Here is a 229,947-nt window from a genome sequence, read left to right on the forward strand (position 1 = left end):
AATCACGGTCTATATCCCGGTCAATATAAGTCTAGTATTATTTTTTGTTTAAAAGAGTTAAAACTACTGTCATTTGGTGAGAATCTAATGATGGGACCTTGAAGAAATCAAGAGGAAAAAATGTTTTGTTGTTTTTTTTAAGTCCTGTCTTGTGTAATTCTTGATTAATACTAATTTATTGTTTGGTAAATAATGTCGTAAAGTGCTAGTACCTACATCCTTACAGTAGTACTAAAATTTGTTACGCCTTTTGTTTTTTCTGACATAAAGATAGATAAGTACTTCCTCTTTAGTTGCTTTGCTTGAGATTAGAGCGAAATGAAATTACACTGTTATTTAAAATATTTTTTACTGACTGATAAATTTATTGATGTCCATGTTACAAGTTTATTAATGATTATTGGACAATATCTTAATTATTCTTCATTACATAGTAATGTAATTCGGCAGGCACATAGGATAAATATAATTTTCAGTTCAAATTTGAGAACGTTCGCCTGGAGGTTAATAAGAGTGATCAAAATTTATTTATATATCGTAAAATATCTGTTTCGAACGAACTACTACCTAAATCAGCATAATAAACTTTTATATCGACAATTTTATCGACTCCTATCCCATCACTAAAACCAAAACGGTTTCGCTCTTGATTTACAGGATCACTACCCCTTTACGTCGCATGTTATATAACATGTGTGATATATGTCTGTATGTATGTATGTATGTTAAGCAAATCGAGCGTGTGAATGCGGGTCTCGCTTTGAACACAGGCACATAATAGTGGTATTATGTAGTGGACAGAATATTTTTATAGGAATGATGGTGAATTTTAAGTATAACCATAGAGAAATAAGTAAGTATAGAGTGCTAACTCCATCAGTTTTCTCACTAACCCAGGTAGCAAAATGACGTCAAATGACGTCAGCGACGTCGTAATGACGTAATAATGCCGTCATTATGACGTCGCTGACGTCATTTTGCGTCATTTTGCTACCTGGGTTAATTAACAGATTGTTACACGAAACATTTTTTTTAAGTACTAGTTTAAGTAATATAAACATGTATACAATTAAAATTTTATATATAACATTTGTTTATAGAACTAAGTGAATAACTGGGTTGTTAGACATGCAGTAATAAAAAAGGAATTAGAGGAATTAAAAAAGGAGTAAAGGAGCCAGTAATTTGTGTGTGTGTGTGTGTGTGTGTGTGTGTGTGTGTGTGTGTGTGTGTGTGTGTGTGTGTGTGTGTGTGTGTGTGTGTGTGTAAGCGTTTGTGTGCGTATGTATGTATGTATTTAGTAAGTTGATGTGTGAATCTCTAGTAACATATCAATATTCGGGCGGCGGGTTAATGTACAAAAATCTATATGGAAAGCGCCTCTGGTTCAGTTATATAATTTATTATTCGGACCCATGACTTACTCTTTCAAAGTAGCACGCCTAAACCTTTGGCCGAAACAAACTACTCGAAGTTCCGACGGAAAATCCCACAAAAAAGAAAGCTATCATTACACAGCAGATGTCAGTATAGTCAGAGACAGGTAAAAAAAATAGATAGGTAAAGGCTTTATTGTAAAACAAGGGACGTTTTCAACAAAAAACCGGCCAAGTGCGAGTCGGACTCGCGCACGAAGGGTTCCGTACCATTACCCAAAAAACGGCAAGAAGATCACGTTTGTTGTATGGGACTGGGTGCTCCCCTTAAATATTTATTTTATTGTTTTTAGTATTTGTTATTATAGCGGCAACAGAAATACATCATGTGTGAAAATTTCAACTGTCTAGATATCACGGTTCATGAGATGCCTAGTGATAGACAGACGGACAGACAGACGGACAGCGGAGTCTTAGTAATAGGGTCCCGTTTTTACCCTTTGGGTACGGAACCCTAAAAGTACTACATAATGTTTTCGATTAGGTTGATTTCAATTTGAAGCTTTATGGAAATAGCGTCTTGTTGACAACCGACAATAAGTACGTTTTTGGTTGAAAACGACACATATCATGACAATAATGAAGAACTTATAATATAACTAAATAGATATACTAAAAATTATAAACTAACTTTTACAACTGGGAAAAGAACCTGGCAATTTCTGTTACCCGATACACTAAACTCATGACCTAATGATGTTAACCAAAATATACTTAATAACACACATAAGACTAAAATAATTTAAAAAAATATGTTGTTATCAAGTACAGTTGCAACAGTTGTTTATCAACATCTCGGGCAAACTAAATGCTGATTACCTAACTTACCAATATTTCCTTAATATTAAATTTAGATTTTAGATAGATACCTAACCGGATAACCGAAACGTAAACGAGCGACAATGGCGGCAGATAAACCGTACGCGGTTTTCGCTCGCTGTTTCCAAATCTACATAGCATTTTAAGATTGTTTTGGATAAAAAAAAAAACTAATTATTCACTAACTACAGCATCAAATTAAACTATGTACACGGATTATACCGCGTATGGTGAATTTAAAATACATCCCGACCTTTCGGCGTAATCGACGTATATATTGTATAACTAATTGCATGTCTAAACGGCCTTAAAATTTGTAGTTTTTGTTCAATATTTGTGGTATTTTCTATATAAAAAGGGACCTTATTGTCGATGGCGCTTACGCCATTATAAACGATGCTCCGATATAATTACAATGCCGCGCGACGGTGTGCGGCGTAAGCGCCTTCGACAATAAGGTCCCTTTTCATAGAAAATGCCCCATTTTTGTATAGGTATGGGTAGTTTACCTCATTGTAATTTTGACAGAGGTGGATACATTTTTCCTGTCTCCCGTTGACCACGAACGCTGTAAAGGGTTCGAAACGTCGGGATGTATTTTAAACCGTTATACGCGATATAATTAGTTTTAGTATTAATATTGTACGCCGCATCGCGGTTGATTGTGATAATTCTACCCTGACATGATTTTAAGATCATTGTAACTCACAAATCTCACAATATGACAATAAAGATTTCAATTTCAATTTCAATCCGTTCACATCGTTTTACTTCATGAGTATTAAGTAACTATTGCGGTACCCGAAGTTAGATAATTAGTCTTTCTTATTAACTGATCTCTGGGACAGTCGAATACAAAGAGCTGAAAATTGGCGCGCGTCCAACAGATACCATCCAAATGATCAAATGATTGATATTTCAGCATACTTAGTGTATCTGGTTGTAGGCGAAATGTAGCGCAGTTTTTAGGGTTCCGTACCCAAACGGTAAAAACGGGACCCTATTACCACTCCACTGTCAGTCTGTCACCAGGCTGTATCTCATGAACCGTGATAGGTAGACAGTTGAAATTTTCAGATGTATTTTTCTTGCCGCTATAACAGCAAATACTAAAAACAGAATAATAAAATAAATATTTGTGGGAGCCCCAACAAACATGATTTTCCGACTCGCACTTGGCCGGTTTTTTTTTTGAGGAAGCGTAGCAATGTGCCAAAGATTTTCAGAAATTGCAGTTTCTATGAAATGTTCTCGATATTTTTTTCTGCGATCTTATTACCAACTCAGGTAGCGTTTATACGTCATTATGACGTCAGCGGCGTCATAGTGATGTCATAATGACGTTAGCGACGTCATAATGATGTCATCGTGACGTCATAATTACGTCATTGTGACGTCGTTGACGTCACTTTGCAACCTGGGAAGCCTTAAGTTTCGATTTCTATGACACTTGAAAAATACGCCAATGAGTGACGTAAATGTTAAATGAAACAGTAGTCAGTCAGTTAAAAACAATGAGTCTGTCCGTCACCAGGCTGTATCTCATGAACTGCGATAGCTAGACAGTAGAAATTTTCAAAGATGATGTAACACTCGCGACTTTCGCGCCCACGGCGTTTGCGTTCGCAACGAAACCGCCCACGTAGGACACTTCTATGCGTATCAAAGGGATGATTTACCCCGCGCCGCATCGCGTCGTTTCGCGTTCGCGCGTTGTTCGCCTACGTTATATGGGAAAAGTGGGGAAAAAGTAAAGTCGTTTTTTTTAGCAAACACGAAGAGCTAAGCGTCTGTTTCGTAAAAATACACGATTATTTTAATGGGAAATTTCGACAATGTTACGCATGCATCTGTTTGAAAAAGTTCAAATGTCGTTCTCTTGATGTTTTACGATGGGTATTTATGTATGTACAATATTATATAGTTTTGTGATTTTGTGTTATTTTTTTTTCATTTTATTCTAACAAATTATTCTGACCCTGCACCAACTAGATCTTTCGGTTTAGCCCATGGTTGACTGGTAGAGAATGCCTTCTGGCATTAAGTCCGCCATTTGTACTCTTCATGTATTGTGCAAAGAAGTTTAAATAAATAATTCTTTATGTTGGAAATAAGCTCACATATTTATGGAGGACCGATTTCAACCTCCTGAGTCCCAGAGGTCTTTATAAAGGACATATTCCATATTTTCAACTTTTTTTAAACAAAACAAGGTACTCACTTCTAAATTCAAATACGTAGAGCGTGTGTTGAATGAACGGCCTACGCGTCCAATTAACTGGCTAATTCGACAAAATGACTGCGACATATAAGTTATCACGAATGCGTGTTTCATATTGGTCAGGATAAACCTACCATGTATAACGTAAACCTTAATAATCCCCTCAAGATCTAAGTCCAAGGTACTCCTAGTAAAACATTAATAAAAACTTTTTGTGGCCACAAGAATTATGTCCATACTTTAATGCCTCTTTCTTATAAATCCAGACGAACTACTTTCCACTGTATATCGCTATTAATAAGGTTGCATTTTGCACGAGCTGTATACGTAAAGTAGGGCATTGTAGTTGTGCACTAGGGATGGTATTATGTACATTATGTGCGCAGTTGGCTCTTTATTAAATATACTAGTTTCTTAGGGCCTTCGAGAAGTACTTGTGGAGTTAATATATTCTTAATGTCTTAATCAACTAAGCTCTTCCCGCGATTTTGTGAGCGTTACAGTACAGTACAGCTACCCCTTAACCCTGTAATACCTATACATAATAAGTAATAGTATTATCATACAGAACGGCCACGCACCGCCCCGCCCCGACTCGAACGACCTCGCCCCGCGACAGCAGATTGACGGCCGTTTGCCGACCGCTTAGTACTATTTTTAAGCAACTTACTCACACTATGACGCATGACGCGACAGACGTGCCGTTCACACATAGAAACGCAAGTGACTTTTGATGTATAGCGTGTCCGCCCTGAGACCTAGGTACTCTCTCATTTTCAACTCCGATTTTAATATCATAGGGGTTTTCCGGGATAAAAAGTATTCCATTAAACTGTTGTACCAAAGAGAATTAATTAGACAAAGAGTGCTCACACTATATATTAGTTTTGTTACCAAAACGACTATTATTTTCGTAGACATCTAGCGTCAAGTAGCGGAACTATTAGTAGTGCTACTCGACACTAGATATCACGTGTGTCGCGACTGATGAAGTGTATTGCTCAATAGTTTACAACTAATATTATAAGCAGGTGTTGAAAATAGAGTTCCAGTTAATCCGGTTATAATTTCTAATGTTTTGTTTGTGTATTATTAAAAACGAACAGTTAAAAAATTTACAATTGTTCAGCAAATTTCTTAAATAGGTAATAGCATAGAGTAACTTATACTAGAGCGGTACTGTCATAGTAAATTTTGTAACCCCAGTAAATTCACTGCCATCTATCGACACACTTTAAAACTAAAAATGAAGATTTATAAAAATACGATAAAATGTATTTAAATATGGATAAATGATTTTTTTTATTTGCATTAATAATTTTTATGATTTTGACCCATGTTCTTTCACTGATATGCGTTAAAAATGTTAAATAACAAACGAAACCGTCAACGCCATCTATACGACAGTAGGCCAAAGCTAGTAGCGCCCTCTGAACGAGAATCAAATTAACTTGATTTTCGAGGCACGTTTTTTCCTTAGACTGTATCCATCTATTACGGAGTTATATCTATCTTTGCTAACAATAAAATACATTGAAATTGTGGACATTTGCCTAATTTATTTATTTATTTAATCTTTATTGCACAAAAGAAATACTTATCGTACAAAAGGTGGACTTAATGCCAAAAGCATTAGGGGCTAATCATTAGGCCCTAATGAATGAAGTTTTACAAAAGCGAGAAGTCATGGAGAAGTCAGAGGAAACGGCACGCTCAAGCGAACTGGAAATCATACAAATCAGTTTGAAATGTTGACACGAAACATAATTAAATATGAAGTAACAATTTGAAACATTCAATCTAGAGATGTGCCGAATAAAATGGTACTAATGAATAATATGTATTTATGGACCAATAAATAATGGCGTACCTTATTATGTTTTACCAAAGATAGATATAACTCCGTAATAGATGGATACGGTCTAAGGAAAAAACGTGCCTCGAAAATCACGAAAATTTGATTCTCGATCAGATGGCGCGTCTAGCTTTGGCCTACTCTCGAATGGAGGGCGTTGACGGTTTCGTTTGTTATTTATAATTTTAACGCATATCAGTGAAAGAACATTGGTCAAAATCATATAAAAATAATTAATGCAAATAAAAAAATAATTTATCCATATTTAAATACATTTAACGCACCGGCTATCCTTGAACCAAACGGCGTTTTGAGGGACGACGGCAAGAGACCGGACGGTATGACCCTGGTCCCGTGGAAGATGGGACGGGTGCTGGTCTGGGACGCCACATGCGTCGATACACTAGCTCCGTCCCATCTACCAAGAACTTCGTTCAGGGCTGGGGCGGCTGCCGAGGCGGCTGAAGGCAAAAAGTTCGCAAAGTACCGAGGTCTCGGCCCACAATACCACTTTGTGGCATTTGGTGTCGAGACACTGGGGCCGTGGGGTCCAAGCGCAAAAGTTATTTTTAAAGAACTTAGCAAAAAGCTCGTCGACGCAACCGGTGACCAGAGAGCTGGCGGCTTTCTCTCGCAGCGCATAAGTATTGCCATTCAGCGAGGGAATGCTGCCAGCATCTTTGGCACAATGCCGCGGGGGCCTTATTTAGATGTTTTTTAATTAAGAGTAGTTTTGTTTTTTAATTTTTTTTATTTATAAGTTGTTATTCTTAGTTACTTTTAGTTTTACTTTTAATTGAATAATAATAATTGTTAATCCTATAATACATTTTAACGTATTTTTATAAATCTTCATTTTTAGTTTTAAAGTATGTCGATAGATGGCAGTGAATTACAGCGGTTACAAAATTTACTATGACAGTACCGCTCTATCTTATTATATCCTCTTTGGTTTTACAGATGAATAACATACATTTTCTCTTTGTTTCAGATTAAGCAATACGAGTGAACCTGCAAAATGCCGCCAAAAAGCCATTGCCTTAAATCGCGCGCGCAATCATGAAAACGTTCCGCCACCCGTCAATAGATGGCGTTCATAACATTAAAACGTGCTAATAAATGTAGATGGAGTGTTTATCAAAGAATTTAACAGTGTTTTATACGGATGACAGTAGATGGCGCTGTTGTTGGTGAAGAGTGTAGTGTTTTGTACTGTAGTGTAGTGGGTTATAGTTTTATTAGTGATTTAGTGCTTGTGAGATGCGAGACGGGTCTAGGCCAGGGCCGAGTGGTGCCTCTGCGGGGCATGGTTTTGAGAAAGATGATGAAGGTAAATATTTACTTATTTATTTAAACTTTCTTCTTCTTCTTCTACCTAGCGTTGTCCCGGCCTTTGCCAGGGTCCGCTTTCCTACTAGCCTTTCTCCACTTTGCGCGATCCTGGGCGTCCTCTCCTGTGAGCCCGTTTACGCTCATATCGGCTTTCACGACATCGCCATTTTTCGGTCTGCCCTGGGGTCGGGAGCCGTCAAGGGCTAGGTTAAGGCATAAATGTTTCCTACGTAGTCATCTGGCCTGCGACAAACGTGGCCGAACCACCGGAGGCGACATTCTTGGAGCTTCTCCGCTACGTCACGGACTGCGAGACTGCCACGGTTATTTATTTAAACTTTATTGCACAAAACACAAAATAATGTAGATATTGCATACTTAAGGCCGTTCCATCGTTTTGCCGCTGTCTTTGTCACATTTCGCAAGAAAGAACGGGAAATAACATACGCGCCAATTGTCAATTTTGATCGAATTTTGTCGGTTTTTATTTATTTTAAAAACGTTACCTTAAAATATCGAAATTCTAAAGCTATGAAATTACTATTTATGTTAAGATAGTTTTTTCTTCTTTTTTTGTTTATAGTATCACATAATAAATAACCGAGTAAAGTAGGATTAAAAGTCCGAGTTAGAGGTGACTTTGGGAATTAATTGTATCGAGCGAAGTGTCATAATTCGTGTATCGGAAGCTATGTTGTTAAAGATAATATAGTCAAGAACTACATATATTTTTTCCACGTCTATGAATATCAACGCCTCTTAGAAAAACATGATCATATAAGATGTTTCGCCTGCTGGCTCAGGGAACCGCCTTAATGGCTAATGGCGTTCTCTACCAGACAACCAAATGTAATAATGGTGCAATGAGTAGGTAAAGTAAGAAGATATAATTTATTGGATTAGTAATAATCAAAAGCTTAAAAAATAAGTATAGTATAGTTTTTTGTCACGAGTGTCGCGACAAACATAGCGTCTCCTGTGTCTCAACAATTTACAACTAATATTTCACGCGGAGAAAGTTGAAAATAGTTCCGGTTATTACTAGACTTATATTGACCGGGATATAGACCGTGATTACCTTTTGTATTGTTTATGAGCTCCCGATATTTCCCATATCCAGCAGGCTTTAAGGAACTCCGTCGGGTGTGGTCCGCTCTTAACCGCCTAAGAACAGGAGTTAGCAACTGCGGCCACCACTGGTACAAATGGGGCTGGAGCTCCTCTTCTGCCTGTAGCTGCGGGCACCCGGATCAGACCATCAACCACATCATTCTGGAATGCCCTCTTACTAAATACACAGGCTATGTAGACGATATTAAGATCCTGTCAGATGAAGCAGTCGCGTACCTTGGAAGGGCGAAATTCTAACTAACCATAAGTTTTGTTTTTAAATTATAATCCAGTGACATGTACATATGCCATACGGGATATCGGGAGTTCATAAACAATACAAAAGGTAATCACGGTCTATATCCCGGTCAATATAAGTCTAGTGAAACTAACCGTGAATCATTCAAAACTCTTCCGGTTATTAGTCTATGGCGCACACAGAATCACCGTCATCATCCGTCCTCCTTAAACTAAAAGTTCTTTCCAAGCATTTACAAAATTTTATAACGGTATATTCATATTCACCTATGCCAGTAAAGTTTACGGGAATGCGGATCATTATTCCCGCGAACGTGCACACTTAAAACTAAGTTTACACCACGACATCACAACTTTTCAATCTCACTTCTGTACCCCGTTATAATGCGAGCGTAAACTCTAGAAGTGGGGCGGAAGTTCTAGAAATATGTTACTTTGGAATTTTGACTTGCATAATACAGACTGCTTATATGGGGCATTCCAAGAGAATGTCGCTTACGTAACGTTTTTGCCATGTGCAGCTACCCCTATCAAATCCGTAAAGCTCGAGAATATACTGCTAAATTGTTAGCCAAGTTATTAAATATTACCAGACACAATAACGCTTTCTCAGCATTTTCAGCTTATTATTTTTTATTTATACTACTTCGGTGGCAAACAAGCATATGGCCCGCCTTACGTTAAGCAGTCTCCGTAGCCTATGTACGCCTGCAACTCCAGAGGAGTTACATGCGCGTTGCCGACCCTAAATACTCCTCTCCCTCGTTGAGCTCTGACAACCTTACTCACCGGCAGGAACACAACACTATGAGTAGGGTCTAGTGTTATTTGGCTGCGGTTTTCTGTAAGGTGGAGGTACTTCCTCAGTTGGGCTCTGCTCTAGATCTGAAACGACATCCGCTGTCCTGTGCCCTACCACACAAAGCGAGATGTCATTCACAGTGCCCATACCTCTCTTTGGGACGTAGTTTAAGGACATACCCGGGTCCGGACGTAGTTTAAGGACATACCCGGGTCCGGTTATTAGAAGAATGGTGTTACGTAAGCGACATTCTCGTGGAGTGCCCCTATAAGTATATACGAAGTGGGAATTTCATCAATAATCACATTCGAATGTCGAGGTGAAAACAATATTTGTCGATAAAATGGAAACGGAACTTATTCAAAACGCGATAATTAACAGTTTGGTTTTCATACACTCAAGTCATAAAACGTAGTAGACACTGGTAACATCGTTTTGCTTATTGCAGACGATCAATGTATACCTCATAAATCTCATAATTCCTGTTTCAAATTGCTACACGGATTTCTATTTTAAAAATAATTTTATGAACGTCAAGATCCATTCCGCCTACGTCCTTCTTTGCACAAAAATCCGTACGTAATCGCGGAGTGAGTCACGCCTGGTTTGGTATATGTCGGCTACTGATCATAAAATCCGCCAGACCATGTAATTCCGGCATTAGACTTATTTTGACCGGGATATAGACCGTGATTACCTTTTGTATTATTTACCCGTGAACATGATGCATGTAACTGCGTCGAAATACCTCGGGAGCTCATAAATAATACAAAAGGTAATCACGGTCTATATCCCGGTCAATATAAGTCTAGTGAAACTAACCGTGAATCATTTATAACTCTAATTCCTAGGCATATCGTGAAACGCAAAAATCATTGTATCGTTCACTGGGACGACGGAGCCCCACTATGCGACTCTGGTAGCCTTTTAAAAACGTATAAGGCACACCCTATAACATCATATGTGTCGGTGTCATCAAAGGTACCACATTGTCGCTTGCCATAAGAACGCTCTGATATCATATGACAGGTTTTTCGTATAAAGATACAAGCAATTTTCGTCCTTATGGTAAGCGACAATGTGGTACCTTTTGATTGAGAACGTCACATATTTTTGTAATTTTTCTTAGGCGGTATTAGGACTTTAAAGAGGCGATGAGGCTTTAATTGTGTATTTTTTTAATCTGGTTCGTTAAAGTGTGCTCAAGCATCTGATGGCTTCCAGGTTCCTCAGCCTCCGAAGACTGCAGTTACGAGGAGTTGATGTCCTTGAAGGAACTGCTGCATTTTCCAGAGGAAGTGGCTCTAAGGCTCACCGACACAGAATATCAGCTGTTTTACCAAGTAAGTGTGTTAAGTGACAATTAACAGCGCCATCTATATTATTTCACTCGAAACCTATGGCTTAACACAATCTCTATACAAACGTATAGTCCCCATTTTCTTTCCTGAAGATTGTCTTTATGGTAAATATTTATACGCAATTTATTTTACATATTATATATTGACCAAAGCTATATTGATTATGTCAATTTCCTTGATAAAAATGGGTGACGTTTGCCGCCGCATTATTGCCGTGATTATGAAGTTCATTCTGCCACTCTACTACTAATTTATTCTAGAATATATACACAAATAGTTCAAAAATATTTAGATCAGTACGGTTTCACTCACTATTATTTTTAGTCGCCTTTGGCGACATGTTTCGGATTCTTTGGGAATCCTTCCTCGGGCACGAGTGTCCGCGGCGGTTGTACGTCGTGCATTGCCCGCGCCGCCCGCCTCGTCTAAAAACAATAACACACTCGACTAAAAATAATAGTGAGTGAAACCCTACTGATCTAAATATTTTGAAATATGTCTCACGATAGTTTAAGTTCGATTAGTTCAAAAATATAATCTAAAAAAATACAAAACTCTTCGGTCGTGTCAACCCTAGGGTAACTTAAAAGGATTTGCAACGGTACATGTAGAAAAAAGCTTGTTAATAAACTCTAGGGTTGTCCCCGCGACCTTCATTTTATGACAGAGGCTAGACAAGCCGGCCATTTTGAATGAATCTTGTCAAATGAGGATGTTTTGAATTGCCTCTGTAGAGAGGAAAAACCTCAACGGAATTAGGATAACATTTTTCTTTAACCCCTCTTTGCAAATCTTCGCAGTCTTAGCATTGTATTTATATTAAAGCAAAGAGAATGGGGTTGGCAACTGTCAAAGGTTTGCAGATGGCGCCATCATAGCTTGCCCCTTTTTCTATAAGATTTGGCATAAAAGGCTGGCATCCAGTGCATTTAAAAAACAAAAATTTGACACAATTCTAGGGATTGACAGGGCAAGCTACGCTGGCGCCATCTCCTAATTATTTCGACCTGCCAACCCCATTAAGTAGACATATGCTCACTCCATACATCAGTTTTGTTACCAAAAAGACTATTATTTTCGTAGTCGACAGTCTAGCCTCAAGTAGTGGAGATATCAGTACTGCTACTCGACACTAGATGTCACTTGTGTCTTAACTGACGAAAAGTGTATTGCTCAACAATTTACAACTAATATTATAAGCAGAAGGAGTTGAAAATAGAGTTCCGGTTATTAGTCTATAATATTAGCTAAAAATCGTTAAGCATTAGACTTTCCGTTCGTCGTGACATCTATTGTCGAGTAACAGTACTGATAATTCCGCTATTTGACGCTAGATGTCGACTACGAAAATAATAATCATTTTAGTAACAAAACCCATGTATTTATTGAGCACTATGTCTACTTAATTCTCTCTGATTTAAGTAAATTTGCACGAATTTTTACCACCGACTGAACAGGGACGGGGTCCATATTGGCTCACATAAAATTACTTGTCATATTATTTTTCATAATAACGCTTTTTGATCATAATAATCATGTCATAATTTTTTTGCGTACAAATTTGTTGTATATAAATTTGTATTACCAAAATCATTGCTCATAATTATCTGTAGGCAGATTTTGTTAACAACATAATGTCATTTCCAACTATTCGTCACGACTCATAATGGTTTTTATAATAAACTTATTAATTATAAACTTAAATTGTATAAGTATTTGAAATCATAACATATAAAGTATGGGTGTATTGGAACGTACACAGCGATTTTTAGAAAATTAAAAGTAATAAATAAAAATTAAAAATTAAATAAATTTAATTTAATTATTATTATAAAAAATAAATATGATTTAAAATTTTATTATTTAAAATCGTTATATTAAAAGAATATATGAAAATTAACATTAGTATTACAGATATTTATTATGATTGACATGAATGATTTGGTGTTACGATAGTTATGCGCAAAGACAAGTTATAAGTAATGATCATTATGATATAAAATTATATAACAAACATTTTCGGACTTCCAATAATCGAAGTCGCAATTTTATGTGAACTTTGGCGCACCCACAGGGACGGTATTATATTAAGTAGCCATGCAGCTGCGATACAGTATCGATCTTTTTCAAGTGTAATAGAAATCAAAACTGTAAGAATTGGTAATAAACGTACAGAAAAAAAACCGGGAATATTTCATGGGAATTTTACAGTTTTTAAAAATTCTTTTCTGCACATAGCTACTCTGTAGGAGTATTTAATTCCGGTATAGCTAACTCAAGTGTAATGCGAAATAGTCCTGGATTATCCCAGGGCTTACCTTTCCTCCACACGGTCTTATCGATCTACTGCCCTAGAGATAGGTATAGGGGCCAAGTCTCAAAAAGAAGCGTTACATGTTTAAAGAAGTGTACTTCGTTTTTTTAGCATTAGAAAAAGGGTCAAGGGTCCTGAAGATCGCTTACTAATTCTCTCTAATGCTAACAAAACTCGAAGTAGGTATAGAAGGTCGTTAAAGAAATACTGGCAAATTATATCACAGTTTTTATATCTTCAAGATTAAAGGGTTTCAAAGTCAAGATTAAATTTGTATACTGTGACACCAAATAAAATCTTATTTAAAGCGAGAAAATATCTTAAAAAGCAAATTCTGCTCAGTGAACTGTCTGATTACATGATGAAGAAAATATTACTCTTGTAAAATAAATATGAATTTTGCTCGCAGAATTTGAAATTGGTTAAGGTCGGGCATTCAACTATTATTACTGTCGTCGGCTGAGAATACGTTTGTGCCAATACCATTTTTGAGCAAAATCGTTTTTTAATGATTACTAAAATATTTATCAGTACGGTTTTTACTTACTATTATTTTTAGTCGCTTTTGGCGACATGTTTCGGATTCTTTGGGAATCCTTTCTCAGGCACGAGTGTCCGCGGCGGTTGTACGTCGTGCACTGCGAGGCGGGCGGCGCGGGCAGTGCACGACGTACAACCGCCGCGAATCCGAGAATCCGAAACATGTCGCCAAAAGCGACTAAAAATAATAGTGAATAAAAACCGTACTGATCTAAATATTTTGAAATATGTCTCACGATAGTTTAAGTGCGATTACTAAAGTACCAAAAAATATGCTAAAATGAACACTAGTCGGTTTCCAAGTCGGTACCCAAAGGGTAAAAACGGGACCCTATTACTAAGACTCAGCTGTCCGTCTGTCCGTCTGTCTCTCTGTCACCAGGCTCTATCTCATGAACCGTTATAGCTAGACAGTTAAAATTTTCACAGATGATATACTTCTGTTGCTGCTATAACAACAATTACTAAAAAGTACGGAACCCTCGGTGCGCGAGTCCGGCTCGCACTTGGCCGGTTTTTTACTGTATTTTTTATCTGTTTACTAACCAAAGTTTTTGACATATGTATATGTAGGTACTAACAAGAATATCCATAGATTTTTTATTATTTCAATAAATATTATTCATTCATTCATTAATTCATGTTTTTCAGACAACTTTCACAGCAAAATAAGGATATTTTCACCTTCCCTGTGTTTTTCAACACAAAATAAAGGGTCCAAAGTAAAGGTCGCCCGACCTCTTTGTTTTTAACTTTGCCGGGTACACGGATCAATTATAATAGATGGAGCAACGTGTTTTATTGAACTCCGGTAATTTCAAGGATATCTACGTTCTTGAGAGTAAATTAAGTAAAAAAAACTGGCCAAATCCGAGTCGGAATCGAGTTTCAGGGGTTCCGTACATTATACAATTTAAACAATGTATTTTTTATGCGAAATGTCTTTAAAAAACCCGTAGGGGTCGGATCAAAAACTAAGTAATTAAGTCCCACTCACGCTTGACTGCACATTTCTAATAGGTTTTCCGGTGATCTATAGGTAAAGGTCTATTTTGTGTATTTTATTCAAAATTTTTGGCCCAGTAGTTTCGGTGATATCGGGGAATGGTCATTTTTTGCCTATTTTCTTGAATAACTTCTAAACTGTTTGTCCTAAAATTATATAAAAAAATATATTTGAGATTGTCATAATGAGCTCTTTCATTTGATATGTAACACCATATAGTTCAACAAACTTTTTTTTTTCTCATTTACCCCGCAAAAGTGGCCCCCGTGTTTAAAATTAATTTGTTTTTGTTACATGTCCATCTTTGGGTCACAAACTTACATATGTGTACCAAATTTCAACTTAATTGGTACAGTAGTTTTGGAGAAAATAGGCTGTGACAGACGGACAGACAGACAGACGCACGAGTGATCCTATAAGGGTTCCGTTTTTTCCTTTTGAGGTACGGAACCCTAAAAATAATAATAATGAGTAGCTATCGCGGAAACCGAAGACAATATTATTATTATTTTTAATTACAAATAATATATATTTGAGATGCTCACAATGAGCTCTTTTCGACTTCGTCACTGGACCCCAAGTTGACGATAATTTGTACCCGTCTTCCCTGCTGCATTTGCTGATATTTTATAAAACATAACATTCTTACTTTTCCCAGTCTCTATATTTATGAAGTTTCGGATTTTGTCCACAAATATAAATACCTATTCACGGATAATAACACATTGGGTTCCCGCGTAACTAGACCTAAATACAAACATAGATTGCCCAAGCCATATGTAAACTTGTCACTCACTGCAAAAAACGCCTATATTATGTGTATCACAATTTATAACAAGTTACCGATCGTTTTAAAGACATGGATCTTAAACTATTCAAGTCAAACACAAAAATGTGGCTTACAGAAAAATGTTTTTACTGTGTTAATGATTATTTAAGTTAGTCATAAGTATGTGTAGTATTTAGATAAATATGTAAATATATGAAATAAAACTATGAAAACGGATTATATCGCGATATAATCCGTCTTCATAGTTTTATTTCATGAGTAACTATCGCGGTAACCGAAGACAATATTATGTAAATATATGTTTTGCAAATGTATGTACACCTGAAAAGGTAAAGTCTCAGTGTAACTGAACGTGTAATTGTATATTCGACCTGCAATGTAACCTGATTCTTATATACAATAAAAACAACTAACTAACTAACTAACTGACACGTCAGTCTTCCGTGACCACAGCTAGTGCAACCTAGTTGAAACGTCGGGAAAAAGGTAAAATAATGAAATTTAATCGCGTTTGAAGCGGTAATGACGTTAATTATATAAATTTGTAAAACAAACGGAAGTTAAATTTGTACGGAACCCTCGGTGGGCGAGTCCGACTCGCACTTGCGGTTTTCGAAAAAACCGTAACTCGCGAAACTTCTTTATACGCAGTCTACGGGGGGTCGTCTATTTCCCGCGATCGATCGGCCTTGGGCCGTGTGGGGATGCGACAGAAGACCAGCCTTTTCACTCATACAGAATACAATTTGACTTCAAACTATGTTAATTCTTCTTTAAACAAAGCTTCCTTTCTTTTTAGGGTTCTGTACCCAAAGGGTAAAAACGGGACCCTATTACTAAGACTCCGCTGTCCGTCTGTCCGTCTGTCCGTCTGTCTGTCTGTCCGTCTGTCTGTCTGTCACCAGGCTGTATCTCGTGAACCGTGATAGCTAGCCAGTTGAAATTTTCACAGATGATGTATTTCTGTTGCCGCTATAACAAATACTAAAAAGTAAAGAACCCTCGGTGCGCGAACAAAGTTCACCAAGCCTCCAGATTGGCTGCCGAGGTATTCTCTCATTCCTCGCATAGTTACAGATAGAGTTGGGAAATAGAGTCTTATCAGTCTAAATTGAAAAAACTTAATTTTCTCTTTTTTAGGGCTCCGTAGTCAACTAGGAACCCTTATAGTTTCGTCAGGTCCGTCTGTCCGTCCGTGTGCTTGTATGTCACAGCCGGTTCACTCGAACATCAAACATCAAACATTTATTCAGCAAATAGACCACAGGCCCTGTGGCCTGTTTGATGTTCGAGTGAACCGGCTGTGACATACAAGCAGACGGACGGACAGACGGACCTGACGAAACTATAACGGTTCCTAGGGGCACTTTTACATGTCAATTTTTACAAACAATAAAATTAATCCAAAATTACAAAAAACAATTACATAAATATGAATGTTAAATTACACAAGAAAAAAAACTGATAAAAACTATACAAATAACAGAAGTACTAAAATTGTTTAGAGATGTAAAAGTCTCTAGGTGTCAGATATATAATGTATATAATAATAAAAATAACTTGATAACTTGGACTCCTTTTTGAGCGACTGGCCAGATGTAGCTGAAAACCGGGAGGAGTGGAAGAAGAGGGGGGAGGCCTTTGCCCAGCAGTGGGACACAATAGGCTCGTAATAATAAATAATAAAAAAGATCTTCAAATTATCCAGAGATGTAAAGGGTCTCCAAGACTTGAATTGTTATATAATTAATAAAAAGACAAGATATTAAATCAGACAAACAGACAAGAACCGAATGAAGTGCCTCACGTTAATGCCACTCAAAAGTATAGTTACATAGGTAAAATGAACTCGATAACTATAAGATACATTTTAACGAAATTTGAATCGTAGGTGTACTAAGTAAGCCGCTATTTAGTTTAGAAGTAAAAATTTATAAAAATGTATTTTTAAAGGGGGCATTCCATACATGTAACTAAAAATAAAAATAAAATGTTTCAGGTAAAATTTACATGTGCCACACCAATTGATAGGTCTTCAAAAATAACATTAAGGTTGTTAAAAACGTTTTTTGATCCAGTGAATATTTTTGGAAATAATCGCTCCTAAAGTCAAAAATGTTGTGGGTCCCTATAACTTATGAACGGGACATGTAAAAAAACCCAAAAGAAAAATCAGAACATACAGCTATCAATCAAATATTTATTTGCTATAAGAATAGAATAGAATAGAAATAATTTATTCATTAGCACACACAAACAGAAAGTTATACAGAACAGAGAAACATAAATTAAAAAAAAAGTGCCACGAAATGGTCTCACCTCAGCATGTTGCTGGCGACTTCCAGCGCTGATCTTATGGTGAGACCATCCGGTAAACACAGTTGCATGCATGCAAATACAGTTCAATTCACTTAAATTACAAAATGACACAGATAAAACAAACAGAACACAAATTACAGTAGATATAAAATTTTAATATGGATGGAGACATGTCAAATTAATTTAATACATTAGCAAAGTATTCGTCGATTGAATAATATGGCCTATTTACAAAATATTCTTTCACTTTCATGTCAAATAGTTTCATATCGTCACAGTCCCTTATATCTTTGGTCAACTTATTATATATTTTAATTGCAATACTACTTAAACTACTACTATATAGATATTTTCAAGCAAGCTTAATACCGTCGCAAGTAAGCAATAATGCTGTAACCCACAAAATCAAAACTTTACACCAGAGGGAAAAAACTTCGAGCAAAAACAAAAAAATATCATAACTTCACAACGGTGGAACGAATATTTACTGCCTTTGGAAAATATATGTAAATAAATAATATCTATCAAACAAAAAAACAGTAATTTGATAGAAAAGTTATTTTAAGCACAATTTTGCGGGTTACAGCGTTTTAGTTTTTTTGTTTTTACCCGCAAGAGGTATAGGGCTAAGACAATAGTATTAAGTAATATAGTTGGTCAAACCAAATTGGCAGTAAATAAGAACAAAAAAACTGTACTCAGGGTTTCTTTTGGGTGCTAGTACTAGTGTAAGACAAAGATAGTATGAGTCTCTCTGTCTATGTTTGAAATAAAACAGTCGTTTGACAAACTATAGATATCATTTGAGACACGAGAGTTTAAACTCTAGTTACGTTATAATCTCCACTACTACTGTATGAACTATCTAATTAGTTTTATAGTAATATTGTCTTCGGTTACCGCGATAGTTACTCATGAAATAAAACTATGAATATGATTGAACTATGAAACTATGTATGATTGTTCATTATTTTAGTATGTGGGTATTTTTGCACTTTGTAATTTTTCCTCAGTCACCCGTTGACCACGAACGCTGTAAAGAGTTCGAAACGTCGGGATGTATTATAAATTCAATATACGCGATATAATCCGTTTTCATAGTTTTAGTTTTATAGTTTTAATTTTAGTTTAGTTAAGAATGGTTAAATTTAGAAATGGCATGTACTAATTATAATAATTATTATTTTAATATAATGGTTATACCTGAATAAATTACATTTTTATTTATTTATTTATAATGTTGACTAGTCTAAAAAACTAAGTAAATCCCAGGTAGCAAAATGACGTCAAATGACGTCAGCGACGTCATAATGACGACATTATTACTTCATTATGACGAAGCTGACGTCATTTGACGTCATTTTGCTACCTGGGATATTCTAAAATGAGGACTGGACTCAACTTTCCCAACACTACGTACCTCGCATGCTTTCTCGGTCCAGCAAATAGCGCATTTCCCACATATTGCGTGTATAGCGGACTAAATTGGCCCTGGACGAGATTTATCGACGATTTATTTGACGACCGGGTTGGCCTAGTGGGTAGTGACCCTGCCTGTGAAGCCGATGGTCCTGGGTTCGAATCCCGGTAAGGGCATTTATTTGTGTGATGAGCACAGATATTTGTTCCTGAGTCATGGGTGTTTTCTATGTATTTAAGTATTTATATATTATATATATCGTTGCCTGAGTACCCATAACACAAGCCTCCTTAGGCTTACCGTGGGACTTAGTCAATCTGTGTAAGAATGTGCTATAATATTTATTTATTTATTATTTATTATTTATCGGGTCGTTTAAGGTCTGCAACTTTATTTAGCTACACTTACCCAATATTAAGCGTTAAGGTAACGTTCGGCTGCCAACTGCATTGCATTTCCTTGAAGAAATTGATGAATTACGCCGCACTACTGCCGCGATTGTGAGTATTATGATCCATAACTCAGGAACAAATGAGGCATTTTCTATGAAAAGGGACCTTATTGTCAATGGCGCCTACGCCGCACATCGTCGCGCGGCATTGTATTTATATCGGAGCATCGTTAATAATGGCGTAAGCACCATCGAAAATAAGGTCCCTTTTTATAGAAAAATACCACAAATATTCGCACACACACAAATTCCCTTACCAGGATCCGAACCCTGGACCTTAGGCAGGATCAATACCTATATTAGACTAGGAGGTATATTTCTTCGACTGTACACGACTGTAATGAAATTATATCGTAATTTTTTTTTATATTATTAGCCATTTTTTTTATTTGCCGCTTTTTTCTACGGAAACGGCTTGACAGACTTGACAGACAGAAGTTTCCAAAAAAGGTAAAAACGGGACCCTATTACTAAGACTCCGCTGTCCGTCTGTCTGTCCCAGGCTGTATCTCATGAACATTGATAGCGTCGCGTGTAGGGGGTTTTTTAGGGTTCCGTACCGAAAGGGTAAAAACGGGACCCTATTACTAAGACTCCGCTGTCCGTCTGTCCGTCTGTCTGTCCGTCACCAGGCGGATACTAGACTAGACAGTTGAAATTTTCACAGATGATGTATTTCTGTTGCTGCTATAACAACAAATACTAAAAAGTACGGAACCCTAGGTGCGCGAGTCCGACTCGCACTTTGCCGATTTATTTTATTTTATATGCCGCATTTTGCTACTGACGGAATCGGCTTGACAGACTTGACAGACAGATGTTTCCAAAAAAGGTAAAAACGGGACCCTATTACTAAGACTCCGCTGTCCGTCTGTCTGTCACCAGGCTGTAGTCATTTAGTCAATTATCTCATGAACATTGATAGACAGTTGAAATTTTCATAGATGATATATTTCTGTTGCCGCTATAACAACAAATACTAAAAACAGAATAAAAAAATATTTAAGTGGGGCTCCCATACAACAAACGTGATTTTTTGCCGTTTTTTGCGTAATGGTACCCTTCGTGCGTGAGTCCGACTTGCACTTGGCCGGTTTTTTCCTTGCATTTATTTAATTTGTCTTTCTTTCTTCTTTCCTTTACCTAGTTGACTTAAGATTGTATGCATGCGCTAATCATTCCCAGAAAGCCTTTGGAACAGCCATAAAAATACAGATTAGATTCTTGTAATTTTCCGCTAGAGCTTGAACGAGGAAAAGATGAATTCCCCGTGCTTGGTCGTAGACTACCTAGCGTAGAATGTGTATTAAAAAAATAAAATAAAAAATCATTTATTTCGGACGATATTACAATCCATATTTTGTTAGTTACAAATATACTTAAATTACTATGTTAGTACCTAAACTAAGATCAACATCTTAGTTCCTCCCAACGGAGGTCCGGTACCTAATTAGTGCACTGTCCCATCTCCCTTGCACTGTCCCTGCCACAGTGTCTAGCTGTGCCCTGCCACGACACAAACATACAACTAACTAAATAAACTAACTTATCTCTAAAACCAAACTAGACTTATAAAACTTAAAATGCTCCCCAGGTCGCTATCATGTGTTATGGTGCCCAGAAGACTGGCAGCGTTACCTCTTTGGATGGCCAGACTTAGTCTCTGGCCGAAGTAGCTGCCAGCCCTCTGGTCACCAGAGGCGTCTACAAGGCGCTCGGAAATATCCTTAAATAATGATTTGACACTGGGCCCCCACGGTCCAACTTCCTTATATGTTTTGTTACCAACTTATAATATATTTAACACAACTTTTTTTTACTTTTAAAATACCTAGTCACGGAATTAGCATACATTTTGACATTGTTCCAAACTAAAAACGCGATTACTCAAAATGTTACTAAAGTGACTAGACAGGTTTTTTCCGTGTACCCTTCATATACAAAAGCTTGCGGGCGTTGTTTTGTGATACGAACTACAACCTGTCACCATATAATGGGCCATTCATTGATTACGTAAGACGATTTTTTTATTATTATTATGAAACAAGAAACAAACGGTCATTTACAAAGTGCGTGGTAATTATACATTGCATTTTAAAGTTAGACCTACAGTTTCCTTAATTAAATATAAAGGTGCTACACTTTATAATTTTTTTTTATTTACTTTTGCTACAGAATACCTGAGCTTAGTATTTATATAATTATTAAACTATTATCAACAAATTCTAAACTTAAATTTGCTAAAAAAAATTGCCATTTCGACCGCAAGCACAAGAGTCTGGGGGGTGACAACGTTTTTTTTTTGTACACTAGCTACCCACGGTCGTACTCGAACAATGCTTATAAGATGTCACAGCGATACGATACCGAGCTGTCATCGTCAAAATTGACATTTCTTCAACCAAAAATATCACTATTGACACTGGCAGATCAGTATCGTATCGCTATGACATCTTATAGGCATTAGAGTTTTGAATGATTCACGGTTAGTTTCACTAGACTTATATTGACCGTCACCCGTGAACATGATGCATGTAACTGCGTCGAAATATCGGGAGCTCACAAATAATTCAAATGGTAATCACGGTCTATATCCCGGGCAATTTAAGTCTAGTTTATAGGCATTGTTCGAATACGGCCGCCATTAGACAACATCCATAACAGGAACAAATATTTGTGATGAACACACAAATAAACTCCCTTACCAGAATTTATATGTTACATCTAGTAAGAGTGATCTGTGAGCCGGCTCTAGGGAAACTACTAATTCAATCTTATGAAGGCCACGCTGCGTTGTCTATTTGTATTACTCTTGGAAATGTACCCTGAGGAGAACATACTTAATTTGTTACAAGTTTAGGAGTCCGGTAACGACAAAAATATGAAATTAATAGATTTACGGCGCGATTCGGGAAATGAATTAGAGATTTCTCTAGATATGAAATATAGTAAAGATATGTGGCATTACACGGCAAAAGTTACCTTATGGCGGCTGGCGCTTATGTCGCATAGCGTCACAAATTATTGCGATGCGACGTAAGTGCCATCCAATATTAATTGTAATAGGCTGGAGTAGGGGTATGGGGAAGTTATTCCGGACAAAAAAAAATGCCCAATTAGTCCCTAAATTTAACAAGTGGTCCAGAGGTCCCCATATCACACTAATCATATATGGGATTTCTCCCTAAATGAAATAAAGTGCACCGAGCTAATATGAGACGCGTATAGGGTCGTAGGTATGCCACCCTAGGAGCAAGGAACCCAGATCTAGTATTTAAAAGGGACGCCCTAGACAGGCGCGGCTTCCTCTAAGGAGCGCTTGTGCAGTGCACTCCCATAAATAATCATAATGAAATTATAGTGCCTAATTAATATATTACTCTTTAAGATCTATCGTACAAAAGTAAAATACCAATTAAATAATTACCTTTATTCATTATAAGTTTATAGACGGCCTATACTACTCGGCCTACTCCTATAATTTCATAGGAATCATAGGTAACGCGCGAAGCGGAGCGCTTTGGATTGCGCTCCTATGAAAAAGATTTAGTACATAAAATCAATAGGAAATTCAATGAGAGCGAAAGAGAAGTTTCGCTACAGTTCCGCACGTGAAACAGAAGATTTTCTATGAAGAAAGAGGTAAAATTGGAGCGGCGCTCCGTAGCCCGTTTGACCTTGCGCCCTCTCGTCGTAATGTGTTAACAATTTAGCACATATTTCCATAAAATTTTAAAACAACATTCACAACCTAGAATCCATTTGTAAAATGAACTGCAGTTAGCGTCTATCGGTCGTCAAGATATTCGTAATAGCGAAATTCTATAAGAGAGTTCAATGACCGTATTTTGTGTCGGTTAATTGAATGTGTAGTTTTTTACTGTGATAGTGAACACCCATAATATAGAATCACCAGCCGCCGCTGGCCCTAGATCTAAATCCTAATCAATCGTATGACATGTTTAAATAAACCACCATTTACAAATTAAATCCTAAAAAATTAGATACCTTTAGTAGTAGTAGTAGTAAACTCTTTATTGTACAAATATACATATTAAAAATTACATGGTACAAATAATAAGATGTACAAAGGCGAACTTATCCCTTTGAGGGATCTCTTCCAGTTAACCTTTGAGTAGATGAGAGGAGAAAGTGAAAAGAGGGTGACAAATGTAGCAAAATGTACAACAAGGTACCAGAAAGATAAAGGATATAAATACATACAAAATTAATAGGATAAACATATAATATATTACACAAAAAGGAATGGGGAAAATACACTAAAAATTGGAAAGAAGTAGAAAAATATAAAGCAACATACAATACAAATATAGGCACATTAATCAATCAGACCACAGCTTCTTTAACCTCTCCTTGAACGACCTTTATCCGTGGGACGTCACATAATATATCTTTACTATTTCATATCTAGTGAATATCGGATTCATTTTCCGAATCGCGCCGTTAGTAGTTGAAATTATACACCTTTTGTTACGTAATATCTAAATAACAAGTATTGGTTTCTAATAAGTCTTCTCAGTTTCAACGGGCCGATTCGAACAATACTTTTAAAAGTCACACGATACGATACCGATCTGTCATTATCAAATGTTATTCCAGATCTAGAGCAGAGCCCAACTGGGGAAGTACCTCCACCTTACAGAAAACCGCAGCCAAATAACACTAGACCCTACTCATAGTGTTGTGTTCCTGCCGGTGAGTAAGGTTGCCAGAGCTCGAGGGAGAGGAGTGTTAGGGTCGGCAACGCGCGTGTAATATCTCCGGTGTTGCAGGCGTCCATAGGTTACGGTAACTGCTTAACATCAGGCGGGCCGTATGCTTGATTGCCACCGTGGTATTAAAAAAAAGTTACGTTTTTTGGATGAAGAAAACCGTCATGTGTTAAAATAGTGACTTTCAGACATAAATTTTACACATTTTATACTCGTACTAAAAAGGCGTCCGCTTGCTCATTCTATTTCATCGGTTTGCCGCTAGAGTATCACTATCACCATGGAGACTGTATAAAGGAGCCAAATCTCTATGTATGAAAAGTGTCCATCAAAAAACAGTAATTAGGCGGCGCCACCATACACCGAAATACTACCAAAAACAACCTACGCAATTTGGTCGGGTTATTTGTTGCCTTATATGGTTCATGTTATACTCATGTCCCAGAGCCTAACTAGCGCCACCGGAGAGATTAGGAACTATTATTTAAAGCTTAACGCGGTCACTTTTACAACAATTCTGCCATAAGAGATTGCGATCCTTTCTATACCATCCATAACTATCACATTTCGCCAAGTGTCAATTATGATCGAATTTTGTCGATTTTTGTTTATTTTAAAAACGTTGCTTTACAATATCGAAATTCGAAAGCGGTAAAATTACTATTTAAGTAAAGATTGTTTTTAGTTATTTTTGTTTATAGTGTCACATAATAAATAACCGAGTAAAGTTGGATTAAAAGTCCTAGCTAGAGGTTATTTTGGGAATTAATTGTATGTATTGTATGTCATAATTCGTGTATCGGAAGCTTCTAAATTAAAGTTAATATAATCAAGAACTACATATATTTTTTCCACGTCTACGAATATCAACGTCTCTTAGAAAAATATGATCATATAAGGAGATTTTTCGCCTTCTGGCTCAGCGAACCGCCTTAAGCCGCTCACCCGCTCTGTGTACAGTCGCCATCAGATATATCTGAGCGCCCGAGGTGATCACAAATATCTGAACACGCCTCTATTGTCAAGGCGTTAGAGTGCGTGTTCGGATATTTTGAGCACCTCGACCGCTCCGATATATCTGATGGCGACTGTACACGCGCCAGCTAGTGGATGCCCTAAATGAATCTTTGTTAATACTTTTAATGACATTATCATTGACTCAGCCTTATATATTAAATTGAAGAGGGTTCTGCAAACTTTGAAAGTCAATGACTTTACTTAAATACTTCATTCGCTATTTAATTGGCTTAATTTTTAGGGTTCCGTACCCAAAGGGTAAAAACAGGACCCTATTACTAAGACTCCGCTGTCCGTATGTCCGTCTGTCCGACCGTCTGTCCGTCTATCATGGTTCATGAGATACAGCCTGGTGACAGACAGACGGACAGCGGAGTCTTAGTAATAGGGTCCCGTTTTTACCTTTTGGGTACGGAACCCTAAAAATAATTACAGCCTCCTATCCAGAAGCAGGAGGTCGCGGGTTCGAATCCTATTAAGATCATTTATTTGTAAATCACGGATGCTTGCTTCTGAGTTATGGATATTTCCTATATGTGTTGTGTACCTTTATATATAGGAAACATAAACATATAATAGGTAGGTGATGATAAAATGTTCCGTCTTAAAAAAAAAAAAAAAAAAAAAATTAGTTGATCATCATCATATACTTAAGAGTAAGTCTCTTGTCGGTGGAGCAATTTCCATGTTTCGCGGTCCTCTGCCTTCTCTTTGACAGCCTGATACGACACGACGTTGAGTTTTTCCTTTATTTGATGCATGTACGCTCTCCTTGGTCTTCCCTCCTTCCTCTTTGCTTCAACCTTCCCTTCTATGATGTTTTTGATAAGTTGATACTCATCAAAAAATGTACCTAGTTATACTTCTTGTCTTACACAGTTTACACAATAATTATTTCTGATTCTGAATCTGTAAATCGGTCAAAATCCATCTCGTTTAAATTGCAACAAAGATAGATATAACTCCGTAATAGATGGATACAGTCTAAGGAAAAAACGTGCCTCGAAAATCACGAAAATTGGATTCTCGATCAGATGTCGCTACTACCTTTGGCCTACTCTCGTATAGAGGACGTTGAAAGTTCCGTTTGTTGTTTAACAATTTCAACGCATATAAGTGAAAGAACATGGGTCAAAATAATAAAAATAATTAATGCAAATAAAAAAAATCATTTATCCATATTTAAATACATTTTATCGTATTTTTATAAATCTTCATTTTTAGTTTTAAAGTGTGTCGATTGATGGCAGTGAATTTACTGGGGTTACAAAATTTAGTATGACAGTACCGCTCTATAATATTATATCCTCTTTGATTGCAATCAAAAACCGTATTGCTGGTTCTTTATGTTGTGATTTTGGTTGAATTTTAATGGATATATATGTTTTTTTTTTAATGAAAATTTATTCTTCGTTCCACAATAGATTACCACTCCTAGACTGCGTTTTATAAAACTTTTATGACGACACAATCAAATTACCTACGCTTTATAGTTTTATACGGGTTTTAAAATAAAAGTTTTGTTTAAAAATAACTGCTGTCTACGTTTCTCTATTAATTTTCTGGTGCTTTATTTCATGCATGGTGTAATAGTTATTTACGATACAAGTGCGGAAAAGAGGAAATTCGAAACGAGTGGCGATAAATTAAAACACGACCGCAGGGAGTGTTTTAAATCGACACGAGTTGCGAATTTCCTATTCGCACGTGTATCGTACAACGTTTTACAGTACATATGGCCCTTTAAACTTTCGACATATGCACGAAAAGTGTTCTTTTACGCACTAGTGCGAGAAAGTAGCACCATGTGTACTGTAAAATAATTTATTTTACACACAGTCAAATACCCTATAATAGCCCGACTCGTACCAATGATTGTCGGAACTTATGTACATAATATCATTAGATATTTCCCAGTCGCTTTTCAGTGAAGGAAAACATCGTGAGGAAACCGGGCTAATCGCAATAAGGCCTAGATTAACCTGTAGTAAGTAGAAAGAGGGCAATAGAGAGTACTCTCTCCAGGCGGGTGTTATGTCTGGGGACCGAAGTCCACTGAGAGGTAGTCAGAAGGAGTATATATAGTAAGTGACATTTGAAACTCCGTAACCGCGATGTATGTTTCTAGCTAATTGCGTTCTAGCTCCCTAACGCCATCTGTTAGACGACAGTGGCAGCTAGAAGAGACGCCACAAATTTTTCTGTTAGAAAGTCAGATGGCAGTCTCTTTCGTAAAAATTAGCGCCTACGCCAATTCTTGGGTTTAGTTGTGAATCAGACCACAGGCTCTCATGAGTCGTGGCAAAAATCCAGAAGATGATGGATGTGTCAAAAAATAACTGTTATATACGTTTTTGTAATAAATTTTCTGGTGCTTTATTTCGTGCATAGTTTGAAATGATTTATTTTAAACAGCCTACTAAGGCCCACCCATACAAATGAAAAATCCGAAATTTTCCACTGAAAATTGAACCTATCATGCAGGGAATAGGATTAATTTTGTTTTAAAATATTTCGATCAGTACGGTTTCAGTCACTATTATTTTTAGTCGCTTTTGGCGACATGTGCACGACATACAACCGCCGCGGACACTCGTGCCTGAGGAAGGATTCCCGAAGAATCCGAAACATGTCGCCAAAACCGACTAAACATAATGGTGAAATAGGTATGTCTCACGATAGTTTAATTTCGATCATTTTGTTTTGTTTGAAAATTAAACGAAACGAAACAAATGCAACTATTCCAATTAAATATACTTTAAATTTCATCAAACTGAATAAGTACTATATGTAGGACGTTGGGCCTTAGGAGGATAGACGAAACATACCTATTGCTTATGCTTCATCTAATAAGTAATCTGTGCCTCACGCCAACGGTGATTTACATTACACGGATATGCGCTTATGTCACTTATTCATACAAATAGCTTGGGGGGTTAGCGGAAAGGGGGAGGGGAAGGGATGGGAATATTACTTGGGCAGAAATATTGGGGAATAAATGTCTGAATTAATATTTCTACCAAAGATAGATATAACTCCGTAATAGATGGATACAGTCTAAGGAAAAAACGTGCCTCGAAAATCAAGAAAATTTGATTCTCGTTCAGAGGGCGCTACTAGTTTTGGCCTACAGTCGTATAGATGGCGTTGACGGTTTCGTTTGTTATTTAACAATTTTAACGCATATCAGTGAAAGAACATGGGTCAAAATCATAAAAACAATTAATGCAAATAAAAAAAATCATTTATCTACATTTAAATACATTCTATCGTATTTTTATAAATCTTCATTTTTAGTTTTAAAGTGTGTCGACAGATGGCAGTGAATTTACTGGGGTTACAAAATTTACTATGACAGTACCGCTCTAGTATAAGTTACTCTATGTTTCTACTGACATCAATATTAATATTTCTGGTTTCGTGGCGGGGTGGCCTAGGGGTTCAAGGCGTTAGCCCGGATTGCTAAAGACGCCGGTTCGCATCCAGCCTTAACCACTGGAGGGCTTCGTCACTTTTTCTTTATTATATGACATCTATTACAGTTTATAATTTATGTATAGTAGATTGTGTGATTACTTAAAAACCCGGCCAAGTGCGAGTCGGACTCGCGCACCGGGGGTTCCGTACTTTTTTGTATTTGTTGTTATAGCGGCAACAGAAAATACATCATCTGTGAAAATTTCAACTGTCTAGCTATCACGGTTCATGAGATACAGCCTGGTGACAGACAGACGGACAGACGGTCAGACGGAGTCTTAGTAATAGGGTCCCGTTTTTACCCTTTGGGTACGGAACCCTAAAAAACACATCAAAATATTTAATAAAAACATAGAGTAACTTATACTAGAGCGGTACTGTCATAGTAAAATTTGCATTAATTATTTATATGATTTTGACCCATGTTCTTTCACTGATATGCGTTAAAATTGTTAAATAACAAACGAAACCGTCAACGCCATCTATACGACAGTTGGCCAAAGCTAGTAGCGCCCTCTGAACAAGAATCAAATTTTCTTGATTTTCGAGGCACGTTTTTTCCTTAGACTGTATCCATCTATTACGGAGTTATATCTATCTTTTATAAAAATAATTTGATTTGTTACCAAAGTTGTGTAATATTTCTGCCTTAAAAATATATTTTCAACACACTTACTCGTAATATGGAACTTATTGCACCACTTTTAGGCTCATAATCCTAGATTATAAACCCGCGTGCTTTTTTCATCGTAGATAATTATCGAACTTAAAACATTTGATTCTGATTCTGATTCTGAACTTGTGCGGAAACATTATAATTATCGAGCTAGTGCGGTAATGTATGTTGATACTTTTTTTAATTGTACTTTTACTGATTTCGCTCTCAAGTAACACTTTCGCAAGTGTGTTGAAAAAGTCGTATAAAACACGTGTGCTTTGGTCATTACATACATCGGCGTTCTTATTGCATGCTCGCTTCCAGCTCGCGCGCACAAGATCGCCTCGAATGTGTACTAACCAACGTAGCACACTTGTATCAAAATTTAGGTATGTAGGGTAGGGTAGGAAACAGTGGCTCGGACAAAAACAGCCGGGTACAGTGGCTCACTCAACCTAATTCCAACATGTTATAGGCGATATTGGGGCGACTGAGCCACTGTTCGAGCTGAGCCACTGTTTCCTACCCTACCCTACATTATAAAATAATCGACGTGAAATGTTGGCAAAATGTACTTAGGTATATTGGTTTTTAAGTCGAATAACGGTCGACATGTTTCACTCCGTACCGAGGAGTGTCATCAGGTGCTTGCGTTGACGGTGACCGACCGGCGCAGACTGCGAGCCGCAGCCCTCCCGCAACGCAACGTCAACGCAAGCTCCTGATGACACTCCTCGGTACCTAGTGAAACATGTCGAGCGTTTTTCGACTTAAAATACGTGTGACCCTCTTCTCTTCTTCTTCCTAACCTTATATCTCATTTACTTGGGGTCGGCTCTCCTTATACGGCGTCGCCAGGAGCGTCAATCCTGGGTCGTCTCTGGTGGTAATCTTTTTTTCTTTAAGGTTCTTTTTTACAAGACCTATCCATGTTATCTTTGGCCTTCCGCGAAAATACGTGAGTGACCCGTTATTAATATATTTAATATGTCTGTGTCTCATGGAAGTTTTGTTATTGAAATGTACTTAGGTAATATACGTAATAAAATTTGTTTGTACGAGCTTACGGAATGCACCTTTTGGAAGCTTCATTATTTATATTTATGCAATTGTCCCCAGGTACCCCCAATCGATTACCTACGTCAAGTAACGCTGGACCTCGGCGGTTCGTGCGCACTCGGTTCAGCCGCGGAGCGCCCTGTTATACGGCGCGCGCCGCCGACGCGCGCGCAACAAGCCACGCGCACCGTGCGCGCGCTTATACACCGCTTCAACGAGGTGAGATAAGAATAAGAATAAGAATAATTTTTATTGACAATAGAAACAATTTTCAGACACATGGATACAGTGGATCCCAAACTAGGCTATGCCTGTGACTTGGGGTCCTAGAATTCAGTTGACATTAAAGAATATTACACCTATTTTATTTAAATTTGAATAATAAAACTTCAAAACTATACTACTATAAAAGGAAAAGGAAAAGTTAATTTAAGAAGAGATTAATTAAAATAAGAGGAAACTTACAGGAAACTAGATAGCATGATTGTTAGTATATCTGTCTCGTCACTATATACGACACATGTATATGGGCCACGGAACGTCCTGTAAGCCGCGCGCCGCCGATGAGGTCAGTGACCTGGGGTCCCTTTGTTTGACGTAATTTTTATTTTATTTTATTTATTTTATTGGTTAAAAAAATTACACAGCATTACAGTAGGTACTAATGCACTGTAAAATTTAGGACAGAAAGTAATACATACAAACAAGGTACAGTATACAATCTGGGACTAGGTATGACAATTTTTTTTTTATTTACACAAATTCAAAGAAACGAGGTATATACACAAAATAAAACAATATACAAAGAAATATTAATAATATTAATAATTATTGAAAGTCATAATGTAATGATTGTCATATTATCATTAGTCATAATTTGAAACCGTAAACTTTCCAGGATTTTTCTCAGGTTATCCTATAAATAGGTTAGGTTAGGTTTGTTTTATGGCAAAACTGAAAAGTTACGCGTTTCTGAGAAAAACCACATTATGACTAATACTAATATGACAATCATCACATTATGACTTTCAATAATTATGTCAAACAATAGAGACCTACTAGCTATTAGAGATTAGAAATACCATGACGCGTATTTTAATTTTAATAATATGATTAGGATTTGTTATGGATATGTGATTGTAATAATATCAATGTGATTAGGATTTGTTATGGATATGATCCGTGTCAAAAGTGATATTACATTTCTTCAACCAGAAACGTCAATTTTGACATTGATAGTTCAGCTAATGAAAAAAAAATCGCACAAGTGCGAGTCGGACTCGCCCACTGAGGGATCCGTACTTTTTAAAGTTCCGTACCCAAAGGTTAAAAACGGGACCCTATTACTAAGACTCCGCTGTCCGTCTGGGAGCCTGGGGTCCGCTTGGCAACTAATCCCAAGAATTGGCGTAGGCACTAGTTTTTACGAAAGCGACTGCCATCTGACCGTCCAACCCAGAGGGGAAACTAGGCCTTGTCGGGATTAGTCCGGTTTCCTCACGATCTTTTCCTTCGTCGAAAAGCGACTGGTAAATATCAAATGATATTTCGTACATAAGTTCCGAAAAACTCATTGGTACGAGCCGGGGTTTGAACCCGCGACCTCCGGATTGCAAGTCGCACGCTCTTACCGCTAGGCCACCAGCGCTCTCTAAAGTACTTAGCATATCTGTTATATTATTCACTCTATGATTAAGGTACTTTATAGGCAAATCGCAGAAGTCACGCCCTCGCCAGAAAAAGAATGAAGGACTTTGGAACAGGCAAGCTGGAACCAAAGGAATTCAAAACGCTACCCATAAGGTCCATCATCCGGCATATGGAGATGGTGGGGAAAGCTCTTGAGTAGCGGACGGATCTTTCCTAGGGGGTAACTGCACAAAAGATCCCTATGGGTCGAAGTGTATCCGTAAGGGTCCCCGAAATTTTAAGATAAGATAAGATAAGATACCCTCTGGGTACGGAACCCTAAAAAGGCATAAAAATTTACAGCATTATTACGCTTTACTACCTGTGCGAAGCCGGGGCGTAAAGCTATCTTAGTTCAATCATTCATTCAATTCAAACCAATTAATTTTGGCGAACGGTTGAATGGGTACGGAAATCAATTGATTCATTTATAAAGTGGAATATGGAGAAATTTCAATTAATTATTATGTTATAAAGTATCGGTAAGAGAAATATGTGTCAACAAATATCAAGCATATTTGTGTTTGTTTGATAAGTTACTTTATAATATAATAATTAATTGAAATTTCTGAGACCAAAATCGTAACAAGTTGTTAAATCTGAATTGGTCTCCTGACATCTCGTTATTCTCGTTCGTAATTTAATGACGCGTTCATATAATAAAAAGGATCCGAATCTGTATATCAGTAGGGTAGGGTAGGAAACAGTGGCTCGGAAAAAAAAGCCGGGTACAGTGGCTCACTCAACCGAATTCCAACATGATAGACGCGATATTGGGGCGACTGAGCCACTGTTAGTGAGCCACTGTTTCCTATCCTACCCTACAACTACCACCAGTTTGGCACTGACATAAACGCTAGCGTTAACATAACTGACTTTCTATGCATCTCGCTCGTACTGGCATAGTAGTGCGAGCGAGATGTATAGATAGTAAATTACGTAGACTGACTTATACGCAGTCAGTGTTGTGTTGACATTGTCAGTGACTCGTGGTACGGGTACAGAGGACTTTCCTTCCACAAACGCTTCGTGATTTTAACCCCCGAAGCAAAAAGAGGGGTATTATAAGTTTCACGTCAATGTATGTGTGTGTGTCTGTCTGTGGCATCGTAGCTCTCAAACGGATGGACCGATTTCGATTCCGTTACCCTTGAATTAAAATAACAATTTTTTTTTTCATGCACCATCTAGTAAGTGATCTATAATCCTATACCAAAAGTATTTGTATCCTCGCGATAACAATGTGTTGCGAGCTGAATATTTTACGCCGAAGCATAGAGTAACTTATACTAGAGCGGTACTGTCATAGTAAATTTTGTAACCACAGTAAATTCACTGCCATATATCGACACGCTTTAAAACTAAAAATGAAGATTTATAAAAATACGATAAAATGTATTTAAACATGGATAAACGACTTTTTTTTTTCATTCATTATTTTTATGATTTTGACCCATGTTCTTTCACTGATATGCGTAAAAATTGTTAAATAACAAACGAAACCGTCAACGCCATCTACACGACAGTAGGCCAAAGCTAGTAGCGCCATCTGATCGAGTCAAATTTTCTTGATTTTCGAGGCACGTTTTTTCCTTAAACTGTATCCATCTATTACGGAGTTATATCTATCTTTGGCCGAAGCCACATGTGTGTACACTGCAAATATATTTTATGTGGATACCACCCCGGATACCACAGACATACACCCCAGCCGGGCTAGCACATAGACCACGATGGGTCCCTTTGTTTGACATAATTATTGAATGTCATAATCGAATTTAAACTGTTGTGAGACATACTAACATTAAATCATTTTACGGTTTACACACAACAACAACAACAACAACAACAACAACAACAACAACAACAACAACAACAACAACAACAACAACAACAACAACAACAAACAACAACAACAACATTTATTTATTTGAAATAAGTGAGTCTAAACCGTAAAATGATTTGAATGTCATAATGTAATGATTGTCATATTATCATTAGTCATAATTCTGAAACCGTTAACTTTTCAGGATTTTCCTCGGGTTATCCTATATCTAGGTTAGGTTAGGTTTGTTTTATGGCAATCCTGAAAAGTTACGCGTTTCTGAGAAAAACCAAATTATGACTAATGATAATATGACAATCTTTACATTATGACTTTCAATAATTATGTCAAACAATAGAGACCCGACTATCCGTCCCCCTTTAATTCATACAGTTAGTAAAAGACGGGTAGTCTATCTCGCGGCGAGATACTGTCGCGTCAATCATGTGCTCGGCCTACAGGCCAAAAGTATGGATACAACGTTGTTTTCTTTAATATCTCATGTTTTGATTATTATTATTGTATATTAGTGACAAAAACCGGCCAAGTGCGAGTCGGACTCACGTACGAAGGGTTCCGTACCATTATGTAAAAAAACCGGCCAAGTACGAGTCGGGCTCGCCCACCGAGGATTCCGTACTTTTTAGTATTTGTTGTTATAGCGGCAACAGAAATATATCATTTGAGAAAATTTCAACTGCCTATCTATCACGGTTGATGAGATACAGCCTGGTGACAGACCTGCCAGCCTGACAGATAGACTGATCCCGTCGTTGTGAGTAATAAGGAAATTACGATTTTGTCAGTGAAATATAACATTTATGTATATTGTTGCCATACAATATATTTTTTAATAAATCTAATTATTTTATTCCTATTTGGAAGTTAAAGCGCGGAAATTGAGGTCTTGTATTGTTTTAATATTCCCATTTTTTTTAAATTTCCAATTTAATGTGATAAATTGCTCATTTTCTATCTATTTAACTATATTTATAAAATTCAACATAAGGAAACATTATAAATACGTTCAACCCCTCAGTCTACGGGGCTATCCTTGACTACGCTACGACTATGCTACGCTACGAATGCTACGAGGCTACGAGTATTCGTAGCACACAGCGGCGCGTAGCTTCTACGAGCATACTAGTTATTCTGTGCTACGAGTACGAGCACAGAATAACTAGTAGCTACGAGTTAGGGCCGATACAGACGAACTGCAACCCGACTTTTTTTAATACTACGTCGGTGGTAAACAAGCATACGGCCCGCCTGATGTTAAGCAGTCTCCGTAGCCTATGTACGTCTGCAACTCCAGAGGAGTTACATGCGCGTTGCCGACCCTAACACCGCACCCTCGTTGAGCTCTGGCAACCTTACTCACCGGCTAGAACACAACACTATGAGTAGGGTCTAGTGTTATTTGATTTACTGTAAGGTGGAGGTACTTTCAGATCTAGAGCAGAGTCTAACTGGGGAAGTACCTCCTTACAGAAACATACATACATACATACATATACATATAATGACGCCTATTTCCCGGAGGGGTAGGCAGAGACCACGGATTTCCACTTGCTACGATCCTGACATAACTCTTTCGCTTCCTTCACTTTCATAACATTCCTCATATACGCTCGCCGGTTTAGGATGCTCTTGACCTGGCCTTTCTTCAGGATTTCCCCGATCTGATCAGAGAAAGTCCGCCGAGGTCTGCCCCTTCCAACTCCCGTTCCTTAGAGAAAACCGCAGCCAAATAACACTAGACCCTACTCATAGGCGAGGGTGCGGTGTTAGGGTCGGCAACGCGCATGTAACCCCCTTTGGAGTTGCAGGCGTCCATAGGCTACGGAGACTGCTTAACATCAGGCGGGCCGTATGCTTGTTTGCCACCGACGTAGTATAAAAAAGTTGGGTTGCAGTCTGTCTGTACCGGCCCTAACTTGTAGCTACTCATACTCGTAGAAGCTACGCGACGCTGTGTGCTACGAATACTCGTAGCCTCGTAGCATTCGTAGCGTAGCATAGTCGTAGCGTAGTCAAGGATAGCCTCGTAGACTGAGGGATTTAACGTACTTATAATGTTTCCTTATTTTGAATTTCATAAATATAGTTAAATAGATAGAAAATGAGTGAGAGATAGTGTAAATATATATATAAAAAAGGTGCACGTCCGAATGGGCCTGTAAATCTCATAAATTCTCTCCTCGATTCGAATTCTCGCTTGAAGGCACAATAGGCACGGGGCGGCACACGTGACGATTGGCACAGAGAGCACAAACCAGTCACTTCTGTCATATGCGACAGTGACATTACAATACAATGGAAATCCTGTTCAGTTCAGTTCAGTTTGTTTATTAGTAAAACATGTTTTACAGGTCACACAGGTACATTTGAAATACGACAGTTATATAAAATTAAATATGATGAATAAAATACATACAAATACAAATACAAATTTTGTTTTATACAAATTCTCTTTTTTCACATGTTAAATCACATTTACAATCGGGTATATCGCGAATTTATTTTGTTACCTTTATTTACCGACGTTTCGACACACCTTTCACTGGTCGTGGTCGTGGTGGTGGCTCTCTTTTTTTCTCTTGTACATTTATTACACACATTACATTACATTTACATTTGTACAGAATAAATGTACATGGAAACACAAATAATACAAGAAAACAGAGGTAAACGGTAAACAACAGGCGGCCTTATCGCTAAAGAGCGATCTCTTCCAGACAACCTTTAGGTAGTGGAGAAATGAAACACATAAATTAACCAATTAGGAGGGAAATAATACCTTGACAATTTAAGTATAAAGTTTTTTTTTCTACAAAAGTATTACTTTTTAGATATTCTGTTTTAACAATAGTAGTTTTTGGAAAAATATTTTTTTTTAATATTAGGTTTGTTTTAGCTCCGCTACCCTGCAGCTACACCTGCAGTTCTGAGTAGGGTATGATAACTTATCCAAGTATGAGATTTTAGCTTGTTTCAAATACCTACTCTAAAATGTCTACTAGCTCTCGGAACATAGTGACTGCGGATCCCCAAAGCAGACTATCCACCACATAATACAAGACTGCTCTTAGAGAAAGTTTAATGGCAACCAGAGCTGCGCGCGCCTATACCCCGTTTTTTTGAAGATTAGAATTTTTCTAACCTCAAAAGTTGTGGTAATTAACTTTTTCTATAAAAATATTTTAATTTATGGTTTTTCAAGTAGACACACTACTATTTAAACTATAAACTGAAATAAATGTCATATACGAAGGAAAAATGACCAAAGCCTCCAGTGTCCAGAGCTGGAATCGAACCAGCGTACCCCGTTTACCGGACAGGTGCCTGAACCGCTCGGCTATCCGGTCACGGTGGCATGGGTCGAAATTTCCAAGTATATGACAATTCCCGAAGGCTTGTGGCGCCCCCTGGCCATCTCTAAGGTAGAACAGTATGGTTCGACCTTCTAACTGAATCAACTCATATCATTTATTTTCAGTTTATTTTTCTTCCGTAATGCTAGGGTTCCTATGATATCTAATATTGTGGTATAATTATATGTACACGAAACAATAATTTAACTACATATACATACTAACACAGATTTTTGAGGGAAAAAGTTACCACCGCTTTTGAGGATGCAACTAATCTTAAAAAAGGGACACTGAATTACCTTCAATGAAATTTAATTTTTGTTTGTTTCGTTCAATTTTTTTTTTAATTCATAATGGGAAACAAACAGCGAAAGATGACACATATAGATAATTACACCTAAATACATACATGAGCCAAAACAGTTTCCACTACTGAAATTAGATAATTATGGTTGCTCAGACAAGACTTGTTTGTACAATTCAATTAAACTATCTCTAGATCTAGTGCTAAAGAACTAAACAATGCGAATTTGAAACCACAAACGTGACATGCATTAATTTAACTTAATTTTACAATAGTAAACTATCAAAATCAATTATATTATTTGCCCTTATAGTAGCAGAGTTATATTATATTATTTGTTCATTTGCTCTTAATTGCAGAAACAAATTTTTGTACTGACGGAATGAAAAACAAGTCAACATGAGAATATTTGTCATTGCAATTTAGAACAAAACTAAATCAATTATATTGTGTATATGTACTATTAATTCAAATATATACCTAGAATGATTTTTTTTTCTTGTACGATGGGCCGCTAGAGGTAAACAAATTGTGAAATAAAAAAATACCGCTCTAATGAATAGGCTGTGCTATTTGTATAAAGTCGTCGACAGGAGATATCGAATAAGGATGCGAAAAGTCGATAAATTGCCGTAATTTTACGATGTTTTTAGTGCGGCGTAAAAATAAAGGCCCTGTTTTACGACTAAAGTGTTTGATGACGATATTTTTATGCCGTCATCAATGGGAAGACGTTTTCATGATTTGGACAAAATATGTTTACTGTTTTTATGAATGAATGAATGAATAATATTTATTTCAGACTAATAAAAATCCATATTCTTGTTAGTACACATATGTCAAAACGTTGGTTAGTAAACAGTTAAAAAAACATTAAAAGTGGAATTAAAATTATAATAAATTAAATTAAATCAAAAGCATAACACATCATTAAATTAAATTAAAAACTATAACACTATACATTATTAGCACATTTCCCGGATATTAATTTATGTAACAACGACGAGCGTCATGGGCACCTTTATTTTGTGAATAGTCTTTTGTGTGTGTCAGTTAGGTTAGATGTTACTTTAATTGGCCGAGCGTTAGCGATGGTCTCTGTTTCATCTTGACCAAAAATGCTTTCATATCTCCGAATATTCTCGTCTACTGGTCGCAATTCGCAATCTTAAAAAAGGGACACTGAATTACCTTCAATGAATTTTTTTTTTAACTGGAACCGTTGCATTTTTTTTTGTTTTAGTTGGTATTTGGTATACCGCCTGCGGTATTTCCGGACCGATATGACCTTCAAACCTTCAAGAAAAGAGCGTACTCCCATCTTAAAGGCCGGCAACGCACTTACAACCCCTCTGGTGTTGCGGGTGTCCATGGACGGCGGTAATCGCTTACCATCGGGTGATCCGTCTGCTCGTTTGCCTCCTATTTCATTAAAAAAAAACTCGACCGTCTCGTGAAATTTTGTGAGCAGGTTTAATGTCATTTATTTTTTTGTTGATTCAGTTTTTGAATATTTTTCAAAATGCGCGGAGGAATACATTTATTAAGTTTTAAGTAATACTCGTGAGGTCTACAGCTCACAGAGTCACTAGTTATTTAGGTTGAGTCCCCGGCAAGCTCGGCCGAATTGCACCTTCCCATACAAACGTATAGGTAGTTCCGCTCTCATTTTAAAATTACGCGTTGGATTGTAATGAAACTTTGCACATACAATGACATAAGGTATATCTAGGTCTGAAATTAGTTTATATAGCTCCAGTTTATAAAACAAAAAAAAAAGCATAAACAAGTTTTTAACAACTTAAATTCGCTGTATTTTTTAAACTATGGTATCTGAAGCTACATAAACCAATTACAGACATAGATATACCTTATCCTATAGTAAGTATAAAGTTTCAGAGCAATCTAGCTAGTTGTTTTAAAATGAGAGCATAACTACGATTGTATAGAGAACCGAGCTTGCCGGGAACCCTTAATATTTTTGTGCTTACGTCCTGTGTAATTGTTTTTTGTGTGCAATATAATTAATGATATCATGTTGGTATTTTATAAAATAGTACGAAGCCAATATCAAGTTTGAAGTAGATCAGTATACTTAATATTAAACTTGTTTGATACCTACATAGAGTAACTTATACTAGAGCGGTACTGTCATAGTAAATTTTGTAACCCCAGTAAATTCACTGCCATCTGTCGACACACTTTAAAACTAAAAATGAAGATTTATAAAAATACGATAGAATGTATTTAAATATAGATAAATGATTTTTTTTATTTGCATTAATTATTTTTATGATTTTGACCCATGTTCTTTCACTGATATGCGTTAAAATTGTTAAATAACAAAGGAAACCGTCAACGCCATCTATTCGACTGTAGGCCACTAGTAGCGCCCTCTGAGCGAAAATCAAATTTTCTTGATTTTCGAGGCACGTTTTTTCCTTAGACTGTATCCATCTATTACGGAGTTATATCTATCTTTGATACCTACTACTGGTGGCTAGCAAGCATATAAAACGCACTGAAATAAATCAGTTATTAGTTAGGTATTAGTTAGTGAATTATTTCAGTTTATAGTTTAAATAGTAGTGTGTCTACTTGAAAAAAAACACAAATTAAAATATTTTCATAGAAAATAATTTAATTTGTTCTTAGAGCATATAACCCGCCTTTGTAAAAAGATACCTCAAACTATGACCGCTTTAAACTTAATAAACAAAAATAAAATAAAATATCTTTATTTCAGAACGTTCAAAATTCCATACGATATTATAGTACCATCGTTATAGTTACTAATAATTTGTTTATTTGTTTATTAGGATCACCAACAGAAGATACAATTTACATACTAGTATTAACTTACAAAAAGGGCACATTTTTTATTGATCCCCTACTTACAGGCAATCACAGCATGCATTATTATTTTAATTTAAACATTAAGTCAACAGTAACACCTAGAAAAAGACTTAGTATACATTACAATAATTTAGAATAAGTATATAATACTAATTAACAAGACACCTAATAGTTAATATTAGTTAATAGTTAATAATGTTAATATGTAATTTAAAATTACACTGACTATATTTTCTTCAAATTGTTTATTTGATATAAAGGAATATAAATTAATAACAAAATATTACTTATATAATATTCACAACGACGTGACTTGATCGCATAATTTAAATTTACCTCCGACGTTAATATTACTTTGCTTATCCGCAAAAAGATAACGTGCTAGTCCGCGAAAACGCGAAACTAGCGCCTGATTCTGTTTCATTATGTAAATGAAAATGTTGTACTCTATCGCCGCTAATGCTGTTGTATCGATAGTATATGATATGATATGATATGATTTGATATGATATGATATGATATGATATGATATGATATGATATGATATGATATGATATGATATGATATGATATGATATGATTTATTTATCTCACAATATACAATTGCACTTAAAATTACACATGGTAGATTCTTAGGAATTTATATTGTGATTGTCGGTTTTTTACATTATGAATAATTGAATATGAAAAATAACAGAGACAATCAAAATTACATTCAAAATTATTAAATTACAATAGTATGTCAGCAGTTTCGTTAAATTCTACATAATAGATTAAAAAACATTCAATAAATTAAACAATTATCTAGAAAATAAATTCTCCAGGAATGGGTCGTTATTAACTATAAAATAAATAAACAAAATTGAGCACTTATGTGACAGAAATGAAGGTCACCATAAAACTAACAAATAAGTAAATTACAATATATATTCTATCGATAGATTTATCCCAGCCCTATCGTCACCCGATCTCCATTTAATTAAGGCCACGGTAGGTAATTTAGTTAATTCTTACACTTCACAAAGACTTTACTTCTGAAGTCACAAGTTGTCAATTTCATTTAATTTTGACATCATTTGTACCATCAAATGTGTCTACTTCAAATTTCAAACTTCAACATTTACGCTGAGTCTTACGTAAGCGAACAACTCGCGAACGCGAGCGGCGCGGCGGACCCACGGCGTTCGCGTTCGCAACGAGATCGCCCACGTCCTACGTTCTTGTTTTATATATGTATCAAAGGGTTGATTCACCCCGCGCCGCATCGCTTCGCTTTGCGTTCGCGAGTTGTTCGCATTCGCCTACGTAGTACGCTGCGTTATTCAGCAAATGCCACAAGGGCACTTTTACACGTCAACATGGAATTTACAAGCCAAAAAAAAACACATCAACAATTATAAAATACATCTAACTACACAAGTCATCAAGTCATCTAGTCTCGGCGCACACTACGAGTTTGTGGCTTTTGGCGTCGAGACACTAGGCCCTTGGGTTAAAGGGAAAATCTATAAAAGTGCAATTAAGACCCGCTCTTTTGTACGGCTCGGAATGTTGGGCAACATGCAAACAACACATAAACAAAATGCATGTCACAGAAATGCGCATGTTGCGTTGGTCGGGAGGAGTCACACTGTTGGATAAAATCCGCAACGACTATATACGAGGAAGTTTTAAAGTCGCACCTATATTCGAGAAACTTAAAGAAAATCGTCTCCGGTGGTACGGGCATATCCTACGTCGCCCGGAAGATCATATGGTCAAGTTAGCCTTAAATCTGCCGACACAAAGGAGAGGAAGTGGAAGACCACCTGCCACTTGGCTGACGACAGTCGAAAAAGACATGAAAGATGTTAATACAGACGCTGAAATAGCCAAAAACTGTGTATTATGGAAGAAAAGGACAAGAAAGGCCGACCCCAAGTAAATGGGAAAAAGGTCAAGGAGGAAGAAGAAGAAGACACTAGGCCCTTGGGGTAAGGGGGCACGGGGGCTCCACAAAGCGCTTAGCAAACGCCTGAGGGAGGCCACAGGTGACCCTCGCGCAGGCGGCTTTCTCGCGCAAAGATTGGCTATAGCAATCCAGCGCGGGAACGCTGCCTGCGTGATGGGCACCTTGCCTAGGGGGCAAAATTTAGAACGGCCTTTTATGTAAGTATTTTTAAGTGTATTTTTACTTTAGTATTATTTAGTATTATTATTTAATTTGTGATTTGTTTATTGTTTAAGTATCTTTTAGTTTTTTCTTCAATTACTATTATCGATTCTAACTACAAATATCAATTCAAACAAAAGTATTACAATTCCTTAGAGATGTATAAAGCCTCCTAAAGTCGAATTACTAAAAGAACCTATAATAATAATTCTTGTTTTGTAAGTGTTTTTATATTTTACTTTTATATTCATACAAAGAGGATATATAGGATAGAGGAGTACTGTCATAGTAAATTTTGTAGCCACAGTAAATTCACTGCCATCTATCGACACACGATTAGAACTAAAAACCGGCCAAGTGCGAGTCGGACTCGCGCACGAAGGGTTCCGTAACATTACGGAAAAAACAGCAAAGAAATCACGTTTGTTGTATGGGAGCCCCATTTAAATATTTATATTATTCTGTTTTTAGTATTTGTTGTTATAGCGGCAACATAAATACATCATCTGTGAAAATTTCAACTGTCTAGCTATCACGGTTCATGAGATACAGCCTGGTGACAGACAGACAGACGGACAGACGGACGGACAGACGGACAGCGGAGTCTTAGTAATAGGGTCCCGTTTTTACCCTTTGGGTACGGAACCCTAAAAATGAAGATGGTTAAAAGTACCATAAAATTTATTTATATATATATAAATGATTGAATTTATTATTTTTATATGATTTTGAGCCATGTTCTTTTACTGATATGCGTTAAAATTGGTAAATAACAAACGAAACCGTCAACGCCATCTAGTCGAATATAGGCCAAAGGTGGTAAAACGTGGTGGCGCCAACTGTTCGAGAATCAAATATTATTGATTTCCGAGACACGTTTTTTCGTTAGACTATATCCATCTTATTTTTTTTTTTTACGGAGTTATATAAATCTTTGTTGGAATTGTGAACAACGTCAATAGAGACATCTGCATTTTTTTAGTTTTAGCAAACATGACATTTAAAAAAAATGCTTTGTAATGTTCAATTTAAGCTCTTTCAAATGATATCCCACTTGACCTGGTAACTAGTTTGAAATTTTGCCCCCTCTTTAAATTCCGTATTTTCCATAGTTAATAAAAAAAATTAAAAAAAAAAACACATCCAAGATGTCTGGGTTAACGTTGTTTATAACTATTCCAAATTTCAAATCGATTGCTTCAGGTGTCGAGATATTTAGTAATATGACAGACAGACGGACGGACGCACAGAGTCGCACAACGGGTTCCCTTTGTACCTTTTTGATACGGAACCCTAAAGGAAATATATATATACATTTAAATTATTATAAGCCCGCTTTATAACTACGATAATGTTTCTATAATTTTCCGTTGCTACCCGTATATTTACCAACCAAACCCCCGCCCACTCCGGTCTAGAGGACGAAATGTCGAACTTACAGGGTGACTCCAAATTGGTAATACAAAATCAACATGGCATTTTATACATGCGATCAATCCAACTTATATATATATTACTATTGTATTTTAGGAATAAGTATATTGTATACCCTAAACCGGTTGATTGTGACACTTGTAGCCGCCGTGCAGGTCTCGATGACAAATAAAAAGACTTCGATTTGAAGTAAACTTATAATCAATAGGTGCTGGTTACTTTACAAGTTACAGTTGACGTAAACGGTTAAAAGTGTAGAAGTGGTGGTAATATTATGGAGGCTGATGCGAAAGTCCTCCTATTGGTGCATTTAAATAAGCCTCCGCATAGTAAGCGAGCCCGACGGCTGCGTTTAGCTACTGCATTACAAATAAAGAGGTTGCGTTCGCAACAACACTCACTATTATAAGATACTATTGTAACATCTGTATACAGACATGCACAATCTGACAATAAATGATTACTTACTTACTCCAAATGGGTATCAAGGGTCTGACACTGTTTGATAGAGAAAGATAGTCTTATTGCGATTCCTATAAGATGAAAGAGAAAATAGTGCTATGCTTTGTCCTTATCACCGACCGGGTGACATCGGTATGAGGCGATGGCGAAACACGGAAATTTATAAGAGTGAAAGAGAAAAACTTCTATGCTGCCCAAATTTTATATGAATATTCTTTCTCTTCCGGTCGCTCGGTTCCGCGTCTATAACTACTTGTATATACTATGCCTATAGTCAGTATGAAGAAGTCAGAAACTATGAGAGATAGCGAAATCTGTTCTTAGGAACCATTGCCACTAACAGTTAATAGAATAAGTTACTAAATTATGGTAATTGAATTTCTGAAATAAATAATTATTTATTTAATTTATTGCGTCGATTTTAGTTTAATAATAATTGTATTGTATTGTATTCATTTAATTCAAGCAACATGGCTCTTAAAAGCTTTGAAACATAAAAATCTATTAAAATTAAAATACAAACTTAAAAATTAAAATATGTATTACTAAAATATTAACTAAGTTACTGGAAACATGTCAAAAATAAAAGAATAAAAATTAACTAATAAATAAAACATGATTTACGTAGAATTTCAAATAAACTAACTTTAAATCGAATGTCGTACAAAAATCATAGTCGCGTAAAAATAAGTAACATGTCCCTCATAAATTAATTAATACCCATACAAGACTTATTATTTAACCCATCTTTGAGACACTGACAAAATGACATTCAAACTTTTTTTTAAACTCATACCATAACCGGGAATCGAACCTGTTCCTTTATGTAATCGCGTGAAGTATTTGTTTGTATAATTAATGCTGAAAGTATAAGGACCAAATTTTGCTATGATATCTTGTGTAAAAAAAAATGCCATTATTATTTAATCTAAAATCGAAGCCATGGTTCCTAAGAACAGATGTCCCTATCACCAAAGATAGATATAACTTCGTAATAGATGGATACAGTCTAAGGAAAAAACGTGCCTCGAAAATCAAGAAAATTTGACTCTCGTTCAGAGGGCGCTACTAGCTTTGGCCTACTGTCGTTGGCGTTGACGGTTTCGTTTGTTATTTAACAATTTTAACGCATATCAGTGAAACAACATGGGTCAAAATCATAAAAATAATGAATGCAAATAAAAAAAATCATTTATCCATATTTAAATACATTTTATCGTATTTTTATAAATCTTCATTTTTAGTTTTAAAGTGTGTCGACAGATGGCAGTGAATTTACTGTGGTTACAAAATTTACTATGACAGTACCGCTCTAGTATAAGTTACTCTATGCTATCACTCATAGTTTCTGACTTCTCCCTACTGACCCATTTGAATTGATCAACATATATATACATATAATTTAATATATTTTTTTACTTTATTTTAAATTGTAATGCATTTCCTTTTGAGTTGTGTAATTAATTTTGACATTACCGGTGGTGTATTGTTTCATATAAATGTATTTGCATGCATTGTATTATATTTTTATCTGCAAATAAACGATTGATCGATTGATTGATTGAATGTTAAACACACATCTTCCCTAAACCATAGAGTAACTTATACTAGAGCGGTACTGTCATAGTAAATTTTGTAACCCCAGTAAATTCACTGCCATCGGTCGACACACTTTAAAACAAAAAATAAAGATTTATAAAAATACGATAAAATGTATTTAAATATGGATAAATTATTTTTTTATTTGCATTAATTATTTTTATATGATTTTGACCCATGTTCTTTCACTGATATTCGTTAAAATTGTATTTAACAAACGAAACCGTCAACGCCATCTATACGACAGTAGGCCAAAGCTAGTAGCGCCCTCTGAACAAGAATCAAATTTTCTTGATTTTCGAGGCACGTTTTTTCCTTAGACTGTATCGATCTATTACGGAGTTATATCTTTGGTAATACTGATAATTCCGCTACTTGACGAAAATATAAAGGTACGAAAATGGCGTGCCGCGCTAAACTTAAACTTTCGATCCAGACAAATAGCTCAAAAATATGTGAACACGACTTTATTGTATAAGGTGTAAGAGCGTATATAGACTACGAAAATAATTGTCTTTTTGGTAACAAAACTGATGTATGGAGTCAGTACTCTATATCTACTTAATTCTCTTTGGTACAACGCGGCTAACTTGTCTCAGATAACCTTTTCCAATTTTCACACGATACTAATTGGCAGTAGTTCTATTTTTAGGCGTTTGGGGTCGAAACGCTAGGGCCGTGGGGACCAAGCGCACGCCGGGTATACAAGGTTTTAGCGGCGCGCCTTATAGGGAGCGTGCATAAACTGTAGGGGGCAGCACAGGAGACGTCAGATTTTTGGCGCGAGGCGTAAATGTGTAGTTTATGCTTCCAAAGTAGCCCACAAGATGGCAGCACTTGCTTTGGCGTGAAATGGGCGTGAAGTGTCAATGTACATGTACATGTATGTATGGTTCCGATTCAGGCCACAAGATGGCAGACCCTCCAACGCGCACGGTACCTATAGATGCCACAAGGGACCAGAAGGCTGGCCAGTATTTTACTCAACGCATTAGTATTGCCATTCAACGTGACAAGGCGGCCAGCCTTCTGGGCGCACTGTCCATCGGCGGTGACTTAGAGAACGTGTTTTATTATAGCGCCTTTATTTTAAGTTTATTTATACCTAGTTTGTATTAGAGTTTTGAATGATTGGTAACGTTGAAAGTGAACGCAGCCGACGCGCAAGAATGAGGGTAGACAGAGCGCTGTCTACACAACTTTGACACCCACCCGCTATCTTCAGTCACCCGTGAACATGATGCATGTAACTGCGTCGAAATATCGGGAGCTCACAAATAATACAAAAGGTAATCACGGTCTATATCCCGGTCAATATAAGTCTAGTTTGTATTATTATATTTAAGCTTATTTATTGTTCATTGTTACCTAAACAACTAAACTTTTCGATATATGTACCTCGAGATCTGACCAGCAAATTTTTAAACAAAAGCATATTTTCAGACTAATTGAGAAAAAAGTGGCTGTGACATACGGACGGACAGACAGACAGACATGACGAATCCATAAGGGTTCCGTTTTTTGCCATTTGGCTACGGAACCCTAAAAACGTAAAAACCCGTGCGACGGCCCCTTCTGTCGCAAGTTTCGCGACCTTTTTTTCTCTCACCCGGTATTGTATTGCCCCAGTCCTAGCTCTAAGTATATTGATTTGCATGGTAGGTTTTAATTAATTGTACTTTTTAACATTAGTATTTAAGTTTTTTGTTACTAACACCTCTATGGGCCATGCCTGAAAATAAATGATTATTTAATTTAATTTAATTTAATCGCACTTAAACTATCGTGAGACATATTTCAAAATATTTATCAGTACGGTTTTTACTCACTATTATTTTTAGTCGCTTTTGGCGACATGTTTCGGATTCTTTGGGAATCCATCCTCAGGCACGAGTGTCCGCGGCGGTTGTACAGCAGCCTGCGGTTGTTGTTGGGCAGTGCACGACGTACAACCGCCGCGGACACTCGTGCCTGAGGATGGATTCCCAAAGAATCCGAAACATGTCGCCAAAAGCGACTAAAAATAATAGTGAGTAAAAACCGTACTGATAAATATTTGAATTTAATTTAATTTAATTTTTGTACCTTTTTAATTTCCTGGATTTACGCCTTTTCAGTTTCCATACTACCAATATCAATTCTATTATTTTATCAATCACTGTCCGAATTTTTCCTCTCCACTGCATACTCACCCTAACCCTATCAGAAATGTCCTAGCGTATAAACCGAAGATGGTCATAGTCATAATAAAATGCAAATTGCATGGAATTTACCTAAAATGAAAACGTCTTTCGTAATAAAATCATAGTAGAATATTTCTAACCTTATTTCCTTAGTTTAAGGTCGAATATTGTTAGACAACAGTAGTGTGACTTAGAATGTTTTTGTTTTGAGTTAAAATAGGGTTCCTGTCATTTTGATAAGCCGCTTTATATGGAACCTTACAGATAGTTTCATGAATTTATTCTGAATATTGATATTGGTCGGAATTGGAAGTAATTCTTATACAAGGTGTGTTTTGAATTTCGATAACTGCTTAATATATAGTATGAATTTTATTAGATGATTTTTTTCGGCTCCGGCCCTAATATGTTAAGCAATAGTAGATTGTGTCACAAGGGAGCAAAATGATATATTTACGGCGAGGGCGTACAATTGAATCCTAAACGAAGCGAAGGATTCTATAATAGAATCCCGAGGGTAGCGAGGGATTCTAAAATAGAATCCTGAGCGTAGTGAGGGGTTCAAGTGTGTCACGCCCAAGATGGAAATAATTTTGCTACCATGTGACGCATATTACTTTTCACATTACCTAAGAGGTAATTATAATATTTAAAAATATTATTTAAGCTAAAAAAATAATGCGCAAAAAAATGTAAAAATTGTGTCCTAAAACAGAAGTGTTACTTTGATCCCTCCTAGCAGGGAAGAAAAGTGCCACTTTGATCCCTCTTAGCAGGGAAGAAAAAGCCCTTTTTCGAATTGGTGATGTGAAAAACGTATTGTTGTTGGTTGTTGTTAGTAGGTGTTGTTTGTGAGTACCTCTGCTAATGCTGAAAACTTTTTGATTTGGTGCCATCGTCTCGTTTTTATCACCGCACCTCCTGCCACAGCAAAGCTTATTCTCACTTCTTAGATACATGGCACACCATGAATAAGCGGGCATCTCGCTCGTTTCTTCTCATAACGTGCAGAATGTGGAATGAGTTGCCTCCTGAGGTTTCCTTTGCGCTACGACATGGGATTCTTCAAGAAGCGGGTATTTAGGGTTCTCAAGGGTCGGCAACGCTTAAGTGGCTCCTGTGATGTTGCTTTTGTCCATGGGCGACGATTACCGCTTCCCATCAGGCGGCTCGTCTGCTCGTTTGCTGACTATCACATAAAAAACGCCATTATAAGTAAACGGGAACAAGCCGTTTAAAAACCAATTTTCCCATCCTTTTATATGGTTCAAATTCATGAAACAGCCCAGTCGGCCAGCCAGTTCTAACATTACCGCACAAGTTCGATGAAGCTTGGGTAACGAACTCTGATTATTTTTCATTAGAATTGTCACTCACCATAATAATTTTATTTAAACTCTAGAATTACAAGGAATTACGTGACCAGGATTCAGATCTTGACGATCGTCTTGGTACAGTCGCCATCAGATATATCGGAGCGGCCGAGATGCTCAAAAATATCTGAACACGCCCTCTAACGCCTTGACAATAGAGGCGTGTTCAGATATTTGTGAGCGCCTCGGCCGCTCCGATGTATCTGATGGCGACTGTACTAGGCGCGCATCTAACGCACGACTTTGATTTCGCATGCACCAATTAGCGTGAGCTATCTTTTTTTATGGGGCAAATCTCCCCTTGATTTCCACGACCCCCGATTTGGTGTTTCCTCTGGCCAGTTGTTCAGGAAGCTATCCAGGTCATATCCCTCCATGTTGTTTGGGCCTGCCCCGTCCACGTTCCTCTACCGGCATCCACTTGGTGGCTAAGCCATGGTGGTATGCAAGTAGTTGGTGGTGGCCTGCATGCAGACTGAATGCACGGATTTATTTTATCTTGTAACACCTTATAACTGTGTTCTATGCAAATAATTCTTTGAATCTTTAAGCTTGCCCACCTCTCCGGATGAATGCGGTAGACGTGACCAGCCTAGTCCCATTTGAGCCTAGCGGTGTTCTCGCCTACGTAAGCAACGCGGGTTTTAGAGCGCAGCGTGGTATTTCTTATGCGATCACACCTAGAATACTACGCTCTATAGCGCGTTGGCAAACCTTCAGTCTGGACTTCTGAATCTATGTGAGTGACCAAGTTTGGGCACCGTAGGTTAGGGCATAATACACATGTCAACGAGTTTGCGCTTCAGTGACAAGGGAAGCGCTTCATTAGCTCTTTCACGGGCCAGTAGCTCTTCCAGGCATTTTAAACACGGCGCTCAACTTCCTTGTCTTGCCTGTTACTGAAAGACTAGCTGGCCCAAGTAGATGTCCTCGTCATCATAATGTATAATCTGCCCGTCTACCTCGACACTAAGTTTCTTGCTGTTGGTCATCACTTGAGTCTTTGCGCGATTCATTTGAAGTCCAACCTGAAGGCTTGCGTTGCGATCTTGGAGCATTTGCTGTAGTTCTGCTGCAGAAGGGGCAAAGAGAACAATGTCGTCGGCGAAACGAAGATTCGATAGCCCCCTATCACCGACGAGTATTCCCCTAGTCTCCCAAGAAACCGCTAGGCTCTTGAAAACTTCTTCGAGGATGTTTGTGAATAGTTTAGGAGGCAGCGTCATGTCAAAATAAAATCAAGTTTTTATATCTGAATCGAGTTCCAACTTGTGTAAGGCCTGAGAATACAGAATGACCTAATATAGATGTCATATACAGTTTGATTTTGTGACCAAAATGTCCAAAGTGACATCTGGTTGAAGAAATCCATAACCATAAATAATACTATTTCGTTGTAAAATTTAACTTCTGTTTTGTCTGCAGGTGTCGGCGTGGGTTACAGAACTGGTGCTGTCCCAAGCAGCTGAGGATCGGAAGGCGGCGCTGGCGTGCGTCTTACGAGTGGCTCTTACGTGTTGGAACATTGGCAACTTCAACGGCGCTATGGAGATCGTTGCTGGGCTCAAGTGAGTTTTATCTTATCTTATGTTTTTGATCTTAATTCGTAAATTATTTGCAAAGATTACCACGAATTCTCAGTATTATTAATAATTAGACATACGGAATAAATGGGTGTTTATACGGTTATTAGGTATCATTCTGTATATTGCCCGGGGTGCCACAGAAAGCCAGCGCTGTGGTATTTATTTATACCAGGGCATATGCTGAGTGGCGTCCTTTTGTAGCCACTATAGCGGCGCCAAAATGTATGTTGTAATTAGTTTCCTTATTCCGTTTTCTTCTCTTTTTCACTCTGCTGGTGGACCTGTCTATTTTTGTGTAATATTTACTTTAATAACTACCATGTACCTAGCTTTAAGTGTTTAGTGAGTAATTTCTGTTTTTGTTACTGAAGTGGCGCTGTTTGTAGAAGGTTTTTACAATAAATGTCTTTCTTTCTTTCTTATATAAATTGACATTGCTGCCTGTTGCTCACCCGCTACCTCGAAGTTTAAAACTAAAATTTTGAAACTTCGAGGTCTTGTTTTCTTTATCATTTTGCATATATTTTATTAGTGTCCAATTTATTGAGATAAATTACTCATTTTCCTATTTAACTAAGGGTTTGTTATACAATTCAACATCTGTCATCATCCCTATTCAGCTGTCAAACCTCGTACCTATATAATATTTTTCACAATTATATGCGTCTCCATATCTATACTTTAATTGAGAAGATGAGAAGAAAAGAAGAACGTCATCAAATAGGTACGGTCGGCAGGGGTTTCTTTCGGCCTTCAGCTGTTTCTTTAGTCTGTAGGCCGGCGGAAACTACTTGCTGACGCTACCCACTACTGCAGAAGAAGATCATTGTTTTTGACAAGAAGATAAGCAGCAGCAAAGAAAAAATGGAAAAACAGTTGGTGAAATTGGCGCGCAGCAGTACGTAACGGCCGCTTGTCGTGACCGCTACTCACTCATGCATTGTTAGTGCTTGAAAATTGAGACCTAGGCTCTCCAGAACATGTCGCGCGAGTGACTAAAAACACTTGAGTGAAACCGCAAAATTAGCTTAATGTTAGTGTGTCTCACGATAGTTTAAATTCGAAAAAATAGGTGATTCAAAGCAGAATTGAGCCTATCTGACAAGTTCGTTAATATTTGTATAGTTGCTGCATTGAGTTATTATTAGGTAATTAATTACACAATTACACCTGTAAAGGCAGAGTCTGGATGAGGCCATGTAAAATTATTACAATAGTATTACTGGCAATGTAACCCATTTCTCACATACAATAAAGATTATGATTATACTGAGCTCAAGTTCGTAATTATTCAAGGTTTAATAATTTACCCTTAATACAAGCGTGGAAGGAAATCTTCCTTCACCCGACCTTTTCGAGATACCGATAATATATGCATTAACTGAACAAACAGCGGGCACGGAAGTGTAACAAGCCAAGTCAATGCCTAGGTTCGATTAATAACGCCGAACTAGCAAAATTTCTGAAAACTAATAAGAAAATTCTCATGCCAGTTTCCACTTAGAAAGATTCCATTCAGATACTCAATTTTCTTCACTGTTGACGACTGTTTCATTCAATATTTACGACACTCATTGTCGTCTATTTCAAGTGTCATAGAAATCGAAACTAACTGTAAGAAGGTTTGGTAAAAAAAGGTAAACATGCAGAAAAAAATTCCAAAAACATTTCATGGGACATTTTCAATTCTTAAAAAATATTTTTGGCACTGCTACGCCGAACGCAGTTTAAGACGAAATAAGGATGATGACTATATTTAATAGTTATTTAATTTTAAAACACGATCGCGTGTTTTAAAGGAGTGTTTTAAATCGACACGAGTTGCGAATTACCTATTCGCGCGTATATCGTAAGACTTTTTACAGTACATAATATGGCCCTATAAATTTTAGACATAGTTGCGTAATGAGCAGAATGTGTTGCGTAATGAGAGAATAACTACATTCGACAATAAAATTTATTGTATAATTTATTAATATAATATTTTCATTCTTTAGTTAAGTATTTGCATGCAACAATTTATACCTAATTTTGGTGTGTGTATACCTAATTTCAAATTTGTATGCCTGTCGGCAAAGCATAGCGTTCTATAATACTTTTTGTACTGACCACTGTTACCTATGTTTACAAATAAATCATTTGAGTTTGAGTTTGAGCTTATTATCGCACTAGTGCGGTAAAGTAGCACCATCATCATCATTGAGGGTTTTGAAGTTTTATGAATAATGGGGATATTACAGTCAAGTTTCATACCGATATAACATATCATATGAGTTTACAAACTTTGCTTTGTTTTTACGCGCCCGCCGCAAGGTTTATTATGATGTAAGACTATGTATACAGTATATTGAGCCCGACCCCGCGTTAATACTCGCTCTGTGTAGAACATGGCATATGTGGAGTCGCTTGTAAACCAACAACTTTTTATTTTATTTTACTACCGATCCGACCAAACTTTCAAGAAAGCGTACTCCCATCTTAAATACAACACCATTAAATACAATACAATTTAAATAGGTATACCTTGATTGTTAATAAATAAACAACATCTGCACATATTCTCTGTCCGTCTAACCTTTCAACGTTGGCAAAGGGATGGGCCCTTTAGCAATCATTCACAATAGATAGAATAACTTCCGTCCGTTCACTGTTACCTATTATCGGAATTCGAGGGCCAAACAGACTAACTATGGAATAAATCAAATTATTTTATGTTTTTTTTAATGTGTGTTTTATACATGCAGTCTATGGGTGAAGCATACGAAGCGTGTTTATAACGCGCTTCGTGTTCAGTTTAATAATATCTTCAGGATGTTGCTAAAGCTGCCTCGCCGCTGTAGTGCGTCAGGCATGTTTGCAGAGGCGCACACGGATGGCTTCCATGCCATCAGACGCAAGAGGGTAGCCTCTTTGCTGAGACGAGTGAGAGGCAGCTGTAACAGCATCCTGAGGATGGTAGCTGGACGCCTCGACTGCCCTATATTAAGGCACTGGGCTAATATTGTAATAGGCAGTACAATTTAATAAAGTAAGTAAGTAAGTAAGTAGGTATTTGTTTGTATTTGTTTTTGTTTTTATGGCTAGCTCTTAATTATGTAAATGTTGTAAATGTTATAATTAGACTAACACTTAGTTTATAGGTTCCCTAGTTTAAGTATCACTAACAAAATATGGATTTTTTGAAAGTCTGAATTAAATAATTTTTATTTTTTTATTTATTTTATTTTATTTTATTTATTTTAAGTAGTTACACTACTATATTTATATGATAAACTGAAATAGACGTCATACCACAGAATATAAAATAGTACTAGGTACAGTCGCCATCAGATATATCGGAGCGGCCAAGGTGCTCAAAAGTATCTAAACACGCACTCTAACGCCTTGACAATAGAGGCGTGTTCAGATATTTGTGAGAGCCTCTGCCGCTCCGATATATCTGATGGCGACTGTACAGAAGATTCACTCCCTAACAAAACGCGTGTACGATGCGCAAGGCGGCGCAAGCGCGTGCGCCCGTACGTTCCGTGGCGGTACGCGGCAATTACTATGGAAAAACCTCAAAATTGAGGCGGCCGCAGGTACTTGTAGCGAAGAAGTGACCAAGTCCACCTTAGCACGAGGGGTTTGCCCCCTTGGTCAAGCAAATAACTACAACTCGTACTAAAAAAAGTTTTTTCCCCTCACTAGCTCGGAAAGTAGTCTTTTATCCTTTAAAACAAGCGGGGAAAAACGCATTTTATCCACTAGGGGGGAAAGTAATTTGACCTTGGATGGAGCGGGTTTAAGTAGCTTGACAGATGACAAAACGTAAAACGCTCATAATAATGATTCGTTTGGTATTAATTATCATTAAACAAATGGTTTGAGAATCTAATAAAAAATACCAAATTTAGCTTTATTTAATGATTTTAAGTCATAAACCTTAAAGTTCCATAAGAAACGTTTGTTTTTTAATAATGATGTTAAATATAATTCTGAACGCACAAGTTGAGTCGATGCAATTTCAAAACGCATCATTGACATTTCATACGTCAGAAATGTCAACATTGTCAACAAATTTTTTACTTAAAAACTTCTCACGTAAAAATACAGAATTTCCAGAGTTTTTTGTTATAATATCGTAAAAAAATGAGTGATTTCAGTGATGAAGATGATCTAACGCCTGTGGATGTTGCACTTTCCTCGCTATAGTGAGGTGAAAAGTTTTGTGTTACACACGGGTACAAATGTATTTTACTTCTCGTGTGTTTGAAACACGTGCTACGCTTAGGATCCTATTTTAGAACCACTCGCTTCGCTCGTGGTTCAACTATAGAATCCTTTCGCTTGCTCGTGTTTCAATTCCATACTCGCGGGTAAAATACAACTTTGCACCCTTGTATAACAAATAACTATTGACACTCCACGCATTCTCTGTCCGCCAACCTTTCACTCCAAACTCTTTGCCAATCATTCACAATACGTAAACGAATAACTTCCGTTCGTTCGTTACTAACGAAGTTTGAGAGAAATTGACCCAATTTTTTATGTTAGCCCGGTACCGTGGACCCTGTAGCACGACCGGGTAGTACTTGTAGTCCTTTGTACGAGCGATGAGAAAAATTGGTCTAATGTAATGGTTTTTTCATAGAGGTTTAAAAAAAGTCTGCTTAATTTTTTTATACAGCTTTTTAGTAATACGCTGTCTCCTATTGTAATTACCAACCAGCCCGCGCAGCATGGTTTCCCCTATCACTAAGTCCGTCACTTTCGCACTCACATACTTGTTAGAACGTGACAGGCATGGTGATAAGCGTACCATGCTAAGACTCCAGGTAGACAATACATGTCGGCGGCCGATCGTAAGATTAGGACAGCGGATGTCATTCCAAATCTAGAGCAGAGCCCAACTGGGGAGGTACCTCCACCTTACAGAAAACCGCAGCCAAATAACACTAGACCCTACTGATAGTGTCGTGTTCCTGCCGGTGAGTAAGGGTTGCCAGAGCTCGAGGGAGAGGAGTGTTAGGGTCAGGTTGCAGGCGTACATAGGCTATGGAGACTGCTTAACATCAGGCGGGCCGTATGCTTGTTTAAAAAAAAAAAAGGCAGATCGTAATGTTCCTGTGTGGTAGGAGGATAGGTTCGTTAGGTTGCTTTATACTGAAGGGCAAAGGGCAAACTATCCAGGCGGGGCGCCGTCGACTTTCATACAAAGATTTTTACGTTTCACGACATGCCTAGGAATTACACGATCTGCCTGATCTTACGAACGGCTGTCGACAAACATAGTATTGTTAGTAATATCAAAGATAGATATAACACCGTAATAGATGGATACAGTCTAAGGAAAAAACGTGCCTCGAAAATCACGAAAATTTGATTCTCGATCAGATGGCGCCACTACCGTTGGCCTACTCTCGTATAGAGGGCGTTGACGGTTTCGTTTGTTATTTAACAATTTTAACGCATATCAGTGAAAGAACATGGGTCAAAATAATATAAAAATAATTATAGCAATAAAAAAGAATCATTTATCCATATATAAAATAAATACATTTTTTGATATTTTTATTTTTAGGTTTCGTGTGTCGATAGATGGCAGTGAATTTACTATGGCTACAAATTTTACTATGACAGTACCGCTCTATCCTATTATATCCTTTTTGATAATATTAATAGGTATGTACAAATTTTCACACTTAAGAGGCCGTAGTCGATTTTGGAGCAAAAATGTAAAATTGATAGATTTAGTCGTTGAAATTATACGCGTTTTGTTACGTTATCTAAATAACAAGTATTGATTTCTATTAGCACATCTTCTCATCTTGCCTTTTAACAATGAGGTCGCGAGCGTGCGTCACCGGTAATGCATGAAGAGAAGGGGCAGTTTTGAAAAATTCATCAAAAAATCATGGTGGTAAATTATACAAATTGATGTATAAGAATAGTTTTAGCAAATGTTGTAGATTGTTTAAGTATCAAAATTACGTTGAAATTAAGTCGATTTTTAGAGAAATTGTCACTTGTTTTGAAGCAATTTCTGGAGAAAATTGATTTCGTCTAACTTTCATTTACACTACTTCAAAGTCATAATAATAAAAATGTAGTCTGATAAACGTCAAGTACAGGATATGTGTAATATAAAATTACCATGTTTAGCAGTCCAAACTTTACGAAATTTACAAATAAGAGCGACAAAATCAGTGCTTTACGCGCGTTTACCTAAACGTCCATCAGAAAAGCAAACATTACTAATTTAGTGAGTCTGTTTACAAAAAAATTATCTAATAAAAGGTAAGATAAGAAGACGTGCTAATAGAAACCAGTACTTGTTATTTCAATTAGGTAACAAAAGGTGTAAAATTTCACGGACTAAATCTATCAATTTTACAATTTTGCGACTAAAATCGACACCGGCCTCTTAAAATATTAGTCATATTGACACTCTCTTATTCAAAGGAGCTAAGCCACAACCAATACCTACTTAATATTACTTCAGGCTATCAGGAATACTGGAACCGAAGCAATTTCCGAAATTCCAACTTAATAATGTTGTTTTAATGAAAAACAAAGTTCTTATCCGCGATTGGCACACCTATTCGCCAAATGGCCCAAATTTATTCCGCTATGCAAACTTTTGGCACGCAATTGAGTAAAAAACGCAGCTTTTTTTTAAGGTTTTAGGACAATAATTAATACTCTTCTTTTTATGCCATTTAGTACAGTTTAGATGTCTACCGAACGTTTCCAATTCTCCCTCAAAGGCTCAAGGTTAACTGAAAGAGATCCCTTAAACAAAGAGAATATAATATTATAGAGCGGTACTGTCATAGTAAATTTTGTAACCACAGTAAATTCACTGCCATTTATCGACACACTTTAAAACTAAAAATGAAGATTTATAAAAATACGATAAAATGAATTTAAATATGGATAAATGATTTTTTTTATTTGCATTGATTATTTTTATTATTTTGACCCATGTTCTTTCACTGATATGCGTTAAAATTGTTAAATAACAAACGAAACCGTCAACGCCCTCTATACGAGAGTAGGCCAAAGGTAGTAGCGACATCTAATCGAGAATCAAATTTTCGTCATTTTCGAGGCAGGTTTTTTCCTTAGACTGTATCTATCTATTACGGAGTTATATCTATCTTTGCCTTAAAGGAATAAGTTCGCTTTTGGACTAATTATGTGTGTTTTTAGGGTTCCGTACCCATTACTAAGACTCCGCTGTCCGTCTGTCCGTCTGTCTGTCTGTCGCCAGGCTATATCTCATGAACTGTGATAGCTAGACAGTTAAAATTTTCACAGATGATGTATTTCTGTTGCCGCTACAACAACAAATACTAAAAAGTACGGAATCCTCGGTGGGCGAGTCCGACTTGCATATGTCTGGTTTTTTTTCCTGTTTTACGTTTCTTTTTTGTACAATAGTGTTTTACTGCTATTATTAGGTACAATCTATCTTTGGAAATATGATGTTCATACAGACATAAAATTTTAGGGAGCAAAACTTTTATAACAGGTAGGGAATTTGTTAGAGCAAAGAGGTTTGTTGACAGGCTGGCTGGTTTGAATCTTGAAGGATGTTTGAATGGAATAATGGAGAGAGTAATGGTAGAGTAATGTGTCTTATAAGTGTATTTGCATGCATTATATACTATGTTTTATGTGCAAATAAATGATTGATTGAATGTTATGACGGTTCTCTGTCGAGAGAATAATATTGTCAGCGGAGGCTGTTTTTCATTATTATTGTGTTGTATTTTTATATTAAAGTATTTCTTTATACACAGTGTTTTCAGTGATTAGTTTAAAAGTGAGAGGAGAAACCCTCACAGGTTATGGGAAGCACGATTTCCAAAAATCTGATCGACCTAATCATGAACAAGGTACAACACTAGTGTAAAACAGAGATAAATATTTTTTTTTGGATCTAGAGGAGTATGGCGGTAAGAACTACCAACCAATAACATTAACGTCCTACTAGTTCGAGAAACAACACAATGAGTACCACCATGTCGAATGCGGGACCGGGGCTCCTGAGTATAGAGAAATTTCAAGGTAATCGTAACTGGAATACCTGGAAGTTTGATATGGAGTGCGTATTGGTGCACGATGATTTGTGGCAGTACATAGAGAAAGTTGCTGACACAGCAGATGCTACCGCAAAGAAAAACGATCAGAGAGCGCGAACCAAAATCTGTTTACTGATCGAGAGTCAGTGCAAGGTGCACGTACGTAAAGCTACTACGGCGTATGAGACGTGGAATAATCTTAAAGTAGCTTACGAAGACAAAGGTATCAACAACAGATGTAGATTGTTGTCAAGGCTAGTGAGCCTAAAACTGAATATGTTTAATTCAATAACTGAATATATAACTGAACTGATGCAAGTTAGCAACCAACTAGCAGACTTAGATAAAGAAATCGATGATGAATTACTAGCAGCACTCATGCTACAAGGCCTACCAGAGGAATATGCGCCTATGAGGTTGGCGCTGGAGAGCGCGAACATATCCTTAACTTCGGACTATGTTAAAACAAAACTGCTGCAAATGGATGATAACAGAATGAGTGCAGGCCCAAGTAGTAGACATACTTCGAGCTCAGCGCTCACTACATCAAAGCATCATAACACTCATAAGAAATTTGTTCAGAGGAACAAAGAGTTCAAAGAGAAGAGGACTGTAAAATGCTTCATTTGCGAGGGACCGCATAAAGCTTGTGACTGTCCACACAATCCACGTCAATCGAAGAGGAATCATATGGCGACGGCACTAACCTGTGTGGATCGAGAGAAGACTTATCAAAACGAGTGGATAATAGATTCAGGAGCGTCAGGACATATGACTTTCAGGAAGGACTGGATGGATAAGTTTGTGAACTTTGAGAAAAAGGTAGAAGTGAGTTGCGCGAATGCAGGTAAGGTTTTTGGAGAAGGTTTTGGTATTGTAGAGGATGATTCACTTGATATTAGTATAAGCAATGTGATCTATGTACCAGACTTGTCTTCAAATTTACTTAGTGTGAGCAATATGGTAAATACTAAAAATAAGGTTGTGGTTTTTAATAAAAAAGGTTGCGAAATTTATAATGCTGATGAATGTTCTATAAAAGGGAACCCATGTGTAACCGGAAAGCATGATAGGGGTATTTATAAACTAACATGTTCCTCACAGGCAGTTGCACTGGCGTCTACAATTGGAAACGAGATGGAGCTTTGGCATAAACGGATGGCACACTTGTGTGTACGTAACCTGACCTTATTGAAAGACAAAATGTCAACAGGGGTGAGTTTTTCAAACATTACTAACTCAAAAATGGACTGCGTAGCCTGCTTGATGGGCAAGCAAACTAGGCAACCATTTAAACGTAACCAGGCTACGAGAGCTGGAGAGCTCCTCGAGCTAATTCATTCGGATATTAGCGGGCCAATGAGTGGTAAGTCTATTGGAGGTCATAGGTACTATATAACTTTTATCGATGACTACTCGCGAAAAACCTTCGTATATTTTCTTGAAGCCAAAAGTGAAGCATTTGAAAAAATAAAAGAGTTTATAAATTTAGCTGAGAGGCAAACAGGAAAAAAGGTGAAAGTAATAAGAACTGACAATGGAACTGAATACGTAAACAGAAGAGTGGATGCCTACCTAAAAGAACATGGCATAAGGCATCAGCTGACCATTACATACACGCCTGAACAAAATGGTGTAGCCGAACGTGCAAATCGCACGATTGCTGATAAGAGCCGAGCAATGTTACAAGAGGCAGGACTTCCCGTCAGTTTTTGGGCCGAAGCAGTCAACACCGCTGTATACTTAAAAAATAGAAGTACCACCATAGCGGTAAAGGAGATGACACCAGAAGAGATGTGGACTGGACGAAAGACAGATTTAAGTCATCTCAAAGTCTTCGGATGCAAGGCATACATGCACATACCAGATCAAAAGAGAACCAAGTGGGATCCGAAGAGTAAAGAGCTGGTATTTGTAGGATATTGCGAAGAGTCAAAAGGGTACAGGCTGATAGATCCTTCAAACGGAGAGCTGCATAGAGCCCGAGATGTAGTATTTTTCGAAAACCAAAAATATGAAGAAGGCACAAGGGCTCATGATAATGAGAAGAAGCAGCACGTTATAATTAACCTTGAAGATCATGTACAGCAATCGGTAACTCCACAGCAAAGAGATAATGTTCAACAACGGGGAACTCTACAGCAAAATGTTCAGCAAGAGCAAAGAGTTCAGGTAGAGAACCTGGAGTCAAATGATGGAGATCATGATGCTCATACTGAAATATCTGATGGTGAAGAAAACTGGGTTTCGTCTGAAGAGAGACCAGATGAAGAAAATAGAGATATACCAGTAGAATTTTTACCAGCTGAAGAGAATAGAGATACACCAATTGAACCTTTAGTGGAAAAAAGGAGATATCCACTCAGAGACAGAAAACCTGTTCAGTTACCTGATTATGTAACCTACCAAGCGACATCAGAGGTGGATGATCCGCTTACAGTGCAAGAGGCATTATCCAGAAAGGATGCTCAACAATGGAAAGATGCGATTAAGGAGGAGCTAGATGCACTGAAGACAAACGAAACGTGGATTCTAGTAAAGCCTGAACAAGCAAGCAACGTTATTGATTCCAAATGGATATTTAGAATCAAAAAGGAAGCGGGGAATAAAACTCGTTACAAAGCACGATTGGTTGCACGCGGCTTTAGCCAGAGAAAAGGCATAGATTACGACGAGACTTTCTCACCGGTAGTGCGACACAGTTCAATGAGACTACTCCTAGCTTTAGCAGCTAATCTCGGTCTACAGATTGATTACATGGACGTAAAAACCGCGTTTCTTAATGGAAGTCTTATTGAGAGAGTCTTCATGCGTCAACCTCCACATTTTGAAGAGGAAGGGAAGGAAGACTACGTGTGTCTTATCCAGAAATCCCTATATGGACTTAAGCAAGCACCACGATCTTGGAATTTGAAGTTACACGCTGAGCTGGAGAGCCTTAACTTCAAACGATGTAAGAATGAATCGTGTGTTTATATAAGAAAAACACAAAAGGACACGATATTCCTAGCTGTATATGTAGATGATATTTTGATACTATATAACAATGAAATTGAGATGAAAAAGGTTAAAAATGGTCTGAAGGCAAAATTTGAGATGAAGGATTTAGGAAAGGCCGAACTGTTTCTTGGAATGCGCATTAAACAAGAAAACGGAAGTATTCAAATAGATCAAGAGGAATACATTGACCAAGTTCTTCGCAGATTTAAAATGGAGAACTGCAAGCCAGTTAGTACACCAGGAGTTCCAGGCCAACGTTTTCAGAAACCACAAGAGCCATATACACCTGATGAAAGTATACCCTACAGAGAGCTGATAGGATCACTGATGTATATAGCTGTGTGTTCTAGACCTGACATAGCGCACTCAGTAAACTTTATGAGTCAGTTTTGTAACTGCTATGAGGAAGTTCACTGGACTGCTACAAAGAGAATACTGAGGTATCTTAAAGGTACGAAAAGCATGGGACTAAAGTATTCCAAGGAGACATACGAATATATACAAGGATTTGCCGATGCTGATCATGGTGGAAACCTTGTTGACAGAAAATCATATTCCGGAAATGTCTTCATGATGGCAAAGGGAGCCATTTCATGGCAGAGTACCAAACAAAGGAGTATAGCTTTGTCAACAGCTGAGGCTGAATATATGAGCCTATCCGAAGCTGCCAAAGAAGCCATATTCCTTAAGAGGTTCCTTACAGAAATTATAGGAAAGGAGGAATCGCCCATAACAATACATACGGACAGCCAATCCGCTATGGCAATTGCACAAAACCCAGTGCAACATCAGCAGACTAAGCATGTTGATGTTCGCTACCATTTTATCAGAGAAGCAATTGAAAATGGTGCAATTTCGCTAGCGTATTTAGAAACGAAGCGAATGGTTGCTGATGTCTTGACAAAAGCCGTTGTTAGAGAGAAGCATGTTTTTTGTCGTAGAGAGATGGGTGTGTGTTGAAGGATGTGCATTAGTGAGAGTGAAAGGAACCAGGAGAGTTTGGATGAGGATAGGATGTCTGAGGGAAAACAATTGAGGAGGAGTGTTAGAGCAAAGAGGTAGACAATTGTTGACAGGCTGGCTGGTTTGAATCTTGAAGGATGTTTGAATGGAATGTTATGACGGTTCTCTGTCGAGAGAATAATATTGTCAGCGGAGGCTGTTTTTCATTATTATTGTGTTGTATTTTTATATTAAAGTATTTCTTTATACACAGTGTTTTCAGTGATTAGTTTAAAAGTGAGAGGAGAAACCCTCACAGAATTCCTATACCTATGCATAAACTCAATTATCGATGTTTTTCCCATATACTAGCGACCGCTCCAGTTGTTTGTAAGTGCGTATATTTTTGTAAATAGTAAGTAGTAGTACCTAGTAGTAAAACACACACAAGTACATAACAAAGTGAGAATACCACAGATATAAATATACCATAGATGACGCAAATGCATCTACTTCGCGTGTCCGAACCCCGAAAAATCCTCGCACACCCACACTACCCACACAAACACGCTCACACTCAAACTTGAACAACATATTTAGTTCTTTTAGTTTAGTTAAGCCAAATTTTCTTGGAGAAATACCTATATTATGATGTTAATGATAATATTTCTCCAAGAAACATTAGGTCTCACACTCGTCTGTCGTACAAAATATCCAAAAAAATCTAACATTTAGTACTCATAAATATTTTTAAGACAAGCGAAATTGAAGAAAAAAGAAAAATTATTGAATGCAATTTTGTTTCTTTAAAGAAAAAATGTTTCCTTTTTTTTTCTTCGCTCTTCCTTCAATATCAAAATTCGACCGGCAATTATTTTCAGACGCACATAGTATTCTAAACGATCGTTTATAAACTCAGTGCGTGAAAGCCGCGCTATATACGCCAGGCACGGCGTGGCCATTTGTAAGGTACCCAACGCCGAATTTAGGTACGCACAGATTCCTGAAGCGATATTTTCAGCCGATTTTTCCCTTACCACGATTTAAGGGGTCAAATTACGTCAGACGAATTTCTTGATTTTTTGACCCCTCTCCCCTCTTTCTCATGATCAGGTGTGGATTTGACAACCCCCCTCCCCTGGTGTGACGTCACAGATTTAGCAATTTTGTTTTCGACGAAATCTGGTATTATTGTTTTTTTTTTTTAATAATAGTAATGCCAGACTTATATTGACCAGGATATAGACCGTGATTACCGTTTGTATTTATATCCCGGTCAATATAAGTAGTGAAACTAACCGTGAATCGTTCAAAACTTATAATAATAATATTTAAAAAAAAATACACAAAACCGATTAGGAATAAAATGTGCATGAACAAAAACTATTTATCATTACAAAAACAAGTTATTTAACTATGCTGCGAATAATAAAAATAATTAAATTGACGTCGCAAAATTTGTGACTCCCCCCTGATACATGCCACATTTTCATAACCCCCCTCCCTCTAATGTGTGATGTAATTGTGGTATTTTCTATAAAAAGGGACCTTATTGTCGATGGCGCTTACGCCATTATAAACGATGCTCCGAAATAAATACAATGCCGCGCGACGCTGTGCGGCGTAAGCGCCATCGACAATAAGGTCCCTTTTCATAGAAAATGCCCCAATTATTGGATGACCCCTGATTCATGGAAAAGCGGTTCACGCGGTCGACCACTTATTAATATTAATATACGTATATATACGTAACGAACACATCCGTGAGAGCCTCTGAATCCGTGACGTAGCGGATAAGCTGCAGGAAAGTCGTCTCCGGTGGTATGACCATATAAGCCGCAGACCGGTGGACTACGTCGGAAACAGACTGCTCAACCTCACTGTCCAAGGCCCTAGATCACGCGGCCGCGGTAGGCATAAAGGGGCCCACTGACTATCAGTCCGCCGGACGATATTGGCCTGTCAGTTGTTCGGAACTGTCAAATTTTTGTTCTAACTGACAGGCCGATATCGTCCGGCGGACTGATAGTCAGTGGGCCCCTTAAGAAGCGCTGGCTGGACGTCGTGATAGCGGACATGGAAGAGAACAATCTCACACCTGAAGATGCCGAAGACCGGGCAAAGTGGAGAAGATTGAGTAGGAAAGCGGACCCTGACGCTAGGCCGGGAATTAGCGTTAAGCGGTCGAAGAAGAAGATAATTATATTATTATACTGTATCGCTAGCGAGTACGTTCACCATAAACTCATGGTAAGGGCACAGATGTCAGCGCGATTTATGTTCCATGATAACATTGCGTTTACGAAAAGTTTTGCTAACCTATAAAAAAAACTCCGAAATGCCAAACGCATATATATTGCTATTTAGCAAAGTATTAACACATCGAGGTCGCGTAGCCATCGTGCCAATCGTAGTCATCTCTCTCTCTCTATCACTTTCCCTAATAGTGCGACAGGGACAGTTGTGTTTCGGTATACGGAGCGTTAACGATTGCATGTTGGCTACGCTCCCAGTAATCGTTTCGTTAGTAACCGAAGTTGGAGATTCCGGGTTCGAATCTCGGTCAGGGCATTTATTTTTGTGTTGATCACAGATTTTTGTTCCTTAGTTATGGATGTTGTTTATGTATTTAAGTATAGTGTAGAAAAAAATTATGGGCCCTGGAGCAACAGTGCTTAAAACCTTAAGTGAGCTCATTTTACTTAAAGGAATTATATTTTAGAGTTTTGAATGATTCACGGTTAGTTTCACTAGACTTATATCCCGGTCAATATAAGTCTAGTGAATTATATTTTGTTATTTTTAAAATAAAACATAACTGACTACTAGACTAACTAGACACGATATCGTCCGGCGGACTGATAGTCAGTGGGCCCCTTAAATAGTGGTGAGAGGGTTGTTTGGGACAAGCGGGAAGCGATTTTTTATATCTACATATATGGATATTTGATTCGGTCAAATTATGTTTTTTGAAAAATATGTTTTTTTACACACTTTTAATAAATAAATCAATAAAAGAATTTTATTTCGGACATAAATCCATAGTTGTTAGTTTTTTCCGGAACTTTACATAGAATAGAACATAATATATGATCAAACTACAATATTATAAAATTAAAACTAACCTAGTAAACCTAAACTGTATACACTTAGTATATAGAAACGAATAATAACAAACTAGTCCCGTCAAAAATTATATTTTTAGTCCCGAACTGTTCCCCATCTGGCCCAAATGTTCCAAATATGCCAGCTGCGTTGCCACGCTGAATGGCTAAGGATATTTGTTGGACCAGGTAAGATCCAGCCCGGAGGTCACAGCCTCTGTCCCTCAACCGACGCCCGATCTCCCTGACCAGCTTTAATTCCTCGGCGCACCATGGCCCAGCCGTTTCGACAGCAACCGGAATGAAGTCATACACTGGTCCATTTGCTATGTTTGACCGCGCGTTGTAAGATTGTGACCTAAATCGGAAACTTAAACTCTTGACACTTCACGTTAAAGCAGGTGCTGCCCTCTACGTTCGCGCTTGTTACCTTACCCGTTGTAGGTTCTGCCATCTTGTGGCGTAAATTAGAAACATAAGCTTGACATATAAAACATAAATGACATGACAAATGACATGACATGAAATGACATGTAAAATTTGTAATTTTATCAATAAAGGAATATGAATATGAATATGGCTCTTGTGCTGCCCCCTACAGTCCATGCACGGTCTCTAGGGGTTTGTATCCAGTCGCCTCAGTTTTGCACCAAATATAACAGTTGTAATATTTCTTTTTAGTTTTTTAGGGTTCCGTACCCAACGGGTAAAAACGGGACCCTATTACTAAGACTCCGCTGTCCGTCTGTCTGTCTGTCACCAGGCTATATCTCATGAACCGTGATAGCTAGACAGTTGACATTTTCACAGATGATGTATTTCTGTTGCCGCTATAACAACAAATACTAAAAACAAAATAATATAAATATTTAAATGGGGCCATACAACAAACGTGATTTTTTTGCTGTTTTTCCGTAATGGTACGGAACCCTTCGCGCGCGAGTCCGACTCGCACTTTGCCGGTTTTATCGTTCCTTTTCAGCTGAGTTCGCGCGCACAATTCCACTATAGGGACATTAGGGACGGGAACATTATCGATTGACTATAACTTGCACGTCCAATGATCAGTCTATTTTTAGGGTTCCGTACCCAAAGGGTAAAAACGGGACCCTATTACTAAGACTCCGCTGTCCGTCCGTCTGTCACCAGGCTGTATCTCATGAACCGTGATAGCTAGACAGTTGAAATTTTCACATATGATGTATTTCTGTTGCCGCTATAACAACAAATACTAAAAACAAAATAATATAAATATTTAAATGGGGCTCCCACACAACAAACTTGATTTTTTTGCCGTTTTTTGCGTAATGGTACGGAACCCTTCGTGCGCGAGTCCGACTCGCACTTTGCCGGTTTTATCGTTCCTTTTCAGCTGAGTTCGCGCGCACAATTCCACTATAGGGACATTAGGGACGGGAACATTATCGATTGACTATAACTTGCACGTCCAATGATCAGTCTATTTTTAGGGTTCCGTACCCAAAGGGTAACAACGGGCCCTATTACTAAGACTCCGCTGTCCGTCCGTCTGTCACCAGGCTGTATCTCATGAACCGTGATAGCTAGACACCTGAAATTTTCACATATGATGTATTTCTGTTGCCGCTATAACAATAAATACGAAAACAGAATAAAATAAATATTTAAGTGGGGTATTTAATTTACACAACAAACTTGATTTTTTTGCAGCCTTTTGCGTAATGGTACGGAACCCTTCGTGCGCGAGTCCGACTCGCACTTGGCCGGTTCTGGACGGAGCAACTGTCACGTTAATTGTTTGTAGACGTTTTTTGAAAGTATAGCGTATTAATTTATTTAGAAATGTATGAAGTAATAAAAATGCGGTAAAACATTTTTATTTTTTATTTTATTGATTATAATGTTTACATGACATTACAGTTGAACCAATGCGTCACGAAACTTAAAACTAACAGCAATAATAATACATAAAACAGCAACAATTATAACAACAATAATAGCACATTACATTAGAATAGACAGACAGACAAATTATATTGGAACAGTTGAGCACCTAGCATCCATCGCCTCACAGAATCTCAGGCATTCATTATACACTGCCGTCCACGCAAATAGGTCGCACTCAGGCGTCGATGCCAGGAGCGCATTGAGCAGTGAAAGGGCGCGAAACATAATACTTCAAATATTGTTTTTAATTAAGCCTGTCCAAAAGCTACTTCGACCATTATTCGGCGCATCAGTAAAGTACATAACTATCGATTTATTGAGTTTAACCCGTTAAAGAACTAGATTAAAAAATATCCATAATTCAAGCCTCGTTGCCAGTCTTAAAAATTCTAAAAAATACAGCAAACGATCGAGCCTCCTGATAGTAACCGGTCATCGTCACCCAAGGTCATAAGCATCGTCAAAAGAGCCACTTATGCCTTGTCGACCCTTGAGAGCCTTGAATAAATAAATAAATATTATAGGACATTCTTACACAGATTGACTAAGTCCACCGGTAAGCCCAAGGAGGCTTGTGTTATGGGTACTCAGACAACAATATACAAATGGATTTATTTCATTACTTTTTACATCATTATTTATAATATATATATATATATATATAATATAAAAATACTAAATATCTGTGCTCATCACACAAATAAATGCCCTTACCGGGATTCGAACCCAGGACTATAGGCTTCACAGGCAGGGTCACTGCCCACTAGGCCAGACCGGTCGGCAAAATTAATACTCGCTTGTTGAAGAATCCCAGGCCATAACGCAAAGGAAATATTGCAGGTAGCTTTTTCTTGAGTAATTCAGATTCATTTTATATTCTAGACAAGATCATTAAGTTAAAATTCTAAAATGGTTTACTGATGTTTCGGCGAAAATTACTTGACAAACTTTCAGTTCCCAAACTATTTATCCCATATTTTTAGTTGGGCGAAATTTTATTTCGCAAATTTACATAATCCAACCTAAACTAACCCAACCTAGTACGTAATTTTCATTTCTCAAGTATGGGGTTGGGAAATGAAATGGTTTCGAAGTAAGGTTATGCCAACGATTGGTTTGCCAAATGAAACTTTGGCGAAAAGTTGGTTGCCAAGTGAAATTTGGCGAAGTAAATTTCGCCAAAAAGGAAGTACACCTTCTAAAATATACAACAAACAGGCCTCCTGATAATAGTAACCGGTCATCGTCGCCCATTGTCATTTATAAGCAACATCTAAATAGTCACTTATGCGTTGTGAACCCTTGAGAACCTTGAATACTCGCTCTTGAAGAACCCCAAGCCATAACGCAAAGGAAATATTGCAGGTAGTTTTTTCTTTAGTAATTCAGGTTCATTTTATATTCTAGACAAGATCATTAAGTTAAAATTCTAAAATATACTACAAACAGGCCTCCTGATAGTATCCGGTCATCGTCACCCGTTGTCATTTATAAGCAACATCAAAAGAGCCACTTATGCGTTGTCGACCCTTGAGAACCTAGAATACTCGCTTTTTGAAGAACCCCAAGCCATAACGCAAAGGAAATACCACATGTAGCCTTTTCTTTATTAATTCAGATTCATTTTATATTCTAGACAAAATCATTAAGTCGGCTAGCTCCTAAATATTAAATAAAGTAATCAGTCAGTAAGTACCACATTTGTAGTTACGCCTTAGTGCTTAAAATAGTTCTAGACTAACGCACTCTAGTCTCCACGGTTTTAATTGTCGTCATTAAACGGTATGTTTTTATTAGTCTACAGGCATTATTTTAAATTGTCATCCATAAAATGTCTCTTTATGGCATGTTCATTTCTACAGACAAGCTAAAACGGTTTATAGGGCTATTGTATATTTTATTCGTAAGAATGGTTGTAAAATTTTAGTTGAAATTGGTTATTACAATTACGACTCATTATACAAAAAATACAAATACAAAAATCTTTATTTGTTTTAAACACAAATTGCCATGATTTAGGTGATGGAGCCGCCCGGTAAGCAAAAAATTGCCTGTGTCGGGAGGCACCGCTCTTCCCTAGGTTAAAGCAAACTATTTGTACAAATAAAAAATTAAAATCTAAAGATTATTATTAAGAATTAGATCTGGTTCCACTACGCATATACGTACGCATATGCATGCATACCAGCATCATCGAGGCAGGTTGTTAGAGTTCTCGGCCATCATCACACTTTCCAATACTATTAAGCAATTTGACATGTAATAATTATTTATGAAATGTTGTAATTTGCAATTTGAGTAGTTTTAGGATATTTTTTATAATTTTATTTATTTATTTATTTATTTTTTCTTGCTGTGCATGCTTGCTTTGGATGGCATTCTTATTTCTTAAGTAATACCACCACCACCACCACCACCACCACCACCAGCACTTAAGTACTTTTTGTAACAATATTGAATGTTGTCTGTTTAGTATGCCTTTTAAATAAAAATAAATACCCGTTAGCTAAATTAAAGTATTCGTAATTTTTATAGCATTATAACAATAACAACATATTATTATACAACACGAGTTTAGTGACCGCGCACATAATCTCATATTAGAGATTTTACACAAATGTAAAATAAACTTAAGTAGGTACTTTAATTGAAATAAACAGATTTTTTATATATATAATTATTACTGCCATTGAAAAACGCATTCTATTACCGCCTAAGTTCAATTGTTTATGTCTAAAATAACGTGCAAACATTATTGATATTAAACAACTACTGTAATCCACCTTAAGAGGCCGGTACGATTTTAGTCGCAAAAATGTAAAATTGATAGATTTAGTCGGCGAAATTGTACACCTTTTGTTACCTAATTGAAATAACAAGTACTGGTTTCCATTAGCACGTCTTCTTATCTTACCTTTTATCAGATCAATTTTTTGAAAACAGACTCACTAAATTAGTAATGTTTGCTTTTCTGATGGACGTCTTGGTAAACGCGCGTAAAGCACTGATTTTGTCGCTCTTATTTGTAAATATCGTAAAGTTTGGACGGCTAAACATGGTAATTTTGTATTAAACATATCCTGTACTTGACGTTTATCAGACTACATTTTTATTATTATGACTTTGAAGTAGTGTAAATGAAAGTTAGACGAAATCAATTTTCTCCAGAAATTACTTCAAAACAAGTGACAATCTCTCTGAAAATCAACAAGATTTCAACGTAATTTTGATACTTAAACAATCTACAACATTTGCTGAAACTATTCTTATACATCAATTTGTATAATTTACCACCATAAATTTTTGATGAATTTTTAAAAACTGGCGCTTCTTTTCATATATTACCGGTGACGCACGCTCGCGATCTCATTATTAAAAGGCAAGATGAGAAGACGTGCTATTAGAAACCAATACTTGTTATTTAGATATTACGTAACAAAATGTGTATAATTTCAACGACTAAATCTATCAATTTTAAATTTTTGCTCCAAAATCGACTACGGCCTCTTAATTATAAGTAGTTATAGTGTTTAGATTTCAAACGGTCTCCTTACGGTTTATCCTTTGTCTATACATAAGTACTGTTTGGCAAATTAAATGGTTTTTTCCAAGTTTTTTCACTTAATGTGTTCCAAATTAAAACTAGGTAGTTTTCCAATTACTGTTATGGATGTTATTCGTAGTGGGATAGTATTGTTCCAAAGCTGATTGCTATTTTGTTATTATTTTAGATAGCCAGTAACTATTTCCAGTTAATTTCTAGATTTTAAGACTGTTTCATTCACGGAAATAAAGTTATAAAATATAAATAAATGAATAGAATAATTAAGTTTACTACAGATGTATACAATACAATACAATCATTTAATAATAAAATTAAAATTTTACACGTCATAGTAATTTACAATGCTATTCTAAATTACATTATTATTATTCACATACATTAAATTATTAAAATTACAATGCATTATTATAAATTCGGTACACAATTGTAAACCAAATGTTTATTATATATAATATTATAATGTTTTAAATATGCAGGACTCATGTGACATTCTATTCCATACATATAATAATTATCTCACAAAACTTAGGTGTGTATATAATTAAATTGAATTGCAGCCGAAATTAATTCAATCTAAATATTTTTATTAGGCAATCCTAAGACATCTGGTACAATACAAACGCATAGATTTTCGTCTTTTATTTAGTATGAATCGAGGAAATTTTTTCTAGCCGTTTTGTAAAAAAAGGCTTGTCTCCAGTCCGTCTAAGGTGACCGAGCAGACTTGGCAACGATAAATTTATCTTATTTTCATAGGAATTTTACGTTCAAGTCTATAAAGTCAGATTAGATGATTATTTCAACTTTTATCGATACCGATATGTCGATAGCGTTACATCACTAGTGTACATATTGCATCGCCGCAGTCGCGACCAAAATTGCTTCGTAAACCGATTACGACCGATCTGGACCTTTTTTTTTTTAATTCGACCCGATGTTTGTTGTAAACTAGTATTTTTCATTCTTTTGTTATGTTTGATCAATAAATTGAAACCTGAGTTTTTTGATAAAAATCAATTTTACTTTCATCAATCAGGTTTAAATAAATGGAATTTTTGAATATGCCTGTAAGGGTCCAGCGATAACATTATATAAAGTCCATTTACTTTACGATGTCCACAGGAAAGACGCATAATCTTAACTCAATATTTTTTTCTTAATGTATAATACTCAACCAAGTGGTTGGGGTTGCGAAATGCATCGCAACCATAGTGTGTGTTTCAGTTTTTAAGATATATTGTATAATATAATATGTATGCTAGTTTTAAGGTATTTATCTATGGGCTAATAATTGCCTGAAAATAAAGATTTACATATCATTTAACCAAATATTTTCTTTCCAGATCAACAAAGCTAAAATCCTTCTGGACGTATGTGTCAGACGAGCCCCTGCCAGCCCTGGATTTCCTGTCAGCCGCCCTTCTGTCAGCTGAGTATGAGCGAGCGCTGGGGCGAGCGCTCGCCATGCCGGAGTGCCGACTGGTTCCTTTCTTTGGAGCCTTCCTGAGGGAGCTAAGGTTAGTTTTATGGTTTGCAAACCGGTTAATCGAAAAACCGGTTTTATTATAAAACGTTTAAGTAAAAACTTGAACGGTCGAAAATTAGTAAGAGTAAGAGAAATGAGTTATAAAACTGATCAATAACCGGTAAAGATAAAGATAAAGATTTATCTCAAGCGGTAAATCCTATCAGCTTACTACGAGCGAGCGCTGGCCATGAGTGGAGTGCCGACTCGTGCCTTTCTTTGGAGCCTTTCTAAGGGAATTGAGGTCAGTTTGATTGAGATCTACCATCTATCTTAGCTGCTCTGCTGTCTCCTGTACCTTCGTATGAGTTCCTATAGATCAACAAAGCTAGTCCTTCTGGCCGTCTGTGTCTGCCAGCCCTGGATTGCCTGTCAGCCGCTCTTCTATCAGCTGAGTATAAGCGAGCGCTCGCCATGCCGGAGTACCGACTGGTGCCTTTCTTTGGAGCTTTTCTGAGGGAATTGAGGTCAGTTTGATTGAGATCTACCATCTGATCTGCTGTCACCTGTACCTACGTATGAGTTCCTATAGATCAACAAAGCTAGTCCTTCTGGCCGTCTGTGTCTGCGAGCCTTGGATTTCCTGTCAGCCGCCCTTCTGTCAAAAGAGTACGAGAGAGCGCTGGGGCGAAGAACGCTAATAGCCATGCCGGAGTGCCGACTCGTGACTTTCTTTGGAGCTTTTCTGAGGGAATTGAGGTCAGTTTGATTGAGATCTACCATCTATCTCAGCTGCTCTGCTGTCTCCTGTACCTTCGTATTAGTTGCTATAGAATCTATAGATCAACAAAGCTAGTCCTTCTAGCCGTCTGTGTCTGCCAGCCCTGGATTTCCTGTCAGCCACTCTTCTGTCAGCTGAGTATGAGCGAGCGCTCGCCATGCCGGAGTGCCGACTCGTGCCTTTCTTTGGAGCCTTTCTGAGGGAATTGAGGTCAGTTTGATTGAGATCTACCATCTATCTTAGCTGCTCTGCTGTCTCCTGTACCTTCGTATTAGTTCCTATAGATCAACAAAGCTAGTCCTTCTGGCCGTCTGTGTCTGCCAGCCCTGGATTTCCTGTCAGTCGCTCTTCTGTCAGCTGAGTATGAGCGAGCACTCGCCATGCCGGAGTGCCGACTGGTGCCTTTCTTTGGAGCCTTTCTGAGGGAATTGAGGTCAGTTTGATTGAGATCTACCATCTGATCTGCTGTCTCCTGTACCTACGTATGAGTTCCTATAGATCTACAAAGCTAGTGCTTCTGGCCGTCTGTGTCTGCCAGCCCTGGATTTCCATTCAGCCGCTCTTCTGTCAGCTGAGTATGAGCGAGCGCTCGCCATGCCGGAGTGCCGGCTGGTGCCTTGTTTTTAGGCCTTTTTGAGGGAGTTAAGGTATTAGCAGTCAATTAGTTCGAGGTGTATGTATATATAAACTAGCGACCCGCCCCGGCTTCGCAATGGATTACACAAAACCTTAACAAATCTTAATCTAAACCTTCCTCAGGAATCACTCTATTGATAGGTGAAAATCGCATGAAAATCCGTTCAGTAGTTTTTGAGATTATCGCGAACATACAAACATATAAACAGACGCGGTGGAGGACTGTTTTGTAATGTTGTATGATTAGATGGTTCATGAAAGACAATTACATAATAAGTTTGCATTGATGTAAAAAATATAAGAATTTCTATCATCAAATAAAATACGTTTATTACCAGACACAATGGAAAAAAAACATAATCAAATTCAATTCAAATTCAAATAATTTATTTCAGAATAAAAATTCCATATACAATTACATTTACATTTAAAATAAAATAACTAATCCTAAATTAAAGCTAAATATGTTAGTAACAATAGGTAATACTTAGAACAGGAGTTGCAGGCGTACATAGGCTACGGAGACTGCTTAACATCAGGCGGGCCGTATGCTTGTTTGCCACCGACGTAGTATTAAAAAAAAACTATATATTATGGTGTAGGTAACTTAAACTAAAGTTAGATTTTTTAGTGTTACAATACTAATAAAATAAAATTATAGTTCCAATAAGGATATGAACACAATGCCACAATAGAGTCTAGATGACAATTTATTTTCTATCCGGTATGTTTTGAGGATCAAATGTCTATATGGGACCCATTATATTAAAGCAATACAAAAGCCAGTAAAAGTAATTTGTTTCTAAACAAAAGCCAGTAATGGCAGGCAAAGTCTAACAATTGTACACAACGCACAAAACGCCCCGTATTGACGTCACGGTGCCTCTTCTGGAGTATTTCTGGCGAAACTAAGTTTAGTTAGTCGCTATATATAGGTCTCAAGCGGCGAAAAGATTGTCCCATAATATTTATTATTTTATTATTATTATTTAATAAGGATACGTCATTACCAAACTTAAATGGAGCTGGGCGGGACATGTTGCCAGACAGAGTGATGGCAGGTGGGCCAAAATGTTAACGGAATGGTGGCCGCTTTCAGACGAAAGGAGTGCCTGGCGTCCGTTGGCTCGTTGGGTGGACGACATTCGGAAGACTGCGGGTCACTTCTGGATGAGATTGGCTCAGGACCGGGATACGTGGCGTACGCGAGGAGAGGCCTATGCTCAGCAGTGGGCGATAGAAGGCTGATATGATGATGATCATGATGATGAATAAGCAGTCAGGCAGTTATGTCAACTGATATGGCCTGTATCCAGTAATCATAAAGATATATATCATGAACGAGTATTAGATGTAGTGTTATGCTTGTCTAATTTATATTTAAACTGGTTCACATTTTGTGTTGAAACTACGTCTTCCGGGAGTTTGTTCCAATTTAATTTATTTTATTTAATACTTGGTGCCGTTTTGTTAGCTACCCGCTTTTCAGTAAATTAAGGTTAATTCCGTTGTTCGTTGACACTTTGAACCACATAATATATTATCGCAACGTGCGGCTTAACATCAAAAAAACATATAAAGCTAAAAATTACAATGGTATTAACTACAAGACCGCTCCTGCACATGTTTTTAAATGTAATTACAGTGGAACCTCGCTAACTCGAACCTCGATAAGACGAAATCCTAGTTAACATTAAATAAAATGCTTTCCCCTTCCCTTCAAAGCCCAAAACCTCCAATGAAGTCACAAAGTAACCAACGATTCCCTTCACGGCCATCCAGTACCTACAAATTTAACCTCCGTAACTAGAAAACTCTAATGCGAACTCTATAAATCGAAAAAATAGACATATTCTTATATCACCTGTCTACAAACCTCTTTAACTCGAAGAAAATACATATAAGACCGTACTTTATGCTTACATATACGATTTTTTTATTCATTTCACCTCAACTCGAAACCTTTTTAAGACGAATAAAAACCTATAAGTCCTTTTCTAAAGGGGCCCACAGACTATCAGTCCGCCGGACGATATCGGCCTGTCAGTTGTTCGGAGCTGTCAAATTTTTGTTCTAACGACAGGCCGATATCGTCCGGCGGACTGATAGTCAGTGGGCCCCTTAAGTCAATACCCTCTGTAAGACAAAAACTCGTAACTACGAAATTTTTGGCGTTTCAATTCAGGTTCGTGTTATCGAGGTTCCACTGTAATTGTACAGGAAACAATGCCCACCTATTTTGTCACTAAACTGCCTAACAAAAACTCATTCCATTTCATTCCGTATTTCCGAGAAATAAAAAACCCATTTTAAGTACAATAACCTGAAAGCTTATACAATTATATAATTTTTTTCCAAGCAATAGAGTACATATTCAAACTAGCTATGTATTCTAAACAACGCTTAAGACGATAGTGGACGATCGCATCTCCAAAAAAACCTAGTCCCCATTTTCCTCTCTGGATATTGACATTATGGAAAATATTCTTACACAGTTTAATATATATATATATATATATTGACCAGAGCTATGCCCCTTCGTTTGTTTTATTTTTTTTATTGTTCAATTATTATAAGCGCCACTTGCACCATCCCACTAACTCGGGGTTAACCGGTTAAACCGTTAACATATCTATCTTTGCGTTAACTCAGTGTAAAATTGTAATGGTAACTATGGTAAAACCAGGTTTTACCGGTTAACCCCGGGTTAGTGAATGGTACACTTGGCCCTAAGAGTTAGCTTTTAATATTTTATGGATTTTGACTTTTACTCCTAACTCACATAATAATAAAAAAATCGACAGAAATCAAACGAAGGGACATAGCTATATAGTTAAATATATATTTATTTTTTTATGTTCCATAATTTAGACAGATTCCAGAGAAGCGCTGGTGGCCTAGCGGCAAGAGCGTGCGACTTGCAATCCGGAGGTCGCGGGTTCGAACCCCGGCTCGTACCAATGAGTTTTTCGTAACTTATGTACGAAATATCATTTGATATTTACCAGTCGCTTTTCGGTGAAGGAAAACATCGTGAGGAAACCGGATTAATCCCAATAAGGCCTAGTTTCCCCTCTGGGTTGGAAGGTCAGATGGCAGTCGCTTTCGTAAAAACTTAGTGCCTACGCCAATTCTTGGGATTAGTTGCCAAGCGGACCCCAAGCTCCCATTAGCCGTGGCAAAAATGCCGGGACAACGCGAGGAAGATGAATTTAGAGAGATTCCAAAGAGGAAAATGAAGACTACGTTTGTATGGGATACCGGTCGTCTACTATCCTCTTAATAATTAGCGTAATGTGTGGTGAGGCAGCGAGTGGGGAATTAAAAAAATACGATTGCCGCGGGTTGATTATTATGTACACGGAGGGGTTAATACCACATTTGTACTGTAAACGTCACGTCAGTTACGAATAGCGGCCCAATTCGAACAATGTTTATAAGATGTGACAGTGATACGATACCGATCTGTCAGTGTCAATGATGACATTTCTTCAATCAGAAACGTCACTTTTGACTATGCTTCTAACTATTGCGTTCGTGCACAGCATAGTCCACTTACAGAGGGTAGAGCCAAAGAGAAAGTAGACATAGAGTGCTCACTCCATACATCAGTTTTGTTACCAAAAATATTATTATTTTCGTGGTCGACATTCTAGCGTCAAGTAGCGGAATTATCAGTACTTGACACTAGATGTCACTTGTGTCGCGACTGACGAAAAGTGTATTGCTCAACAATTCACAACTAATATTATAAGCAGAAGGAGTTGAAAATAGAGTTCCGGTTAATCCGGTTATAATATTAGCTGATAATCGTTGAGCATTAGGGTCTCCGTTCGTCGCGATATCTATTGTCGAGTATTACTACTGATAATTCCGCAATTTGACGCTAGATGTCGACTACGAAAATAATAGTATTTTTGGTAACAAAACTGATGTATGGAGTGAGCACTCTATATGTCTACTTAATTCTCTTTGGTAAAGCAGAAGTAGAGAACCTTTTACTTTCTTACTGTGTCTGAGCGAAGTAAAGCCTGACAAGCAATATATTCACGCGCCATGTTGCGGAATTTTACTGGAACTAATTTATTCATACTTTACTAAACTGTCACCCCATACATGAGAATAAACAGCGCCCTCTTGACAATGATCATATATTACTGGTCAGGCTTTACGTATAGTTAACGCTATCTCTACTGAGCTCGTTCACTTACCTGTACTAACAATGGCATTTTGTTAAACAAAAACCATTATTTCTTTTGTTTGAGCGCGTGGCCTTTGTGCCTGAGCGCGTTGCCATTGTGTGTGAGCCTCAGGCACAAAGGCCACGTGCTCACACAAAAGAAATAATCGCTTTTGTTTAACAGAATGCCATTGTTAGTACAGGTAAGTGAACGAGCTCAGTAGAGATAGCGTTAACTATACATAGGTATTCAAATACCAGAGTTCTTACCCTATTACTTTAAAGTGTCATGTTGTAAGTGAACTTACTACTATTAAGTTCACACATTTTTATCATAGTTAGTTTCTTTTAAATAAATATTTTAAAAAAAAACCAAATATGTATGCCATTTACGAGAAAGTAATTTTTATATTCGTGATTTGTAAGTGTTTGGTTTAGTGTACAGCATATTACTTTGTATATTGTACGAGTATATTTATTTTAAAATAAAGAACTTATAAAAACAAAACAACCCTATTACGGTCTTACCATCCAAATATTTTATATGCCGGTCTTCCCCGCATTAACCATTCCCCACATTAACCATTTCCCACATACACTATTTTTGCGACAGCTCTATATGAATATCGCCCGAGTAAACTAACGGCCACCGGCCTGACTATTTGTTATTTTTTGCGTCGAGACAACCCTGCGCGTGTCACTGACACCGCCAGTTATATATGGAACTTATATGTGGAACATTGGACTTATTTGAATGAATGAGGCGGATATACAACCGTATTAATATAGCTAGCCAATGCCAAATCATCTTTTTTTTTATAGTCCGTTAAAGTGTCCCACTGGTGGGCAAAGGCCTCTCCCCTTGATATCCACAACTACCTACTACTACTAACTGTTGTGCTTTCTCCGGCCAGTTACTGATGAAATGAAATCATCATAAAAAAACTGGACAAGTGCGAGTCGGACTCGCCCACCGAGGGTTCCGTACTTTTTAGTATTTGTTTGTTATAGCGGCAACAGAAATACATCATCTGTGAAAATTTCAACTGTCTAGCTATCATGGTTGATGAGATACAGCCTGGTGACAGACAGACGGACAGAGGAGTCTTAGTAATAGGGTCCCGTTTTAACCCTTTGGGTACGGAACCCTAAAAACATGAAATGAATAGAAAAACAGCAAGGTAAGTTTCAGGAATTGTGAAACAGTAAGCTAGGTCGAGGTCTCCGTCTTCGCACGCAACAGGAAAGTTCGCGAAAGCATTGAGCATCTCCGTAACGTTATCCTGTGGATTTTAGACAGATCAAAAAAATTGTAATTTAATTGGAGCCGGAGAACGCAATTGAAAAGGTTCGAACATTTAGATTCGTTACAATAAAAACCGAGGAAGAGGGAGAAGTTACAGAGAAGTAATCCAAGGATGCAAGGTAATCACTACATTACCCCAAAAATCACAGAAAAAAAACTTTGAGGCTGTTCCCTGAGCCAGAAGGCGAAAAATCTCCTTATATGATCATGTTTTTCTAAGAGGCGTTGTTATTCATGGACGTGGAAAAAATATATGTAGTTCTTGACTATATTATCTTTAACAACATAGCTTCCGATACACGAATTTATAACACTTCGCTCGATACAATTAATTCCCAAAGTAACCTCTAACTCGGACTTTTAATCCAACTTTGCTTGGTTATTTATTATGTGATACTATAAACAAAAGAAGAAGAAAAAACAATCTTAACTTAAATAGTAATTTCATAGCTTTCGAATTTCCATATTGTAAGGTAACGTTTTTAAAATAAATAAAAATCGACAAAATTCGATCAAAATTGACACTTGGCGCGCATGATCTTTCCCGTTCTTTCTTGCGAAATGTGACGGTGACAGCGGCCAACCGATGGAACGGCCTTAACCGTTATTCAACAATACTAACTTCTGCTTGCGACTTCGTCTGCGTGGAATGATCATGAATGATGATTGATTATCAGACCGGGCCTTAAACTATGTCCATACCAAATTTCATTTAAATCGGTTCAGCGGTTTCAGTTTGATGGGGTGACAGACAAGCAGATAGAGTTACAATCGCTTTTTAGGGTTCCGTAGCCAAATGGCAAAAAACAGAACCCTTATAGATTCGTCATGTCTGTCTGTCTGTCCGTCCGTATGTCACAGCCACTTTTCTCTGAAACTATAAGAACGATACTGTTGAAACTTGGTAAGTAGATGTATTCTGTGAACCGCATTAAGATTTTCACACGAAAATAGAAAAAAAAAAACAATAAATTTTGGGGATTCCCCATAACTCCTCTGGAGTTGCAGGCGTACATAGGCTACGGAGACTGCTTAACATCAGGCGGGCCGTATGCTTGTTTGCCACCGACGTAGTATAAAAAAAAAACTAGGAACTGAAACTCAATTTTTTTTTTCATCAAACCCATACGTGTGGGGTATCTATGGATAGGTCGTCAAAAATGATATTGGAAACCTCAATATCATTTTTTCTAAACTGAATAGTTTGCGCGAGAGACACTTCCAAATTGGTAAAATGTGTCCCCCCCCCCCTGTAACTTTTAAAATAAGGGAATGATAAAACTGAAAAAAAATTATGATATACATTACCATGCAAACTTCCACCGAAAATTGGTTTGAACGAGATCTAGTAAGTAGTTTTTTTTTAATACGTCATAAATCGTAAACCGCAATTTACCTTTCACTCACGTTTCACATAAAAAATACATTTTTAAAATTATGTAATGTACGGAACCCTCGGTGCGCGAGTCCGACTCGCACTTGGCCGGTTTTTTTTAAATATTATAGTCAGTGGCGGATTTGCCCTAAAGCCGAGTAGGCCCGGGCCTAGGGCGGCCGGATATTTGGGGCTTATATACGTAGTTATAATATACGTAGTTAATTATATACGTAGTTATAAGTTATTAGATATAGATATAGTCAAGTAACTGTAATTTAATTTCACTCTATTCAGGGTCCATGTGATACCATAAGAAATATGTAAATACTACCCAAAAATGTACCATGGAGGCAAGAAATAAATGAATACTGAATATTATGGGTGCTGAGAAAGGGGTGGCTAAGTGCCTTACTACAGGGCCCGCGGCCTAGGCCGGCAAAGACTGTAAATCCGCCACTGATTATAGTAGGGATAAGCAGTTATACAGTGTGGAAAGAATGAATGGGCCCTGGAGGGAAAATGGCTTAAAACCTTAAGTTAGCTCATTTTGCTTAAAGTAAACATTTTTTTTATTTTTTAGAAGAAACAAAACTGCATTCAAAGATTTTTTGTAATTCGCTTGTTTCACCCCGGAATCGAACTGACTAAAAATAAAAAATAAATAAACACGCTATTTTATTCTACTATTCGGTACAGTAAATGTTAATGATAACATTTCTCCAAGAAACATTAGGTCTTACACTCTCAGGAGGATATAATTAAAATTATTATTACTATCCAGGAGGATATAACCAAACGAAGTAGCCATTAACAGGCATTCCCCTCTGTCGAAAACAGTCGACCAATGGTCCCAGGTAGCATTTAGTTGTCATTATGACGTCCGTTACGTCATTATGAGGTCACTTGTACGTCGCTGACGTCACTTTGCTACCTGGGGTCATACACAATGTATGGCCTGACGTTTATCTGACATGGCTATTTTGACGTTACGTATACATTTGACGTTCCCCTCCCCCGTAAAAATTGGCAGACTTTTTTGTACAGCAAATTACAGACATGGCGTCTCCGTGATTATATGAGTTATATCCTCCTAGGCTAGTAATAATAGTTCAATGGACTCCAATAGTTATGTACGAAAATCTATATCTAACACTGTTGCTGTACAGTACAGTCAGCAGCAGAAGTTGCTAAGCGGACGAGGTGTTCAAAATGATCTACACGCGACTTTATTGTTAAGTAAATAAGAGCGTGTCAAGGTATTTTTGAACACCTCGCCCGCTTAGCAACTTTTACTGACTGTATCCTAAATCTCAAATCCTTGAACAATATGTTGTTATTCATTATTATGACTTCGCCTTTCAGGTATTATTTTATTTAATTCAATTAATGTATTAATAACGTAAATGTCAATTTAATTATATTTTCATTTTACATCTTATGTCTATTTTATATCAAAACACAAATCAACAATAAGTATCTCATTATTCTCAGTTTAATAAACACAATATTATTTTGATTCATAAATTCATCTAATGAATAGAACGCCTTTTCTTCTAAATAATCCTTAAGCTTATTAATACATTTGTGACATTTTCAACCAAAAGGTACCACATTGTCGCTGGTCAATAAGGTTGGTTTCAAATTAAAGCTGTATGGAAATAGCGCCTTATTGACAACCGACAATAAGTACCCTTTTGATTGAAAATGGCACATTTTACCTGATAATTCAATTGACTACAAATTAAGCTTAGAATAAATTTAAGTGGAAAAATTCTGTCTTGGGTGAGACTTGAACTCACGGCCTCTGTTCTCAGTTGGCAGAGCGCTGGAGTATCTATCCAGAGGCCGTGAGTTCAAGTCTCACCCAAGGCAGAATTTTTCCACTTTTAAATTTATTCTAAGCTTAATAGCATCGATCGCAGACGTTTCTGTTTGTTAAAAATTAATTGACTACAAATTATCAGGTAAACGATTACGGATTCTACTTTATTACGTAATAACATCGCTAAGTAATTTGAGCCGCTTTATTTAACAAATATATGTACCGTAAAATGGGATGAGTAAGTTCCGCGGGGAGAGTTGGGTTATGAATGGGGAGAGAAGGGATGAAAGGGGGGTGAGATGCAATTTTAAGTCTACTGCTACAAAAATAATGTATTCCAAGTTAAAATGGAGCTATAGGAATACTCATAATAAAATAAAACGATGCAACAATCTTTCAAAATCGCCGTTGTATGAAAACCCATCTCACCCCAATTATGAGGGACTACGGGGTGAGGTGGGATTTCCTGATTTTCGTCAAAGTTATGAAATGGAACTACCCAAAATAAAATAAAAACTAAAATACAAACGTCCGGAACACTTATTATATACACCATTCAGTTTGCATATGTAAAACCGGCCAAGTGCGAGTCGGACTCGCGCACGAAGGGTTCCGTACCATTACGGAAAAAAACAGCAAGAAAATCACGTTTGTTGTATGGGAGCCCTATTTAAATATTTATATTGTTCTGTTTTTAGTATTTGTTGTTATAGCGGCAACAGAAATACATCATCTGTGAAAATTTCAACTGTCTAGCTATCACGGTTCATGAGATACAGCCTGGTGACAGACAGACAGACGGACAGACGGACAGCGGAGTCTTAGTAATAGGGTCCCGTTTTTACCCTTTGGGTGTGGAACCCTAAAAATAAAATGTTATCGAGGTTTGAATGTCAGTTTTGCTCCTACTCACCCCATTTTACGGTATATCTTCAGTCTGCGATCGTTCTGATGTCAATATTTGTTTAATTTAGCAACATAATGGAAACCAAACATCGCGTATTTTAGCGTACTTTTACCACCGTCGTGTTTAGGGTTTAGGGTTCAGAAACCCTAGTGTTTATTCCATTCGATATCGTGACGAGCGTTCGCTTTTATGTCTATTTTTGTATGGGAATTTGAACAACGCGTCAAGCGGGACTTTTGGAAACTCAAAATCCCATACAAAATGACACTTGGGGTTCTGTAACCTTAAGAATATGGAGTGTAGAAGTAAAAGGAGGAAAATCTCCACCATACACCGAAGTACCTACACCATACACCTAGTATTTTATATAGATGTGCGCCCGTGCTACCGTGAGGGACAGAGCATACGCAATGCGACAAAATTGAAACCACGTTTTAACATTCCTGACAACATACCATAAACAACCTACGTAATTTGGTAGGGTTATTTGCTGCCCCTCACCCATTTTATCTCTACTTTATTATACCTCTATGGTTCATGTCATAGAGTCTACAATATTACAATACTCTTTGGTCCCAGAGCCTACCTAGCGCCACCGGAGAGATTAGGAACTATTATTTACAGCTGAAAGCTGGTCACTTTTGCAACAGTTCTGCAATAAGAGATTGTCTTCCTTTCTATTTGAGAGAATTTGGTATCTTTAGCCATAAAGGTCTGACTTATTACACTACCTTATGTTTTATTTTTACTTCTTATGTTAAGAGGCTGTAAATACCTAAAACGCACACACTGTCTTTTTACCCGACTGCCAAAGGAGGAGGGTAATGATTTTCGAGTGTATGTAAGTATGTATGTATGTATGTCTGTTTCTTTGTGGCCTCCTCCGGCCTAAACGGCTTGATTGATTTTGTAAGAGGTGTGATGTATGAGGTATCGTTAGATTCGTCTTGATCACGGGAGTGTCCTAGGATCCATTTTACCCCGAAAGTCCTTCGGGATACAAAAATAATATTATCTTTACTTTCACTTTAAAAAAAAATTGATGTATGAGGTATCATTAGATTCGCCTTGATCACGGGAGTATCATAGGATACATTTTACCCCGAAATTCCTACAGGAACATGTTGCTGGGTTAGCAATAAGAACACTTGACCCAAAATAGTACATTATGATACAAGTGTGCTTAGTTGGTCATCACACACGAGGCGATATTGTGCGCGCGCGCAATAAGAAAGCCGATGTGTGTAATGACCAATGCACACGCGTTTCATACGACGTTTTTCAACACACTTGCGAGAAAAAAAAGAAACTTTCATATTAATCAAATTTTAATAGTTAAAACAGTTAGTATTGTGTGTTTTATCTGTCATACTCGTACTGCCGGCCGGCCCTCGCTCGCCCCGGCCGCGGGCGGCGCGGCGGGCGGGCCGCGCACCGCGCAAGCGGTCGGGCGCGCCCGTGCCCGCCAGTCCGACCAATTAAAGAAGGCTCCATTTCCATGCATATTATTAGCAATCAGTTAGCTTCTTAACACAGTCGGATAATATAATGAAAAAGCACGAGTGGAATAATACACTGAAAGAGCACGCGTGTTTAATATCTAGGATTATGAGCCAAAAATCGGTGGAATAAAAACGTCGTTTTGAGCAAGTGTGTTGAAAAAGTTGTTATACCGGCCCCACGACGAATGTTCTTTAACTTAACTTAAACGTTTGTGAGACTTTCAGCAATAATGACTACAGTGCCAATAGTCCAGATTGGCGGTAATGAAGTAATTATCACTGATAGTTGGTTGTATGGGGACCACTCGCGATCCAAGGTCAAATGACGAGGGGGTCGTTCTTGTTAGGATCGTCAGGTATAAACTGCAAGGAACCACCTTGAATCTGGTCGTCGTCGTAGAACTTTCAAATGGTACTTACATAATAATCTACAAATTTTTCGTTAAATAAAAACAGCTAAAAAGTTATAAATAATAAAATAATTATTAAAGCCGTTCAGAAACGCTTCCTCAGAGCCCTCCACTACAGACTCGAACATTCATTCTTATCATATACCAAGCTACTAGAAAGGTACAAGCTAAAGACGTTGGCGAGCAGACGCCACGCCCAAGTTGCCACCGTCTTATATAAAATATGTACCAGTCAGTATAACTGCCCGGAGCTCCTGGAGGCTATCAGTTTCCGAGCTCCCACCTACAGGACACGAACAAAGTCCCTATTCGCGGTCCCGACGCCCGCCACTAATGCTGGGGCACGAGCCCCGCTGCGTAGAATTTGTAATAATTACAATAAACGCCTAGTCTCGGTTGACATATTTAATAATACGCGATCTAACTTCAAGCGCAAAGTCAGCTTGCTCCTATAATTTTAATTACCCATATTGTAGCTTCATTTCTTGTGTACTATTTATTTACTGTAATTTGTGTAATAATTATTTTTGTGTTTATGTAAGTTTAGCTGCTTAAGTTATGTTACGAGTAATTATCGTTATTGTTTAGTTTTAGTTATGTAGTTTTAGTTTTAGTAGGGATATCTGTTTATGTACCGATTACAACGCTGTCTTAAAATTAATGCCTGAACTCCTAGTGGGAATTGTGTTAGGATGCATGCTAAACCTATAATTTTATAATCTTATCTGTGTATTCTCACTGGCCTGTATCTGTTTTTTTCCCCAATAAAGAAAATAAAAAATAAAAATAAAAATATAAAAAAACAAAAAACCCGACTGCACACTAAAAAGAGAAAAACAAGCCCCACAAGAAGTATTGTTTATTCAAATGCTAAAACCAAGCTATGGAACACCGTTTAAACAATATAAAATGCACTATGAAATGTGTTCGTAATCGATAGTTAAATAAATAAAAACTTATTCTAAATACTAACTAAATATAATTTATTGATGGTAAGTATCGCAGGCGGGGATTTTCTAATAAAAAAAAACTGGTATTTGAAACTCCGTAAGCGCGATATAGGTTTCTAACTAAATGCGTTCTAGGTAGCTAACGCCATCTGTTAGAAAATTGTGACACGACGTCGACAGTCAGATTCAGATTATTTATTGATAAAAAGAATACAATTTTTTACACGTCATATTTCTAAATGATTTAAGATTAGACTTAAATGTACGATATATATAATTAAATACAATTTTAATATGTCAGTTATTCAAAATATTTATCAGTACGGTTTTTACTCACTATTATTTTTAGTCGCTTTTTATTTTTAGTGCAGTGCACGACGTACAACCGCCGCGGACACTCGTGCCTGAGGATGGATTTCCAAAGAATCCGAAACATGTCGCCAAAAGCGACAAAAAATAATAGTGAGTAAAAACCGTACTGATAAATATTTTGAAATATGTCTCACGATAGTTTAAGTGGGATTATGTCAGGTATTTGTTCAAGTTAATAATCATAGAATAATGTTATAAATTAATAATTAAATTACAAAATGTCAGTGTCGTCGATTTGATTAAATTACAAAAAAAAAGATGCATGCAACATAAAATCCACTACTTAATTATCACTTACACACACAGTTACTTAGTGACAGAGATGCCACAACACAAGTCCCTCGTTAAGCTCTAGATTCTAAATTAGAACCACAGAATCTTAAAGACACCTTGAATTTAAAAACGACTCGCGCTTGACTGCTTAAAGATTAATTGCTTTCAAGGGTAATTGACTTGATGCTTCAAGCTTCGTTACATGTATTTTGAGGCTGTAAATCATTATTTACGTACTATATATGTGTTAGATAGGTTTTCCATGTAATTTAACATTTAAAACCCGCGTTTTGAACACATTAAATCACATTTAAAATCGGGTCTATCGCGAGAATATTTTGTTTGTTTTGATTTGTTGTTGTGTTGTTGTTGTGAATTTATTTGTTTTGTTAAAGGTAACAAAATAAATTCGCGATAGACCCGATTTTAAATGTGATTATACATAATTTATTTACATACAAGATATATACAGTGGACAGGTGGTACAACGTAAACGAAATTGATAACTACCTTAAATCTAAATTAGGCCCTTGAGTATGGATGGTATAGAAAGGATGCCAATCTCTTATGGCAGAATAGTTGCAAAAGTGACCGCTTTCAGCTTTAAATAATAGTTCCTAATCTCTCCGGTGGCGCTAGTTAGTCTCTGGGACATGAGTATAACATAAACCATATAAGGCAACAAATAACCCGACCAAAGTACGTAGGTTGTTTTTGGTAGTATTTCGGTGTATGGTGGCGCCGCCTAATTACTGTTTTTTTATGGACACTTTTCATACATAGAGATTTGGCTCCTTTATATAGTCTCCATGCCCTTGAGGCATTGTACCTACGAAGGATGCTGGCGGCATTTCCTCGCTGTATCGCAATGCTGATACGTTGTGCGAGGAAGCCGCCAGCTCTTCGGTCACCAGTTACGTCAACCAGACGCTTCGCGATTTCTGCAAACAACTTATGCGCGCTGGGACCCCATGGACCTAGAGTTTCAACTCCAAATGGAACGAAATGATACTCTCTACCGAGGCTCTTATATTTATAACGTTTTAAAATTTCGGCGCTTTCCGCCGCTCCGCCCGCTTTTACATTAGTCCGTTGGAGGTGGGACGGTGCCAGTGTGTCTACGCAAATTTGAAATGTGATTTAATATGTGTTCAATGTAATTTGTCAAAATGAGTGAAGAAACGTGATGTTCCAAAGTTATCATATAACAAGGGAACAAATATTTATTGTGTTTTAAAGTAATCATAGTACTATATATAAACTATAAACTGAAATAGATAAAGAAAAGGTGAGTGAAGGGGTCGGAATCGAACCGGACTTATCCCGAAACTAAGCAAAGCTTGTACTATGCGTACCAGACGACGATATACATACTTAAATAGTTAAATCTGTACTTAGATAAATAGAAACATTCATAATTCAGAAGCGAATATTCGTGATAAACGCACAAATAAATTCCCTTACCGGGATTCGAACCCGGGACTTCCAGCTTCATAGGCAGGGTCCCTACCGACTACGCTAGGAGGCCTACGCTAAGATCCACTTGCACCATCCCACTAACCCCGGGTTAACTCGTTAAACCGTTAACCCAGTGTCAAATTGTACTGGTAACCATGGTAACTCCAGGTTTTACCGGTTAAACCGTTAACCCAGTGTCAAATTGTACTGGTAACTAAAAAAAAAATGGTTTAACCGGTTAACCCTGGGTTAGTGGCATAGTGCAAGTGGCACTGAGTCGGTAGTTATTATCGCCCGAGATTTTTCCACTTTTCTTTTAAGTATTTTTAAGATTTGCAATTTCGCCCGAAGTTTCTGCTTACCTAACCCTTAGTATAAATACAAAACTTTTCTCATTAAAAATACTCGCTTCATTGAATCCCCGGTTGGACCCGGGTATGTCCTTAAACTACGTCCAAAAGAGAGGTATGGGTACTGTGAATGTCATCTCGCGTTGTGTGGTAGGGCACAGCCGCACAGCACAGCGGATGTCATTCCAGATCTAGAGCAGAGCCCAACTGTGGAAATAAGATACCTCCACCTTACAGAAAACCGCAGCCAAATAACACTAGACCCTACTCATAGTGTTGTGTTCCTGCCGGTGAAGGTTGCCAAAGCTCAACGAGGGTGCGGTGTTAGGGTCGGCAACGCGCATGTAACTCCTCTGGAGTTGCAGGCGTCCATAGGCTAAGATGACCGCCTACGGCTTTTTTTTTTTTTTTTTTTTTTTTTTTTTTTTTTGGGGGGGGGGGGAAATGCAATTACGCATACCACTCGGGCGCGGGGACGAACCCGAGTGGTTATGTGGGACTCCTTGACCCTTGTTTTAGGCTGATGGGACCCCAAGTCTACCCACTAAACAACCCCCCCGTCTGTCGCCTCGGTGCTGTAAGGCGGGGCCACGGGAACACCAAGTGCACACTACCGTGACCTCGCAGCGGCCGGCTGCTAAGCCCCATCTCCGGGAAATTGATTTCCCAACCGGCATTTGGGGCGTGCCTACTGCCTACGTTTTTTTTTTTTTTTTTTTTTTTTTATTTTATTTTTTTTATTTTTTTTTTTTTTGACACCCTTCGCCTTGAGGACCTAGTTTTAGTTAGATGGCTGTCGTCCCCGTGACTGCCACCCCTAGGCCCTCGTTAAGGCGGCAGGCGGCGGTCATGGGCGACCCGCCTCCGCCCTGCTCTTTTGCGCCGCAGCGGGTGAGCTTCCGCAGCCTTTTCCCGCGCGCGCTCCGCTGCTTCTTTTTGGGTCATGATCACCTCGCAGAAGGTGGTCATAGCTTTCCAGCATCGTTTATTTTCTGTCATTGCCTTTACGACGGTCGGCAATGACAGATCAGGCCCGATTATCGCAACCAAGTTATTGCGCGGCGCCACCCAACTTGGGCATTCCGCCAGCGTGTGCTGCGCTGTGTCTTCTGCACTGTTGCAGTGGTGACACGCTGGCGTTGGCTCCCGTTTGGCCTTCTCGCACAAGTATTTGCCAAAACACCCATGGCCCGAGAGTACTTGTGCGAGGTGGAAAGACACCACACCGTGTTGTCTACCGATCCATTCCTCGAGGACAGGCTGAATCGCGCCGACTGTCCAGTGACCGGCGCATGGATTCTCAAGCCTCTCACCCCAGTTTCGGAGAACGGTGACCTGAGCATTTGTCCGCCAGCGTTTCACTTCCTCAAGCATAGGCTCCGTCTCTCTTGCTCGTGATTCCGCAATCCGTCTATACACTTCCGCCAGGGCTTTTGCCTCCAGATCCCAGGGTGGGGTGCCGGCCAAGGCGCATGCTGCATCACTGGAGATGGTGCGATACCCTCTAATGGCCCTTATCGCCATGATCCTTTGGGGTCTTCGTAGAAGGGTTTGATTTTCGGCGCTAAGGGCATCTACCCAGATGGGTGCACCGTACAGGGCCATCGACCTCACTACCATCGTGTATAGACGGCGGCATCCTACATTCGGCCCTCCCACGTTTGGTAGGAGTCGGCTAAGCGCACCGGCTGCTCCCAGAAGCCTAGGAGTCAGGCGCTTGAAGTGCTCCTTGAAGTTCCACCGGCTGTCGAGGACGAGTCCCAGATATTTCAACGTCGACCCAACGCCGATGGGAACTCCACTCACCACAAGTTGAGCGCCAGCTGGAGGTGCTTTTCGGGGTCCATGAAAGCAGATGGCCTCCGACTTATGGAGAGCCACCTCTAGACCCAGCCTACGGATCCTTGTAACCACTTGAGCCACTCCCGCCGTTGCCTTTAGTGACGCCTCCCTGAAGGTACTAGCCTTCGCTGTAACTAGGGTGTCGTCGGCATAGCACGTCAGTTCAATCCCCGGAAGATTTCTGCCGCGCAGCACCCAGTCATACCCAATATTCCACAGGAGTGGTCCTAGGACCGATCCCTGCGGAACGCCGCACGACATGGTTTTCAGGTCCCATCCATTATCATTTGGCACTGGGTACTTGACAGCCCTCTCTGATAAATACGCCTCGATAATCTTGCGCAAGTACCTCGGCACCGTGTGGTGTCTGAGTGCCTCCTTGATGCAGCCCCAAGGCAGGGTGTTGAATGCGTTTGATATGTCCAAAGATACTGCGAGGACCACCCCGCCTTGGGACACTGCCTCCTCTCTCAGGGTCTTAACTCTGGCGATCGCGTCAACTGTGGATCGGAAGCGACGGAAACCGAACTGATTGTGGCTAAGATTTGGCCCCACATTTTCGAGGTGCTTAACGAGACGAAGCGAGATAATACGCTCGAAGAGCTTGCTCACCTCGTTGAGCAAAACGATTGGTCGATAAGCCGATGGTGAGTCGACCGGACGTCCTATCTTTTGCATAAGCACCAGTTTCCCTGTTTTCCACGTCCGCGGAAACCGGCCCTGTTCGAGACATGCACTGAATAGTGCTCTCACCCGGGGTCCAAGTGGACCTAGTGCTAGTACCCAAGCACGGCCTGGTATGCCATCGGGGCCTGGTGCTTTATTTTTTAGTTTTAGCCGGAGCACAGCGGCACCCAGTTCGCCCTCGGTAACCTCTGGTATGTTGGTATCGTCTGCACCAGCGTCAATCGGCGCCATCGGGGGTGGTGTGAACTCTGCGGTATCCGGAAAAAGAGTGTTTACCACCCTCTGCAGAAGTTGGGGCTGAAGAGTCTGTGTCAGCGGGGGTGTCCATGGTCTGAGTTTATCCCTCACCATCTTATACGGTCGCCCCCAAGGATCTGTATTGAGACTCTCCAGCATTTCTTTCTCAGCCCGGTCTTTAGCTCGGCCAATAGCCGTCTTAAGAGAGACAGCTAGCTCTCTGTACGTTGCATAGAGATGTGCCTCCTCGTTAGCATCTCGCCGTTGCCGCCTGCGACTCCTTGTGTACTGGCGTCGCGCTGCGACACACGATTCTCGCAGTTGTGCCAGTTCTGCAGACCACCAGTACACCTTGCGTTGCGGGAGAAAGGGCCCCATTCGAGGCATGGCAGCATCACAGGTTTCGGTCATGGCATCTCCTAGCCATGAGGCTTCAGCTTCGATGTCTAAAGAACCTTCGGGTGCCGGCAGCCAGGCCTTAACGAGGGCCGCCTCCTCCAGTACTTCACGGTCTAGTCGTTTTAGCGCCCATCGAGGGTTGTTTCCCCTTGGAGGAATTCTAGGGCCTATCGCTACGGTCGAGGGTGTAGAGATATTGAACCTAATGTAGCGATGGTCCGAAAGTGTCTCTACATCCTCCAAACATTTCCAGTCGTGTAATCGCCGTGCCAGAGGAGCGCTCGCAAACGTAATGTCGACAATTGAACCACCCTGTTGCCGCACACATGTGTTTACGGTCCCCCGATTCATTACAACCAACCCGTACGCAACGGCCCACTCCTCCAGGCACCGTCCTTTAGGATTGGTTACCGCAGAACCCCACCCCCTGGACTTCGCATTAAAATCTCCAGCAACCAAAACAGGTGTGGGGTGCAGTTGCCTAACTATGGTACCCACTTCTAACAGAAACTGCTCGAAATTCGCCAGACTATCGTTGGGCGAGAAGTAGATGCCAACGACTGCAATGGTCTGGCATGTCGCTGCTACAAAACCATGACCCCTTATGACGCCTTGAAAAGGTGGGGAGCTAGCAGTGCTCCGCGACACCAGGGCCACGGTATTGTCTAGGTCCCCGACCCATTCTGCTCTCGCAGGAACAGAGTATGGCTCTGCTATCACCGCTATATTTATTAACCACTGCGCCATACTCTGGGATAAGAGGTCCTGAGCCCTGGCGCAGTGATTAAGATTCGTCTGCAGAACTTGGATGGCCATATTTAATTCGTGTCCATTCCTGAAGCCCCCTGTGTCACATCCACAGTAGCAGTGGACGGGTTGACAGGCTGCGAGGAGGCCCGGGAGCCATCGCCAGCCTTTGTCTTCGTTCTCTTGGGTGGGGCAGTACAGCTCTTGTTCCCTATCCTATGACCCGCCTCTTTGCCCAACGTTGCACAAACGCTACAGTGTGGCGTCGCCGAGCATGCTTTCGCCTTGTGCCCTGTCTGGCCGCAACGGTAGCATAGTTCGGACCTGTCGATGTCGGAAGGACATTTCGCCCTCACGTGACCCGGCTCCAAGCACCGGTAGCATCTTTGGGCGCGCGCTTCGAGCAGCTTAACATGCGCCGACACCCATCCAACCAATAGTCTTCCTTTTCCAGCCACCTTTTTAGCTTTTTAGCTGCAGCGATAGGACAGCGAACCCACACCGAGCCTAAACTCCAAGGGTCCGATTTTATCTCGCCCACTTTGACCTCCTGGATCGCACAGTCACCAGCTTGCGCAATCGCCGCAGCGATGTCCTCTGATGTCACCGAGTCATCCAGGCCAGATACGCGCAGTTCGACACATTTTGTAGGCCGAGACACTCTAACTTCCTCGGGGCTAAACAACTGGCTAAGTTTTTCAGCCAATTTATCTGCTTTTGGGCCGCTGGCGGCTCCCGGTACCTCCAGTAGTCGCGCGCCGGTAGCTGCAACTTTGAACCGAACAGATTGGATGTCGAGTTCAGACAGGTTAACCTGTGTCTTGGCGGCTGCAATCACACTTTTATAAGTGATGCCCTTCTCTTCGGCCTTCGGCTGCAAGGACAAAACCACAGCAGTAGAGCGGGGCGGGCGCAGTTTACGGGCAACTTGCCTTTGCGACCGTGGTGGCGTTTGGCCCTGAGATTTAGCTGCGAGCTTTTCCCTTTGCTGCAGTCCCCTACTATCCGCTTTCTTTTTCTTGCCTCCTTTAGCCGCCATGTTCCACGCTTTATCCGTGGTTGTAGGGGCTGAAGGCAGAGACCTAGGAGCAGGTATGGCGGCAGTACGAGCCGCGGCGGCTTCGACTGCTGCGAGGGTAGCCTTCTTCTTGTTCCTCTTCTTCCCTTTCTGGGGCTCCTCTGTGAGATTTGGAGGACCTCGCCGAACCTTTGGATTTGGCCTGGGAGTGGGTTCGGACTCCTGGCTCTGAGGAGCCTGGTGCATCCGGTCAGCAGCCAACGGGGGCCGCATTGGTTGGGCCGGCAGTAGCCTACCCTCCAGCTCCAACGCTCCGAACCTCGCGTCTAGCATTTGCCCTATCTTCTCCGTCATTGAGCGCATCGTTTCTTCCGTGTCCGGGGACCCTGCAGTATCCTTGCGGGAGCTTCTGGATGGCTGCGGCTGGCCATCTGTGCCTACCCTCAGTTCCGTGAGACTGGCGCGAAGCTCACCCATCTCCTTGCGAAGTTCGGCAATGTCTGCCTTTAGGCGCGTATTTTCCGCGGCCAGTTTCTCGGTCTCGTCCGAGACCGAGCGCCCCCCTAACTCCGTGACCGCCTTGCGGATCGTATCAATGGCTTGCTTTAGATCACGCACAAACGTCCCTTTTAAGTTTTTGGATTTAGTGGCGACGTGGTTGACGACGCCTAAGCTGTCCATCACCTGCTGGGTTAGGGCCAGGGCTGAGCGAGCGTCCCCGTCTTCGCCTCCGCTTGGTGTCCGGGGAGACTCTGGCAGGCGGGTAAGGCGCCTGCTCACCGCCTTACGGGTTGCATCCGCCGTCTCCTTCGCAGCTTGCAGCTTAAGCTCCTCCTCGTTTAGCTTTAAGAATTGGGCCCGGGCCAGCCCCACTCCATGTGCTGTTGTAGGGTGGCCTCGTCCTCTCTTATTGGGCCCGAAGCTAGGCCTTGCTCCGGGGTCGGAAGCATCATCACTGGATACTTCCGATCCATTTCCCTCGCTTAGCAGCCGCTTCCGTCCTTCCCCGGATTGGTTTAAGGCGGGAATAGGCACCGAACCATCCGAATCGGCTGTCTCAGTGTCGGCGTCCGTCTGCACCGGCGACCAGAAGAACTTTCCACTGGGAAGGTCACGCGTGTCGACCTTTGCAGGGGAAAAGAACTCCTCCCTTCCTGGCGAAAGCCTCTCCGGCGCGCCGCGAGCCCTCCTCCCACAAAACACTCTCGTAGGGATTGGAGTGGGCGACCGCACGAACTCCTGCGGTGCCACGGGCTCCTCCTCTCCGTCCTCGCCACCAGGGACGGCATGATGTATAAAACGCCCCTGACTGTCTCGAACTGGTCGGAACTCCATGGTTGGGGGGTTTGGAGAGGGTGTCGTAGCAACCGCTTTCGCCCCTTCCTCGTCTCCTCCTCCGCGCAACCTTAAAACTACTCCGCATGCATCGTTGTCCAGTAAACGTTTGCCATGGTCGTCGGTTTTCGTCCTTGAGCGGTGTGCCCCCCCAGAATACGGTGGGCAGCATGACACCACAGCGCGGGTACTTGCCCGTTCTGTGGTGTCACAGAGGATTGGGACCTCCTGGGGTAGTATATACTCGTTATTGCCACTCATTTTTTTGCTATTTTAGGGAGGTATGCCCCTACGGCCTGATGCTTGTTTACCAACGACGTAGTATAAAAAAAAATCTTAATACGGTAGTTTCTTTTCTTATTTGGGTTACAAAGAGGTAAATCAATTCTAAAAAAGAGGGGCCTAACGCTAATTTGTAGTTTTTGCGTTATAATTTTAGTATAAAATAGCTAGTGACATAGCCGAGACATTTAACAAGCAAAATATTAAACAGAAGTAAACTTTTTGAGTTATTTAGGTATTTAAAACGTTTAAGGCCGTAACACACCATCGCACCGCACCAAGGTCATTGTGCGACGCGGCCATAAGTAAGAGCGAGAAAGCGATATCTCTTTCTTGCTCTTACTTATGGCTGTCGCACAATGACCTCAGTGCGGTGCGATGGTGTGTTACGGCCGTTAAACCCGCGCGATCGCCAAATCTTCCGTCGCAAGTTTCACGCAGCGCGCCATAACTTTTGTTTGTTTCTAATTCTATTGTTTACGTCCCCTGTTTGACCAGAATAAGTACACAGCAGTACTTAAATAATAAGTTTTGTTGCAGAGAGATCCTGGCCGCGAGTCCATCTCTCACGGGGACCCATTCTGTGACGCAGACCCCTACGCATCATCGGAGGGAGTTTAAAAGAGAATCTACTAAAGAGTCTGAGAGGTAAGGAGTTTCTGAGCTTTTAGCCTTTTCCTGTCATCATAATGATCAAGATTGGCAAAAGAGAAAACAGAGCATTAGTACTTACAGTAGGGTAGGGTAGGAAACAGTGGCTCGGAAAAAAATAGCCGGGTACAGTGGCTCACTGAACCTAATTCCAATATTACATGATATTGGGGCGACTGAGCCACTGTTTCCTACCCTATCCTACTTATAATAGAATGAGGTAATTAAGTATCTACTTGCCCAAGATCTATTTAAATGTATTGATTGAATTACCTAGTACATAATTACAAATTAGTTTCTGTGCAGGGGGGTCAGTTATCTCTGCAGCTTACTCTACATAAGTGTTGAGACTGACATTGGTAGGAGCCTAGGTTTGAACAATGACCTTCGGTTTGCGAACCGCATAAATACATTACCAATCTTTAAAAGCGTATTTTCTTGCAGGGGGTCCTTAAAAAGGGATCCAACGAGAAGAGAAAGCGGCAAGCGGATAGACCAGGGGACCACGACCAGTCCCTTAAGGGACAGTGCCAAAAGGGACCCACGGGCGAGCGAAGCCAGTAGACAAGTGGTACGTATTTTTAAACGACTTCAAGATTTGAAAAGGATTTCTCAATTCGGTTGGTTCTTTTAATTCCCTCATTTCTCGACCGAAAATGAAAGCCAGCCCATGACACAGGGCGGACTCGCTATACATCAAAAATCACTTGCGTTTCTCTTTCTATGTGTGAACGGCACGTCTGTAATCGCGTCATGCGTCATAGTGTAAGTTGCTTAAAAATAGTACTGAGCGGCCGGCAAACGGCCGTCAAGTCGCGGAGCGAGGTAATTCAAGTCGGGGCGGGGCGGTGCGTGGTCGTTCTGTATGATAATACTATTACTAATTCTGTGCACATGATGCCAGCTGTCAATGCCACTGTACACTGACAGCAATTAATTATAGGCGCGTGCAAAAGAAATAGGAAATGGCGGGTAGGGGAGACCGAGGTGAGTTGTCACAAAGGAGAGTTGTGACATTGTCGATTTTTTGGAACCTATTAACTGTTAGCGAGCTCGCAGCAGTGCGTGTTTGTTAGCTAGTACCTTGAACTAATGAACGCGCGCTATTGCGAGCTCGTTATTAGTTAATAAATTCCAAAAAATCGACGATGTCACAACTTTCCTCTGTCACGACTCACCTCGGTCTCCCCTACAATATATTTATTTATTCATTTTAAACTTTATTGCACATAAAAGAGTACATCAGGCGGACTTAATGCCTTTATAGGCATTCTCTACCAGTCAACCATAGAGCGCTAAACAGAAAAGCGTCAAGGTAGGTGCACTGAGAAAAAAAAAAAACAAAAAAAAAACGTAACTTTTGAGCGAAGTAAAACTTCTACATAAATAACATAATAATATATTTTTTTATATAAACTGATCGGCGATTGGCCCTAGTCACACCTGATGGAAAGTGATGACAGGGCCTAAGATGGAGCTCATCGGTTCAGTAACAGCCTATTCACTTTTGTTTTAAAGAGACCGAAGTCATATTGATCAGGGAATACAGATGGCGGGAGCGCATTCCATTCCTTAGCCGTCCGTACCAAAAAGGAGGAGGCAAAACGTTTCTTCCGAACGAATGGAATGTGGACCACGAACGGGTGCATTCGCTCCCCGCGCCTGGATGTCCGATGATGGAAAGGGGAAGGTGGGATCAGGTCGTGCAGTTCCTGTGCGCACTCCCCGAAATGTATCCGATAGAACACCGATAAGCGACTCGACGGCGATGCCCAAGGCTCTGTATCCTTGACTTGACAGATGGGTCATCGCCAAAGAGTCTATGAGCCCGGCGCTCTATTGAGTCCACTTAGCGTATGTACACTTAGCGTCAAATACTTTGTAGCCACCAAAGTAGTCAAAATTTCTTTGTGGTTCTTAGCTATGTTTGATAAAAATCGATCTCGCAGTTTGAAGAGTATCAGCTGTTTTCCAAAATGATATCAGGCATTTTTTGCATAAAATTGTTTTTGTTTTGTTTTTAAATGTTTTAATTTAATAGTTAACTTACTGAAATAAATACTGTTAGGTATTTTGTTCCCTTAAAAATAGATACAGATAGAAGATAGATAGATAAACTGTTTATTTGTTTGCCACAATACACACAAAATATTCAAATACAAAAATGACATAGGTACACAGAACGATCCAGAAAAAAAAAATAGAAATTACAACAACAAATAAGTCACACAGATTTTTACATAATAGAGAAAAAGGAAAAAATACATATAAATACTATATTGCATACAAATAAAAATCCTGTGTGCGTCGCAGCAAAACAAAAAGGTTCTGGCTCAGTATTACGCTTCACCCATTAGGAAAAGCACTGATTTTCTGCCAGGACCTGATCACGTCAACAAAAAGCAGTGGAAAATAATGAAATATTCGAAAGTTAGTACTTACTCGTACCTAATTAATTATTAGTAAATAACTAGTGACACAGTTTAAACTATAGAGACATAATGCTTGCACATAGTTGTGACATAGAAGTGTCAGTGTGGTTAGCATGTATTTAGTGTCAAATGTGATTCAGAGAAAATCTTTATTTTTAGAAACAATTTATTGTCCTAATTTATTTTATTATGGATCAAAAGATCAAAAGTCAAAGCAAAAGTCAGCCATAGATGAGTGAATTTAAATTTAAATCGGGTCAACATCGATTTTCAATATTCATACCAGTATTAACTAATTAAGAATGAATTGAAATGAAAATTATAGAGGTTTATAAATAAGATTTAGGCTTCCGTATGATAGAAGGAAAATTTAGTTGTGTAGGAATGACATTGAGACGTTGACGTAGCAACGTAGACGGGTTGTGAGCAGCCAGTATTGTGATGCGCCACAATATGTACTTATATAAGTTATATCTGGAATTATATATAACAATATACCTGTTATATAATTATGTTATGTATACACTATATAATAAGTAATTATGTTATGTATATGGACGCTATGGAATGAGCTCTCTTCGAAGGTTTTACCGAGGCTCTTCAGTATGGGGTTCTTCAAAAAGGAGTGTACAGGTGTTTAAAACGTCGGCAACGCGCATGTAACACCTCTGGAGTTGCAGGCGTCCATAGGTAACGGTGACTGCTTACCATCAGGCGGGCCGTATGTTTGTTTGCCACCGATGTGGTATAATAAAAACCCACAACACAAGCCTTATTGAGCTTACTGTGGGACTAGGTCGATCTGAGTAATTTATTTCTATAACAAGTATTATTTCTTTATTTTAATTGGGGCTTTGTACTAGTAGTAGTAGCAGTAAACACTTTATTGCACAAAACAACACTAGTTATTGGATAGACTAAATAAATATATATAAAATATAGCAGGGGAAATTAATAACACTGTGTCATTATTGATTTTTAAAGCTGTATTAAATAGTAGGGGAACAACATGCCTAAAGTATCTATATAAATAAATAATTATCAGGGGACATCTATCTTACACAGATCAACACCCACTCATAGCTTTGCTTAGTTTGGGGCTAGCCACACTAAGCAAAGCTTGTACTATGGGTGCTAGCCGACGATATACATACTTATATAGACAAATACACACTTATATACATAGAAAACACCCATATCTCATGCAGGAACAAATATTTGTGTTCATCACACAAATAAATACCCTTACCGGGATTCGAACCCAGAACACACAGGCAGGGTCACTACCCACTAGGCCAGAACGGTCGTCGAATTATACAAGATTTCGCTTTCAAAACACAATCTGCCAAAATATATTTATATAGTTGAAATTCCTGAAATCCACTAGCGATACTAATATTACAAAATCAGCAGTCAAGAGGCTTAAAGGCATAATTCTGTTACATAAATGTTAATTAATTAATTATATAGATTGCTCTCCCTAAATAATACGGCTTAACAGATTTAAGTATTTAAATACCTGAAGGCCGATCCCGATTGAAATTTAAAATAAGTTTTTGGCAAAAATTTAATTTTTACAAGCTTTTATCTCTGACTGTACTTTTCTTTTCACAGGCAACTAATTCAAATTCAAATTCAAATCACTTTATTGCCAAAACATGATAGTACAGAAAATAGCAATACAACAATACAATACAAAAGTTCTAGTTTAAGTATAGTGTTAACTTATTCTAGGTTAAATACTAACTTATTGTCTAATCTAATAGGTAATCAAATTCTGCAATACATGTTGGCCATGGGTACCAAGCTCAGCATGTGCTAGACTGAAGTCCAGCGCTGGTTTTCAGTTAGGCCCCTTTTTTTTTAATACTGATCGAAACAATTCCAAAAACCCCAAACACAAGGTTTCGTTGTTTTATCACAGAGATTCTATGGCCCCCTCCTGTCTCCATCGTATCGCTTCATTGGAAGTCGGGAAGTCGGTCAAATTTAACTTGCAAGATATGACCCGTACAAACATAGTTACATACTTACATTGCAAGTATTTATAAGTAATGTGTTTTTTTATTTCCGTTAATTTTAAGGGGAGATTCTTCAGGTTAAATAAAGGTAATTTCTCTAAGAAACTAGTGTTTTAACTCTTACGGTTTTTGAGATATTCAATAAATAAATTTAATTGCTGAACCTGTGTAAAAGATTCTTCATTGCCTCCAAATTTTATTAATTTTTTAAGTTTCGTCAGTAAAGAGTTTTCCATTGATAACTATTCACTACAAGAAGGTTACTGAGGCAAGTTAGTTTGACAATTCCGACATTACCTACTTTTCTTTCATTATGTATCACACTAACTTTTACGTAACTCTAAAGGACCTTTTACAATGCAATATTCATTTATTTTGTATGAAAAAGGAAAAAAATATTTTTTTTTCGAATTTTACAAAAAGCGATATACCAGGTAGCTTCTATTAATGTACCAAGCAACGTATAGAATTTAACGGAAATCAAAAACAACACTCTGTATATACATGTATAAATTGCTTTTCAAAATGCGCAGTATTATTTTTTAATCATTTAGATTACTTTTTTTGTAAAAACTTACTAAAAGTAACAATGATATCAGTGAAGATGGAAGAATATCCTGAACCCACGCGGACTTAAATCTGAATCAGACTCCCTTGTATGTATATGTATGTACTGCACCGCCGCAGGGACATAATGCACATTTTCCTTAATTAGCTTCATTTGTACCGATTCAATGAGCTCTTTGTATCCACTTAAATAATTAGTTTGAAAACCGCAGCCAAATAACACTAGACCCAACTCATAGTGTTGTGTGTTATGTTCCCGCCGGTGAGTGAAGTGAAGTGGCTCTTTGGCACACGGCACCATGCCGCAAGGGAATTATTTTTAGTTATTTATTTTAAGATTAGTTTTATTAATTTTTAGATTTAATTATTTCGTTTTATATGTTAGTTACTTTCGCGAATTCCGTGCACGGCTGAGGAATGTTAGGAATGTTGGGCGTCATGACAGAGTGGTGTCATTTTCAACTTACGGGCGCGGCGCACCCCCCCTCCCCCCCCCCCCCAGTTCCTCGACCTCCGAATGGACGGAATTGGCGCGCGGACAGTACCTATATTACAAAATCACGTCCACAATGACAAACGATAAGAGCTTTATAATATGCATATACACCCTTAACAATTAATATACATAAATATCAAATACACTCGTTCAGAAAAAACGTGGAAAAAACAAGCCAAATTTATTTCTAGCAGCAAAAATGATGAATAGAAATAGCGAGACTGGTATACGATAATATAGCTTTTAGGATATGAGTTTTTTCAGAGCCCATGTGGGCCCATCTATGTGGGAATATTATTTTTAGATTATATTCTTATCTCAAGGGAGTGTTGGTATATTTTTGGGTTTCCTTACGCTATGCTGTTTATATTTGTATTTCAAACCTTGGCAATATTTCGTTAAATTCATCTATTTTCTGGGGCTGTATAATCTTATACGCATTCAAACAAAAAATAGTTTTCGAAATCGAAAATGGTCTTCCAGTAACATCTAAACATACATACATAAAAATCCGATGAATTTGACTACCTCCTTCTTTTTTTTACAAACTTTTATTCTATTTGGTTTCACCTGTATCGTTGTCTGTCTGTAATCAAATATTGCAAGTTAAATTTGACCCACTTCCCGGTTACCGATCAAGCTGGAAACTTGCATTCATTATCTGATAAAGGAGCAAGCGAGACATAGACTGTGAGACCTTAGTGTTGGATGATGTTGAACATTCTGAGTATAATATGTTTTGAAAAGATGTGTCCCGCCGAGTTTGTTGCCGGTCCCATATTGGGATACCCTCCTACAATTTAGGAGGGAATTAAATCTTCTCGGGTCCGTGGTGTAGGGTTGGAGCCGGCGTAGTTTTTATCGCGTATATATATATCTTTACTTGAAAATAATTGTAGTGTATAACTAGCCTTATGAACCGATTTTGCATGTACAACCGGCCTTAAAGTTTATAGTCTATGATTGTTCATTATTTTAGTATGTGGGTATTTTTGCACTTTGTAATTTTTCCTCAGTCACCCGTTGACCACGAACGCTGTAAAGGGTTCGAAACGTCGGGATGTATTATAAAATCAATATATGCGATATAATCCGTTTTCATAGTTTTATTTCATGAGTAACTATCGCGGTAACCGAAGACAATATTTTGCATTCATTATGAAAGTCGGATGACAATACAATATTAGGGTACCATCGAGCTGATGGCAGGAGGTGGCCTTAGGAATTCTGTGATAAAACGACGTAACCTAATTTAAAATGTGTTTGGGTTTTTTAGTATTGTCTCGACGAGTACTAGTTGCCTGTTGAGAGAAAAGTACAGTCAGCGATAATAGCTTGTTTCAAAAATGAAAAAAAAAACTTATTTCGATTTTTTTATTAATAAACGTGTTTGAGAGTCCCCGGCAAGCTCTGCCGAATTTCAACTTCCCATACAAACGGAGTTTCGTACGAAATAGAGCAAAATAATAAAATAAAATATTGTTTATTTCAGGCTTTCAGCCCATACTACAAGCACATGACGACACAGAATAATAATAAAAGCAAAATAAAAAGAAGAATGTCAACAATGATTACTAAAATGTAACTTAACTAAGTGTATACCCTACGTCATTTAGCCCAGTTATGGGACACTGGTGCATGCAATGACAACCAGTGTCCCATAAATGGACCGTCAAGCCTGTCGGCGACGACTGCCAGAAGGGCGCTGCCGCTGGCGCGCACACGCCGCGCTGCTGAGGTTGCTCTCTTGCGCATGGTGGCGTAAAAACAATCCACACGCGCCTCCGCGAACATTCCCGAGGCGCTGCAAAACCTCGGCAAACGCAGCAGCGCCCTTAACGCATTATTGTATTGAACACGAAGAGCGTTGTATGCCAAAACAAGTTTTGTATGAAAAACTAAAATTTGCTGTATTTTTTAACTATGGTATCTGAAAACGGGACTTACTTACCTCCGACGTATCGCGGACGGTATTGTCCCCGTGTTCTCGGCTCAGCTAGATGTAGATAGCAACTTAAACCAGTATTTAAGACCACGAGGACAACGCCGTCCTCGAAACGTCGGAGGTAATATTAAAACTTCGTTACACGCGATTAAATTCCGTTTTCGTAAATAATATTGTGTAAAATTCGTTAAAGTATAAATCAGTGTTTTACAAATCTATTTTGTTTCCAGTACATAGCGTCATTCGATGAGGAGGGCGAGCAGACACCCGGCTGGCGCCGCGTCGGGCCCGAGGGTCTTTTGAACCTGGAGAAGGTGTACCGCACGCAGGCCGTCATGGATCACATAGCCAGCTTTCACCAGCACCATTATGCATTGGCGAGAAACAATACTCCTGTCTTTGGAGACTACTTAAGGTGAGACCTTTAGAGCGTTTTTACATTGTTCGATCCGATATCGTATGTAGGATTCTACATCCGCGTAGTCAGGCCGCGGCGGCACGCCCGGGTGCCGTCTTTAGCGCACACACTACAACAAGCATTATGCCTACACATACGCACACAAACAAATATTATCGGTCCGACAGCTGACGGGGGGCTCTGACATGACTGAATTTATAGGAAGCGCCTTTCCGATATCGGATGACGGAAGGCGCCTATGACAAAAACAGCTGCAGGAGAATGCCATTGGCATTAAGTTCGCCTTTTTGCGTTATTTATCGGTTTTTAGGTAATAATGATTTATTAAATGCATAAATAAATACAGAGAAACACATATAACTTACATTTTACTTCCTTCCGACATCCGATATCGGTTTGCAAAACACTGATTTAAACTTTCACGATTTTTACTCATTATTATTTATCTCCACGGGACTCCTCCGCCGTCCTCGAAACGTCGGAGGTAATTTTAAAACTATTTTACGCGATTAAGTCCCGTGGAGATAAATAATAATCCGATATCGGATCGAACAATGTGAAAACGCTCTTAGGTATGAGTGCTTTATCAGCGCTTGCTGACGGATATTAATTTAAACAAAAATCTACATTTTCGTAAATATATGGTTTGGTAGAATCATCTGAGTCCAAATTCAAAGCCAGCCTGCTAAAATTACTTGAATTGGTCTCAAAAAAATCTATACGAGACAGAGGCTTACGTATTTTGGAATTATTAGTAGATCTGTTGCAATGAGCTATGGCCACCGCAGACTCGTCTGAAATTCTGATCTGAATTTCTGTGGTTCCAAATAATTTGAATGTAAATATCCATCGCGCTGGATAAATTTATTCCTGAATATCATGTGCAAAGGAATTGGTTCTTCTATAGAGTTGTAGACATAGATATTTATGTTTCTTCTTTAAAATGTGTCGACCCTGATTGATCGTACCGATAAACATTCAGATCTGAATTTGTCTACTTACTATCAAGCCAGCAATCATCATCTTCATCTTCCTCGCGTTGTCCCGGCACTTTTGCCACGGCTCATGGGAGCCTGGGGTCCGCTTGGCAACTAATCCCAAGAATTGGCGTAGGCACTAGTTTTTACGAAAGCGACTGCCATCTGACCTTCCAACCCAGGGAAACTAGGCCTTGTTGGGATTAGTCCGGTTACCTCACGATGTTTTCCTTCACCGAAAAGCGACTGGTAAATATCAAATGATATTTCGTACATAAGTTACGAAAAACGTTTGGTACGAGCCGGGGTTTGAACCCGCGACCTCCGGATTGCAAGTCGCACGACGATTTCACTTACTATCAAGCCAATATATGATTATAAACTTAGGCTACCATTATCAACAAGCTAATGAAACTGGTACTGCAGATGTTAACGATTTGTGATTTGTTTATTGTGTTAAGTAGTTATGCCATTTACATTTGTTTTGGTACTTCCAGAGCAGCAATATCCTCATGCGACGAGCCTGTCTTCTCCCAACCCTCGCATCAAACCAGCTGGTCCTTCGAGAACGAAGCTCTATACGAGCTGGAAGGTGGAGGGTATTGCCCTGTCCAGCCGCTACCGCATGACCATGGAGTCACCATGTTTCCTCTGCAGCCACAGCATGGGGTTTGCATGGATCGACATGTCTTACAGGTAGGGATCTTGACTGTCTTCTCCCAACCCTCGCAACAAACTAGTTGGTCCTTTGTGAACGAAGTCATGTACGAGCTGGAAGAGGGAGGTTACTGCCCTGTCCAGACACTACCACATAACCATGACGTCACCATGTTCCCTCTGCAGCTACTGCAGCAGAGTTTATTTTTTTTCACTTCTCTTCAACCAGCTTTACTAACTGATAAATGTGCATTAAATAGCAATAAAACTGTGGAATGAAAACCTTTTGTCTCCAATGACTAACTGAAATGTATTTATCATAGATTATGCAGCATGGAACAGCGTGTGTGGTGGGGGACGCGGAGTGGGGCGGAACCGTCGCGCAACTGCGGCTTGAACGCGCATGCGCGATCCTCGCATGGTGTAGGACACAGCATAGGCCTCATGTTAGTCATGGTAAGTTGTTACACATCACATATTGGTTTCACAGTGCTTTGGATCACTGTTATGCTGTGAAATGTAATGAATTAAAAAATAAACCATCATTATCATCAAATATGTTCATTGTTCCACGAAATTCTAAGTTTTCTGAGACATCTGCTCTCTGGTGTCGATTTCACTTTTTGGAACCCTTCCGTCATTAACAAAAATCAAAATATTTGGGGCAGTGAAAGAGTAGAACGCGGTTTAGCTTAAGACACAAACTAAGGCTACTGATGATGATGATGATGATTCATTCGGTTCTTGTCTGTCTGATTTAATTTCTTGTCTTATATAACAATTCAAGTCTTGGAGACCCTTTACACCTCTAAGGATAATTTGATAATCGTTTTTTTATATATTTATTATATATATTTTATCTCTGACACCTAGAGACTTTTACATCTCTAAACAATTTTAGTAATTGTCTGTTGTTTGTATATTTTTTATTCGTTTTTTTTTTGTATAATTCGACATTTAGACTGGATACATCTCTGACAAAGTATCTAATATTTTATTGATTCCATATTTGTAATTGTTTTTTGTAAATTTTGGTTAATTTGGTTTTGTATTGCTTGTAAAAATTGACATGTAAAAGTGCCCCTGTGGCCTATTTGCTGAATATAATGTATGATGTTTGATGTTACTAAACGAAAGAGGTATGTCAGGATCGCAGCAAGTGGAAATCCGTGGTCTCTGCCTACCCCTCCGGGAAATAGGCGTGATTATATGTATGTATGTATGTACTAAACCAACCACCTATTTAACACTACATACTTCACGTTATTGTATATTATTATTTATTATTGTTGGGCTTTTATGATGAATTAAATATACAATTATAAATGAGTAATAATGCAATATGAATGATATTTAACCAAAGTTTTGTTTATTATAAAGATAAAGATAAAAGACATTTATTCGTGACGATCACAACACACGTACGAACATGTACAGACAACAACAGCAAGAAAAGAAGAGATCATCAAGTGTGCATCACGAAATGGACCCAACTCAGCATAATGCTAGCTATAAAGCCAGCGCTGGTCTTCCGTAGGGCCCATTCGGTGATGCCACGACAGATAACACACAAAGATACATATTAAAACATTACAAAGCTACACACATAGAATACCTAATTATGTACAAACATATTAACCAAACCAAAAAAATATACATGAAGAGCACAAACAAAAATAAAAAAACAAGTATACAAGAAAAAAAAAGAAAAACATTCAAGAAACAAACAAACAAATCCATAGACAATTAATAATTATGAATGCGACCATACCATCTGTCAAAAAACCAGCTTGCAGCTGCTAGCGCCAGCGGCTACTGGCAAAACTAAAACTGCCTGCAACTGCAAGCACGGTAATTATCATAATTTATTTAGCAATTTCCTAGTTCAATAATGTATTATTTGTAAATAGTTCAGTACCTAGTATTAAGATTGTTGCAGTGCCCTAACGGGGTATCATGTACCTACTTTAAAATGTTTTGTACCATCCTCTGTAATGAACATGATCGCAATAAAGATATATGAAATACTTACTTGGCTGACGCGCTGACCCAAAATGATTATCATATCATATCATATCATTTATTCCATTGTAATCATGTTCATTTGTACATACTGGTCTTACATATTGGTCAAGTAGGTACATGATACCCTGCTAGGGTGTACAATATTGGATCTTAAACTACTTATTTTGAACTTATACCTAGTTTTAATTTCTTATATAAACTTTAAATAAAATAGAATTATTGGCCTCCAACAGAAGAGCACGCCATTTTGGTAGGTCCAGAGCGGTATTATCACGCCAGCTTTCGCCGACGCCGAGCTTACGGAGATCTGCCTCCACTCTATCCGCCCAACGATATTTAGGATGACCAACAGGACCAGGTGGTAAACATTTTAAACATTTCATTTTTCTTCTAGGAGAAACCCCGTCGGAAAACGTGCAGCAGGCAGACGTCAGTTTATCATACAACCCCGAAGAAGCTATACCCCTGAAATACACGGCGAATCTGGCGCATGAGAACGAAGCAGGCATCGTGGGAGAGGAGGGGTAAGGGATTTCTTCTCAAAGATTCAAAGAATTTATTTGCATAGAACTATAGGTAAGTTATGAGAAGGTGTTACAAGATAAAAGAAATCCGTGCATTCGGTCTGCATGCAGGCGTAAAAATATTGTAAAATACAGGCAATATTTACAAATGCTTAAAATATAATATAGGTGATACAAAATTTGCAGTGATGTCAAAATATAAAAAATCAAGGATTACATAACTTAAAATGGATCTCTCTCGTGAAATTTTTGTATCTTTCTTTACAGAATCTAGTATTAATCTTTTTTTCCTGATGATGTACCACGTCAATAGCATCGTTATACTAAATTTCAGCCTTTGCCTGTTCCTATTTTTGAATTAAAAAATTAATAAAAAAAAAAAAAAAACATGAATATTTCGATGTAAGTTTCCCTTTCAATTGAATTCTTATATATTTTTGTGGATGACCGCTTTTCCATACAAACGTAGTCCCGATTTTCCTCCCTGGTTCTTGATGGGAAATATTTATGCATAATTTATCGTATATTATGAAATAAAACTATGAAAACGGATTATATCGCGTATATTGAATTTATAATACATCCCGACGTTTCGAACCCTTTACAGCGTTCGTGATCAACGGGTGACGGGTTTATCGTATATTAACCATAACTATGCCCCTTCATTTGACTTTTTTCGATTTTTTTATTATTATAAAAGTGAGGAGCGAAAAACAAATTCTATACAATTTTTTTAAAGGTCCTAATGCTTATAATAATTTAAAAAATTTAAATAAATCAAAGGGGGCATAACTGTGATTAATATACCTCAGATTGCGTACCTACAAATATTTTCTATAATACTGAAATAATCTGAAATAAATGTCATATATGTACGAAGGAAAAAAAATAGAAAATAATTTAATACTTTTCATAGAAAATAATTTAATTTGTTCTTAGAGTATTCTCTATAATGTTAATATCTAGATAGGAAAATGGGAACTACGTTTGTGTGGAAAAGCGGTCACTTGTCTTCTTCTTTCGTCTTAAATATTTTTTTATTGACAGTTTCATTGACCTCCAATGCGTGAAAGACATGCGTCTAAACGGCAAGCTACTGGAGCCCCGGGACCTTGCGGAGCTGGCGCACACGGCTCGACGTTTCGGCCTCGACAGCGCGCATGGCACGCACGTCATCTCGCTCGTGTACGGGAGGACGCTAAGCGATAACCGGACTGTGCACTTTATGCTGCCCGCTTATTTATATAGGTAAATATTTATTTGAAAAAAAAATGAAAAAAAAAATCAAGCTCCACCTTAAGAGCTCGTTCCCACTATGTCGGATGTCGGGACGATTTTTAATCGGGTGTCGTAGCGGCAGAACATTTTATATGAAGCTATTCACACACGAACGACAACGATTTTGTGTCGGATCCGACATAAAATATCGTGTGATTTGTCAGCCCTCCGTCCGGAAAAAAATCGTGTCGGCCGACCCCGCCCGCGCCGCACCCCCAGTGCCTCCCGCGCGTCGCATCGCGTTTGGGGCCTCGTTTGAACTGTCGTTAAAATGGCACCAGCTGCGGTTCGTGGCCGACAGCCGACTAGTGTGAACAGAGGTACCGACACCCGATTAAAAATCGTCCCGACAGCCGACTAGTGTGAACAGAGGCGCCGACACCCGATTAAAAATCGTCCCGACAGCCGACTAGTGTGAACAGAGGCGCCGACACCCGATTAAAAATCGTCCCGACAGCCGACTAGTGTGAACAGAGGTACCGACACCCGATTAAAAATCGTCCCGACAGCCGACTAGTGTGAACAGAGGTACCGACACCCGATTAAAAATCGTCCCGACAGCCGACTAGTGTGAACAGAGGTACCGACACCCGATTAAAAATCGTCCCGACAGCCGACTAGTGTGAACAGAGGCGCCGACACCCGATTAAAAATCGTCCCGACATCCGACATAGTGGGAACGAGCTCTGAGTTATCCCGGCTGCGTTCTAAAAGATTCTGGGCTCCGCTTTAAACTAAACCTTATTTTCTTAGTCTCATACTTTCCTTCAAATTAGGTTCTTAAGTTTGTTATATTGATTTTGGCCTTTTCAATGATATATTCTACATGTTTAATGAACTTTAACTTGCTGTCGATGATGACTCCTAAATATTTTATATGGCTTACAAAGGGTATGGGAGTGATATATATTTTTCTGGCTTTATTAGTGAACGCTATAGCCTGAGTTTTCTCGCTGCCAAACTCTAGTTTCACGCTGCGTCCCCAGTCAGTTATACGCTTTATCGCATCATTAGTTATGACTTGACTCTAATTGAATTGATTCTAAGAATCTCTTGTTCCCAGGGTATGGGCAGTGGGCCTCCACGCGGTCATCCGAGCCCTAATGAGCCAGGCTAAGCTGGCGGACCGGAGTTTGGCTTGGCTGAAGAATAAATACACGGCGCTGTATTATGAGGACGGGTGCTGCTGTGAACCGCTCGTCAGCGATGCTATACGGGTTAGAACTTAGTCTAGCAGTTCCAAAAGTCCAGGTTTCAGGTGTTATGGGCAGTTTCCACGCGGTCATTAGAGTCCTTATGAGCCGGGCCAAGCTGGCCGACGGGAGTACCGAGATATTTATAATAAATACACAGTACTGTGTTATGAGGACGGGTACTGGTGTGAGTCTTTCGTTAGGATAAATATTAAGTACTCACTAGTAGGTCCAGAAATAATCTAGCTGTCCAGAACGTAAGTCTAAAACGCAACTTAATAATAAGTTTTTTTTTTTTGCAAATAAACGAAAATCATGTTATTAAATATGCGCAATTTTATTTGTGTTGTAACTCATCAACGCTCAGTGAGTGGGAGAAGAACCACAGGGTCCACAGGGCATTAATTAAACACATTTGAACACAAACACACACACACACATTATCTAAACATATTTACACATTGCTTATTGTTACATTATTTTTGTATGTAACATATGAGTGTTTGTTGCCTAAATAAATTAAATTATATTAAAATATTTCTTTACAGGTATTCGGTGGACGGGAATCGACGTGCGGCAGCTCATCACATTCCACACCAGTCAAAGGGGCCTTTACAGATTCACACTCAGACTCCATAAGGAGTTCTGGCATTAAATTTAAGGTAGTCATCTAAATATTTTGAAAATATGTCTCACGATATACTTATTTAGATCAGTACGGTTTCTACTCACTATTATTTTTAGTCGCTTTTGATCTAATTATTTTGAAATGTGTCTCACGATAGTTTAATTTCGATTATTTTGAACCATTTTTCACTGAGTCTTGGTTTTTAGGGTTCCGTACCCAAAGGGTAAAAACGGGACCCTATTACTAAGACTTCGCTGTCCGTCTGTCCGTCTGTCATCAGGCTGTATCTCATGAACCGTGATAGCTAGACAGTTGAAATTTTCACAGATGATGTATTTCTGTTGCCGCTATAACAACAAATACTAAAAACAGAATAATATAAATATTTAAATGGGGCTCCCATACAACAAACGTGATTTTTTGCTATTTTTTCCGTAATGGTACGGAACCCTTCGTGCTCGAGTCCGACTCGCACTTGGCCGGTTTTTTCACCTACTTTTAATAGCCGTAACGTCGTAAGTACAGTCACGGAGTTTAATTGTTGAGCCACTTAGGATTAACTTTAAATTGGACATTTCATACCGTATTAAATACAGTATTAAAAACCAAATTAGCTTGAACCCTAAGTGGCTCAACAATTTAAGTCCGTAACTGTACTTATTGATTTGAAATTTTGCAAGTATAAATGCAGATGACAATGCAATAATGTGGTGTCATTGAACCGATTATGCAACTCTTCGGTGGCTACTTAAGATTAGGCTCATATGATCAATTTTGAGGCGTTCAATTCGTTGGGGGCATAATTTCAGTTGGCAATAATTAAGTTTGTTTTGAATGATTGGCAAAAACTTCTCATAATTCCAGATACTAAAGTTTCGAGGGACCAATCTACTACCTAACATAACCACCTAAAAAATAAATAAATAAATAAATAATAATAAATAAATAATATAGGACATTCTTATACAGATTGGCTAAGTCCCACGGTAAGCCCAAGGAGGCTCGTGTTATGGTACTCAGACAACGATATATATAATATATAAATACTTAAATACATAGAAAACACCCATGACTCAGGAACAAATATCTGTGCTCATCACACAAATAAATGCCCTTACCGGGATTCGAACCCAGGACCATCGGCTTCACAGGTAGGGTCACTACCCACTAGGCCAGACCGCTCGTCTTATCTTATCTTATCTTATAGTTTCGGGGGCCCTTACGGATACACTTCGACCCATAGGGATCTTTTGTGCAGTTACCCCCTAGGAAAGATCCGTCCGCTACTCAAGAGCCTTCCCCACCATCTCCATATGCCGGATGATGGACCTTATGGGTAGCTTTTTGAATTCCTTTGGTACCAGGTAGCCTGTTCCAAAGTCCTTCATTCTTTGTCTGGCGAGGGCGTGACATTCACACATAAGGTGTTCTATTGTCTCTTCCTCTTCGCCACACATACGACAATCGGTGTTGTCAGCGTGCCTCATCTTGGCCAGGATTGACCGCTCGTCAAACCTAATCTGCCTAGCTTTGAACTAAAATGGCAGTTTAATCGTAATCAATCAATCAAATCATTTATTTCAGTGAAATTGGGCAGACGGAGTTACAATGTAAATATTGTTCGTGACTAGGCGCTGCGTATTTTTGAGAATTCGACCTTTTCTTGGATGGTGAAATAAAATCCGAAATTTTACGTGCTTACTCTTATAATTCTAAATGCTTAATCTACTTGTACATGATTCGAGGATATTGGGGTAGAGGGGAACAATATGTCGTGACGTAGGGTGACGAAAGCGTATCTCGGGCTCCGTATTGGCCGCGATAGGTATCACGCGACATACGCAACTGCGTCTCTCCGACAAGGCGACAAGAGATGTCGCTGTGAGTCTCGTACGGAACAAATATTAAAAATAAACGATTATTTTCAGAAAAACAAATCTGCATCAGAACTGAAGACTGGTTCACCTAAAAGTTACGGTTCAACCCACACGTCTGGAACGAGGAGTGAAGACGAGGTGGTCATACAAGGATCACCTCGACATAGGTACGTTGTATAGTTAACGCTATCTCTACTGAGCTCGTTCACTTACGTACTAACAATGGCATTATGTTAAACAAAAGCCATTATGTCTTTTGTGTCTGAGCGCGTGGCCTTTGTGCCTGAGGCTCCCACACAATAGCCACGCGATCAGGCACAAAGGCCACGCGCTCAGGCATAAAAGAAATAATGGCTTTTGTTTAACAGAATGCCATTGTCAGTACAGGTAAGTTAACGAGCTCAGTAGATAGACCGCATACTATAATGTGGCAAATGTCCACTTTCCGTGTTTAGCAGTAACGATTTGGTTTACTGCGACATAAACGCATATTGCTTGTGTCAGCGCAACCTAACATGTATATATATAGGCAGGTATTTATAGAATATACGTTCTTATACGATCACACTTAAGGTGTTTCACTAAATACTCCCATCACTTGCTCGAAACAACATAACAAGCGCCATCTTGTTATTTGAACGTATTTACGAAACAGTTGAAGATGTAGTCTAAGAAAAAGATCTTTCCCGATTGTCACTACACCTTATGAAACAAAGTCCCCCCGCGTCTGTCCGCTTGTATATTTTTTTTAATTTTATTTATTTATTTCGAAAAAACACTTAGGACTAGGTATACAATATTTTCGCTAAACTGAAAACAGTTTGTTGGCGAATACGAGAGTCGCTAAACAAACTACTTATTACTCAGTATTAGGTTTACTTATTATTTATTTATGTATGTTCGCGATAAACTCAAAAACTACTGAACGGATTATTATGCGGTTTTCACCTATCAATAGAGTGATTCTTGAGGAAGGGTTGGGAGTATAATTTCTAACCCGTGCGAAGCCGGTCCTGTCGCTAGTTTGACAGTTCAAATAGATGGTATTGGTGCTGTGCTAGATTCTTGGTTGGTTTTGGAAAAATATGGCTTCAAAGTTAACACTTTCCCCTGGGACTAAATGCGAGATAACTCGATGAATTCAGGTTTTAATCCACTCGAAGTAACCTACAGATTATCATCATCTTCCTAGCGTTTTCCCGGCTATTTTGCCACGGCTCATAGAAGCCTGCTGGGGTCCGCTTGACAACTAGTTTTTACGAAAGCGACTGCCATCTGACCCTCCAACCCAGAGGGGGAACTAGGCCTTGTTAGGATTAGTCCGGTTTCCTCACGATGTTTTCCTTCACCGAAAAGCGACTGGTAAATATCTAATGATATTTTGTACATAAGTTCCGAAAAACTCATTGGTATGAGCCGCGGTTTAAACCCGCGACCTCCAATTTACAGTTACAGAATTATAATTTAACCCGAAGTTTATAATGGGAGGGTCCATTATAATTTCAAGGTTCCTTTTTAGCGTTCCGTACCCAAAGGGTAAAAACGGGACCCTATTACTAAGACTCCGCTGTCTGTCTGTCTGTCAACCGTGAATATATATACTATACCGTGAATCGTGATAGCTAGACAGTTGAAACTTTCACAGGTGATGTATTTCTGTTGCCGCTATAACAACAAATACTAAAAACAGAATAAAACAAATATTTAAGTAGGGCTCCCATACAGCAAACGTGATTTTTTGCCATGTTTTGCGTAATGGTACGGAACCCTTCGTGCGCGAGTGCGACTCGCACGTGGCCGGTTTTTTTTAACTTAACGATTGTTTCAGTTCATACTCAGCAGCAATGAGCCAGCACCATCCAGCTGCACCACGGCACAGCAGTCTTACGGCTGCAGCCACTAGCATAATGGGGGGCTCCCCAAATAGGAGTAGGTGGGTATTTTTTCATTTAAACATATGGCATATGTTAGGCAGTCGGAGACCAGTTTTAAGGTTGAAGACATTGGCTACGTCATGTATCAAGTTGTCCAAATCTTTAGTCATTCAAGACAAAGATAGATATAACTCCGTAATAGATGGATACAGTCTAAGGAAAAAAGAATTTTCTTTGATTCCAGTTTAAGAAGACTGGAAACCAGTGAGAGGTTCTGGGAAAATCTGAAACACCTACGGACGGGGTCGGTGGGATACGACACGCAACTCGACTTTATGGACTTCGTTGCACTGTTTCGGAGTTTCAGGTGAGACTTTAACTATAATGTATATTAGTCAGGAATATTAATTTTGTGTCAAACAGAAACGTCTGCGAACGATGGTATTAAGCTTATAAATAAATTAAAACACAGACAGTGAATATTTCCACTTTTAATTTATTACTAAGCTTTATAGCAAAGATAGATATAACTCCGTAATAGATAGATACAGTGTAAGGAAAAAACGTGCCTCGAAAATCACGAAATTTTGATTCTCGATCAGATGGCGCTACTACCTTTGACATACTCTCGTATAGAGTGCGTTGACGGTTTCGTTTGTTATTTAACAATTTTAACGCATATTAGTGAAAGAACATGGGTCAAAATCATATAAAAAAAATTAATGCAAATAAAAAAAATCATTCTTCATTTTTAGTTTTAATCGTGTGTCGATAGATGGCAGTGAATTTACTGTGGCTACAAAATTTACTATGACAGTACCGCTCTATCCTATTATATCCCGTTTGCTTTATAGTAAGAATAGTTCTAATAACGATTTTGTAGTGTTCACATTAATGTTCGATCGGACAGTATTGCCTTGATGTGGTTACGTATGAGAATAACCTTTTCGACGCCGTGTCAAACACAAAAGCTGTCACTCAGACCTCGTCACCGAAGTGTGAAGACTGAAGTTGAACTTTATGTATATGCACGTAGGTCGATGTTGCTCTGTGGTCTGTGACGGTTTAATCCGTCTTTGGCGTTGGACCTACGGTGCGGATATATCCGTCATTTGCGTCAAAAGTTACCTAAACACCTTTATTCTGCAGCTTGGTGATGCGATCGGAACTGCGAGACGTATTCGAGCAGCTAGCAGTGCCTCGAGCGCGGTCGCCGCTCCTCGCTGAGAAAAGCCGAAGCTCACCTGAACTGTTCCGAAGCAAGACTGCCTTCAGAACGGGTAAGTTACCTAACTCTTCGAACGGCACATTACTAACCAAAGCATAATCAACTCAATAAATAATTTATCACGTTCGAGTCTATCCACCGAAACCGTACAACGTCCTGCCTTGTCTCTTTAGCGCGTAGACGACGTCCATTGCAGTGACCGTTTTCCTCTTAGCGTGTTCAGTGTACGTCACAGCATCTCTGATGACGTTTTCTAGAAACACCTTCAGCACGCCGCGAGTTTCTTCGTAAATGAGGCCGGAAATTCTCTGAACGCCGCCACGCCGTGCAAGTCTTAACTGGCAGGCTTGGTGATCCCCTGGATGTTATCGCGGAGAACCTTTCTGTGGCGCTTGGCGCCTCCTTTCCCGAGCCCCTTGCCTCCTTTGCCACGACCGGTCATTGCGAGATGTTTACAGTTCGGCGGTTGATATGAGACTGCACGGCTATCGAATGGGGCGCGTTATATTAAACCTTGTCGAAATGCACGAAGGTTGGTATTGGGGTGTAACCGCGCGCGTTTGGCGGTCAAAGGGCTAAAGGCTTCTACAAACGATTTGCATTACGGCATTTGATTGATCGGTTGAATTCGTTGCACGTACTTAGCTTGCAATTACTTTATATCACATGCCATTTGTTGGAACGTAAGTCATCATTCGCTTGCCCTTGTCCCATTCACTTGGGGTCGGCGCAGCATGTCTTTTTCTTCCATACATCTCTGTCACCCGTCATCTCATCATTCACTTGCGTTAGTTTCATATCATCTTTCACACAGTCCATCCACCTTTTCCTCGGTTTTCCTCTCCTCGTACTTCCCTCCACATTCATTCTTAATACCTTTCTCGTCACATGACTTTCATCCCTCCGCATCACATGCCAGTACCATGCTAGGCGATTTGCCCTTACTTTTTCTGTTTCTGTTTTTCTGTTGGAACGTAAGTACAGGCCTTAAACCGAATAATTAAAGCCAGTAGCACCAACCACTATTAATTAGACTGGTCAGCGGCACACAGCAGAGAACTAAATTCCAAATTCCTAATTATATATATATTTGTTAAACTTAGGTAGGTACAATAGTAGGTTTTAAATGTATAATATATATTATCACTATGCTTGGCGACACATGGCACACAAAATTCAGTAAACGTTTTAAGTAGTTTTAAGCTGCAGCCCTTCAATCTTCGTGCGTTCCGACCAAGGGCCTGACACTCTTTGATAGAGAAAAATAGTATTATTGCTATTCCTATAAGAGGAAAGAGAAAATAGTGCCATGCTTTGTCCTTATCACCGACCGGGTGGCATCATAGGTAGGAGGCGATGGCGAAATACCGAAATTTATAAGAGTGAAAGAGAAACAATCCTATGCTGCCCAAATTTTATATAAAAATTCTTTCTCTTACCCCCGGTCGCTCGGTGGCACGTCTATAACTACTTGTTGTTGTCTATGGTTCCGACAAAGTTTACAATGACGCGCTGCGCACGAAAGGCATGTTACTTTTATAATACCTACCTGCTATGTAAAACCTTTTTATGTGCAAATAAATGATTATGATTATGAAAGAGTTCTTAGATTCTAGAAAAGATTAGTCTATTTCTTTTAGACTTACCCAATTCTCGAATGGTACCTATTAGACCAATATTATTAGTCCACGAACTGTAAAATCATATGGGTTACCATGGCAACACACTAATAATGTTAGGCTAATACCGTTCGAGAAGTGGGCCCCTGTTCTAGAACAAAATTAAAACCATTTGGTTCACAACTGTGGTATCTTACCTAACAATAGGAAAGTAATTACATGACATTTTCGTCTACAGGTCTTTTGACACGCAACGGGTCTCTAGACCTGGAACCGCCTAGCGACAAAGCAGCGAGAAAGAAGGCCTTTGATCTTCTTGCTGCTGCTGCTTTACCAGGTATATTAATTGGCTTGTTAATAGGGAATATTACGCGAAACTGCGTAGGGGGCGTCAGAGCGCCACTACCACAATCTGAGGGTCTATCGTGAAATAAGTTTTTTTTTATCTAACATCTCTGTCACTTGCATATTCGAGCGATAAAGAGGCAGATAGCGAATTCGGATTCGCGTTTCCCGGTCATATTTTATTATCTCTGAAAACTTGTCAAAAACCTGTTAAAGGTACAGTATGTATAAGTTACTCTATGGTTTACTAAAAAGGCTAGTCCTGCACTCTGGTGGCAGAACATTGCAGTAATATCCCCTATTAAATTGAATTATTTTTCTCAAATGTATGAATCTTGTATTTTGTACCTTTTCATGTAAGCCTGACCAGAAACCCATTTCAAACGGTAACTATTAGACTAATATTATTAGTTCACGAACTGTCAAATCATATAGGTTGCCATGACAACAAACTAATAATATTAGACTAATACCGGTCGAGAAATGGGGCCCTGTAATTTAATATTATCAATAAAATATGAGTATGAGTATTTAAGGTTACTCTTCGCATGTTTTTTGGTCTCTAATACGATATATACTGTAACTGTCAAACTATAATAAAAGTGCCACATGAAAATCATTTCGCGTACAGATTCTACACTTGTCATTCTAGTCGCCAGTCGTTGTTCTAGCTAGAGTTAGCCACTACGCTCAACATTCTACATTAGAATTACTCGCTAAGTTCGTAATTCTATTATCCCCTTTTTAAATTTTCGCGCCGTGAGGCACGCAGCCGTGAGGCGGCAAGTTTTCAATGTTAAAAATGGCAACTGCCGCATGCGCGGTTGGCGGAGAGCGTCCATTTCGATGGAATCTTTCCCCTTTCGGAACTCACGCGCAACAAAACTCATATTCACAGGAGCATGCCCCGATGTCGGTGGTAGGGTGCTATCTCTGCCCACCCTCGGCAAGTTCTGCGAGACCCGACAAAGCGAGCCTAAGACTGAACAGCAACTAAAGGATATTATTCAGGTGAGAACTACACTATTTATCGTGTGTTAATTATTCGTCCGTCACAATACATAAATTTTATATGGCGCAGTCGGTAGGTTCCCCGCGAACCATAAAGTTCCGTTCCTTCTCCTCACCGGTTGAAAGAGAGAACGTAATGTTTTAGTTCACGTTTCATCAATTGGTTTAATCAGTTTTTAAGGGTGTCCGGCAAGCTCGGTTCTCAATACAAACGTAGTTACGCTCTCATTTTAAAACGAATAGCTAGTTTGCTCTGAAACTTTGTACTTACAATAGGATAAGGTATTTCTATGTCTATAATTAGTTTATGTAGCTTCCATAGTTAAAAAAAATAAAGCGAATTTAAGTTTTTCACACAAAACTTGTTTTTGCTCTATTTCGTTTGGTTTATAAACTGGAGCTATATAAGCTAATTACAGAGGGGGTCCCTTTGTTTGACATAATTATTGAAAGTCATAATGTAATGATTGTCATATTATCGTTAGTCATAATTCTGAAACCGTTAACTTTTCAGGATTTTCCTCAGGTTATCCTATAGATAGGTTAGGTTAGGTTTGTTTTATGGCAATCCTGAAAGTTACGCGTTTCTGAGAAAAATCAAATTATGACTAATGAAAACGTGGACAAACATTACATTATGACTTAAAACCAAAAACTATATGGGAAATAATAGTGACCCTAATTACAGACCTAGATATAATGTCATTGTATGTGCAAAGTTTCATTACAATCCAACATGTAGTTTTAAAACGAGAACGAAACTCCGTTTGTATGGGAAGGTGAAAGTCGGCCGAGCTTGCCAGGGACTCTTACTTACTGCTGTGGCGCAACGACCCGAAGTGGATCTTGGCCTCCGACACCAAAAACCGCCATGCTACTCTGTCCAAAGCCGTTTCTGTCCAGTTGACGAGTTCGCCTCTTAAAGGCTTAAAGGTGTGCGGCTATCCGTCGGGAGTGGATGACGACAGGCGACCACAGGCCTCATTGGATGCGACCGCTCCCACGATCTGAGGCGCGGTCAGATCTGTGAAACAACGGGCTGTGGAAACCCACCTTAAGACTTTTCTAACAGCACAGTTTTCTCTCCACAGAGGCACGAGCCAGATCCCACGCTACGTGCCGAGAACTGTCTCTCGTTCGAGGGTTTCGTCCGGTTCATAACTGATAAGGATAACTATGCGTTCGTTCCAGAACAGAGGAGGAATAACTTTGCTCAGTAAGTGTTCATTTAATGTGACTATGTAAATTTATTTTTAATACAGTTGCTCAAAGTGCTACTTTACGTAGCTGTTTAGCGTGCGGAAAGTTGGTTTTCGCGAACTAGTGCTTTCCACTTTTCCAATTTTTTTAAATTTATACTTGATTCAATTCATGACTAACTTATTGATGAGTGTTAATATTAGTTTCCTTTAAACGTCGCAATTAACATAAAAACCTACTGTTAATGTAAGAATACGAAAAATATACATATTTCATATTTTATTACTTACCTCTTCATCATTATAACACGTTTATTTTTTAATATTGAATATTAAAAAACAGTTCTTAATAAGTTGTCTGAATGGAACGGAATAGCTATGGAAGGTAGAGGTAGGAATAGCTGCCGAAACGCCTGTCAAAGAAGAGGCGTTTTTAGGGTTCCGTAGCCAAATGGCAAAAAACGGAACCCTTATAGATTCGTCATGTCTGTCTGTCTGTCCGTCCGTATGTCACAGCCACTTTTCTCTGAAACTATAAGAACTATACTGTTGAAACTTGGTAAGTAGATGTATTCTGTGAACCGCATTAAGATTTTCACACAAAAATAGAAAAAAAAAACCAATAAATTTTGGGGGTTCCCCATACTTGGAACTGAAACTCAAAAATATTTTTTTCATCAAACCCATACGTGTGGGGTATCTATGGATAGGTCTTCAAAAATGATATTGAGGTTTCTAATATCATTTTTCTCTGAACTTCCAAAGTGGTAAAATGTGCCCCCCCCCCCCCCTCTGTAACTTCTAAAATAAGAGAATGATAAAACTGAAAAAAATATATGATGTACATTACCAATTTAATACGTCATAAATCGTAAACCTCAATTTACCTTTCACTTTCTTACTGCAAGCATGTTTTAAGTTTCCATAAGGAAAGCAACATTCGATATTGTTTTTATTTCTTATTTTTTCGCAACTGTAAGCCTCATTTTAGCATTCATCGTTCTAATTTTATGTCTACAGAAAACCTTCAGAAGACGAAGACCAAAGCCGAGAGCAAGCGAAAGAGATGTCGGGGCCGCTAAGCCAATATTACATCGCTAGTAGTCACAATACCTACTTGACGGGACACCAACTAAAAGGAGAATCTTCAGTCGAGTTGTATAGCCAGGTAAGTCTAGATCTTAATGTTTCGAAGGCGCTTGCGGATATATTTAGACCAATCGGGATCTTTTGTGAAATCTCCCCCTCAATAGCAACCTTTTTACCTAGCTTTTTAAACCATCTCTGTGTCGGATAATGAAGCTCAAGGGCAAACCTTTTCTTTTTCTGTCTGGCGAGGTCGTGACATTGACACAAAAGGTGTATTTATTGTATCTTCCTCTTCGCCACTCATTCGACAATCGGTTTTTTTATTGTGCCCCATTTGGCCGACTCCTTTGACATGTAAGGTAGGTAAGTCTAGTTTTCAAAAGTATGGATGGTATAGAAAGGATCGCAATCTCTTATGGCAGAATTGTTGTAAAAGTGACCGCGTTAAGCTTTAAATAATAGTTCCTAATCTCTCCGGTGGCGCTAGTTAGGCTCTGGGACATGAGTATAACATGAACCATATAAGGCAACAAATAACCCGACCAAAATACGTAGGTTGTTTTTGGTAGTATTTCTGTGTATGGTGGCGCCGCCTAATTACTGTTTTTTGATGGACACTTTTCATACATAGAGATTTGGCTCCTTTATTCAGTCTCCATGTTCAAAAGGTTTAAATAAAACAGAAAATTACACCTATAATTTTATTTTGAGAATGAACTTAAAATCTAATTTCTTACAATCACTAAGTCAAATAATTATTTAAATACGCAATACGTCCGTGGTTTTGCAAAATTACCACAAGAGCCATAAATGCATTATTAAAAAGTTTTAATTATGTTACGTTTAACCTTTTCGACGCCGTGTCAAACACAAAAGCTGTCACTCGGACGCCACGTCACCGAAGTGTCAAAACTGAAATTGAACTTTATGCACATGCACGTAGGTCCATATTGCTCTGTAGTCTGCATAGAGAAAAAAGTAAGCATAGAGTACTAACTCCATACGTCAGTTTTCTTACAAAAACGCGGGTTATTTCGTAGTCGACATTTATCGTCAAGTAGTGGATTTATCAGTACTACTCGACACCAGATGTCACGAGTATCGCAACTGACGAAAAATGTACTGTTAAAACAATTTAAAACTAATATTACAAGCAGGAGTTGCAAATAGAGTTCCGGTTAATCCGGTTATAATATTAGCTGAAAATTGTTCAGTTGTTGTTGATATTATCCTTACCAAGGGCCTGACACTCTTTGATAGAGAAAGATAGTCTTATTGTGTTTCCTATAAGAGGAAAGAGAAAACAGTGCCATGCTTTCACCGACCGGGCATTTTTTCATAGTCGGGTTATGGCATCATAGCAAGGAGGCGATGGCGAAATACCGAAATTTATAAGAGTGAAAGAGAAAAAGGATTATGCTGCCATACATGAAACTGTCAATACAGTAACATGTCTTTCTCTTACCCCTGGTTGCTCGGTTACATGTTCATGTTCATACTATGTCTGATCCTTACCAATCCTTACTTATATCTCTATGCAGACCACAGAGCAACATAGACCTACGTGCGGTCTGTGCCGGATTAATCCGTCTTCGGCGTTGGACCTATGCGGATATATCCGTCACTGGCGTCAAAAAGGTTAATGCGTGCCCTCATTCGTATAGTGTAGATATTAATGCGTGTTCCGCCTGAACCAGAAGCGCGCGCGGTAGTCGTCGCTGCACGTGAGGAAGGCGGGCGCCGTGCCCGAGTGCACGATGTGTCTGAAACAGAAATTACATTTTAAGAGGGTACGTTTTTAAGGAAATAGTAGATTGTTAACCAAGGGATGAAAGGCACCCCTGCCGAGGTATTTTGGCGCTCGAACGCAGTGAAACCGCCAATAGTCCGAGACTGAAATGATGCCTCACCCGAGTTAAACACTCTACTTTTCATTTCGAGAGGAGAGGAGATACATTTTTATAGTATTTCTTGAGGGTACTTTCAATTAACAATTTAGGCAAAAGTATCCTTTCTTATGGAATGGAGAGTCAAATATCAGAATGGAAATTGTCTAACAAATCCATTTAAACTCAACTTCAATTTCTTATCGTAAAAAAAAAAAAATCTTACTTCGAACGTAAAATGCTCTAGAGCAGACACGTATTATTTTCTTCACACCTTTTAGAACAACAATGACCCTCTTTCAGAGCATGAGAAATGAAATGGGCCATTTTCAATCAAAAGGGTACTTATTGTCGCTTGTCAGTAAGGCGCTATTTCCATATAGCCTCAATTACAAATCAACCTTATCGACAACCGACAATGTGGTATCTTTTGGTTGAATACGTCACAAATAGTTATTTGTTTTACAAGGGGGCAAAGTTGTTGGGGGGGGGGGGGGGGGGGGAAAGAAATCTTGAGCGTCGAGAGGGTTTCAAGGCACGAGGGTTGAACAAATTTTACTAACGGTAAAATATCAAACAAAATCAAAGCAAATCAATTTGATTTTGTTTTATTTATCATTCAAATTATTATTTATTTATTTTATTTGCCCCACATGTGTTTGAAATGCAAATTTCTTAACAGTTTTTGAACAATCAAGAGCCTAAGTTCACCACTGTGTTACTTCTAAGTCTCCATTGCGTTACATTTGTGTTACCTCTGCGTTACTAGACTACTAGATTTTCCGCCGCATTACACTTGTGACCGCTATGTTACCATTGTGATACTTTTGCATTACCTTACAGCGCCATTATGCCCCAGCGACATGAGTTGACCTCTCGAAGCACTTCTCGAATGCCAAGTGCATAAGGATGTAGTGGCTTCATCGGGGAATATTACGTAGTCTTCAGTATGGTTGAATATGGCTTGCGCGTGGTGTTCTTGCTTGCCTGGAAACCAAAACAAACTTAGTCTTTGCAAAAAGTACCAAATAAAACGGCATTTTTACAAAAAAGCATACTTGGAATGGCTCACAATAGTATTTTATACAATCGTGATAATTTAGAGAGCTTTTCAGTCGAGTACCGTGTTTAAGCAACGAAGCTTGCTGAGTTGCTTAAGTTAAGGTACGAGATTGAAAAGCTTGATTATATCACTATTGTATACAATACTTTTTCTACGAGACAAAAAAAGGTATGTTGAGATGGTTTGGACACGTGGAAAGAATGAGTGAAAGGAGGCTAACAAAGAGAGTGTATAAGGGAGAGGTAGAAACGGGAGTTGGAAGGGGCAGACCTCGGCGGACTTTCTCTGATCAGATCGGGAAAATCCTGAAGAAAGGCCAGGTCAAGAGCACCCTAAACCGGCGAGCGTGTATGAGGAATGTTATGAAAGTGAAGGAAGCGAAAGAGGTATGTCAGGATCGTAGCAAGTGGAAATCCGTGGTCTCTGCCTACCCCTCCGGGAAATAAGCGTGATTATATGTATGTATGTATGTATGTACAAAAAAATAATACTTTCAACTAGTAGAATCATATAGGTAAACAAACCAAAAGTATACAGCTAAGATACGCGAGCTGCCGCAGCCCGCGATACCTTCATACAGTTCATACCGATGCCCCGGCCGCCGGGCCCGGCGCCCCCGGCGGGTTGGTCAACAACACCTCCGAGTAACTCATTAGGCCCTGGTACCTGCTCCGCGCTAAATTCAATTTTAAGACAGTTTTTTTCTCGATTTTGGCCACCGTAGCCTATGGAGACTAACAAGCAACTAAGCGGTTTTCGTAGGTTATGAATGTTGCTATATGAAGGGTGTCACATGCGCGTTTCTGACTTATGAAGCAATTGTTTTTACTACAACATAAAATAATAGTAGATTGTTAACCAAGGGATGAAAGGCACTCCTTTCTGCCGAGGTATTTTGGCGCTCGAACGCAGTGAGAGCGCCAATAGTCCGAGGCAGAAATGATGCCTTTCACCCGAGTTAAACACTCTACTTTTCATTTCGAATACGAGGAAAGTAAAATGCATGTGTTTTTTAAAAACATGAGTAAGTTTTTATAGTTTTTCTTGAGGGTACTCTCAATTATCAATTCAGGCAAAAGTATCGTTATTTATGAAATCGAGAGGCAAATATCAGAATGGAAATTGTATAACAAATCCATTTAAACTCAAATTTCAATTGCTTATCGTAAAAACATTAAAAAAATCGTACTTCGAACGTAAAATGCTCTAGTGCAGACACGTATCATTTTCTGCACACCTTTTAGAACAACAATGACCCTCTTTCAGAGCATGAGAGATGAAAAATGTTTTTGTTGACCAACCAATCACAAAGCAGATGCATTGAATCGAGTCTCCTCGAAATGTATGAAGTTCTATTTTCAAAATTTTTATAATTGACTAAACCGTATCGATAAAATTCTTATGCTTGAGTCGGAAGTGCCATAGACTATCCAACGTCGAAAAGAGTAAGGGTGTTGCATGTGAAGTTGTAATACACAGATTATACTCGACGAGTAGAAAAAATATATAACAAGTTACCGGCGAATATAATTCCAACAATACAGTTAACAATGACACAACAACAATGATGATGAATGAATAATGACATTTTTGTATGTGTTTAAGTTTGACATTCTAATTTATGTGTGATGTCTGTTGATTTGACCTGAACTTATTTGATCGTTTTTGTTTTGTTCTAATGTTTTAATTTTATAGAATATGTTTAATTCTGATTGTTTTATATCTAATATCTCGCTACCGGATAAGCGTTTTGGCATCTTAGCTGTAAGTTTGTGCATGTGACTAAATAAATATACCCAAAAAAATATACAAAAGGTTAATCACGGTCTATATCCCGGTCAATATAAGTCGTTCAAAATGCTATTAAAACAACACCAAGAGAAGAGAATAGAAACGTGAAGAGAAGAGAGATTAGACCAAGAGAAGTCTGCAACAATTTTGACAGCACACGCAGTGCCAGTGTTATTTATACGTCATAATTTCATAGAAGTTTGACGTTTAAAATAACACCTGCTAAGATTTTATTCCATTTATTGATTCCATTTATGGAAAATAAACGAACCAATCCCATAGTTTGACGACCGGTCTGGCCTAGTGGGTAGTGACCCTGCCTATGAAGCCGATGGTCCTGGGTTCTAATCCCGGTAAGGGCATTTATTTGTGTGATGAGCACAGATATTTGCTCCTGAGTCATGGGTGTTTTCTATGTATTTAAGTACTTATATATTATATATATCGTTGTCCGAGTACTCATAACACAAGCCTCCTTGGGCTTACCGTGGGACTTAGTCAATTTGTGTAAGAATGTCCTATAATATTTATTTATTTATTATAGTAATTGATTTTCGTAGTCGACATCTAGCGTCAAGTAGCGGAATTATCAGTACTGCTACTCGACAATAGATGTCGCGACGAACGGAAAGTCTAATGCTCAACGATTTTCAACTAATATTATAAACGGATTAACCGGAACTCTATTTTCAACTCTTGCTTATAATTAGTTGTAAATTGTTGAGCAATACACTTTTCGTCAGTCGCGACACAAGTGACATCTATCGAGTAGCAGTACTGATAATTACGCTACTTGACGATAGATGGCGACTACAAAAATCAACACAGGCCTAAGATAGTTTACTATGGGCAAAGATAGATATAACTCCGTAATAGATGTTTACAGTCTAAGGAAAAAACGTGCCTCGAAAATCAAGAAAATTTGATTCTCGTTCAGAGGGCGCTACTAGTTTTGGCCTACAGTCGTATAGATGGCGTTGACGGTTTCGTTTGTTATTTAACAATTTTAACGCATATCAGTGAAAGAACATGGGTCAAAATCATAAAAATAATTAATGCAAATAAAAAAAATCATTTATCTATATTTAAATACATTCTATCGTAATTTTATAAATCTTCATTTTTAGTTTTAAAGTGTGTCGACAGATGGCAGTGAATTTACTGGGGTTACAAAATTTACTATGACAGTACCGCTCTAGTATAAGTTACTCTATGCTATGGGATTGGTGGAGTGAAGGCAGGTGGACTAAAATGTTAATGGAATGATGGCCGCTTTCGAATGAAAGAAGCCCCTGGCGTCCGTTGACTCGTTGGGTGGACGACATCCGGAAGATTGCGGGTCACTTCTGGATGAGATTAGCTCAGGACCGGGACAAGTGGCGTACTGGAAGAGAGGCCTATGCTCAGCAGTGAGCGATTAAGGGCTGATATGATGATGATGATGATGATGGGAGTGGTACGATCTTGTTTTTTAGGGTTCCGTACCCAAAGGGTAAAAACGGGACCCTATTACTAAGACTCCACTGTCCGTCTGTCCGTCTGTCACCAGGCTGTATCTCATTAACCGTGATAGCTAGACAGTTGAAATTTTCACAGATGATGTATTTCTGTTGCCGCTATAACAACAAATACTAAAAAGTACGGAACCCTCGGTGCGTGAGTCCGACTCGCACTTGGCCGGTTTTTTTTTAACTTACCAGTAGTTCCGGCCCCGGTGTACTGAATAAGGCACCTGCTGCTCGACAGCTCCCATAGTTTTATAGAAGAATCCAGGCCAGAAGTCAGGAGATACTGTAACCAATTAATAAACGACTTTGAAGGATATTTGAAAGTAAAGCTTTCTATACTACAACCAATAGATATAACTCCGTAGATGGATACAGTGTAAGGAAAAACGTGCCTCGAAAATCAAGAAAATTCAATCAGATGGCGCCACTACCTTTGGCCTACTCTCGAATAGATGGCGTTGACGGTTTCGTTGTTATTTAACAATTTTAACGCATATCAGTGAAAGAACATGGGTCAAAATCATATAAAAATAATTAATGCAAATAAAATAAAATAAATATCCATATATACACTTTGCACTACCTGTTGACTTTTGTATGAGTTCTACATTTCCTGCTACCCAAAGGTTGTCTGGAAGAGATCGCTTTTTAGCGATAAGACCGCCTGTTGTTGCCTGGTTCTATTTTTTCTTTAAATATTTCTTTGTAGTTTTACATGTATGTAAAATGTATAATTTTGGTGCAATAAAGAATATTTACTTACTTACTTATAAATACATTTTATGGTATTTTTATACATCTTCATTTTTAGTTTTAATCGTGTCGATAGATGGCAGTGAATTTAATGTGGCTACAAAATTTACTATGACAGTACCGCTCTATCCTATGCTATTTATCCGGTTTGCATGTCCAATGTCTTTTCTCTTTCACTCTTATAAATTTCGGTATTTCGCCATCACCTCCTTGCTATGATGCCATAACCCGACCATGAATAAATGCCCGGTCGGTGATAAAGACAAAGCATGGCACTATTTTCTCTTTCTTCTTATAGGAATCGCAATAAGACTATCTTTCTCTCAGGCCCTTGTGCCAACCCCATTGTTTTCCATCGTATTTTCTCGGAAACGTTCGTATCTGTCATGCTACTTCTGTCAACCTCAGTACTTATTAGACATGGGGGATAACGTCACGGTGACTTGTCACCGCGACTCGCCGTCAAAAGGTGTCACTGTGACTTTTTCACAACAGAACCACGTTACAAAATCACATACGTTCCTACTGTTCCTAGCGCAGTCTCTGTCACTCAAACCACGACGAACGCGGAGCGTAACGCTACTGACGCTGCGACTGTAACTCGGCTCTAATCGGGCTCAGTCGGGAATGTTCGGAAGTTGCGAACATCGGATGACGCCTGAGGCGCTACCACAAATATGCAGTGACACGGGTAACAGGCGTGACAAAGTCACGATGACTTTTCACAGTTTTCACGGCGACTTTTTTGGAACGGGATCGTCAGTCACTGATATCATAGAGTAACTTATACTAGAGCGGTACTGTCAGAGTAAATTTTGTAACCCCAGTAAATTCACTGCCATCTGTCGACACACTTTAAAACTAAAAATGAAGATTTATAAAAGTACGATAGAATGTATTTAAATATAGATAAATGATTTTTTTTATTTGCATTAATTATTTTTATGATTTTGACCCATGTTCTTTCACTGATATGCGTTAAAATTGTTAAATAACAAACGAAACCGTCAACGCCATCTATACGACTGTAGGCCAAAACTAGTAGCGCCCTCTGAACGAGAATCAAATTTTCTTGATTTTCGAGGCACGTTTTTTTGCTGATATCAAAATGTAACGCTTTTCCCCATGTCCAGTACTTATTCTGCTGAGATTGACTGAAATAGATAGAATAATGTGCGTTTCCGTGAAAAATACGAAGTCAAACGCACTACATCTATACGTCGGCACGTCGTTAGCGCGTTCTATCTCGGCGTTGGCGCCATCTCTTAACAGATTCGTGTACTACAAATTGATAATACCTTGCTGTTCCTCGTAAAAGCCACGGAGCATACTTCGTATCCGTCGTGCGCGTTCACGAATGTGTTGAAACAGCGGTTCGAGACTGTATCCCACAGCTTGATACAGCCGTCGGCGCTGCCGCTTGCGAAGTATTTGCCGTTTGGGGAGAACCTGCACAAATATTTACATTTTAGAGTTAAAACTGCCAATAGGACTGCAATGTTCTGCCACCAGAGTGCAGCACTAGCCTTTTTAGTAAACCATAGAGTAACTTCAAATTTTATAGTAAAGGAAAAAATGGAAAAAGTTACACTTCCGGCAGGATTTGAACCCGCAACCTCCGCAATCCGTGCGTTGCTCTTAACCAATTGAGCTACCTTCTTTCTTTTTTTTCTTCAATTGGTTAAGAGCAACGCACGGATTGCGGAGGTTGCGGGTTCAAATCCTGCCGGAAGTGTAACTTTTTCCATTTTTTCCTTTACTATAAAATTTGGAGTATCGCTCGCAGACGTATCTGCATGTTAAAAAATTTATCATAGAGTAACTTATACATACTGTACCTTTAACAGGTTTTTGACAAGTTTTCAGACATAATAAAATATGACATTGATGCATCGAGGCGGTTTGCATACAGAGGACCTTCCGGGAAACGCGAATCCGAAAATTCGCTATCTGCCTCTTTATCGCTCGAATATTTAGACACCCGCAATTTTCACCATACAAATTGTATACAAAAATTATTTTCAAAATCATACTGTTCGATCGCAGGCAAATAACTCTCTTACATGTTGGATTGCATTTTAAAATATTTTCTTTTTCATTCCTTTTCTTGATAATTATTGTAAAACTTACTTGATAGTATTGACTTGTTTGGTATGATGATGGCTCGGTACTGGGCACACGAAGCATTGGCTGGTTGTGACGTCATACAGACGTATGACGGGGTGGGTGGTGGAAGCTATGACGTCATCTTTAAACATTGATTATCAACGTGATCGGGCCAGAAACGTCGAAATTCAAAATGGCGAACTTATTCAATCCTTTTTTCCATTACATATTTTAAAACTTACTTGATAGTATTGACTTGTTTGGTATGATGATGGCTCGGTACAGGGCACACGAAGCATTGGCTAGTTGTGACGTCATACAGACGTATAACGGGGTGGGTGGTGGAAGCTATGACGTCATCTTTAAACATTGATTATCAACGTGATCGGGCCAGAAACGTCGAAATTCAAAATGGCGAACTTACTAAATCCTTTTTTCCATTACTTATTTTAAAACTTACTTGATAGTATTGACTTGTTTGGTATGATGATGGCTCGGTACTGGGCACACGAAGCATTGGCTGGTTGTGACGTCATACAGACGTATGACGGGGTGGGTGGTGGAAGCTATGACGTCATCTTTAAACATTGATTATCAACGTGATCGGGCCAGAAACGTCGAAATTCAAAATGGCGAACTTACTAAATCCTTTTTTCCATTACTTATTTTAAAACTTACTTGATAGTATTGACTTGTTTGGTATGATGATGGCTCGGTACTGGGCACACGAAGCATTGGCTGGTTGTGACGTCATACAGACGTATGACGGGGTGGGTGGTGGAAGCTATGATGTGGTCGCCGAGGGGATGGAAGGCTACGCATAGAACTTGCTCGGCGTCCTAGAAAAGAGAAATAAACGTATTTTACGTAGTTCATCGAAATCTGGTGGCTTTTAGCTGTAGACCTCGCTATATTCCGCCTTATTGTGAAATTCCAAATACTGAATCGTTCAGAAATCGCACTATTAACATTAAACTATTTTTGCACAAAAGAACAGAAAAAACACGGAAACACGGAAAAAAACAGCAAAAAAATCACGTTTGTTGTATGGGAGCCCCATTTAAATATTTATATTATTCTGTTTTTAGTATTTGTTGTTATAGCGGCAACAGAAATACATCATCTGTGAAAATTTCAACTGTCTAGCTATCACGGTTCATGAGATACAGCCTGGTGACAGACAGACAGATAGACAGACAGACAGCGGAGTCTTAGTAATAGGGTCCCGTTTTTACCCTTTAGGTACGGAACCCTAAAAAGGCAGCAAAGATAAATGTGGTATTTTTTATAAAAAGGGACCTTATTGTCGATGGCGCTTACGCCATTATTAACGATGCTCCGATATATATACAATGCCGCGCGACGTTGTTCGGCGTAAGCGCCATCGACAATAAGGTCCCTTTTCATAGAAAATGCCCCAAATAATTTGTCGTACCGTGATACTCTTGTATGCTTTCTTCGCGCTCGCCTTGGTTATGTCGAACAGTTTAATGCAGCAGTCACGAGAGGCCGATACTAAGATTTGCTCACGAGGATGGAAGTCCAAGGCAGTTATCTCGTCCGTGTGATCGTATCTGTAAATAAGAAATATTTGAGGCCGTGTACCACGTCGAAGATAGATATAACTCCGTAATAGATGGACAGTCTAAGGAAAAAACGTGCCTCGAAAATCAAGAAAATTTGATTCTCGTTCAGAGGGCGCTACTAGCTTTGACCTACTGACATGACCATAGAGTAACTTATACTAGAGCGGTACTGTCATAGTAACTTTTGTAACCCCAGTAAATTCACTCCCATCTGTCGACACACTTTAAAACTAAAACTTAAGATTTATAAAAATACGATAAAATGTATTTAAATATAGATAAATGATTTTTTTTATTTGCATTAATTATTTTTATGATTTTGACCCATGTTCTTTCACTGATATGCGTTAAAATTGTTAAATAACAAACGAAACAGTCAACGCCATCTATACGACAGTGGGCCAAAACTAGTGGCGCTCTCTGAACGAGAATCAAATTTTCTTGATTTTCGAGGCACGTTTTTTCCTTAGACTGTATCTATCTATTACGGAGTTATATCTATCTTTGGTTCACGTGTACAAGAAAACGTACGTGAACTGTAGAGGGTAGCACTTGCTTTGGCGTGAGGTGTCAATGTACAGTCTATGTTTCCGATTCAGGCTACAAGATGGCATACCCTCCATCGCGCACAGCTATTAGAAGTAATTTAAAACCGACGCATGATTTTATTTCGGGTAGAAAAGGTATCCCTAACAGCAAACAGCAGTTACACTGCATTCATCATCATCATCATATATTTAAGAGTATAGTATTCCACTCTTGTCGGTGGAGCGATTTCCATATGTGTCGGTCCTCTGCCTTCTCCTTGACAGCCAGATACGACACGACGTTGAGTTTTTCCTTTACTTGATCTATGTATGTTCTCCTTGTTCTCCCCCTCCGTCTCCTTGCCTCAACTCTCCCTTCAATTATGTTTTTGATAAATACGTCGTGTCGTAGCAGGTGTCCAAGCACCTTTCCTCTTCTATTTTCTATGGTTCTCAACAAACTCCTCTTCTCTCCTACCATGCGTAAAACCTCTTCATTTGTTTTCTTCTCCGTCCAAATGACCGTTGCCATACACTGCATTATGACGCCATAATTATTTATTTATTTATTTATTATTTGTAATGCAGGCAGGCAGTTTAAATAACTGATAATGCCTGTATCCAGAGTCATAAATGATCGTGATCAGGTCCTGGCAGAAAATCAGTGCTTTTCCTAATGGGTGAAGCGTAATACTGAGCCAGAACCTTTTTGTTTTGCTGCGACGCACACAGGATTTTTATTTGTATAAAACAGTATTATTATGTATTTTTTCCTTTTTCTCTATTATGTAAAAATCTGTGTGACTTATTTGTTGTTGTAATTTTTATTTTTTTCTGGATTGTTCTGTGTACCTATGTCATTTCTGTATTTGAATATTTTGTGTGTATTGTGGCAAACAAATAAACAGTTTATCTATCTATCTATCTATAAACCGAGTTCTCAGTGTTGAGTAGAATTTGCTTTGTGCTTATCTAGACGTCACTTTGCTTCCTGGAATACACTGCATTATGACGCCATAATTACGTTTATGTCATTATTACGTCATTATGACGTCGCTGACGTCACTTTGCTTCCTGGGATACTTACAGAGTCCTAATAACAGGGTGCCCCTGCTGCTCTCTGCCCGGATCCACTTCTTCCGGCGCCGATTTGGCCAGCATACGTTCCACGTCCAAGATCTGACATTAAAACAGATATGAACATTTTTTTTATAATTGTTTTGACGGCTCGAAAAAAGAAACTGATTTGACTGGTAGTCAAATACCCTATTCATGATAATATTCATAAAACATAAAAAAACCTCTATTAAAAATTATATTTTTACTTCTTAAAAAGACAAACAAGTAATAACTATTGTAGGCTTAACCAGTGGATTAACTCATTAACTAGCTACCCGTGTCTGCACCAGGGACCGGCCCGCTATCCCTTATCGGGGTTTTATAAGGGTATTGCATAAGGCTTAACTCACCATACCCTTTGCCAGACGAAACCCTTTGTTTTGGTTTTAAAAACCTTATATAAAGCTACCACATTTGAGTAATCGGTAGCCCAAATACCCTTACAAATCCGCTCACCAACACCTTGCATATTGCTTATAGGGGTTAGCCTTATAAAGGGCTTCCCTTTTAGCATATAAGCATGCTAATTTAAGTCGTCTACCTTGTTCATAAAGCACACATTACTTCGAATCCGAGCGATCGTCGGCGGCGACGGCGGCGTTCTTTGACTAGGCACGTATTTTCTTTCCTTTTCATACACTACCGTAGATATATACTAATCCTGTCTCTTTCACGCAAAGGGAAACCTTTATAAAAAGCGCTTAAAGGGTAACCCTTATTAAGAGCTAGCCTTATTTTTGGTTAGCTTTTCGGTAAGGGTTAGTCAAAGGTAAGGGTATGAATGGGCTTGCAGTTCAAAAGGGAAAGTCTTTCAATGTGTTAGCCGTGTTTAAGTGTCGCCCATTGAAAGGGTTTTATCGCGGAAAGGGTTGTCCGGTCCCTGGTCTGCACTGCACCCTGCATAATATGTTGATTGTGCCGAGCTTACTTAAACAAACGCGGAATAATCTTATCAGCGCGATGTAGCATTGCGCTCGGAGGGTTAAGCACCATCTAGCGACAAATTCGACCACCTTGATATTAGCGTCTACGCCTCCAGTAGCCAATTCTAAGGAGCTTACTTGTCTTGTACAAACGCGGAAAAATCTTAATAGCGCGTAGTAGCATTACGTTCGGTGGGATAACTGCCATCTAGCGACAAATTCGCACACTAACCTTGATACTAGCGTCCACACTGCCCGTAGCCACTAGCTGCCCGCACGCGCTGAATGCGCCGGCGCGGCACGCCATCTTGTGTGAGGTCACGTAGGCCGTCTCGTAGGTTGCTGGTTCGGGGGCGAGGGAGGGTGCGTCCATTTCGTACTCCAAGTCTGTTTATTTTGTATTATTTGGAAAGCAAACAGAAACAAGTGAGCAGGAGATAAGTTTACAAATACACACCAAAGATAGATATAACTCCGTAATAGATGGATACAGTCTAAGGAAAAAACGTGCCTCGAAAATCACGAAAATTTGATTCTCGATCAGACGGCGCCACTAGCTTTGGCCTACTCTCGTATAGAGGGCGTTGACGGTTTCGTTTGTTATTTATAATTTTAACGCATATCCGTTAAAGAATATGGGTCAAAATCATATAAAAATAATTAATGCAGATAAAAAAATCATTTACCCATATTTAAATACATTTTAACGTATTTTTATAAATCTTCATTTTTAGTTTTAAAGTATGTCGATAGATGGCAGTGAATTTACAGTGGTTACAAAATTTACTATGACAATACCGCTCTATCTTATTATATCCTCTTTGTACACACTATGGACAACAGCTCACGGACTTGCCACCGCTGTACAAACCGGCTGACTACTTTTTTAATTCATAATAGCATCTAAACATAGACCTAGCATTACATAGATCAGCTATACGCGTGCGCCCGTGAGGGACAAAACATACGCAATGCGACAATATGATTGGTCGAGTAGATTTGTAGCCCACCATAAACCATACAAAATTTACGGCGGGGAATAGAAAAATGGGAGACTGTGACAAGGACAAACAATAACAGCGCTTTCTCTGCTACTCCTACTGAAAGACACATAAGACTATCCCGTTCGGTTATTACCCCCCACCCCTCATGACCGATCCAGTTGTACTAGATTCATGCATCTAAACTATCATGTGACGAAGTACCAACCGGGAGGCGATGACTGAAATTTTCGCCTGGCCCGCGGTCTATGTGGTGTTTTCCTTCCTATGTCAATATATATGATTATTTTCTTTGCTCAACATCTGTATCAAGCAATTTTTGCCTTTACATTGTTGGGATGAACAGGCTAAAGATCTCTTGTCATGACAATTTCACAAATTATGTCTATTTAAACTACAATGTTTAAACACCGATGGCCATTAGGGTGGAAAGGTTCTCGAGTCGCGACCACATATCGGAAGGCGCAGCGTGGGTAGACACAAGGTGGACTGATGACCTGGTAAAGGTTGCAGGAGTCCGCTGGATGTGGGTGGCACAAGACCGGTCATTGTGGCACTCTTTGGAGAGGCCTATGTCAAGCAGTGGATGTCCTGGCTGATATGATGATGAAACATTGCTTAAAAGGATAATCAAGAAAGGCCTGTAACGCTGAAAAATCCTAACTCACCGAAGCCTGTAGTTCCCAGCAAGTGCTCCGCTGCGCTGGAGGCAGCCAGACGGTCCTTGCGATCTGGCTCATGCTGGAGACCAACCATCATCACATTCAGTAACCTGGAACAATGAATATATTATAAATATGCTCTCATCACTACATAATATAAAACAAAGTCGCTTCCTGCTGTCTGTGTCCCTATGTATGCTTAGATCTATAAAACTACGCAACGGATTTTGATGCGGTTTTTTTTTAACAGATAAAGTGATTCATGAGGATGGTTTATATGTATAATACATAAGCATTTCACCCGTGCGAAGCCGGGGCGGGTCGCTAGTTTTTGCAAATAACATACCTTGGTTTGTACCAGTGAGGTCTATATAAATCTTAATTAGGATTAAATTTTCCCCTGGGTTGAAAGGTCCCTGAGGTCCAAAAGTGGACCCAGAGTATTTTAGGATGCAACTGGGATAGTGGAAAAGTGATTGTGCAAATGTTTCAAAATTACGATTGAAATTCTCTGGGAGAGCGCAAAAGTTTCAAATTTACGATTAAAACTCTCTTTGTTGACTTCATTTCCAGTCAGTGGGAAAAAACACTTTATAATGTGTCTCAAGAAGCTAAGGGCTTATTTATTTGTCATGTTGCATACAATTTATAATAATTTCTAGTACATACCTGTCACTCGGAGGGCATGGGTCTGCATGCACTGCCGCAGCCAATGTAGCGGCTACGGGCTGGAAGCCATCATAGTACAGCTGGCTGAAAAAGAAAGAGCAGATGTTATTGCTTATCATATTTATGTATAATGCTCCTGAAGAACTATGTTATTACAATAATTTCAAAAGTAAAGATAAGCCCGTTAATATAATTCCGACCAAAGCTTCTCGTTTGGTGAGCACCAGTGGAATGGCACAACGCGATTGGTTGATGAGTTTGCATCACGCGCGCGATTGGTCGCAACTAGTTGCGTTGGACTGCACGATTGGCTCGCATTAGTGTGCTGGCCCCATTCTGGTGTCCGTAAGGCCTGTCTTTACGAAGTAATATATAAGTCAATTAAGACAAATAATTAAAAGTGAGTGAGTTTTGACTCATGAACCACAGAATAAGTAATAGTACTACTGTACAGACAGGACACTTCCTACAAACCCGAAGTTTGACAGCAATTCGGAGACGAATCATGCTGCCCCTTTCTTATGTATGGCACTATCCCTTTCAGTTATTTTGGGTTGTCAAAATTCAGGTCATCTTTGGTCGTACATGCAAAGGGATGTCAAGTTGTGCCAACCCTAATAATTGCTCGGAGCATGCTGAGCCGAACGGAGCCGAGAATGCCCAAAAGGAGGAGTTTCTACCCAATGGCTAAAGTCAGGCGGCTGTGGCAGATACGTTACCTTGAAGTCCCATAGATGTGATAGTGCTCGTTTTCATATAAAATGTATAAGCCAATAACCCCCAGGGACATCAAAGTTTTGGGACTCGAGGGGTTAAGATAAGCTATGCTCTTTATTGGTAGGTATTAAAGTGGATGTCGTCAGGTCAATTTCCAAACTAATGTAAACTAGGTAGGTAACCTACATTACTTAAGTCAATCATGTTATATTGCAAAGCTGTAAAAGCTTATGTATGCAAGAAATAGATAGATTCATATGATCAAATCGCGTAATTGAATTTATTATGTTTTATTTTTATTGATAATTGTACAAATTCGGCTAAATATGAAGAAAATATGTAACAAATAAAATATAACCTCAATGTTTTTAACGAAGAAAAAACACAATAAAATAACATTAATATGTTTTAATCAATTAAAAACAAAATTTCTGACCACAATTAGGCCACTTTAAGCAATAACACACTCGAATTTATGTATAAACGACGTAAAAAAAAGACGTTTAATTGCCAAGTAATTGGTACAAACAAAATACTATTTACCTGATGATCATGCGATAAAGCAACTCCCTGTTCTTAACAACATTCCTGGTATCAATGTCTTGTCCATTATTTTCCTTCATTTTGTCTCTAAAGCTAGAAAATAATTGCAAAATTGCAGATTTTACACCGGTGGTAAAGGTTAGATTTAACAGATTTATGTTTGACAACAACGTAAAAAATTAACTTGAATGTCTATGGATAGATTTATGGGTCTATGGTTTTTCGGTGCCGCTTGATTGTGCGATTATTACAATCGATTTGCTGTAACTCGGAAACCACTAGAGCCGATTTAGTGTAAAAACCAACTCGTACTATTTCGCAGATTTCTGCCGGTAAATTATAATCAATACTTGCGGACATGCGCAGTAAGGCTCATTCGCACCAGCGCTTTTTCAACGCCTACGTATGGTGTTGGCAATGTTAAGGCTGTAGCACACCATCGCAGCGCACCAAGGTCATTGTGCGACGCACCCATAAGTAAGAGCGAGAAAGAGATATCGCTTTTTCGCTTTTACTTATGGGTGCGTCGCACAATGACCTTGGTGCGGTACGATGGTGTGTTACTACCTTTATAGGTACTCAGACATGACACCCACTTTGTCAGTAAAAAAAGGCGCGAAATTCAAATTTTGTATAGGGTCCTCTTCGCGCCTACATTTTTTAAATTTGCCGCCTATTTCTACTGACAAAGACGACAAAGTGGGTGTGCCAGAGTTTATTTATCCAAGGTAATTGGCTCTTCAACTACCAGAAAGAAACTATTAAAAGTTTAAGAATCGAGACAAATAAAAAGATTTTTAGTATTCATGATCATATATTTAGATTTTATGTGGGTTTACAAACAAGTTGTTTTTCTATTTCTACAGGTATTGCTGACAGGATGTAGGTGCGTCGAACTAGATTGTTGGGACGGCGACGACGGTAGTCCAGTTATTTATCACGGGCATACATTTACCACAAAAATCCCGTTTCGAAGAGTCGTCGAAACAATCGAAAGGTGAGAATCGAAATTTTTCAAAATAACGCGTTATTAAAATAGGATAGAATAGAATACATTTATTAACGTCACATGATGGTAGGTTACATAAGAGAGTGTAAAAAAAGGAGCGGACGAAAAAAGGACCAGGTTAATGCCACGGCTAGCCGCAGCGTAACGATTTAATTAACGAGTTATTAACGATCGTTATTTTTTAAATCCCGTTCTTTACACACCTGGCTGAATTTGTCTATGGTTTTGAACTTTTTTGTGGAGGGAAAGTGAATTTTGTCATCTGTTCATCAACAATGTTTAATTCAAATTAAAAATTTAATGTTTTGCATTTGCAGAAGTGCATTCGTTGCTTCGCCGTACCCTTTGATATTGAGCATAGAAAACCACTGCAGTTTACCTCAACAACAAGTCATGGCAAGCACATTTGAGGTCAGTATAACATTTTTATTTGTGTACTCTTTTAACCGCCAACTTTTATTGACACTTGTAACTAAACCGTTGAAAACAAACTTTGCAAAATGTTTGCAAAAGCACAGAATAAATATAGTTGGTCAAGCAAATCTTGTCACTAGAAAAAGGCGGTAAATTTAAAAAATGTAGGCGCGAAGGGATATTGTCCCATAGAAAATTTGAATTTCGACTTTATAACATTTTTATTAGTGGACTTTTTTAACCGCCATCTTTCATCGACACTTGTAACTAACTAAACTTGAAAATAAACTTCAAAAGTTATATTAGACACCTAATTTGATTCCAAAACTTCGTTTTCAATTCGCTTCCTTCATCTAACGAGTAAACTACACGGAACTAATCACTTATATGCTCAATTGCTCATCAGTGCGTGTTCGAAAGATCAAAGCTACGCCCTAATAGGGCGCAAGGGTGCCGTGCACACAAGTTAACTCATATGTAACTAATGTTGATCTTGCACATGCGTTCGCAAAGGCGAAATTAAGGCTTAGCAATGTTAGTCTTATGTGTAATAACTAGTATAAGCAGTATAGAGGGCGTCACTATTTCGCGCAGCGCATCAGCATAGCTATACAGCGCGGAAATGCGGCCAGCCTTTTGGGCACCCTACCACACGACCGAGACCTAGGTCAGATTTTTTATTTGTAAGTTTTTTAGTTTAGGTCATTATGTTTTTAGCTCACTTTATTGTTTTAATAGAAAATAAACCTAGACTTAACTAAGGAAAGTTAATTTAAGATACTACGTTGAAAATCCATAATAAATAATTAATTATTTTCAATTACAAAAAAAAAAAAAAACATGTAGCCGCGAAGGGTTGAATTCCCATAGAAAATTTTAATTTCCCGCCTTTTTCTGCTGACAAGTTGGGTGTGTTTGAGTATACACGGTGGCTAAAAAATAAGTGCATTCCCGTTGCCAGGGAGGTTTTGGGATTATACTGAGCAACTTTTACTATGGGACTAACCCCGAAATCGCGAAAAAAATTTTGCCTGTTTCATACATTTTGGCTGGCCATTTTCTATGGGTGGGCAAGATTTTTTTTCGCGATTTCGTCGTTGGTCCTATAGTAAAAGTTGCTCAGTATAATCTCCAAACCTCCCTGGCAACGGGAATGCATTCTTTAGCCAACCTGTATAAAGGTGCCCATACTGTATTGGCCGTCTTCATCCAGGCAGTGTTCGGAGACAAGTTGGTGACATCCTTTCTTTTTGAAGTGGATTATACCGACGAGCCAAGATTGCCGAGCCCGGAGCAGCTTAAATACAAGGTGAGTTTCCTATTAGCATAGAGTAACTTCTATTAGGCACCTCATACCCTGGCAGTTTTTTTTTCCAAAAAATCAAGCCGAATTCATAAATTCTTAGGCTTAATGAAAAACACTAGTCGTCTCTTTTTTTAACTTCTTTTGATTATGCCTTCTCTTTTACGCCTTTTGCGTATATTTTGAGAGTGTGGTGCCGTAACATTGGAACCATTTTTTTCACCTTTTATGTTAGGACTTAATACCGTAAAATAAGTTTTAAATTTACCTCCGACGTTTCGAGGACGGCGCGGCGTTGTCCCCGTGGTCTCGGAGAAGACTGGCTAAAGTTGACATCAACATCTTCTATGTGCGCGAGTTTTTCGAACTACCCGCACTTGGTCTTGTTTATTAACTTGAACGTTTTGCGCACTAGGGATGTCACCGGATCGACACACAACACTCACGATATTCGATTTTTCAACTTGAGATATTTGTTTACGCTTACATTTACTAATGACTGGGTTCCATGTGGTGAGATATTAAAACCTTCGTCTCGATTGAAATTTCTATGAAATTCATAATGAGTAAAAATTGTAAAAGTTTAAATCAGTATTTTATGTTAGGGTAAGCCATATCTATAGTTGTATCTAATATCATTGTGACCAAAGATATTTTTCTAAAAGCTCCCTCCACACTCGCATTCGCGGCAAGTGTGGAGGGGGGCTATAGAAAAAGACGTGTGCCATAGGCAATATCTGAATTAGATACTTAGTGTCCATAAAATATAATTCACAGACACAGCATGCCCTCTTTTTAGCTATTGTAACGTGTTTTACAATCTAAAATTCTTACAGGTGCTAATAAAAAATAAGAAGCTGCTCCCAATGGAGGCAAGTCCCACTGTTGGGCTCACGGGGGCCAGCTCTGCACAAGGCTACGGAGGGGTCTTAGCCACGGCCTTTAGCAGGTCGGTTTAGATCACTTCAGCTACTAATAAAGACTTAGTATATAAAATATGTAGATAATACTGAAATCAAAATTTGAACCACTTCCCGATGTCCGATTGGGCTGCAATTTGACATACTTATATATAAGACCAGTGACAATCCATACTAATATTATAAAGCGAAAGTCTGTCTGTCTGTCTGTCTGTGTGTTCCCTCTTCACGCTTAAACCGCTGAATCGAAATTTGGCATAGAGATAGGTTGAGTCCCTGAGAAGGACATAGTATAGTTTTTATCCCAAAAATCATCCCTTAAGAAAGTAAAAAGCGGGGTGGAATTGAGATAACTAATAAAGTGCCTGCTAATTTGTGTGCATAATATGCTCAAATTGAATTATTGCTATGAGAATTCCAGGCGCTATACTTACTTTAGCTGCTGTTACTAAGTCCACGCAGACGAAGTCGCGGGCAAAAGCTAGTCTTTAAATATAATCACTTGAATTGATGTCATTGGCACTCTCTAATAAAACAACGCAACCTCAACGACTTTGAATTCGTCAAAAATCGTCTCGATGAGTATAATGAGTATAATAACGGCTCGGCCACGACATTGCGCGACCGGCGGCGGCGGCAACCATAGGTTGGAGCGAGACACAGCGATCGAAACTTTCGTTCCCACCTATGGTTGCCGCCGCCGCCGGTCGCGGAAACTTCGTCGCCTGGCCGTCGGCGACAAATTGAATTTGAATTGAATTGAAATCTTTATTTCAGGCCTGTCGGCCCATATTCTGTTAGTTTAAGTCTTAAAAATATATTAGTACACACATATATTGTAAAATGAAAATTATAAAATATCTTGACAAAAATCTTTTCTTAGGTCCAACGGCATTCGTCATACCAGCACATCACTCCCTGAACAAGGAGTCAGGAACAGCTCGCTATCCCAACAATCTGGGAGCAGCTTAGCGGAATACTTCTCAGATGAAGATTACGATGATGATGAAGAATTAGATGGTAAGTTTTTTAGGCTTTAAGTTTCATGTTACCCTAACCGGGATGCCTTTGTTTGACATAATTATTGAAAGCAAAGATAGATATAACCATAGAGTAACTTATACTAGAGCGGTACTGTCATAGTAAATTTTGTAACCCCAGTAAATTCACTGCCATCTGTCGACACACTTTAAAACTAAAAATAAAGATTTATAAAAATACGATAGAATGTATTTAAATATAAATAAAAAAAATTTTTATTTGCATTAATTATTTTTATGATTTTGACCCATGTTCTTTCACTGATATGCGTTAAAATTGTTAAATAACAAACGAAACCGTCAACGCCATCTATACGACTGTAGGCCAAAACTAGTAGCGCCCTCTGAACGAGAATCAAATTTTCTTTTGGCCTACAGTCGTATAGATGGCGTTGACGGTTTCGTTTGTTATTTAACAATTTTAACGCATATCAGTGAAAGAACATGGGTCAAAATCATAAAAATAATTAATGCAAATAAAAAAAATCATTTATTTATATTTAAATACATTCTATCGTATTTTTATAAATCTTCATTTTTAGTTTTAAAGTGTGTCGACAGATGGCAGTGAATTTACTGGGGTTAGAAAATTTACTATCACAGTACCGCTCTAGTATAAGTTACTCTATGTTGAAAGTCATAATGTAACGATTGTCATATTATCATTAGTCATAATTCTGAAACCGTTAATATACAAGAGAAATTGAGAGGCAGATAACGATATTTCGATTCTTCATGCTCGAAGTAGACTCCCCTATATCGTATCTCTCGATGATTGCTGTCCAGACAATCTTGACTTACAAAAATTGTTGCCCAATATTTGTCCCCAAATGACCTGACTGTAGTATTTTCGTCCAATACAAAAGCAATTTAAGACATAAGCACAGAATAATAATAGTACTAGGTACAGTCAAGGGCATAAATATATATACATTCCCAAAGTTTCATAAATATGTGTGCGCTCTTACACCAGACCTTAGACAAAAAAGTCGTGTACAAATATTTTTGAACCATTTGTCTGGATCGATATTTTTGCCTTTGACTGTACAGAAGGTTCACTCTCTAACAAAACGCGTCGATTACGACAGGTATGACCACTAGGTGGCGCAAGCGCGAGCAGGCTTCCGTTCCGTAGCGGTGCGCGGCAATGACTATAGACACCAAAATTGGTGTGCCGCATGTACTTGTAGCAACGCGACGAAATCGCGGATTAAGCCACGTCTGACATAAGTTCCAAACCTTTTGCCTAAATAATTTTCTAACAGCTATTTATTTCTTTATTTTCAAGACAAAGAGCTACACAAAATCCTCAATTCCATGGAAGAAAAATGCGGGCGCGCGTCTCTATCACTATACAGAAGTCTCCGACCAGATACCAAACAGAGCAGCGCTGCCAGAAAACGGAGCAACCAGATAGCCAAGGAACTCAGTGACATGGTCACTTATGTTCAGGTAAGTTAAAGAACCCCTAGACGCCGTCTGGATGCCCTAGGTACCGCTGGAGAGACGAAGTGTAGAAAGACCTCAGCGAACTCGGCGCCGTCGACTGGACAGAAACGGCTTTAGACCAGGGCTCGGAACCGGTATTTTTTTAAAACCCCGAAATAGCCCAATATTTTGAATTTTTTATGCTCATTACGTAGGACTGAATCATGTATTTAGGAAACAATTTTGCATTATTAAAACGTCCCATTAAAAATGAAATTAAAAACAAAAGAACGAAAAAGAACGTAATAATACCGGTATTTTTGTATGGAGCAAATACCGGTTTCCGACCCCTGCTTTAGACAGAGTAGCATGGCGGTCATTGGTGTCGGAAGCCAAGATCCACTTCGGGTCGTCGCGCCACAGATGTAAGTAAGTAGTAAGTTAAAGAAAATCCTTATTATCTCCATGGGAACGTACTTCTTCACATTCAGGGTTTTTGAAGACTATCCAGAGCGTTGATTTTTTCGTCATTATATTTAGGTGATTTAATAGAATGAGTCACTCAAATATCAAGTACCATCATTATTTTCATAGTATTGTCACGGTTTTTTTTTGCCACAGCTCACCAAGAACGCCTGAGGCGTCCTTGGCAACTAAATCCTAAGAATTAACATAGGAACAAGACCTTCCAAATAAGAAGGAACGGTAGTTCTAGCAATCTTCCTATCTGTCTATAAGTTTTAAAGAAAATTAAATATTCGACAAAAAATCCTTCAAAGACCAGTAAAACCTGTGTGTATATTTTTACAGGCAATAAAATTTCGCGGCCTCAACCCCCTGTCACCTCGCAGTTCTGTCAAACAGACCAGCAAAGACAGCGCCCCCTGCAGCAGCTTCGAGTCCTCAGAAAGCAGTGACAGCACTGGAACGGTATGAATATATCCATCATCATCCAAAGCCTCCAGCCAAAAGAAATCTTATACTTGCTAGCTTAAACCTCCTAAAGGATGATTCACGTTAGAACGGTCCGGGTCCGGGCCGAGGCATCCGACACTTCGTTTTCTACATAAAGCATCACGTAATCTTCTATCAGCCATTGTACGCCTCGGCCCGGACCCGGACCGTTCTAACGTGAGTCATCCTTAAAGCAGACGCAGTCTACGAACGGACCACTTGGCCACTCGGCTATAACCTTTAAAACTATCACTGAAATTTCATAATGATCATATTCATATGTTCTTAACTTACTTCAAAATTTATAATTTTAAAACTAACACGGGACATAATCTCGTACAAACTTACGTTTATTTATGGCCTGACGTTTCGAACGTGACGTTACGTTCGTGGTCACAGGCAGACTGGCGAGGAATTGTATCAACATCTTGCCGCGCGGGTTTTGCGAACTACCCGCACTTGAGCTTGATTATTAACTTGTACGCTAGGGTTGTCACTTTGCCTACACACAAACACTCACGACATCCGATGGTATGTGGTGGGATGTTCAAAATTTATCTCCAATTTCTTAGACGGCTACGCTACGTCGGTCCGGAAAACTTTATACCTATTTCACAATTGGTTTAGATGTCATCTGGGTTCTGGGGAATTCGAGGGAAATCCTCAAATATTATCTATAGACACATCTAATGATTGGGTAATCTACTAATCTATGCATTTCCTCTATGCATTTGACGAAATAAACCACACACCATCCCACCACATACTATATACCATCGGATGTCTTGAGTGTTGTGTGTAGGCAAAGTGACCCTAGCGTACAAGTTAATAATCAAGATCAAGTGCGGGTAGTTCACAAAACCCGCGCGGCAAGAAGATGTTGATACAATTCCTCGCCAGTCTGCCTGTGACCACGAACGTAACGTCACGTTTGAAACGTCAGGCCATAAATATACGTAAGTTTGTACGCGATTAAGTCTCATGTTAGTTTTAAAATTATTAAATAAAACTGCCTAATGATCATAAAGTAATTGCTTCCTGTGAAATTGGATTATTTGCTGTTTATTTATATTTACAGCAGTTGGCAGTAACCAGAGCACGGTGTCTCAACGCACCAGCATTACACCACCCGTGCTACCGATGCAGTTCCGTCAACGAAGCTATCGGGAAGAAGATCTGCCGAAAACACCCCCTCGCTTTGGTAGCACATACGGAGACGCAGCTCGTCCGGACTTATCCCGCCGGGTGAGTCAGCCGAAAGACGTCCACTGCTGGACATAGGCCTCCCCCAGGGATCGCCACAACGACCGGTCTTGAGCCGCTCTTATCCATCGGCTCTTTGCTAAACCTTCCTCCCTTCCTGTTCGGGTGTGAGATGTAGTATTTGCTTCTGGTCTACGATTACTATTGAAAATGGTAGAAATTCATATTTTCACTTTAAGATGTGTTTTGGGCATAATGGGTATATCCCAGGGTTTTGGGTGCGGGAATGTTTTTACACTAGCCAATGTACCTAAATACTGTAAAAACAGAACCTATATTTTAACATTTTTAAAAACATTTGGAGTGACCTATTTTGAAGTACCTATTTTTTTACTTTTTTTTTTGAACTACCTATTTTTAAGTCTTTCGTAACTATTTTATAATACACAAAGTTTAGTACACGAAATCATTCCAGCACCCAAAAACCCGGGCTGTTGTTATTAGCCCGGGTATTGGGCTTTTGGCTCTAAGACTGCTGCGCGAGGATGTTTCACCAGGTGTTCGTAGGCATCTGAGAATTTGTACATTTTTGGCTCAACTATCCCCCCTATATCTCTTACTGCGATAACTTTGCATCCAAATCATTTGGTACATCTGCCATATCATCATCATCATTCACTTGCCCTTGTCCCATTCACTTGGGGTCGGCGCAGCATGTATTTTTCTTCCATACCTCTCTGTCACCCGTCATCTCATCATCTACTTGCGTTAGTTTCATTTCATATCATCTTTCACACAGTCCATCCACCTTTTTCTCGGTACATCTGCCATATAACCCATGATTAATCTTTTTTTTCAACAGCCTAAGAATAGACTCATCCAACTTCGACCCCGTCACATTCTGGTGCTGCGGCGTCCAATTAGTGGCTCTCAACTACCAAACAGAAGACGCGGCCATGGCCGTCAATGCCGCCATGTTTGAGAGCAATGGGTCCGTGGGATATGTCAGGAAACCGGCGGTTATGTGGGATCCAGGACACATAGCTTATAGGAGGTAAGTTATAGTTAGGTTAGCCACGTCGTTTTCTGGAGAAAATCCATCTTCAGAAATTCCCACATATTGCTTATAGGAGGTAAGACTATCACATTATAAAGACAATCATTATTGATTGTTATCTTTCAAGGATTATTAAACCAGACGTTTTGAAGGACCCAGGACACATTTCTTGGACGTAATGTCATTTTGAATCTGTCAAGATTTGTGTAGAAACAGGGGTGCGAAACTCCTCGCTTCGAGCAAACTCGGCTCCGTTCGGCTCAGCATTGCTCCGAGCAATTATTAGGGTTGGCACAACTTGACGTCCCTTTGCGTGCACGACCACAGTAAGATAATGACTTAAATTTTGACAACCCTAAATAGCCGAAAGGGATCGTGCTATATATTAGAAAGGGATAGCATGATTCGACCCTGAACCGCTGTCAAACTTCGGTTTTGTAGGGAGTTTCCTTTCTGTACGGGAGTGCTATTATTTATTCTGAGGTAGAAACACTGTAATAAAAGGGAAAAAACGAGTATTTCCTACGCATCGGTCGAATCAGATCAGATCAGAAAGACAAAGGTCTAAAGAGTGTTCCTTGTCATCATATCAGAAGATATCCACTGCTAGATAATGTCATTCTGTAATTTTTTTCCCTCACGGGATTACGATATACCGGAAGAGATCTCTTCCCACGTTGCGTCTTCCGGTACGTGGACGCCACTCGAGAACCTTTCTGCCCCATCGGCCATCGGTTCTGCGAGCAATGTGGCCCGCCCACTGCCATTTAAGTCTGGCAATTCTCTTAGCTATGTCGACAACTTTAGTTCTGCCTATCTCCTCATTTCTGATTCGATCACGCAGGAAGCGTGGGAAGGCCCAAGACTAGATGGACCGACGTTCTGGTTAAAGTCGCAGGAAACCGTTGGTTGAGGGCAGCGAATGACCGTTCGTTGTGGAGATCCTTGGGGGTAGGCCTTTGTCCAGCAGTGGACGTCTTTCGGCTGAGATGATGATGAGAGAGATCTCTAAAATTTCTAAAAATGTTTCAGATTCAACCCAATGGAGAAAGAGTTCGACGGTATCCACGCAGCCCACCTCACCCTATCCGTGATCTCAGGGCAATATGTTGCCGAAAACGTGTACTCTTTCTACAATGCCTTCGTAGAGGTTGAAGTGCTGGGGGTTCCGGCGGACTGTCGGAAGTTGAGGACGAGGGCTGCGAGAAGAAACGCTTTGAATCCTGTGTGGCATGATACTTTTAATTTTAAGGTAAGTGTATTCAATATCAGAGGGCCTACGGCGTACACCGAAGTCAGGCGTGCCACACTCCGCGATATCGTCGCGTCGCTACAAGTACCTGCCGCAATTTTGAGGTCTTGCCATGGTAATTGCCGCGCACCGCTATGGAACGGACGCCTGCACGCGCTTGCGCCGCCTTGCGCGTAGTAGTCGCGTTTTGTTAGGGAGTGAATCTTCTGTACCTACTACTATTATATATTCTGTGCCGAAGTTCCCAAATTGAGGGCATCTTTATTCGCATAGGCTTCAATGACGATTTAATGAGGGCTAACGCGTATTAATTCGCCGCTAGGGGCGCTAGTGTAGATGGTGGTCTTTTCCATAGTTCGAAATGTCAAATGTCCCTTGTCACTTCAATGACTGACAGCTGCAGTTCTTTAGTCTTTTGGACCACCATCAACAGAGGCGCCAACTGATGAGCAAAAAAACGATAGCCCTCATTGGTTGGAGTAAAAGTGAAGGATGCCCTCTGTTTCTATCTCTCTATCTTTATTATTATTAGAATCGCCTCGATGAGCCGAAATAGTTTTGATTGATTCAGGCGGTTGCCTGAGCCAGAAGGCGAAAAATCTCCTTATATGATCATGTTTTTCTAAGAGGCGTTGATATTCGTAGACGTGGAAAAATATATGTAGTTCTTGACTATATTATCTTTAATATCATAGCTTCCGATACACGAATTATGACACTTCGCTCGATACAATTAATTTCCAAAGTAACCTCTAACTCGAACTTTTAATCGAACTTTACTCGGTTATTTATTATGTTATTATAAACAAAAAAAGAAGAAAAAACAATCTTAACTTAAATAGTAATTTCATAGCTTTAGAATTTCGATATTGTAAGGTAACGTTTTTAAAATAAATAAAAATCGACAAAATTCAGTCAAAATTGACACTTGGTACGCATGATCTTTCCCGTTCTTTCTTGCGAAATGTGACAGTGACAGCGGCAAACCGATGGAACGGCCTTCAAAATAAAATTCCCTTTGGTGGCGTAGGTTCGGATCCTACCGACTGCGCCATTTAATATTAAGATTTAAAATAAACAACCATGTCTAGTTTGGTCTAAGAATGATTTATTCATCTGTTCAATCATAGACAAAAACACAAAAATCAAAGACAAACTAAACGTACCCTACAGTTGCGGTTTGAAGAGAGGTCAAACATTAAACGTTTTGTTACAATGAAATTTTTGACTAATATAACTCTATCAATTTTGAATGATACACGGTTAGTTTCACTAGACTTATATTGCCCGGGATATGTACCGTGATTACGTTACGTTACAAAACAAATAAAATACAAAAGGTAATCACGGTTCATATCCCGGTTAATATAAGTCTTGTACCCTAAAATGGGGTGAGTAGGAGCAAAACTGGCATTCAAACCTCGATAACATTTTATTTTTACATAATATGCAAACTGAATGGTGTATATAATAAGTGTTCCGGACGTTTGTATTTTAGTTTTTATTTTATATTGGGTAGTTCCATTTCATAACTTTGACGATAAACAGGAAATCCCACCTCACCCCGTAGTCCCTCGTAATTGGGGTGAGATGGGTTTTCATACAAAGGCAAGGATTTTTTTTTATTATGAGTATTACTATATACATTATTTTTGTAGCAGTAGCCTTAAAATCCCATCTCACCCCCCTTTCATGCCTTCTCTCCCCATTCATACCCCAACTCTCCCCGCGAACCCTACTCACCCCATTTTACGGCAACATATAACTGTTCCACAGATCAACTTTCCTGAGCTAGCATTGATACGGTTTGAAGTATACGACGCAGACACAAACTACATGCTATCACAAAGAGTGATACCTATATCTTGTCTCCGCCCTGGTTACCGTCATGTGCGGTTGCGGTAAGTTTATGCTTTTAATAGCCTAATAAGAGTAAGATTTAATTAATTAATAAAATGAATAAATTTAAACCAAAAATCCTTTTAGTATCTGGTTTAAAACGACTAGCTAGATTGCTTTGAAACTTTGTACTTACAAAAGGATAAAGTATATCTAGTCCTGTGATTAGTTTATGTATTTCCGGACCGATATGACCTTCAAACCTTCATGAAAAGAGCGTATTCCCATCTTAAATGCCGGCAACGCACTTACAACCCCTCTGGTGTTGCGGGTGTCCATGGGCGGCGGTAATCGCTTACCATCAGGTGATCCGTCTGCTCGTTTGCCTCCTATTTCATAAAAAAAATGTATTAGCTTCAGCCATTTAAGTTTTCCATACAAAACTCGTTTTTGCTCTATTTCCTTTGTTTTATAAACTGGAGCTAAGTATATAAACTAATTACAGGACTAGATATACCTCATGCCATTGTATGTGCAAAGTTCCATAACAATCCAACACTTAGTTTTAAAATGAGAACGAAACTTACGAAACACCATTTGTATGGGAAGGTGAAATTCGGCCGAGCTTGCTGGGGACTTTTTAGGGTTCCGTACCCAAAGGGTAAAAACGGGACCCTATTACTAAGACTCCGCTGTCCGTCTGTCTGTCTGTCTGTCACCAGGCTATATCTCATGAACCGTGATAGCTAGACAGCTGATATTTTCACAGATGTATTTCTGTTGCCGCTATAACAACAAATACTAAAAACAGAATAATATAAATATTTAAATGGGGCTCCCATACAACACACGTGATTTTTTTGCTGTTTTTTCCGTAATGGTACGGAACCCTTCGTGCGCGAGTCCGACTCGCACTTGGCCGGTTTTTTTAATATCCGTTATTTTCATTCCGACAATACGCCCCGAAAATGATCTAATCATTCACATCTTTCATTTACAATACAGATCGCCAACAAACCAGTCTCTCAACATGGCGTCCCTCCTCATTTTCTCCCGCTGCGGAGAAGAGGAGGCGGGAGAAAGCTCCCGCGCTGACCTTGAGGAGCCGCGGTCTCCTCAGCAGAGGAGAAAGATCCACTTCCTTGTAGTGCACGCCGTGAGGAGGCGAGAACCGTACTCAATATTGAAGGTCACAGAGGATACTACTACCAATGAGGTTAGTTTCAGGTTATGATAGGGGAAAAGCCATCTCTTTCTCACACTATTTCTGTCAATCTCCTTCCATTTTTTCTCATTTTACGTTTATCACGTAGGTACTTTTTTCTTTCCTTTCCCTCCCCATTTCTTACTCATACTCGTCCTTTTAAATTCCGTTTCTTAAGTCCTAATAGACTTCTGTCCTGTTCATCTTTTTTCATGTATCCCTTTTTCATCCTCTCACTCTCTGTCTATCTATCTATCACACTTTCTCCGACTATCTGTGTCTATTTCTCTCTTTCTGACCTCCACTTACGATTCTCTTACCCTCACTCTGTCTGCCCCTCACAAGGTCAGTTCGAGAGCTCTATTCTCGAACAGACCTGGAGGAGCCCCGTTCTCTTCAGAATAGGAGAAAGATCTACTTCCTCGTAGTGCACGCCGTGAGGAGACGAGAACAGTACTCTATATTCAAGGTCACACATGATACTACTACTAATGAGGTTAGTCTTTCAAATTAGGTTAGATTAGTAAGTTACTGTTTGTTATTCATTCGCCCACAAGAAAAACTCCCTCTCTTTCTTATATTACCATAATTTATTCTTTATCCTCTTTCCATTTCGCATCTCTCCCTCACACACGCCCTCTTACTTTCCCCTCTCCCGTACTCTATATATTTTTTCCTCTTCCGTCTCTGTTAATTTCCACTTTTCTCCCTATCACTGTTTCTCTCGATATCTTTGAGTTCAAACACAGACTATGACTAGACACCAACTATGATGTAAAGAGGGGTGAATTCGCACATTGACACATTGACCCCTTTTTACATTTTTACAAAACTTTTTTTTAACTCCAGGCGATCGCCCAGTGCCTCACAAAAGCCGGCGTCTGTCGTACATCCCGAGGCAACTACGTTCTCGTAGAAGAGGTACCATCGAGAACACCCACGCAAAGAGTGTTAGCACCACACGAGAGGGTCATGAGGGCTGCCGCTAGCAGGCCAGGCGCAAGGTTGCTGTTGAAGAAAGTTGGTGACGACCCTAGCTCTAGGGCCTGGCTTACTAGTATCAGGTAAGATTAGTTTGAAAACTGTCATCATCAACCTCGCGTTGACCCGGCATTTTGCCACGGCTCATGGGAGCCTGGGGTCCGCTTGGCAACTAATCCCAAGTATTGGCGTAGGCACTAGTTTTTACGAAAGCGACTGCCATCAGACCTTCCAACCCAGGGGAAACTAGGTCTTGTTGGGATTAGTAAGTAGTGGGTACATAAGTTCCGAAAAACTCATTGGTACGAGCCGGGGTTTGAACCCGCGACCTCCGAATTGCAAGTCGCACGCTCTTACCGCTAGGCCATCAGCGCTTCGTACTACTAAACAAACTTAGTTTCAAAACTGTATTAATAGTAATTTTGTTAGGTTGGTAGCAGGGACCCGCCCGGTATCCCCTTCGACGGTTTTGGAGGGGGTATTTCATAAGGCTTTGCTCACCAAAGCCGTTGCTAACTAAAACCCTTTTATTTGGCTTTTTAAGCGCTTCATATACGGGTAAGCTGATAGTCGTTCCTTAAGCGCTAACCTCTTGAAGGGGTATCGATTATAAATTATCTCTTAATCCAATTTCAACCTTCTCTTCGTAAAAATAGAATCAAATATTGCTTATTTATGTTTCAAGTGAAGGATTGAGTGTCTAGTGATTTGACAGCCAGCACAGACGTCATAATTTTTTGAATTAGGAAGGGGATACTTTCGTTTTAGCGATATCTCTGAAAGGGAAACCCCTTTCTAGCTAAGTCAACGGAACGGGTAAGCAATTCAAAGGGAAAGCCAATCGTTGGGGCTATCCGATAAACGAATTTTAAGGATTTTAAACCCATAAGAATTTTAAAACCATTTTAAGGCTTTTAGTAGTAGTAGTAGTAAACTCTTTATTGTACAAATATACATATTAAAAATTACATGGTACAAATAATAAGATGTACAAAGGCGAACTTATCCCTTTGAGGGATCTCTTCCAGTTAACCTTTGAGTAGATGAGAGGAGAAAGTGAAAAGAGGGTGACAAATGTAGCAAAATGTACAACAAGGTACCAGAAAGATAAAGGATATAAATACATACAAAATTAATAGGATAAACATATAATATATTACACAAAAAGGAATGGGGAATGGGCTTTTTTCTGGGAAAGGTTGATAGCCATTAATCGATCGTTTTAGCGATTTTAAAGCACAAGTGGTGTTCATGAATGTATAAATGACAGATAACAGTAGAGGCATAGAAAATAGTAGATTGTGTCACAAGGGAGCAAAATGACATATTTACGGCGAGGGCGTACATTGGATCCTGAACGAAGCGAAGGATTCTATAATTTAATCCTGAGCGTAGCGAGGGATTCTAAAATAGAATCCTGAGCGTAGTGAGGGATTTAAGTGTTAACGCCCAAGGTGAAAATAATTTTGCTACCATGTGACACATACTGCTTTTCACATCACCTATGAGGAAATTATTATGTTCCAAAATATTATTTAACCAAAAAAATAGTATGCAAAAAAGAAAAAAAAATTGTGTCCTAGAACAGAAAAATGCCACTTTGATCCCTCTTAGCAGGGAAGAAAAGTGACACTTTGATCCCTCCTAGCGGGGAAGAAAAAGCCCTTTTTCGAATAGGTGATGTGAAAAAAACGTTACGGGAATCGTAATGACACGCTTTGCACACTTGCAATCAAATTGTACCAATTCCTTATCTTCACAGATCCAACTCCAACGATCGACCAGCAGCCCGCTCCTCGTCTCCTGGTGAAGAAGAACCTCGGAAGCCACCGGACAGCTTTCTAGTTTGCGTCCACAACGTGTCACACGAGATACCTTATGCTATCCTGAAGGTAAATAATTATTCCACCAATTTTTTTTATAAAATGTTGCCAAGACGAGACCCATATAACCTTACTTACTCCCTTACACTGGCACTTAAGTCCTATAGGCCAATTTCCACTATTTTGAATATTTTTCAAGAAGAAAAAATCTATCTGAGAGGGCGTCCATTAATTACGTGAGGGAGAATTTTTTGACCCCATGGTGGTGAGATGTCGTGAGATTTGTCTCGACGATCTCTAATCTATTCATGGATTTTAATATACATTGATTTAATATACAGAGCGGCCAAGGCGATCACAAATATCTAAACACGTCTCTATTGTCAAGGCGTTAGAGTGCGTGTTCAGATATTTTTGAGCACCTTAGCTGCTCCGATATATCTGATGGCGACTGTACCCATAACACAAGCCTTCTTGAGCTTACTGTATAGGACTTAGTCAATCTGTGTAAGAATGTCCTATAATATTTTTTTTATATTTAATATTTATTTCATAATCTAATTCTTTCAAATTTTTACACAATTTTTGCCCGAAATATTTGCCAATACCCTCCCTTGTGTGTCTCCCTAACTGCCGCGATCTGCAGAGGAGAACATTCGGACATACGAAATATGAAATTTTTGCCCAAGCTGAAACAGATAAATAACCAAATAACACTAGACCCTACTAATAGTGTTGTATTCCTGCCGGTGAGTAAGGTTGCCAGAGCTCGAGGGAGAGGAGTGTTAGGGTCGGCAACGCGCATGTAACTCCTCTGGAGTTGCAGGCGTACATAGGCAACGGAGACTGCTTAACATCAGGCGGGCCGTATGCTTATTAATAACAAAACTTCCGTGAGACACAGACATATTAAATATATTAATAACGGGTCACTCACGTGTTTTTAGTCGAAAACGCTCGACATGTTTCACTCCGTACCGAGGAGCGTCATCAGGAGCTTGCGTCGACGGTGACGGACCGGCGCAGACGGAGTGAAACATGTCGAGCGTTTTCGACTAAAAACACTTGAGTGACCCGTTATTAATATATTTAATATGGGCCGTATGCTTGTTTGCCGCCGACGTAGTATAAAAAAAAGAGACCTTTGCTAACGCTCGGTCAAATGTTAGGTTAATCTATACATTTATTTTGCCAGGTGCCATTAAACGCGACCGCGTCCTATGTCGTCTACCAGGCGTTGACGAAAGCGCGGTGTCAGGACGATCCAAAGAGGTGAGTTTACGTTTTTAAGGTTCCGTACCCAAAGGGTAAAAACGGGACCCTATTACTAAGACTCCGCTGTCCGTCTAACCGTCTGTCCGTCTGTCTGTCACCAGGCTGTATCTCATGAACCGTGATAGCTAGACAGTTGAAATTTTCACATTTTGTTGCCGCTATAACAACAAATACTAAAAAGTACGGAACCCTCGATGCGCGAGTCCGACTCGCACTTGGCCGGTTTTTTAATGCTTTTATTTGGTCGACCCCAAACTAACCACCTAACTAACTATGTACCTAATGTAATCTAAGGTTTACTAATTTAACCATCTTCCCGGTTTCCGATGGAGCTGAAAATTTGCAACGCATGTAAGTCGGGTGACAATGCAATATTATGGTACCATCGAGCTGATCTGATGATGAAGACAGGATAAAACAACGCAACCCAATTGTGTTTGGGATTTTTAGAATTGTCTCGATGAGTATTAGTTGCCTGTGGAAATAAAGTACAGTCAGCGATAAAAGCTTGTACCAAAAATGAAGTTTTTGCCAAAAAATTATTCTGCAGTAAGCTCAGAGAACGGAGTTTTTGAAAAGTCGTAGCGCTTTTTCTTTTATTTATCAATCTTGAGGCCTTTCTCAAGAGGGGACCTTGGGGAGGCCTTGAGCGCTCTTTGAAAATGCTCCTCGTTATGGTGCGAAACATGTCGAGTGCTCATCGACTTTATAAACGTGAGTAACCCGGTTTAACATTTTTTCTCAAAAATGGACGGCAAAGTCGACGTTGCCGGTTAAAAAGTAGGTCGCGAAGTGCGTAGTTTAAGTAAAATTAAAAAGTTAAAAACATTGCAATCTCGATTTCGGGACTGCAATGTTGCATACCATTATTTGTCGAGTTCCAAACTTTTTAAAAGTTGAAGTGGCCATATCAAATGAAGGCATAGGTCCATTATTCAGCCAAACAGATGATCAGGACTTATTATTATAATGTTGGTACCGCGACTATTTAGGTGTCTCAAATAGGTTGGCGTATTTTCAGCAGAAAAATACACTTCTATTTTTAATAAAATGAAAAAAAAGGCGGCAAAGCTATTTTTTTTTACTTTTTTCTGTGAAAATATATACATAAGAACGTTGCTTCTGTAAAATATTTCTATTATATTTGCATTTATTGCGCCATTTTTGAGAAAAGCACTATATATGAATCGGCTGAAAGGCTACTTGCTGGCTTCGGATTCAATTAAACGGACTCCCAAGGTCGTCCGTTTAAAACGAATCCTCAGCCAGCAAGTAGCTACTTCCGAGCCTCGACAATAATGTACTATTTCTTAAAAATGGACGGCAAAGTCGACGTTGCCGGTTAAAAAGTAGGTCGCGAAGTGTGTAGTTTATGGTCAGTCAAAAATTTAAAAGTTAAAAGCATTGCAGTCTCGATTTCGGGACTGCAATGTTGCATACAAATTCCATTATTTGTAGAGTTGCAAACTTTTTAAAAGTTGAAGTGACCATATCAAATGAAGGCATAGGTCCATTAAACAGCCAAACAGATGATCAGTACTTATTATAATATGTCAGTGGCTCACGGAAGTTTTGTCCTATAATATTTATGTATTATGTGTTTATATTTCCGTACAGATTCGTGCTGGTGGAAGAGTTGGAGTGGGGCGGCCGCGCCGGCGCCGGGCCGCAGCAGCGAGCGCTGGCTGACGACGAAGTGGTTTACACTGCACAGGTAAATTGGGATACCGTCAACCGGGGTGAATAGGGATGGCTGGGGTGAATAGGGACAATACATAAAATACAAATAGTTTATTTCCAGAAAAATATTAGAGCATTTACAATCTATACTGACCCCCACACTAGGCAAAGCCCGTCCCGTGAGTGAAATCATACAAAAATGTGATTCACCTGACAATTTCGTCAAAAATACCCACACAAATAGTATCATACAAAATTTACTATTATTTTCAATCGAATGATACAATTTGTGTGGGTATTTTTTAAGAAATTGTCAGGTAAATCACATTTTTAATTTTGTCCCTATTAAACCCAGCTATCCCTATTCCCTATTCACCCCAGTTGACGGTATATCTTTAAAGGGAATAGGGACATAGGGTACATTGCACGAATAACGTAAGTGTATGGGGGAGAGGAGGCGTCAAGCTGAATCCCACTAAAACTCACGTGGGGGAGAGGGTGGGTGGTTTTGGTAACCATGGTACCTCCAGGAAAATGTTTAGACTAATATTTTTGAGTATTTACCTCTTTAATAAAATAAACACTTATTTCTCACAATTTCATTTTTTATTAAAAAAAGACAGTGACTGACCTTAAAATTAATATTTACACATTACTCTCCTACTGCCAAAGGAACACAAAGCATTACTAAATATAGTAACCATAAAATTGACAGCTGATCTAGACCGCATTGAACAGCGCCATACGTTTTGTTTACTGAAGTGTCAAACCGTTAAGGTGCATCCCAAACTTTAACTGCGGTGTGGATGCACCTTTAGCGCGTGAAAACCAGATTACTACGTAAAGCCCGCTCCACACTATGCGGAGCGAAGCCGCGAACGCAAGTGTGGAGTCGATTTCGCTGATTAGCGAACTACACTACACACTCGCGTTCGCGGCTTCGCGCCGCGATTCGCGAACGAGTGTGGAGGGCCCTTAAAGTATGAGGGCGTATAGCGCCTTCTTCAGCTAACAAAAATGGCGGCTATAATAATTTTGCAGTACTGTGTCTTAAGCATACTTTTGACTTTGGTTCGTCTTAAAACTAAATCTCTGGCAATAGGTGAACTAATGATTATTTGCTAATATTCGGTTCTCGAAACTAATCGACTAGGTAGTTGGTTGGCTAATCGAATATTTCAATGCTCATATAATCGATTTATGCCTTAGAAATACATAATCGAATTGATAACAAACAGGCACTTTGCCTTAAATTTACTATGGGTCTGAGCTTTACTGACTGGGGGCTCCATAAGCTAAATTTAGTATGAGCCGGATTGGACAGGGGCTCCATAAGCAGAGCCTACAGATCCTCCAGAAATGTGACCGCCAATGCTACCGCCAGAAATGCCACCGATAGATCCACCCCCGATACCGCCTTCCTTCTGAGCCTTATACTTAATGAAGTAAACCTCAGGCTTAGAGGGCTGGGTAGGCGCGGCAGTAGGTATAGTAATATCACCCTGTTCTTCTGGTTTCTTCACCAACACGTATACAAGTGTCTTCTCTTCGTTCTGAGCTTGAGCTGGGATAACAGGTGTGATAGGTGCAGGTGGAGACGGGGCTTTTATGAAGATGATTTTGTAGTGTTTCTGGGGGACGCCTCCTCCTAAGATCTGAGGGTGTTGTTCTTCAGTTTCTGGAGGTGGGACGTGGACGTAGATGTGTTTTTGGACAAGGGTGGTTCCGCCGATGCCGTAACCGCCGCCGAAGCCACCGCTGAAACCGCTGCCTCCTGAAGAGAAACCGCTGCCTCCTGAAGAGAACCCGTTGCCTCCTGAAGAGAATCCGCCAATGCCTCCACTGCCGAAGCCGCGAATGCTAGTGTATAGACTGCCCGAGGAGAGCCCTCCGCCAGGAGCGTTATAGGAGTAACCCTCGGGTCTGGCCGAGCCGATGGCTGCTACGGCTGCTAATATCTATGGAAAAGAACACTTTTGTATCATACGAGTATCTTACTAAGTTGGAGGACGCTTGAGGGGGGGCGTGCAGCATTTTATACACAAATGCTATGCGGGCGGAACCATGGAATCAAGAATTAGAACTGGCTATGCTAAAGAAAACTTCGAGATTTGACTGGGCAAAATGTAAGAAATTAACTGACAGTTTTTTTTACAGCTAGGGGTTGAACAAAAAACCTTTATAGTCTTTGGATTATAAATCACTGAAACTCCATATAAATCATTACCTATAGTACGAGACAGAACATATACCTATTTGTTTGTAAAGTTTGTAAAATTCGTAGCATCGTAGTATCACATACACAATTTTGTAAGCTTAATGGCAAAAAATAAATTAAGAAATAATGACTCTCTGATTAAGTACATAAAACCGCCACCACCACCACCCACCCCCATTACCATTAGGCATTAAGTTCGCCATTTGTACATTTTTATGTTTTGTGCAATAAGTTTAAATAAATAAATAAAATCTATTTGCGCAACAACAAGTATTTGATTGACTTCAAATTTATTTAAGCAATTATCAATTAATACTGATACGAATCTTAAAAACGCGGGTGAATGTATATACGATTTGGGAACAGTGCCATAAAGTTTTAATATCTAAAAGTGATATTTCGTACCAGATACTAAAATCAATCAATCTTGAATCAATCATGTCAATCTGTCGCCTATTTCACCACGCTTGAATCTTTGTTTTTTAGGGTTCCGTACCCAAAGGGTAAAAACGGAACCCTATTACTAAGACTCCGCTGTCCGTCTGTCCGTCCGTCTGTCTGTCTGTCACCAGGCTGTATCTCATGAACCGTGATAGCTAGACAGTTGAAATTTTCACAGATGATGTATTTCTGTTGCCGCTATAACAACAAATATTAAAAACAGAATAATATAAATATTTAAATTCTCCTATTTAGGGCTCCCATACAACAAACGTGATTTTTTTGCTGTTTTTTCCGTAATGGTACGGAACCCTTCGTGCGCGAGTCCGACTCGCACTTGGCCGGTTTTTTTAAACCAGTGCCCTGTTTATCGAAAGCTTGTAACTTGTAATACAAGTGGAAGTCCCTTTCTAACAAAAGCTGTCAAAAAGTGACATCCGCTTATGTTACAAGCTTTTGATAAACAGGGCACAGATACTAAAATAAAATCAATCAATTAATTAATCAAACAATCATGTCAGTCGTGCGCCTATTCAACACGCTGACAATTGACAGAGGACTTCCGGTTCGAGCGCCATCTTGATAGTTAGCATCGTGATTAATTACTTTGTTTTTTGCTTATTAATATTGTTTAAAGTGTAATATCGATAGCTTATTATACAGTAAACTAATGTGGTAGTGTGCAGTGAATGGAGAATTAATTTTGAAGCGCGTTTAACCACCATCTTGGAGTCAACGGCCGGTAGTCCATGTGCTTCTTGTAAAGTCTAGCTATCGATTTACAAGAGCTAACAAATCACCGTACACTGTCTTGTACAACCGTACAATTTTTGTCGTTTGTAAACCTCTCAATACCTTGATACTGGCGAAATAGTCACACTGAAGCCATAATTTTAAAAGAAGAAGAAGAAGAAGAAGACAATTGACAATTGTAAATTTTGCATACATTTCCGAGTCAATAGAAAAGACAGTAGGTAGCGTCGTATTGCATAATCGTTTTCCATCGTATTTTCTCGGAAACGTTCGTATTTGTCATGCTAACTTCTGTCAGTCAAGTCAGTACTTTTTGTACCGAGACTGACTGAAATAAGCAAGGCACGTTCTTACGTTTCCGTGAAAATACGATTGAAAATAATTACGCACTACAATCTGTATACAACGAACTGCCACCTGTCATGAGAATGTGACAAATTGTCACAGTGGTGAAATCTCATTTGACATTTTAGTACAAAAGCAGTATGAAATGTATCCTTTTTACATCACCTATTCAGAAATGGGCTTTTTCATCCCTGCTAGGAGGGATCAAAGTGGCACTTTTTCCCCTGCTAGGGGGTATGAAAGTGGCACTTTTCTGTTCCAGGTTCCAGGACAGTTTTTTTTGCATACTATTTTTTAGGTTAAATAATATTTTGAAACATTTAATAATTTCCTCATAGGTCATGTGAAAAACAGTATGTGTCACAAGGTAGCAAAATTATTTACACATTGGGCCTTAACACTTGAATCTCACTATGCTCACGACTCAAATGTACAGTCAAGGGCATAAATATATATGCATTCCCAAAGTTTCAAAAATATGTGTACGCTCTTACACCTTAGACAATGAAGTCGTGTTCACATATTTTTGAGCCATTTGTCTGGATCGATATTTTTGTTTTCGACTGTACGCCCTCGCCGTAAATATGTCATTTTGCTCCCTTGTGACACAATCTACTATTTATACGATTTATAAAAATACAGTTTAGTAGGTAACATGCGCCCGCCGGTCAGTAAAAATCACAATACACTCATAGCTCACATATCACTTTCACTACGTACCAAAAACGCTTTCATGTTGACTCGCGGACAGGACACGAATGTTTGTTGACCTGAACATAATATGGATGCTTTTATACTGAGCCTTATGCCTCTCTCCTTCTCCGGCCTTCGATCATAATTAGTCAGGATTATGAGATGACAACTGTCAGATTTGTCTTTAGCGTAGAGAAATGTGTCGTTTTCAAGCAAAAGGTACCACATTGTCGCTTGCCATAAGGATGCTCTGACAGGTTTTTCGTATAAAGATACAAGTAATTTTCGTCCTTATGGTAAGCGACAATGTGGTACCTTTTGATTGAAAATGTCACAAATAAGTAAGCATAGAGTGCTCACTCCATACATCAGTTTTGTTACCAAAACTACTGTTTTCGTAGTCGACATCTAGCGTCAAGTAGCGGAATTATCAGTACTGCAACTCGACAATAGATGTCACGACGAACGGAAAGTCTAATGTTCAACAATTTTCAGCTAATATTATAACCGGATTAACCGGAACTCTATTTTCAACTCCTTCTGCTTGTAATATTAGTTGTAAATTGTTGAGCAATACACTTTTCGTCAGTTGCGATAAACGTGACATCTAGTTTCGAGAAGCAGTACTGATAATTCCGCTATTTGACGCTAGATGTCGACTATGAAAATAATAGTCGTTTTGAAATAAAACTATGAAAACCGATTATATCGCGTATATTGAATTTATAATACATCCCGACGTTTCGAACTCTTTACAGCGTTCGTGGTCAACGTGGTGTAAAGAGTTCGAAACGTCGGGATGTATTATAAATTCAATATACGCGATATAATCCGTTTTCATAGTTTTATTTCATGAGTAACTATCGCGGTAACCGAAGACAATATTAAATAGTCGTTTTGATAACAAAACTGATGTACGGAGTGAGCACTCTACGCTTACTTATTTTTCTATGACTTTAGTGAAAACAATGATTTTACTCGTAACGATATTTTTTTGATTCATACAATAGGGTAATTGACTACTAGTCAAATCAGTTTCCTATTTCGAACTGTCAAAACGATTTTGCTACTATGAAATTTATATGAAACACTAGCATGTGACGTCACAATCAAATTACTTACTCTTTATAGTTTTATACGGGTTTTAAAATAGAAATTGTGTCTAAAAATAAGCAATTGTTTTGTCTACATTTCTCTATTAATCTTTTGGTGCTTTATTTCATGCATGGTGTAAAATAATTTATTTTAAATACACTCAAATACCCTATTAGGGCCGATAAGATAAATATTGTTTATATTTTTAAAGTAGGCATATTACAATGCGCTTATGAACTATTTAAAAGTCCATTATACCAGCCAACGTGAGGTAAGAATTCAAAATTTGCATCAGTTTACTTTGCCATTCTTGTGGATAAAATGCAACTTTCTCGTTAGTTAAATCACATTTACAATCGGGTCTATCGCGAATTTATTTTGTTACCTTTATTTATCGACGTGTGTGTGTGTTGCGTGTCGGACTACTGACAATAATTAACATTTATGTGTAGTGGGTGGTTTGATAATGTGATGTCTACCCCAAACTTTAAATGCACTTTTCGTCGGGTGGTCACACAAATCTCTGTTTTGACATTTTGCTGGGACGTCAGTTAGCCGCGACCACGACCAGTGAAACCTGTGTCGAAACGTCGGTAAATAAAGGTAACAAAATAAATTCGCGATAGACCCGATTGTAAATGTGATTTAATATGTGTTCAAAACGCGAAAGTTTTAAATTTTATATTTCTCGTTAGTTTTTAATTTAGCTCCGTTTATTTTCTTAATATCCATAATAATGAACATATTTTAATCTTGCAAAAACTTGAGGCGCGGAAAAAAACATTTCTACGAATTACGGAATGTAATATCTTTTACTAATACCTATTTATAGCGTGAAAGTATTTATTATATTGGTCTGCATATTTTAGATCTAATTAATACGGTATTATGCAATTGTTCACATAAATATGAGCGCAACCTAATGCAACCATACAGCCCAATTCGAACGTACACTGGAATCAGAATGATATCTAAATGATGTCATTTTGTTATCGTGTATTTTCGCTAGTATATATTTGTCCGTACATGTATTAACGTGAGCGAGACGCACGATAACTGGAACTACGAGGAATCAGAAGCAATTCTGAAACCTTCCAAGAGATTCCTAACATTTCGTATTCATAGGATTAATTCTTCATTCCTTTTCGAGTTCTTGTATTCACTTTTCATAACGCGCGAACACAATTAAATCCAAACAAAATTTAAATAACATTACACTTTTAGATTTCACACACACACATTTCACTCCCTCCTCACAACAAGCTTACACACATACAAATTTACACTTTACACTCCTCTTTCTTTCTTAAACATAAGGTTTAATATACATAAATATATTGGTAACTCGTGATGACCTTGAACCCCACCTCACTGCAATGTGCATCTATGGAGATTGTGTTTTTTGTTAAATAAAGATAATTTAATTTAATTCAAATGTGTTTCAATATGTGTTTCAAAACGCGAAAGTTTTAAATGTTATATTTCAGTGTAGTATGAAAAAATTTGTTCCAGTGAAATTTCGCATCATGGCGCGTGATCATAATATTACTGGTCAGGCTTTACGTTCGAATCGGCCTCATAGTGTTTCGTTGTCTATGTAATAAGTTTCAAAAGTCTAGATTATTACGAAAACTAATATGCAACATGTGAAATTTGCAATGCCGCATCCTGTTGCGGGGTTTTTTTCATAGCAAACCTTCCGTTTGTAACATGTAAATAAGGAAACTAGGCCACTGGTCAAATGATAGGAACAAATGAAATTATTTTATGAATTTTTTTGATTTGTGTTTTTAAGTAGTCACACTACTATATATATTATATATACCTTTAAACGAGATATATTTGTATATATATATATACATGTATATATTTACATTAAATAATTTCACGGTTTAGACTCACTTGTTTTAGTCACTCGCGCGAGTTTCGGAGAGTCTAAGGTCTCCTTTCTCAAGCACCAATAAAATAAGTGAGTCTAAACCGTGAAATTATTTAATGTTAGTATGTCTCACAACAGTTTAAATTCGATTCTCGGAAACGGCTCTAACGATTTGGATGAAATTTGCTAAATGTGGAATTCGGGGGCTAAAAATCGATCTAGCTAGGTCTTACCTTTGGGAAAACGCGCATTTTAGTGTTTTTATATATTATGTTTTTATTTTATTTTATTTTTTATTTTATATATTATGTAGGTCCGGATATAACTACATAGTATAAAACAAAGTCGCTTTCCGTTGTCTGTATGTCTGTCCCTATGTACTACGCAACGGATTTTGATGCGGTTTTTTTTTAAATAGATAGTGATTCAAGAGGAAGGTTTATATGTATAATTTGTAAAGGTTTCGTGTAAATTTGTTAAACTAGCCGACATTTTGAAGTAGGCGGAATCACCCGAATACATCTTACCTATTTAGATTAGATTAGATTAGATGATTTATTTCATGAAAGACAATTACATTATAAGTTTGCATTAATATCAAAAATATATGAATTTCTATCATGACCGTCAAAATAAAAATGAAAATAACAACAATACTAATGAAATAAAATTATAGCTCCAATAAGAATTGTCAACACAATTAGAATAAGAATAAGTAGGTAAATACAAATCCAAAATATAAGTAAATTTAACCCTTAAATGCATAATGATGTATATATGCATCGTATATTTGATGGTCCGTGGCTTAATATGCAGCTATCCAAAATCACATTTATTACTTTTATACAGCATGACACATCTATTTCAATTTATTAAAAAGTTATACAAAAAATCATGCATTTAAGGGTTAAAATGTCAAAACTTACACTAAACAATAAAAACCCAACACACAAGAACAATAAATAAAAAGTCAATTTATTTTCCTTGTTCATATAAGATATATTAGTGAGGCCAGATATCTGACATGGTGAGCATTAAGTCATTGGCATATGAACCGTGGTCACACCTATGTTACGAGATGTCAAAACTACCAAACCTGCAGTCTGCTGACCTTTGAGTGTTATATAACATAACTTGATTATTCGATATTGCATTTGGGTTACGACCACCGTCCGCGACGCTTGTGTCTGTATCGAATTAAAATCGTTAAGTGCGGTGTGCGTTGATTTATTTGACAAGTGTGCCATTTTCAATCAAAAGGTACCACATTGTCGCTTGCCATAAGAACGCTCTGACAGCTTATTCGTATAAAGATACAATCCAATTTCGTCCTTATGGTAAGCGACAATGTGGTACCTTTTGATTGAAAACGTCACAAATAGTTTGCGTTAAACAACTGCGAGTTGAAATATTTGTTAAAAAAAAAGGTTTCCTTTTCATCACACTTGCTTGAAAATAGTTATTTGTTATACAAGTGTGCAAAGTTGTATTTTACCAGCGAGTGTTTCAACACACGAAAAGTAAAATACATTTGCACCCGTGTGTAACAACATCCACAGGCGTTAGATCATCTTCATCACTGGAATCACTATTTTTTTTACGATATTATAACAATAAACTCTGGAAATTCTGTATTTTTACGTGAGAAGTTTTAAAGTAAAAAATTTGTTGACAATGTTGACAATGTTGACATTTCTGACGTATGAAATGATGAAATGTCAATGATGCGTTTTGAAATTGCGTCGACTCAACTTGTGCGTTCGGAATTTGCGCGTTATTTAACATCATTATTAAAAACAAACGTTTCTTATGGAATTTTAAGGTTTATGACTTGAAAATTAAATCAGTAAATAAAGCTAAATTTGGTATTTTTTATTAAATTCTCAAACCATTTATTTAATGATAATTAATATCGAACGAACCATTATTATAAGCGTTTTACGTTTTGTTATCTGTCAAGCTACTTAAACACGCTCCATCCAAGGTCAAATTACTTTCCCCACTAGTGGATAAAATGCGTTTTTCTCCGCTGGTTTTAAAGGATAAAAGACGGCTTTCCGAGCTAGTGAGGGGAAAACATATATGTATTATATAAACTTTAAACTTAACACTTTTTATGCGACAAAACGGCGTGGCTACGGGTACCTACGGTACGGGTTTATGTCACTATATCATACGAACCAAGTAATTTAATTGTACCTATAAGTAAAATACTTATTTAAAATCAAGGTATAAATGAGTTTTACTTTTAACATACTAACGTTTATAATTTAATATTTTTGTTTATGTAAAAAATATTTAATTTGATAGCCGTAATATTTTTACACAATTTTCAATCGTGGTTGAATGCCAGATGGGTATGTTCCTTTGATGCGTAACCTGTAAAAAAATGACAATATTATGGCGGTTGAGTGTTTGAAATATAACCGTACCCATTTAAGAATTATTTCGCTCAAAATTTAGTTTTTTCTTCGCAAGTGTAATGAAAAACATTGTGTATAACTCCGGGGGTAAGAATATTGCAAACACGAGTTCGATCACCCTCGTTTGCAATATGTCACTTATCCCCCTCGTTGCACAATGTACGCAATGTATGTATTTAACCACTGAATCATGGGCCCGAAAAATAAAAAAACTCATGAAATTACAATCAACATTTTCATGGAAAACTATTTCGAAAAGTACGGGCTGAGCTATCTCGTGTTCTCATTCACTCACCACATTCCTATTTTGTCGACATATGTTTCTATTTTTTTTTCAGGCCGGCTGGAAGACCCTAGGTCGCTTCGTCCTCCAAGAAAAGGGCAGCACCGCCCCCATCCCAAGACACCGCGCCGCCATCGCCAGGATCCAACGAGGGCTCAGCATCACCCGCGGCGCCATTACAGGTACTTTGCCTAAACTAGGTTACAGACAAGCAATCCTAGGACGCTTCTATGAGAGCAGTAGTACAACCCCAGACACCGCGCCGCCATCGCCAGAATCCAACGAGGGCTCAGCATCACCCGCGGCGCCATTACAGGTACTTTGCCTAAACTAGGTTACAGACAAGCAACCCTAGGACGCTTCTATGAGAGCAGTAGTACAACCCCAGACATCGCGCCGCCATTGCCAGAATCCAACGAGGGCTCAGCATCACCCGCGGCGCCATTAAAGGTACTTTGCCTAAGCTAGGTTACAGATAAAGCTAGGCTTAAATGGGATTGGGCCGGTCAAGTCACTTTGACTCAAGTCTACCGCATGCATCCGGAAAGGTGGGCTAGCTTAGCCACCGGATGCCGGTTGAGGGGCGTGGACGGGGCAAGCCTAAACGGAGATGGCGGGATTACCGCTTCCTGCACAACTGGCCGGAGGTAACACCAAATCGGGAATCGTGGAAATTAAGGGAGAGGCCTTTGCCCAGCAGTGGGACACTCAGATAGGCTAGAGAGAGGTTACAGCAACCCTAGGATGCTTTTTTTATTATAAACCGATCGTCGATTGGCCCTAGTCACACCTGATGGAAAGTGAAGACAGGGCCGAAGATGGAGCTCACCATGCTTCTAAGAGAGCAGTACAACCCCAGACACCGCGCCGCCATTGCCAGGATCCAACGATTCCGCTACTTGACGCTAGATGTCGTCTACGAAAATAATGGTCTTTTTGGTAATAAAATTGATTTATGGAGTGAGCACTCTATGTCTACTTAATTCGCTTTGATACAGGCAGATTAACCCTGTATAAACGGTTAACTCCGAGTTTGTTGTCTAACCCTGGAACGCGCAAGAGGCCCTAAGATTAGTAAAGTATTAGATAAAATCCTGCCGCATGTAACAGAACTGTCAATTTTTTAGGCACCTCACCGTTCCCGCTTGGAGGCAGTTTCATGTCCACAGAAGCGAGCGAAGTGAAACCGCCTGTTCAGGCGGCGTACAGTGACCCTACACATTGCCGGTAAAATACTTTATTTGATTATCCAAGTTTTATAATTTTAAACTAACAAGTGACTTAATCGCGTAAAAACTTACGTTCATACGGCTTGACGTTTCGAACGTGACGTTACGTTCGTGGTCACAGGCAGAAACCTCAGGCTAGTCAGTCGGGCTATAAATAAAGTTTTTACGCGATTAATTCACTTGTTAGTTTAAAATTGTGAGTAAAAATCGTGTTAGTTTAAATCAATATATTATCCAAGTCTATTTAATTTTACAATGGACCGCTACAAGTACACGCCCCACCTAACTAGTCAGGAGTAAGGGTCACCCCACACTAGCGTCTCCCGTGCGTCGGCACGACACTTATGTGATTGCAAGCGTCCATAGGATGCGGTGACCACTTTACATCAGGCGGGCCATTTATTAGTTTTTTGGCAACCTAGTATAAAAAAACTACATATATTATTCTTTGTTTTTCAGGAGAGTGTCATCGACGCCTTTAGGCAAAGGCATAGGACGGGCGAAAGGTCACTCCGACAAAGAAGTCCGCTCCTTCATGCAAAGGCGGGCGGCTTCAAGAGAGGTAGGTTATTATAAACTGAAATAAATGTCATATACGAAGGAAAAAATGACCAAAGCCTCCAGTGTCCAGAGCTGGAATCGAACCAGCGTCCCCAATTTACCGGACAGGTGTCTGAACCGCTCGGCTATCCGGTCGCGGTGGCATGGGTCGAAATTTCCAAGTATATGACAATTTCCCGAAGGCTTGTGGCGCCCCCACATATAATATTTTCATAGAAAATAATTTAATTTGTTCTTATGTAGGTTATTACTTACAAGAACCGTCTTTTCCCATCCTTTTCTTGAGTAAAAATTATAAGTGTCGGTTATAGGTTCCTGTTGGTCACTGGTGCCACTACGCTATATATTTTTTTTTAGTTCTTATTTTACCACTTTGTCCGCATCACAGAAATAAATATACCATAGAAGACGCAAATGCATCTACTTCGCGTGTCCGAACCCCGACCAAGCGTCGAGGTTGATCGTCGCTCTTGACAGTCCACGCACGTCAGTTGTTGCAGCCGGACGTTCGTGAAAACTTTAAAAATTCTTCGTTGCATGATAATTAACTGCAACAGCCCAAAAATTTCGATCACCCAAAGGCAAGAACATATTTCCTATCACAGATAAGTAATTTTAAAATTATATTATGCGTACATTTTGTATGAAAAAGTCGGCACGCTTGGTTTCAATACAAATAGTGGTATTTGCGTCATCTAGCGTATATATTAAATATGTGGTCCGCATGATTGATTTATATATCCATGCCAAATTGCAGCTTTCTAGCACTAACGATCACGGAGCGACGCCGTTGACGGACAGACAGATATGGCGAAACTATAAGAGTATTCCTAGTTGACTACGGAACCCTAAAAACGGTTTGTCAGCATGAAGCTTGTATGACGTCAATATGCTGGACGGAGTAAAAATTTCAGCAACATTTTTTTATTATGTTCTAAATGAAGGGTACACGGAAAGAACATGTCTAGTCACTTTAGTAACATTTTGAGTAATCGCGATTTTAAAATTTGGAACCGTGTCAAAATGTATGGTAATTCCGTGAACAGGTCTTTTTTAATTAAAAAAAGTTGTGTTACATATATTATACAGTGGTAGCAAAAGATATAACTAATAGTACATTAAGAGCTCTACATTTTGAAATGAAAAACTCATTTTCCGAAAAAAGTGACTAGACATATTTTTTCCGTGTACCCTTCAAATGACTTTTTTAGGATTCCGTACCCAAAGGGTAAAAACGGGACCCTATTACTAAGACTCCGCTGTCCATCTGTCCGTCCGTCTGTCGTCACAAGGCTGTATCTCATGAACCGTGATAGCTAGAAATTTGTTGAAATTTTCACAGATGATGTATTTCTGTTGCCGCTATAACAACAAACACTAAAAACAGAATAATATGAATATTTAAATGGGGCTCCCATACAACAAACTTGATTTTTTTGCTGTTTTTTTCCGTAATGGTACGGAACCCTTCGTGTGCGAGTCCAACTCGCACTTGGCTGGTTTTTTTTTAAATCTTCAACAATGCTATGCCCGATTTGAGGTCCACTCGGAAGGCGAGGCCCACGGCGGGTCGCTGGGGGCGGAGGCGCTGGCGGCGCAGGTGGCGCGCTTCAAGAGAGTCTCGCTCCGGAAACTGCGCGCCTGGCGCTCCTGAGTGTGGCAGGTGACGATGGATACTTACCTATTGCATCTCTTACTCCACTTTAATTTTTAAATAAGGGCATATTTTTAATATTGGATATGATAATGAGGGATACCGTTTTTGTGCTCGCCGGTTGGCGCCACTGTGTATGTAGGTTAAATTTATTTAGATCCCACCTTCCCCTTTCCATCATCGGACATCCAGGCGCGGGGAGCGTATGCACCCGTTCGTGGTCCACATTCCATTCGTTCGGACGAAACGTTTTGCCTCCTCCTTTTTGGTACGGACGGCTAAGGAATGGAATGCGCTCCCGCCATCTGTATTCCCTGATCAATATGACCTCGGTCTCTTTAAAACAAGAGTGAATAGGCTGTTACTGAACCGGTGAGCTCCATCTTAGGCCCTGTCTTCACTTTCCATCAGGTGTGACTTGGGCCAATCGCCGATCAGTTTATAATAATAATAATAAAAAAGGTTCAGAAAAACAGATCTCAAAATTCTTCTATGCTTATTTTTATAAAATCAATAGGTTCTAATATACACAAATGTATTTTAACGTCTAAATGTGCCATTTTTAACCTGTTTAATTTTTCATATATTTTAGTTGACACTTTTTTTAAACCGCTAACATTTATTGAGCTATATCTATTGTTTACCATGATTAATCAAAGATGGACAAAGATTTACCACAATTATGAATAAGGAGTGAAAATTCCCAATAAAAAAGCTTGAAACCCCCAAAACTTCTACGCATTTGGCATTTTGAAAGACCTCCATCTACACTAGCGCCCCTAGCGGCGCAATTAAACGCGGTAGCCCTCATTGATAAAGATAAAGATTATTAGAAATTATTTATCAAGTAGGCATATTACAATGTGCTTATGGATATCAAGTAAAGCTACACCGACTCTAACCCTGTAGGGTACCCTACCCCCCCACCCCTACCCTCCCTCCCTGACTCCTGTAGGGGGCTCTAGGTGTACCTCTGCCCGAGCAGACCCTACACTAAACTGAACACTATGATACTTCTAACTAAACTGAAATGTTCATTATACAATAATTTGTACCATCCTCAACCAAAAGGGTACTTATTGTCGGTTGTCAATAAGGCGCTATTTTCGTGTAGCTTCAATTTGAAATCAACCTTATCGACAACCGACAATGTGGTACCTTTTGTTTGAAAACGTCACATTTAGACAACTATAATATTGATTTTCCAACGCTTACTCATTGTATGGAATAAAAGACATCAACGCATTTTAAACTCAATATGCACTTCGTTCCTGATTAAGTATTTTGATTAAGTGGATATTATAATACAATTGACATATTGATAAAGTGGAAAAAATTAAGATACTCAAATATCGGTACATTTTCCCTAAAAAACCTAAAAATTACTAGGCATTTTTGGTCTAACGTTAATGTTAAATTAAGCCAAGCATTGATAACATTTAAATATCGTTAAAACAAAATTCGGCTTGCTAGTAATTTCAAAAGAAAAAGCAGCGGTTAGTTAAGCTATGCCAGCCTACTCTAGTGCCCCCACAATGATTTTCAGTCGCAGAGTTAATCAAGAGAAATCATTTGAAAACCTATCGTTACAGGTATTCCGTCGCCTCGGTACCAGTTTAGCCCACCACCGCGCCTCACTCTCCTCTGAACTCGGTTCCATCTGGGACTTCCTCCGCCTTGACCGGGACCGGGACCGCGACCGCGACCGCGACCGGGACCGGGACCGCGAACGGGACCGTCGCCGCTCCGAGCCCGCCTCCTACGAGCCCATCGACTCCCGCTCCCCCGCCAGGTTAGCCCGAGACCTCCTCCAGGTCATCCAAGAGACAGTCTTCAAGAAAATCGATGAGCCTAAGAAATGCCCTCTAGTCAAAGAAGAATCTGACCTAACCAGCTCCGATGACGATGATGGCACGGAAAGAAGAATAGCTAATTTAATAGATTTCTTTTTCACTATAGTTAAAAGTCAGAAGGACGGAAGGAAAGACAGTGGAGGAAGCTGCTTTAGAAGTGAAGTCAGCCCTACTGAAGATAAAGTCTTAAATATTTATGCCCCTAGTAAAGTTAATACGGAGTTGGAACAGAAAATGGAAACACTCATGGAATTTTTAGCTACTACTGGGTGTATGGACGAGGAAATTGTTAAAGATGAGAAGAAAATTACTCTTATGGAATTCCTATTTGGCCCGGATGATAGAAAAGTTGAAAAACCAATCATAGAGGTGACGAAAGAATTTAGTTTTAATAAAGGTATTAGCCTGAGTGAGTCAAATGTGAATGTTAAGAATCTTTGCTTTATAGATGAAACACCTGATGAGGAAGGAAATGAAACGCTAGTGGACATGCTTTTGAAGTATATGGAAGATTATTCTAGTACAGATTTTAAAGACAAGTATAAAGAACCGATAAAATCAATATCGATGACGCCGTCTTTGTCGGAAAAATCTAAGTCAGATGTAACTATAAGTAGGTTAGAGACTTTTAGTGACATGAGTAAGACTAAATCAGATTCTACATTGACACAAACTCAAGATACAGTAATAGATCGATTTGAAGAAATGAGATCTGAGAAATCACCTAATAGTAGAAGGATATCAGAAACGGTAATAGATTTAAGTAACGTAAAACAAGATTTACAAGACATTTTTGAACAAGCGGTGAATAAAATATACGAATTAAAAAAGATATACGATGACACTATGTCCGAAAAAGAAGACTTAGAAAACTTCCATGCATATACAAATCCAGCTTTACAATACACCCAATACATGCCTTATAGTGTAGAATTATCTGACATACAAGAAGAAGATGAATTCTCTTCTCAAGATGACAGATACTACGCTAGACAACTAGCTGAAGAAGTTCTAAGATACATTGAAGATAAAATACAAATTGAAGAATCTGACACGGATAGTGAATTTGATTACGAATTGAAAAGATCCTCAATAAGTTTAATAGATTTAAGGAATATACCGGACTTACCGCAAAGCATGATTATAAAACCAAAAGTCGTCAGAGTTGACAAAGCGACTTCAACTAATGACATGTCTGACTCCATATCTGACATGTCAAAAAGGATAGACTCGGGCTGTATGACAGAAGATACCAGTTTAAGTTCCACAGAATGGAGCGATAAAGCTTTAAACAAACTCGAGTCTTTGCACAAGTTTTTCTCTAAATCAAGATTAGAAATCATTGATGAAACCTTAGAAGATAATGGCATGAAAACGCCTAAAACTCCAAAAGTTTTCCAAGATGAAAAAAACTCAAATGACAAAGGGCAAGCGAGTCTTGATGACGTCGAAGATATATTAGATGACAGCGATGAAAAAGTTGATGATAAGTTTAAATTTGATGATCGAGATGCTATTGATGATAATGCGGACAGTGGGAATGTCGACAAGTGAGAAATAATGTAAGTCAAAATATTCTAAATCAATAGTTTAGGGAAATATGGCGATTATGTAGTGTGTTTATAACAGTCACTATGTATTTGATTTGATATTGAACAGATTTCAAATATGTAACAGAGGAAACTTAAAAGATATCTAGGTTCGATCGCATTTAAAGAACTTGATTGAAATTTTAAAAACCGTAGGCATACAATATGGTATAGAATATAGAAAATACCAATATCAATAATAATGGTAGAGAAACTAGCGATAATTTAGAAATCTGTCATCTTACTTATAAAACAAAATCAGACGTAAACGTTAATGCAAAACAATATAATGACGACTTACATGTATTGTCAAAATCGCTTTATGATAACAACTAGATAATAGTACATTATGGTACAAGTGTGCTAAGTTGGTTATTACACACGAGGCGATATTGTGCGCGCGAGCTGTAAGCGAGCGCGCAATAAGAAAGCCGATGTGTGTAATGACCAATGCACACGCGTTTCATACGACGTTTTTCAACACACTTGCGAGAAAAAAAAGATAATCATATTAATCAAATTTGAATAGTTAAAACAGTTAGTATTGTGTGTTGCATCTGCCATACTCGTACTGCCGGCCGCCCCTCGCCCCGGCCGCGGGCGGCGCGGCGGGCGGGCCGGCCGGGCCCGCCAGTCCGACCAATTAAAGAAGGCTCCCTTTCCATGCATATTATTAGCAATCAGTTACCTTCTTAACTCAGTCGGATAATATAATGAAAAACCACGAGTGGAATAATGTGGAGTTTAATATCTAGAATTATGAGCCAAAAATCGGTGGAATAAAAACGTCGTTTTGAGCAAGTGTGTTGAAAACATATTTGAGACACATAATGGGGTAAAAACAGTTTTTACTAATATATTATTAAGTCTAAGCATAGAGAAATATAAGTAAAGCAACTGGTAACTCCATCCGTCAGTTTTCTTACCAAAACGTGAGCTATTTCGTAGTCGACATCTAACGTCTAGTGGATTTATCAGTACCGCTACTTGACACCAGATGTCACAAGTGTCGCGACTGACGAAAAATGTACTGCTAAAACAAATTACAATTAATTGAAAGGAAATAAAACTATGAAAACGGATTATATCGCGTATATTGAATTTATAATACATCCCGACGTTTCGAACTCTTTACAGCGTTCGTGGTCAACGGGTGACTGAGGAAAAATTACAAAATGCAAAAATACCCACATACTAAAATAATGAACAATCATAGACTACAAACTTTAAGGCTGGTTGTACATGCAAAATCGGTTCATAAGGCTAGTTATACACTATAATTATTTTTCAAGTAAAGATATATATATATACGCGATAAAAATAAACTATGCCGGCTCCAACCCTACACCACGGACCCGAGAAGATTTAATTCCCTCCTAAATTGTAGGAGGGTATCCCAATATGGGACCGGCAACAAACTCGGCGGGACACATCTTTTCAAAACATCAGAATGTCCAGCATCATCCAACACTACGGTCTCACAGTCTATGTCTCGCTTGCTCCTTTATCAGGTGGACTACAGGATCCCAAGCTGGTGGTAGAGAAAAGCCATCTTCCCTATTAAAGTTTGGATATTTCTTAATCTCAATGGCCTCGCGCAGCATTCTGGGTATGTAACGCTTCTCCTTGGCAAGAACCAGAGGCTTATCAAACTTGATTGAGTGATTGGCTTTATCCATGACATGCTCACAGACAGCAGACCTAGGTCGACGGTGCTTGACATCAGCTATGTGTTCCTTCACCCGAGTGGAAATGCTCCGTTTCGTCTGCCCGACATATGATAGGCCACACTCACAGTCCAGCCTGTACACTCCTGCAGTCTGTAGAGGGGTATTGCATTTTACAGGCCTCAGGAATTGTGACATCTTCTTCATTGGCTTGAAATATGTTTTTATAGAAGCACGCTTCAAGATGTGGCTGATCCTGTCCGTGACCCCCCTGACAAAAGGCAGAATTGCAGGCCTGCGCTCGACTGTGGGGATCTTAATGTGGGACCTCTGGTTGACCCGCGGTATCCTGAGCTCGTTTGCCTGGAGCGCGCGCCTGGCATGCTGGAGCTCCGCGGCCAGATGCTGGTCATCACATATCCTCTGGGCTCTCTGAAACAAAGATTTGCCTACTGTAACAAGTTGACTGGGATGGTGATGCGATTTGCCATTTAAGTACCTATCAGTATGAGTAGGTTTCCTATACACAGTGCGACCTAGGGTGTTATCAGGATTTCTTTTTACCAATACATCTAAGAAGAATTCATCCGTTTTCATAGTTTTATTTCATGAGTAACTATCGCGGTAACCGAAGACAATATTAATTGAAAGGAGTTGAAAATAGAGTTCCGGTTAATCCGGTTATAATATTAGCTGAAAATTGTGGAGCATTAGACTTTTCGCTCGTCGCGACATCTATTGTCAACTAGCACTACTGATAAATTTCGCTACTTGATGCTAGATGTCGACTACGAAATAAGTGAAAAATATTGTGTTATAAAAAAACAAATGGAAATAAAAAATACAAATACTGCAGTGATTTTCACTTCATTATAATTTAATAATAATTATGAAACAAATAATTTTATTTTGTTTGAATTTAAAACAATTTGTACATGAAATTATTGAATTCAAATAAGTTTATTTTGTCATAATGTAAAAAATGCGTAATTATCGTACACAATAGTGATACGAGAACAAATAGTGAGATTTTTTAATATTATTAATAGTAAATAATAAATTAAATACTTAGATGTTTTTAAATGTATTTATCAAAAGTTGAATTTATAAGAATTAATAATGAATTTTATACATATTATTATTGTAACTAATAAATTGGCTTATTTGACCCTTAAAATAGATTAAAATAAACTCCAATGTTTATGTTGTTGGACTTTGTAATGAGTAAATGGTGAGTTTTCATACAAATTAAACTAAATTATTATAATAACATGAAATTATATAAAATACCAATTAAAAGACATATTGTTTGTCTTCCACACCTAGTAATTATATTTAATATATTTACATCTATATCTGACAATTTTATTTGTATGAAAATTGACACGAATTACTAAATATTTATTAAGGTATAAATTATATAACATATTTAATCAATGTACATATTATCTTAACAGATATTACGATTATTTTTTCATTGTTACTTTTAAAAAACACATTGTACCTAATGTTAAAAGATTTTGTCACAATTAAAAAAAACTACGTTACACTTGAAACAAATATAAAATAAAAATATTAGTTTTTAGAAAATTCAATGCTTATAAAGTGTGTTATTTTTGTGAGTATTTCAAACAAATATATTGTTATATAAATTATATTTTACAGTTTGTATGAAATTTTAATATAGTTATACTATTACATGTATTGTATATGTTACACCCTCTTGGGCCTACCAATATGATTTAAATATGGTACTTATATTATTCATGACTACAGTTTCATAGTAGACAATCATGAAAATATATTAGCTGATTAAACATATTTTTAAAATGTCATCTTGAGTAAACATGGAGTACTGTTTCTGACATCTTGGTTTCAAAATAGAATAAAAGTAGTTAGATATTTATTTTACTAAGAGGTTTTTATTAGAAAAAAAATACTGGAAAATAACGTAATACTGCCCATTTTTGTCCAAGCTGAAACGAAGACCTTCGCTAACGCTAGGTCAGTAAAAAATTTGGTGTATTTTTTTACATAACATCTGTGGTTATTGGGTTATTATTTACCCATATATTTTTTCATTTATAATAATGTACACTCAGCGTCAAATACTTTGTAGCCACCAAAGTAGTCAAAAAGTTGAACCATACATTTAGTATGGGTATGGTGTACCGAACTATTTGGCCACTTTGACCTTTGCTGCTACAGAGTATTTGACGCTGAGCAACGCTGAGTGTACACACTGTAAACATAATATTTATCCTGTTCCGTTCCACAATACTAACTCTATAGACTATAACATTACCGTTAGATACTTAACACATAATTGTATTAATTTAGCAGAACATTTGATTGTTTGTGTTATATTTTATGAATGAAATACAATTTATTTTACTGTGTTCCGTAGTTTGATTATCAGCCATTTTCTACCTGATGAAAACTATTTTAATAGAATTAATATTTAATTCACAGAAAAAAAATGTTTTATTTTTACAGAAATATAAATAAAATACTTTGATGTGAAAATAGTCAATTATCAATTAATAGGAAAGGTTAAACCAAAGTGCCAAATAACCTTCCTTAAAAATATATTTTTCGGTATTAAAGTAATTAAGATTAATTATTAATAACAAATGATACCTTTCGTATCATATGTTTTCGTGACAATATTATGAATATATAGAAATCGCTCACAATCGCTATTGTTAGGGTTCCGTACCCAAAGGGTAAAAACGGGACCCTATTACTAAGACTCCGCCGTCCGTCTGTCCGTTTGTCACTAGGCTGTATCTCATGAACTATGGTAGCTAGATAGTTGAAATTTTTACACATGATGTATTTCTCTTGCCCCTATAACAACAAATACTAAAAAGTACGGAACCCTCGGTGCGCGAGTCCGACTCGCACTTGGCCGGTTTTTAAAATATTTATATGTAGATTGTCTTAAGGTCAAACTTGTCAATTATGTTGTTGCATGTGTCAATGCAAAACAAATATTGCACTCTTTATAAACATTTTAATTGCACTTTGGTTTACATTTCATGCACTTTAATGAGGGCTATCGTTTTTTTACTCACCAGTTGGCGCCTCTGTTGATGGTGGTCCAAAAGACTATGGATGGTATAGAAAGGATGCCAATCTCTTATGGCAGAATTGTTGCAAAAGTGACCGCTTTCAGCTTTAAATAATAGTTCCTAATCTCTCCGGTGGCGCTAGTTAGGCTCCGGGACATGAGTATAACATGAACCAACAAATAACCCGACCAAATTACGTAGGTTGTTTTTAGTAGTATTTCGGTGTATGGTGGCGCCGCCTAATTACTGTTTTTTGATGGACACTTTTCATACATAGATATTTGGCTCCTTTATTTAGTCTCCATGAAAAGACTAAGGAACAGCTGTCAGTCATTGAAGTGACAAGTGCCAAGGGCGCTAGTGTAGATGGAGGTCTTTCAAAATGTCAAATGCATAGAAGTCTAAAGACTATTTCTTAAATGTAAACAAGTTTTTACTCATTTTTTAGGGTTCCGTACCCAAAGAGACCGGACCGGGGACCGGGAGGGAACGGGACCTTTACTAAGACCAAAGATAGATATAACTCCGTAATAGATGGATACAGTCTAAGGAAAAAAAGTGCCTCGAAAATCAAGAAAATTTGATTCTTGATCAGATGTCGCCACTACCTTTGGCCTACTCTCATATAGATGGCGTTGACGGTTTCGTTTGTTATTTAACAATTTTAACGCATATCAGTGAAAGAACATGGGTCAAAATAATATAAAAAATATTAATACAAATATTGCAAATTAAAAAAAAACATTTATCCATATATAAATACATTTTCTAATATTTTTATTTTTAGTTTAAATTGTGTGTCGATAGATGACAGTGAATTTACTGCGGCTTCAAATCATTGACTTGGCTGGTTGTTCTTCAGCCATTTAATTAGATACCGGCGTTTAATGAACGGGCTAGGCGTCTAGTTAGCTGGCAAATTTAACCATTTGGCTGCGACATACATATATTGACTGTCTAGACATCAATCAAGTAACCTACTAACCATGGAGACTGTAATAATAATAACTCCACGGCCGATTCGGCCACGGCGACTGCTGTCAACTCCGTTATTGTTGTCTCTGGTGTGCTCGCAAGTGGCTGACGTAGCCGATTTTGTTTCCAAAAGTTCGCGAGCATTGCGGGCATGTGAGCACACCATTTGAGTAATTATAATGTATTGCCGCAGGTGGTCTGGCCTTTATTTCGTCGCGCTTGGAATCCAGCTCTAAGCGCCGTCGCGATTCGAATTCAGCCACCCGGGCATTTATTGTATCCCGCCATTCTGTTCGTATGGCTGCCCGCTGCCCCCATCGCGAGGGCTCTATACGACACTTTTTCATGTGCCGCTTAAGCACATCTTTGTACCTGAGGAATTGGCCGCCCTGTTTCCGCTTGCCCTCCTCAAGCTCAGAATAAAAGATGCGCTTAGCCACACGCTGGTCGTTCATCCGTGAAACGTGACCACACCACCGAAGCTGACGTCGCATGAGGTATACCTCGATACCACCCACATTTGCTCTACGCAGTACTTCGGTATTCCGAACACGATCAGACCATCGGATCTTCAGTATCTTGCGTAGGCATCTGAGGTTCTATAAGGAGATCAGGAACCTAACGAATACCATACCACCTGTAAAGGTGCCTCTTAAGCCTTGTAATGGCGAAGGCCTTCTTAAGAGTAAGGATGAGGTGTTGACAAGATGGGCAGAACACTTCAACACTCTGTTGAATGTTGATCGGGCAGCAGATCTGGTACACGTCCGGTCAATACCTCAACTCCCCATTGCCGTTGAACTGGATGAGCTACCGTCAAGGGACGAGGTTGCTCTTGCTATTAAACACCAGCAAAACAAGCGTGCGGCTGGCGTCGACTTTATACCAGGAGAACTGATTAAATACGGCGGCGAGGAGTTGCAATCAGCTATGTGGAAACTTTTTGTTCTTATATGGGAGAAGGAACGAGTCCCTCATGACTTCAAGGTCTCTCGCATAAGGGCGTTATATAAGAACAAAGGTGACCGTTCTGATTGCAACTCTTACCGTGGTATTTCGTTGTTATCGGTCCCCGGGAAAGTCTTTGCCAGAGTCTTGCTGAACCGCCTAATGGATATATCCGAAAAAATACTTCCAGAGACCCAGTTTGGCTTCCGGCCGGACCGAGGCACCTGTGAAGCTATATTCTCAGTGCGTCAGCTAGAAGAGAAGAGCAGAGAGCAAGGTCGTCAACTGTTTCTCTGCTTTGTTGACCTCGAGAAGGCATTTGACAGCGTGCCTCGTGAAGCCCTCTGGATAGTTCTGAGCAGGCTTGGATGCACGGAGAAGTTTGTAAGGCTAGTGAGACTCCTACATGACGACATGGAGTGCTGCGTTGCTACCGACGACGAACAATCGGACTTCTTCCGCGTTACGTGCGGGGTGAAGCAAGGTTGCGTCCTAGCACCCACTCTGTTCGCAATGTATTTTTCGGTCGTAGTCCGAGAAGTCTTACTCACATGCTCTGAAGGTGTTCGCGTCCGCTATCGCATTGACGGCAACATTTTCAATCTGGCCAGGTTTAAAGCACGCACAAAAGTCTCATACGCAGTGATCACAGAGATCATGTATGCAGACGACTTGTGCTTTGTGACTGAGTCCCCGGAAGGCATGCAACAGCTCATGTCCAGCTTCGACGAGTCCTGTCGCAAATTTGGGCTCAAGATCAGTGTCAAGAAGACTGAGGTGATGTCGCTGGACGTTCTCAGTCATCAGACACTGGTCGTTAGACTCGGCGAGGACCAGCTGAAGCAGGTAGACAAGTTCCGCTACCTAGGGAGCACGTTAACATCCAAGTGCGACCTTGATGCTGAAATTAACTGCAGGATCGGGGCTGCGGCTGCAGCTTTTGGCAAGTTAGACCACAAGGTCCTCAGCTCACATGACTTAAAACTGGCCACTAAGATATCCGTTTATGTGGCAGTCGTGCTGCCTAACCTTCTATACTCCGCGGAGACGTGGACCGTTTATCGCCGCCATATTCGCATGCTGGATCGGTTCCACCTCAGATGGAGACTGTATAAAGGAGCCAAATCTCTATGTATGAAAAGTGTCCATCGAAAAACAGTAATTAGGCGGCGCCACCATACACCGAAATACTACCAAAAACAACCTATGTAATTTGGTCGGGTTATTTGTTGCCTTATATGGTTCATGTTATACTCATGTCCCAGAGCCTAACTAGCGCCACCGGAGAGATTAGGAACTATTATTTAAAGCTTAACGCGGTCACTTTTACAACAATTCTGCCATAAGAGATTGCGATCCTTTTTATACCATCCATACTACTATCTATCAAATAAAGATTATCAGTCTGACAACTGTATCTGTGCTTATCTATTAATTAGTGTTAGATAACTACTTAAAATACATCATAACCAAAACGATTAAGAGGATAGTAAACGACCGATTCTCCATACAAACTTAGTCCCCATTTTCCTCATTATTTGTTTTATGGAAAACAGTTCTATACAATTGATTGTATATTGAACATAGCTATTCGTTCGTTTTGCACTTCCCTCTACACCTGCAATCTGTGGGCGCAGTATACGCAACGGGCATACAGGGCTCTTAGGGTCCAGTACAATAATGCGTTCCGGGTGCTGATGGGGCTGCCTCGGTTCTGTAGCGCATCGGGGATGTTCGCGACGGCTCGCGTGGAATGTTTCTATACTACCATGCGTGCACGCGCAGCATCCCTGGTGCGCCGGCGCCGGGTGCGTGGCAGTCCCAAGAGCATCCTACGAATGATAGCCGACAGGGTAGACTGTCCCTACTTGTCGCACTGTGAGGGATTGCATTCCCCCATCTGCATGGTATTATTTTAAATCTAAACTCGTTGTACATACTAACCCCTTAGTTTGTAAGTTCTACTAATAAAAATATGTGTCCATGTGTTACACGAAATAAAAATATTAATTCATTCATATTCCCCTTCGTTTAACTTTTTTCGATTTTTTGATTATTATAAAAGTTAGAACTTAACGAAAAAAAATCTGTATAAATTTTTAGTTTAGGTATAATAAAAATGAAAACAAAAAATAAATAAACGAAGCATAGCTATGGTTAATATCCATCAAATCGCGTAAAAATATTTAGTATAATGTTAAGGTTGACTGGTAGAGAATGTCATGTAGCATTAAGTCCGCCTTTTGTACATTTGTATTTTCTTTTGTGCAATAAAGATTAAATAAATAAATAAATATCCAGAGAGGAAAATGGGGACTACGTTTGTATGTACATTTGACTTATCGGTTTTAATGATACCATGGATATCAGTCAGACCGAGCTTTGCACAGACTTTCGACAACCGGGGTGAATAGGCATGGCTGGGGTCAATAGGGGCAAAACTTAAAATGCAATTTACCTGACAACTACTTCAAAAATACCTACACAAATTGTATCATTCGATTGAAAATAATAGTAAATTTTGTATGATACAATTTGTGTAGGTATTTTTAACGAAATTGTCAGGTAAATCACATTTTATGTTTTGTATCAATTCACCCCGATCATCCCTATTCACCCCGGTTGACGGTATTATTTATTTTGCTTATAACTCTGGTATGTGATGTGCTTATTGTACCTACTGACTATATTCGGCGGCGAGATGCATGACGACACGTTGACGGCCATTATATAAAGCTGCGTGTGCGCCGGCCTTCGGCTATATTCGACTCTGGGTCGCCCGGATCAATAATTGGTCAACAACATGAGGGTCTCCGGCAAGCTCGGTTCTCCATACAAACGTAGTTCCGCTCTCATTTCAAAACGATTGCTAGCTAGATTGTTCTGAAACTTTCTACTTACAATGGGCCCTCCACACTCGCGTTCGCGGCTTCGCGCCGTGATTCGCGCATGAGTGTGGAGGGCCCTATAGGATAAGGTATATATGTTTGTAATTAGTTTATGTAGCTTCAGATACCATAGTTAAAAAAATACAGCGAATTTAAGTTTTTCATACAAAACTTGTTTTTGTTCTATTTCGTTTGTTTCGTTATTAATAATTCAAATTTGAGACCTCGAGCGCCGAACGCAACTATCTAAAATCGAAAGCGCGAAGGATCATACCGAAATTTAAGTTTTTCATACAAAACTTGTTTTTGCTCTGTATCGATTGTTTTATAAGCTGGAGCTAATAATAGCTAAATGTGATGATTATAAAGCTAAATGTGAGATGCATATAAATACACATTGGACGGGGGCGATTTTTTAATTTCGATCGCTCCATTTCGTCACTCGAAAATCGGTGGAAAACGGCAAAATGCTAATTTCCGAAATACGAGCGATAGAAATACTAATAAGTTTAAATGCCTAGTGGAGATGTTATTGAACGAAATACACGAAATCGAGCGGTCGAAATTAAAAAAATAGGCCTCCAGCTGGAATACCACCCTTAAGGGGCCCACTGACTATCAGTCCGCCGGACGATATCGGCCTGTCGTTAGAACAAAAATTTGACAGCTCCGAACAACTGACAGGCCGATATCGTCCGGCGGACTGATAGTCTGTGGGCCCCTTTAGAAGCGTGTAAAACTCGATTGTACCTAATATTATATTACTAATACCCTACGTTGAATAAAACAATTGCATATAATTTGATTCTTTTTATTTTTATAGAAAAAGGTGGTCAATATTTACATACCGATTCACGTAAAAATTAACAAAAAAATTAACATTTTTCTATAATTACCTGTAAAAAAATATAAATTAATAACTTAATTAATCAGTTCCTTCATTAAAACATACATCCCTTTATAAATTATAATATTACAACCCCCTGATATAACAACAATTGAAAATTTTAATCAAACAATTCAATCTATTTCAATAAATTACTTTCATTTTATTTCACATTTGATTTCCATTTCATTTTTAATAATTTCATGCGACCTTTTGTTTACATCGACTTTTACATATCTCACAAAATCTAGTAAGCTACAAAAATAACAAAAATGTACAATTAAACATTTTACAATAATTCAGTAAATGTTTCAAAATAATAAATAAAAACACACAATTACACTTTTGCACTAACAAAATTGATGTATGATTGTCGTATTTCAAAATTCGTATTTAAATAAATAAATATAAAATTAGAATTATAATTAATTTAAAAACTACTTAATTCTCACTTTTGAAAAGGGAAATATTACATAAAAATAACTATTATATTGCCTGTTTGAGTTTAATAATAGTTTAATTTTATAAAACACAATATGACAATAACTGACATAAAAAATATCATCAGTTTTGTCAGAGATTTTCAAAACCTTAAAGTACGTAAGCATTAGGTAAAAACATAACATTTCATTTATATAGAGCCATATGAATTATGAAATTATTTAAATACATTTATGAAGTAGTTAAAACTATTATGTTCGCATATCGTTTAACATTTAACATCTTATAATTTATCTACTTCTAATTACAGGAACATCAGTATGTATCATATATTCGTTGTATTATTAATATTATTGACAATAATAAAGTATTAAATTGGTCACACCCCTTTATGATATATTAAGGTTTTAAATCAATGTATTCAATATTATTAATATATTTGATTCATTAACTATCTGACCGTAATATATCTGAATTATTAACAGTAATACTATTTACTTTAAATTCTAACCAACCCTTGGTTGCTATTATTGTAATAGTAATAAACAGGCCGATCGCAATTCAAATTTCATTCAAAATTCTAGGATGTCCACGTTTTTACAAAACGAAGGACGAGTCTTTTAAATCGATTACATGCATTGCATAAATTCATTATTTCTTTCCTACCTACTTCTTCATGGCACAGCCACTTTTCAGGAGAAAAAGGCGGCAACATCAAAAAATTTATGGTATCATGGTCGCATTTTTATCACTTGTCATGTCATGCGTCACTTTCTCACTTACACACTTGTTAGAACGTGATAAGCATGATGTCAGATGATAAAAACTGACCATCTTAACCTTACTGGGTTCAACTCCCATAGAGAATTTGAATATCGCGCCTTTTTCTACTGACAAGTTGGGTGTGTTTAAGTATATCTTTGGAAACCAATACGAAAATACCTAAACATACTTTCTGACATAAAGGAATGTTTACGTTTCACGAAATAGCCTAACAATAAAAATAGCACAGTCATAAAATCTCAACAATAGATTCTTCACCTCACATATTAAATGTGCTCGTTGATTTCCAAAGAAATACATTTTGGGATTATTCTCGACAATGATTCAAGATATTGTAAAAATAAGTAGGTATTTTTTATAGTTATTGTTGGCTTGTTTTCCAGTTTTAAACTTATCTGTTGATAGCATGGAGACGTTTATTTTTATAGTAATAATCAATATAACAACATAAAATTAATGGCTTGTATAGCTACAGTGAATCACGGGGGAGATACAAAATTCGTTTATCAGTTATCATTATCAGTCTGTGTCACCGAATCCAGCTTTTATCAAGTCGGAAACGAAGCTATAGTTATTTATAGTAAGAGACAACGGAGCTACTTTGCAACAGCTTCTTATCAAGGTTTTTAAAATGATAATAAATTTAATGTCGTTGTACAGAAGCTGTCCTTTCGAGGCAACTTATTAGTAAAAATTAAAATATAGGTATCGGATTTGGAAAAAAATAATTGTGTAATGATTGCAACGAGTCTCAGCCGGATTTCGTTTTTTTGGTTGCTCTTTTATTCCTTCAGCCTTTTTGATAATAAGTACTACTTAAGTAACTGTAGAATTTATAGGCTGTTTTTTCTACCATAGCCGAAACTTGATTAATGAGGAACACATTTTCACAGCTAGGCCTCTGATAGAAGCGGGGACAAAACGAATATTTAAATAATTATATAGAAATAAATACTATAGCACTATTTATCTATTTATAGTCTCCGTTTCAGCGTATCGACGGAAATTTCCAAATCGAATTATACCCACATTAATCAAACGGGCATATCTCCGTGCTATCTACAGTCAAGTGTCAAAGCGCACTGCCCTCAGCTGTCACTATCGTGAATCATGTCAACTCATACATACCTAGATACCTACGGATCCAGTCTTGACTTGGCACTTCAATGGCACTTAGATCACAGTAAAGCCGACAGGCAACTCAATCCACAAGCGAAGCTAGTGTCTATCACCAGTACGGTGTGTTTCCGTTTAGACCTGTGCGCGCACTCCAGGAGTTTCCGAAGTTTATCCTAGCGCAAGATACTGCAGGCGTTTTCCGGACCGAGGACTTCTCGATGGTGTAGTTCTGGCCTTTGTTGCTGTCCCAATACTCTTTTCCTTGGCACCGGTAACAAACGCAGAAGTCTACCCTTCGCGAGTGTATTGGTAACTGTATTCTGAACCCGAACGTATCGTACGCAGAGACTCCCTGCTGAGTCAAAGGACCGGCTTCCACAAAGGCGCAGTACGTGTCTTCGCTCGTCGTCCAGCCATCGAATGACGTACGCACAAACACTTCTTTAGCGAAATCCAAGTTTTTAACTTTAACGGTTCCATCAACTGCACATTCGTTCTGTTTGAGAATGACGTTTTCAAGCGTAACGCAGTCTTCATTTATTCTTCGTCTGAACTCGAGATAGTCTGACGCTGGCTGGTCGAATCTGATCTCCCACACATCTTGCGGTTGAGGCGGTGGTTTTCTCTCTAACGTGGGACTGGCTACGATCTTCAAGGCCCAGTAAGGTGGTACATGAGAGGGCTCTGTCATGAACTTGACTTGTTCTAGAGCATACCCTCTATCGTCGGCGAACACTACCCGCTTCTTCTTGTTTTCTGTCGGCATTCTTAAGCACGATCTCGGGGCTGCCTTTAAAGTGAGTTGTAACGGCTTCAGCTGAATAGGAGTGGGTAAACATGGCGCTGAAAATCCTCTAGTGATGGTGGTGATCTTCGATATGTTCGGTCGGCGCACTGTATAGTCCGTAAGGAAGCCGGCGGGTGGACTATGTCCATAAAACAGCTGTTCTGATGGTAGCATGTCTATCGCCGCGCACATCGTAAGTCTGTAACAACGGAGGCACACGTTACTATCAGTGGAACACGTACGCGAGTGATAATAGTGTGTGACACGTCCGCACGCTCTGGCGGTTAGCGATGAACTAAACGGAATGCCAGGCGCGTGGGGTCTATATAGCCGTCGGGGCGCCGTCCACGCGAACGATGTGAATAAATATGGGGTGACAATGAATCGATCATTCATTGTTAGGACAATTGACAATAATATACACGTCAAGTGGAATGGTATGTGTTTGTTGACTGTTTTAATATTTGTCAGCAAAGTTAGAAAAATATTAAAGGATTTGTATTCATATGGTTTTTTTCATTAGACAAGATTGAAATTGAGAATTTGAAGACATATCTATAATAATTCAATGTTTTTAAGAATAAATTAACTGCATCAATAAATTGCTCTGATATTTAGATTAAGGTAATATTTAAAACTTGACAATTTAAAAGTGCTTGTTGCTAGGCCTATTTGAATAAAGATTATATTGACTTTGACTTGACTTTGACAACTTTTTGGCAGTTTTGTAAAGCGAAGTGGGAAAATACAGGCATATGAAAAATAACTAAGCTAATAAAAAAATAAGTAACTATATCATCTATTTTGTACTGGACTTTTTTGTAACTTGATTCTACCTATGAAGGAGCATTGTAGTATAAAACAGGTTAAATAGGATTACTTTAATAATTATAACGAAATCAAATAATTTATTAATGTGTGTGGAGAATGGGTTAAATATTAAGCATAAATTAATACACTAGTAGTCACCAAACTCTACCTTTTCAGGCTTATAATACGTTGTAAAATATACGTATTTACCTATAGCAAAACAAACTCGCATACCGCCCTATTTAAGTTATAAACGCTAAATGAGTCAAGGTCGCTTCAATTACGTTTTATTACATTCATGAGAACTCACATGATGGAATTAATAAAACGTATTTTTTACGAGTTTACGACAATTTTATTTAGGACACAGGAAAATCACGGGAGACAGTATTGTGGTATATTTTAGGAACTTTATTGCTCTGCGTCCTTGATATGGTTACGATGATTCAATAATGAAAATACATATGGGGCTTTTTCTATGAAAAGGGACCTTATTGTCGATGGCGCTTACGTCGCACAGCGTCGCGCGGCATTGTATTTATATCGGAGCATCGTTTATAATGGCGTAAATATTATCCAAATCTAAGGAAAAAAAAATCGTCAATAAATTAAAAAAATAATATCAGTTGACTTTTTAAGCTTCTTTTCTTTCTAACCCTGGATACGAGATAACAGACGAACCAACGGGAAATAGGTATTAGTCATCATCTTCCTCGCGTTATCCCAGCATTTTGCCACGGCTCATGGGAGCCTGGGGTCCGCTTGACAACTAATCCTAAGAATTAACGTAGCCACTAGTTTTCACGAAAGCGACTGCCATCTGACCTTCCAACCCAGAGAGGGAACTATGCCTTGCTGGGATTAGTCCGGTTTCCTCACCACGTTTTCCTTCATCGAAAAGCGACTGGTAAATGTCAAATTATATTTCGTACATAAGTCCCGAAAAACTCACGGGAAATACTGTATTATCTTGAACAGGCGTTATGAAGTCTGACAAATTCCGTCTGCGATATCAATGTTTACCCTTGATACTTTTACTTATTAATTAAGAATGTAAACAATTATCCTCTTTATTTCTAAAAGGACTTATCTCCTATTAGTGTTCAAGTGAAATAAGTCTTTTTTCGTCCAATAGCGAGACAATCCTGGGTAGGTATCGACTTGTTTACAGTAGCTGATTTAGGGCAGTAGATTAATTTTGTGTATTATGTCTTAATATTAAGAATGTGACAACACTTCTATATATAGATAATATATCAATAATTGATGTAATAAATAAATATTAGGGGACATCTTACACAGCCCCACCATCCATCCATCACCCATCCCATCCACCTAGCCCCAAACTAAGCAAAGCTTGTACTATGGGTGCTAGGCCGAGCGAGTTTTTCGAACTATAGTATACCCACACTTGGTCTTGTTAATCAGCTTGAATGTTTTGAGCACTAGAGATGTTACTATGTCGACACACAACTGACACAACCACAACACTAACGATATTCGATTTGTTTACTGTCGATATTCTTTTCCGCTTACATTTTTTGGAAACGTCGGAGGTAAATCTTATAATGTGCAGAAATCGGGAAAGTTTAAATCTGTATTATCATTATTAGAATAAAATCAGTCTATGGTCATATTATCCACTTCATAGGTTAGAAAGAGTAGGGTTAGAGGTTTCTAATTGTTTGTGTGTGTAAAATAATGATCGATTCCATTTAATCTCAACACGGTATGAGCGATTCGGATACAGTTTAATGTAAGTAAAGTATTTATTATTCATAACATAAGCGACAGTTATTTTCTTAGATTGAAGTTATGGTTTTTTCGATTTAAAATTTAGTTATATTCTTAAAATTTCTTTTTTAAATTTTGTATCTGTAACGGGAAATAATTTCAACGGCATTTTTTAGATTGTTTTTTTAACGTACTGTCTGGCTACTTTCGTACAATTAATCATTTTTAAAAAAACTTGCAAGACACTAAACAAGAACTTGCAAGTTTTTTAAAAAAAAACTTGCAAGTCAAACGTTTTGATTTAGACTTGTTCCGAATTTCCCTCAGACCATGGTCACCTTATAAAACATGATATTCACTTTTTTCAATTATATTAAATTCAAGACTCGTCTCAAATTTCCCCCGCACCATGTTCACCGCGCGCGCACCGCCAGACCGCCACTACAATACTTTTTCCGCTTGTTTCGAATGGGTTTGGCAACTGTCAATTAGCAATCCACCAAAAATACAGATCATTTTTTCATGCTTGTCTAAGTAGAATATGGAGAACTTGTAAATACTATATTTATACCAACCCTATGTAACCCATATTCCGCAAATAAAATTAATTCATTCAATGATTTGTATAGATGGTGCCAGCATAGGTTCTATCTGTTTTATGGGATTTGGCTTAAAGGGTATCCAGGCCATAAAATAAAGAATTTGACACTTTTTTAAGCATTAACAGGTAAAACCAGTGCTGGCGTCATATGTAAAATACTTCGCTCGGCCAACCCCATTCAGGACTCGTCCCAATTTTCGCGCTAAGCATTGTCACCGCGTGACTTTTTTCACGTTTCGATTCGAGACTCGTCCCAATTGTCCCCGCATCATGGTCACCGCGTGCGCACGCGGCGCGCACACAGCGCCGCTACGCGCCTGCGTGATCGTCTGGCTCGTGGTGTGATAGTAGATACCTGCTTGACACGGTTATGTACTTATATGACATGGGGTTACGGCGTGCAAAAGAGGACATATTACATAGGTACTTAACGAATCTACGAAATATTGTATTTACAAAATTGTTCAAATGTGCACAAGTTATACAAGCTTTTATTTAACTTGCAATGTTTGTATCACGTTTGTATGTAAGTATACAGGGTGTCCTTAGCCATTTGACAAAGCCGAAATGTACATATGCATTAGGGTATTTAGAATTAGTATAATAACAACTGGTGTAGCGGTTACGAATAAATTAACAAATTACGATATTTTACTTTGGAGCAGCCGGTATGTGTTGTGTGTGGCTCCTGAGGTAATAAATAGTATGAAACCTTCTTCGATCTTTTTTATTTATGACATTAATAAGATTCTGACTTTTGACAAATGTCATCATTGCTGCACATTTTCGAACAAATGAGGGCTATCGTTTTTTTGCTCACCAGTTGGCGCCTCTGTTGATGGTGGTCCAAAAGACCATGGGGACTGTATAAAGGAGCCAAATCTCTATGTATGAAAAGTGTCCATCAAAAAACAGTAATTAGGCGGCGCCACCATACACCGAAATACTACCAAAAACAACCTACGTAATTTGGTCGGGTTATTTGTTGCCTTATATGGTTCATGTTATATTCATGTCCCAGAGTCTAACTAGCGCCACCGGAGAGATTAGGAACTATTATTTAAAGCTTAACGCGGTCACTTTTACAACAATTCTGCCATAAGAGATTGCGATCCTTTCTATACCATCCATACAAAAGACTAAAGCACAGCTGTCAGTCATTGAAGTGACAAGTGACATTTGACATTTAGAACTATGGAAAAGACCACAATCTACACTAGCGTCCCTAGCGGCGAATTCATACGCGTAAGCCCTCATTGTTAAAAACACTGCCAATGATCAATACAGTTTCTTTTTGTTGTCAATCATTGAAATCAATTTTTGTTCGAAAATTTATTTTTTTCTTTAGTTCTAATTAAAAAAATATTACCGTTCAAGTATTCCTGGGAAGTTACCCTACGTGGGATTTCAGGGTTGGTCCAATGGCTAAGGTCAGCCTGTATATGTATGTATGTTCGGGTCAAATCTTACAAGCTAACTTTATATATGTAAGTTGTGTGATAATGCAATATTATGATACCATCGAGCTGATCAGATGATGAGCACAGGAGGTGGATGGCCACCTCCCATGTTGTTTTATCACAGAGTTCCTATGGAGGAACTCTGTGATAAAACAACACAACTTTATTGTTTGAGTTGGTTAGAATTGTCTCGATGAGTATTAATTAGTTGCCTGTTAAAAGAAAAGTACAGTCATTGATAAAAGCTCGTATTTTTTTTTGTGTATGTAGGTATGACCGTGTCAAATAAATTGTACTTTTTAATTTACCGTAATTTTAGAGAGGTCATTCAAGGCAGAATGGAATGCGCGAAATAAATATGCGATAGATAGATAGATAGATAAAACGTTTATTTGGATGCTGCAAAACACACAATTTTAGTGTAAAGTTATAAGTAGGTACATTGCAGTCAGAACAAAACTTATGTACTAAATTAAATTAACAAAAATTTTTTTTTACTTAAACACGAAAAATTCGTTTTTAGTGGTTAGCTGCACGCTGTGTGCATTGCAGCAAAAACAAAAGGGTTCCGACTCAGCTATACGCTCCACTCTGTTGAGCGAAGCACTGATATTCTGCCGGATACGATACGTTTTTTTTACTATTTAAATAGTTCCGTTATTTAACATTTTTGCATATTATTTTAATGAGATAAATAAAATACAATACCTTCTTGACACGTTTATGTGGAATGGAGTTATCCCCCTTCGTACCCTTCGTGCGCGAGTGCGACTCGCACTTGGCCGGTTTTTTTAACATCTTTAATCTTAAGGGTGCATTCCTGAGCTTAACTTAAGTTACTTTCATAAAAACACCGGTATTCTAATTAACTCAATTTCTGAGATAATCAAAAATTTATTTTTATCTAATAAGGCCGCTATGAGCGTGTACACTTGCCTTAGGGCTTGTTTACTTATATTGATATATTATAGAATAGAATAGAATAGAGACCGTTTATTCGTGGCAAAATAAAAAACCGGCCAAATGCGAGTCGGACTCGCGCACGAAGGGTTCCGTACCATTACGGAAAAAACGGCAAAAAAATCACGTTTGTTGTATTAATAAATATTTAATTTATTCTATTTTAGTATTTGTTGTTATAGCGGCAACAGAAATGGTGGCATCATCTGTGAAAATTTCAACAGCCTGGTGACAGACGGACAGACAGACAGCGGAGTCTTAGTAATAGGGTCCCGTTTTTACCCTTTGGGTACGGAACCCTAAAAACGCTATCTGCAGCATTTAATTACTTTTTACAAAAAAAAAGTAAATAAATTAATAAAATTAACTGCCATTCAGTTTCCTTAAATGTAGGTAATTAGCCATACCCCGAAGTTAACTGAGTTTTAAAAAACACCTATTGTTTGGGAACAGAAAGGAAATATTTTTGCGTGTGTCTGACCCTGTCGTTTGACACTTACGTAATACTATTTTAAGTTTAGATAATTGGAAGAATGACAAATGAATGAAATAAACATGCGATAAACTATAACCCGTATATAAACCCGTTTGACACGGCTACAACATAGGGTAATAGCGTGCACGAATAAAAACAGAATTGTGTTATTTTCTATAATTTGATTATGATATATATGATGAATTGTTTGTTTTGTTGCCTTTTACTTGTGTTGTGTATGAAATGTTCTTTCCATGTCCTGGCGTTTGGCCTCCGCTGTGAGCCGGACATGTTTTTGGAAATAAATAAATAAATAAATAAACAAAAACCGGTCAAGTGCGAGTCGGACTCGCGCACCGAGGGTTCCGTACTTTTTAGTATTTGTTGTTATAGCGGCAACAGAAATACATCATCTGTGAAAATTTCAACTGTCTAGCTATCACAGTTCATGAGATACAGCTTAGTGACAGATAGACGGACAGCGGAGTCTTAGTAATAGGGTCCCGATTTTACCCTTTGGGTACGGAACCCTAAAAAGGGACCTTATTGTCGATGGCGCTTACGCCATTATTAACTATGCTCCGATATAAATACAATGCCGCGCGACGCTGTGCGGCGTAAGCGCCATCGACAATAAGGTCCCTATTCGAAGAAAATGCCCCAATTATGTAAATATTCCACACAACCGTGACCCTAGTGTAAACTTCATTTTGTATGGGATTTTGAGTTTCCAAAACGTCCCGCTTGGCGCGCTGTTTAAAATCCCTTACTAAAATCAAACGCGTACGCTCGTCACGCTATCGAATGAACCTGCTAGGCTACTAGGGGTTCCGAATCTGCGGTGGCAGCATGTCATTTTTATCGCCTGTCACTTTCGCAGTTACATATGTTAGAACGTGACAGGCATTGTGACAGGTGACAAAAATGCGACCGTGCTACGGCCGGGTGTCGCAGCAAATCTCGACGGCGTTAGCGAGATGACCTTTCATAGGAACGGATCAAGACCGGGTAAAAGGCTTTACCCAGCAACAGCTTTTTTGGGCGTGGGTGGCTTTTGCCCAGCAGTGGGACACTCGAGGATCATATAAATAAATAATTATAGGTATCGGGTCCAGAGTTGTTACACACAACAGGTCATTGACAGCGGGTTTGATTATTTAGTGTTCTTTTTTCGTACATCTGACAATATACTTGTTAAAATTTTGCTCGTGTACATACATACATATACATACCGCCGTTTATAGAATAATTTAGAAAAAAATAAAATGACAAACAAACATATCTTTATTTTAAAAATAATTGTGGTGTATAACTAGCCTTATGAACCGATTTTGCATGTACAACCAGCCTTAAAGTTTATAGTCTATGATTGTTCATTATTTTTAGTATGTGGGTATTTTTGCACTTTGTAATTTTTCCTCAGTCACCCGTTGACCACGAACGCTGTAAAGGGTTCGAAACGTCGGGATGTATTATAAATTCAATATACGCGATATAATCCGTTTTCATAGTTTTATTTCATGAGTAACTATCGCGGTAACCGAAAACAAACATATTTTTTTAGGGCTTAGTCTAGTTTACGTGTCATTTATTTCATTACATTAGCCCTTGATTAAAACGTGTAAATTCAATAGGTATAAAAACTACAAATTTGTTTTACGTCATATTTGCACTACGCGTGTAAAATTTATCAAATCTACTCGTAAATAAAAGCGATATCGGTATTGTAATGATAAAACAAAAACAATGGGTACAACACGTATTTTTCCATTGAAATTAGATAACTCTGTTGCCAGACAGAATTTTGCTGACAATGCAAAAGGCCCATTTAGATGTTGCGAGTTTCTTGTACAATTTGGGGCGAGAAATCGGCGTATGATCAGGCCTCCTTCACTAGCTCAAGGCCACGCGCTATATGCCTACCGCTCGGCGTATCGTCGACGATACAACCGACAGAGGGCCGCCGAAATCCCGCCTGAGCGCTCGCACCGCACGTTTCCCGCGCTTACGCTTCGAAATGCCGAAACCACGTAATTATTGTGCAGAGGATGGGTATAAAAGTCAAAAAACAAAAAGAAAATTTGTCGTTTTTTCATTTCCGAGAGACGAAGAAAGGTGAGTAGTATTTTAAATCTATCTTTATGAATTTTGTCACCATTTATTTCTTTGAACATAAGTAGATAAATCGTAAATTAAGGAGTTTTTTGAGTAATTATAAGTGTTGTTTTTAAATATTTGATTGACTAATAAAAAATATGGTTGATTCGCAACATTCGTTTTATTACTATAATAACATAACATAAGTAACAGTACAACCCTAGCGCAGTCTCGACTCTTTGTGCGCGTACTTATGGTACATTTCTTCTCGTCCTGAACAGCAGGTATTATTATTAAGATTTTGTAGGCTATTATAGCGTAGGTATTTTCGCTTTTGTATGGGAACGATGTATCTGTTACGTAGTAACTATTTATTAATCTGTGGTATGATATTAACATGATCGCTTCGTGATATCGTTAGTTTTATAACGTAGTGATAATGTCGTTAGGTAATCACGGAATACTATATAAATATGTTCTGTGGTGACGATATTCTTCACAATATGCTTTTGGTCTGCGGGCAACGAGGCGCTATACGTATCGCACCTACATGTTTTTGCCACGGCAGATGATGTGGTGGAATATGTTCGCAAGAAGACCCGTTACGAGCTGAGGGTGTTCCAGCTGCGATCGCGTCATTACGTGCACTTCGGGCTGAGCACGGTAGCATTTTTATCGCCTGTCATGGCTGTCACGTTCTAACAAGTGTGTAAGTGAGAAAGTGACAGGCATAGTGACAGGTGATAAAAATCCAACCATGCTGACACCGCAGCTCGTTTGTGGTGCTCGTGCCGCGGAGAGAAAACAGATTTTGCTACCTAGGGTCGGCCGTAACGAACAACCTCTCGCTCGATGCGGAGGTCGACATTCGTATCGGTAAAGCGGCGACCACGGGAAGCTTAGTACTAGAGTATGGCAAAATTATCACCTTACATCAAAAACCAAAATGTTTGTCTTTAAGGCTTCTATATTAAGCATACTTTTGTACGGAGCTGAAACCTGGACAACGTATGCAAAAATAGAACGTCGTTTAAACTCTTTTTACATGCGTTGCCTTCGTAAGATCTTGGAAATATAGCAAGACAGGGTGACAACGAAAGGGTTCTAGAAATTACAAAACTACCTAGCTTAAACGCGTTTCTTAAACAGAGACGCCTGCGTTGGCTAGGGCATGTGCACAGGATGGAACCCTCTCGACTGCCTCATCGTGTTCTTCTTGACGCGGTTGCGAACGCAAAACGTAACGTTGGAAGACCATTGCTTCGGTTTAAAGATTGCGCAAAGAGGGATTGCCTTTCATATCGACCACCGAGACTGGGAGAGGCTCGCAGAACAACGGACGGAGTGGCGCAAAGGCGTTGTGGAGGGTCGCAAGTTTTGTGATGAGTCCTGCCGGCCTAGCCAAGGTGACAATCGCTATCGCTTCGACAACGAAACGCTTTGTGTCTCTCTATCACTCTTCCATATTAGTGTGACCGTGACAGTTGCGTTTCGTTCGCTACGTAGCGTTCGCGATTGGCATGTTGTCTACGGGGCCTGCGGGCTTAGCACAGTAGCATTTTTATTGCCTGTCACTATGCCTGCCACGTTCTAACAAGTATGTAAGTGCGAAAGTGACAGGCATAGTGACAGGTGATAAAAAGGCAACCATGCTGACACCGCTGGTTCGCCGCGCTCGCTGACAAGAGGCAAAAACGACGTCAAGGCGTTTCAGTACCGTTTTCCGCAAACTTCTCTTGACAGGCCTGCGGTAGACCATGTCGATCTCTCATCGGTCTTTATAGCCATCAAAAACGGTGTATCTCCGCTGTTACACCATAAATCGTAACTTATAACTGATAAGCGAACTGAACGGGAACTGAACTTATAGTTGAACGGGAGTTGGAGGGGGCAGACCTCGGCGGACTTTCTCTGATCAGATTACAATAATTTATCTATATCAAAATGTGAAAATATTAAATTTTTAGGATTATTCATTGACCAGCATCTAAACTGGAAAGAACATGTAAATGCGGTGTGTAGTAGATTAGATAGGTTCGTCTTTGCATTAAGAAAATTAAGATATACTGTCAACTTTGAGGCAGCTGTCACAGCCTATCACGGCGTGGTATCGTCAGTGCTAAATTATGGGCTATTACTGTGGGGAAATTCGGTAGATGTCGAAAGAGCATTTCTATTGCAGAAAAAATGTGTCCGTGCAATAATGAGAGCCTGGGTAACTGATAGCTGCCGACCACTATTTCAGAAATTAAAAATATTACCGCTGCCATGCATGTATATTAAAAAAGCATGTTTACTTGTAAAAAACCGTCCAGATTTGTTTAAAATGAGATCTGAATTCTTCTCAAGCCAGAGAACTCAATACCAAAATCTACTTTATCAACCCCGGTGCAACTTGGATATATATAAGAGGAATGCGTACAATATGTGCATAGTTCTATACAACAATTTGCCCAACAGTATAAAACAACTAAACGCTATGGAATACAAGAAAAAACCAACTAGTTTTCTGTTAGAGCACTGTTTCTATAGCGTTAAGGAATATTTGGAATGTAATTTGCAGTAGTACCTAAGAATTAATGGTTGAAAAATGTATTTATTTTAGGTTAAGTATTCTTATTATTAATTAATCAATCAATTACTTATTATGAATTTTAATATTGGAATTTTAATCTATTAATTATACTATTAGATAACATTTTTTTTTTGAAAATTTGCATGTCGTTATGCGACTGAATACTGTACACCATATTTTAACAAAACAACACCTGTATTTTAGAATTAAGTATTCTTGCAAATAAAGAATTTTTATCTTTATCTTTATCAGATCGGGGAAATCCTGAAAAAAGGCTAGGTCAAGAGCACCCTAAACCGGCGAGCGTGTATGAGGAATGTTATGAAAGTGAAGGAAGCGAGAGAGGTATGTCAGGATCGTAGCAAGTGGAAATCCGTGGCCTCTGCTTACCCCTCCGGGAAATAGGCGTGATTATATGTATGTATGTATAACTGATATGCGAATTATGTGCAATATTGTTACGTCTGAAGCACGCATAATCCCCTAAGTGGCGAACAATACTACTGATAAGATAAGTTAAAAATTCACAAACAGCTATAAGCGTGTAATATCAAGATACAAGGTTATTAACCGCTGCTATCTTCGCATATTTAAAAACCAAGGTCGCGACGCTCATATTAATTTGTTGACTAGCAAATGATGTAAATGCGTGCGTGCGTGCGTGTGTGTGTGTAAAAATAGATAGCTATTTGGGGCATTTTCTTTGAATAGGGACCTTATTGTCGATGGCGCTTACGCCGCACAGCGTCGCGCGGCATTGTATTTATATCGGAGCATCGTTTATAATGGCGTAAGCGCCATCGACAATAAGGTCCCTTTTTATAGAAAACACCACTTGACTGGTACCTTACTTTATTTATCGCTAGCAATGTGCCAAATAGAATTCTCAAAAATTGAAATGATCCCAAGAAATGATTTTAGTATTTTTTCTGCATGTTTATAGCCAAACCTTCATTCATTTTCATCAAGTTTAGATTTCTATGACATGTGAAATAGACGCCAATGAGATTATGGATGGAATAGAAAGGATGCCAATCTTTTATGGCAGAATTGTTGCAAAAGTGACCGCTTTCAGCTTTAAATATTACTTCCTAATCTCTCCGGTGGCGCTAGTTAGGCTCTGGGACATGAGTATAACATATAAGGCAACAAATAACCCGACCAAATTACGTAGGTTGTTTTTGGTAGTATTTCGGTGTATGGTGGCGCCGCCTAATTACTGTTTTTTGATGGACACTTTTGAGAGATTTGGCTCCTTTATATAGTCTCCATGAATGAGATCAATGAGTGACGTAAATGTTAAATGAAACGTAGTCGTCAGCAGTAGAATATTGAATAATAATCCCTGATCTAAACGAAAACTTTCTAAGTGGAAACTTGCATAAGAATTTTTTCCATGAGTTTCCAGAAATTTTAAGACTGTTATGCAACTTGCACATTGCTGCGTCCAGCTGTCGCCAAGAAAATTTATTTTCATCGGATAACATAAAGCACAGAGTTTTCTGTGACATAATGTCAGTCAAGTATAAATTAATGATATTGAATAACGAGAAATTTGAATGATTCACGGTTAGTTTCACTAGACTTATATTGACCAGTGTGAATGCGACCGGTGGTACCCTTGAAAGACTTGAAAGCGAACGCAGCCAACGCACACGAATGAGGGTAGACCGAGCGCGGTCTACACAACTTTGACACCCACCCGCTACCTTCAGTCACCCGTGAACATGATGCATGTAGCTGCGTCGAAATATCTCTGCTCGAAAACAATACAAAAGGTAATCACGGTCCATATCCCGGTCAATATAAGTCTAATTATTTGCTTAGTTCTTTTACATATTGAGACATTCCACGGGTAAAGGTACCTTATGGCGGGCGGTGCTAGTGTTATATACCTATAATGTAAGCGCCAACCGTCAAGTCATTTACCCGTGGTCCCGTGGAGCGTCAATTATTATATTTTATGAAGCTGTTACCTATACTCATACTCATACTCATACTCATACTCATTTATTTATAATAATATTTCATATTACACGTCATAATTGGATTTACATAATATATTCAATTCATTCAAATAATCATTAATTAAATTAAAGTAAATATATATTGTATTATAAAAATTATGCGTATAATAAATTCCAGTAATACATTATATTATTATTTTAGCTAAGTATGTAGTAATGTTATGAATAAGACACTGATGAAATTAGGATTTTACATTGCAATTTGACATTTTTTTTCTACCATTAGCCTACTTATTATTATACGACATCAATAAATTGAAATAATAACTATTAATAATAAACTGACAAATCAATTCAATTAATCATTTACCAATATAATTATTTTTGACGATATATTCTTAGATTTAGTTTTAAGATTTGCGGTCATTTATTTTATTTTAATTTAAATTGATTACTAATAAGTAAATGTAATTAGCCTAGAATAATATTACTATTGTGTGCCCTTACAGGGTGTCATGATCTGACTTTATATTATGTAACACCTATTATGTACATGACAATACAATAAATAAATGATAAATGATAAAATAATCAACACATTTCAAATTTCCAATAATTAATAAAAATACAAAATATGTTATGCTCTCATTATAACTTTAAAAAAAAACGAACAGCACGGCATCATGATTTCTTAATTAGCTAATCGCTTAATTTCCTTTTAATTCTGAATAATAATTCTTAAATTCGGCATACAGGGTGAATTCTGCAATAGGGAAAAATAATTCAAAAGTAGTTTTTCGCAAAAAAAATAGAATAAAAATATTTCTTAACCGCTTCCTGTAAAAAATGTTGAACAGCTTCGGTAGTTAAATATAATTTATCTGTCGTTTCGTGTTTTGGAAAATATTGAAAATGGCGGAATTTGGCATAAAAGACTTAAGCGCCAGTAGGGTATGGCACCTAAGGCGAGTTCGCTGTGATAATGATTCAACAAAGGATTTTTTTTAACTTATCGCGAAGTCTACAGCTCACCGCCACTAGTAAATTACGTGCTAGAATATGTTGTGACGTCCAGTTCCATTACCCATTACCAAAGATAGATATAACTCCGTAATAGATGGATACAGTCTAAGGAAAAAACGTGCCTCGAAAATCAAGAAAATTTGATTCTCGTTCAGAGGGCGCTACTAGTTTTGGCCAACTGTCGTATAGATGGCGTTGACGGTTTCGTTTGTTATTTAACAATTTTAACGCATATCAGTGAAAGAACATGGGTCAAAATCATAAAAATGATTAATGCAAATAAAAAAAATTATTTATCCATATTTAAATACATTTTATCGTATTTTTATAAGTCTTCATTTTTAGTTTAAAGTGTGTCGACAGATGGCAGTGAATTTACTGGGGTTACAAAATTTACTATGACAGTACCGCCCCAGTATAAGTTACTCTATGCCCATTACTAACTGCTGCATTACTGTAGGTATAATATATGACCTTAGCAAATTAAAGTTGAAAAAGTATTTAATTTTTTTTTTATACCACGTCGGTGGCAATCAAGTATACGTCCCGCCTGATGGTAAGCAGTTACCGTAGCCTATGGACGCCTGCAACACCGGAGATATTACACGCGCGTTGCCGACCCTTTAAAAACCTGTACACTCCTTTTTTTTATTAATCTGTGATACTGTAGCTCGGGAAAACCTCGGCAGGGAGCTCATTCCACAGCCGAAGCGTACGCGGGAGGAAATTCCTCTTAAACCGCACAGTTAATTGAGTTAAGAGTCCCCCACAAGCTCGGTTCTCCATACAAACGTAGTTACGCTCTCATTTTAACGAGTTGCTAGTTTGATCTGAAACTTTGTACTTACAATAGGATAAGGTACATCTATGTCTGTAAACAGTTTATGTAGCTTCAGATACCATAATTAAAAAATACAGCGAATTTTAGTTATTTGTTTTATAAACTGGAGCTATATAAACTAATTACAGACCTAGATATACCTCTGGTCATTGTATGTGCAAAGTTTCATTACAATCCAACACGTGGTTTTAAAATGAGAACTAAACTCTTAATTTTAATAAAGTAACAGCAGATGCTAGTGAGGTTAATGTGGGGAAGACCGTCTATGTTTAAAAATAGCAGAAAGGTGACAGTTTTCATACGCATAAAGAAAAAATGCAGAAAAAATAAATAGCGAATTTTTAAATTAAAGGAATTAAATATTCAATGCTTCGGGCAAAACTTGAACTTCCTACCTTTCTAAATTTATACTTAAATTCAAAATTTTCTAGTAAGTATCGTAAACTTTGATTCATGGGCTAACATTGATCATTTGTGATCTATTTCTGTTAAGCATCCCAACCACATCATAAAATGTTTGTTCGCTTTCAAAAATCAACTCCCTATTCCTCAAAAAACAATGATCATAACATTGATCGCCCTGCGAATCAAAGTAACCCCATTTTACGGTATCGCTTGCAGACTTATCTTAATAGTTTTAGTAAATAGCGCCTCTTAGATCGATGAAACACGCGGGGTTATATGGATTATGGAGTTTGTCGGTCTTCTCTATTTACTGGCCTCCGATAACAGCAGAGCTATTTAAAATATGTGGTATTTTCTATGAAAAGGGACCTTCTTGACGATGGCGCTTACGCCATTATAAACAATGCTCCGAAATATATACAATGCCGCGCGACGCTGTGCGGTGTAAGCGCCATCGACAATAAGGTCCCTTTTCATAGAAAATGCCCCATATGCACAATCAATAATAGTTCCTTAAGCAATTCGACAATAGCATAAACCATAAACAATAAAATTTGCGTTTTTTACTCTAAATCCCGCCCCACCCTGTAAGTATACACCTCACAGCCAAATCAACTTAAGTAAAAATGAATTTTACACCATTTTAGTCCTTAAGTCCTTGTCGATTAGATACATAATCCCTCGTAGATAAATATATAACGTTTGCGTGTCACGTTCGTAATTTGGCGGAATTAATGCTCAATTAACAAATATAATCAGTTTGCCACTCCAGTGGTTAGTTGCAAAACGTATAAAAACTACGTACCAAACGCTAAATATTACTGAAAAAATCCGACCGTACGTCGGATCATTGAGCCCGATTCAGATTAGCAACTTGAAATAAAACAACATATTTAGACCGAATTATTATTAGGTACTAATAGCTCCTCTACACGATGGATAGTAGTTAGTAGCCCACTCTTTAAGGCGGTTCCCTGAGCCAGAAGGCGAAATATCTCCTTATATGATCATGTTTTTCTAAGAGGCGTTGAAATTCGTAGACGTGGAAAAAATATATGTAGTTCTTGACTATATTATCTTTAATAACATAGCTTCCGATACACGAATTATGACACTTCGTCTGATACAATTAATTCCCAAGTAACCTCTAACTCGGACTTTTAATCAAACTTTACTCGGTTATTTATTATGTGATACTATAAACAAAAAAAGAAGAAAAAAACAATCTTAACTTAAATAGTTGTTTCATAGCTGTAAAATTTCGATATTGTAAGGTAACGTTTTTAAAATAAATAAAAATCGACATAATTCGATCAAAATTGACACTTGGCGCGCATGATCTTTCCCGTTCTTTCTTGCGAAATGTGACAGTGACAGCGGCAAACCGATGGAACAGCCTTAAAGCCAAATGTCCAATCACCCGGTATAACTGTATTTTTCTAAACACGTAAAAATATTCTTTACAATATAAAGCCAGACTATGCAAATTTGAACATTTTGGACTCGGTTACTAGTCAATAGGCAGAACGCGTCATGCATTGTATTGTATGTATATGTATTCATGTATTGTATGTATTAAGATGGACACTTGAAAAGATTTTGGAAAGTTATACTATTCTTTTTGCTATTCTTGATTTTCTACTTTTTTTAAATGTCATATTAGGGGTAAAATACCAAATTATTGGCACTGAAAAGTACCAGTTTTTGGAAACGTAAAATGTGCCTACTTTGCTAAGATTTCTACACAGTTTACCATTTCCCCAAATGTGTTTCAACAGTTATGAACTATGAAAACTATATTACAACTTCACTTGAGTCACCGGCAAGCTCGGCCGAATTTCACCTTCCAATACAAACGGAGTTTCGTTCTCATTTTAAAACTACGTGTTGGATTGTAATAAAACTTTGCACATACAATGACATGAGGTATATCTAGTTCTGTAATTAGTTTATATAGCTCCAGTTTATAAAACAAACGAAATAGACCAAAAACACGCTCTGTATGAAAAACGTAAATTCGCTGTATTTTTTTTTAACTATGGTAGTAGCTACATAAACTAATTACAGACATAGATGTACCTTATCCTATTGTAAGTACAAAGTTTCAGAGCAAACTAGCTAGTCGTTTTAAAATGAGAGCGGAACTACGTTTAAATTCACGATAAACCACGATTCTACATTTAAAGATTTTTTAAATTGTCTCGCCCGAGAATCGAACCGACTAATAATTCCAAAAAATAAACACCATCTATTTTATTCTACTAGTCGATACAGTTAATGATAACATTTCTCCAAGAAACATTATGTCTTACACTCGTCTGTCGTACAAAATATCCATAAAATCCAATATTTAGTACTTGCTCAAGAATATTTTTAGACAAACAAAATTTAAAAAAATCTATGAATGCAGTTTTGTTTCTTTATAAAAATAAAATAATGTTTCCTTTAAGTAAAATGAGATAACTTAAGGCTTTAAGAAAAAAATTCCTCCAGAGCCCATTAATTAATGTGAATTTTTTCATGGCATTTGCATTTGATGAAAATAATATAAATCTACAATTATGCATTTACCCCCTCTTAATACTAACTACGTATAAGTGATACACCTTTTAGTTTATAATTATACAAATAAATTTTGTCAAACCTGCCAGAATGACTAAACTCGCAAAACAAGCCATTTTTCTTCGCCACTGCTTCCACAACAATTTTAACACTTCGCACCTCACTTTGACATTAATTTGACACTTATACAACTTTTAATCGACCATGAAAAATAACAACAATGTATGTAGTTAGAACAGTTTCACCTTGTTTTCGTTTCGTATTAACATTTAATACTTTCGACGTACGTTACGCGTGAAATGTAATTTGTTTTCGAACTACCCACGTCTTCAGTGGTTATTGCACTTGTTTTTTTTTACACAAGAATGTTGAAATTAAGAAAATAATTTAGTATATATTTATTTTAAATCATAAAAACAATGTTAACTGCTTTTCACATTTTGTTTTTTTGAGAATTTTTAGTTAAAAATTGCAACACGCAAATGTCCATTCTTCCACGCGTTTTTAACTCAAAAGAAGCTTTATCTTGTTGCTGCGGTTTTTATTTTAAACGTCTACAAAGTAACGACACGTATAAGATAATGGCGTCGTACGGTTTGTGCAGTTGTTTATATGTAAATTGTCACTTTATTACTGGATGATACAGTCCGGTTACATGCACATTGCATAAACAGCAACACAATTAACCATCCACCGATGGACATTATGCCTTTTGAAATAAGGTTTACTAACTGTCAGTTAACAATGTAGGCGATGCGAAGCGCTGGTGGCCTAGCGGTAAGAGCGTGCGACTTTCAATCCGGAGGTCGCGGGTTCAAACCCCCGGCTCGTACCAATGAGTTTTTCGGAACTTATGTACGGAATATCATTTGATATTTATACCAGTCGCTTTTCGGTGAAGGAAAACATCGTGAGGAAACCGGACTAATCCTAACAAGGCCTAGTTTCCCCCTCTGGGTTGGAAGGTCAGATGGGCAATCGCTTTCGTAAAAACTAGTGCCTACGCCAATTCTTAGGATTAGTTGTCAAGCGGACCCGAGGCTCCCATGAGCCGTGGCAAAATGCCGGGATAACGCGAGGAAGATGATGAACAATGTAGGCGATGATGCGTAAACTGATTTGGTCATTATATCGCTTATCCACTTGTATCCAAATTAAAAAGCTAGGCGACAGATGCGTCGTCAAGGTGACAATAAAAACACCCCATTTCTGAGAACGGCAAACAGAATAGGTAGACTATACTCTACCCTTGCTTTCTCAATCCCATTGAATGACAATTCAAGTGTAGAAGTGTAGTCTACCTATTCTGTTTGCCATACTCAGAAATGTGGTATGTTGTTACTTATATCAAAGAGGATATAATAAGATAGAGCGGTACTGTCATAGTAAATTTTGTAACCACTGTAAATTCACTGCCATCTATCGACATACTTTGAAACTAAAAATGAAGATTTATAAAAATACGTTAAAATGTATTTGAATATGGATAAATTATTTTTTATTTGCATTAAATATATTTATATGATTGTGACCCATGTTCCTTTACTGATATGCGTTAAAATTATAAATAACAAACGAAACCGTCAACGCCCTCTATACGAGAGTAGGCCAAAACTAGTGGCGCCATCTGATCGAGAATCAAATTTTCGTGATTTTCGAGGCACGTTTTTTCCTTAGACTGTATCCATCTATTACGGAGTTATATCTATCTTTGCTTATATGAATGGGTTTAAGGGTCATAAAATTCCAAAAAAATATAAAGAATTTGACACTGTTCGTAGGACCCACAGGCTGCTCGTGTGTGTCATGTGTGTCGTGTGTGTTTGTGCCGTTTGTGGAAGTATTGACACTTGACAGTACGATTTAAATATCGTGATATTTACATCACGTGAGCAACGAGCAAATCTGCGGGTAACCATGTTACTCCGAAACGCCAACGCCCTGCGCTCCCTTTTGATGTCCAAGTCATCCCTTAGGTCGCTCGTGTGGACGTGCCCCAGGTATTTACCTAATCCACAGCTTTTAATGGGCTAGTTCAACAAAATAGGTGGTACATGGTATGGCATGATTCTACCCGCCTTTAATACCAACACCTCATTCTTTTTAGTGTTGTATCGTTGTCCAGTCCATGGGTCAAGGCGTAGGCTTCGCAGTGGGCAGGCAGCTTCTCCAGCTCACTGATAGCCGGCAGTAGCACCATATCATCGGCATAACTTAGGCTATTGACACAAGTGCCGCACTTAGGCACCCAGCATGCATGCCACAGCCTGACTATCAGCTCTTTGATGTATAAGTTGAAGAGCTTCGGTGAAGTGAAACCACCCTGTCCTAGCCCACATTCAAGCCTATACTCGCTGGATAAACTGCCCGCCCATCTGACCTGGTTTATTTAATTTCTCTACCAGTGCCTAAACAGTCCCACACAGTCCGCCGGTATACTCACTTAGTTTATGCCAAAGCAGATCATAATTAACTCGATCAAATGCCTTGGACAAATCGAGGAAACTGGCATAGAAGGGGGTTTTCCTATCTGTATACTGACTGTGTGCTTAAGATATGATGTTCCGTAAATGTTTATGCCAATTTACATGTAATTTAAGTAACAATATAATCTATATTGTGTATATAATTGTTTCTAAATACTACATCATGTAAAGGATACTACTATATACAAGGTTTATAGCATTATAGTACTAGTAGAAGCAAATTTTATTACCGAGTATCTTATGTGTAGTACATAATGCAAGTGCATATACTTGTTTAAACCTCGTGATAACTAGATTATGACCTTTACTATTACTTACTGCAATTTCCGTAATCGATTAGGCTTACGACATGTGCAATGTCGTACATCTGTTACATAATGGGTGTATTTACGAAGTGTGATTTTTAGGTGCCACAGCTACAGACAGGCATGTTATTATAAGTCGCTAACAAAACTACTTCACACTATTTTTACAAGCTTTTAACACTTTTATTTAGCTTCACTGCGTATATACCTTTGTATACATATATCTATAGTGCCTCAAATCTTGTAACTAAAATTTGAACCACTTCCCGGTATCTGATCCAGTTGAAATTTGGAGTACTATCGTAATTCCGGTGACAATACAATAATATGCTAACATGGAGGTGTTCTGATAATGCAGTCGGTAGGTAGCCAAAAGAACTCCTCGATGGAAAAACACAAACACATCAAGTTTAGGCTCATTAGAAAGGTCTCAAGAAGTACTCGATAGACATTCAAATGAGAAAAAGTACAGTCAGCAATAAAAGTGTGTGTCACAAATTTTTTTTTGACTTTTTACTTGAATTTACTTGTTACTATGTAACTAAACTTGCAATGTACCTATGTATGTATGCAACTATGTTTGTACGGGTCAAATCTTGCAAGTTAAATTTGACCCACTTCCCGAGTTCCAATGAAGCTGAAAATTTGCATACATATGTCGGGTGACAATGCAATATTATGGTACCATCGAGTTGATTTGATGATGAAGACAGGAGGTGGCCATAGGAACTGTAATAAAACAACGAAACTTAATTGTGTTTGGGGTTTTTAGAATTGTCTTTATCAGTATTAGTTGTAGACTGAGCGCGCTGGTGTAACTAAATGCGATTTTGACTCCAATCTATCGGCCCCATTCGTAGTGCCACAGAATAACTAATTGGTAGTGCGTAAGGCCGGTCTTTACGAAGTAATATATATATTATGTCTATGTACATAAGCATCCATACTCCATAGGCTGCGGACGTGCGGACACTATCGGCCCCATTCGTAGTGCCACAGAATAACTAATTGGTAGTGCGTAAGGCCGGTCTTTACGAAGTAATATATATATTATGTCTATGTACATAAGCATCCATACTCCATAGGCTGCGGACGTGCGGACACTCACGGGCCGTACGCTTTTGTGAAAAAAACATTGATAAGCTAAGGTTATCACATATTATATGTGATATGATGATGATGTTCTCCATCTTGTATGTACTAATATGTATTAGTTTATCTTTTGTATATCATATAAGTATTAGTATTTAATCATAATTTTGTTAGTTTACTTTATTATGTTTATATGTTTTGTGAGAAGATGGATGCACGTCCTTCAACTGTTTAAAATGTGTGAATTATTTATTTTTAAATGTTAGTATTGTAATTTGTGATTATTTGTATATTGTTTTCTTTTTCTTTTTGTATTTTCTATGGTATAGAAAGGATGCCAATCTCTTATAGGCCGGTCCGCACAGTTCAAAATGTATGAGAAATCTACATTAATTCTCACATTAGAGATTTTTTGAGATGTGATTACCTATGTTACAAATAATATATTTTGAAAAAAATCTCCACAAAATATGTCAATTTGTTTTTATAAATCCAAATTATTACTAAAATAGAGAAATAAACCAAAACATCAATCCCCACACTAGAGATTTTCTAATATGATGTTCTCAGGCATATACTCATTAAGTATTTATATTTTCTTCCAGCTTGGCACAGAAACCTGCCCCCAATAACTTTCTTTATAAAATTTTTTTTTTACATAAAAATAACAACTAATGTGTACATAAAAATTACATGTTAATTAAGCTCTTTATATTTACTATATTCTACAAAAAAATCTCTAACGTAAATGAATCCGTTTAATTACTATTAACCATTTTTGTTTCGAATTTTTTTTGTTGCTTATAGAAAATGGACACTCGACTTTTGTTTCACCTTCATAAATCTCTTACTCATGTTAGTGTAATAACAAAAAAAATCTCACGTATATGTAATATTGTATGGAATACAACCATAATTATTACGACGTCCAAGCTATTTAAATTACCCACGCAGGCACTAACTGACGGGTACTGATTCACTGTAGAGAACGTTTGATCGACTTCCATATCTCCGTCTCACTTCAATGTTCGCGGTAGACGATCGGTCCGCTTGAACTGCCGAGAGTTCGCGATGCGGTCGACCGTTAATTCTCCCATGACTAACTTACCCAGTTTCATCGGTACGCGTAACGATTGTTTACGCATGTTTAATTTTGATTGCGCGCCTACTTAACACACCTCAGGCAAAGCTCCGATAAAACGCGCAATGCATACATTGCGGCATATATCTCACGTATGTCAGCTATGAGGCTATGACATAGCAATGACAGACAGTGGCAGTTAGTGCCAAATTAGAATACAGATTTTTTACCAACCATAAAGTTTAGTGCAAAGAGAATTTTAAACTCCTTAGTGAAAACCTCACGGTTTGTGCGAAATTGAGCGTTAAGCTATGCTATGTTAATAAAGATGATGGTGTGATTTACGGAAATTAATAATAGATATAATTTATTTTATTGTATAATACATTCCCGTTTCATTTACACCCAATATTATATCTTTTTCCGTAATCAAATGCGTTTATAATTACTGTAACCGTCTGTGTAGTGTACCATAATATACGCGATGGTTTGTCCTCCGGGCCCAAAATCGATGATCCCCTTTGATTATTTATTTTAAATGAACGTCAAAATCCAGACAGGAAATTTGATTTAGACATTTACGGCTACTGCCGTAGCAGTCGACAGCAATGTCGCGCTTCAATATTGCTGCAGTCGACTGCATTGCTGCAGAAAACGTGAAAAAGGTCATTCAATTCAATGGGTAGTAGGGTTATGAGATGAAATGACGCAATAATGAAACTTTAGTTAATTAACAATATTATATTAAATAATTATTACATACTATTTTACTCGCAAAAAGGTTTACTACCAACATACTTCTTGGTGCCCAAATGAAATAAATAGTACATTTCGATGCTAGTGCGGAAAGTATGTCATTACTTCACGAGTACCGAGATAGGTATCTTGGCAAGACTCGGAACGAGTGAAGAATGACATTTCCGCACGTGTATCGAACGACGTTTTTTAACACAGTTGCGAAATAATAATAAAAACAACACGTGAGGAATAAAAACAACAAGTAAGGAATAAAAACTTGGAAACTTAAAACGCCGCTTAGTAAGAAAAAACGCCTCTTTTTTGACAGACGTTTCGGCAGCTATTCCTTTAAAGTGATATTTTCCAGAATGAACAATAAATGGGCTACATTGTCCATTTTTTTATTTAGTGCAAATCGCCACACTGTAATTGTAACAGGGAAAATTGTCACAAAAAATTACATAACATTTAAATTTTTTGTAAACAACTCATTTTTTTGTATGGAAAGGTCTAATAATTTTTTCAAAAATGAATTCCTCGTTCCTAAATTATACGAAAATGATATATAAGTTGCCCTAGTTGCTAAGAACAGGAAGAAATATAGCATAGATTGGACTTGGGGAGCCGACCCTTTCACCCCCCTTTTGGGGGGCGTTACGATCTCGTGGCTACCGGGCTGAATCAGTTTTATTTGCCCTAAGGAACAATCAATCGTGCCAAGCGGCATCGCCTGAGACAAAAGTGCATACTTAATGCGCTTACTTACCACTATAATTTAATAATCAAATTAATGGGCCCTGGAGGGAAATTCTCTGAAAACCTTAAGTTAGCTCATTTTACTTAAAGGAGACATTCTTTTATTTTTAAAAAGAAACTAAATTGCATTCAAAGGTTTTTAATTTTTTTTTTCAATTTTGCTTGTCTAAAAATATTCTTGAGTACTAAATATTCGATTTTATGGAAATTTTGTACGACAGACGAGTGTAAGACCTAATGTTTCTTGAAGAAATGTTATCATTAACATTAACTGTATCGACGTGGTATCGACTAGTAGAATAAAATAGGGAGTGTTTATTGTTTGGAATTTTTAGTCGGTTCGATTCCCAGGCGAGACAAGCGAATTTCAAAAAAACCTTTGAATGCAGTTTTGTTTCTTTTTAAAAATAAAATGAGCTAACTTAAGGTTTTAAGGCACTTTCCCTTCAGGGCCCATAAAAAAATTCCACACTGTATATTCAGAGCACGCCTTATTCTCAACTGTTAGACCTTAGACTAATATAACTTGATCCCAAGTTTCCTTACAATTATACGTAATCGAGGGCCAGGTTCATACTGGTTTCATGTCGCGATGCGCTCGCTGACAAATACCAAGCGGTAAGAATTGCTGACATTTGCGTCTTTTCACTCTCACAGCTCCCGCTACTAAAAGCATCGGATGACAGGATCGTTGAAAAGGGACAAACATATCGTTTGACGTTACGTTACTCTTCTCGTGAATTGTCAAAATTTAAAATTCGAAATTAGCTTTATAATTTGTCCGGGCGGCTATTCGAAGTATAACTAAGTGGACGGTCCTTACTAACCAGTAAGATTCAGATCAAGCATAATAGATAGTTGTAAGACTTCAAGGGTCTATTTATATCTGACACAGCATCCAGTATTCTAAACGTTTTGTAAATAGATATAAAAATTTGACAGCTATCGTTTTTCATATAAAGACAGACACTTAATGCATTGAACTATTGAACCTTAACGCAATGCCATAAGCCATAAGGTATACTTTCCTAATATACCTTGAGGCTAATTCGAACTTTGTTATTAAAGATATCATTTTTTTAATTTGCGTGTGCGTTTCGCTCGTACTAGTTAAAATATGTTTTGGAGCGAGCGAGACGGTCGGGCGAATGATAACAAAATGATATATTATTGACATCTTAAATAAAGTTCGAATTGGCCTCTGTGAATGCCTGGAAATACCGCATATTTTTTAATTTTTTTATGCTGGAAATTGATTTAATTATCGAGAGAAAAATGAATACGTTATTCTTCCATAACTTGTGCAGTTACTGGCAAAAAACTAGAAATGTCCATTAATTGTGCAGAACATTATTTGCTGTTTGTTTCCAAAATCTTGCTGCTATTCTACAAATATAGTAGTGACTCGGGAGATTTTTAAACATGACCGATACAACTACTTCATAACCACCATAGTAAACTTTTCTCTCGGTGTGGGAGTTCCTCGGTCATGAAAAACTTACAAAATAATAATTTGTTTCAATAAATCTATAATTTACATTATTGTCGAGAGATATTCTGACCGTGTAGTCGTATAAGCTTCATAACCCATTCTACGAAAAATATCTTATGTGGGAATTATTGTTTAAGTAGTATAAAAGATTTAAAAAAAAGTTTTATTTCTCAAAAACGGGAACTGATATCAAGTTGTTACTTTACAGACGGGTATTCAATATGATATAGAATTCACCCATGTAGAAAAATTTGAGTGTGCATTTAATGTAACTTAAACTTTATATTGACTCCACTATTATGGCAGAATTGTTTCAAAAGTGACCGCTTTCAGCTTTAAATAATAGTTCCTAATCTCTCCGGTGGCGCTAGTTACAACAAACCAACAAATAATCCGACCAAATTACGTAGGTTGTTTTTGGTAGTATTTCGGTGTATGGTGGCGCCGCCTAATTACTGTTTTTTGATGGACACTTTTCATACATAGAGATTTGGCTCCTTTATATAGTCTCCATGTACAGAAGTTTTGAAAAAAACTTGGCTTTTTTTGGCTTTATTCTTTTTTTCGGAATTATTGTAACTGAAATTTGCATTGTTTTTTTCGAAAGAAACTTGAAAAAAACGAGCCGTTTTGAAATATTACCGTAATTTTCCCGGTTTTTTTCAACGCTAAGTTATTGGTACAGGTCTGTCAAATTTTTGTTCTAACTGACAGGCTGATATGGTCCGGCGGACTGACAATCAGTGGGCCCCTTAACATCAATTTCAAGGGTATTGGGCGACAGCCCCTTATTGACAAAATTTTATTTGGCCTTCGCTATGTCACGTATTATCAGTGGAACTTACCTATTTAGATAATAAGTAATTTATTTCACCGGCAAGGAGACTGACGCGACGTTGAAAGTCATCGAATGTGACCGATGCAGATAACAATGTTTTTATGCAATTATCGGCGCCCAAAAGGCGCCCAAATGTTTATTTGTAACACCAGAGGGGTTGTAAGTGCGTTGTCGGCATTTCATTTGGGAGTAGGCTCTTTTCTTGAAAGTTTAAAGGACGTATCAGTTAGGTTGCTATAATAAATAATTATAACGGTACAATATTACACAAATTGACCAAGACCCACAGTAAGCTCAAGAAGGCTTGTGTTGTGGGTACAGTCGCCTGTATATATGGGGCATTTTCTATGAAAAGGGACCTTATTGTCGATGGCGCTTACGCCGCACAGCGTCGCGCGGCATTGTATTTATATCGGAGCATTCGTTTAAATTGGCGTAAGCGTCATCGACAATAAGTTCCCTTTTTATAGAAAATACCACATATTATGTTATACACGTGATGACATACTATAGATATTTTATATTAATAGTTACACTATTGTCTTAGGTTTACCTGTAAAAATAGTTGTAAGTGTGGAAAAAAAAATAAAAAATATATATCTAGCAAAAAGCTGAGATCGGTACCCATTGCCTATACCCCTATACCACAAACAGACCTAGATGTAGTTTACTGTTCAATTATTATATTTTTCTGTACATGTTTTTTAAACTTAATGTTTTTCGTGCAATTAAGTGTATTGTGTATTTTGTTTTTTCTCGTGCAATTTTTTTTTCTGGTAGTGGCAATAAACCATTTTTTTTTTACTCACTGTCGACTGATATAGAAGAGTGATAGAGAGACACAAAGCGTTGTCGTAGGGTCGTAGCGATAGCAATTGTCTTCGTGGCTAGGCCTGCAGATGCCCATATACGCTATCTTCTCCTCTTATTGTCGATGGCGCTTACGCCATTATAAACGATGCTCCGATATAGATAAAATGCCGCGCGACGCTGTGATGCGTAAGCGCCATCGACAATAAGGTCCCTTTTCATAGAAAATACCCCATATTTACGCTCCTATTTAGTTTGTCATCCGATCCTACGAACGGTAGTATCGACTTGACCGCAACACGTGAACAGCGCGGTAGAAGGCCGCCTGCAACCATCTTCCGATTCTTCCGTATGTATACATAACTACCTTACATGTGTCCTAAGGTTAGATAGCGAGAAAACTAGATAAGTTTTTAGCATTAGAAAAAGGGTAAACAAATCTTGTGTCTTTTTATTGAGAAACACTTAAAAAACCGGCCAAGTGCGAGTCGGACTCGCGCACGAAGGGTTCAGTACCATTACAGACAAAAACGGCAAAAAAATCACGTTTGTTGTATGAGAGCCCCACTTAAATAATAATTTTATTCTATTTTGAGTATTTGTTGTTATAGCGGCAACAGAAATACCTCATCTGTGAAAATTTCAACTCTCTAGATATCACGGTTCATGATATACAGCCTAGTGACATACAGACAGACAGACGGACAGACGGACAGGCGAACAGACGGACAGTGGAGTCTTAGTAATAGGGTCCCGTTTTTACCCTTTGGGTACGGAACCCTAAAAATAAGTCACAGCAAATATTTTAATTTAATTTATTTTATTTAAGAAACAAACAGTCGTTTACAAACAAGTTTACAAATATTTCTTAAATTAAGACCTGGAGTTTCATTATTGTATATAAATTGCAGTCTATAAAACAACAAAAACATAAAGTAGGTAGGTACTAGGTAGTAATAGTTTGAAGGTAGGTATAGGTAAAACTCACGAGAGCCGGCGGAAGATTTGTACTGAAACTGTAAATTATATCTAAAAGAAAATCCTCGCCGATTCTCGTGAATCGACCCATGAGTAGGTACAGGTAATAAAGTTAATAAGTAATGTAGGAATTAATAAGTAATGACATGATTTCCGGAAAGTGACATAAGTATACATAAGAAAAATTTACATAATTAATTAACTACCGAAAAACACATTTTAATGAATTAATGGAACAGTTAAACAAATCCAAATTATTAAGTTTTTCATTTTCGTTAAAAAGTTTACAAACACGTCTTATAAATACATTTCGTGCATAGCATGTTCTACTATAGGGAATGGAAAACATTTTTTTCTTCTGACAGTGGCGCTGACGTCTACGAGGAACTCTCAAACGTATTTGATGTAGTAGTGAGGGGACATCTAATACATTGTTCATAATTTTGAAAAGTAGGACAGAATCTACACAGTCTCGTCGACTAGCAAGAGTTTGGAGCTTATGATGTATCAGCGACTCGTTATAGTTAAGGTGAGTATGACCAGTTCTAAAATCGAGGGTTCTAACAAACTTTTTTTGTATTCGCTCCACTCTTTCAATATGAACATTATGATAGGGTTTCCATACTGCGCAGGCAAATTCTAGGTGGCTGCGAACAAAACTGTTAAAAAGGATTTTGTAAGTGACACTATTTTTAAATGGCTTTAAATATGTAACAAGTTGAGCCATTTGGGGTTGAGATGAGACTATGGGGCCTTGGGGGGAAAGCGCCCAGGGTTTTTAATTAATGTATCAGCAGGTTAGTGAAATTGACGCGTGACCAGAGGGCTGGGTCATATCTAGCACAGCGGATCAGCATTGCCATACACCGTGGCAATGCTGCCAGCCTTCTGGGCACGCCGCGGCGATTTGGGGCAGATTTTCTATTTATAGTTTATTTTTAAGTTTAGTATTTAATTTCAGTTTGTAGTTTTTGTTAATTTGTTATACTACCTACTTGTTTTTAGTAATTAAAGTTTGTTCGTAAGAATTATTATAGCAAGGACATGTATATTTACATTGTAATGGTTTCATAAGTAATAGTTACTTATTTAAAGCGTTTCTCGATAAAGACTCCTCAAAATTCTTTATGATCAAGAAAAATTGAGGGTTTCACCTCGGAATGAGAGATAATAAGCTGGAAAATCGTATAAACCTCCATTGTGGTATTTTAAAGGTTCTCTTAAAAGTCGGTATAATTATTATCGTGCGCGCGTCGCAAGTTATGTCAAATGGTACTTATACTTCTCACTACGCCGCCGGAAGCCGCCGCAGAAAAAGTAGAGGTCGTGTCGTATCAAAAAGTCAAAGAGCTGGCGCGGGATAGGGAAAGCTGGAAGATACCCCACCGACAAGAGAATAACTTAAGTTAATGATGATGACTTCTCACTACGTAGTACGTGCTATGATAGTTCAGTATTATATCTTAGTGAAATGTTTGTAGACGCATCTCAACGCCACATAATGGCGCCACGAAAGTGTCAACAGCACACGTGTCTTGCCAATAATCTACATAACATGATACCCGAATTAACCCCGCATCACATGCCATGCCAGGGAATGCAACATGTGATAGTGACGAAATGAAATACAAAAGCAATATTGGTTAGTTGGTTACTTATCTCATCTACGAAAACTTTAAATACGATTATTATAACCCCTAAAATTTTCATTTTTTCCGAACACGTTTTTTTAAACCTAACCTATAACCCAATGGCTTCTACATGATGCCTTTTCCAAGTTTGGAAAATGTAACGGTTTTTGAAAAAAAAACGCGTTCAGGCAATATTTTGAAGTTGCGACATGTTACCGAATGTATAGGTCTTCCAATTAAGGATCGGTTTTGCTCTAGTTTCGACCAAAACCGAACCTTCGGCCATATAATTCTAATGCCGAAACCCGAAACCTACCGACACCGAAACTTCGGTCGGATACTAAAGCAGGGACGCTTTTCATTAGATTCTCGTACATATATTGTTACTATTACTATTGCACGCGCATAATTATATAACTGTCCCGCCCATTATGCCGGTTGTCAAATTGTCAATGTCACTGTGCGTTGACAGCAATATAATAATAATGCAAGTGCAATAGAGATATCAACAGGCGGGTCAATGTACAAAAATCAGACAAAAATCTATGTGTAAAGCGTCTGGCTGTGAGCTGGTGTCGTTTGGCTTATGGCGCGGCGGGATGGCGATGGGATGGCCACAGGTCGGTTTTTCGTCCGCACATCAAACACGTGGCCGATTCCATAGACCATCGCATGTTTAGTTTAGTTTATTTATCACATGTATACAATTTTCACACAGGTAAAATATACGTACATTTCAGCTTGTACTACTTGTCGTATAATGATCGTTTTTTTTTGTAATAATAAGAATTAGAATTGAACATCAGTATAAATGAAGTTACAATTAATATTAATAAAACAATGCAAATAGAAATAAATTAAAAACGCTAAAATGTCACAATAGTAAAAAAATAAATAAAAAAAAAAAAAAAAAAAAAAAAAAAAAGTCAATACAAGAACACAAGAAAACAATGTAAATCATGTCAACATTTAAAAAATAAATACTAAGTCTAAAATATAATAAAATAATAATAATCATGGTCATCTCTGGTACAGCGCTGGTCCATAGTGTAGAGGAGCCAACCTTATCATTTCGTTATTGAGACGACTCACGGAAAGCCCAGAATCGAAATGTCTTAGAGTTAAACCAAGAAAAGCCTGCAGCGATTTTGACAGCACACGCAGTGCAAGTGTTATTTATACGTCATAATTTCATAGACGTTTGACGTTTAAATTAACACTTGCACTGCGTATGCTATCAAAATCGCTGCAGACTTTTCTTGGTCTAACTCTAAGAGTGTGTAATTTATATAATACTTTCTTCCCTTCGTTGATGGTATTTCGAATGGCGTGGTTGGATAATGGGCACTATGCCAAGAGATAAAAATGAGATTAAACCGTTTGTCTGATCCGGTTTTGTGTGGGAGGAATGTTACATAGTTTAATTTGGGCTTGTTATGACACACCTATTTGCGTGGTACCACGCCTATTTTATTTATACAATCTTTTGTGAGATCTTGGTCCCTAAACGATGTAACGTCACAGAATAAGTAATAGAATTATCATACAGAACGGCCACGCACCGCTCCGCCCCGACTCGAATGACCTCGCCCCGCGACAGCAGATTGACGGCCGTTTGCCGGCCGCTCAGTACTGTTTTTACAGTACATATGGTGCTACTTTCTCGCACTAGTGCGTAAAGTGCACTTTTTGAGCATATGTCGAAAGTTTAAAGGGCCATATGTACTGTAAAACGTTGTTCGATAAACGTGCGAATAGGTAATTCGCAACTCGTGTCGATTTAAAACACTCCCTGCGGTCGTGTTTTAATTTATCGCCACTCGTTTCGGATTACCTCTTTTCCGCACTTGTATCAAAAATAACTATTAAGCAACTTACTCACACAATGACGCATGACGCGTGTACAGACGTGCCTGTTCACACATAGAAACGGAAGTGATTTTTGATGTCTAGCGTGTCCGCCCTGTGCTAACGCGCTAAGCAGACGTAGATATGGTATGTAGGTACAGACATCGAATTTTATTTGAGGGGGCAAAATTAAATGACAGGTAGAGAGTTCTTATATGGATACTCAATAATCGATGCGTTTCCTATATATAAGTCAGCGCTCCCAGCATTGTTTGAATTGTGTTTTTTTGTAAGTATTAGGTATAATAGGTATTATGGAGACAGTGATAAAGTAGGTTATAAGTAAGTAAATATATAAAGAGATAACATATAAAATAATATTTCAATTTAGCACCATGCTGAGTCGGGACCCTTTCGTGGCTTATATTATTTATGTTGTGTTACCTACCTATGTACGTGTTTTCCTCTTTTTTGCCACGAACGCTATCTACCTATCTATCTACCTAAATATATAAAGAGAGAATATGTAGTAGTAGTAATAAATCACTTTATTGTACAAAACAAAAATTGTTAACATGAAATTCATATAAATTTAGGTACAAAGGCGGTTTATTTAATATGTTTATAATAATGCAAAAGATATTATTAGCTCTACCAGTTCTATAGTTAAAAGCGTACCGTACGTAGAAAGACTCACTTGAAGAAAAACGCGATTATCAGTGAAGTGAAGGTCCTTATAAAATAAAGGTGAAGAAAATTAAGTTTTTTGATCAGATAGGTGTAAACGTAATAGATGGATACAGTCTAAGGAAAAAACGTGCCTCGAAAATCAAGAAAATTTGATTCTCGGACAGATGGCGCCACTACCTTTGGCCTACTCTCGAATAGATGGCGTTGACGGTTTGGTTTGTTATTTGACAATCTTAACGCATATCAGTGAAAGAACATGGGTGAAAATCATATAAAAATAATGTGCAAATAAGAAAAAAACATTTATCCATATATAAATACATGTTATGGTATTTTTATACTTCTTCATTTCTAGTTTTAATCGTGTGTCGATAGATGGCAGTGAATTTACTGTGGCTACAAAATTCCTCTGATATAACGAAGTCGGGAATTTGGCAGAGTTTTTCGGAAGCCTGGACCAAACTATGCTTGGACGCCATTCCATCTCGGTTTATTCTTAAATCGAAGTAATTATAGGCTATGAGAATAAAGATGTTGACGGAACGACCACTAAAATGGCACAAGGTTTCAACATTGGCCTACTCACAGGCGGACGCTTGGCATCGGGTGGATTTTCCTTCTCGGTATAAAGTATTTTATGTTACATTAGCTTCTACCCGTGACTGTGGAATGATAAATAAATATTCACCTTATTGTCGATGGCGCTTACGCCATTATAAACAATGCTCCGATATAAATACAATGCCGCGCGACGCTGTGCGGCGTAAGCGCCATCGACAGTAAGGTCCTTTTCATAGAAAATGCCCCAAATAAATATTTGGGGACACAACCTTACTCAGATCGACCTAGCTAGCCTCAAACCATTCTAAACTAAGGTAGGTACTATTACTATGAATAGCCTTATCTCTTTTCACTTGGGGTCAGCTCTCCTCGTCCTTGTTCGCCAGACACGTCGGTTCTGGGTCGTCGAGTCATTTACTTGGGCTTTCTTCAGGTCACTGTTGATGACGGATATCCAAGTCAGGGGGGGGGTCAAACTATGGTAGGTACTATGGCGACGATATAGATACTTGTATGAATACATACTTCGATCCATGGATAACATCCATAACTCAGGAACAAATGTGCCATTTTCAGCCAAAAGGGTACTTATTGTCAAAGAGGATATAACAAGATAGGGCGGTACTGTCGTAGTAAATTTTGTAACCACTGCAAATTCACCGCCATCTATCAACATACTTTAAAACTAAAAATGAAGATTTATAAAAATACGTTAAAATGTATTTAAATATGGATAAATGATTTTTTTATTTGCATTAATTATTTTTGTATGATTTTGACCCATGTTCTTTCACTGATGTGCGTTAAAATTATAAATAACAAACGAAACTGTCAACGCCCTCTATACGAGAGTAGGCCAAAACTAGTGTCGCCATCTGATCGAGAATCAAATTTTGTGATTTTCGAGGCACGTTTTTTCCTTAGACTGTATCCATCTATTACGGAGTTATTGTCGCTTGTCAGTAAGGCGCTATTTCCATATAGCTTCCATTAGAAATCAACCTTATCGACAAGTGACAATGTGGTACCTTTTGATTGAAACGTCACAAATATTCGTGATAAACACAAAAAAAAGTGCCCTTGTAGATTAGAACCCGGGACGTCCTGTTTCGTAGGTAAATTAAAACTACCATAATATATATATGTCCTTTCCCGGACCTCAAACTATTTACATACCATTGTTTAGGGTTCCGTACCTAAAGGGTAAAAACGGGACCCTATTAAGACTCCGCTGTCCGTCTGTCTGTCAACAGGCTGTATCCCATGAACCGTGATAGACTAGACAGTTGAAATTTTCACAGATGATGTATTTCTGTTGCCGCTATAACAACAAATACTAAAAAGTACGGAACCCTCGGTGCGCGAGTCCGACTCGCACTTGGCCGGTTTTTTTTCTATATCGATTTTGCTTTAAGCGTGAAGAGATAACAAACAGACAGAGTTACATTCATTATTATTCACAACGGCGGGACTTAATCGCGTAAAATAAGTTTTAAATTTACCTCCGATGTTTCGACGACGGCGTTGTCCCCGTGGTCTCGGAGAAGACTGGCTAAAGTTGACATCAACACATCTAGCCGCGCAAGTTTTTCGAACTACCCGCACTTGGTCTTGTTTATTAACTTGAACGTTTTGCGCACTAGGGATGTCACCGGGTCGACACACAACACAACACTCACAATATACGATTTTTCAACTTTCGATATTTGTTTTCGCTTACACTTACTAATGACTGGGTTCCATGTAGATGAGATCTTAAAACCTTCGTCTCGATTGAAATTTCTATGTTTTTTTATTTCAATGACGATTTTTGACAGTTGCGATATGCTCCTTAATCCGCAATGCAATGGTACGTTTCGTTTCCCCGATGTAGGAACTACCACAACTGCAATTGATCCCTGACACACATAACGATGATTATTATTCACAACGATGGGATCCGATCGAGTCCCGTCGTTGTGAATAATAATGAGAAAATTGTGAAAGTTTAAATCAGTGTTTTACCTATATGACGTCTATTTCCGTTTATAACCTCTTATCAGTGTTAAACTCCGGTTTAAATCGTCTCGCCGTGGACACACACGGCTAATATCCATTTTATACTAATAACACATTGTTTTCGGTCACGGTGCATCGCATTTCAATTATTTCTAAAGGTATCGTTCGTATTTTGACTACACCAGCATTAACCTTCTCGACGCCGTGTCAAACACAAAAGCTGTCACTCGGACGCCACGCCACCGAAGTGTCAAAACTGAAATTGAACTTTATGCGAATGCACGTAGGTCTATGTTGCTCTGTGGTTTGTGATGGATTAATCGGTCTTTGGCGTTGGACCTACGCTGCCGATATAACCGTCATTGGCGTCCAAAAGGTTAAGACTGCTGCAGTGTTGCAGCGCGACATTACTGCCGACTGCATGCTGCTAAAATCTGGCTGCATTACGGCAAGAAATGGAAAAAAGTTCATTTTATCGAGAAAGGACTATGGGCAACTTTGTATAGAGCCTGGTCCAAAAATTTACAGAAATGGGAGTTAGGTCATTACATTAGATAGTTATTTCTATCTGCTTCATTTCGTTCTATGGGCACCAAGCGGAATGCCATGCAGAACTGAGATATTGGCATTTTAGTCAAAATGTCGTCACTCTTATTACCTAGGCAATAGAGTCCAAGTTAATAAATTATTTGTCAACTGACTGACATATGTAGGTATATGCATCATTTCAGCTTAATCGGAAACCGGGAAGTGGGTCAAATTTAACTTGCAAGATTTGACCCTTACATACATAGTTACATACATACTTACATAGGTACATTGCAAGTTAAATAAAAGCTTGTAAAAAGTACGTGAGTTAAATTGACCGTGACGTCACTATTAGTTTTCATATAAATTTCATAAAAGGATAAAAGCAAATCGTATTGACAGTTCTAAAAAGAAACTGATTTGACTATATTCTGTTTTTTTATTCAGTAGACTTAAATGACATTTCATGTTTCAAGAAATGCCATGTCTTACACATGAAACGTCATTTTAGTCTACGGAATAAAAAAATTAGACCTTAGTAGGAAAATACTGAAAATAGCCTATGCGAGAGATGTTTTTGACTCCCCCTCCCCCTCTGGCAGTAAGTGTAAGCGAAAACAAATGTGAGTTTGCCTCGACCCCGACCTAATCTCACGTGAGATTAGATGTAAATTAAAAGTGGAAAAATTCACTGTCTTGGTTGGGACTTGAACCCACGACCGCTAGATCACTAGTACAGGGCTTTGCGATCTGAGCTACCAAGACCGTACTCAATACAGCGAATATTTCCACCATATATGAGCATGGAGCGAGGGGGGAGTGGTCGCGGGTTCAAGTGCCACCCAAGACAGTGATTTTTTCCACTTAATTTATTTCTCACGTCACGTGAGATCTTTTAACTTTTGTATTTTGAGTATAAATGCGTTGATGATTCCGTTATCATCGGCGGGCAATGATAATTGTTGCATAAAGAGACTTTCACCTTGGCGTGTAAACAAAAACCTTATCATTGCATAATTTGCATAATGCATTAAAAATATCATTTCATAAACAATTATTATCAATGTGTAGTCTACGCGTGAAAAGTATAGTCATTAATTAGCAAATGTGAAAAATATGCTTTTTCTCACGGGCTCATGTATAATTTGAAGACAGTGTACATTAAATGCAACGGATAGTTGTTTGGCCGGATACCGGATGTTCGGCCTGACCATCGGCCGAATATTGGGTATCCGGCCGGCGAAACTATACCTACATTTTGGTTTTTCGAGCTAAAAAAAATAAAAAATAGAATATTATCAACACGCACGTACCGAACGCAGTTAGCGCGTGCTCAGACTGTTACGGGTCTACCGGTGCTACCGGTACTACCGGTAGCACCGGTTTGACACTGACATATTCGCTAGCGTCTGCGTAACTTACTTTCTATGCATCTCGCTCGTACTCGCATATTAGTGCGAGCGAGATGCATAGAAAGTAAGTTACGCAGACGTTAGCGATTATGTCAGTTTGATACTGCTAAGGCGGTCGTCAGTACGTATTAAATCTGTCACGTAAACGTTTGCCGATGTCACTGTCACATTTCGCAAGAAAAAACGGGAAATATCATGCGCGCCAAGTGTCGATTTTTTTCATTTTAAAAACGTTTCCTTACAATATCGAAATTCGAAAGCTATGAAATTACTATTTAAGCTATGATTGTTTTTTCTTATTTTTTAGGGTTCCGTACCCAAAGGGTAAAAACGGGACCCTATTACTAAGACTCCGCTGTCCGTCTGTCCGTCCGTCTGTCTGTCTGTCACCAGGCTGTATCTCATAAACCGTGATAGCTAGACAGTTGAAATTTTCACAGATGATGTATTTCTGTTGCCGCTATAGCAACAAATACTAAAAACAGAATAACATAAATATTTAAATGGGGCTCCCATACAACAAACGTGATTTTTTTGCTGTTTTTTTCCGTAATGGTACGGAACCCTTCGTGCGCGAGTCCGACTAGCACTTGGCCGGTTTTTTGTTTATAGTATCACATAATAAATAACCGAGTAAAGTTTGATTAAAAGTCCGAGTTAGAGGTTACTTTGGGAATTAATTGTATCGAGCGAAGTGTCATAATTCGTGTATCGGAAGCTATGGTATTAAAGATAATATAGTCAAGAACTACATATATTTTTTCCACGTCTACAAATATCAATGCCTCTTAGAAAAACATGATCATATAAGGAGATTTTTCGCCTTCTGGCTCAGGGAACCGCCTTAAGTACTAAAAGGCACGCAAGGAACGCAGTGCTGCAGATTATTCGTCTTCAATGTTTACTAGCCTCTGATTTGATGGAGTGGAACAACAATTTGTTTAAAACACATATTGTTACTTTTTTTTTTAAATAATAATTTCATTTTTGATACAAGCTTTTATTGCTGATTGCACTTTTCTTTCAGCAGGCAACTAAACCTATAATCAAGACCATTATAACAAATTAACCCAAAGTCCCAAACACAATTATTTTGAGTTGTTTTTCACAGTTAGAACCTCCTGTCTCCGTCATCAGATCGATGGTATCATAATTCAAAATCCAAAAAATTCGAAATTATTTATACATAATAAAGCCTGACCAGTAATATATGATCACGCGCCATGTTGCGGAATTTCACTGGAACTAATGTTTTCATTCTAAACTGAACTGTCATAGGAGAAAAACAACGCCCTCTTGACAATGATCATATATGGGGCATTTTCTATGAAAAGGGACCTTATTTTTCGATGGCGCTTACGCCGCACAGCGTCGCGCGGCATTGTATTTATATCGGAGCATCGTTTATAATGGCGTACGCGCCATCGACAATAAGGTCCCTTTTTATAGTAAATACCACATATTACTGATCAGGCTTTACATGTATATGATGCAGGGGATGGAGCCACCCGGTAAGCAAATAAATGCATGTGTTGAAAAGCACCGCTCTTCCCTAGGTTTATAATATAATATTGCATTGTCACCCGACTTACATATATGCAAATTTTCAGCTTCATCGGAGATCGGGATGTAGGTCAAATTTAACTTTCAAGATTATTTTTTTTCTTCTTTCTTCTTGTTATGGCTTTTGCTAGGTTAGCCAATGTCAGGTTGTGGAGGAATTAAAAGTTAGGGAAACTAGGATAAGACGAAAATTTGGAAAGGAAAGGATTGGATCTTTCAAGATTTGACCCGTACAAACATAGGTACATTGCAAGTAAAAAAAAAACGTGTAATAAAAGTTTTCCCCCTAAAATTATCGCATCAGCGGTCCGACGTGGCCTTACATATGTGTGACCTCAAGATTAAGTCATGCATTTTTTCTGTACGTACTTTGCACCCCGTATAAAGTCTGATTATTCACGTATGTTTCATTCGGAGACGTACGTGATTTACGTGATTGACACGCCTCCCCAGGCCCACCGCGAAAACCGAAGTTCACAAATTGCGGACATCTTTCTCTTTTATTTTACTCCCATTACGGCGTAATTAGTGACAGCAAAGATAGATATAACTCCGTAATAAATGGATACAGTCTAAGGAAAAGTCTAAAAAAGGTGCCTCGAAAACCAAGAAAATTTGATTCTTGATCAGATGGCGCCACTACCTTTGGCCTACTCTCGTATAGAGGGCGTTTGACGGTTTAGTTTGTTATTTAACAATTTTAACGCTTATCAGTGAAAAAACATGGGTCAAAATAATATAAAAATAATCAATGCAAATATTGCAAAAAAAAAACATTTATCCATATATAAATACTTTTTTTATATTTTAATTTTTAGTTTTAATCGTGTGTCGATAGATGGCAGTGAATTTTTTTTATACCACGTCGGTGGCAATTAAAGATACGGCCCGCCTGATGGTAAGCAGTTACCGTAGCCTATGGACGCCTGCAACACCGGAGATATTACATGCGCGTTGCCGATCCTTTAAAAACCTGTACACTCCTTTTTTGAAGAACCCCATACTGTAGCCCCTCGGGAAAACCTCGGCAGGGAGCTCATTCGACAGCCGAAGCGTACGCGGGAGGAAATTCCTCTTAAACCGCACAGTACGCGACCATTTAGGTGCTAGGGTGTGAGGATGAACACCCTGCCGATGGCGAGCGGTGCGGTGATAGAAAGCGGCCGTTGGCATCATGTCAAACAATTCTTCAGAGCACAGCCCATTGTACAAGCGGTAGAACACGCATAAGGAGGCGAAGTCTCTCCTTAGACTTAAAGGTTCAATACCGCTTGCGAGCTTGGGATCGTCGACGATTCGTACAGCGCGCCGTTATTGGACTGAGTCGAAGGTTCCATATGGGGTCTGACTTGCGATTTATATAGCAGCAGTCTTTGCCCCGGAGTAAAGTATCGCCTTGTTTTATTGAGCACACCGAGTTTTTTGGACGCCAGATCAGCCTTCCCTTCCAGGTGGCTACGGAATTGGACGTCACTGGAGATGTCGACACCGAGGATCCCAATACTCCCTGACATGGTAAGGGCTGTGCCTTCGAACTGTGGGACCACAGTAAATGGGGTTTTCTTAGCGGTAATAAATGGCGTTTCTTAGCGGTTTGTCCGTGGCTACAAAATTTACTATGACAGTACCGCTCTATCCTATTATATCCTCTTTGGTGACAGGGAAAGATGACCGCAATTTGCGAATTTCGATTTACGCGGTTATAGCCCTGGGGTCCTAGCCAAAATGACAATCAAACCCCAATCGAAACTTAAATAATGTATGTAAATGGGTGAATCAACTCTTTCCTGTCACTCGTTGCCATACTTACGGTCTCCTGGGTCACTTTTTTATCTTACTTATACTTTTCAATATTAATTGTATAAATTAGAGTTTTGAATGATTCACGGTTAGTTTCACTAGACTTATATTGACCGGGATAAAGACCGTGATTACCTTTTGTATTATTTATGAGTTCCCGGATATTTCGACGTAGTTACATGCATCATGTTCACAGGTG

General features: G+C 38.5%; 4 protein-coding genes across 4 annotated transcripts; 1 reads left to right on the forward strand and 3 right to left on the reverse strand.

Annotated features, from left to right (window-relative positions):
- The first annotated feature begins 7,327 nt into the window (after positions 1 to 7,327).
- LOC134752188 (1-phosphatidylinositol 4,5-bisphosphate phosphodiesterase epsilon-1-like) lies at positions 7,328 to 174,341 on the forward strand. The gene is made up of 43 exons (XM_063687800.1): positions 7,328 to 7,661; positions 11,058 to 11,176; positions 31,039 to 31,197; positions 51,654 to 51,796; positions 73,764 to 73,937; positions 97,298 to 97,405; positions 97,853 to 97,979; positions 105,100 to 105,284; positions 106,762 to 106,960; positions 107,245 to 107,377; positions 109,341 to 109,470; positions 110,518 to 110,718; positions 111,812 to 111,965; positions 112,490 to 112,603; positions 114,498 to 114,613; positions 116,275 to 116,379; positions 116,565 to 116,687; positions 117,470 to 117,600; positions 119,406 to 119,504; positions 120,411 to 120,523; positions 121,615 to 121,739; positions 122,743 to 122,890; positions 140,532 to 140,662; positions 140,992 to 141,085; positions 142,302 to 142,397; positions 143,228 to 143,340; positions 144,195 to 144,331; positions 145,640 to 145,803; positions 146,590 to 146,709; positions 147,812 to 147,978; positions 148,799 to 148,990; positions 150,026 to 150,245; positions 152,022 to 152,146; positions 153,090 to 153,300; positions 154,138 to 154,352; positions 156,032 to 156,161; positions 157,288 to 157,364; positions 158,985 to 159,081; positions 169,233 to 169,359; positions 170,305 to 170,404; positions 170,866 to 170,968; positions 172,508 to 172,630; positions 174,214 to 174,341. Exons 1-42 carry the CDS (start codon positions 7,592 to 7,594, stop codon positions 172,619 to 172,621), a joined length of 5,709 nt encoding a protein of 1,902 aa, XP_063543870.1. The 5' UTR covers positions 7,328 to 7,591; the 3' UTR covers positions 172,622 to 172,630; positions 174,214 to 174,341.
- LOC134752204 (cleavage stimulation factor subunit 1) lies at positions 123,499 to 139,988 on the reverse strand. The gene is made up of 11 exons (XM_063687817.1): positions 139,666 to 139,988; positions 138,406 to 138,489; positions 137,743 to 137,846; positions 136,306 to 136,460; positions 135,119 to 135,210; positions 133,354 to 133,492; positions 132,597 to 132,757; positions 131,111 to 131,261; positions 129,249 to 129,342; positions 125,534 to 125,684; positions 123,499 to 124,574 (listed from the first exon to the last, which is right to left on the reverse strand). Exons 1-11 carry the CDS (start codon positions 139,743 to 139,745, stop codon positions 124,484 to 124,486), a joined length of 1,302 nt encoding a protein of 433 aa, XP_063543887.1. The 5' UTR covers positions 139,746 to 139,988; the 3' UTR covers positions 123,499 to 124,483.
- Positions 159,880 to 163,614, reverse strand: LOC134752179 (RNA-binding protein cabeza-like). Its single transcript, XM_063687791.1, has 2 exons — positions 163,525 to 163,614; positions 159,880 to 161,005 (listed from the first exon to the last, which is right to left on the reverse strand). Exons 1-2 carry the CDS (start codon positions 163,537 to 163,539, stop codon positions 160,349 to 160,351), a joined length of 672 nt encoding a protein of 223 aa, XP_063543861.1. The 5' UTR covers positions 163,540 to 163,614; the 3' UTR covers positions 159,880 to 160,348.
- Positions 174,342 to 186,410: 12,069 nt separating the features above from the next.
- Positions 186,411 to 207,453, reverse strand: LOC134752170 (protein phosphatase 1 regulatory subunit 3B). Its single transcript, XM_063687780.1, has 2 exons — positions 207,224 to 207,453; positions 186,411 to 189,830 (listed from the first exon to the last, which is right to left on the reverse strand). The coding sequence occupies exon 2, from the start codon at positions 189,821 to 189,823 to the stop codon at positions 188,954 to 188,956; it is 870 nt and encodes a 289-aa protein (XP_063543850.1). The 5' UTR covers positions 189,824 to 189,830; positions 207,224 to 207,453; the 3' UTR covers positions 186,411 to 188,953.
- Positions 207,454 to 229,947: the final 22,494 nt, after the last annotated feature.

Source organism: Cydia strobilella, chromosome 24 (genome assembly GCF_947568885.1).
Source record: "Cydia strobilella chromosome 24, ilCydStro3.1, whole genome shotgun sequence".
NCBI classification, from domain to species: domain Eukaryota; kingdom Metazoa; phylum Arthropoda; class Insecta; order Lepidoptera; family Tortricidae; genus Cydia; species Cydia strobilella.

Coding starts and splice junctions, on each gene's coding strand:
- LOC134752170 (XM_063687780.1), bottom strand. CDS start 189,823: ATGTGCGCGGCGATAGACATGCTACCATCAGAACAGCTGTTTTATGGA.
- LOC134752188 (XM_063687800.1), top strand. CDS start 7,592: ATGCGAGACGGGTCTAGGCCAGGGCCGAGTGGTGCCTCTGCGGGGCAT. Junction 153,301..154,137: donor AGGATACTACTACCAATGAG/GTTAGTTTCAGG, acceptor TTTTAACTCCAG/GCGATCGCCCAGTGCCTCAC. Junction 156,162..157,287: donor TACCTTATGCTATCCTGAAG/GTAAATAATTAT, acceptor TTATTTTGCCAG/GTGCCATTAAACGCGACCGC.
- LOC134752204 (XM_063687817.1), bottom strand. CDS start 139,745: ATGAAGGAAAATAATGGACAAGACATTGATACCAGGAATGTTGTTAAG. Junction 137,847..138,405: donor CCATGCCCTCCGAGTGACAG/GTATGTACTAGA, acceptor TCATTGTTCCAG/GTTACTGAATGTGATGATGG. Junction 125,685..129,248: donor CACCGGGGCCGGAACTACTG/GTAAGTTAAAAA, acceptor TTTGGTTTCCAG/GCAAGCAAGAACACCACGCG.